Source organism: Chamaea fasciata, unplaced genomic scaffold (assembly GCF_029207755.1).
Source record: "Chamaea fasciata isolate MVZ Bird 193981 ecotype frontalis unplaced genomic scaffold, bChaFas1.0.hap1 SCAF_3, whole genome shotgun sequence".
In the NCBI taxonomy this organism is placed as follows: Eukaryota; Metazoa; Chordata; class Aves; order Passeriformes; family Sylviidae; genus Chamaea; species Chamaea fasciata.
Genome location: NW_027094088.1, coordinates 82,896,513 through 83,184,870, shown reverse-complemented (window position 1 = coordinate 83,184,870; position 288,358 = coordinate 82,896,513). Strand labels below are relative to the sequence as shown.

Genomic DNA, 288,358 nt, shown 5'->3' with positions numbered 1-288,358 from the left:
AAAGGAAAAATCTTGCCTCACTAACCTGGTGTCCACAGATGTAATATATTCAGATTTTTTAAAAGCTTCTATAAACCTCCAAACTCAATTTTTATTGTTAGAAAGCAGCAGGACAGGGGCTGTTCCATGAGGGGGTAAGCCAAGAGGCAAGTGTAAGCACAGCCCAAGGGGGCCCTTACCCTTGGGCTCTGAACCACAGCACTCCAAGGCCAGGTGGGTGAACATGAGGGGTGACATCTATTACTCAGTGATGACCTGACAGGGTGAAGTGAGGTGCTGAATCAGGGTGGCCCGGGGTTGGTTCAGGATGTCCTGCCAGGAGAAACAGGAGAGAAAGCAGGAGATGACAGCATAGGCTCAACCATGAACAGGTCTAGAGATAAAGTTAAGCCAGGAATAAGATGAAACCTCACCCAGAAAACCAGGGCAGGAGGACAAAAGGCTGAGAAAAAGATTTACCTGCAGCATGGCTCAGACTCAGGGCTAGAGCTGAACTGAAACGCCTAGGCTCTCAGTTATAGGTGGGGATGTGGCCCCAGGCGAAGATGGTCAGGGCAATTAGAGCTTATTGCTGCTCTCAGACCCTGACAAAAACAGAAATTAGGTCACCACAGAACTGTATTAAATGTCCTATTGTGAAGTTAGAATTGGTTGGACAAGAGGAAGCAGTGTTTCAGTAGTAGTGTCCCTTGGGATGCGCTCTTTGGACTGGTTATTTCACATCTTTATCAGTGATCTGATGAGAGGAACATGATTATACAACAACATAATGAAATATCCAAGTCTGGAAATTGTTCTAAAACCTTTCACCTACTGAAATGCTCAGTGAGTGGGCAAAACATGGTGAATGAGTTTCAGTATAGAGAAAATAAAAGGTGACACATTTAAGTACAGGGCTAGAAATATGATTTGGGCCTGTATCACCTTAATTTTGAGGAAAGGCTGGGGGAACTGGGCCTGTTTAGCCTAGAGAAGAGAAAACTGAGAATGGGTCTTATCAATGCATGCAAGTATCTGAAGAGAGGGTGTCAAGAGGATGGAGCCAGGCTTTGCTTGAGCAGTAGGACAAGAGGCAACAGGAAAAAGTGGAACACAGGAAGTTCCACCTGAATATGAGGAAGAACTTCGTTACTATGCAAGTGACTGAGCACTGGAACAGGTTGCCCAGAGACGCTGTGGAGTGTCCTTCTCTGGAGACATTGAAAAGCCATCTGGACATGATTCTGTGCAGGGTACTCTGGGGAACCCTGCTTGAGAAGGGCTATTGGACTTGGTGGCCTCCAGTAGTCTTTCCAACCTTACCCATTCTGCAACTCTGTAATTCTTTGATGTAGAAATTATGTATGTCACATGTACAGATTCAGTTTTCAGGTCTAAATTCAGCAACTCAATGTGCAACTCAAACATTTGGAGTCAGCTCTCTGAAGCTGGCTTACTGTGCAGGAGCAGCCTAAAAAGAAGCTCTGCAGTGCACTGTGTTGCTGGAAAGGGCATGGAGAGCAACATGGGCATAATTTTGCCAGTGCTGTAAACTTTGTTGGACCTGCATTGGGTATAAGGTGTGTGTAGTCCTGGTCTTCACCTCTACAGGGAGCAGGAGATAAATAAATTGCAGAGGAAGGCTCTTAAAATGATCAGGAGGATGAAGTAGCTGCCATACAGTAGGAAACTAAAAACCCTGGGACATTCAAATTTGGAAAGTAGGAGGTTGAATGATATATTCATGAGGTTTACAGAGTGGTTAAAAAGAACACGAAACTTTTTTTCCGCATAATCCACAAGACTATTACAGTAGACACTGGCTGAATTAGCAGGGGATTAGTATGAAACAGCTCCAAAATGAAGTCCATTTTTTTATACAAAGGGTAGGGAACTTCTAGAACTTTTTGTCACAGGAGTTTGTAGAGGCAGGAAATATTACCAGGCTTAAAAGAGTATTAAACAAAGGGCACCAGATCTCCAGACACTTTGGAACTACAGATTGTTCTGAGTAGGAAGTGGTTCATTCTTTACTGTTCATTGTGGGATTCTGATTGTTTATCCTTGAGGCGTTGTTGTTGGACAGGCTTTTATAGCTGGCAGTGTAACAGTTATCTACAGTTTATCTATATTTACCCAAACTACTCTCTTTGTTAATGCCAGCATGAGTAGAGAGCGGAAATCCCAACCAGCTTTACAAAGCAGTGGAGGGTAAAGGGTTTGGAATTCAAGCGGGCAATCTAGAACAGCGCAGAGAAGACCACCAAGCAGATTATTTGGGCTCCCGCATCCAACAGTCTCTGAGCTGCTAGATACACATTGTATCTACCTGGCTCTGTTGCCCTTTTTACTTCATAACAGACTCTTCAAATTAGTGTGGTTCAGTATGATATTTGTCTCAGGAAATTCCCTGAGCTGAAACAGTTGGAGGTCAGAAGAGTATCTGGGAGAAATACCTCCTATGATTGCCCTCTAGGATTCCCCTTGCTCTTTTAAAAGGATATTGGTCTGAGTCAGCATGGCTGTTCCTACTCTGACCTGTGTTCCTGCCATATGTTGACACATGAACAGAACATGCTAATATTAAATTTGAAATTGAATCTACTTATCCATTGAAGCCACACAATGTCTGGTTTAATTCTTTTGCACCAGACAGCTCAACCAGTCAGAGGTCTTAAGAATTTAACATTTGAGAACAACATGTGGAAGACAATGTTCGTGTACAAACCTCATTGACTGACTGTCACCAAATAAAATCTGGTCACTTTTTGGAGGTGCTATCAGGTAGGTTAAAATTTTAATGGCTATTCTGTTCATTGCTATTTTGATCCTCTAAAGGTCCTTGCTTATAGGTTGTTAATTTTAGTATATTTTGAATTGGCCCATTTGTCATCTGTATGCCATCGTGCTTAGATAATATGCTGGATATAGCATTTGGTAACTGATTAAAAGACATTCAGATATTTTCCTTTAAATCACACAGTTAAAGAACATGAAGACTATATAATTAGTATACACTCTCTATAATTACATGAGTTCGCTTTAGTCTTACATAAAGCCCCACTATTTCAGAAACACGGTCTTAACAAAGTTTAAGAAAGGAGAAGTGCTAACTCAACACACTGATGGAAAGCCAAAGCCTGGAGGTACTACGTGACTGCCTTGAAGTACTCAGGAAGCAGAAGGGGGCTAAATTAGTGCTAGATCTCTTGGGCTCTGAATCACAACTACGGCATTGCACTCCCTCTTTTCACTACTACTCAAGCCACAGCTTCCTATACTGTTCTTCTGCAAGTATGTTCCTAGGGGAAACCCGAGGGAATCTATCTTTTTGGACCTTCCTTCTGCGTGTGAGTGTGCTGGCAGATGGGTGGCCGAGTCATGGATGCCAAACATCTGACTGGGTGAGGCTAAGCAGTAGCCAGAGAGAAGGGCTGCCAAGCTGCTCCCTGCAGACAGGGATCAGAGCCTGCACGTAGCCAGGAAATGTCCAAATGAGGATGTTAACAGGGAAACATCTCTAGCAGAAGGCGTGGATTTTGGCTCCTCCTCTGCCTTACGCCACCATGATGACCCATCATGGTAAACCAAACTTGGAACAAGACAAAAGCTCTGGCAGATATAAAAATGCAGTTTATCCAAAAGAGTATTTTCTGGGCTTCCTCTAGGGTCAATGTAGTATTTGCTTACTCTGAGCAGTATTGCTTCCAACGATGCAGACATTGTTTGAACAATACAGGCCAGGACTGAAAAATTGCTCTTAACAATGCAAGTCCTTAAACTGGTCAGCTAGAGAGGTTAGCAGAGTTAATGAAACAGGAAAACTCTGCCATCTTGGACTATTTGCTTACAAGTGAAAGTACCAAAAGAAGCATTTCCTAGAGCTAAATTTCATCCTGTACCCCAGAGCTGTTCTGTTCTGATCAGGAGAGAAGGGCCTGAAAAAAGCAATAACCTGAAATACAACTTACAGGTTGCTGGAGAAGAACACTTCCCTTTGCTTGTAAGGATGGCCATTTGGGGAAAGAAGTTTCCCATATGTAACTCAGGCCTTTGGACATAATCCCAGGGCTTCTGCCCTTTGTGAAGGAATTACACAAGCTTCAGAGGGACTCCTGAGACCTTGTGAGCCATCTCTCTCTGACACAGGAACTTGAACTTTTTTCCCACTCACGTGGTTTTCTGAAGTCCATTATCCTTCTACATGAGGGTACATCTGGTGGGATACATTAGATATTAACTAATTAATATTAACGTATTCTTGTGTCCAGTCTTTAGATCACAGGTGATTTCAAGTCCAGATAATGTGTCATTAGGAACAAAACCAATACTCATAGCAAATGTTTTGACAAGACGCCTGGAAAATCTGAGCTAGGATAGAGACAACCATTTAACCCTTCCTCCCTTGTGACTGTCTCTCTCTTCTGCTCATGGATCTTCACTGGGTTATTCCCACAACCAGATCAAATGTTTCAAAAGTGTGCACAGCTTTTACTTAAAGATTTAAATTGTGAGAAATTACATTTCCTTAGGTACAACATTTTTATAGTTACCCTACGGTCAACAGTGTCTCCTGGTTTATTTGGGTTTGATTTCCAACTGCTGGACCTTTTGTTTTCTATTTTAAGCTGCTTTATTTTTTAAGCAATTAAATTGATATCCCCATGGAGAAGCATGGAAAATTATTTTTATAAATACTGGAACATGAATATAATGTTAGTTACTGAGTTATGTGCTTTAGCTTGTAGTAGGTGAACTAAACAATAATACTCTGAGCTGCCTCTAGGTTTTTACACACATAATTATTCAAAACAGTAGTGCTACATAGTGATTGAGTGGCAGTTTGTGCAGTTTTGCATTGCGTGTGAGGTGAACATTAGATCAGAAAATCAAGGAGACAAGATTTCTTTTTTCAAAGTAGAATGTAAAGTACCATGGAAATGGTGAACCATAACTCAGGATAGCCAAACCTTATCCCTGACTGCTTTTTGAAAACTACATCCTATGATAATTTTGTTTTTGAACAATAACAATGTTTTTCAAACATTCCTTAGCTCAGCAAATCAATTTTTTGTCAATTGTCTGTTGTCAGTCATAAAATAGACAGACATTTTAGTGAGAATGTATATGCTCATACAGATTTGCATAAAAAATACAGTATGTTTGTGTCACTTCTCTCTCACCTTTTCCAAAGAACTTGTTCCCTATCTGACACAGCCTGATGAAGTACATGTTAATAATGGATGTTAGATTCCTCTCCCTTTCGTGCACAAATGATAATTTTTAATTTCTCTCCTGAACAGAGCTCAGGATGGGACCTTGTCCCATGATACTTGGAGGAGTGTCTTGTAACTATTATTACTGCTCATTCTTACTGATTATTTACTTCAGTGATACCTCTGTGTGGCAGTCACATTCAGAACCGTTGTGCACTGCACATAAAATTTGTATAAAGGAAGAGACAAATAATAGCTAGATCTACATAGATGGATAGTACTTAACCTGATAGGCAACTGTCTCAGCATATCACCAGCTAATTCTGAGTCTCTCAGGTACTATAGAAAAGGCAGATTCTGAAACTCGTCTGTGGTTGCTGAAGTTATTAATACATATGAAGAGGTTTCTCTCTCATCAGAACAGCAACTTGGGAAAATGCATGAAGATGCTTCTCATAAATATGCAATAGGGGTATAGTACTGTATTGCTTAGAGCTTGCACTGGTAATAAAAAGATGATAAAACAGCTTCTCAGTGCAGTTGAAGAGGACAAGGAAAATAACAATTACAGAAGCATTCCTAATTAGGAGCCAAAATATTTGGCATGACATTTTTAGGTCAGGTGCTAAAATGCTATGCTAATATGAGGCCAAACTAAAATCATGAAGGAGGATATGTAACCTTTTTATTTATTCCATTAGGTATCCTGAATAATGGTTCCATATGGCTTAAATTTGTGTTAAGAAAAAGGTTTAGTCAAGAGATCCTTTTTTCCAACTTTCATGATTTCCTAGCTACATCTGCCCCTTTAGGAGCTGATGAATTCTTCTGGTAGGCAGACTAGGGACAAGGGGTAGCAAGAACTGAAAAGGGGTGTCTGCTGTGCCTTTCTACTCCAAAGAGCATCAGTGCATTACTTAGTTGTACCTGAACTTTCATGATTTCCTAGCTACATCTGCCCCTTCAGGAGCTGATGGACTCTTCTGGTAGGCAGACTAGGGACAAGGGGTAGCAAGAACTGAAAAGGGGTGTCTGCTGTGCTTTTCTACTCCAAAGGGCATCAGTGCATTACTTAGTTGTACCTGAGGCAGCAGTTCCTCAAAGATGTTTACTCCAGCTGGAGAGCTGGAGGGTTTCTGCAGCAGACTGGGCTGCCAAAGAATGCGGTGGAGGAAACAGAAGTGAGTGGAGCTCAGGGTGAGGGCCGTCCTGGCTCATCTCCCTGCAGAGACTCAGCCTTGTTGCAAGCTAAGGAAGAACATCTGATGGAGTTCTACAAACCAGTGCAAGAAGCTTCAAAGCAGCCCCATAGAAGTCATGTCCTGTCGGAACTTTCGGAGAGGCGGGAGCACTTCAAGATGTTTTAAAGCATCATTTATTGCTGCAGTCTCACCGAAGGGTGAGAACGTCTTCACCATATGCTGAAAGTCCATGGTCAGTACTCACAAGGCCTCAAGTTATGAGGTCTTTTAAAGGTTAATTAGCCAATAAACTACTGCCACAAAGTTTATGTCTTCACACCAATAGTTGATTGAACTGTCTTACACACCTTGCCACAATGCAAGCTTTCTTATCCAATCATATAGCTACACACAAACTACTTGCTACACCCTAAAACTTTTTTACTATTTCTGTAACTACTTCTGTATCCAAACTTAAAAACTTCCACTACCTAGCCTAATATGTTTCTATGTAAACTACAAACTCACATTTTTACTTACAGTCTCTAAACTTGGAAGCCTTTTCCAGGGTCTCAGGTCGAACCCTGTATTCTTTTTTTGTATTTTGGCCTACATGCACAAGATTTTGAGAATTTTCTGGGCAAGGAATTCCCACAATGTCCTGCAGCTATCATCAGAGTTAACCATTACTTGAAAAAAAAATGTACTAAGCAGAGCAGAATTTTGAATACACAAAACTAAAACTCAGGGTCCTTTTGCCTGTTTGTGATTTATATCAGAAATGAGGAGTAAAAATCCAAGAACCCTTTACAATTCTTTGTCTTGAGTCTTACAAGCTAAAAGTAGCCATAGGGTTGTAATGGATAAGACCCAGATTTGCCAAGAATAGAAGACCTATTTAATTCTTTGGCTTTAGGTAGCAAAAAAAAAAAAAAAAAAAAAAAAAAAAAAAAAAAAAAAAAAAAAAGGGTACAAGGAGCTATCAAATAGTAAGCACCTGCTCTGCATGTATTAGTGTTCACATGTTCAAAAAAACCCCAAAATGATGGGATGCAGGAATCCTTTGATGCAGGAACAGAGACATCCTAACCCTGGACTAACTGGGTTTGGTACACATATCCTAAGGCTCTTCATGACTGTGTGGTCCTGCTCATTCATCTAGTTGCTGTCAGGAGAAAAGGGCAGTGGAAATCCTTAAATCACCTACATGACAGATTAAACAGTCTGGTCTCACTGGTAGCACTAAAGAACTTGCTTGCAGACAAGGCTGAGCAGGAAAACAGGACTTTGCTTGCAGGAAAGCAGGACTTTGTGTGCATCATATCATCATTAATATCTACAGTGGCATAGACAAAAGCCAGACATCCAAAGATTGCCTACATTTCCTTCATGCAATCCACTCCAGATGCTGTCAAGTGACTTCTAGCAGTGCCCTGCATGAAAAGAGGGATTAGCTGTATGATTCCTACAAGGGCACTAACTCGTTCTGACATAAAAAATGTTAGAAGGACAATATATGATAATTATTTCTGTTTCTGACACATCTTACACTACACAGTTTCAGAAATTGAAAAATATAGTTGGGAAAATCCCAGCAGTGATCATGTGATCAGAACACTAATATGTTATACATGAGGAAGGAATTACTGAAAATGCTACCATGCATACAAAGCTTTGCTCCTGCTGACTGACAGCCTCTTTTTTGTTGGTATATCTCCAGAGAATTTCTAAAAATAAATTCAACTTGTTTTTAAACTATACATTTTGGATTATACTTCTGTAACTAAGAGATTGTAGAACTGATATGTCTAGAACAGGAAATTCAAAATCTGACCATTCGAAAGGAGAGATTTCACAAGGAAATTTCAAAGGACAATAGTCCCAATTGAGTTAGATGTAGATTTAGGAGATGAGTAACAAAACAAGCATCATCATGATTTTTGGCAATTCCAGTTGCAAAAAGATGTAAAATTGCGTGCCAGGTGACAGTAAGAGAAAAACCTTCCCAGAGTTCAGGAATGGTCAAAGATGATGCTCCAGATCTCCTTGCCTTCCTTCTGTACTGATTTTCCACAATTAGTGCCTCAGGGTCATGAGTTTGTCAAATACAGGATAATGCTGCATGATTTTTTTCCCCCTAAAATGGACATCTATTTGTCTGCTGCCCCTGTTCATGAAGAAGTGAAAGTGCCAGTTATATGACAAGAGGAGGTGCTGGTACTGATAGTGAACCCAAAGAGAAGGAGATAACTACTGGAAGAATTAGTGTCCCATAGCCAGTGTCCCATGCTTTAGCTACACTGTTCTGTTCTATTATGTCACCACATGCAAAACTCTTCCTTCACGACAGCTAGACAATAGGAGGGATCGGATAAACTAGAAAATTCCTCATGTCCTTAAAGCTGCAAACAAATTCAGATTGGATCCACAGAGAAAAAAAGAAATTTGCAGGGGGTTGAGCAGGCAGAAGAGAAGAGAAATAGGCCCAAGAATATCTGTGGTGGGAAATAGAATCAAGTCTACGGTCATAACCTGGCCATGTGTGACAGCCTTTCTGATTAAGGGAAGAGAGCAGTTGTTCTGCTTCCAGTCATCTAGGATTTCCATCGTCTTAAACAGGCTCTGAAAAGGGCACAAGCTCCTGTTTCCTGCTCTTTTTGCAAACTCTAGAGTGCAGTCCAGTGCGGGTGGGCTTGGTTTGGACCATGGCTTTATGGCTCCTTTAAGATTATTGTGGTTAGGGTTTATATGTGGGAAAAAGCTCTTACTCACCCCCACATTCATTCTGTGCTCACATGTACTCCAAATCATCCATAAAAGGTCTGCAACATAATCATTAAACTGGTCAAATATGAAAGGCAGTCTTTCAGAATTTTACTTAGTCACACTGCCTGTGTGAGTCACCTTTTAAGCAGTTAGTAGAGCATTTTTTGGCTCTTGGTGTCACCACTGATGAATATAGGTATGAATAGATTTTCTGTAAGTGTAAGACAAATTCTTCTTCTGTACTACTTTTCTCATGGCATTTTTCAAGTCTGAAGCCAACGTGTTTCATTCTGATCCATTTTTATTGTCTTTTCTCAAAATCCTTGTGCTTTCTAGACATGAAGAACACTCAGTGCATATACAAACCCTCATATTCTAATTTATCTGCAATTATACTTTTCAGGCTTTGATGAAATGATAATGATAGCCAGCTAACTTATGGAGAATTTCCCATGACTTCCCAGAACAATGAATAATTGTTCAACTAGATGTTGCCCTCTGTTGTGTGTTCAGCTGTTGATGTCCAGCACTCTTCTCAATGGACACACTGGTGTTAAGACCCAGTCTTAAACATCTTCTGGCATATTTGGCAAGGTTCCACAAAGCTGAAGATTTTTTCTGTATTCCTGAAACTGACTGATAAACCAGGCCAGATTATGGGATTCCTGCTGAAGAAAGTAATCGTTAATAATTTTTTAAGAACTTGTAAGCAAAGAGCAACAGCTTTCCAATCTTGTCACTTCTGTTTTTTATACACACTAGACCTCTTGGAAATATCTGAAGCATTGCTAGAAGTAATTTTTATTTTCTTAGCTAACATGAGTAAAAGGTTACAGATGCTGAATGCAGTTTACATTCTACTTAACTGTGCCATTGATTATGCTCACCTGGAGATGCAAATGGGTCCTTCTCAGGAATACTTTACAGGGAACTAGCTGCCAGTGTAGAAAACAGCTGTCTTTTTTCTCAAGAAAACATCAACAAATTCTTAATTATTTTGGTTATTGTTTATATAATTATTCTTGCAGTGTTTTCCATCTGTGCACGTAAGTTCCCTGAAAATGACTTACCAATGCTCTAATTTCTTCCAGTGAACAGAATTCTTCAGGTCACTGGTTCATGGTGTTTTTTTAATGTGATGATGGGAAATTCAAGTTCAAAGCACTCACAATCTCTTAAATGTTGTACTTAAAATCAACATGAGAAAAAACTTGTAAATTGAGACCCATGACTGTTCTCCAGTACAGTATGAGGTTATGTTACACCCGAAGAGACTGTTTGAGTACTTTGATACAGTGTACACATAAATTTCCACTGTGTTGTTTCTGCAGCTCCCTTGGTACATGCATGCGTTATAGTCTTCAGTGTATTTATGATAGGATAAATATATTCATTGGGCCTAGTCCCCACAATGGCAGACACTGTACCATGTAATCCCTTCCTAAGACACTCTCTGACTACCAACTTTGCCAGAATCAGATTGCTCCCATAAGATTCCCCTCCTTAGACTTACCAACCCTCATCTCAAAACTTAGTGCATTTGTAAATTTAGCTTATATCAGAGGTCTGGTTTCACTGTACTACTACTATCCAGGCCATTTTCAGAATTAGGCTTCACCTTTCCTGAGATTTACTAGTTCCTGCTCAATATGCATCTAGCTAGGAAAGTTTTTGTTATTTTTTTAGAAGCTGAGGACTTGAGTCACAAGAAAACTCAGTACCCTGGAGGACTGGAACAGTTTGGATAAAGGCATCTTTCTTTTCCTAAGTGTGACTTGGATTTGAAAAAGCTGAATCTTTGAACTCTGGCCCACTGCCTGCATTTCCTGGTAACTATAACAGACATGGGCCATTTGTGAACAGCTCAGATATTTGGACACCACTTACATACACAAGACTTGATCCAAAACCCACTACAGTCAATGGAAAGACTTTTGGTTGACTTCCATTCTTTCTGGATCGGGAATACCTCATAGGGCTAGAACATACATGCTGTCTTTTGCTGCTTTTTCTCCACGTAGTAGCACATCCATATTGCCTTTTCAAATATTTTCCAAATAATGGTCCAAAACAAAGACCCAAGTGCCTCAGCACAAAGTTCCCTTCTTCATAGAAAAATTCCAAAGGGCATAAATAGCAACTGTGAGTCAACACACCCAAAACAACAAATCAGTAAGTAGCAAATGCTCAGTAAAGATAATGCATCAACTAAAATATGCAGAAAAACAAATAGAAAAGTTTTGAAACAGGACTACCACTATGAAGGTATGAGTTTGTACAAAAGCTGATCCATTTGTGAAACACTGAAGCAATCAGAACTGACAGGGAAATTAAAATGAGAATAATGTGGGGCTTTACCCTAGAAGTCATAGACACAGTATTTTTATACATAAAAAAACAAAATATTTCTGGCAGTTTCTAGTGGAAGTCATTGACTATTTTCACTGTCAAAAATTATTGTAAGATTGCCAAAAGTGTGAAATAATCATGAGATGTTTCATTTCACTCCTGAAAGAATGGGAAAACTTGGCACACTTAAAACTTTGGGCTCTTTGCATAGTGAGCAAAAGGATATTTTCCCTGCAAACTGTTATGAAAGGATCTTAATGTGTCTGAGAGAGAGAGCATAGGAACTTCTGTTCCTGGGGCTGCTGGACTTGGATTTTTTGGAGAGTAGAAGTCCTGGAGCTTCTGGGACATGGGCTAATTGCACGAGTACAGCTGGTTCTGTAAAAAGCAGCAGCGGCCCTGCTGAGTCTCCATCCCATGCAATCACAGGTGAGGTGGATGGCACAAGCGTCAATGTGTACATCCAGAGCCACCCACAGTAGCACAAGGGAAAATTAGGGGTTTAATAGTAACAGAGCAGCTTGCCCAGATTCAGTCTCCAAGGAGCACCTCAGGGCATCAGGATCAGAGCAGCTGAAACTGCTGCCCTGACAGCCTAGACTTGTGGGCACTTGGAGGAATTCAGGTGCTGGGATCCAGGCACTGGGTATGCAGCCACTTGTACCACCTTACCCCATTACTGCTCCCCACTGAGGGAGACCCAGCTTTCACATCTATGAAACCTTCAGGATGCTCTAAGTCCTTCTTGAGCCCAAGGTGCTGCCATGAAAATACTCTGTTGATTGTCCTTCCTCTTGTGAGGCTGCTGCTGGGTTTGAAGGTAGGGCAAAGTGTTTCTCAATTTGTGAATTTCCAAATGTTCTGGAGTAGCGTTGTGGTTTTAAATCACCAAAATTTTATTGTAAGGTTGAATTATTTTAATGTTCATCATAAATATGAACACACCAAACCAAAGTTTCTCCTTGGGGACGCAAAAATAAGAACAGCACAGGAAAATATAGAAATCCACTTGGTTTTCCAGGTGCAGGTAAACACTAAGCCATCTAGGCCACTGACCAATCCAATCAATGCTGGATTCATGCCAAGAAGGATTAGGATAACCCATCAGAAAAGTTAAGATGACAAATAAAAAATCAAAAGAGAAGATGCCTATAGATGTAAAAGATAATGTTTGCTTTTCTTTCCAAAACATGTCTTGAGATAGCAACATTCTGCAAGAACAGACTGTACTGGCATGGGCATACAAAAAGAATGGGAAAGACCCGTAAATCCCCCTTCAACCACATAAACAAACTTGTCTCTAGGCATGACATCATAATCCATAAAAGGCTCCAGTGCTAGGGTTTCATTCTGCTTCGAGTGTCATAAGCATTAATTTTAGACTTGAGTTGTTGAGTAACCCCAGACGGGAAATAAAAACAAGCAATAAGACTTTCCTCTATTCATCAAGTTCTGAAGGCAGTTTCCCACCAGCTGACACAAAGTATTTCAGCCTTTTTCTTGAAGAGCAGCATAGCTAGAAAGAGCTATGGGGCATGGATTGTCCTCCTAGCAAGGAGGTGAACTGCTGGTTGATATTCTGAAAGATCAGATGCTGGTTTTTTTTCACAGTATATTGACTGTAACTGAACCAAGAGAGTCCACTTACACATATATAAACATACAATCCATCCCTTTCTGAAAATGTTTGTGTTTTTGATAATGCCTGGCAATAAAACAAGCTTCCACTGAAAGGCCAGAATCTACTTCTCCAGAAAGAACAATTAAGTGATAATGTCAAAATTATATGTTACATCCAAACAATAATGTGCCACAAAGTGTCAAACCACTGAGAGGCAGATGTCAGTGATCTGAAAAATCAACAAACAACTCTTTCAATGAATAAGAAAGTTCCCCCTTGGGTAAGTCACTGGTGTTCCAGTTAGTGCCCGGGTCCATGCTCCAGAGTTTTCTCTGAGTGGCAGCTAATGGTTAATTTGAAAGCAGAGCATTTCAGTGAAAGGAAAGATTGGTCTTCTACTTCTTTCTCTTCCATTGCTTTCAGACCCTTATGAGGAAAGAGAATCAAATTGGACAAAAAGAGCTGAATCTGTTTTTGCTTAAATTTTTAGTCTAAAAATAAAAAACGGTCTTGCAAAAATCTCACTTTCCATACTGGCTACAATCATCTATTTTGCAAGGTGCTGGGGAAAGGTTAAGAGCAGGAATTGGATGAATATAGTCAGATATCAGCTATTTTATGACCTACCAACTCCATCACCCTTTATCAGTCCTAAGATGGCTCTTTCCCTAAAAGCTTTTCCATGGAATAAATCACCTCAGTTTTGAATTCTATGCAAAGCAGTTCAGAACAGCAGTTTTTCAGACCATGATAGAAACTGGTGTTTGGGACAAAGCACACAGTTCTGTTGTGTGTGGGGTCAGAACTATCACATACTGGATAACCTGGGGTGGGTAATTATGCAGTCCTTGGAATGCTGCTAGGTCATGGAGGACCTTGCAGAAGTGCTTATAAGTCACATCTGCACACATCCTTTACAAAACTGCAGCCACTATTTAGTATTTTGTCACCTGTTTACATAAAAATTTTGTCCTCTCTAAGGGTTCATTTCTGAAAATAAGCCTCTGTTTTAAATGCTTTGACAGTGACTGCATAAATTTACATGACGCATTTCACAATCCTTGGAAAATTGCTTTGCTTCTGATGGATACTCAACATTTCTTTGAGATAAGTTTGCAGTGGGAGCTGCGGGGGAAGGCTGCACTGGCAAGACATCAAAATCTGAGGAAATCATGGAACACTGCTAATGACATCTTTGTGCTTTACCTCTGCAATTATTTTTACAGCATGAGGAATTGTGCCAGAAATTCAAATTACGTTAATTTTATTACATTGGCCCAAGTGTTTTGCACGCAGGTCTAATCCACTTTGCATCACAAGAGTTAAGTAGGAGACTATTACTGGATCATAAAATTAGAGAACTGTCAGGCCTAGAAGGAGCCCCTGGGGGTCCAATCTACCTAGAGCCAGTGGCCCAAGACTGTGTTCAGAGAGTTTTTGAATGTCTATCCAAGGATGGAGACTCCACATAGTTTCTGGGCAACCTGTGGCACTGCTTAGCCACTCAGTCAGAGAAAATGTTTTCCTGATTCTCAGATGGAGCCTCCTGTGTTTCAGATTGTGCCCACTGCCTCTGGTGCTGTCACTGGATACCACTGGGAGGAGCCTGGCTCTGCCTTCTTTTCTCCCATACACATGGGTGAGATCCACCCTGAGCCTTCTCTGCCCCAGAATGAACAGTCCAGACAGGTTCTCCCATCCACTTCTGTTCTATTTTCTTGAGGGTAAATGTCCAGCTGGTAAATCTGACCTGTTGCTTCTTTACCCTCTGCCCAGTGCCCTTTGAAATGTGTTTAGATGATTACAACATGGGGCTTTACTACATCAACTTTTTCCCCAGTTAAGAATAGCAGCACTAAAATTGACCTCGTTTTTCAATACACATGAAGTCACAACTGGAAAGGGAACAACCTCTGAAAATATTGTAAATGTTAAAATGCAAGAAGGCAGAGAGATAAGTTGTTGTTGGTTTTGGCATTTTTTAAATTGTTCTTGTTCAACGACCTACATTTCATTTAAATTTACATGGTGACAAAGACACTTATATGAATTATAAAACTGATTTCATTTTTATTCATCTTTTGCTAAAATAATTCGGCTTTTATATAAGCTCACTCATATGCTTCTGTTCAGTGGGAGATACTTTGAGCAGATGTGCCACTTGTATCTTGACTCTTAGGAAAGATGGATGGATATTTTTAATATGAAAGACACAAATCTTTTATCTATTGTATTTCTCCTTGGAGCATTTTCTGGTTTCCATGCTAATAATTGCCCACGAGAAAATTATTCTGCATTTTACTTTTGTGTGATATACATAACATATTTAGATAAAAGATCCAAATTTACCCAGTAAAAGATTATATTTTCCCTGTCTTGGGCTTGATGAGGTCCAACAGGAGCTGAGATTTTGTATCCCAAAACATAAACTAGGCATGGGATCCCCATCACAGAGCACTTGCTGTGCAGTTTCCTTCTAAATGACCTGGTCTAAATCAGGGAGGAAAATATTTTAGCAAAACACTTCATATTTTACTCTTGGCTCTCCACCTTTCTGGAAGAAGGCACCTTCTCCTTCCTCATGGAAAGCACTGGGTGACTGCAAAACACAGTCTCATGATGTAAAGGGAATGAGTTTACTGTAGCTATGGATGGCAAAGTAAACTTAAGAAGTCCTCTATATGCATGCCCATGGAAGCCTCACAATGAGTCCTTAAGGGGAAGGAATTCTTAAAAACATGGTCATTTCATTTAAATTAAGGCTGCATGGAGGCACATGTTAACCTGACCTGCATCTGAAGATGGGGAGTTACAAGTCACCTCCCATTCAGAAGCTACTTAGACATATTAACATTTTAACTCAGCAAAAACTCCTCTCATACTCTGCTATCATCATCTCTTGCTAGCTAGGGCTCAGCACCATGACAGCACAGCTAAACAGGCTTCTTTTAAAAGTTGGTTCATGTCTGAAACCAGAGTATAACAGGTTCCAGTGCCAAACAGAAGCTGAACTTTCCAGGGAAAAAAACCTAACTGCACTCAGGGTACTGAGACATATTGAAAATCTGGCCATAATTCATGAAATTCTATGCTGATCCATTTCCAACAAGTTTATTAAAGGCAAAACTCAATTGGTTTGGAAGGAACTTGTTCTTTCTCCAGTGGAATTTCCACCACACTGAGATGTGGCTTTTCCCACAGTACAATGCACAATGCTACTAATGTTACAGGGTAACCATAGTCCAATGTAATGTGCCAAAAGACTGCATACTAAGTGAGAGATGTTGGTTGTAAAATTTGGCTGCCAAAGCTGAATTGATTCATTCAGCTTTAGAAATATGTATCCTTCTGCAGCATTTTGTGTAGGTGTGCTTCCTGGGGAAAGACTAGCAAGAATCCGATCCAATACAGCTTATAAAGGAAGGTGAATTCTAAACTGGAACAAAATGCCTTACAATATTGATATAAAAGTAACATCTTCCCACCTGTTGTAGCTGGAGCCATTCTTAAAATTGCAAAAGCAAAATCAGTTGTATATGAGAAATACATATATAAGACATGGCAGTGAATATACAACTTGTGAATCACAAAACACATTTTATTGTAATGATCATAATTTGTCATAATGATCATAATTCATCATTCTATTCACTCTATTTACACAGAATGCAAAACAAGGGGAAAACAAAGCCATTTAGATGTGAAATATAAGCTATTTGGATCTTCTGGGGTTCTAAAAGCACAGTTGACTACACTTTCTTAATTAACCATATAGTGGAGTGTCTAGGTATCATAGAATCATTCTTCCAAAATGAGAAATATTTTAATGAAATGTATGATGTTGTAGGTTACCACAAAACCAATGTGTTATATTCTGACCTACATATGTCTTTGAAGCCTTGCCACACATGCACAAAGTCTGACAAAGACAGTTGACAGGTAACAAAAATAAGGGAGATCTGCCTTTTTTGATGACTTCTAGGTTAGACCTATACCTTGATCTGAAATGCAACCGTTCTTACACATGTACATTCAGAGGGTTTTTTACCTCTCCAGTATTTCTAAGTTCAGTTTGAACACCACCACATCTTATGAGACCATCTTAGAAGTACTTTTAAGAAGAAATGAATAATATATTTTGGTTTTGAGACCTCAAGAACTCTTTATGTACTCCAATGTGCAAGATGGATCTATTAAAATACATTATATTACTATGCAGAAAATAGGAAAAACTCATCTCATACCTAATCGTATATATATGTGTAAATATATACAGCCGTAAAATTACCCATTCACCTCGAAGAGACATAGAACAATTCAGGACTAAGAAAATTTTTTTTCATGTAAAAGAGAAATCTAAAATTATGAGTTGCAAGTCTGAGTAATGTAGTTAGACTGAGTTTGAGACATCAAGAATGGACTGAGTCAGTCACAAAGCCAAATGAGTAGGGTTGTTAAAGAAAATCTTTATTTCAGGAAATCGGTAATATTGCTCCTGACACAGTCAGTGTTTGGCCGAAAGAGAATCATTTATGTCTCCTTTTCATTTCTTTCCATTTAGACCTAATTTTCAATAAGAATTGTCTAAAATATCTATTTATAAAAACTGCCTGTGACTCTTACCCATTCTACATTTCTAGGACTATTTCTGTATACTTGTACATCAGGCAGGATATAGGTATCATGCACATTTCTAACATATTCCCTTTTGAAAAAATACCAATCACACTCTGCTTCCAATTACTGTATTTTTAGAATCTGCAGAAATTGTGCCTGTGTATCATCTGCCAGAAAAGGACAGTGAGTATATTCATTTTAAAGCATAGGCCTCTTATTTCTGTAGCTCATCAGTTACAATCTTCACCTTTTTTTTCACGGTAAATCTCAATTAATCACAGCACAAAGCATTGCTCTAAATATGAGCATGAAGATTTGTGAGCAAAACTGTGGGTTTCTTAAATTTTACATCTATTTCAGTATCTGTAGTTCAAGTATTACATGTGCAGTATCTCAGTTCTTAATTTATTCCACTTCTCTGTTTCCAACAGAGACCTCATTTGCACCTTTTAGTGATAAAACTCACTCTCTTCCATCCCTCCAGCAAGACTCTGCTGCACGGAGTCACATTCCAGTGTCAACAGCCACTGTCCCTCCCAGCACCTTCAGCCTTAAAAGGAACAGCCCATACAGTTCTCATGAGGGACAGGTTTTGTGCAGTTCTACCATCCAATCCGGTGAAGGAGTAATCCCAGTGATGATCATTTCAGGATTTCCTAAACTAAAGCTGTATGAGCAAAAAATAGTATTTTCATAGCTGAATGCTGAGCCTGAGTGTTCTTTCCAAACAAACGTGGTGATGTCCGCACCCTCCTATGCCCCAGGATGCCATTTGAGCTCAGCCTGGGGCCCTCAGCTCCTGCCCCGGCACTGTTCTGAATAATGAAAACAGTTTAATTTTGTGCCAATATCTAAACAAAACTTTTGATCTTTACTATACATTTAAATATCTTCTGCCTCAAGTTTCTGAAAGCTTCCTATTTCACTAGGAAATTTCTTGCTTCATTTGTGGGAAAGCAAGTACCATGAAAGATCTTTCAGACATGTATTTGAGAAACTCTCCAGATAAAAGAAATGTTTGGTCCTGTTTTGACTTTTTTGCTACTGAAAAGAGATCAGTTCAGGAGACTGAGAAATATAACTGCAGGATACCACCTTAGAGGATTCACTGGCTGGGATTTTACAGTCTACAGGCATTTTCTGTCAAATGTACTGTACACAAGGGCATTGCCGAATAACAACAGAGAGTATTCATGGTATTCTGAGGAACTGCCAAAGAAAACAAGCCTGCAGATTACCCTTTATTTGATGTTATGCTGACATTTTTCACATGAACAGGGTTTCTGGAACTGAAAATTAAAGGATAAACATCTAAGAATGGATTCTGGGCCAGGATTCCTGCTTTCTTTTCAAACCTTGGTTATGGTTTTAAGTCTTTGCTTATTTACATATGATGCAAAATTATGTTAAGATTAAAAGCCATTTTAGTTAAAAGAACATTATTTTCCACTGTCTTTCCAGTGCACCAAAAAAGTACTTATGTTCCTTGGAATTGCATAGAAATAATAGATTTTGGTTAAAATCATGTCTTGAACCATCTCACTTCATAGTTGACAACTATGTAAAGTCGCTACTTAGAGGAAGAAAATTATACAATCTACCCAGAAGACTTCCCACTTGTTACTCTAACAAGCTGTTAGATTTTAAAAGCTGGAAGAGGTCTAACAGTTCTAAAAGATACAGGGAGACGTGGAAAGGCCAATACTTATACAAGTGTCAACAATAAGAAACCCTAAAACTTTGTGTCCAATCCCCTGCTTTGGAGTTCTGGATGCAAGATGGATAATAGCAAAATGCAAGTCACACAGAGCATATGATTCAGGAACCCTAGAGACTATCTTAATCTTATATACTTCCAGAAAAATGAAAAGTAAACAAGTGCTTGGAATAAAAGGAAGGCAAAGGGAGTGGAAGACAGCAGAGGGATTCCTTCTTGTCAGATTTCACTTTTCCAGGCTAAACAAGCCCAACTCTTGCAATCACCAGGTGCTCCAGCCCCTGGACCACCTTGGTGTTGTTCCTCAGATGAACTAGCTGTAACATGTCCTTATCCTTCATATTTCCTGGAGCTAAACAGGGAAGAGGCCTTTAGAGTGGGGAGCAGCACACAAGCTTCAGGAAGGAAAGAGCATGGAAGAAGGGAAGGAACACTGTGCTAGGCATGACATGTTGGCATAATATTAGAGAGAAAAATGCTCCTGTACAGTGTACAGTAATTTTAGTTACTTTGCTCTGTTAATTGTCAGGAACCCAAAGCTGCAAACATTGAATAAAGTGTTGCAGTTTGCCAGTAGAGGTTTCTATGAGGCATAAATATCAGGGCACTTAAACTGATATACATCTCACTTTTTTTTTTTTTTTTTTTTTTTTTTTTTCAGCTTGACAGCAGCAAAACCAAAATAACTCAAGGTATTTTTCAGTTTTATATACTTCTGCTTATCCCAGACAGGAATTTATTTATTTTTTTTTTTTTTTAACAACATTGAGGTTATCTTTTTTGCTCAGAGACCAATCATTCTGGTGAAGCCCATGACAGTAGGCCTTGGATATGTTCCCTCTCTAATGGAAAAATGATACTGCTTTTGTTTTCTTCTTTCTAGTAGTTTCTGTTCTTCTGAAGTTTTTCTACTTTCATTACAGATGAAGGAAGAAAATACATCTCTTTCAGTATTTTTAACTTCAGAACTTTACAGGAATAGCACACAGGGATATTTCTTCTCTGTCCCATTTTCATTGATTTGTTCAATACTTATTATTATAAAAATAATCTTTGTAGTGACTTGGAAAATAACTCAAGGCTGGTTAAAAGGCCAAGTTATTAGGGCTGTATTGCTTTCTGTAACTCAGAGATCAATAGGTATCTGAAAGTAAGCACTTAGAAATGTTATGTTCTCAAAACTTTAGGAACTCTTGAAAATCCAGTGAATAGCTTCCATCAGCCCAGGAAGTAATAAATATGAGCTTCACAAAGAATATGTACAGTGGTAAAGAGTAAAAACCTCAAGACATCCTGGACTGCCTATAGAGGAACGACAGACAGAGGGAGTCAAACTTGGCACAAAATTATTCTTTACAAACAGTTCAGAAGCAAACAGGAGTGTTCAAGGATGAAGAAATTCATAACCACAAAGCTGACACAGAAATGAAACTGAAACCAGCGCTTGTGTGACAGCTCAATACAGTCTTGCTGCATTTCCTCGTCAGAAAGCAAACCTCTGATTGCTTTCTAAAGGACTTTCTAAATCTCCAAGCTTGGGGAACAGATTTGTTCACTCAAAGCAGGACTACACATGCAACCTCACTAAATTTGGTAGAAAAAACACAGTTAATCGTACAAGTGAATTTCACAATCACTCTCTGAGGTGTAACTGTCACAATTAGCTCAATGATTGCACAAAAAACCAAAAACAATAAGGTGGAAACATATTAAGCATGAATCAATGAAAATGCAACTGAGCTTTTTTTTTTTGCTTTTTTTTTTTGAGATGCCAAGAGGGTATCAGCACTAGTATTACTGTTGCATCCTATTCTTTTTAGCTGAGTGTCATCTAAGAAATTTTCAGATCTAGAGAAGCATTCAAGAGAATTTCTTTTAATCCTCAACTCCTTTTCCAGAGTGTGAAAGTGATCAGTAAGCATTTTTTACTCTAGTTGGTGAAGGCAAAACTGTGAGGCCTTCTGAAAGATACTGAAGGAAATAAACCATTTATTAGAAGCTGTGTTTTGTTGAAGGCTATAAGCTGACATGATCTTTTTTACTTTGAAGACCATAAATACAACTACCCTTATATCAGTAGGTTCAATGGTACATCAAAAATAAAATTATACAAAAGGTGCTCATTTTTATTTAAAAACTGACATAAAAACAATTTCGATTCTCACAGGGCAACATCTTCCCAAAACGTTTTCCCATTCGTAGCTGTGGTCTGAGCTGCACTCAAAAAATGCCAGGTTATTTAATGCCATGTTATTTAACTTTGTAACAGCAAGGGACAATCTCAAGGATTATGTGCCTTCTTTAATGTCTTTTTCCACAGAAGAATATATTTTTGAAACTTGCTAATAAGAGTTATTGCCTTTAAGATCTGTAGGGATTGATCAATTCATCACTAATATATATATATATATATATATATTACTATTTAAATACAAAGAGGGGCCTTCATGGGAACAAAGATCAACTGCTTGTGCTGTTTTTGAAACTATTTGTGTTTGGCTAAATCAGTTATTTTCCCTTTATCATCTTCTCTTATAAGTCTCTCTGTGCAATCAGCACTAGAGCATTCAACAGACTACTGCAAAACCACAGCAAAAGTAAAAATGAAGGACAGCATTCCTGCGTTCTTTCCTTTGCTCTACTTTTGCCCACTATTGCACAAAGATTTCAGCATTGAGGCATTATCATAATATTTCGCCTCCATAAATCAGTAACATTGTCTGGGTATTCTTTCAGTTTTGCTATCCATGCTATTAGAAATGCAAAGAACATGCTCTCTGAGCAGGGGGCTTGTGGAACAAAGACTGTCTTCATTAAGCTCCTCTCTGCAAACACAGAATCACAAAATCACAGAGTCACAGAATGGGTATCTTTGAAAGGGATCACAGTGGGTCATGTGGTCCAATCTCCCTGCTCAAGCAGGGTCATCCCAGAGCACACGGCACAGAATTGTATCCAGATGCTTCTTGAATATTTCCAGTGAGGGAGACTCCACACCCTCACTAGGAAATCTGTTTCACCGTTCAGCCATTCACAAGAAGTTCTTCCTCATAATCAGATGGAACTTCTTGTACAACAGTTTTTGCCCGTTACCTCTTGTCCTGTTGCTTGGCACCACTGAGCAGAGCCTGGAAACATCCTCTAGAGAGCCTCCCTTCAGGCACTCACAGAGTTTGATGAGGTCCTCTCTCAGTCGCCTCTTCTTGAGGCTGGACATGCTCAACTTCCTCAGCCTATCAAGTGCTTCACACTGATTTCAAGCAAGCTGCAGCCCTTTCCCACCTGCTTGTTTGTATCCACAGCTTTTGCCAAAATGAAAGGAAATGTGTATGCAATTAAAATTCAGGTTTCAAACAATTTCTTCCTTTCTTCCTTTCTTCCTTTCTTTCTTCCTTTCTTCCTTCCTTTCTTCCTTCCTTTCTTCCTTTCTTCCTTTCTTCCTTTCTTCCTTTCTTTCGCCAGACTATGTAAACTGCTCAGTTGCATATGAGATATTCAGGAACTGAAATTTGTTTGTATTTGCATTGAATCTGTATTTTCCCAGGATTTCTTTAGCTCACCTTTGCAACAGCTTTCCCAGAAGTGTCATCAGTAGCCCTACTACCTCCTTAGAGTTATTCCCCTGAGAATTCCTGGAAATAAGTTTTCTTCTTTGTTGGCCTCAAACAGTAAACACTCATTTATAAGCTACCCAAACATATAAAGTATTTTCTTCATACTCTGGATGGGCCAGTGAAAGTTCTTTTTGCTTCAAAATGCAATTAGAAATCTGAGTTATGTCAAACAGGTGAAATAAGTGTTGACCAGCTTTGGGGATTATGGGGATTTTTAAATGAAACACAAATGCTTCTCAGCACTTATCTCAAGTACACAGGTGGTCACGACTCATACTTTGCAATTCTGTGCCTGTAGGGAGCACACAACCTAGAACTTACATCAACCCTGCAGATTTGTGAGCAGAATTTTGCCATTAAAAATATATTGACTACCAATAAGCTCAGGTTTCATCGAATGTTTAAATATTTCAGGCCATCAGATAATCAAATAGTGGCATCTCTATTAGGATTGATATCAATAAAGAACACAAAAAAATACAAGGCATCCTTGGTAGGCATTTGGTGCATTTTGTGAAGAAATAAAAAATAACTAAAAATATATGCTTTATAAAAGGTAAAATTTCCTGTTTAGAGCACAGAAAGGAATCTTTCAAATGAAGAACTGGGCATCTAGTTAAACTTGTCCTAGAGACAATGCCAGAAAAAGACAGATGGGAGATCAATGCAAGATGTCATTATTTTTAAATACAATTCAGATAAAGGTTTAATCACTTCTCCAAATTTCTACCAGTACCTTTTTATTTTCTGCCTGACACATGCCTTTCTTTATTGTACGTGAAACTGCAGAACGTGTTTTTGATACTCAACTCTCAACACTTAGAAAAAAGCATAAAGAATTAATAGCTTTGATCCTCCTTCCTCTGTTCAACCCAGTCTCTTACAGTCTAAAAGACATGTGGATGTAATCAGGATCACTCTTTGAAGTGCTGTTTGTATTTCATTTCACTGATAAGCAGTCAGTGATTGATTCAGTCTATGGAGTTATGTAATTTCCATTTGTGGACACTAAATTTTTCCATGCAGCTTCCAGTGCAGAGTAAGATTCAGTGATCGGGAAGCCAGCCTGCACATCTAGCTTGACTTCTGTGACAGATGTCCTGCATGATCTTAAGAAACACAGCTCCAGCTTTACCAGTTATGTCAAAAGGCTTTGCTCCAGGTCCGACGGCAAAAGCCATTTCTACTTTTCAGGTTGAGAGTTGACATACCATGGAAAATAAAGTTCACCACCAGTCCACTCTCTCCTCCTCTGTTAGAAAGTTACTCTTCTGGCCCGCTGTTTTTCTTTCCCAAATCACTCGTATCACCCTCTGCAGGTAAAGCTCCATCACAGCCACCACTGTGATCTGAGCTTGTGTGACCTCCCAAGCAGGGAGGAGTCAGCTCTACAGTCCCAGAAGGATGGAACTTGGCAGACACCACACCCCGCTTCCTCAAGCAAGCTATTTGCTAATGTCAGTGCTTCCACAATGCTCACAACACACCAGCAATTAGAGGCTGTGTAGCTTCAGACACTCTCTGCAGTTCACATAGTTCCTCAGGTGGAAAGTCTCTCTCTGCCTGCAGCAGCCATTCACCAAAAAACCCCAAAAGACAGCAATTAATCCTCACAGTTGATCTCATTTTCCGCACCAAAAGCCTTGCAGACTGAATTTCCTAAAAGTTATTCATACGTGAGATAGAGGAAGCACCTCCTGCTTTCATCCTGCCACCTCTAGCCACCACAGCCCAAACACCACTTACTCCCATTCTATTTGATCTTTGATATCTGTCAGTTCCAGATTATTGCGTAAATAAAACTAATAGCAATACAAATATATCAGTCCCACAATGCCTTTCAAAAAATGAATAGACACATAGATTTTCAGTAGTTTTATTGAAAAATGCCTCTTTCATTTCAGAAATAAATAATATAAGGCAGTGAAATTCACAATTTGCAGTTAAAATATAAAAGCAGCAATTCTATATCCATAGTCTTGCAAACAATTTCCAACTGCTTTTGGTAACTAAGGAACATTGTATTCTGAAAAAAAAAATCCATACTAAATATACAACATAAACATGCAATTCCATCTCTGCAGGATTGACTGCAATTTGGCATAAATGTAACTGTGTCTACAAACAAGGAGATTTCAGCCATTATTAAATTGTATCCAGTTGATACAATGATTTCAGCTACTTAATGTTTGTGGTGTTTAGAGGAAATGTATAAGAGCACTATATGCTCTGCAGATTGTAACTCAGAATAGAAGAAAATTACAATGATACTGGAAGGAGAGCGAAAATTTTGGTTCTTTTAACTAGATATTGCAGACCTGTGATCTGACTGAACTGAAAACATGCATTTGAAAAAAAAGAGAAATGTAGAGCTAAAGCAGACAGTCCTTAGAAAATTTGCAACAGCTCTGTGGTTATTTTTGTTTTGGTTTTTGGTTTTCTTTTTTTTTTTTAATGTATTTGTTTTTACATTATTTTAATGAAAAGGCAGCACTGGGATAACTGAATGCACACCTTAATCTGTATGCAACCACTATAAGCAACAGTACTTTACATTTCCAGAGCAACATGAAGTGCTTGGATACACACATTGCTATCCCCACATAAGCGAGATACAAAACAGGGGCGTGTCTGATATGAAAAGACCAGAAAGCGATGTTGCAAAAGGAGTGATGCGCTCTCCCTGTATGTATTTGCAAATGCAAGCACAGCAAAAAAAAAACCAAAAAAAACTCAAAACAACAACAAAAAACCCACCAACCAAAAAAAAAACCCAAACAAACAAAAAAAACCCCAACCCAAACCAAGACACAGATCTTTTACGGTTTTGTTTTTGCATTTCTTGACAGTGATCTTTTCCAGCGCATGTGCTCAGGGTATTCTGGTGAATGCATTTCAACTCCATAGTCCTCATACTCGTCCTCTCTCCTTTCTGACTCCATAGGTACTATAAAGGGTTCACCTTCAGGCTGATAGGGTCCACTTTCAGGCACGTATGGTTCTGGTTGAAAATAGTTGTCCGATTGAACATAATAGTTATCGCATGTCTTTGAATCCACATATGCAATGAAAGTTAGTCTGTCTACATGATGTTAGTTCAACCTTATTTTCATATAATAAATATATAAATAATTAGTTCACTGGGGGTATTTCTCAGTTTTGCTTGTGAATGCTTTCTTGGCAGTAAAATAAGAAAAGGTTTAAAACTCATCTTGAAAGGCTTTGTATTTATAATACACAAGACAGTGCAGAAAGAGTCATAAATTAAGCAAGGGACAAATCGTGGTAAAACTATTTAAAAACCCAAACAAAACCAAGAAAATCAAATAAAATTACTATTTTACAGCTACTTCAGTAAATCTAAGCATTGGGCTTTATTTTAAACTCCATAATTAATAGAAGACATGGAGCATGTAAAATCAGGAGATGGGTTTGGCATATACTAATTTTCTCTGAGAATGGGAAAGTAAGTGTAGACATAACTATCACCAGCAGCAATATACAGTACATGTCATTTTGTCGTGCTGTTCCTCGTAACAAACCGAGTTACAGCTGGTGCTTCAGGAACACCAAAAACTACAGCAAAACAGAAGAAAAATTGTTATAAAACTTTGGTATTTATAACTGCAGTTACAGATCCAACAAGATTATACAAAAAAAAGGTGTATGGCCCAATTCAGACATATTGGTAACAAGAAACAGACAGGTAGGTTTCATAAGTTGTCAAAGATGTTATTCTGGCATACAGCAAGCAGCAGCAGGCTTTTATGCAAAAGTATCACATAGAGTTGTTAACAGATTTTAGTGGATACAGTCCCATACAAATCATCTACAAGCCACAATTAGTTTACTATTTACATAAGTTATTTCTCATTTTCCAGGTTAAATCTGTCTCTCTTCTAATGGCATTACCTTTGCTGGTTAGTAGTTTTACAAGCCTCCTTCGCCACTGAGGTTTTTGGTGGTCTAGGTCTTTATTAAAAAAGAAAGACTTTCTATTTTATTATTGAAATGCAATAGGCTTAATGAATTGATGTCACTGTCCTTTATCTCATTCATGAGTTTTGTTAGTAAAAGTATCTCCCCGTTCTATGAGGTCAACATGGTTCAAGAACCATATCCGTGGTGAAATATCCATACGGACTCATTTTCTAATAAGCACGTGCGCAAACATCTCAGAAACAGGATTTTCATGTATTCAAACTGTAAGCAGCACTGGCGACTTAGAAAATGTGTTAGCCGAAACCTGAAACAGGTCAAAGATGATGTTAGTCTTTTAAAAAGTCCATCTGTTGTGCAATAAACATACTTTCATCCAACTAAATACATAACAGTTAAGTCTTAGGTATATATTTATATATGTATACATAGCTGCTTGCTAGAAAGAACACTGCTGAATCACATGTACAATTTTCTTTATTTTTCATTTAAATAAGAATTTTTTGTGAGATCTGCACAACCACCTGGCTTTTTAACCAGTATCACTGAGTCTGCAAGTGTGTACATATATATATATATTTTCTTTTCTTTTTCTTTTCATGGATACATGCACAATTACACTAACAGCAAACCATATCCAATAGTAGTATCACATACACTAATTTTGAGATCTGGCAAGGCATACATATTAATTTGTTAACAATACTGTGGTCTTGCAGGATCCCCATGTTAAAACGTGTTAGAATCTTTCCAGTCAAAAAATGGTGGTCACTGTGACCCTTCATTTTGGTTCCAGAAGCAGCCTACTGCTTTGAGCTGTGTCACAAAGTGGAAAGCTTATATGACTCAGGGCTAATCAGAGACTCCATGGTGTTAAATTTGGTAGATATTGTAGGACAGTGGTGCTTTTCAGTTGTCTGCACTGCTATCACCAAATGGATTTCCTTTGTGGAAAATTTTTATTTTAGGAATCAATTTTGTATAAATAATCCTGACATGGCTCAAAAAGAGACACATGGAGACTGCCAACCACAGCATTCCTTTTATTTTTCAAGAGAAACATGGAGAATTCAACCTTGTTCTGAAGACGATTGGAAGGGGTGGTGATAGAGGGGGGAAAAAAGAAGAGAAGAAATTGGTCACTTAAATCCTATGAGCAACACTACCAGCTTGTAACCATCTACATTAAGAAAAAAAACAAGACTACAATATTTACTCATTACTTCCTATTTAAAACAAACCATGCATAACATCAAGCAAATCCTCCACCAAAGTCCAAATGGCTGCTCATATACCTGCACGTTACAGTGAGGCAGGCCTGCTCACTGCAGCCATCTCCTCATGACTCAGTATGTTCAGATTAGCAGGACTGTCTCATGTAAAGCAGCTCAGTATGAACAGCCATATTTGTGAAGGCTATTTTAGGGCAAGGTTAAGGTTAATTTGTTCATAACCTACCTGGGAATCCTTGGCCATTGTAAGGGATGCTAGCACATTGGGATGAATCACAATATCCTGGTGGCCCTGGGGGACCCCGAATACCCGCATTTCCAGGACGGCCTGGTGGTCCTGGTGGTCCTCGTGATCCTGTGGAGCCTGGTGGACCAGTTCTAGACTCTCCTTGTGGACCTAATTTTAGAATTGAGAGGTTGAGAAGTTGTTTTTTTTTTAAGAGCCATATTGATAAAACAGCTAACAATACTTCTGTCTAGGCAACACAGTCCAGGCTGTCTTTGGTGAGAAAGCACTTGCAGTTTGTTGCTATATGGGGGTCAACAGAAAGAAAAAACAAAAGAAATCTAGATGTGTGACTCATCATTAGTTGCTTCCCTGTGTGTGGCTTATTTAAATATTTATTCTTAGAAACTAATTTAGTAAGGCTTGAGCCAAGTAAGAAATGTCAATGTATTCTCTGGTTTATTTCCCCTTTGTGTAAGATATGATGATCTCAAGGGAAACTACTAGATTAGACAAGCACACTGGATTTCAATTAAAATATAGGAGTACATCAATTATACTGCCCAGTAGCCCCAGGATAGATGAGGTAATGTTTTTTTTGGAATCAGTCTTATTATGGTTAGCAGAAAAGTAAAGCTTCAAGCAACTCAGGCTACAATTTGTTGCAAGCATATTATGGTTCCTGTAATGAAAAGCCATTTTGGCCTAGTAAACTACAAGCAGAAACAAGTGATGCAGCTGATTTATGCCAAGACATAAACAAAATTTCATAATGCAAAAACCAAAACTAATAATCAAATCATCTGTCTCTATTATCTGTTAACTCTGCACGTGGGAGTATTTTGTAGTCCAGCAAGTAAAAAAAAACACCAACTAGGTACTATGAAACAATCATCTGATAAGACATATGAAAAATGTCTGTCAAACATTTGGACAATGTATTTTCATGAAACACATTTTCACATTAACAAACATGCCAGATGACTAAATTAAAAGATATAAATACCTATTAGCCACATCCAAAAATCTCTCTAAAATGCTATTTTTGTGGTGGTTTCCCACAAATTTATTAGAGTAAACTCTAATACATGTGAAAAATATGAAGTGGGCAAAGGGTGTTCCTTCACCATATCTAGTCTGGTTCTCTATGAAGAAATGTTTGCTTTTCTCCCACTTTTCTGTAATCTGACTAAACAAAAAATACTTACCAGGTGGTCCTGGCAAACCTCGTGGTCCTTGGGATCCAGTCCCTCTTTCCCCTTTCTCTCCAGGGATTCCTACAGAATAGTGAAAAAGCAATGAAAATCAAAGAAAGGACACCACATCAATGGATATTTCTTCACATTCTCTCACTCACATTAATATTTACCGCCCGTGATTTAATGCAAAAAGAGTGGTTAAAATTTATGCTCTACAGATGTTCAAAAGTGAAATTTGGGAAAATAATTTGGATATAAATATAGTAACTCAAGAATAAAGTAGATTGTAGATGTAACTTAGCACAAATAAACTCTCTCAAACATAGAAAAATTTTGAGATACTGAAACATCACAGAATCTTCTTATTTTAAACTACAATCAGGAAGGTATTTTCAGTCTTGCATACTTCTGCTATAAAGGATGGTTTACACTTTCTTATGAACAGCTATAATGAAAAAAAGTTTAAGAATTCTTCTGAATTCCTTGATTTATTCCTAGCCTTTTTAAAAGAGTATATAAAATATATCCTAGAAAACATAGCACTGAGTCTGTGCTATAGTAGAGCAGTGGAAATAAGCAAAAGCCAGAAAATAGTACAACTGCAAAAACCCCATGTGATTGCAGTGATCCAAGATAGCCGTAAAGTAGGTTTACCCATATGTTCACATTCAGTTCAGTTGCTTCCCTCCCTCAGATTATTGTAAAAAGCTAAGGATGTTGATGTAATTCTTTTAAATCCTACACTTGCTAATGACTCATTTTCTCTCTTAATCAGTGCTTTATTTTGCAAAGAGTTGTGTTACTCCAAACAGCCTTTCAAGGTGCAGCTGTTTAGTGCCAGAAGAGATCTGAGAACATTTGCTTTCCTGGGATATTATGTGGAAGTCTCAGACAGCAGCCAAAATGTTACACCAATTTGTATTTCGTGAAACCTGAGCAAGAGAGAGACAGGAAAGCACTGATCTAGTTAACCTTGTCCTTCAGTACACCAGTGTCCCTGAGGCAATCCAACTGGCCCAGCAGGGCTTCCTAGTCTGACATGGTAAAGGAAGCAGAGTGCTCCTCTTGGAGCCTCTGCACTACGTCCACAGTACAGCTGCCTCGGAATTTATTCACCTCTTTCACCGGGTGGTCCTTGAACCCCAGGAGGTCCTGGGAATCCTGGTCTTCCTCCAGGTCCGGGTTCTCCTCTTGTCCCAGCAGCTCCTGGGGGACCAGGTGGACCTGGTGGCCCTGGCTGGTTTCGGTTTGAATAATAATCATTCGGGATTTGATTCAGCATTTGATTGAACCGGCTCATTTGACCTTCAAAAGGAAAATAAAAATGTGAAATGAGTGAAAATATTATGTCAGAGCCGGACAGAATAAAATATTATCTCTCTTAATTAAATCCTATTCTTGTTCCCTTTCAATAAATTAGTACAGATTAATTAGAAAGACTTAAGATGAATGTCTGATAAGAAGGCTGAACATAAATGGAGGAGGGAGGGGTTCAGGGAGGAAAGGTAAGGGAACTCCTGGAAGCCAGTGACATTAAAAAAATTATCACAGAACTACTAAGATCAAAAAGGAGGCATTTTTTTTTGGTCTTGGAGCTCTATTTAGCTGTTGTTTTTACTCTGAAGAACACAGAGGATTTGCTCCACTTCTAAAACTGTAGTATCACATTTCTACGTACTTTCAGACTTCTGCAGCTACCACAGGCAATATAAATTATTCATGTGTAGAGTTAGCAGCACAGTCCATTAAGTCATTTTCTTAACTCTGTAGAATGCACAGGCTTGTACCTATATACCTTCTGCATATGGGCAAATTTCATTTTTTAAAAAAAAGGATGTGTGAACAGAAGCAACACCATTTTGAAACTACGCAGGAAGGAAACCATAATGGAGAGACACATCTGATTAGTATAATGTGTCAGGCCTAGCACAACACTGAAGAGATGTACTGAACATGAAAAAAAAAAGGCGGGGATGCTCTAAGAAAAGTTAGAAGATCTTGGACATGATATCCTTCCTTATTCATAAGCCTAACACATTCACAAATGTACTTTACTTCTTCTGTGATGGCTAACTAATAGACATGCTTTTATTAGGAGCCATCACGGACATTTTAAAGGACATACTTTCCTCCTCCCTGTACACAAGCGCTCTTAATGATCCAAAAAGTATGATCTGTTTTCCTCAGCCTGAACTTACCCTTGTAATAGATACAATACTGAAAACCAATTTGCCTCTGTCTTTCTTGGCAGGTCTACTGTTAGCAAAAGCACTGCTTCAGGGTCAGAGAGAAAGCCTCTGCAGAGAGCAACTTCTTGGGCTGCAGAGCTGCACTATGTGGCAGTAGAGGACTGAAATTCAATTCAAAGTCCTTTTCCAAATAAATATTGTTTCTACGTGCATAGCACCACTGATTCTGTGCACAGTGTTTACCCAGCACTCATCTGTCTTTCCCTGCTGGCAAAGTACCTGCAGTAAGCATCCTTTTTCTCACTGATTTTCTTTTCTTGAAGATAAGACATGTTTAATGTCTAATACGGATTTTATTGCAAAGATGAAGTAATTTTGGACCAAAATGACAGAGGGAACCTCAATGTTAGAACTTCATGTGTATTTCCAAAGGTCACAGATTAATTCCAACTCAGTTTATTCTGCTATTCTGTGATTATCAAGCTAGCCTCTGGATCTGGCAAAAATTTGCTGCTGCATTTTTTTCTACCAAATCATTTGCATTGGACATCTGTCAGATTGGTCAAGCTCTTGCTGTGCTCTCTGACCTATGTCTCTCACTCAAAATTTGAACCATTGTTTTCTCTTTTTAAGAAAGTAGTTAATTACTTGTGTGGGATACAAAGCAAGCAACACTGTTTACCATTTATCAGTTGTTCACAAACTTGTCTTGCAACAGCTCGCATCATGTTTTGAGAAGCAATATCACCCTAAATAATCAAATGCAAAACAAGTGTTTCATTAGCAAGTGTCTGTACTTTTAAAGACATAATGTTTAATTTTAAAATTATGAGAAGAATTGACTTTTAAGCAGACTTACTCTGTCACCTTTTTCTCCCTTCATTCCAGGAGTACCCTAAAATAAATAAGTAAAAATTAAGCAACTGAAGGATTATGTTATTTACCCCAACTGTAAGTTTGATATATGTAATTCTAGGAAAAGTTTTGACTCCTTCAAGAAGAAAGATCTGGTTCTCCTTGAACTTTTCATTTCAGAGATGCTAAAACAGGTGCCAGAAAAGAGTAGAGAAACAATTATCTTTTGTCTGTCATCAAACACACTAATAGATGCAGAAGAAAAAGATCTGAAGGAAAAATTCAAACTAGGACCAAAAAATGGATGTATTCTGACACTTGGATCACACTGTTCATTTCAAAGTTGAATTTCTAGAATTATATTTTTGTAAATGGTCAGTGGTCTTGCGTGAGTTATATATGACAGTTTGATTTTAAGACAACTTATTAAAAAAGGTATATTAGGAAGAATAACACATGTCAAGGAAGGGTAGTTGTCTTCTTGAATCCATATGAAAATGATTCTATATTAAGTGAAACAGAGTTATGTAGAGATGTCACATAACATGAAGAGAGTGCTTATTCTATTTATAAAAACATCTTCTCTCTCAATTCTCAACCATTTCTAGTCTTAAAAATGTCTCATAGAAGTCTTAGTTTTAGCTCCTTTATAATTACTAACATATGCCAACTTTTCTCTAACAGCACTGTCCTTGTGCCTTCGAATAGTTTAGTGGTTGTGGGGTTTTCAGTTTTCAAGAATATTATGTGAGAAGCAAACCAGAAGGACCGATTCTAATTTTTATATATGCATGCATATATGAAAAACACCAGGAATACTGATGGGACTAGCATGAGTTCACATTGATTTTCCTTTCTAGCCTAAATTACTACTTGAACATAAGGCATATTTCAAAGGTGAAAGATCAGTTTGGTCATATGCTACTCTGCATGGATCTCCACATTGTAACACACACATCCTGAGTGTTACTGCTTTTTACCCTGTAGTATTTCTTTAAGGAGTCTATTTATCACCATTAACAAAGCAAAGGCCAAGTGTGGGCTGCAGCTGTTTCTCGTAAGATTCCTACAGTACCCGCAATTAATGTCAACAACACGAAACACCAAATCATTCCACTGAGGTCACAGCAGACACCCCTCACATGTGGTGACACTGTTTCACAGAATTCTGTTGAGGGTTTGGGCAGACAAATGCCCTTGGGGTATGTCAGGGTGTGAACTCAGTGTGGTCTCTGAGCTTCTCTGCTGCACACACCTACCCCATGACATGCCACAGAAAATATGAGTCAGTTCATCCATCACCAAGTAAAGTAGATGTTATATGGTACATTTGCATTACGAATAACAGATAGTTCTTGCAGAATTAATTGTACAGACTCAAATGAAAAAATGTAGAATGGTGACACCATAAATGTGCCATTGGAATAACTTATGCCACCAATGAGGCAGCTGCTAATGTGTACAAAATATACCCATGAAGCTGATGAATATCTTTTCCCTTCTGTCCTTTGCCTTTCATCTATATTTTTCTTACTCTGTGTAGTCCACGGGGAAACGCCTGTCTTTTAGTTTTAGCTTATTACAGCCACATGCTGAAACAGACTATGGACTTGTAAATGCCATACCATAAATAAATAGTAACAACTAAAACCATCAGGAAAATATGACATTTCTGTCTGTCAGTCTCCAGTAATTAATGTTGTGGTAAATGATAATGTACTGAGGCTCTAAAAAAACCTTAATTTGATTCCCAAATAAACAGACATTAACGTGTCCTTCATAAACTATTACATGTACCTGAAATATCCATTGAACAGAACTGTAGGTTTCTGAATTGCGCTAGTCTATTACATGAAAATCTGCAGGGGAAAATGGTAAAAAAAAACTACTCATGCTTCTCTTTCAGTTTGAAACTAGCCAATTTTTCTATTTCCTGCAAGCATATTCCTTTAAAATTATTTGCTATGTATGTATTTATAATATCTGCTTGTTTTATTCTCATCCGTTCTAAGGCTTTCATAGTACGACCTTCTACCAGAAGCAAGTAATACAGAACATTTTGTGTTTATTCACTAGGTAAGTGCAGGCATTATAAATCAGATTTCTCATCTACTATCCTGAAAATATCCTGATAATTACTTAAAATGCCATGTTCCAATTTCCTTGCCAAAACATTCATATACCAGAACTATACAGAGAAGAGAAGAGAAGAGAAGAGAAGAGAAGAGAAGAGAAGAGAAGAGAAGAGAAGAGAAGAGAAGAGAAGAGAAGAGAAGAGAAGAGAAGAGAAGAGAAGAGAAGAGAAGAGAAGAGAAGAGAAGAGAAGAGAAGGCGAAGGAGACAAGACAAGACAAGACAGAAAAAAAGTGTGCAAAGTTAAAATGTTCAAATCCTATATACTGTTTCTGGAAATATTTTTGCTGACTGGTCAAGAAAAGATTGTCAGGCTGTCTTCAACTACAAGCCATGTTGGTAAGACGGGGAGGTGCTCTGGCAGCAAAAACACAACATTGTTCCAAAGTATTGACAAGAAGGTCCCCCAGAGAGGAAAATGCTTATGCCATTCCTTCATTGTAAGTAATGCACAGTCAATTTTAAAATTCATTGAAATAAAATGAACCTCATTCTTCAATTTGTGACCTTGCAAACACACGCCGGTTCAGCCTTGTGGCTGGAAGTCTACAGCCTATTTGGAACTAACTTTAAAATTTGAAGATTAGAGGCTGACTGGCCATGTCAATAATAAAGTGCATTTTCCACCTGGATGTTTTAGAAACAAATTTTCAAAAAAATACAACTGCAATTACTGAGTTACTATTTGCATCTTCTTCCCACTTGGTTATATGCCTCTTAAATTTCAGTTTATTTTCTTTTAATAGACAAAAAAGTCCAGTTTAGCCAACTGCTTGACGCCATTTTGAGAAACAGCAGCTGCTGCTGGAAATCTGTTTTGTTGATATCCTGCAATGAGGGAGTAACTTGGGGTCATTGCAAGGAAAAGTTGGTTTATGCTGCATGTGGGATTTTTCTGAGCTGTGGGATGAAGGCTGGGGCTGCAGCATAGTTCTACTGCTGAAGGAGGACAAAACAAAGGAAGTTTTGCTATTTTTACTTTTAAAGATAATGTGCTCAATTGTTTTTCCCAAAAGAATGTTTACTTTCCTCAAGAACCACCAGCTCATTGCTCCCAAAGCACTGCCTTTTTCAGACTTCATCTAGGACATCTGCACAGATGGATTCAAGAGTACTGAACACATGGCAGCAGAGAATGCAAAATTCTCAAAATCTGCATGTGACTCACAACAGACTTGGACTACCCTCGAAAGGTTTTCACAGTTTATTCGGTCCTGGAGGCATCAGTTTAACAGCACCTTACTTAGTAAATTTAAATGCCTTGCATTTTTCCCCTGCAACCATCCAAATCAACAAAGTCAGATCCTGTTGTCAGAGAGTCAGTTTTATAAACAGGACAGCTCTACCTTAACTCAACTTAGTCTGACTGCCCATTAGTTACTGTTTTCAGTCTCACACCTATAAAACAACAAGTACTGGAACTTTTCCTCTCTAATAGTCCAACATCTTTTATTTCCCATTATGTTCATTCATCGGAAATATATCCATTTCTTCTAGTTTAATGAGTCTTTCTTACTGTTGATGGTTGCCAATATCCAACCAATATCCTCTTCTAGTTTAATGAGTCTTTCTTACTGTTGATGGTTGCCACCTTATGATATGTGTATGAACCAGTGTGGAATTCTCACTCTCTGACCAGACAGATGACAGATATTTTAGTTTCCTCTAGGATACCCTGCACACAGTTCTCAATAAATTACCAAGTCGTTTGTGTCCTTACAGTTCCTTTTTCAGTCATTTTGTTGCTACACTGGAAAAAACACCCAAGTTTCTCTTGGAGATACTTGCAAGCAGACCAAAAACCAAATTTCCTATTTCCATGAAAATTCAGTTAACACTTCTAGGATATACTTGTTCTAGTATAAGTACACAGTGAGGTAGAGAAATGTTTACAGTGTGGTCTGCCTCAACTTAGCACTTTAGCAGTATTGAATAAATCAGGAAGGAGCTCCAGCTGACCACATTCACTGGGAGTAACTTCATAACACCAAAGCTATTCATAATTTGAAGGTAACTATACCTTTTACCTGGAATGCAATACCCCTTGGTTTGCAGGGGTCTTTCTCCTGACTCCCATTTAATAGTACAACCAATACAGATTGTTCAGATAGAAGAAAAACTGGCAGGATCTGGTCAAAAATTATTTATTCCTTGTATTTACCAGAGGCAATGTGAAGCCTCATTATTTTTCTCTTCAGGCAGAATTATGATTCATGACAGTGCAAGTTGCATTTGGCTGTCAGGCTGTACCTTTGGCAACTGTAATACTGCAAACAAAGGAAGGCCTTGAAATTCTGTCCACCAGGAATCTGATAAAACATCTGTTCAAGGTGCAAGCCAGAATTCCTGCTGGGATCTGTTCTAGAAACATTAGAAATGGTAAATATGATGTGCAGTGTCCCATTACAAGAAAGTGCAATAACTGCCGGGAAAAAAATATGTTTCTAACTGAAAGGAACTCTGAGGAACTGAGTGCAGGAGAATTTAGACATGGTGCCTGGACAGGAGTTGACTGCCTTGCTTTGCAAAAGCCTTTAAACTGGGCTTGTAGCCAGATTTCCTTCTAAACACATTATTTACCTGCAGAAGATCTTTGCTTCTGAACTGGGTCAGCTATCCATTGTCCCAGGCGAAGGAAAAGTCAGATACACCTGACAATTTAAAGCTCCCTCATGAACAAAGCACAGCACTTTGTGCTCTGGCTATTCAACATCTATTCAACATCTAACCACGAATATCCTGTTAGCAATGTATGTTTAAAGGCGGGAAAGCTTCAAGACTTTCCTAAGACACTCTGTGTCCTCTACTACAAGGGGAAATGGAATTTATAGTCCAGCAAACACAGACTGAATTCAACTTGTGTATGAGAAAATGACCCATATTCCAGGTGCTCCTGGGAGCTTCCACATGCTCCTGGGAGCTTCCACATGCTCCTGGGAGCTTCCACTTCATGGCCATCAAGTTTCCCAGTCTACTACATATTATTTCAAATTATCCAGCTTTTTTTATATTCAGCCACACTGCGGCAGGATGGAAAATTCTAGATGATTGCCATACATTATTCACAGGTAATGAATGACTTCTCATTTCCCTTGCTGTATCCACTCCTCACTCAAGCATAATTTCTCAGAGATCCTATAAATGAATCAAATTAAATTTCTCCTGAAACTGTTGGGAGGCAGCACCTCCTGCTCTTTCTCCCTGTTCAGGAAGCACTTGAAAAGTTTGAATAGAACCCACAGAAACCACTCCTAAATAATTTTGAAATAACATTGTGAAAAGAATGAAACATTTGCAAAACAGAACTGATTATGTAACATTATCAAAGATTCTCCACCTTCAGCAGTTTATCACATTTTTACAATACACATGCACCAATGTAAAGACTTTACAATCATTTTGCTGACCTAGTTTTTCATGCTTATGCAGTGTAGGAATGAATATATGTCTTGGCACATAATAGCCTACGATCTTTTTAGTGGAAACCAGAGACCAGAATTTCCAGCCCCAACTATTAAACTCAGCAAAATAGCATACTATAAAAACAAAATTATTTTTAAAAAAAGACTTGTGGGTTTAGGTCAGCTCCACTGTATTAACCACCATCATGAAGTGCAAGACAACTATTTAAAGCAGCAGAAGTCTCGTGTTCATCAACAGTCTATAATTTTAAATTTGATACTATGAGTGTATCATTAACTTACTGGTGTCCCACGATCTCCTGGTTTCCCTGGTTTTCCACTTGGACCAGCAACTCCTGGAACTCCGGGAGCACCCTGAAACAGAAGACATGTAAAATGAATTGTGGAAATACACAACCTAAGCGCTAATATGAAATGCGTTACTGTATTGAGTACAAGACAATTTGAAAATGGTTCCTATCAGGTTGTTTTCTGTTAGGTATATATCAGCTTGAAATTCTTTTTATGGAATAAACAGTTTGTTTCTTCTTGGAAATATATTCTTTTACAAAACACCACAGTTAAACAGGCGTTTCAGCACTGAAAGATGCAGACTGTGTATATGTTTTTGGCATCATTCTTAATGGCCAGTTCCTAAAGCAGTACAAAACAGTTTCACCTTCTGAGTTTACCTAGCAGATCTTTGATCCGTGCAAAAATCCACAACAAGAAGACCATAAGGCATTCTAGTGATACTAGATAAATATAAAATTTAAAAGACCAGTATCAGATCATGTGACAAAAGCTCATCTGCACATTCACAAAGGAACATAAGAAAGACAGCTGTGGCGGAGTGGGGCCAACCCAAATAACACCCTGCCTTAGAGACTGCTATCTATATATATAATGCAAATATGTGCTCTGTGTGCATCTGCTTTCTGGAAATGCACCTTTCAACTTGCTATGTGCTGGACCTGGTGACACGGAGCTGCAGCAACTTGCCTATCTCAGGCTGTCTGATCCAACACAGGCTTTCCTTTAACAGCCAGACTCTTTTCTAGCATGGTCCCACAAAACACAATGAAGCATCTCTTTAAGCAAAAACTAATCCTCAAATGCTCTTGTCACGAAAAACTTCTATTAACAGTGCTTGTGTTCACCAGGGTACAATAAGTACATTTAAGTAATAAGCCAATTGGTTTCAGAAGACCTAGCTATGCATTTAAAGATCATGACTAAAGAACCAGATAAACTGGTTCTTCCCTTATTTACCCTGTTTCAGTTTCAAAACCACTGTTACAAATGTTTGTGAATATATGCTTTGCCCAGCTGTCTGCTCACCTTCTACCAAGAGTTTTTCAGACTCATTTAGGAGATTGAGCAAAAGAATCCATTTCATATTTGACAGAAATTGAAAATGTCAATGTGGCACCCTCTTGGCTCAGGTCTCTTAATTCAGAGTATATCAAGAATGAAACTGTATTTACCGCTGGTCCTGGTGGGCCTCTGGGACCTGTGGGACCATCTTTTCCTGTGAAACCCTATTCAAAAACAAAAGCAAGATTAGAGAAAAAATGTCTTTACAATTATATAATTGCAATACTCCCGATTACTACTAGCATTTCTTTTAAAACCTACCCACAATATAAGTTATAAAATAGCTATCACAAATCATGCTGGAGAAGGCTGTGGAACAATGAACTTCAGACACTTTGGATGTTCAGCTGCTGTTGATTAACTGGAAATGAAATCAACGTTTCTTAATATTTTTAAGAAAAGGAATCATTATTCTATCCCAGACAAGCAAAATCTCTCTTCTCACTGTTCTCTCATTCACGGTTTAACTGACAATCAGAGGTTTATACTTAATTGGAGAGCCACCTCCCTCTCAGATATTTCCGCTGTAAGAATGAATGCTGAGAAATCCCGTTTCATTAATCCAACATAGCCTTCACAAGTGGATGTTGATGGTCCATGACCCACCAATACAACAGCATCCTCTTTGGCAACTGACTATCGCATGGTCATCTATTTTCATTTCCAGCTATCAATTCCCACTAAAGGACAGCTGTAAATGCATATATCAGCTATTCATTTTGAATGTAAAGGCAAATGATTGCTTCAGTCATCATAAAGGTGATATTCTACTGTGATAACAAAAGAGATTTACTTGACTCCAATTACAAGAAAGGAATTGTAACAACTCCACAATGAAATACCTGTGTACATGCCCTTCATTAGGAAGACATTTCAGAGTTCTCCATCCAAAGAAGCCTCTGATAGCCAAAGGTTTAGGGGCAAGCCTGACCTTCACATTAAGTTTGGCACAGACAGATTCCTTACTAATATGACATCTCCCAGATGTGGAGATGAGCAGAGTTTCAAAGGGATCCCCTGCAGCAGCAACAGTGTGGGGAAGACAGCAGAGCTGAGTCCCTGGGCAGAGCCCTGCCCAGGGGACATACCGCTCTATGGGTGAAGGCAGCTGAGAACCTAGTCAGGGAAGGGAGCAGGGAAAATTTTACAGAACCTATCTGGCAACCAATAGCTGTCTGGGGAGATTTTCACCCCTGAGGTGTTTCCAACCCTCCTGCTTTTGTCTCTCCAGAAGGGATGCTGATGAAAGGACTCCTCTTGAAAAAAAATACATTTGAAAATTGAAAGATATATAAAGGGCAAAAATCCAACAAAACACAAAAATTACATTACTTGGTCTTTCAGAAGATAAACTGAGGAAATCTTACCCTTTCTCCTGGAGGTCCCACTGGTCCAGGTGGACCAGGTAAACCTGGTGTTCCCTGGAGGGAGAAAGATTGAGGAATTAGTCCATGACAGAACAAACATCACTGCTATGTCATTCCATTTATCTCAAGTATGTATGTTCTTCCCTCCTTTCTGTCTAATCTCATTGTACACTAACATGCAGCATTGCTTCCTACAGGACATTACTACTCCCTAAAAGTATATTACTCAGGGTTATAAGGACTAATGAAACAGCCAAAGAATACAAGGCCCTTGGCCCACGACCAACCTTATCTGATATATAAAACTAAGTCCACAGCATTTAAATGTTCCTAATGTAGTCTTTTTATCATCAGTAAAATTAAGGACAATATAGTAACCAAGGAATATTCATTATGCCATGACATGTGCATAGCAATGACCTTAGATTATCTATAAACTCGGCCAGTTAAAAAGACCCTAATTTTTTCTCCTCCTTGTATAATTTACAATACAGAAACCTGCAAGTAACTGAACTGTAAGATTGTTTTCTTCTTTCAGAAACCATAAAATTAATGTCCCAAGGACATCTGAATTCCACAAGTAGAAAGTAATTAGGCAATATTGCTAAAGAATGGTTCAGCAAAGGTTCTGCAATCTTTATTTTAGGAAGACATTTAACAGCAAGTGGTCAGAAGATGAGAGACCTTCCTGGGGAATTATCCGACTACTCTTCCTAATCCAATGGTCCATCATTGTGCATTCACAACTGCCCAGATGGACATCTGGTTTGACCAAGCACAGCTGTTTTTTCATGTTTGCTGTTTTGAATGGCTTATTACCTACATTTCAAATTTCTGAGAGTAACATAACTGTGTTTCCAAAACTTTGGCCCAGGGAGGTGTGAGAAGAGCCTGTGATTCCTAGTGATGTCAAAGACAGCTGTCCAGCAGCCAGGTTGCATCAGAAATAGTGCAAAATGACATTGTCTTGTCTAAGTGTCGACTTACCGCTCGCCCTGGGAGTCCAGGCTGGCCAGCATCCCCTTTCATTCCTTGGCGACCCTGTAATTTTCACAAATGGTTACAGAATATGTCAGACTTCCAGGACACAAGGTGTAGAAGCATAAAAAGTAATTTGTTGCCTTTCACAACTAGCTTGCCTTCCGTACATGCTGCAGCACTATAGTATAAATGCAGAGTCCAAACACACATATGCTAAACTTGACAATACAATATTTATTTTTTACAATGGCTTTCATGATAATCCAGCAAGAAAAACTAGTACTAATCAAAAAAATCGTAAGCATATACTGAGACCATGGATTGATACCAAAAATGAACGTAGATGACTCAAAAGTGCTCTATTTTCTTATTAGCTAATGAGAAATTCCACAAATGTTGGTGTTTTCATTTTTCATACTTTTTCAAGTGAATGTGACAAATAAATGTATTATTTGTATTACACATGTAAAAGGAATGTTTTTCCTTTCTTGCTGTTTGGTGCTTCTAGATCTTCTTGATTAAGTTTTTCCTCCCAGTATATAACCAAAAAAACCATGAAAAGAATCTACACAGGGTAACAAAATCATTCTACTTTGTCCTTACAAAGCAGAAAGTGTTCCTAAAGACTATCTTAAAGCATATTTTATTTCCCATTTCCCAAATTCCATTACAGATGGAGCAAGTAACCAATTTTCAAAAGAAAAATGACACAGCATTTAATTAGACATCACTTCTTCTTTCTATAAACTTTTTATTTTGATCAAAGACTTAATAAAAAAAGCTCCTGAATATATTAAAATTCAAGTTAATCCTAAATAGGAAACATCAGAATTATATTCTTGCTTTTAGGGTGATTATTTATTGATAGATGGCTAAAGCAGCCTTAATACTTTCACAATGCAGAGTTATGTATGCTATCTTCTATAAATACCAGAACATAGTGAAACTTCATCAGTGTTAATGAGAATTATTCTGGCTTTGAAGGCATGCATATGAAATCAGAAATAGCATCTTGCTAAAATATGAATGCTGTTGCCAAGAAAAACCCTAACTACTGATTTAAGCCAGAAAATAGAAATTGAACACATAAGTCTGTGAGAAAGTCTTCAAAGTAGTGCTGCATGCTTAATTTTCCTTTACTTCAGTTTGATAGTTTTGAGTCCTTAAACTGGAATGCCTAGCAACTCTACAGAAAAGCCATTAAAACTGAAAACAGAGTAGCACAACTTACGGTACAGAACTCAGACTTCGTCTCTTCATTAGAATCCCATAAGCACATGTAACATTCAGGACAGAAAACGCTATTGCATTAAGAGACTTGTTTTGGAAAGAGATGTGTTTCACAATACTACTGCATTGCAGGGACAAATGTGTGCTCTGGCAAAGCTGCCACCCTCTTCCCAAGACCACCACCCCCATGGAGAGCTCTGGCTCCGCACACATTGCCTGCTGATGGCACTCAAAAGGGCCACTTACCGGTTCTCCTGGGATTGACAGCCCATTGGGGCCCTGTGGACCTGGGGGCCCTTGAGGGCCTGGAGGACCTGTCTCACCACGAGGACCAGGAGGCCCCTTAAGGGAGAAAATTAAAACAAAATTGTAAATTATAATCCTGTCTGAAATCCATAACTGCAAAATACTTTGGGTTAGACACCTAAAGTAAGTCAGAAGCCTGGAGACACATTTAATACTTCAGAACAGCGGTGGAAATAGTTGTTCAAGAGGCATGCCCTTTCATAAGCCATTCTCTGATTCATGTTGGCAGTTTCGGGCCAATACATGCCGTCTGACAGTGCCAATTAGAAGTATTGCCATGTCCTCTATACAGAAGAGAGAACAATAATGCTGCAGAATGTGTATTAACACTCTGATGCACATAGTACCAGTATCCTGACGTGGTCCATGCCTTTGAGACTACACAGACTCTGATATGTAGTCTCAAATAGGTAGGCTGCACATAAGTAACATAAAGGCATATTTTGAACTAAATTTTTAATCGACATTCTTAGACTAAGCATAAAAATTTTCATACAGGTAAGCCTGTAGTAACATCATTATAGATGCATTTTGGGAAACATACTTACAGAAGATCCAGTCAAACCCCTTTCACCTCTGGGACCTTTAGCACCTGGGCCACCCTAAATTGAGTATTTGGAAAGAAAATGTATTTCAGACATAGAAAGCAAAGGAGCATAATACTAGTGTGCATTATGAATTGTCCTGAACAAACCCACAAGCGAAGCCCCAAAGTTTTAAAGTATGTGGATCACAGTGCGAAAAAGAGTCGTAGAATGAAACATGCATCAGGAACTCAGAGAAACCACATCAGCTTCAGCCTTGCCAATTCAGCCCATGAAAAATGATTATTTTGATTTTTGTCTCTGCAGATATAAACTTCAATTTATATTCATCAAACTCTCTGAATACCTCTCTAGTAGACTACCAGACAACTGGGCTTTAGATTCCTCATGCAGCACTTTTGATAGCTCCAAAGTATGACTACTGGGCTGAATATAACTCCCTAATATTCAAAGCAATTGACAGGAGTATGTCCGTTCCATAAATTACTATCTCTCCCTATAAAAATAAAGTAATTTATTTCCCTGAAAGAATAAAGAATCTTTCCTTGGAGTAAAGTCTTGACTCTGTATTTAGGAGAAATATTTTTGCTGTCCATTAAAAATATCTTGTACATGACGTGCAAGAGATTGGGCCAGAGTCTTTCAGCCTATCAAACAATGAGGAGCTAATTTCAGTGATCACACTGGAAATACAGGAAAAGGTCATACAACCAAGTTGATATGGTAGGAGCCGATGAAAAGGGGATGGATTACCATGTTGTTAAGGATAAATTGATAGAAACTATGTCTGGAATAGGCATTTGTTTCACAAAAACCACAACAAAAAACTACTTCCATAAATTTAAAAATCAGAAAATTTGTATATAGTGAATAGTTACAGCTGGTAACTTACAGCTGGTCCAGGAGGTCCTGGAGGTCCCACACTGTCTTGAGTACAGGTACAAGCATTTGGAAGAGCTGGGCACTTTGCTTCATCTCTCTGAAAATTCAATCACAATTTGTTACTGTCCTTTTAAAGAAATGTACTTAGTGGCAGCATGCTTTTCTGAAACAATAGCATGAAGGTTCTCTATTATCCTATTTCCAAGTAAAACTCACAGCTAAACTGTGGTTTCCAAATGTTTCTACAGGACCTTTTATATTTTTAGCAAGTTTTCTCTGTGAGCTATGCAAGGTATTACAATAGAGGCACAAGCAAAATGCTGTTCTAGTATTTTTATGCATTTGACATCTTTGTGATGACAAAAAATGGTTACTTTTTGAATACCATTCCAAAAACAGAATAAATAAAAAACCAAATAAATATATTCCCCATTTATAATACCTAGAATTTGAAACATCACTGCAACACAAATATAACAGACTTTTTTTTGCACCATTTCTAAGGGGCTCAATCTGGCATTAAAAACTGTCTCAGACACAAAACTTTGAAATAAGGTGCAGTTGACTGGCTGCTCTGACAACTGTGATTTAGGTGTGTTTTCAATACAAGGTATAATAGCAGCCTAATAGTCATACTATTAAATTTACTCTTAATAAGAATTTTCTGGATAGCTTCTGGTTCATCTATACTTACCATAGAAGGGAGGTCACAGCATCTGTCTCTGCTAGTCCAAACTGGACTGCATACAATGTCAAAATTCTGGATTTCTAACTGTAAAAGAAAGTAATACTCTTGAACGATCATTAAGTTAGATATGTTGTTAAGAATTAAATCTATTGACAATGTCATTACACATTACCCCTCCATTTGTTTCTAATGATAGAGAATCCACAATATATGCACTCAATTACTGTCTGCTCTCCCTGTTAAAAAAAAATAAGTTAAAAAATTCCTGCTCTCGTTTGAATTTATCTGAGTGCAGCTTCCAGCTATTACATTTTTGTTCTTGCAATTCTGCTAGAATAAGAAGCTATGAAGACCAAACTTCTCAGTTAAGTACATTGGGTTTAACAGTACAGATCCTTGAAAGCGTTAGATGCAACACTGGTTTCCCAACAATCCCTAATCTCAAATCTCTTTCCTCAGAAAATTTCAAGGTCTTGAAATAATACACGGATTCATATTTATTGCTTACTGTTGCTGATCTTCTGTCGCCTTTTAAAAGTTTCCCAAGTATTTCATAGCCATCAGTTGTGATATTGCCAGCCTCCTTAATTGGTTTTTCCAGTATTTCACTGCAGTCAATGTAAATCTTAACATTTGATGAAGTTACAACAATATGGACCTGAAAAAAGTTTAACGAAATATTTGGACATGGCAGATGGGCACAGTTACTTTAACACTTTAATAGTATTTCACTGATTTGGTAGTGCTGTTTTAAATTTTATTCCTAGTAATCCTGCTTTAATTCCAACTGGTGGAAGAATTCAAACTCAGGGAAAATCTGACATTTATAACCTCTCTAGAGTTTGTTGAAGGTCAATAAGATGAAAACACAAGTACAGCTAAGAAATACTATTTAATGTAATAGTTGAACTATTATTAACTATTTAAAAAGCCTACCTGAATTTTTTTAAGATGGCATAAAAGTAAAAAATAAAAGAACTTTTGAGAGGAAGTGAATATAATATTTCTTGTTCTCTTCTGATGGCTGGGACCACACAAGATGTTTATAAGCCTGGGACTGCCCACTGGCTAATAGACTGTAGTTCAGAGAGTAGATTGTTTCAGACCCAAAGATGACTCAACCAGAGGCATTAACTACATTGAGATACAGGAAGTGACCAGAGAAGCCTGCCCAGAACAAGACAAAGTAATGGAAGATGCAAGAGAAAATTTCCAGAAGAGAAATCTGGTTACAAAAACATATGCCAAAACAAGGGGAAACAGGGAAGAGGAAGAGATTAATTATTGGAAATAGAAGATAGTTAGGAGGGAGAAAGGAATGATAGTAATTAAGAGAGAGTAGGTTTACCAGGAGATGAGAATGGAGTGCTTGGGGGAAACATAGGAAACCTTAAACAGAGGAACATACAAAACCTAAGTGAAGATTATCTTTCCAAATATTTGTAGTATGTATGGCAAATGTTATGAAAGTTAATTTTCTACCTTTCTCTGAAAGAAGAGAAAATATTTAGGAGCCTCCAAGAAATAAACAAGAGCCACTTTAACACATCTAATACACAGTTGATGAAAGAGCATCCCCAGGCAACAAAAAATTTTCAGGGGCTTTATATATCTTACCTACAGCATATATTGCATATACATCATTGTAACATCTATGTAATTGTTAAAGTATCAACACATTTGGATCAGGAGTGAAGAATCCCTGAAGTATGTGTTTATGTTTTAAACCTTCTCTTATCACAGTATTCAGAAGCATATTGCTATTTGATGACTGCTTTAAAATTTGGCATAAAGTTGAGAGATTCCCCTAAATGTCCTGAGTCAACAAGTGCCTGAACAATCTCCTGGGAATTTTTACTTTTTTTTCCCTTTTAAATATTTTCCCATGCAGACTTGTCTCCAAGGCATCATCAGAGCTTATCTGAAACTCTTTTAAAATTATGTGCTTACACTTTATATCTCAGTGCTGTGTATACAAGCAGAGTTTTTAATTAAAATCCCCAACAGTATTCATTGAGCAAATAATAATAATTTAAAAAAAAAAAATTGAAAGATAACTTTGTGTGTCCAAGGTATAATTTGGTACTACATGCCAAACTTTTTATAAAATAAAATAAGCACCAGGCCAAAACTTTAAATTGATTATCATTTACACATTATATACTCAGTCACTTGATATATGACCAAATTTTACAGGTTAATTACTGCATCCTCCAGTTTAAACATGTCACAGATGTAATTTACTAATTCTGAAAGGCACCTAACATGCAAGTCCTTCTACTGGAATATTAACTATTTGTCACAATTTAAATAAAATAAAACACATTGCATAGGAACTATAGATTATATTTTTATTATCACAAAGAAAAAATTAGGAGAGGTAAATCTACATCAGAATTTTGAACGAGATCAGCTCAAAAAAGTTCAAACAGGAAAAACTGCTGAACATCACCTATCCATCCCAACAATCAAAAATAAGGAGAACTCTCCAAAGTCATTGACTCAGTCCCTTAAACACTGACTTACTTATTTGCCAGATCTGAATTCAAGTCCAAATCTCATGGCCTAGGCAATAAATCTAATTAGAGGAGGCTTCTGGTATTTACAGTGAATAACACGTCTCTGTATTCAACCCTGATACATTTTGTTTTTTAACAGTTTCTAACACACCAGCATAAAGAATCTATTCTGGTTAGTTCTGACTATTTATTTCATTTATGAAATCTTAGTAAAGAAAACATACTTTACTTTTTCTCTCCAGCTGCCTTATACGATAAAGTTTGATGGTGTTCTGACCTGCTGCTGAGTTAATCACATCAACAAGCCAAGCAAACTAATTTCCCACATGTATATCAGCAGAAAGATATAAACTCATTATCAAATTTCCTCTTGCTAACTACTGAAAAATGGCAAGCTAAAAGGAAGTCTAGTGTGGTAAGAATAAGAAAGTAGAAGTTGTCTGTCTCTCCAAAACATCAGTTATAAATTTAATGACTGTCTCAGGCAGTCAGAATTTTTCCTATGAAACTTGCCAGATTCAACAGCTTTCACCATGGCTATGCTACACAGAGTGTTCAAGTATGCCAGAGTAAATTTCCCTACAGTTAGGTGTAGTTAACTGTATTTCACTGAATGAGTCAGTAAGTCATCAAACGAAAGCCACGAAAATGCTTAATATTTTGGAAAACATCTCCTTGCATTGTAAACATTTGTCATTTCTTGAAACTGGATGGCAGGAGAAATCGTGAAAGTACCTTTAGAAATGTGTCAGTCTTACTGTCCTTCCTTCATCAATCTGAAACTACTGCTATCCATTATTAGGAGCTAATCAAGACAGCTGACACATAAGGCTCTCCCAGCAGGTGGGCTGGGGAAGCCCATGATGCCATCATTAACAACCTGACTGAGATAGCAATCTCAGTAATCTTCTGGAGAGAAGCCAGAAAAGCCAGCTTAGTTTCATGGTGAAAAACCCCAAATATAGCTCTAAACCAAGACTCTTCCAGCTACATTAAATATTATCAAAATCTGAACTTTTGATTCCTTTCTGGGGAAAAAAAAAAAAAAAAAAAAAAGACAGGGAACTGCATTAAGTAACTGAGAATCTTTTTCTTAAGAAATAGTCTCTTAAGCAAGAATTTGTAGTTGTAAATCTTTAAGATAATTTGCAAATCACTGCTACTCTATTCATTTTTTGTCATTTTAGGGTCACTTTCTCTCCATATGTATTAGTGTATTTAACTATTAAAATGATGCAAAATTTTGGATTTTTATTTGCTCTGTAAATTTTTTTTTCACTAGCAAGTGTAATAAACAATTTTACATAACTGCTAATGTCTAGCAGATAGCAGGGGTCACAGATTTTTCCCCATTTCCTCTGATAAATGATCAGAACATCACTGTAAAGTGCTGTCAGATAAGTTTGCTCAGCTCTATCACATTTAGAGAAACTAAAGGAAAAATGTGATTCTAAACATCAACTAAATTAGCAACCGATATTTAAAACATACTGCTGGCAGTACAACAGGTGGAGAGCTCCACACCACTGACCTGAAAAAGGGTCAGCTCTCACTCTGATACCTAAAATGAGGCATGCTACATACAGCTTTGTGTCCAAACAGTACCTCTTGGGGTTGACTCAACCTTCCTAACAAAACAAGATACATCCTAGCCTTTTCTGGCAGTTTTTCTCATTCCAGTAAATTAATATATTTCATTAAAATTGTGTTGTCCTACCAAGCTACTTAAAAAAAAAAAAAAAAAGAAAGGCAAATTTCAAAGACAAAGGCTGCTTAATGTAGGTATGATCCAAAGCTAGTCATAACTATCAGTTACAAAATCAGTGATATAGACATTTCTTCATATACACCAAAATAATCAGGTCTAATTCTAAAATAATCAGGCATAAATTCTAAAATAAGAATAATTGGATATAGGACCAGTTCGGGAAGTTACTCCAAATTCTGAAGAAATCAATAGCCTTTACAGTACTGTGTGATTTTCATAATCACCTGTGTTTTACACAGATAAAGTCACAAAATATTATAATGTTGGCACCAGTTATCTTTCCTGACTTTCAACTAGCAAAGCTCAGTTGATGACTTGGCCTCCAGTATCTGGAAGCTGACAGAGGCAGCCCCTTATCAGCATTAAAGGAATGCTGGTAGTGACAAGTCATGCAGAAGATGGTATCATAAAGAAAACAAATGCTTACTCAAGCCATATTTAGTCATCAGATGAAAACTAAACTAAATAGAAGGGAGATAAATGAAAACATGAGAATGTGCATTTCAGCTAACAAAAATGTTGCAATTTCAGCTCACTTTCTTGCCCTAAACATATTTGCTTAACACAGCAAGAAAATATTCTTTAAATATTTTGAGGTGTACATTTAGCCTGAGTCAAGCACTTCTTGATGACTAGGAAAGAAGCTTGGCAAGATCAAATTTTCATAACTTGATGCACAAAATGAGAAAAGCAAGCACAAATCTATGGCAAGTGAAGACAGATGCAAAAACATGTTACATGATTTCACTGGCAATTTTGTCAATTCAAACTCTGTAAGTTTCATTCTAAATCATAAAGTGACCTTTTATGGGCTCTCTCTCCTTGTTAGTTCCTCAGTTAACATGACCTTGGAATATTTTAGGCCCAGTGTTTTTAAGAAAAAAAAAAAATCACATTCATGTTTACTAAATATATACATACACATGTATTATGTTTGTTAAACATAAGAATCTCATTCAATATGTTATTGACCTCCCAACACTGGTTCCCTGCCTACTCACTTTCTCTGGCTATATCTTCCTCTGCTCTGAATGATTTCAAGTCATTACACTCCCAAGAAATCTTTTCTCACCACAACTTCCTTTCCTTTCTTTCTCCCACTTTAATTTTTATTCTTCCTCTTTCATGTGGCAGGAACCAGGTGATTTCTTCTTCAGATGTATCCCTTCACTCACACAATCTTAACAAATTCATGACAAATCTCTTCCATTGGTTCAAAGAAGACCTATAACTTCAGAGATCTTGTTTTACATGATCTGTAGGTCCTTATATCAATTTAAAGTACTATCCAAAAACCAGATACAGTCACCTGAAGTACTTCTGCTTGGTTGCCTTCTATTTAAAAGAACAGTACTTCAAAAAGCAACATCATAATTTCAATCCTTTACCTTATGGAAGCTTCCATAAAAGATTTTCTTTACGTCATCATTATCAAAAGTTACAGTTTGAACCTCTCCTCTTGTATCCTTGTTAAAGAATGACAACACTTTGCTGGCAGCTGCAATAAATAAAAATAACACATTTCATTTCATGTGTGCTACTGAAACCACCATCCTAATACACACTTATAGATAAAATCTAGTTTACCGTTATTTGGGTAAACACAAATCGTAGATGATCTTAATGACCTATAAGTATATAGATGTAATTTCCTTTGATTTTAAGGTTAATACCAAAGTTGAAACGTAGTTTAGATGAATTATTCTTAGTTGAACTATAGATGTACGAAGTTTAAAAGAAATCTCTAAAACTAAAAATGTATAATCCTTTTATCATGTAGAAATGCTTTGGGTTTGGAAATATTTGGTAAGAGAACACATGCAAAGTAACATAACATGTTATTTCTCTATGCAATAAGTATAATCATCCTTACGATCAAGCACAACTCCAACTTGTGGTTTGTAATCTCTGTCTGTAATCTGCCAAATGGCAAAAGGCTCATTGGGGGATTCAGGCAGAAGACGGAATAACAGAATGATAGTGTATGCCTGTGGCAATCCCTCCGGGTGAATCTCCCTGTTAAGACAATATAAAGACATTTTTTCACACAGAAACACATGATGAAAACAAGACCATCATTTGCTCTTTTTCAGAGAAAAGACATAAGAGTAACAGGGAAACCACTGTGTTTAGAGGAACAGAGCATTTTAACTACTCTCTCCAATAGAAAACACCATTGTGATATAAAAACACTGTGATTTGTTAAGATGAACTCACAGCCTGTCTTCAGTTGGTCCCAGCACCACAGAGACAATGCCAGAATATGACCAAGAACCCTTGGGTATGTATTCCTGTAGCAAAAATCTGTATAAACTACATGTTTTAAATTCCTTTGAGGATAAGTACAGGAAAAAAGAACCACAGCTTTTTTTCATTTTTTTCATCTTGCCTGCTTCAGTCAGGCAACAGCATTTAACTATTGCTGCCCTTCAGGCACAGATACAGTGATGGAATATTTAATGTCTTCTTTCCAGCTGGTGATGCAGCGAGGGCTCCAGCTCATTCTTTAGTGGCTCAGGTTTAAATTTGTGATATTTGGACTGTTACACATTTAAAAAGCAGTGAGCCAAAAGTAAATAAAAATATGCATGAAATGGCCTCCAGAATTTTCTGTAGGGGACAGGAGAGAAGGCAGGAAGAGAACTGAAAAAAAGGAGGTGATCACTGCTTCTTCTTAACCAATATAATGGAACTCAGAAGGAGATTTAGTCACATGAACATAAACATAAAAACCTTAAAATTAAGAGAGGAGCTGCTTTGTATGTTAGACAAAGCTTTTGAACACATACAATTAGGAATACTGCAATAAAACTAAAACATATCACTAAGTCAACAACATCACACAACACAGTGCAAGAATTCAAATATTAAAGTAGATATAGCAACACAACTTATAACTTGGATTACAAGTTATTTCTGATATGGAAACAACTGTGCCACTAGGATCAGTATGTGTTTATTGCTTTGCTGACTCGGTCTAGTTTTATTTCTGGATTCTCATGAAAAATAAGTGCCCAGAATACTCTGGCAAGTCTAATCCACCTCTTTAGCAGACATTAGACTATGTATAACAACATTTCTAAAAAAATGAAATAAATACGATGCCTATCTTTTTATTGTCTTTTCACCTTTCAACGTATCCTAAATGCAATATCTATCCATGCTAGAGAGTTGCAAAACTAGGATTATCTGTATTTCCCTAGACTGCAAAAATCCATGCTGTCAGAGACCTATCATCCCTACAGGTATTAATGTCATGCCAATGAACTTAAAAATCCTCAAGTCCTCCACTTTTAAAGCTGTCATGTCAGAAGGCTAGCAGAAAGAAATTATTTCTTCGTAAACCTCAGTTTCTGTGCTTGTGATCTGATCTTTACCCAATCTGGCAGGATTGCAGACAATTTCAAAGGCTTCTATGAGAAGAAAACTAAATTTTCCTACATTTAATAGGAACAATGGGCTATTTTTAGGTATATCCTCTGAACCAGAATAACCTTTTTTGAAACTTACTTAAATAAATGGGAGAGAAAAAAATGAAAAAAAAAAAAAAAAAAAAAAAAAAAAAAAAAAAAAAAAGAGGGAGAAAGGTACTGTTCCACTTTTAGTAAAACTAACTGCTAACTAAGTCCTTTTTTCCTTTGGGAAAAAATGTTGGCAAGAATGACCATTGTATTACCCATCCATAACCAAGCTCTAAGACCACAGGCCGTTGCAAACTCTACTCCATTTGCCAAATAAGGCAAGTCAAGTAGGGGAGAAACTACCCTAAGTCAATGGCATCAGTGTGCTGCCTGTCGCAGTAAGAATGATGCTTCTGGAAAAAGTGATGCTAATCTCTTCATATTGAAACCATTTCTGTCCAGCAATATAGAATTCATTGTACTAAAGAGGTTGTTGTTCAACTGCCTAAGTATAAACTGTGGATTATATGCAACTTGAATGGTTAAGAAGCATAAGCACAATGGTTAAGAAAAATAAGAAACTAGATTAATACTGAACTGTGATTGCAGTAGAAGAAATAGATTAGCATTTAATGGAAACAAAGATAGATGTTCTTCAGGGTGCATTTCTTGAAGCTTAGTAAAAACAACATTAAATTAATGCATCTTCCATAACACACAAATGCTATCTATAAACTCTGTTAACCCTTCATCACCTGTTCACCTTAAATATAAGTCTTTATTTTTACTTACCGTATTGGCTGGCTGACAAAGGCATTTTTGTGGAGTTTATATGCTACATAGCTTGGGAAAGAGCCCGATTCCAGTGAAACTCCTTGTACAGAAGCAAAATGCTTCTCTGTTAGATTGTATGATTCCAGCATCTTGAAACCTTCAAGTCCAGAAAGAAAATAAAAAATAAGAGACACTGTAGAGTTGTAAAAGACACAAATGAACCTATGCCAAAATATTAGACAATTACTTACCAGGTGAAGTGTATCCCTCCAAGTAAATAAGGGGACAAGCTGAAAGACACAAAACAATATATAATTCAAAACTACTAAGCCTAACAGGATATGAACATATGTATACTTCAGAAAGTTTTATTACCAACTTTTATTACTATGCTATTATTAATTATGAGACAGTTTTTGTTACATTTGTCATACTGTGTCCTGAGCTAGGGTAGATGTAATATCAAAATCTTTACACATGATTTTTAGTAGAGTATTTTCTGACAAATTTTATGAAATGACAAATGAACCCCAAATATTTTAAGAGTATAATTCATAAGAAGAAAGGAGGACAATGACACAGTCTTTCCATGAATATTTAAGGCATGAGTCAAGCTGCAAAATAGCTGTCAGATTCTCAAGAAATAACTGAAAATTTATGTGGCTCCTCAGGAGCCAGCAGATGAGGCAGTTAGAGAACATGCAGTTGCACATGACAGGCCTGAGAATTTCTTATTTTTGCCATAGAAGGATTTCACTTGAATAAACAACTGAGCTTTACTTAGATAATTTTATAACAGCATCACACACTATAGCTAAACTTCTTTAGCACCGTTTACCTATTCCAGTGGTAAATAAACCTGTTGTGCCCTGCAGTTTACATTAGGCATCATTCTGCTTTCTAATGATGTCAGTCACTGTTACTCTTTTCTTCTTCTACTAGTACTTTTGAAATGTAACATTAGATTACATAAAACACTATACTCACTTCAAAATTTCAAAATGCAACTTGCTCCCTTGAACTATATCCAGTTATTCTGAAATCTAACTTTTTTAACATGAACATATCTTCTGATGTACCTTAAATAAGATGCCAAATTGTATTCAGTTTGAGTGGCAAAGCTTTGGTAATGGGGGAGCTACAAGGGTGATTTCTGTGGGAAGCTGCCAGATGCTTCCCATATGTCCAGCAGAGTCAGTTCCATCTAGTTCTAAGATGGACCTGCCACTGGCCAAGGCTGGGCCTATCAGCAATGGTGGTAGTGACTGGGGAATAACACATTTAACAGAGGGCAGTGGCTGGGGTTGGGGATTGTGTCTGTTGTAAGGGAACAACAGCCTGCAGCTGGAGAGAGGAATGAGAATATGTGAGAGAAACAACTCTGTCAGGCACCAGAGCAGAGATTTCACTTCATTTCTGGTCTTCCCTGTGGTGAAGACTATGGTGAGACAGGCTGTCACTCTGCAGACTGTGGAAGTCCACAGAGGAGCAGATATCTGCCTGCAGCCCCTGGATGACCCTATGGCAGAGCAGGTGCATGTCTGAAGGAGACTGTGACACTGTGGGAAGCCCATACTGGAGCAGGTTCCTGGCAGGACCTGTGGCACCACAGGAGAAGCCCATGCTGGAATAGTTTTGCTGGCAGGACTTGTTGACCTCATAAGAGACCCACAATGGAGCAGGCTGTGCCTGAAGAACTGCACCAGGTGAAAGGGACCTAATGAGATTTAACAAGGGCAAGTGTAGGGTACAGCACATGGAGAAGAATTACGCTAAATTCAGGTTGGGGCTGACCTACTAGAGAGCAGTTCTGAAAAGGACATGAGAGCTTTGGTGGATAACAGGTTGACTACTAGCTGGGAGTGCCCTTACAGCCAGAGAGGCCAATATTATCCTGGGGTGCATCAGGGAGAGTGGCCAGCAGGTCAAGGAAAGTGATCCTGCCCCTCTGCTCAGCCCTAGTGAGGCACATCTGGAGTGCTGAGTCCAGTTTGGGGCTCCTCAATACAAGAAAGACTAGAAGCTACTGGAAAGGTTCCAGCAGTGTTGCATGAAGATGAGGGGTCTGGAGCAGCTCTCATATGAGGAGAGACTGAGGCAGGTGAGCCTATTTAGTCCAGAGAAAACAGAGAAGGGATCTCATTGATACATATAAATATCTCAAAGGTGGGCGTCAAGAGGATGGTGCCAGACTCTTTTCAGGAGTGCACAGAAAAAGGAGCAAAGGCCACAAACTAAAACAGAAGAAGCTTCACCTCAATATGAGGAAGAACTTTCTTATGTTGAGGGTGGTAGAGCACTGTAACAGGCTGCCCGGGGAGGTTGTGGAGTCTCCCTCTCTGGAGAAACTCAACATCTACTTGGATGCATTCCTATGTAATCTGCTCCAGGTGACCAGAGGCATCGGACTGAATGATTTCCAGAGGTCCCTTGCAACCCTAACAAGGTTTGGTGATTCTGTGATTCTGTGACCCACACTGGAGCAGTTCATGAAGAACTGCAGCCCATGGGAAGGACCCATGTTGAGAAGTTCGTGGGACCCTCACTTGAGCAGGGGAAGAGTTTGAAGACTACTTCCCCTGGGGAGGAAGGAGCAGTAGAGACAACATGTGATGATGAACTGACCACAGCCCTCATTCTCCATACTTCTGTGGTGCCCAGGGTGAAGAGATGGAGAAAATTGGGAGTAAAGCTAACTCCAGGAAGAAGGGAGGGGCGGGGCCAAGCTTTTTAATACCTGGTTTTATTTCTCCTTTTTCTACTCTGATTTCATTGATAATAAATTAATTTTACCTCACATTGAGTCTGTTTTACCCATGACACTAATTGCTCAGTGATTTCTTCCTGCCCTTATCTCAATCCATGAGCCTTTAGTCATATTTTCCCTTCCATGTTCGGCTGAGAAGGGGAGCAATAGAGCAGCTTTGATGGGCACCCAGCATCCAGCCAAGTTCAGCCTACCACTCACTTGTAGCTGTATATAAGCAAAGATATTAATTTGGGAAAAGGGAAACCAATGTCTTCTACTCACTTGAGGTAGCTGTCTCACACACAAAGGTGACAAGGTTATCTTGAATCTTTTCAAAGGCATCAAAGTCATCAACAATGAATACATGACGCTCACTGGGCTTGCTGGCAATCTTGGCCAGTTCATTGTAATCTACATCAGCCACACCAACCACAAAGACACTGAAGCCTGTAAAAATAACACTTGTTACTTGAAATGCAGTAAACATACATTAACATTTTTCATGTCAATATTGCACAGACCATTGACTTGTGAGGAGATACCTATGAGCACACGTTCCAGATCTCTTTTCACGCTGTCAAAGCTCAGAAGATTTTCGCATCTTTCTTTCAAAACTTTCTCCTCTTTCATTGTTTTTGGGGAGCATTATCCAATCTCATGCAGCCTTGGCTACATAGTCCCCTCACTTTTAAATACAAAGCATACAATTCTCTCAACACTACAGTATCTTCTGTTCTGTTCTGTGGCCAAAAACTGTATAGACCATTAGTTATCCAGTTGTCTATCTGTTTCCATCTCTTGCATTTCACGCCTCTCGGTTTCGCTTTCTTAGAGTGGTATTCACCTCACCGACTTCTACTTTCCAAGTTAAGTTGTGTAGTTTTTCTCTATAGTCACCAGATAGACATGGGCAGATTCAGAAAGCAATTCATCTTATCTCCCTAACATGCTGACTTCAGGATAGGAAAAGTTGTCGTCTATAGATGCCTATCTGTTGCTCTCTTCATCAGTCATAAAAGGACCCTACACAACGACTTTAGACTAGACATTTAGTTGTCACATGTCTTAAGTTAAATGTGAAGAACCAGGCCACAGAAGTCAATCATATCACCAGGTTTAAGTTTCATTGAAGAGAAACTTCTCAGACATTGGAAAAGCCAGTTGGAGGATAAAACCGGAATTCATGTTTATTCCAAATGACAGAAATATCCTTTTTTTTTTTTCTTTTTTTCTTTTTTTTTTTTTTTTTTTGTTAATAAGGTAATTAATCCTCTGTAGCAAATTCTGGTGAAACTCTGGCTGAAATACTCTGTCCAGCTTTGAGCATGCTTTGATATGTGTAGAAAACAAAGCAAGTAGAGAGGAAACTAAAAATCATAAGGAGTTTCAAAACATGATCAACATGAAATTGAAGGAAATAGGTTTGTTTGGTCTAGAAGAGAGAGGACAGAAAGAGTAGATGACAACAGGTTTCAAATAGGAAGGCCCGTTACAATGGACAGTGATCAACTTCTTTCCTAGTTAACTAGGTAAATGAAGACAACAATCCCACTAGCATGAAGAAAGACTTAGGTGAAATGCAAGGCAAAGGTCTCCTACCAGTAGGGTAGTTATAAACTGAAGCATACTGTACAGGGAGACTGAGAAACCATCTAGACAGAGCTAATTCTTCCAGATTAAAGAGACGGAGAAGATGACCACTTGTGCTTTACATGCATGTGGTTCCTGTAAGGATGTACAACATCTCCCTGCCCAGAGATCAGGACTAGGTGGTTCATGCACTGAAACACAAAATGCCAAGTGCTGGGACAAGAACAGATTACTACACTCACATAAGCCACAATCATCAAATCTGATGAGGAAGTGCAGTGCTTCTTAGCTCAAAAGGCAACAGAGGAGCCCTCTCAAATCCTGCTCCTTCAAAAACAGTTACTTTAACTGGAGATTCACTGGCTTATACCAGATAAAACTTAAATCTCAGCAAACCAGGCCCATTAAAACATAAGCACTAGTATGGAGTACACTTCCCACTGATTTCTGGGGTCCACACACCAAAAAGAAAAAGAAGTAACCAAATGAAATTATATGCATGAGGAATTACTTGAAAACTTTGGGAAGCCACATCCTTCCTCAAAGAGAAGGCTTAAGAAAGAAAATATAAGTCTAGTCCAGAGAGCACAAATTCTCTGAATAGTTTTGAAGTTGTCCCAAATACTCTGAATACATTTCCAAGTCCATAAAGGATGAGTAAATGATTCCCAGATAACTGAAGCAATACAGAAAAGAAACAGCCAGGTGCTGAGAATTGCTTACCAGAGTGCTGTATGACTGTTGCTGCTTTCCTCACCTCATCCTGAGACCGACCATCTGTGACAACAACAAGTACCTTGGGAACACCTCGCCTCATGCCACTCTCCCAAGTCAAAACCTTTTCTTTGATAAACGTTAAGGCTTTGCCTGCAAAGTGTACAATTAACAAGGAATCATCCTTATTATCCACAAGAGAAGAATTCTTTTACTTCGTAAGGGCAACAGTCACAGGGTTAAAACACAACAGAAAAACCTACTTCTTCAGCCATGCAATATAAGGATAATTACAGTTTCTGAAAATATTTTATCTTAAATAAATATAATTGCAGCCCAGAATTACCTGTCCTTGTGTTTCCTCCTCTGTACTGAATGTTTTGAAGAGCTCCCAGGGCCTGGGCTTTGTCATCAAATGTATTCAGTTTAAATTCAGATTTTGCCTCATCACTGTACTGCACAAATGAAACCTGAAGTGGAATATAACAGTGTTCAGTCTCATATCTCCTCATTCAAGCCAACTCTCTCCATTGAAATATGTAAATTTGTTTATTAATAAGCCTTAAATAATCAAAAATTCCTTTTCAAATGCCTGATTATGCACACACATACATATTTTTATATATAGACATCACAGCAATGTGCGCACAACTATCTTTTCTTTTTTTCCTTCTTTTCTTCTTTCTTTCTTTCTTTCTTTCTTTCTTTCTTTCTTTCTTTCTTTCTTTCTTTCTTTCTTTCTCTTCTATGCATAAAATGCAGTATGGCTTTAATCCATATGATCAAATTCTTGCTATTACTATGGTGATGTATGCCTATTCTCAACTTCTGAGCAGAGGTACAGTATCTACTTTCACCTGCTTCCTTTTTTAGGAATAAAAAACAATTTGTCAACAGAATGTCAATAATGTTGGATACACACATAAGTGTATACTCTTGCCTTAAATACTGAAATACAATCACTGAAAAATTATTCCTAAATAATCTTTTTTTTTATTTTGCTCCTTTTAATATTTTGTAAAATTGCAATATGATATTATGCTATTTTATTGCCGAATAGAAATATTTTTGTACGTATATATTCACATTTGTTTTAGTAAATTCCCCTCTTAACATTATTAATTTTCAATTAAAAACCTGAAATTGTTGCATCTCAAGTGGTATGTGACTTCATTATTTTACTAAACATTAGTGTTTATATGTGCCTGTCACCTATATTGTTTTCTCTATTTCCATATATATTAGCAAGAAAAATATATGAAACAAAAAACAAATGAAAAGGAAAACTACCCAGTATAGGCTAGAGCTAAAATTGATAAAGAATCTCTGACACAGAGTGACTTTAAAGAGTATCTTTTCCTTTAAAAGTCTAGAGAGTTAAAGATTGGGAATCAAATGACTAAAAATATGCCTAGAGGATGAAAATCAGACCTCTAACAATGTAAATATCCTGTCAGCCTTCTAACCAAAGAAAATGCACTGCACCTGCAGCTCTCTGCAACACTCCAGAAATGCCATGTAAGAAACTCTCTCAGACCTTATGTCTTTCATTTCATCTAGTGAAAGAGAAGTGGTTATGGGAACCTAGACATTGATTTCATGCAGCTTCCTACAAGTAGAAGAAAACTGATTCTTATGAACATGCTTATGGTAAGAAGCCTGGCAGGAAGTTACTTTGACATAACTGCCAGCAGCCCAGAACTCCTGAAAGTCTATCCCTCATTAGCTGTTACTGTTTACTCGCTCAAAATGCACTAATTCATTAAGAGGACCTCTTCATGCTTTTACTATGCCCACTGTGGAGTGGACCCATGTTATCACAGCATGCAAAAGGCTTCTGCAAGTACCTTTTTCAAAGGCATTCTGTAATTTAGTGCGGTGGGATTCTAGGGAGCTCAGCAATGGCAAGCCAGCTGGACCCTGCATGCACAAGACTCAGCATTTACACTGAGAATTTAAAATGTGGCCCTCAATCAAAAGTCAGAATGTTCCTAAACAGATTTCTGATAATGGCAGAGACAAAACCTATGATATAAGAAGTAAGCAGTGTGCCAGTTGTTGATGCTGCATACAAATAAAGAAAAATATATAAATGACCATACATTGCCCCAGTTTCTCCACCTGGACGATTCCCACAAACCGTAACTTTTGTATTTCAGAATATTAATATCTCAAAATAGCCTGGATTTCCCTTGTATTTATAAAATGGCAAATATATTTAAAAAATAATAGGCATGCACGCACATGTACATATGTATGTATAACAATCTAATGCAAAAAATGACAGCATTCTGAAAGTAACAATTCAGTTCATCTTCAATTTCCCTCCAAAATATACCCAATGGGAATTACAAACCTACCTGGATTCCATCAGGATTGATTAAATCAAAGGCTCCTACTGTACTAAAAACAAATTTCACTACTTTGTTGAAATTATCATCACCAATACTCCAGGAAGCATCAGTCAAGAATACAATGTCTGCTTTGGCACCTCTGCATACTGAAAGTCCAAGAAAAGGAACCCTTAAAATACGTCAAGCATATCACCATGAAATAAATATTGCTTCAAAATTTGAAAATTCAAGAATGACAACTATTCAGCAAATGTCTACTACCACACATTCAACCTGGCAGATGACTAATGCTCTATACAAAAACATTTATTAAAATATATCAAAGAAAACTTCAATATATATCTAAGAGTTCAATAATAAAATGTAAACATGGTAAATTACTTTTTTCTGATCAGCTACTGTAAAACGTGAATTGTCTGCTGAGAGCAGATAATCTCATAGACTTTCTATAGTAGAGCTATAGAATATCAATAATTTTTCCCCAAAGGTTTGCATCTTGTTGTTCTAAACCTGGAAATGCTGAAGTTCTAGTAAAGCTCTAGAATACAGGGATGGCATTAGGAAAGGTCTCAATATTCATTTCCCTAAAACGGTGTGTTAGTTTTATATCCACTTACAGTTATGAAAAATGGAGGTAAACTATGAAATAGTACAGCAGCTACACAAAAATATTGAATTATTCTGGAAATAAACATACCATCCCGAGCTGGAGGGATTGTGGGAGGTGGAGGAGGCGTAGGTGGTGGAGTTGGTGCCTCTGTAGGTTTGAGGACTGAAAAGAAATAATAATTTTATTCTACGGCTGAACCAAGACAAATTCTATAGCAAAAACCTAAAGTTCACAGTATCTGTTATCTACCTGTATGCTCCCTCATAGAGACTGGGGGTCCCTCAAGGTTAGGGGTCTGAACAAACACAGTAGCATTGTATTCTGTGTCTGGGGAGAGGCCAGTAAAACAGTGGCTTGTTTCTGATCCACGTATTGTGATTTCCTGTCCTCTGGAACCTGTCAAAAAAACCCCAATGGAAAGAAAATTAGAACCTATTACTTCCCTTCTAATGTATGTACACATAAGTGTAGAAATGAAGAAACTTCTTGAGAGGAGGTTGGAGCCAATAGGACAGCACTCTTATTTTTGTCCCACAATTGCCTTTCTAGACCAAAATTGTGTAGTGATTATGAACCCTGGAGCACACTGGAAAGTACAATTGCAGTGTACATTGCAGTGAAACCAAGCAACTGGTAGCCATAGGTCCCCTTGACAATAAGCAGTACCCCCTCTTTGCTGCTTTTTCACCACTCAAGAAACAGGTTATGTTCAGAGCTTTAAAACTCAACCAGATGTATCACTATGGTTGGTGCTTGCCACCAATCCAAATAAGTGGTGCTGTCACTGACATAAGACAATTATGTTTCCAGAAATTGCAAGAAAGAGAACACACTTACCATCAGTTGGGTTTAGCTTCAGTCTGTAGGAAGTTGCTGACCGATGAGGAGACCACCGGATACAGAGGGTATCCCAACCCACTTTGTAACTCGTTAGGTCAGTGACATTCAAATATACTGTGAAAAGAGAAAGAGAGAAATTGTTCTCTGGGAAATAGTATGAATAGGCAAAGCACACCAAAATTAAAATTATATTAGCGGTGCTGGTTTAGGATTTGATTTTTAAAAATACTTGAAGAAAGAAAGAGCAGTTCTAGTCAAATCTCTTTATTTTAAACCCTACAGAACCCCACCTAGCTATTTACAAAGGCCCCAGATCCCATATTGGGTAAGAGCCCATTTTATGAGTTTTCACATGAAGCTGATTTCTTTACAAAATAAGAAACCTCCAAAAATAAAAATCTGACTCATATATGTAGCATTATGAAAAGAATATACTGAGTCAGGAGTGTTGATTCATCGTAACTTAAGAAATTTTTAGAAGTTTCTCATCTGAGGCCACCATCAAAATCACTGTACATTCTTATGAGGTATTCCTATGAGGTAAAAGCAGGGTATCAAAAAGCCTAGACCTGCTTAGTAACATGGTTAGATTCTGTAGTACTCTGGAGACAGGTAAATATTGACTCCAACTACAGCTTAACAAAATTTTAGGAAATAGTCTAGAAAATTTTATTTCATCAAGTCTTTACTTTAAAATATATCTCCATTACTCTTTCCAAGATTAGTATTTTTAAGATCTACATCATGGACAGATGGCAAGTATTGTCCATGAGAGGATGCTCAGGCTTCCTAGCAACCAGCCATCAAAATCTTCTCTTTATCAATGTTATGTAAAACCAGCATATGTATCTAGCATGACTACAACAAAATTATTCTGACTTACATGTAGTGCCTTGATCTGTCAAAGGTATGCTCATTCCAGAATCATACTGGGCATAAACATTCACATCATAAGTAGTACTGGGAGACAGATTATGCAAAGTGTAGGAAGTCACTTCTCCCACAAAAAACTCCCTGGGCTCATTTGAACCTTGAATCAAAGAGGCATTAAGAACAGAGAAAGAAAGAATCATGATTACATGCGCTACAAAACTATTCTGTCTCTTACACATCAGTAAAAGTTAACCTCATTTTTCTAAAACAAACATATTGCTTTCTTAAATTTTAGCATATTACAATGTTGCAAACAGAACATACACAAAGTTTTACAAACTACTATGCAGTGTTTGTGTTCAGCTTATAGAAAGATATGTATATTGTTTGAAGGCCACATAAAAGAAAAATTCTGCCAGCCATTAGTACTCAAATACCTGTCCATTGTCAGCTCATATACACCAGTTCATGAAGGACAAGAGGCAATAAAGAAGTTAAAAACAAATCAGGTCACTGTATAAAGTTTTAACTATACAATTCAATCCCTGTAATTGAATGTATGAAACTGTGATTGATAGTTTGTGTTTATTATATAATACTGATAATAAGATTAAATTTTTCATTAAAATTGGTAAATAAAGGAAATAAATAGATCCTTTAACACAAAATTATACATATGATTTCTACTCTGGTCTGCCATTAGCTAGCTATTCATTGTTCTGAAAGTGGTATACTCAGAATGAACAAGTTCTCTTACCCACAGGTTTGTATACAATTTTATAGCCAAGAACAGGGGATGGTGAAGGATCCCAGGAAACTCTGAAACGTGTATACCATTCATCAGTTATATACATATTTTGAGGAGGAAGCAGGCCAACTAAAAAGAAAGAAATAAACCCATTCTAATTAGGTTAGTAATTGTTTTTCAATCTTTAGAAATGCAGATTGTTACTCTGCAAGGTAATTAATTCATTAACTTAATGAAACCTTAACAATGTTGAAGAGCTCAAGGAATATGTCTTGAATTTTAAAAAGAATAAACAATATGAAAACTATAATTACCAGTTCTGCCATTTCCAGTCAGTTGTCCACCATCTCCATCTTCGTACACAGCAATAACAGTAATTTTATATGGTGTATCTGATTGTAGTGGTTGTAGTATCACATTATTCCTTATGCCAGGAACTGTTGTCTAGAACACAAAAGAAACAGAGGGAAACACTAATCAGTCTTGTAACTGATCAGTAGTTACAGTAGCTAGAAACAAAAGTTTGTTCTAACATTTAGTACACTGTGTTTTATGTCCACCATAGAAAAAGTCATTCAGGATACCTTAAGGGTTATAGCCTACTATAAACAATTATCATTATTTGTTGTTTTGAATTAAAAAACACTGTGGCCATCACAAAAACATAAATCAAATTGACTCTTCAGTCGCAACCCTCACATCAGACTGAGATGCTGCAGTTCTTCACCAAGATTTATTCCCTCACAGAAATATGAAAGTCATAATGATGTGTTTGTTTTCTTGGCAGAAACAACTTATTCTGAGATACAAGCTCTAAATGTATCGACATTTAAAAATGTCCCTATTTATGCATCCCTCAATCTCAGCTTCGTTTTGCAGCCATGCACTATTGTTCCCTTCTAATGAAAATGTAGGTATAATCCCAAAATGTAGGTATAATCCTGCTCCACAAGGAAGATATAAAGCAGTGAAACTAAGGGAAGTAACTTGAGGTATCTATCTCAAAAGTGCATGCCAGTCAGCACTTGCTATGAATACTTGATTAAAATTTTCAGTTCTTTGAGACTTGCTGTTTTTATGGATTTCCAGTCTTTTCTGCAAAGAAGATATGTGTGTTGACAATATGTGTGTCCTGATTAAAAAGTCCAGTAGGGAATTTTCAAACAGTGAATTTTCAGCATGTGCTATACAGTAATATAAAATCCTGCCATTGTCTTCTATAGCATCTGAGCTTAGCTTTGCTATAAATACTCTGTGAATTTTATAAGCTTCAGGATAACTTGTGCTATCATTAAGGTGCAGGAAATGAAACACACTTACAATTCATACTGAAACTTAGAACAGCAAGTTAGATGCTGAATCCAAGTTACCATTGTTGTCTTATTAGACTCTGTCAACTCTTCAATTTGCAGACTTATGTTTATTCTGTATCCTAGCACACTGACTTTGTAATGAATACAGTATAAAGTAATAGATGGCTATTCAATGCATCACATTTTAACGAAATGCCAGGGAGCAGATTCTTTTCAGAATCTTCTGATTAATGTGTGACTCATATTTAACATTATTTCACACACATATTTGTTCATGAAACCATATATTTTATGTAGCTTCATGGAAAAAAAAAAAACAAACAGTTTTATACAAACCATAGCTTCCTAACATTGACATCAATGACCAGAAGACCCACAGAGCCTGCACAGTGTATTACATGTAGAACACATGTCTCGTTTTTTCTGTTGCCTAAAGAATTGACTGAGAACACCTCAGTGCTTACTAAGGAATTACAGAACTTACATATTCATCGATAGGGTCTCCCACTGTGGGTGAATAAATGATTCTGTACTGCTGTACTGGCCCATCAGCATGGTCCCATTGTACAGAAAGGCTGTTTGTAGTCTCATCAAATACTCTCACATTCCTTGGACCACTGCGAGGCACTGAAGAATGAAAATACAGAAGGTTGGAGCATGATACCTCCAGATCAGTGTCACCCTCATCAATTCAAATGTTGCCCTGAATATAAACTCAAGGGCCCTTCCTGAAACCCTGAATAAGTAAATATACATGGGGAGATGTATATAAGTCAATGATCATGCAGCAGTGCCTGAAGGTCTTAAATAGAAAGAGGACCCAGCTGGAGAACTGGAACAGTACAGAAGGGAGAGAACATCCAGATGTGCAAAGTAAGCGTCTACACACATTCTGCTTCTCAAACTCCTGCAGGCAAGTATAACTTTGGCCTGTCACATCCTCAAGTTATAGATGAATATGGGGATTTTACAGGGAAGACAGAAGAAGCAAAATTATTGTTGTTGACAGGTTCTATACTTGTTATTTCTAGTATGAATTTTAAAGAATCTAAGTATAAGCCAACTAAGATCCTATGAGACAAGTTGTAACAAGGAGATTTTGGTGTTTAGGTGTCTGCAGCAAAAAAAAAAAAAAAAACAGCTGGGAGGTCAACACATACAATTACCATGTCAGACACCAAACATGAAACCCTTTTTTTCTGTTGACAACTGATTCTACTCATCTTAATAGGCTATTTTATTTTTTTTTTTTACAAAGGATAAATTGTTATTCACCTGTAATTTGATGTTGTGAATAGCCTTTAAACTCTTACACATTCATTTAAACTTATTTCCCAATTGAAAAATACATTGATAATTATTCAAGTACCACAACTGACAGACAGCATAGCAAAGTTTTCTGTAACAGAGGCTTATAATTGCTGCTGGCGTAATTCAGATGCATTAATTCAGAGTTGCACTAAATATCTTATGCTATTTGTAATTGTAACCAATTTTCTAAGTTCTTCACACACCAATTTTCATGTATACTTCACAATACAAGTATTGACTGTCTCTTACATGTTCTTCCCTGTGCTTGGCTTGGATTTCCCTCTCCATCTGCATATAGAGCTATAACATTTATTGAGTAAGCAGTGTCAGGAGTTAAGCGCTCCAGAATCACATCACGAGTGTTGCCTGGCACCACAATCTAAAACAGAAACAAAAAGCACCTATAAAAATTAAGTTTCACCTTATAACATCTCTTTATAGAAAACTATTTGAATGAAATATAGAAAAAATGGAAACATGACCATGCTGCACACTGTCCAAGAAAAATAACACAAATTTAAAATAATCATGTAATATTAATAGAAATTCAACAGTGGGTGAAAAAAAGAGCAAACAGTGTAAGGAGCTCTTGTTCTTCAATTACAACTATTATTTTTACATTTTACATTGACATAGTTCAGAAAAAATAGGAGAAACATTCATAAACAGAAACTAAGAAAGTAAATTCTGTCATAGTTTGCTATGTATAAAGGACATAAAACTCCTTACAATTTCTTACATAAAAACATGTACATCTACGTGTACGATATGGTGTACATTTTGCGTGAGTACATTCATGGTCAAAACTTTAAGACTGCACTAATTCCTATAGAAATCCAAGAATTCTTACTTCACACAATGAGGGCACATTTTTACCCATATCCAGATTTCATAGCTCACCCACTCCCACTAAACAGTAATGATGTGGGGTAAGCAGATGGTTTGGTGGTAAGAACACATAAACCTGGCATCTAGTTTCATAATTACACAATTCCTAATAAATATTTGTTGTCTCCGACTCTCTTAAAAAAATTTTAATTTAACTCAAGTTTGCATGCAATATGATAAAGGATACTCAATCCTCAATACAGAGTTTTAAATGGGAGAGTCTTATTTCTTATTCTTTCATTTTACCAAATTAAGCCTTTATTAGTGAACTAGACTCCTATAAACACTGTTCTTACAGCAGAGACTCTCCTGGGTACACAGTTGGCCTGAGTTTACTATTATTTTTTACAGTCTTTGAAGGAAGCAATATTCTCAACACACATTTGACTGATAGTATAAAAGCTAAATTACTTACAGATTCTGATGGCCGTGGGCCAGACAGTGGAGCATAATTAATTCTGTATTGCTGTACTGGACCTGGAGCAGGTTCCCAACGGACATTCATGCTGTTTGGTGTGGGATTGTAAACGTGAATGTTTCTTGGTGTTCCTCTCTCCACTAGATCAAGGATGATTTAAATCAAGTTTTAAAAAGTTGCTTGTGTAAGTTCAATTTCTACATGAATCTGTAACAGCGCCCAAAAGAAGCTGAAAAGCACCACAGCCCAAGATAAGCACACTACTTTTGTTAGCCCAAAATTTACAAAGCTAAGAATCTCCATGTTTTGTCTTTCCAAACTTCCATACAGGCAGCAAAGTACGTGTTTGTACTGCAAATTGAAGGTAAAACACTTTGTGTTATATCATAACATTTTGTTATCCTATTGTTGATCAGATATGCATGAAAAATAACCACAAACTACACATTTTAGCTCGAGCTGACATTCGTATCTCAAACTTCCTGGAAATTTTTAAGTACATGGTATGGACATTAGCATGGATTAACACCAATATTCTCTGTTCACGAGTACTTCTACTAGCACTACTATTAAAATTTTACTATTCTGTGAAGTAAGCACTAAGTGTGCTGCACAACTTTGGAGATGAGCTTGCCTGAGTTAAATGGAATGAAAGCCTCCACACAAATAAACAAAGGAAACAGAATAAGTTACAAAGCTGCAAAAATAACTAAGCAGGTAAACTTTTAATGTAAAATCAATTTCTAATGATCTGAGACCATTGATAAAAAAATCCTAACATTTTCTTGAAAAGGACTATTTTTCTTACAAGTACGTCCAGTGTCAGAGGTACGTCCACCATCCCCCTCTGGGAAAACTGGAACCACGGTTACAGTGTAAGGTGTGTTTGGTTCAAGAGTCCTCAGGATGATATAGTTTGTATTTCCTGGTACTGTAGTCTACAAATTTAGAAAGAAAGGAAGGGTCAAGAGACTTACAAAAACATGAAAATAAAATCAAAAACAAACAAAAAAATTTCAAGCTATTTTATTTCTCACTTACTCCCCTACCACCTCTCATTTCCAGACTTGATGTAATAAAAACTTTACAAAAGGTGAAGCTTATAAAAACATGGTTTGTGGTGTCTTCTGGAACTGCCTTTCAAGACGATTATGTCTCAGACTTAATACAAAGGAGTTCTGTGTTCTCCTATATAATCCCTTATAGCTCTCTCTACTTTTGGGTGCAGATCCTGCTGTAGTGAAATGAAGTGTAATGAAAGCAGCAGAATCTACAGTGATCTCTTTAATGACTACTATTTAGCAGCTCAGTGACATTAAAACACCACTTTCTAAGTCAAGGAAAAAAAATTACATAACACTACAACATGCTAATAACAAGAGGTAATGAGCGGCTCATGTTAGGAAATAAAACTCCACAGCATTTAAGAGTATTTGTCATCAGTAGCACTTTAGTTGCTATCGAAACAATGGCATTCATATATGACTCATTTCATTAGCACATTAAGTTGCACTGATGAGGAGAAAAGAAATACAACTGGGAAATAATATTTCCCAGTCTGCAGCAAGGGTTTCTTATTTTCAGGATTCTTTTAGCTCTTTAGTAATTAATTTCAGGAGATTAAAATGTGGATTTTTCAGCTTTCACAAATACCATTGAAGCCTACAGTCACATGACTTCTTAGCAGTAAAAATGGGTAGAAATGAAGTCTGCTAACTTTAAACTTTTTGTATACCCTGAAGTCAGCTTTACATTCCCACATAGTGCCCTAGGGATAAAGAAACAAAAAAATTGTGTGTGGTAATAAATCCCATGCTAAGAACTAATCACTAATGGTCAACTATATGAAATCAAACATCTGTAATACATATGGGAGGAACTTTCAGGGAGGTGCTGTACATTTTCTCCAGGGTGGCTGTGAACAGAAAAAAAGCCAGTGCATAGGCAAACAAAACCTACTTCACCCAGCAGCATTTCTCTCAGCACTATCATGAGCTGTAATTTATCTGAGATTGTTAGTGAGATCGACATGAAGAATTTACCATTTCTTCTGCACCTCCAGCTGTAGGTCCATAAAACACTTTGTACTGGCGAGGACTTCCTTCTGCATGATCCCATCGAACATTCAGAGTACTGGTGGTTGGGTCATAAACTAGCAAGTTCTTCACAGTGGTGAGAGGTTCTGAAACAGATCAATAAGATGTCAGACATGTGGAACCCTATTCTCTTCTTTTTGCTGTCACATAACGCCTCTGTAGTGTATCCTTAGAAAATTTTAAAAATAGGTTTAGTAGCTCATGTTAAATCTAATTTATCTGCATCAGTCAGAACATGCCAACCCTATCCAACACCACAAACAACACTAGTTAGAAAAATTTATTCAGGGACACTATTTTGGAATTAGGCAATGAGTTCATAGGACTTTTTTCTTCATTCCTCACCAAACCCATTGCTGTGTCTGACTTTCCATTGCAAACTCATAATTAAAGTAAATGCAACTGAATTAATAATGTTGTAGCTTTATAATTAATTAATTAAATATATTGAAGTGGGTTTTATACCTGGAGTGTCTCTGATAGCAAATCACTCAGTGATTTCTATAGCAGGATCAAGAGAATGCATCAATATAAAATGGTGGAGTCCTAAAGTGAACAATATGAAGGTCAGCCTCTCAAATGAAGGTGCTCAAAAGCACATATATATGAGAGTGACATGCCTTCAGATGCTTTAAGGTGTTTACTACATTATGGCATAAAACAATTAAACAAATTAAAATTAGGAAGAAGTTCCACAGGAAGATTAGAGTTTCTCTCAGCTGTAAAAACTGGGCATCCAGCCAAAGGCAGTGGTCCAGGGTTTCTCTACAGCCAGTAGGCTGACAGTGTTCTTACTTCAGAAACTTGAAAGCCACCAAAGGACAAATGACTACTACAGATGGGATGAATTTCACCACTAGAAAGTTTTCTCAGCTCTTCTGAAAAGCAATACATCGATATTGCTTTGTACCTAACAAGAAGAACTGAAGAAGTTACTTACTGGTTCTGCCTCGTCCTGTCATTCGTCCCCCCTCACCGTCTGCGTACGATGATGACACAGTAATAGCATATGGTGTGTCAGGCTGCAGCTTCTGTATCACCACACTGTTCTGTCGTCCTCCAACAGTAGTCTGCAGCAAAACAAAAGGAAAATATTAAAATTCCCTTTATACTTTCTCTTTTGTGCTACAGTGAAGAACGCAAGCATTTGATGCAGAGTGGAAAACACTGTGATGTATCAAATTCTGCTTTTTTCTTGTGACTGACATTGAGAGTAGACATTGAACAGTAATAATATTTAGTGCATATTGGTTTTAGCAAGTTTAGACACAAAGCCACTATTCCTTAAAATCTCCAAACTTGTATACAACCACAATAATACAGAAATTCCCAATTCTGTACAAATTATATTGTAACTCCCATCATTCTTTGTACTTTTAAGACTATGTGCATGCTTTCAAAGCCTATTCAGCTGAAGTGTTCAGCATAACACTTCAAATCATCTGCTGATGAAGAGCTGACAATGAGCAGGCACTTACACACCTTCACATTTCATAGCAGTAGATTACTTTAATTAACAAGCAGACTATATTAACTTAAAATCAAAGGGTTTTTTTTGTACTCAAGTGTACAAAGCTCCTTTCCAAGCACTAATGCTTTTATCATCCCATCATGGCTGCCTCTACATTTTAGTATCTGATTGCTTTTCAAATCCTGACCCTAAATGATCATGATTCGGTCTCTGTAGTTCTGTGTGGAGTTTTTGCAACCATTTTTTCTGTCTTCAAATCACCTGTGATTCCTCTTGGTGCTCAGGCCATTAAAAGTCAGACAAGGCAATAACCCTCCAGAAATTATATTTCAAATACTTTGGTGGGGAGTATTCTACTGTCTACCCGGTATCTACAGTTTAATAAAATATTGGAGTAACAAAAGAAGACAAGAAATTATTATCATATGACTGCAAGTCATTTGCAAACAGACATTAAATGCCATGAACAGAGTATGAGAGTTCTGTGTGCTCTCCTTAAATGTAGTTCTCCAATTGTCACTGCTTGACTCTATCCAGCGGTAAGCAATTAAGTCTATTAACCATATTCTTTGCACAGATTTCAAGAGAATGATCACAATTCCCTTTTTTTCTCCACCGCCAGCAATTTATTACAGATATTAATTAAACCTATTGCTGTTCCTTATTCCTCTAGTGATTTCTCACTAAAATTGTGTTCAACTGCTCAATATACATTTCAATTACCTCAACCCAAATGTATGTTGTTCAGAAGAGAGTTAAAATAGGTGTGTAAATATCCAACAGATCCTAAAGTAAATATTCCTAGATACACTTCTGAGGATGTGTGATCTCCAATTACAGGAGCCAGCTAAATGAATGTGGTTCTCATCTGAGACTCTTCCTCTGACTCATGTGACAGTAACCACAACAGCCTCCCACTACAGACTGGGACATTTTTAAATATCACACACATCTAATAAACAGTCTGACTGAATTACCTTTCCCAGACTGTATTTCGTAGGCTGCCATAGTCAAAACAGTTCATGCTGACAACACGGGGAATGCTGGTTGATCATAAAGTACCATCTCTCCATAGCATTATAGTTTCTTATCATAGTAAAAGAGTCTAAAATACCTTAAATATTTCATTAGCACGTGTTTTGCATGGATTTCTCATTCATGCTATCTCTGTGCAGTTATACTGACTCTAGAGTGGTGAAAGACAGTCTCAACTGTTCACAGCATGTTCCATGGCAAAGTCTCCTGATAGCATGGGAACCACACTATGAAAACGAAGGAAAAATCTGGACATATTATTGATTGCTGTGACCAGTATCTGTGATTTGTAGCCTTAGATGCTGATTGACTTATTCCTCAACACACTTTATTTTAGTTTTATCCATGGATAAACAGTTGGAGTTTATGAACTCAAAGATCTTTTCCAACCTAAATGATTCTATGATTATGTGATTTTTTAGAAAACAGGATGCATCCAAAGTTGTTGCTGCTCAATTAAGGGTATTCTAACTTTGATTTGAAAGAGGAGAAAAAAGAGGTGAGAGTATCTACTTAATCACTACAAATATAAATCTTCACATAAAAGGGGATTAATAAAGTGTTGTGCTTTGAAAAGAAATTATTCTATTGGATCACTTGCAGAAGGTTGCATTTAAGTTTGAATAACTTTAGCACTTCAAAATTACTTACCGACTGTTCAGGGCCATCCCCACTGATGGGCTGGTAAATGATCCTGTATCTCTGCACTCGACCACTGGCAGGATCCCATTTGACAGTCAAACTGTGTGAAGTTGCATTGTACACCTGGAGGTTTCGTGGGCCACTCTTTGGGGCTGAGAAGCATAATAAAGAAATGAATAAATATGTAGTTCACCAAAGAGCAGAGACAAACGCTTCATTCTTACTTTTAGGGCTGCATGAATGCCTGATCAAGAGCAGAATGTATTAAGTACAGGGGGACATAAACTGTAATGTTTGTAAAATAATAAACATGTGGTAATCTAGTGTTTACTATTCTTCCAAAAACACAATAATATTTATTAAATGATCTCAGCTTTTTAATGTCAACATTCATCACAGTTTAGAAAAAGAGAGCTATGAGTTTTCTTCAATAAAATGGTACCTGGAAATTCAGATTCTTACCTTGTGTAGTGATAGGTACCAAGGGTACTAGGAAAAAAAGAGAAAGAATTTTCAGAATTCTTGTCTGTTCATGCCTTCTCTTTCAATAATTATGAATAACAACATGCAGAATCCCTTTATTTACTTACATGTTCGTTCACTGCCAATGAGCTCATCACTTTCTGATTCATCAGGATAAATGGCAGTAACTGAGACATCATATAAAGTATCTGGATTCAAATTTTCAAAGACCACACTATTCTCATCCCCATTTAAGATAGTCTTGTGAAGAAATTAAGAAAAAAAAAAAAAAAGGAAAAGATAAATAAACAAAACCAAAACATACAAATGAAACAGGCAAACAGATAGTGGGACATAACTGAGTAACATTTTACTCAGTAACATCACTGAACATGGCTGTAAGTATGTGTCCTACACCTTCTCACTGAATTTCCAAGTTATAGGCCATGTATCAATTACATTTCTGAGTTAAAAAAATACACCCTCTGAGAGACTGCCCACAAAAGCATAAGGTGATGTCTGTTCTTACCTCCTGTTTTTCCGCTCTTCCATAGACCCCCCATGTTATTCTGTATAGAGACACATCTGGAGCTCCATGATCCCAAGTACCTCTGAAACTATTCGTGGTTATATCTGTGATTCTGAGATTGACTGGTGCTGGCACAGGCTCTATTATGAGAAAATGAAAAATATTCCACAAAATATAACTACAAAATACAGTAAAACAAAGGATTTATTCAGACAAATAATTTAGAAGATTATATAGAAGATTCATCTCTCAGTTACCATGCTTCTAATGACTACAATCAAACATAGTATAACCCAGTCCACTTACAATAAGCAAATCATCCTTCATAAGGTCACACCATTAGGTCATCATCTGATAAAACAGACCTCAGCAGAGGTCACAACTCACATGCCTACTCAAAGCAACTGAAGCCCTGGCTGTTACATTTTGGAGTTATATAGAGTGAATATGAACTCCCATAGACACACATCAAGTTCCTGCATGAGTTTCTTGCAAATCTTAAAATTCTTTATATAAGCCAAACAAATCGCCACTTATTTAGAAAGAATTCACAGAGTTTAACTGTAGGTTAAGGAGGGAAAATATTATAGCCACTGGGAATAAATATGTAAATAGGTAGAATCAGGGAATTAATCTAAAAATAATTTCTTTGGGCAGACCTTTCCTTTTCTTTCTTTACACACATATTCACACAAAACCACTGTGACAGAGCAAAGACTAGCCCAACAACAAGGGGTTTTTCTTCTCCTTCAAACCAGATGGAGGGGCAGCGAAAAGGTAAAATTACTCTTTTCTATTGTAGCTTTTCTGGTTAACTATATTCTTAAATCCTAAGCCTTGATCAGGATGAGAACTTTCTTGATGGCTGCTTTCTCCTTTCAGTCTTTCACATCTCTTGCATGGAGATCAGCTCTTAGAGCTTGTGCAGCTCCATTTCCTTGCCTCTATTTGTTGATTCAAATGCTGCCTTTATTATTCTCTAAAAGTAAAGGCTGCTTTAGCATTCCATGATGCAAAAACTCTCTTGGATCAGAGAAAGGTGGTGTCTAATCCTCTCGTATATGGCCTAGCTTCTTATTCACTTGCCTAGATTCCTGTATAGACTTGCTAAACCTTTTTTCTGTCCTCACATTTTCTTACCAATTCTACACTTACATTTCTCCTTCAGTCTTTAAATAGAAATAGTTTTGCTTCTGTGGCTCTTCACCTCTCTGCAGACTGCAATGTCTGTGTTCACTGCAGTAAGACGCAACTCATCTAAGATTCCTGTGGTTTATTATATTGCAAATAATGCTACAAGTGCAAATCAAGTATTTCTCAGATTAAATTAGAGCTCCACCTAAACTCAATAACGTGTTGCAACACACACCACTTAAATCAAACATAAGGCAAAAACAACCACAAGAATGATTATTAGGAAAACTTACGAGTGACAGCTTCTGCATTTGTTGGTATAGATTCCCCTTCGTCATATACGGCAACAACTTTTACATTGTACAGTGTTTGGGAGGAAAGGTCAGAGAGAGTAATGCTCGTTTTGAGTCTGTCAAGTTCCACCTAAGAACAAAAATAGTGACTTAAAGGATTGTAAATTTCTCTATTTCTTACTCTGCATTTGGTCTAATGGCAGCAATTTCTGCACTGAAAAACAAAGAAGTATTCTGCGCTAAGTTTTGCCATTTGCCTATAAATTTACACCTGAATATTGAGTGTTCTCTACTAATTCCTTTGCAAAACATATTATAACAGATACACATAGTACTTTTGGGTCACTGACTGCTTTATTCCTTTGGAAGCAAGGATGCAGGCTGAATCTTTGGAAAATTCTGGTTCCTTTAAAAAGCAAATTTAATTCTCCAAGAGCTGGCTTATGCTTAGCAGCACAATTAAGGAAAGCTTGTACATAACTAAAAGACATCTCTAACAATGCTGATACATGTTCTGTCACTAGGCAAAGGGGCTAACATACCTTTATTACACTATCCTGTCCTCTTAATTGGAAGTTGTTTTAGACCTTAGCAGTATGATATTTAAGCAGAGTATTGAAATGGTATTTACCAAAACATATGGAGATTCTCCAGTCAGTTTAAGGATTTTTCCTCTCTAGAGGAGGAGGAGGAAGGAAGTACTCAAGAAATCTATCTTGTATTCATTCAGTTTCCAAGAAATCAATACTCTCTCCTGGCTGCAATAACTATGAACTGATGTTCTTTATTCTCACTGGTGGGTTATAATATTACCTTTACTATTATTTTAGTAATCTAGTTTCTCAAAATAAAACTTTCCTAGTACTTTAAAAATTTTACCTCCTTTACATCGGCATCATCAGCTATTTTGTATCTTAGGATGTATTTTCGAACTTTTCCTGGGGCAGGATCCCAAACTACATTCATGGTGCTGTGAGTAACATCCTGAATTTTTACACCTCTGGGTCCAGGCAAAGGTACTGCAAAAATAATGATAGTAGTAACTGAATGCTATTCATAGCAGAAGTATAGGTCTCTCACGGGTGGAAGTGAATTCTCTTCATGTCTTTCAGTGAAAGTCTTTTCAGTGAATGGAAGCAATCACTTTCTGACAAATTCATTGTCCTGGGCATTAGATGAGACAGTTCAGAAGCCTATTTTCCCAGCAATGAGCAAAATAGCTATAAACTATGGTAGTTTCATCTTTGTAACTTATGAGTACAATACTTCCAGAAGTATCAAGTGATTAAGACCATAATTTTTGGTGACAATAGCCACGTTTCATCTATGGTTAATGCTTTAAAATTTTAAAGGACATGAAAATAGCCATGCTGCATGCATCTAGACCAGAAGCATGCCTCTGCCAATAGGAAATGTTTAAGGAAAGGTATAAAAAGGAAACCATTTTTAGATCTATTTTTTTCTTGAAATAACATGTTTCTTTAGTAATCTCTATGCTTAAGAGGATGTCTGAATTTGGGAACAAAATTTCTAAATCAATACAAGCAAAATTGAAACCTTTTAAAAACACTGTGATCTCAAGATTTCCTTCATTATTCAAGTAGAAAATTATATTGTTCCCCTTTTAGTAGTTGGACCCTTCTCATTGAAATTGCCTTTGAGATCTTTGGAAAATGTATGTGTTAGAAAATGCATAAAACGTGGTTAAGGTGGTCTTCTAAATGAAACAGATGATATAAAAACTGTTGCATGAAATATAATACAAAATAAGGTGCTGCTGAAGCAATAACAAAGCAAAACTCAAGATGTCCATACACGTCACTTCCTGTGTGGTGAGTGGGTCGCTCTGCATATCACCAAACAATACGTAAGCTGTTAAAGTGTACTCGGTGTTGGGGATGAGATCTACCAGCTGCACCTCATTCACTGATGGTCCCACACGCATCTGCACATGAAAAATAACACACCATGTTTAAAAACTGAAGAAAGCCATGGCAGAAAAGCAAGCAATGATTTAACTTCAAGGGAATTTTGTTTGTGAGATTCACAGTATATTTACAGCTTCCTGACTGATGTCATTGTGTATAATATCCCAGTAAGTTCACTGCACTTCAAGAAGTACATGCCAATCTTTTGGCTCCTATGATAGTCAGTTTTTCTTAATTTATTTTTGGTAGAGTACAGGTAGCAAAGACAAATTTTCTTACCTCTTTCTCTATGGCTGGGACTGTAGCATTCACAGGCTCATATGTTAACAAATAACCAGTAGCTCCATTGAGAGGTTCCCATCTCACTCTCATGTAAGTTGATCCAATGTCATAAACATTCAAGTTTCTAACTGAAGAGATTGGCACTGTAAAATAAAAAATATATATTAACTTATTTCTTTCAGCTTCTTAGTATTTTATATCACAGGTCATACCACTGAGAATATTGCGCATGGGTATTAGGGTATGTTATGGGTAGTAGAGAGGTGATCTGCAAACAGGTATTTAAATTCTTAGTTTAAGAATGAGGTAATAGTCATATCGTTTTGAATGTGGCCACAGATTTTCCACATACACAGCTAAAACTCTTACAAGTCTGAACTGGAATATTTTAATCTTGTTAAAAACAACATTAACTCACTTGAAAATTCTAATATGAAACAATATGACTGGCTTGGGATCTGTACGAAAAGGATTTTCCTCTTGTTTTCTCTATTTCTCAAATTATTAAATAAATGAAAAGTTTCCATGAAACCGTTTCAAAAAGTAAGACTTAATAAAAATTACACACACATTTTAAGGATTTTTGACAAGCCTAATACAAAATAAAAAAGTGAAATGAACAGCAAACATTCAATATTATTAAAGAGGCAGAAGAGTCACCCTATGTTGCATACAGCACAAATATACATGAAATCAATCATGTAGACAGTTCATAGGAGAAACATAGCTGAGTTATAACTCATAGAAGTGGCATAATTGTGTTGATTTAGCTTTTGCTAATTAGAAATAATTCTGTATCATGGTAGCAGGAATAAATTACCTAGCATTAAAATGAAGGAATACACATTTGTTTGTGATCAGATTTCAGGAATTTATAAACTTTATCTTGTAATTCATGTCTGTTGTTCTAGTTTTGTACAGCCATGCTTTCTGAGCCTAGAAAGAAGCTGGGGCAAATATTTTCTATCACATTGCAGTTTAACTTTGCTGAACTCTTCTGGACAACAAGGTCGGAACAGCCAGAGTAACACAATATGGTTTGGTAATTCAAATTAAATATTTTACTTCTGCTAAGAAGAAAATCCATAGTGCTAAAAGTTCTACTGGACAGTTGCCCAGGTGCCAAACTGGCTGTTAACATGTTATTCAGGACCCATTTCTAACTTACAAGTTGTTTCCCTGCCGATCAGAGGTTCACTGCTTTCATCTTCTACCACAGAAAACACATTAACCACATATTCTGTTTCAGGTTGCAGATCTTTCAGAACTGTTGTTCTTTCCATCCTACTTACATAAAACTGCAAGAGAAGCAATGTTAATCACTGTAAGACAAATATGTTTGTAATCTTATCTCTAAGAAAATTAATCATATCTTTGTGCAACTGCAGAAATCAATGACAAGGAGATAAGTCTGGTCCTAATTTTGCATACATTTTGTCTGACAATATAGCATTATTTTTGCAAAGCAAGCTGTAGGGAAATCTCAGACAGACACTTGTTTCAAATTGAACTGGATCTGCTTAGCACCACTTAGAGTGCATTCTGATTTCACACATGGTTTACACTTCTATATCACTAAAGAACATAAAGAACCAGGGAAAAAAGGGCCACTTTGGGAAAAATTTCAAAATCTGGGATAATCTAAATGGTTACAGCACAAGGCACTAGCAACACCTTGCAGAAAAGAAATGCCAGGAAGTAGTCAAACTGTAAAGTCAGTGTGCACTGGAACGACGCGCAAACTTTAATCAAAGGCCAAATCTTGAACTCTCCATGAGACAAATATGAGTTAAGATTTAACAGCCTCAATCAGAGATGGGAAGTTCAAATCTACTAGGTAGGAGAGGCACCTAACTACATTCTCCTAAATACTTCATTTTCCTAAATACTATTCTGTTTGGTTAAAGAGAGTAATGAGCAGTTCAGATTTCCTAGAACCAAGAGTTGCCAGCCACTAGCTCTCTGTGTAGAGAAGTAATAAGCACAAGTTTGATCCTGTGCAATAAACGGTTTGGTGTCATGTTGCATTAATCTAAGCACTCCTTACAACCTTTATCTCCCAGTGTCTTGTTTTCTACAAAGAAGAAAATGCATTAAAAGGACAGGGGGCCTACTCATGAGTATGGTCAGAAAATTTCTGCTACAGACATATTTCAATTAATATATTACAGTAGAATATTAAAATAAAGGAGTTACTAGAAATATCAGACAACTCTTTATAAGAAATATATTTTACTTCTGGATTCATGATATTAAAGCAAATAAAGTAATATATATGCTTCTAATTTTTGTAATTTTGTGTATAATTTACCAAAGCATGATATTCTTGACCTTAGGAGCATTTTTAAGTTACTGTTATGTTCTACTCAGCACCAATTCAGAATGATATTACCATGATGTGGAAGTCCAAGGTTATACTGGAAAATGTCAAAGATGAACATACACTACTAACCTGTTTAGGGCTACCTCCAGAGGTAGGATAATATTCGACTCTGTATCTATCAACACTCTCAGGAGGTGGGCTCCATCTCAGTCTGAAAGAACGAGGTGTCACTTCTGAAATAACTAAATTTGAAGGAGGTGGCAAATCACCTGGAAGATGGAAGCAAATTTAAAAGATTCATTTATATTAGCAGAAGAGGAAAAAAAAACCACTTCCTGTAGTTGCTTATATTTCTTTTTCCTAGGAATTCTTCCAACAGCTGCATGAAGAGATAGCTCACCTTAACACACTCAAGACTAAACAAGTTCCTATTCCACCTTCCAACACCAGTGTTTCATTGAAGAACCGTCAGCTAACATTACTGTTTTACCATGCTCAGCTTTGATTTTGGGCTGTCAGACATTAATACTTGAAAAGAGCAGGGCTGCTAAAATTTTCACTATTGGATGAGTATCATCAAAAAACATGCCACAACGAATAAAAAGCTGACACATTAAGGAAGATACTTCACGATTCTAGGGAGAAAAAGAAGGCACATCCAGTAATGTCATGCTGCGTTAGTTATAACATAGTCACTGCTGGAAGGAAAGGAAGAACTCCTGCAGGGTAGTCCAGGTGGTCTGCACAACTTCCTCACAGCAGCAGCTGAAAAAACAGCCCACAGCTAACACAGTGTTCCCAATAAGTAATAAAAAGGAATTAGCAGTGTATGCACGTAAATGGAAAAAGAATGAAAGAGACTGAAAATGCGACGTACCTGGACCTTTCACACTGTTACACAGATTTGTGGTTACATTATCAACAATGCTAGCCAGGAAGGAGAAATCTGCAACATTGTATGCATGGATGTCATCTGGATCTGTTGCAATCTGCCTCAATTCATTTTCATCTGCATTTTTAATACCTTACAAGAGAAGAAGAAAGCAAAACCTGTCAGAAATTATGGCCATGAAGCACAATAACACGCAATTAAGTTCCTAAACACATTATTTAAATAACCTTTTATGTACTTATGTAGGTGGCCACTTCTCTGCCCGTTTAGTAGATGAGCAGGGGGGGAGGGGTTGCTGCAAGCCATCCCTTGATAGAGTACTTACCAATTGCATACAGTTCCACTCCCTCATCTTTGAGTTTTCTTGAAGGGGTGACTACATCATCTTGTGATTTGCCATCAGTGATGAGAACACCAATTTTGCGAGCTCTGGGCCTTAAGCCAGCAACTGGTTTGAAGTTGTTTTTTAAGATGAAATCCAAGGCCATTCCTAGCAAGACACAAAAGTAGTAACCATCACTGTAAACTATTTTCATATAGTAGTCACGGTACAAGGAATTAGTGCATCCCAGTGACTTCACTCTGATCACAGAGTTCCACAGTTTGTTTATTTCTAGAAGCATTTTGACTTTAGTTGCAGCCCACCATCTAGACTTCTCTGCAACTGATACTATTCAGTGTTCTCTTACCTTTTGTGCATCAGCTTCCTTACTTCCACTGCCTTTTCTTCTGGTTCCTGGTTGTCTTCATCCCAACCCTGACATGGAGCTAACCTTTCCTCCTCTTATAGGCTCAACAGCAAAACAAGCTCTTCATCACCCAAAATCTCTTCTAACACATTTCTGCTGAGTTTATAAGCCTATGCTGGACACGTTCTTTTCCAACCATACTGAGCTGAACTGCTAAGTCTCTTTCGTCACAGACACATTTGGGTTCACTGAACAATATCAGGGTCAGCTACCAGAATCATTTTCACTGGAGCTCAAGTAAAATCCTGGCACTGTGACCTACCTGTTAGAGTATTGCCTCCTTTGTATGGTAAATTGGCTACAGCCTCTAACAAAGACTGTTTGGTTCGGTAAGCATTGAGATTCCATTCTGTCCTGGGATCACCACTATACTGTGCAAGACCTGGGAAAAAAGCCATCATTTACTCAGTTATTATGTGTCTCTGTAGCAGTTATGCTCCATTTTCCCTCCAGCAAATGAGAACTTACCAATCTGTACTTTGTCAGGACCAATATCAAAAACTTCAACAATACGGGCAATGAAGTTCCTGATGGTTTTGAAATTTGGCCGCCCAATACTCCATGAGCCATCCACCAGCAGCACAATATCAGCTTCTGCTCTGGTTCTACATTCTAAACCTGCCATGTCAACCACAAAAATATAGCCTTAGCATGATGGCTTTCTTTCCCCATCCTTTTAGGTGACATATGTCATGAGTTAGCTTCCAAAATAGCTCTAGTTTTATTCACTGGCACTCTGTCAAGTATGACTTATTTGAGAGCATTATTCACACTAGTAGTCAGTGGTTCCATGGCAAAAGCTGTCTAAATTCCATCATGTATGTTTCCTTTTAAAAATAAGGCTTTCCAAATGTCAAGGCCAATGTTCTCTATTGTCATGTCATTGTCTGTTTTGGTCTTTAGAGATGACTGATAACTTGATTTCAGAAGTTTTGTACAAGACTACTAAATGAACCACTGATATGGCAGTAAGCACTATTAAATTAAAAAATTTTATGGTATTTTAGTCTGTTACATATTGCTAAACTACGGACTGACTTTCAACCATGTAATAGTGGGATTAACAGCATGTATTACAATCACTTTCAAATAAATCACATTCCTCAGTTTTCAGGGGAAAAAGACATAATAATACACGTGGTATAGAAGTTTGCATGTACAGAAAAGAAAGAGCATGATCCAGAGAAGACACAAAAGCATAAATATAGGTCAAGAGATACAGAGGGAACAAGAACAAACATTCATATAAAGCTGCAATGTTCCAAAAAGGTAGGAAGTTATTTCAGATATCATCAGTTTACAAATTACAAAATAAAATATGCATCATATCATTTTCATCACAAGGAAAATCACGAAATATTTATACAAAACAGAAAGACACAATAATTTTATCCACAGCCATTTGAAAAAAAAAAATCCTTTCTCTCTTTTTTCCTGTAGATTTTGTTACCAGCTGCAAATTTTCTGGCTTCCTGCCATCAGAGCTTCTGGTCTTTATATAGAAGAAATCCCATTGAGAAAAATCATCCACACTCATCACAGTTGAAAGATATTGTGATTTCATATATGTTCCACAGAACTGATCCAACACTGTAGACTCATGAATATAACTATTCCATGTACCTGGGGGTTAAAAGCATGATCCTCTTCTGCACAGAAAATATAGATCTAGTCTTTAGTCAGGACAACAAAATCAGTTGGGAGTAGGGTTTAAGTCAAACCATGTTAGTTCAAAAAATTGCATGCATAACTTTAATATGGAAGTTAAAGTTAATTTTATGTACAATATAAAAGTTAATCTATTTTGACTTTTATGTTTCTTCCAACATACTATTTCTTCCCCCCACACGGAAAATTCTGATAAATGTGTCAGATCTAGGGTTATTTTTTCCCTCCATTAATAAATATTTTATTATTACATTTACAGTCCAAGATATAAATTCATTTTTCACATTAACTATGACTCAAATCCATGCATTAATAAAACTAATTAGCTTAAAGAGTATAACACTGAAGATAGAAATGAGACCTGCTAAAATGAAAAATAAAAAAACCCTCTTGGTGCAATTTTTGTTTCCAGACTTATTAAAGTTTCAGTCTAATGTCACTGATGGCCTGTTTAAGGGATTTTTTTCAGTTTTACCCCCTATTATTAGACAGTGGGGACACCAATTAATTAAGAAGTTTCTAAAAATGTTTCAATAAAGTTATATCCAAGATGGGTATTTTTTACACAGGCCAGTGTGGGCTAAGCAAAAAACAATATAGTCAGCTGTCAAAAACCTTTTTTTCTTAATTTAACTCTGAAAGGACTTTGTAGTTAGGTTCTTTCTCCTCACCAAATTCTCTCTGACGGTTATACAAGCATTGAAATGGCAGAGGAGAAAAGGCTTTACTTATTCATGTTTACTTGGATATTTAGAAGCAGACCTGCTTTTTTATTCTTTCCATGAAGGACTGAGCCCTGGAACTTTCTTCAGGTGCTATAATTGAGAGTATGGCAAGCACAAACATTGACATGCAGAGGCCTGTTAACCACACCAAAGGGAGATAATTTCATAACATTTACAGAAACCTTGAAAGGAAGGTTTACTAGCTACACAGTGAGAAACTCCCAAAGAGATACTGGAGAGCATTCTGCAATTGCCTTTGTGAAAAAGTCTCCTTCTACTACAGAAAAAAACCAAAAGCCTAAATAATGACTATGTTGAATATAAACTTAAATATACATTAACACTAGGACATTCCCAACTATCAGACCTTTGTTCATTATTTCAACTTAGTCTTAAAAGAAAAAGTCACCCTATAAGGACAAGAAAAGGGCCAACAATCTGCTTAAAATTCCTTGTTTTACTCCTGTGAAGACCCCTGCAGAGGAGCCATGATCTCTGTTCAAGAATTTGACCTTATATGGTTTGACACAGATGTGGACTGCTTGAAAATGCAATGCAGATGGCTTTGAATAATCAGCAAAACACAGGTTGCCTGTGTTATCATCTTTGTAAGATCACCTGAAGGGTGCAGAGGACTAGAACTGGGAGCTGAGGCATGTTTTGTCGTTATTTCAGACCAGGACTTATGTCATCAGGGAAGGGAATATAATGAATCCTGTAAACAAGTATGTATGTACATTAGAAAAACAAAAAGGAAATGTAGTAAACTTTTGCTCGTTTTTTAACCAAAATACAAGACCGCCTTTTCTTCAATTCAGTCATGTTTACCTCTAGATAAAAATGGCTCCGTAGTAGTATCTGAAAGGGTGGTCATCTCTTGTCCAACCAGAGGGTTGCTCTCTCCTCCTTCAAACATCCCAAAAACATTTACCTTATATGTAGTTCCTGCCCTGAAATAGTCAAAGAGGTGTACTTTAACTAAAGTCATTTGGCTAGTTAAATGCTAAACACTTCACTTATTAAATTCTCACGGGAGCTAAATATCTCATGGAAAAGAAGGTACTAAAACAGAAAGCCCAAATACTGGCTTTTCCACAAGACATTGATGTTTCAATAATTTAAAAGCTGATTTTACACTCTGTACTTAAATATATAGCCTTCCTCATTCAAGTTATTTAATTCTGTGAAGAGAAATTGTCCAGGCGGAAGAGGAAAACAGGATGCCTTGTTACTCAGGATATGGAGAAGGCTGAGGTACCGAATTATATTTTTGACTCACTTTTCACTTAAAAATGCTCCAGCCACACTGCTGGAAGATCACAGAAGCCAAATGCAGGGACTGGGAGTGCTGTCTGGGCTGCATCACAAGAAGTGGCCAGCAGGTCAAGGGAGGTGATTCTCACCCTCTTTTCTGCTCATGTAAGACCCCACCTGAAGTACATCATTCAGCTCTGGAGCCACCAATATTAGGAAGGCTTGGACCTCTTGTAATGGGCCCAGAAGAAAATCACAAAGATGATCAGAAGGATGGAGTACTTATCCTCTGAAAACAGGCTAAGAGTTGGGGTTGTTCAGCCTGGAGAAGAGAAGGGTTTGGGGAGACCTTATGGAAGGCTTCCAGCACCTAAAGGGAGCCTAAAGAAAGCTGGAGGGGCACTTTAGACAGGGGCATGTAGTGATAGGACAGAGTGTAATGGCTTTAAACTGAGAGTAGATTTAGATCAGATATTAGGAAGAAGCTCTTTACTGTGAGGGTGGTGTGACACTTGAACAGGTTGCCCAGAGAAGTTGTAAGTGTCCCATTCCAGAGCACCAAGGCCAGGTTGGATGGGGCTCTGAGCAACCTGATCTACTGGAAGGTGCCCACAGCAATGAGGTTTGAACTAGATGATCTTTAAGGTCCCTTTCAACCCAAACCATTCTATGACTGTATGATTCTTTGACATAATGATCCTATTTTAATTATATTTAGTATACTTGCCTAACAGATTTTGACTTGGTGTGAAGCCTGCTTTAAAAATCCAAGCCTCTGAGAAAACGAATCAAGAGCTAAACTAAGCATCTTTGGAGAAACATGAGACAAGAAACTTTTGAGAGGAAATTTTAGAAATCCCAAATATCCTTCAGTATTCCATTATCTTCTTCATATGTGAAATACAGAATACAGCTCCAAGCCTATATCTTTGCCTCTTTCAGTTCCTGTGAGAACACCACAAGTGATGTAAATAGATAATCTTAGAAAGAAACCTGCCAGGTACATCTCAGAGATGACATAACAAGATTTTCATAGCTAATTGACAAAATTACTTGCTTAACTTACAGTAGATTTTGCCAGGCATTTCAATAGCAGATCATTATTAAACAAAATCCTAGGCTAAAGATATTTAAAGGAAACAAAACAAAACAAAAACCAACATGAGGGAATATCCATACCTAAGCTCCTCCAATACCACTGTGCTGTCATAAGGTCCCACTATCAATTCTCCAAGACTCCCATCATCTTCAGTAGGGTGGAAAGTTACTTTGTACCCCTTCACTCTCCCAGGGGCTGGCTCCCAAGTTACTCGGAAACTTGACATAGTTGAATCAGAAGTTCTCAGATTTCGAGGTGGCTTAAAGGGAGAGGCTGCAAGGGTGGGAAACAAAGATCTGGTCTTAGATCAGGTCTGCACATGGCAAAAAAATCAACAAGTATGCTTTTAAGTATGTATGCAGATGTGTGCAAATCTACTATTAGTGACAGTCCTAAACTCTGTTCCTTTCTTTGGACACACAGACAAGTATTAGGAGATGAAAGGTGAGATTCCTGTCACCTAATTTTAGCTATATAACCAATAGATACATGGGCTAAGTCTATTTTTGAGGTTCCCTCTGCAGTCAATGTACTAAGGGATAAATTGCCTGGCAGCTAAAGCAACTTCCCCAACCAGAGGTGTGGCTGTGTATCAAAAAACAATTCTTCTGAGGAGTGCCAGCCAAACAGTCTGAGGTTTTTAGGTCAAGAGAAACTTCCTCAGAAGACTTACAGCTGCCCACTGCAGGGCAGCACTCACAGACAGAGCAGTTAACAAGCTGTTGGTATCTCCTGCATTTTGTGCAATTTTTGCTTGTGTGCAACTCTAAAGTGCAGTCATGGAAAATAATGCAGGAGTGTAACCTCAAAGTAAAAAAAAAAAAAAAAAAAAAAAAAAAAAAAAAAAAAAAAAAAAAAAAAAGAAGAAAATTAAAGTAAACGAAAAGTTACCACTATAGCTTTGGCATGAAAGAGAGAGGAAACAGAGTTCACCTTGTCCCTGTGCCTATAGCTGAAAGATCATAAATGTCCTCAAACTGTGAATTCTGCTGAGAAACAGTAGATACACTCCCACTCACAAGTACAGATTTTCTGTCTCATCTCTCATCATACCCCCTGAATTTTCATGACAACTTCAACTAAAAAAGATGGCTCAGGCCTCACTTGCTTCCAAAGAGTGTTTACCACCACAGTTATTTACACTGAAAGCAGAGGCATATCTGTATGAAGATGAAGAGTTCAAAAACCAAAAGCAGCTGGATGATCTAAAATTTATCTCAGTATAATTTTCAGCATTAAAAAACCGGTATTGGTCAAGAGCTGATCAAGCTTTCGTGACTCCTTTATATCAACCACATTTTAGATTAAGAAGAAACCTTTCTTCAGTAACTGAGGTACTCATATCTCCACTGTTAGGATACCTTTATTTTACTTCCCATCATTCAATATAACATAAATTCAGAAAACAGAGAACGGCATGAACTATTTATAGTGTACCTCAGTGAATGGGACTAGTGGCACACAGGCAGAAACATTTTGAAGAAGTTTTTCTTTTGGTAATAGCTTTCCATCTATGGAAGCAGAAAACAGACACTAAGTCTGATTCATCTAAACACCTAGAGAACATTTCCTTACAAAATGTAAGACCAGCATCACATTCATACTAAAGCTAGGGTAGAAAATGAGTTTTACCACAAAAATGTCTTCACTGAGACTTAATAAATGTTTTAGAGTTTCAGTTTCTGAGGGAGAAGACAGCCTATCCAAAAGACCATGAAGTCAGACTTCCACAGATGAATCTTCAAAATTATCTACTCCCCATTTTTAGTACCTTTGGTTTTCCACAGAAAATACGCTGACCAGAGAAGACAAACGTAAATAACAGGATGCTGGGTAGCTATTTAATCAATACCCACAAGCAAAAGGAAAACTGTGCAACGGCTGACAACACTTGATTAAGTAGTCTGTCTTCGTCACAAAACACCTTGCTTGACCTTCTGATGACAGCATTTCAAAACAATTCTAGTATTTTCAAACAGATTCTACACCATATTTACACCTTTTAATATCAACAGCAAAAAGCTATGCTCAGGCTATGCCACAATGAAATTTCAAATAAATCAAAATCTCAACTAATAACATTTTCTTCAATTTGCCTGTCAATTCATGATCTTGACAGACTCCACCATGCTTGTCTATGTTTCCTGATTATTAATTTCAAGCACAAAACTTGCCTTATGAAGTCCTCTAAAACCTTTTGCTACATACCTGTTGTTCCTTCTCCTTTTCTTGGTTTCCCGTGTCCAAAATCATAAATCGGAACAACAGTTATGTCATACGTAGTTCGGGGCTTAAGTCGCTTTAACACTGTGCTGGTGGCAGGAGCATTTACTCTTCCAGACATTTGTCTTCCTCCGCTGCGGGGTCTGTAGTTCACACGGTAGGACAAGACTCTCCCAGGAGGAGGCTGCCATGTAACTCTCATTGTATTTTCTGTCTCGTTGTCTACTGTCACAGTCCTGGCATTTGGTGACACTTTTCAGTGTAAAAATATGGATAAATTTTTACTTCATCATATGCAGATATATTCTAATGCATGACTACAAAATTAGATCTGCTGTATTAATAAAACTGCCCTCCTTAAAATTCTAGTATTTGATTGTAGGGAACACACAGGCAAATCTCCCAGACCATTGTTAATTATTTTTTAATTGTAATGGACTAAACAAACAGAAGTGTGGTTTTCAATACTGAGACAAAAAAGGGGAAAGTATAAATCTCATGATGACACAGCACAACTGGGAGTTTTATTTAGTCATGCTTCTCAGTAATCCATTAAATAATGGATTCAGCACTCTCAAATGAAAGTGATAAATTATAAAGTCATTGATTTCCATGAACACAATGTCCTATGCAGTTCAGATATTCTAAGTCTTGATTTTACAGGTCTGATAGGTACTGTTGAATACCTAAACAGCTGGCTGTTGAACCCCATGCAAACTGTCCTTCAGAGGTGAGTGACTTTCCAAATGCTTGGAAAATCACTCATCTCAACACAGCATAAGTGCTGAAATAAGCCCATGAACTAATAAAGCATTTTCTCGACAAATTGCAGCATTCAGCTTCTAAGAGATATTTTCCAGACTGTACAAATGGTATAAATAATCTCAAGTGAACTGACAGGTATGCAATGCTGGCTGTCAGCCAAAATAAGCCATCTAGGTTTTGGCAAAGCTGAACCTATTTGGCACGGTGGAATCGGTCAGTATTTATTTCATCACACAGGTAGACTTTGTAGTTCCTAGGAACTAACAATTTCAAATTGTGTGTATACCAGAAAGATACAATATTAGTTTCAGGCTATTATCCCCAGGTCTGATAGGCCTAATAGCAAGTTCCCTCAGTCAGCAAACAGAGTCAGAACAAATGATATGGCTAGGCTGCCTACGTAACCTGGAAAAACTAGAACAGCTGGTGTTGCTGTGCTTGAACAAAGAAGGAAGCTGTGGGACAGCAGTCTGCTTTGACTCTGGGGAGTCAGCTGTTACTAACAGCAGCAGTCACTACTCTTGCAAAACCTTAAGAACTGCACTGGGTCAAGGACAAAGGTTAGCGTAGTTCAGCAGCCTGTCTCCAACAGTAGTCAAAACAGATGCTTAGGACAGAGCACAAGAACACATAAACACACATGATGCTTCCCCAGAGCCCTCCCTCAGGCTTTGTCTTCACATGGCCCCCTTAGGCAAACAACAGAAATGTCAGGCCTTATCCCGGACATCCCTTCATTCATTCTGACTCCTTTACTTGTCAGTTCTTGCTATAAAGAAACAAGCCATCCCTGGTCTCTGTGTCTTCTCACATTGCCTACACTGCAGGAGAGGCCTGAGCCTGCTTTGACAAATATAAAATAATTTTTGGCAAATAAGAAAAAGAGGAGCCCCAGAAAGGTAAATAACGAACATCAAAATCACCCAGGGAGCCTCAGTTTGAGGACTGTAGAGACTGGAAGGGCAATAACTTGGAAAGGAAACCGAAACACAGAAACTGATTCTGTGGGAATTTACCCCATCTTTCCTCCTTGCCTTATCCATGTTTCCTTCACTTGATTTTTAGCAGTCACACCAAACCTTTAAGAGGCTGAATTCAGAGAATATGCAGACAAAATCATGCCTTGGAAGTAATTCTTGCTGAATCCAAACTTATATGACATAGAAGAGATTTTGTGGGTTTTTTTAATGGTACAGCAAAATGTCAGAATTAGCTGAGCTGAGGTGGTTTGGGGAAATTTCATTAAAACAAAACAAAACAAAACAAAACGAAAAAAAAAAATAAGATCCATTTTTTTTAAAAAGTTAAGATTTTATCAAAAACATAATATTACAAATGGTGGTAATGTACTCCACTTACCATCAGTAAAAGCCTCTCCTTCTACTGGGTCTCCTTCTCCGCTGCTGTAGGCTGCATATACAGAAAGCCTGTATTTAGTCTCTGGCTCCAAGCCTTCTATCACAGCATCCACTGTATTTCCAGGGACTCTCTTCTCTCCCATGGTATCATCATAAAGTGATTTCCATAATATCCTGTAATGGTTAACTGTTCCTGGAGCTGGTGTCCATGATAACCCAACTGTAGTGTCAGTTATGTCTGTGGTAACCAAATTACGTGGTGAACCGCGTTCTGCAAGAAGAAAAACACCTAAGTCTCTCTTAAACACAAATAGCAAAAGTTAGCAAAGTAGAAATGTAAAAGTCAAATGATCTTAAGAGTTAAACCAAACTTTTCCCATCAATATTGTTTTCAATAACATACAATGGTAGTCCCAAGAGAAAACAGATGAAGCATTTCAACAAAATGCTTAAAGCTAACTTTAGTCTATGAATGATCCTATCCTTACCATGTAAGATACTTAGCAGTCATTTTGCTTTAAAATATGCAAAATAAAAATGTCAGTATTCAAAGTCCTGGAATGAAGCCGGTGCTTAAATGTGGTGCAGCTCACTTAGATAAATTTTAACTCTCAAAAAAATGATTTTATTTCATTCATTCATTTTCATTGTTATGTGAATAACTTTTTTCCTAGGGTTAAATAATGAAGACTTTTCACAGAATCACAGAATCTGTTGAGCTGGAAGGGACCCAGAAGGATCACCTACTACCGGCCCTGCACAGCACCATCCCCAGGAGTCACATCATATTCCTGAGAGCATTGTCTACACACTTCTCGAAATCTGCCAGGCTTGGTGCTGTGACCACTTCCCTGGGTAGCCTGTTTCAGTGCCCAACCACCTTCTGGGTGAAGAACATTTTTCTAATATCCAACCTAAACTTCCCCTGACACAACTTCAGGCCATTCCCTCAGTTCTGTCACTGGTCACCAAAGAAAAGAGATCAGTCTATTCTTCTGTCTTCCCTCTCATATTTAACTTTCCATCAAACAGGACCCCCAGTGGATCCCTTTCCATGGTACTGCTTTCCAGCATCCCATTCCCTGCTCTGTCCATACATCCAGGGTTACCCCATCCCAGGTGCGGAATGCAGCGCTTTCCCTCATTGAACTTCATGTGGTTGGTGATTTCCCGGGCCTCTAATCATTCAGTTCTTTTTCTGACAACTTTATTTTGTTATTTATTACTACTAGTACCCTCCAGAGTCCCACTTACCAGATCAGCTATTTAATTTTATGTTCACAACTAATTTGCAGTGTGTTTACATCATCCCACATCTATTGTAGAAAACACTCTCCATCTTTCCATTCATAAGACCTGTACCTTTTTCCTTGCTGTAGTTTGGAACAAAGGAAGGATCTCATTAGTCTATGAAACCAAGTTGTCAGATGGACATGTGAGTCTCATCTAACACATGAGAGTAATTCCTCTGCTTAAAAGTGCAGCTCATTGGTCTAAAGTGGTGCAGTGAAAGGAGTGCCTTTGTTTAATGCTTAATGTACATTTATAACATATGTTCAATTTTCCTGTTGCAATAGCTTGCTTTTGATGGCAGGAAAGGAGCATTGACTGGTGGATTTAGTGCAACAGCCTCATCATAGCAAAATCTGCAAAAGGGCTGTATGAAACCAGATCCTCATAGACAAAGAAGTACTCAATTCTTGGGTGTGTATTCTCTGTGGGATTTCTCTGTACAGGACATTCCTGAGAGACTCTTGCTTAGCAAGACGACTTAAACACTTGGGGTGGCCTCCTGGCACCACAGTTAAGTTTTACCCTCACTGATAAAAATATATCCTTATACTAAACAATAGGAGCCACAGGACCAGAATCAAAGTTCTTTGAACAGAGAGGAATTCAATACTTATCCAATTTCCACTACTTAGTTTCATTGCAAGAACAGACCTCACTACATTCAGAAACCTGAAGCAGTTTCAGGCTGAGGAACAAGTTGCTCAAAGTCATATACTGAGTTTTCACTTTTTATATTCATTTGTCTTTTACTTCCACCATAATCTGTAACATTTCCAAACACAATGGAAGCAGAAAACTTCTGGAGCAGAAAACATTATCTGTAGAAAGTTTTGTTTTAGAAACATCTCATTGCCAGTGCAACTTCATTAAAAGTGAGCCAACTAATCTCACTTGGCTTAATGATGAAGAGAAATTAATGTCAACCTATCAAAGATTCACCAGCTACACAGAATACAGAATCAGAGAGTACCATAACAATCATGAAGATTACTCTCAAATACAGCTAACAGAATGTGTGTTGTGGGAAGTTTCTGATTTTAATTCAGTCTTAGGGACATTCCATCAGGTTTTTCTGGAGACAGTTCTTTCTCTATCCTAACTCTGCATCAGTTCTTAAAATTGTACCCTTCAAACTGATTTTTAGCTTCACAATATAAATTACCACAGTTTGTGTCATCTTCTTTTCAAAAAAAGATTAAGATACAGAGGGTTTGGTAAAGTTCACTTATCATTTCACAACAGTGATTGCATATACTGAAAAAGTTATAGTGAAAAGGCCCAATTCAGCTCATGCTTCATGAAGTCTCACCAAATTCAGTGACTGCATTAAATGAAAGCCAGGGCAGAATCTTAACTCCAAATAACAATTTTCCTGGAAGCCTGAAATAAAGATTTGCCTTCAAAAGTAAATTACACCAATTTTTCTGTCTGCTCTTAAGCTCCTACTCTCAAATCTTGGCTTTTTCATCCAATATAAAAAAATATTAAGGCAATCCAAATGGAAAAAATATGGAAAACCTAACTTGATAGAATGCACAGATGTCTCACAATAAAAACCTTTCTTTCCATATTTTAATGTAATATAAATATACAAGTCACTTTATTTTGGCTACTTTAAAACATGGCTCTGCCACAACATGATTTCAGTATTCAAGTATCTGCTACCACAGCACAATTTTTTGCAAGTCTACTCTTGGATACTACAGCCAATGATATATGTTGGAAATACTGCAAAAATAACTTCTTATTTTAAACCCTTATTGATTAAGTCATTATTAAGGTCATTAAATAACAGAGAAAAATAATTTGTTTGGAATGTTTTATAATGAACAGCAGTTACTGTAATATGTTGGTTCTGAAAAAAATATTCTTTGGAACTAAATGTCTATTTTATAAGGCAAGGTAAAAGAGGGAAAAGGAACTGGGATTTCTACCAAACCACTAGAACTAAATGGAAAATTTTTACTTCAAATAGTTGGAAACTGCTGACAAGACAACTTACCTACTAGGGGAAATTAGACCTTTTATATGTTACATTGCAACTGAGAACATTTCTTTAACATAACACGCTAACTTGATTTGCACCTCACGTGTGAGGTGGAAGTTCACTCACAGCTTTTTTCTGCTTCACTTGATCTCCCAGAGTGGGTTTTTTAAATTCATTATTAGGAGAACAGCTATGTTTAACATACAGTCCAACTGTAAGTCTTAAACTTTTAGGATTCCATGAATATTATCAAAGCTGCTACACTCAGAGTCAAAAAACACATGCTCCATGATAACACTGGTATAACATGGTCACTAACAAACATACAATGAGACCTATGAAATATTCAACCCTTGGATTAAAACAAAATACCTGCGTAACTTGCTTATATTTCATGTACACACAAAAATCTACAGCTGTAACACCTGAACACTCTTTTTTTTCTATGGTCAGTGTGCTCAGAAATGCTTGTTGATCATCCACTTCTTGCCTGCTTGTTTAAAAAGATTGGTTAAGGTGCATGGAGAGACAACACACATCATGAGAAAGAAAAGTGCTGTCTGGCTAACAAAAGACTCCTGCTTTTTCTTGACTGGAAATGGAAGCTTATGTCTGTTCATCACTTCCTACAGCCCCCAAGACATCAGCAAACAAAGATAGAGCTGGTTTTTTAAATTTTTCTCTAACAGGCATGAGGTCCTATGATGCTCTGGAGCATCAAACCAGCTGGTGTAAGCACAGCTGTAAGCCATGGTGAGTAGGTACACAGGGAAACAAAGTGCTTGCACAGATAGGTCAGACCCTTGCCTGGGAGAGCAAGTCAGGCATCAGCTTCAGGCTGTCAGATTCATTTTGGCAGTTTTTAGCTCAGAGCACTTTTTGCTGCCTACAGTCCCCTGCACACCTCTACCATCGCTTAGAGCAGACACACTTTCAAAAGTTCACTTGGTAACTTTCAGTCAGGTGCTTTTATACCCTGTTCTGGACTTCTGAAATGCCCAGTTTCCATATTAAGTTTTTCCACTGTAGTGTGCCAGAGACACAATATGATATTAAAGCATTTTCCCTCTGTCCACTTGGCTTACTTCCCGTAGCTCTCCAGCAATCACTGTTGTTATTGAACACAAGACTGAATCAGCTAAACTTAAAATGTTGACATTCACAAAAATCAAATGTCCTTATTCAAATGGCCTTTCCCCTCAGAGACATTTACACAACTCCAGCTGATCTCAGTGGGATTTTTACATGCAATTTGGACCCAAATTTTAAACAGCTTTCTGTATTTTTTTTGAAAATAGGTTTCAAAATCAATCTGCAGTTGTAAATTTTCTGCAAAGCCCTGTTTCATTTAAGTTAAACATAGGATTTCTGTAAACCAGCATCCTAAAATATCAGAATCAACTAAATAAGCCTTCGCTTGCAGAGGCATAGACAAGAATGTTCTGGCCCGAGTCCTGCCTTGTTTACAATGGGCAAAAGTCAGGAGTAACCCATTGTGTCAGCCACAGGCAAGGATTCAAGTGGATGCATCAGATGAGATGATTGCAGGATCACTTCAGTGTTACTCTAATGGTCAAACTCTCCTCAGCACTGGAAAGTAGTCACTTGGGTGGGTTGATATCCCTTCCTCCAAGATATAAAGTGGTTAGCAACCAGCCCTCAGGCAAGTAGAAAGGGGATGTGGCCACGGTGGAGGGGAAAGACAAAGACTTACTACACGGAGGCATCCTCACATGACCCCATTAGAGCAGATTTCTTCTTCTCTTCTGCAGAAAGGCAAGAAGATGCCAACTAGGAGAGTTCTAACCCAAAACAGAGGAACTTTGGCCAGAGCATTCCTGAGTCCCTGATCTAGGATAATGCCAACAGGTGTTCACATTCAGTCCCTTTAATATCCTGTCTTTTCCAAACGTTATTCATTTAACACTGTATAGAAATATCTTCTTATTATTCACATAACCTTCCCCCATTGGGTTTTTTTCTAATACATGTTTCATTTCCTATATAAAACTAAGATATTTTTCCTCAGATTATTAAGTCAGTTTCAAAGGTCACACTCAAAAATCTTGGAATGTATAATTTTAAAAATGCATGATACAGCATTAAATCTCCTGAGGACACTGAGTCCTTGTTTGTATCAGGATGGAAGCAGCACTACGCCATCTGACCATTACGTAAAGTCCCCATGATATGCTAAAAACCTCATTGTAAGAAAATGTCCCTTGAATTTGTACTATTCTGCCTGTAGGAGGTCATTCCTTTCTAATGCATTCTTATGTTACTACAGAAACAGCAAAAAAGAATCATTTATTTACCAAAGAACTGCTATTCATTTTCTGACCAAAAAAGAGCCCGCCTCCAAAATCTCCCAAGCTAAACTATAAGAAACATATACAACAGAAAATCACTTCAAACTGAAAATGACCCAGTTGAGACAATTTTTTTTTATGTATTGTTTTAGTACAGCCTAATTCTCACAACACAAATAGCTACTCCTCAAACAGGATAGAAGATTTGGGCCCTACATAACTGAAACAAAGATTATCTTTCTAAGGCAGAAGACACAACGACATAATTATCTCTCAAATTTATTTATACTCTTCTGAATATAATAAAACATTCCTCTTTCTGCTTATTCTAAAAAGCACATAGATAAGAAACAAAACAGGCTGACAGGTCTGCTAATGGAGACCAGCAACCTCACGTATGCCAAAGAACTTTGTCCTTTTTTACCAACAGAGTGTCTAGCCTAAGATCTTCACTGATATAAGTGGTAATACTTAGAAATTTATCAGTGCAAGCAAGATGGAAATCTGATCACTGAATATTTTTCTGGAAAAAAAAAAACAACAAACCCACAGCCGAGACTTTTTTCTAAATTTCTCTGAAATTTGTATTTAAAAGTGCAATGACTTCCCTGATTACAGTCAGTTACTCAAATATTCTTAAAACTTTTCTGAAAACCATATAGCTTCCAGCTGCCACACATAAACCAGATCTTCAGCTTTCAAGATTTTCAGACATTTGTTAGGATTAAGCATTTCTGTATTGATTGCTTAATCTAGCAATGAATTTGTTACTCTTTAAAACAACTGCAAATCGTGAAAGTTAATCTGTTTAGCAGCTAATGTACAGTATGTTCTTTTCATCTAACAGCATGCATTTGGGCAGCAAATCAAATTCTTGCCAGACTTAAAACCACTTCTCTTATTAAAAAACAGATTAGAAAAACAGTAGCTCTCACAAACTGCTTGCTGTCTGCTGCATTTAGACTCACCGCCTTCACCATGTTTCTCGTTGTATTTTATTTCTGGTGTATGAAGACTTGGGTCAAGATCATGTGATCCCAAGAAATACTGAAAGCCAAATGGTTTGTTTGGAGTGTTTGGAGATAAGAGAAAGACTTTTCTTTAAGACATTCCATGGGTGTTTCTTGCTTGTTCTTCAATCAGAATTACATAACATCAAATATAACCATCAGTGCAAATTTGTTTAGCTCCTCCAGCTGCCACAGGCCCTGTTCCACTCCAAGGCAAATGGCAGCCTTCAGTGATTTAATTTACTTTAGCAGTTTCAACAACTTTGTGAGAGCTGAGAGGAATCATAGCCAAAAAAGTATGTCTGAGGAAAATTTTTCCATGGCACTTTTATAGAAGTGCTCTAACCAAAGCTGCCCAGTGATGGATTGCCATGCACTTTTGAAAATGAGAGAATAGAAGTGGAGAGTTTTCTACAGCGCATATTTTGCACATGCAGTTATGTTTAAAGCAGTATGAAATATAAAGCTCCAGAATTTTCACCTCTGCATGGTACTTCATAGCTGTAGACAAAATCAGCCAGTGACTGAAAGAGGTCACATAAAAGATGAGAACGCTATAAGTTTCCTAAATCTGGATTACTGAAGAAGAAAAGTGTACTCTTTCAACAAAGGGGCAAATATGTTATTTCCTTTTTCCTGCTACAAAACCACCAAGAAATAAATCCATTCTCTCTGAATAACAATTACCTGGTAATGGAACAGTACTCTCAGAAATGAGTCATTTTCTGATTACTCATTTGCTAAACTCTCTACACTGTGTTGTCTATGAACAGTTCATAAAATGCTGATCCTCTGGCATGTGTTTATCTTTGGGCTGGACCAGAGAGCTATGCAAACAGTTTATAAAAGGGATTATCTACAGTTACTTGGGGGAATATTTGCCCTCTCTGTTTTGTGCAGAGAAGCAATAAGGGCAATCATATGCTAAGCAAAAAGAAAAACACAAGGAGAAACTGAGATTACCCAGATGGTAAATGATATCAAGTACACAGAATGGTTTCTGGGTTTCTGAGGATTGATTTTCCCGCGAATCCTGAAACAAACAAGCCACTTCAAAATACTGCAAAACTACCGTACAGAGCAAAGGGGGCAAATAGTAACTGCTCCAAAATATTTTGGAGATAAAAAACATAACTGAAGGGGCTTCAATAAATGCCTGAGGAAACATGTCCGTGCAGATCAGGTTAGAGCAGCCTAAAAATTTCTCAGTTTTTTCCTCTCTGCTGAAGGATACTCGTGTCTGAGAGTAACTGCCCATGTGAGTTCTACTACTACATGCAGAACAAAATAAATCATTACTGAAAGCAGGAGGAATGTTTGCCTACATCCTTAATCACAGGAGACCATTTAATGATTGAGTAAAATTCCATAAACATCTGACAGTTCGGATTTTTCATTTTCTGCCACTTGACTATAAGATAGTTGGAGATGGTACTGTGTGTCCAGCTCCTCTTTTCTCACTTTCCTATTAGTGCTGAAATGTTCTCTACACCCACACTGATTCCTCTTAGGCTACACATCAATTCCATGAACTAGCAACCATCCCAGTTTGAAAGGCAATCTCAAGCCTAGCTCCTGATATGATGAGCAACTATGGCACCACTGACTGAATAGGTTTGGTGAGAATTCATATGGTGAAGACATCAAGTAAGCCCCATAGGGATTCCTGATACAGAAAAATACTTAAGTGCTCAGTCTTTCTGGGTTGTTGGCAGTGAAAAACATACACCACACTATTTTGTTTCTCAGACACCATGGCTCATGGAAAAACTAACTGAAATACTAAACACTTTTTTATGCTTCCTTTCACAGCTTTTTTGTCATTACTGTTGATAAGTTTATTTCTGCAGAAGTTAAGACCTGTCTTATTTCCAGCCTCAGTCAGACAAGTTATTTCAGCTACTCATTAGTCAAGTATTCACTTCACTGACCTGTGTAACTTTTCATCCTGGTCCAACCAAATTTATTTTAGCTTCACAGCCAGAATGACATCTCTTTTCATGCAAACTTCTATACTGAGCTTTGAAATTTGAATGTTACCTTTCAGTTCCAAAATTGCAACCCTTTCATTCCTAATAGTCTGAATTTCTTAAGAGGTTTTGTTATTTTATCCTTCACTGTGGTAAGATAGGGCTATACAGTGAAATAGTGTCTTATATGATGCAACAAATGTTTCTGAAAACCTTTCATACTGTTGGTCAGAGAGTCTTTTAAAATATCTACGACTGTGTTCAAAGAGTCCTGGACTGATTCAAATAGTTTTATTGCCCCATGAAACTGCAGATATGCTGATTACTGAAATACACGGTAGATATTCCATGAGGAAATATCATGAATTAGATCTTTGCTGTCATACAAAAAGAAATTTGTACTCTGTTCTTTCCCTTTGATCACCCAGTAAGGACGGACATCTCTACAGTGCTCCTACTAAACATTTTATCTAATCAAGAAAATTTAAGGGACAGTTTTAATATGAAGAGTAATGTTTTCTGAAGAGTACCCTAATAGGATTTTCAAATCCAGCTGAATCTTCATAGTCATAAAGCTATACATATCAAAATGGTAAGTAATTTTTATTTGGTTTCCTCCCAGCTTAAGAACTGAATAAAAAGTCATTAAGTTGGGTGATAGGAGGCTCCTTTATTCATATTTATCCCAAGACAAAAACTGTCACTGAATTTTTAATGTAATGTTTTAAATCACTTGCTTAGAGCAAAATTTCTTACAGAAGTGCTTCTGTGACCTTTTAAGTTCAACACCCATTTTAAACTTCATCTGGCTGCATATAAGCCCATTCCTAAGATAGAGGGAAATACTCTTTCAAGTTATTTGGTTCTTTAACCAATGTCGAGAAAATGTTTTTCTTATTATTAACTATTTAGCAATGCAGAAAGTCCAAATAAGAATCAGATCCCTCAAGGACACAGGGCAGGGAGCACTGAAAGGACAAGACAGTTTGTACCTGAGACTGAATTTCGTTTTTCTGGAGATTTTATATTTTGGATTCAACAGTATTTCATTCACTGCTCTCTCTAGGGTGTGTTTTAACTGAAGCTCTAGGCAGTGCCCTAAAAGGCTTATGTTTTGCTCAAGTTTTATGTTAGGATAAAAAGCTAAGCTTACTTTATGAATTTGAAACACACTTGATGTCTTCGCGACTCCATGTTAATAAAGGAGTTCTCCTAAGTTTACTGCAAACATATTCAACGAAAATGTTTCCACGAAATGTAAACAGCTAACTTGGTCAAACCTTTACTAAAATTTGAGGTATGACCCTAAGGAAGTGGACCACTCAGCCTGTTTAACAGCGAGACAGAGGCCTCTCAAGATTTGCAAAATGCACTGAGGCATTCCTCTATGCACTGATAGCACAGAGGAGAAAGCAGGGCTGTCAGCTTCCTATGTCTACTTGAGATCCAGTCTGGTTTTGTTCTGAGGGTGAAATGTGTATTCCTGGATGGATAGTGGCTTGTGTTCAGTGGAAAGAATAAAGTAGGCTCTTGCTCCATATATTCTGCAGTATTGTGAACCTGCTGGAGTGCAGAGGTGTACTCAAACTCTCCCATACAGCACAAAACCTACATTTTCACCCTCCATTTTCCCTCCAAAAAATGTTAGACCAAGGAAGTGGCAGCACCACCACCAACAGGGAAGTTCATTACATCCTGATTATCTCTGCCTTTTCTGGAGGGTATGGGCAGACTATTGATACCTGATCTCATTTACCTGGATCTCAGCAATGTTCTGGGCAGAAGACAGGCTCTTTTCTCCTACAAAAGGAGTGTTTTGGATCTTGCAGGGGTAGGGAAAGCAAAGAAGTTAGGAAATTAGGAAACTTTTAGCATGAATTGCAAGCTGCCTGATTATCTGACAGCTGCATCCATCAGAGTAAGCAGGTCTCAGGCAGTGGGACAGGCAGGCAGTTGGTGTCTAGAGCTCTCACTTACTCCTTGTATAGTCAGTGGACAGAGAAATGCTCATTTGAAGGAAAAATGAGATCTCAGATGGACTATCTGCCTACTGGAAGTATTTGCCTTTCTTCATCAGTCACAGAAGAATCATGGAGAGCCCATGCTGCAAATGGCAGTGTTCAAGTGCCTACACTGCAGTAGGAAGAATTCAGCACATTGGTGAATCACTGAAATTGATTTTTTAAAATTATTTTATTTTTATTATTTTATTTTCATTAAAATTATTTTATCATTATTATTATTTTGTATTTTCCTATTTTAAATAGGTTTTCTGGATTGTTTCCTAACCTATGTCATAAAGAAAAAGTTGAACTCGTGGAGAAACTGAGAATCAAGTATATTTCTACTGTAACTTGATTAGCATCAATGGACAAGATTTAATTCCACATAATTTGTCCATAAGATAGTTTCAAGAGTGGTGCCTACACAGCTGCAGTGCCAGATTTCAGCAGTGCATCCCTGGCCAGCACAGAGCAGAGCCACACTTCCTTTCAAGGCCTACGAGGCAGCTTTCCCTATCCTCTGACAATCTACAGATCACGTTGAGAATGCTCACAGAGAATTAGTCTGGGATATTATCTGCTCAGTGTCAGAGAAAGAACAGTCTTTCCTCCTTATAAGAAAGCCTTTGGGTCTGACATGCTTTTTGCCAGCATTCTGTTTATGCTCAGCTCTAGGTTCTTTGTTCGAAGCAGGGTTTGATTCCATATACCTCAGACTACTTGTTGTTTCTCTGATGTAAAAAAGGCCCCTGAACACCTTTCAATCTCATTACTGTAAAAATGCTGCAAATTTTCAAATGGATGAGATACTTTACCCCCATTGATTAATCCTGTTACATTAAGAACAATATGCCACTAAAACTGCTTGGAAGATGACAGTTATAAGACAAAATATTTAATGAAGGCTGGTGTGGAAGAACAGTCAGCTGTGGTTGGTGCTTCTGGCAATAGCTTTTTCAAGAGACACGGGCTCACCTCCACAACCAGTGATTTCACCCACCTTTTTTTCTCTGAGAACAGAAGGTTTGGAAAGTCCATGTAAGGTGTCTTTATGTCTATTTTTTATTTAGATATTTACTTCTACAGAAAACTTGGGAAGACACTTTAAGACACCATAAACATTGGTCAGAAAATGAATAAATAATAACAGAAACAATAAATAATTACCTTCAAGTGTTTCTCCCTCTCCAGAAAGGGCATCTCCTGCTCCAGAGGCATACAAGGCAGACACAGTCAGTGCATACCTCGTGGCTTGGTCCAAGCCTTTCAGCACTTTAGAGGTAGTGTCACCTTTCACGGTCACTTCCTTAGTTTCACCTCCTGCGACCGGAGTGTAGGTTATAAAGTACTGCTGCACTTTGCCAGGAGCAGCACCCCAACTCAGCTTCATTGTTGACGTTGTAGCATCAGAAACTCTCAAATCCCTTGGGTTTCCTCGGACTGCACATGTTAAAAGATGTTGAAAACAAGTTGAAGCAAGCTTAATTTCTTGGTTTATCTTTTAGGTTAGCACTACATGGGATTTCATGCTAAAAATAATAGGCTGGACCAACACTGCTGCAGTGTACCTTTACTGTAATCAGGATTGTACAATCCCATCCCCACTCTCCTTAGGCAAAAATGCACAATAAAGTCTACTTAATTTTTTTTTCCTGTTAAGGTAGGCTCAATCCTGGAGCACTTATACATACTAGCACCTCTAGATATGCTCAGATTCAACAACGATCCATGTTGAAGTCACTGTTTTCAGAATCAAGCCAAAGCTGACAAATTAAATGTGAAATTTACACATTTTAGTTTCCTAAAGAGGTCTTTTTGATAATAACTTTCATGGGTCATTGAAATTTCAACAATGATCAAGACAGCCATACTGTCTGTACTCTCTGGATTTTGTTTAATAAGGCATGATACATGTTAAAGGACCATGCAGTTTCACATATGTTAAATCTACAGTGATAATTTAAGAAAATTAAATGGTTCATGAATTTCTTGCTAGACATTCAGCACAAAGTGCAAACAGTCTGAATTTTCTCAAAAGGTATATAAGGTATATAATTAATATCATTGACAATATGAAGAATAATGGGGACAATTAATTAAACATACAAGTAGATAATTCTCCCAAGTCACCTTGTCATATCAGGTTCAAGATAATGCATTTCAAAATGAAATTCTGTAATTTTGATAAATTCTACTGTCTTAAGTTATCTCTCAGCTAAGCTTGGGCAATGTTATAACTCTCTGTTCATCTAGGATAATACATAAGGACTATATGGTTTATTCTCCTTTCAGTATGAATATGTCAATATGCAGCGAGTTTTCCCCACGTTTACTATGTTCACAGCAGTCATGTACCTTCATCAGTTTTTGCATATCCATTCACTGAATTCCCAGGCCCAGACTGATACTCAGGAACAACAGACACTTCATATCTTGTATCTTGGATCAAGTTCTGCAGAGTGGTTGACCTATCATTTGCTGAGACAGTCACTTGTCTCCTTTCTCCTCCAGTAAGTGGTCTATAAACAAGCCTGTACCGTAGGACATTTCCTGGAGCTGGACCCCAGCCAACTACAAAGCTATCAGTAGTTTCATCTGTTATCCTTAAGTTTCGAGGAGCACCTTTAACTACAAAAAATATACACGTGTAAGTTGTAAATATTTGCCTTTAGTGAAGTAGTATCTGAAGCAAAACCATGCCAACCCTTCTGTTAGCTCATCAAGTTTACCAAAACTGTTTATATTGCCCTCCCATTGCTTTGGGGTACACAACCTTTAGTCATTGCTGAAAATTTTGGGTCATAGTTACATTCAGAAATGAAACAAAGTTGTCCCCAAAAGTACATTCACCCCAGTTTATGTAACTGCTTCTGAAACTTAAGATGGTCTGACTGTTTAGTGGTAACAGTAGAACTGAACTGTGTAAGGGACATTTGGAAACACCACAACAAATGGTGTAAGTTTCCTTCCTGTGGCCATTTGCTTCTGCACCCCTTCTGCTTACAGGTGGAAAACAGCACTTGTCCAATACATCTGACTACACACAGGCAGCTATCCTATTTGCAAGAACAAACAAGGAACACAAAAAAACCCCCATCACATCAATTATATTTCTATTGAATTTTTCAAACAAAAAATACATTCATTGCAATTTGAGTTGCATCTAACATTTAAAAAAGGTTTCTGAATTTAGTCTCTAACTCAGAGGAATAGCTTGTTATCGTAGAAACTGAAGAAAAATTGTGGTGAATTCTTTAACCTGCTCCTTGACAAAAGCTACAGAAGTTCAGATAGACTCAGTGGGCACACCAAGTCTTGACTCTTCCAACAGACACACAGATCCACTGTACTGCCCACTGCCTAGCAGTACATAGCATTGTCACTTAAGGAAAAAGTGTTCTGGTTTTTTTGTTGTTTGCTATCTATATTCCATAAATATTCTTCAAAGTTAAGAGTGTAGCAATTAATAATCCCTGTTTTAAAAAATAAACTTGTTTTCTATTAATCAGGAACACAATACTCAGCTTCAAATCCTTTAAAAGCCTGAAACCAAAGTTAATTGCCAAAAAAGCCATCTGGCTCAAACTGTTAGCTAGATCTGCATGGAGAGCTGCTGATGTTTACATGGCTGTAGATGAACTCAGTCTTCTGAGACACGCTGGGATATCATCAGATAACAGTGTTAATAATTATTTAAGGTAGTATCAGTTACAAATGGGAAGACAGATTATTTTTATTAAAGCTTTTTCTTCTCCTGTCCTTTATGCACACAAGCTGCATGTTCTATCAAGAGTTTGTCTGTTTTCTTAAGGAAAAATTACATCTGGCCAAAATATTCTGACTGGTACAGTCATGGAAATGTGCACACTGACACTGAAACCTGTATCTTCCAAACTTAACATCCAAACTAAGCTATTTTATAAGTGTTTATTTCTATCAGTCTTAAGAGGAAAGAGCAATTAACAAATCTTCATGCTGTTTCTTTTGCTCCCTTGGAACCATTTATGTCACCAAAGGTCACAAATGACAGCATGGAATAATGAAAAAGAGTAGATCAATATTTTTAAAAGCATGATTTAGAGTAGACTGAGTGTTCAACTACTGGAATAGAAAATCAAATCTACTGAAATAGAAATAGAAATCATGCTGCTCTTTTCAATCAGGAGAAAGGCATCATGGCAACTCCATAAAGGAGAAGTAAAGCTACCATGCTTAAATTTAGAGCCATTGGTCACATAAAACACATACTGACATCAATGGAAGTTTTGAAACAGTTATTGGATCAGACCAGTGAATTTCTGATTAAAAAAACAGTTAATCAGAACTCAAGTCCTTTTAAGCCTGTTGTATAAAAAACAAGATTTCTACTGGTGTTACATTAGATGTAGACACAGCAAATTGCATAGGCACACACTTGCCTTCAAATGTATTGAAGTCAGCATGCATTCCTGCATCAGTCTCATAATTATTAAATAGAGTAGAATAGAGCTGAATAGTTCAGTTGGAAAGGATCTACAATGTTCATCTAGTCCAACTTGAATCTATATTGACAATAATTCATGCCACAGTATTTAATATGGAGAACACACTACTTAATTTGAAAGGAGACCACTGCAGAGGAACACAGCATCTATCCAACCTTCAGGAAAATGAAAGTCCAATCTTACCAAAGTAATGCTTGCATATTACTGGAATTTTAAATCCTTACTGAATGTATTAAGATACAACAATGATTATTCTCATCCTGCATGGAAGTACAGCTTCTCAGCCTTAGCTGGCTGTTCCTCATTTACCCATTCTCCAGCTAAGCAAATTCTTATTTGAACATATGACCCCCCTTGTGTCTGAGAATAATGGGAATCCTACCTTCTAAGGTGGTTTCCTCTCCATCCAAGGGAGGGCCATCACCATCTTCATATTCAGAAATCACACTCACTGCGTAAGTAGTTTCAGGTAGTAAATTGGTGAGAACTGAGCTAGTACTTGAAGCTGGTACTGAAACAATGAATTCATCTCCACCGACTGCTACTTTATATTTAATGAGATAGGACAAAACCTCAGATCCAGCTGGAGACCAGCTCACTTTGAAACTCTCTGATGTTATGTCAGAAAAGACCATGTTCTTTGCAGGTACATAAGCTGTATGGAAATAAAAATGTGCATGTGAAGCATACTTGCCAGAATATGTTAAACACAAAATTTCTAAAATAAATAATAAATATTCCTCAATAATTTGGTTTATTTTAATTGAACAGATATTTTGTTGCATGTGCACAGTATCTGTTTTCTATACCTGCTTATATCTATCAAATTACAAGAAGATCATATCTAGGCTGCCCAAAATCATTCAACAGCAAGCAGAAGCACCAGCTCAGTTATTTCTAGATCAAATGAAAACAGCCCATCTAAAAAAAATATATATTTATGAAAACTTAATTTAGAATCTGATGATCAAGTTGGGTTCCCTATTTCATAAGTCTGAAGAACACCAATAACATTATGTCCTCAATGGAAACTAAAAGTTGTTGGGGTTTTTTCCAGATCTGGATTAAAATAAGACAAAATAAAACACAGTATTTTTTCAGGAGTGAAGTCCAGTGGGGAACAAGAAATTTGACAAAAGGCACAAACACAAATCTGACATCCTGGGCTTGTTTTGCTTGGCCTAGTCAGCCTAACAGTGTGGATCTTAAAACTGTTCAAGCCCTCTAAAACAAAGGCTGCTTTGCTGGTTTGTTCCTCAAAGCTATCCTGAAACAAAAGGTTTATTTTTAAAGAGAGTGGGGCTTTCAGCACTGGGGACTCTTCAGTGTTAGTGTCCTACTAAGCATAGGTAGGAACACTGTGGGTGCAGCTTGTCATAAGTAACTTCATCTGACCAAAAGCTGGCCATTTAGAAAACTTTAGAATGTTAAACATTATCCATGCTGGCCTAATTTGGATGCATGTGAAGATTTTCATGTGCTACTTCATTTCAGTCTTTATAATTAGATTGCAATCACTATCACCTCACATCTGCTGTCTCAAGTTGTCTTGTCTAAGCCCATTTCAGAAAGCCACTAATTTTACCCTAAAAATTAATTAAATTGCTCTCTAGTGTTGTTGGCATTACTTCATTGCCTTTAAACATCTAAAAGATAAGCTTGAACTTGCCACCTCATTTTGTACAGCTCAAAAAAGAATGCTCTGGTAACTGTTTTACTCAAGACATTGAGTGCAAAAGCAGAGTGTATCCACTAAGATCATTCCAATAGACACATGTTTTATCAGCTTTTTAGATACCTAGCAGGGGTGGGGGAAAGAATTCTCCAATATTTTTTTTCATTTCCATTTATCCATTAATTTCACCTGTTGCTTTTAGTATGTTTGAAAATGAGAAGCAAATCCCCAGTTACTAAAATTGTCATTTGTATATGGACAATTTCATTAATATAAATCCTTTAAGTAACTATAAGCACAAAACATTGGTTCAGATCCTTTTTTCATTGCATCTTCTACATTCCTCTACGTAACAGCAGTTACTTACATTTTCTCCTTATAGCAGCCAGTTCCTGCTCAATTCGTAGGCAGACAGACTGTGTAAGTTCAAATGATATTCTTTGAAAAGCATCAAAATCTTCCACTGTGTAAACATGGGTATCTGCAGGAGGTGATGCTATTGCTTCCAATTCTGTACGCACTGCATCCTTCACACCAACTGCAAATATTTCTACATCTGCATCCCTCAGCTTAATTGCAGGTTCTTTAAAAGCATCTGATGATTTTCCATCAGTGATAAGAATCATGACTCTTGGCACGTTTGGTCTTGATCCTTTGCTGGTAACAAATACTTTCTCCCTCACATATGTCATTGCTTTGCCTGTGTTGGTAGATCCACCTCTGTAGGGGAAGGTGTTAATAGCCTGAATTATGTCTTCCACTCTGTTGTATCTGTTCAAAGAAAACTCCATATGGGGATCTCTGCTGTACTGGACAAGACTTATTTGTACTTTTCGAGGTGATATCTCAAAGCTTTTAACTAGCACTTCCAAAAAGGCTCTTACTTTCACAAAATTGGCGATACCAATGCTGTAGGAACCATCCACTAAAAACACAACATCAGCTTTTACATCCACACCACGTGAGCATTCTGCAAAGAAAAAGAAGAAACACTATAAACAGATTTTCAGTAACCACATAGCATTACAGTGATATCTGTAGTTCACCTAACACACACAACTGCTTATAAACAAAGTAAACTATGCTAAGCAAAGCTGTTTCTCAAAAATAATAAAGGTATGATATTAAAACAAGCATCAAAGTTTTCATCAATGAAAACCTACAATTTGAAAATAAGGTGGCTCCAAACTCACCCACTTGAACTTTTACTTGCTGTGTTTTTTCCATTATTGTTATTGGCTCACTGGGGGTCAGTCCTTTCATTGCATAAACATTAATTTGATACTCTGTGTCTGGAGAGAGATCTTTAACATTCAGAGCAGTAGTCTGAGGACCCACACTCAGTACATGTTGTTTTCCCCCAGCTATCATTGGAATGAACTGCAGACGATAGCCAGTTATTTGGCTTGTGGATGGATCCCAAGTGATTCTAACAGATTTTGAGGAGATCTGAGTGGCCACCAGATTTGAAGGAGGCTCCACCACTGAAAGAAATCAAAAGCAAATCCAAAATGTTAGTTACAATTATAAACATATTTTCTCAACAGATTTTATTTCTGGAATAAGAATCTCCTCTTTAGTTATTTTTGCTTGATCTATACTAAAAATAACTTTTGGGGGGTTTTTTAGCATAAATAGACAGAAATTAATTACAGGACAGTCCAAACGAGGCATCAGTGAAAGGGCAAAAATATGAACAATGCATTTGTAGTCCCCCAAGTACAGCAGAAGTCCCAGGAGAAGTGCTGCCCAGCTCTAAAACTGCTTCAGCCAAAAGTGAAAGCTACACTCACAGGAACACAGTAGAAAGTGTGAACAAATGCAGACTTGAGCAGAGTACTACAATATCAGAGTCACCTCTACTGCCATTTTTATCAAAGAATGTCTAGTTACTTAAAACCTTACAGGGCAAGAAAGCTGCAATGATACAGCTTCATGTCTTTGTTTTCTCAGTTTTCTACAGTTTTCATGCTTTGGTTCTTAATCTATTATTACATATTCTGACCCTTCACCAAGCAGTTTTTTTCCCTTTAATACATTTTTCCACAGAAGTGATGCCTGTGTCCAAACTGACCCAGATAACTGCACATCACTGTGTTGCCTTTGAAATTATGGAATAATGGTACTATTCCAAATCTGCTGCACCACATATTCTGTTATCTAGCGTTTAAAGACACAAAACTGAAACAAGTTTTCAACACTTGCTAAGTGAGGCAACAGATGAAACTCTAGATTTGAAGCAAAGGAAGTAAGGATAGCCTCTTCAATAGACATTGGAATAAACTGAAGCTATAAATACTTTTATACAAAGTGTCTCACCTTCTTCCCCACTAACCAATTCACCTAGTTGTTCATCAACACCGGAGCACACTTGCAAGATAATTTCATTCTGTATATCCACAATTCCATCAAAATTAGCCACATTGAACACATGCTTCAGTGATGGCTGAGATGCAATTAGCTTGAGTTCCTTTGCATCTGCTGCTTTGATACCTAGAAGTTGCAATAGACACGACTGTGTTAAGTAGCCATAAAATACAGACACCTGTGAATGTATTTGTGAAGTATTAAAACATCCTGGGATGAAGCTGAGTTTAAATTAGTTCTGCCTTCTGTCGTGAGCAATAATCAAACTACAAAATAATGATTAATGAAATGAGGTGGCAGACTCGATTTTCAACCAGGAAAAATATTGTGGTGCAAATCAAGAACGAGACCAAGGTTGAAACTATGCTAGTCAGTCATATTAATCTCCATGTAGGACCTACATAATTACCATCAAATAAACACAACAAGTGTGTTCCACTCTGGAGGGCACAAATTACCCATTTCAAGGCATACACATGAAAAGAGGAGCATAATTAAAGTCTTCAACCACACAGTCTGCTAAACTTATAAATTAACTTTTCATGAATGTTAATCTTTCAATCATTAGAAAAACTCAACGTACCCAAGGAAAAAACTTCAACTCCTATGTTGCGAAGCTCTCTTGCAGGAGTTTCAACATCATCTTGAGCTTTTCCATCAGTAATGACAATTGCTACTTTGGGAAAGCCTTTTCTTGCTCCAGCAGACTCAGTGAAAGTGTTTTGAACAAGGTAATCAATAGCCTCACCTAAAACCAATATCACATGTTGTGTCTTATTAGACTTATATGAACTAGGATTTAAAGCAAATTTGAACTATGAAATGAAATGCTGAATAAACATGTATGTGGAAAATCTGTACCTGTCATTGTGTTGCCACCTTTGTAAGGTATCCTTTTAATTGCATCAATAAGATCACTTCTTCTGAAATACTGATTTAAATTGAACTCTGTTCTTGTATCTGAACTGTACTGAACAACTCCAACTCTCGTCTTGTCTTCCCCAATGTCAAAAGCTGATACAAGGGCAACCATGAAGTCCAGAATATATCCAAAGTTATTTCTTCCTACACTCCATGAACCATCTACCAGGAAAACTAAATCTGTCATTGCACTTATGGAGCATCCTGGAACACAACAGGTAAAAAAAGAAAACCGACTCTATTAGCAAATGAGAAATTGCATCCTTAAAAATTGGTGAGAAATGTCTAATGGAAACTTAGAAAGCAAAAGGCAAAGAAAACAGATATTTAAAAGATTGATCTTATCTGGGATATCTTGCTTGGGGAAACATTACTCACGTAAGTTAACACCCATATGAGTTTTCTAACAGCCATTATCAAAAGGAAACTGCTTCAAGACACTTCTCATGCTAATCCACAAGATCTGTTATGCCACAAAAAATGAAAACACCCATACAAAACTTTCTGCAATGATCTGATAACACAGAAAACAATTATTTTGTTACCACTTGTGCCTTGCATCTTTATTTTCCCATTGTAGCTGCATAGGTTCTTCTGCAAAGCCTTTTATCCACAGCACAACACATTTTGTTAATAGGACCAAGACACTCATGGACTTGCTCAGGTTAGTTGCATGAAATCCCTAGTTTCAGTACCAACTTTGCACCTTAATCTTTCAATGCAGTTTATAAATTCCTTCTATCCCAGTCCCTTCACAAGTTTTCTTAACTCTTCAGAACTTAACAAGTTAACTTCTTTGGTAGGTAACACAGAAGCACAATTTAACTTTGTGAGCTAGACCTCCAATAAGATAAATGCCAGATAAGTTGAAAAGCAAAGCACCTTACTTTGTAATTGAGCCTCAACCTTCTTTTCATCTGGTATCCCTGGACCGCCTGTCTGAACTACACAAAGCACAACATAGACAGAATGAATGGGGGAAACAGGGTTAAATTTTTATACATCAACAAAAAGCACATAAGGAATTAGAGACACACGTCTGACAAGCCAAGAACACAAAAACATAAATGCAGGTACTGAATATACCACCTGTACTTACAGGTTTGACAACACAGTATTCAGGGTGACACAAAATACAGAAAATGCAAATATCTAAGAATCCTCTGTATTTGTACATCTTGTACAGTCATTTCCCTAAAATTAACTGCAACATGCCTGGAAAAAATACCAGTATTACCCGTCTCTAACATCTAGGGGTATTGATAATTAGTAATTTTCCCATGGTTCTTTGTGAAGCCTGAGACATGATAGAAAAGGTGTCATAGAAAAGAATCAGCTGCGCATTTTTATTTAATTAAATTTATTTTATGCTTTTTAAATCATTAATGTTAATTATTAAAGCTTAAATGCCATATTTTAATATGCACTTAGAAATACTGTGTCACATTTTATTATTATTTGATGAATATAGTTTGCTTTCTCATGCAGAATGTCAGTCCAATTAATTTGTTACTGACATCAATGATTGTCTTCCCCTTGAATTCAGCAGATGCAATTTATAGGAAGAAAGTATAGTTCAAAAAACGCAGTGGTCTCCTGCCAATAATTCTATAGAGGTTGGCAGACATTGTATCCATGTTAGTATCCTTTGATCTCTTGCAAATTTTCTCTGCTTGTACTAGGACTAATGGAAAAAGGCTGTTCAGACAACTCCAACGAAGGAGAGTTTAGGTATGCGGCAATTTTGTTGGAGAACTGGATCAAACCCAAGTTTTGTGAATGACCGCTCCGTTATCTTAATTGGCTTTCTAATTGTACTGCAGCTACTTACTTGTCAGCTGGCCAAAAACAGGTACACTCTCTTCTCTGTTGTCATATGAAGTTATTGATACAACATATTCTGCATCAGGTATAAGATCTGATATGACAGTTTGGGTAGTGCTAGGTGAAAGAGTAAATTCTTTAGTAGGTCCATCTGCAATAAATATATAAAACACTCAATGCAGGCTTAAAATCCAATAATATTGATAAGCTGATTGTAAAACAAAATGCAACAGGCAGTAATCTATCTCAAACCCAATGATAATTTTAGAATGATACACTTTCTGTTTTCATGAAGTATAAATATTGAAACAATAAACTTTGTTTTAGGCTCATATGCTTTTTTTTTAATAGTGAATAAAATTGCTAAATTGTTTAATAAATTCCAGGAAATTTGAAACTTGAAATGCACATACAAAATGTACTATCATCTAACAAATCATGTCCTGTTCTGATTCAATATCACTTTTACACTGATTATTTCTCAAAGTGAAATAGAATAATGGCTGTCTTACACAACATAGTACAATTCTTGAACCTTAAAGTGAAAGCATAGAAGAGGCACAGAGTGATGATTCTACCTTGGTTTTGCTCCTTGCAAAGCAAGGCGTCCAAAACTTGTTACTTGCAGTCCCAAAACGGTAAACACTATGGCAAGAATAGCTCTGACTTGGAAAAATCACTGTTTTTCCTGTATGCCCTTTGCTGCTACCCAGGCTTGGTCACTAACTGCTGAAAGATTTTAACAGCTACTGTCATACCTAAGTTAGATATAGCTGAAAGTAAACGAAATGTTTCAAAACATGTAATCACATTAAAAATTTTGACAAAACTCACCATTTGTTGGAACCACAGTTACTCTGTAACCCACTATTGCATCTGGTGGCCTTTTCCATGACATTTGAACATTATGTTCATCTATAATTGTAAAATTCAAGTCTGATGGTGGGTTAACTGCAAAAGATTCATACCAGGTAGATGTTTAAAAGCTTGAACAAATTTAGGCAAATGAATAAATAAAACAATTTTGAGCAAAGCTTACTAAAATTGTCTTTGCATAAATTTGTTTCCAACAAATATAAAGATATATTGTTGGAAAGAGGGTAAAATAAAAGCTGACAAAATATGACAAAACATCAAAGAGTGTATGCATTACAGAGGACAGCACAGAACATATGTTTCTTGAGTTGCCAAGACATTCAAGAATGGCCAGCAAAATCAAGCACAATAGAAAACACATTTGGGTACATGTACAATGAGTTCACAGATAATCACCACATATGCAAACATTTCACATAACAATTAATGGAAATTTTTTTACATGCTGGATGCAATCCGTACAAGCATGCCAAATCACAACCTGCTTACAATATCATGAGATCATTTAGGATGTGGAGAACACAGTACTCTTCTTAATTAAACATCAAAGAATTGATCAGCTTTTTTAATGTAGTCTCTGCATATGATATTTCTTATTAATTTCACTGAATCTAGAAACTTCGCAGAGAAAAGAAACAATTTAAAGAATACAGGAAAAGATTGGGCATTTCATGTTCAGTAAAACCATTTCTGTTAGGGTCTAGATATGAATATACATGCAAAACGTATATCAGCAATAATGATACACTGATGTATCATTATATTACAAAATATGGAGAACTCCACCCCTTTGTTCCTAGAAACCACTAAAGTGGCATACTTTGCATATAGCAACAAAGGATTCAGGAACTAAGGGAATTACAGGTGGCATTAGTAATGGTTGCAATTTGCCAAAATATTTGAGCTGATACGAAGTTCTCAAAAATAAAATTTTACCTGTTTACACCAGATTTCTGCACAATTTCAAAGGTGTAAACTATTGTTTTCATGTTCCCTTTGCAGCAGGTGTACCCATACTAATAGTGGCATTTTAACATAAAATGCCAGTATGGTTCCAAACAACACAATGGTTAATTATGAAAAGACAACATCAAAATATACTTAAGGACATTTATTTTACAGAATTTATAGAAAACGGCAAAGAAGGCACCAGTGGACTGAACAAATGACTGCAAATAAAACTTGTAGGAGCTGATGACAGAAGTAACTGAACATACAGAAAGAAATAGTTTACATACGCTAATTTGCAGCATCATGCATACGTAAATGAAATGTTGATTATTGGTTTTTTAGATTCCCACAAAGTCTCCATGTACAAGGTTCATTACACAAAGACGTTTCATAAATATTTTATAATGATATTCTCTTTGTAAAATTGTCATGCTTATTCATGCAGTATTTTACTGACTCACTGTCAGTGCATGGTAGGCGTATTATATATTATTGTTTGAATAGGTCTACAAAGTAAGATTAGATCCAGCCATACTTTCCTTAACTACTAGTGAGAGAGTTTTGCAGGCATTTTTAAAAGATAGGTCTTCTGTTTCATAGAAGATCTCCATCATATGTCAGATTTCATGTCAGATTTGAATATCGTTTTAAAAGCAGACAAAGCAGTAAATGCTAGAATGTTTAATTATGAAAAGACGCTGTCCAATTACAAAAAGTAAAACTGAGCTAAAAAAAATTGGCTTTTTTTTCCTTTTAATTTTCTGTAATTTCCAACCATAGGATAATATGGCTTTATAATACTGATACAATAGATAACACTAGTACTGAAGTAAATGTTATTTTTCTTGTTGTCCATACACAGGCAGTGAGATTAGACCGTTAACCTGCATGCACAGTTTATTCATCATTCAGTTTATGAGTATCACAATGCTAAAGATGGCAGGGTAGTTACTTAGTATCAAAATCATGCAACATGTGTTAATAGTAAAATACATTTAGATGATAAGAATATCATTATAAAATATTGTTTCAGTAGCAATGGCTCAGGACAAATTTAATGCAAAGGCAGAGACAACTGACCTGAGCATGCTTTAAAAAAAAATCAGTACATGGAAAAAGTAGCACCACCAACCTTGCAAGTAAATTGGCATGTTGCAGCAGAGACTTTAGGCTTTAACTGCTAAAGGACAGCAGCAGCCCAACTTGTTGATATCCAAATGACCGGATTCCAGATAAACTGAAAAAGCTGACTGTGAGGAAAAGTCTTTAGCATTTTAAAGGATTTTATTCCATTTTATAAAGATTCCGACGTGGATCTTGGCAGGCAACAAGAATAGTACATTGACACGAGTGATGTATCCATTCATCCAGGTGATCATAGAACAATGGCATTGCAGGGGAACTTTAAAGTCCCCTTGTCCATTCCATGGTCAAGACAAGATCAGCCACCCTGTGTCATTCCCGACATGGTTTTTTCAGGTCATTCTTAAAGACCTCCACTACTGTCAAAACTGACAGCTTCCCACAGAAATTACTCCAAAACCTCACTGCCTTTATCGTCATAGTTATTTCTGAGACCTAATACCCATCTTCAAAGCTGCACTTTAAATCCATTCATTCTCAGCCTATGGCTGGCTTATCAAACTCAAGCACTGAATACTTCTCCCATAGAAATCCAAAAAGGAGTCCTGCTTGAGTGAAAAAATAAGCCGTTTGGATCCAATGTCATCAAAATGTCTTCCAGATGGCCTGTGAGCTTTAGATACTCAAACAGAATCTCCAAAACATCCATGGACCTTCACAGGGGTCAGATTTCACCCAAGTGAAACCAGCTGTGGGGTGAAGACCAAACCATAGTCATATGACTGAGAGTAGAAAGCTGATCTGAAGTACAGAAAAATGTTTAGATGATAAAAACCTTATTGTGATAATAAAATAGGGCAACTGTTACTCCATCTCATTAAAATTCTTCTTCCAGAAGGAAATTCACCAGTGGAAAAATAATACAGCTGCAATACTGAATCAAACCGGAGTCCTAGAAAAAAAATGCCCCTTTTTGTAGTAGGACTTTGATCCTTTACAGAGACAAACCTTAAAACTTCACTCAACAAAATTTTATATGTGAGTGCATCTTAACTCCAGCAAGCAGTCTTGATGGCAGGCTACTTGCAGCAGTGAAGTTGCACCTATTCTTAGTGTAGTGACACTGCTGATCCTATGTCCATCAAAATCCATGCCAAACCTCTCACTGACTTGCCAAGGTACAGGACCATGATCATGACATGTCATGGTGTTGTAGTATTGCCTTCATACATTGATCCAACTGTTGATGTACAGAAATGCATGGCTCCCCTATGGGTTTCCAGAGTAGTGAAAACATATCCTGCTGTACAACAATCATATTTCTACAGCATTAATTTTGACCACTCTTAGAGCTGTGTTATGATAATTTTCTTAACTGGATCTTCTATATTATGTACCACAAAAGAAAAGCAAAAGAAAAAAGTCAGACATAATATACTTAAAAACATTGCCAGTCTTTGTGTTATATACACATGTAATAAGGGTATAATTTCTAAAACAAAACAAAACAAAAACAAAACAAAAAAAAAAAAGTGAGAGAGCAAAGCATCTTTCTCATGCTGTGCAGGTCTTATATGTCTTATATTAGCTTGTATTACTTCACAGGAAATATAAAAATTTTACAGCTTTTTGCAGGTAACACAATGTGACTGCTAGAGGATCCCAATGAATACCTTAACAAGACAGAAATAAAATATGGCTGGAATACCAAGTAATTTATATCTAGAATCAGATTTAAAAGTGATATAACTTGGAAGCAGCTGCCATCCACAATCCCTATGCAAAATATACTTTGCGATTCCATCACTGGAAAGGACACACTATAATTAGCACGTAAAATAATGTGTTAGCCCATGTTAAAGTAACATACAGTCTACAGAAGCTGAATAGTAAGCTCAGCCTTACCATTCCGCTGATAAGGCCTGCTGAGGCTGGAATGTGCCAAAACTCTTAATTTACTATTTTTTTCAGAAATGGCATGAATTTGGAACAACTAGCTAGATCATGACCCCAGTTAAGATTCTCTTCGTTGTCAAAGTGACTGGGAGAAAGAATGATCTAAAGTCCAGAAATACAGTAAAGAGCAGCTTCTCAAAAGGGCAGCTTCTCAGACTTGTTGGATATTCATTGGCAATCCCAACACAGAAACATTATCATCTGTGTCTTTGCATTTTTTAATTTTAGATAAGTATATGAAATTTCTTCAAAATAGAAGATGCATAGCTCATAAATGTAATTTTGTTTAATTAATTTAAATCTATATACCTTTACAAATAAAGACATATGTATCTCATTATAACGCATATGTATACACACATTGTATGTGTGAATATTTACCAAATTTCACACATGTTAGTGCATATATGTGTATATACACTTACACATGCATGTATATTTTGCTTCTAATTAGCAGCAGGAAAAACAGGGATGTATAGTCACCCTCATGTATATAAAAATTGCAATTTCACATGTCAATCTACATGGCTCTCTATTTAGGAACTTTGAAATCAACAGTTTCTTTTTCAAAAGATATTTCCATCAAAAGATGATAAAATGATGGTCCTACCAACCAGTTCCAAACAAAAGTTTCAGCTATTCAAGATCACCTCTAAATCATTCAGTCAATGAAAATTAATGTACTCAGCACAGCTTTATTACAAGCCAAAAATTATAATCCTCTGCAACTGCTGTGCTGAAATTATTTGTCACTTACTATACTGGGTGTCCTGGTGACAGATTTTTCACCAGACAAACATTTTAGTGCACAACACAAAGGCTCCACACTTGGAACAGTGATGCCCTCCTTCCCTACCTCCAGCCTAGAAAACAGACTTTTCTAGGTCTGAACCAATTCCTGAAAAACTAAAAAGTCAGCACCTTCAGAAGCTCAGTTAGGTCACAAAAAACCAATAATTGCCTCATTTCTTTCCCATGTCTTCAAAAACCCCTCTGTATTAAGAAACATGTTATGCTACAGAAGCCATGACAACATCACAGCAGCAACTTGAGGTTATAGTTAATAGATTCTTCACATGCCAACCTACTTGACTTAACTATGACTAAAATAAGAGCCTTTGGCTCTTTGTGATCACAGATGAAAAAAATACTATAACAGAAAGAAATTCTGACATGTGGACAGACTTGGAATGCACTGGAGTATTGTTGTGCTGGACTAAAAAGGCAAAAAAAAACTTGAAGTATAAAATACAGAATCACACACAAGGAGTTTAAGCTGGGAGAGAGATATCAGAAGGATTGCAAAATAAAAGAATAAGAATTTCACTGTGAAATAAAAGCACAAAAATGCTGAGCATGAAAACAGATTTGCTTCCTTGACCACCATAAACAAACAACTTCCCCAGTGAAATAGCATGAATGCACTTAGACTATATATGGGTTTTACTCCTTCTACTCCTACAGTGACTGCCCCGCTAGAAACTCCTGTTCTGCTGTACCTCTGTAGAAAAGCTCTAACATCATTACTGCAGCTCACTGCCTTGCCAAGAGCACAGCTCTCATGAAGGACTTCAGAGCAGCTGTGATGCTGATGAAGAATCAGTTTCATACTGGAAAATTCAGGAATCTATGGACAGCAGCATCAGATAAACACCAGATCTGCTCCCAGGGGAGACTGAAAAATGAAAGCTGAAGGAGGGCAGAAGAAAAAAAAAAAGCTTTTTCTTTCCTTTTCTCTCACCCCATCTTTCCACCTCATATCAAGAATCTTCATCACATTAAATGGCCCTCTCCCTTATTCTCCTCTCACTTTTCATCCCATCAAGTGTCTACCCACACCTTTGGGAAAGAAAATTCAAAATGCACATCCTGTGAATAGTAAATGGAGAGTCAAAAAGAACCAAGAAAAAAATACAGGACTAACTGACTTACTGGTGGGGGAGGATAGCTCTGCCAAAAGTGATCTGAAATTTGGAAAAATAAGACCAAGGGACAAACGTTCACAGGAGAAAGTCAGTTCTGCAGACAAGATTTAAGTTGCAATGACACCAGAACAAAGTAAATAAACAAATAAGTAAATAATTTGCTAAAGTAAATGAGATGCAATTTACAAAATTACGCAAACTTGCAGCACAAAATTAAAACAGTGCAGAAGAATGACCAGTATAGTGCTAACAGAAGCCCCACTGTAAAAATCTCTACAAAAGCAGTTCCACAACAGCAAGTCCAAAGGTATTCCTAGGTTTGAACGTTCATTTCCAGCATCACTATTGCTCACTCCATTTTCAGCCCCACAGTTTTTCCTCCCACACTTATCTGCTCTTACTTCAAAACTCTGGAGCTAGGAGAATTTTCTTATAGAAACATGGTCACTGTAAATTAGATATTTTATTTATCAAACATTTCTGAATGCAAAGTAATGTAAGTTCTGTCCAAGAGCCCTCTACAACTCTCGAGATCAGGCTTTACCCACTCTTATGCTTGGCAATAGTGTGTTCTCCAATATCTAATCAAGGTCATCCAGCTATGTGTCAAAATTTGCTGTTATAACTATGCTTCTCCAAATACATTTCTGTAGCTTGCTTTAAGAGTACTGAATCTATGACTGGTTTAGTCTACACTATAGCTAAATAAAACACCTTCACTTACGTTCTAAAATAACATACTCCATACATGTAATTTGCAGTGCAGGACAACAGCAATATTACTCCAGCTTCAAGTGAGCTCCCTCCTAAGATGGGAAAGAATGCACAAACACATCCACTCCCTTCCTCCATCAAAACCGTAGACTTTCTCTGCTTTCCCTAGCACAGCAGTCCTGCGTTTCAAATGCAACTCTGAAATGACTTCAAATGACCTTTTTTGGTTCCTTTGCCAACAGCATCACAGCATGAGAGGAAGGCAGTGGACTGATTCTCTCCTAGGGTGACCAGACATTGTACTGCTGGCAAAAATGCCATCGTTTTCCAGAAAGCCAATATACTTTACATCTACATGCCCCAAGCAAGCATTTTGGCTTGGAGGACGAACCCTGCAGAGGCATCTCTGACACCCCATGCTTTTAGAAGAGATCAGCCAAGGTGACCAGGTCCAGACAAGGGAGCTTGTGGCAGGCCATGATCAGGGAATTTGTTTCAGTTCAAGACAGAAAGAGAAGAAAGGCAAAAAAAAAAAAAAAAAAAAAAATTATCAGTTGCTGGCTTCTGTTTTTTTCCAGTAAATCCAGGGGAGTTCACACCTACAATGTAGTCAGGTCCGGGAGGTCAGATCAAGTCATTTCAGTGCAGGATGTTCAGCCTTTTTATTTCCCCTGGCAGCCACTTCTGGCAGAAATGTCATGACTATGACCAAAAAGCCAAGCAGCTCACACTGAGGGCACAGGACACAGTTGCTGTTAATCCACTGGGGAGCAAATGCCGAGCCAGGCCATTTTGAGCTATGCTGTGCCAAGTGTGGCAGTGAAGATGGGTCTCCCCATGTCTTCAGCTGGAGGCAGGATGCTGCCAGGGCTGATAGAGGCCTCACCCTCCAGAGAGACTGTGCCAAGGACTGAGGAGAAGGAAAAGGAAAGCCTTTTTGGAGGTGACAGTACCACATGCATGCCAGAGCCTTGGGGCCCCGGCTGCTACAGCAAGGCCTGGTCCAGCCTTCCCGTCAGCGGTGCCCATGATTCATGTCATGGCACTGGCAGCATCTCCCCAGGCATGGTCCCCAGGTCAGACCCAACACAGAAGCTGAGGTGTCCCTGAGGGAGGGTCCGGCCGCCCCAAGGCTCAGCCAGGGGTCGCCCAGCCGAGCAGGGGAGGCCGATGCACTGACAGGCCGGTGGGGCAGAGGCGAGGGGCCCAGCTGGACAAAACACACAGGCGCAGAGAGTCAGACTCTGTTGGAGCATTTTATTTCAAAGTTGCGGGTTTTTGAGTAGTAGATTTGCCGTTTCCTCACTCAACATTACTGAAAGAGGCCAGAAACCAGCCCTTCTTGGTCCATCTTGGGGGCAGAACCATGGCCCCGGCCATGCCGGGCTGCCTGCCAGTGGCAATGGGCTCCTCGGGATGCTGTGCCCGGGTGGCCACACCGGCTGGCCACGGCCTGGCTGTGGGGTGGTGTGGACAGCACACCAGAGAGACAGAGAGAGGGAGCTATGGTCCGGCTCACTAGCCAGGAGAAAGAGAACACAGAAGGAGCTGGACAAGGAAGGAGAGGCGTTTCTCTGAAGGAGAGAAAGAAAGAAGATGAAGTATTCACACTCAAAAACAGAGAGGGAGAGAGCCAATAGCTCAAGGCTGATTGGGACATTTGCTGGTCAGCAGGGCACTGGGGCAAGAGGGCAGGGAGGAGAAGGTTACCTTCAGCCTCGATGGAGGAGAGGAGGGTGGCTGCACACAGAGCAGCGACTGCCGAGCACAGCGCTGTCTTCATTTCTGCCCTTTCAGATCACAACAACATGAATGAATCTGCAATGATGGGGAAGGGAGGAAGGGGGAGAAACGAGAAGGAAATGATACATGTGGATTAAAGGATTGCGTGGGTGTATTCATGAAACATAAAAAAGACAAACCATGGATTTCACTTTGTTCCCTTATCCCCAGCCCCCACCCACGGGACCAGGTTGAAACCTCTAGACTTGAAAGCTGTCCAAGACAACGAAAGATCTGTATGACTAACTGGAGAGTCTCGTCTCATAATAATGTGCCTTTTGTTGCTGAACCCTTTCCAATCACAGTAAGCACATGAAGCTTTAACCTAGTTAGGGTTAATTTGATCAGGGAAGTGCAGTGAAGATCTGTGCCTCCGCACAGGCAGGAGCCAGAAGGGAGCTCCATGACTTCATCGCTGAATGTGATGATAGCTAATTCAGAGGTCATTCCTGCCTTGGATCAACTAAATGTCTCTTTCAGCTGGGGATTTTAATCGGCTCCTTTTTCATAACTGTTGAACCACTTAGTTAGCTTTGTTTTACTGGTCTCAGGGCAGTTTGGAAACTGTAATAAAACTTTTTTGAGGGGTTCTGCCCACAAATGTGCTATTCTTCATTTCTTGAAAGTCTGAAATAGGTTATACAGAAGTGTGTGTAACACACATCTGAAATTTGACACGTCTGTCTAGCCGTGATGTTTCAACATCTGATAATTCATTTACATGTCCTGAGAGAAAATATATTTAAAATACACTATATAAAGCTGACAGGCATAAGTCTCACAACCACTGCAGGTTGTCTAGAAAAATAAGTGGGATTAGGCCAAGTTAGTGGTTCTTAATTGCAATCAGTCATACCTTCATAACTATATGCTCTAGGTCATGTAAAATTACTGCCAATTACTCCAGCAAAACTTCCAAATTATTTCCTCATCTAAGTAAAGTCCAATATGAACCTACACATGCATGTACGTGTTTCTACAGTTTCCAATTTTCTATCTCAGGAAGTAGGGGAGTGGAAATTTGTATGAATAAAGTCATACATGCATCATATATCATAATTAGTCTGGCAAAAAGAGAATTCCAAAAGCAATTAGGCAACACATTTTATCAGGAAAGTTCCAAGAGCAAAACAAAAGAAAAACACATAAATCGTTAGTCCACAGAAACAACTGAAAGGGAAAACAATATTATTCTACCATCTGAAGAACTACCCAGCAAGGCACATTTGGTGGGAAGATGCTATGGAGATCCAGGAATTTCCCAGTTACTGACACTGAGTTTAACAGGCTTCATTTGAGCAGCTACAGCTCAGCAAGCTGAGCTTGCCTTAGCCAAATGCCTTTACTGCACATGAAAGTAACAAAAGCTCAGGGAAGATCTAAGCAAAGGTTTCAGTCTGATGGCAGTACCAGCGGCTAAATAAAAGAGTAATATTGACCATAATGACAGTAACACAAGAAAGACCAAGGTTAGTATTAAAATGGTCTGAAAGCTCCAAAATCGTACCACTGCTCTGCGTGGGAAACAGCTGCCCCGGGCAGATCTACAGAATCCTGCAGTGAGTCTAAGGATCGCCCAAATTCAACGCAAAAGGACGTTTAGTCCTGATAATCTCGTGCGAGCTTTGACTGCCATCTTTTGATCGTTTGGAAAAGCAACAGAAATTATTCATCTCACAAAGGCATCTAGGAATTCTCCGCTGCTGCCGGTCAACCATTCCTGATACACGTTTTTGTTTCATGAAATACACCACCTCAGCCAAGGCATTCATTTGCTAACCTAGAAACACTGTTTCCTTCTCGCGAATTTAGGTGCCTGAAAGAAACCCTGGAGGCGACAGAGGACACCTCCTGGCTTAGGGGGGACACAACAGACTTCGTTCAGGACTAAAGGTTTTCTCACTGATCTTCAGAGACCACTTAGAAAAAGTCAGACTCGAGCTTTCACAGTGCCAGTCCTATGTCAAGCTAATTCAACCTACAAAAGCTTAGCCAAAGCATTTCTAAACCACACAGCGCACAACATTTACCACTTTTAAGAAGAAAAAAATAACGTAAACAGAAAAAGAAAAAAAAAACCACAGGAAAAGCCCACTGCCTATCAAAGATATAAAAAACTGGAAGCAAGAAAAAGCATCACCGGCAGCTGCACACACAAGGGAGGGAAGCGGGAGCTCCTGCCAAAGCCGCAGCGGTAGCGTGCCTGCAGGCGCGCTGGGTGCTGACAGCGGGCTCCGCCTGGAGCCTTCGGCCGCCGGGAGCTTCCCTCTCCGGGACACCACCACCCCTGCCCGCATTTCTGCCCAGGTCCCCGTCCGCCGGCAGCGCTCGGGGCCGGCATCCCGCCGGGCTCTCCGTGCCCTTCCCCGGGCTGGCAGCCAGCAGCCCCGAGGCGCTCTGCCCCGCACCTCTCCGCCCGCCCGGCCGCACGCCGGCAGCCGGCTCTGACATGCCCAACGCGTGCACACACGCTCCTTCCTAATCCCGTGTCAGCTTCCAGCCCGGCGCTGCTACCCCAGCCTAAGGTGCATTGGAAGGGGCTGCGTGCGTGGTGGGACACGGGGGTCGGCGGCGGGGCGGGCAGGGGACCCCCGCTCCTGCGTGGGCACACACAGACCTTCCGGGGTGGCCGCAGAGTGCCGGGGTCGGTGACGGGACAGCTCCTCCGGCGATGACTCCGGCGGTGACCGCAGCGGCGGGAGCCGCAGCCGTCGGACCTGGGTAAAGGGAGGATAAAGGATGAAGCTCCGGGGGCACCTTGCGGAGGGAGCAGCAAGTAGCAGCAGCGGCGAAGGAGGAGCAGCAGCAGCGGCAACAGTGAGCGCAGAGGAGGCGTCTCGATTACTGTAGCTCCCGATGCGAGGGGTCTGTCTGGGAAGACTTGCCTTCTCCAAGTGGGAAGAGCCTCTTCTCAATCTGCTACTTAATAGAGGGCTGTTCCCAACTCTCAATTTACCCTCGTAAGCGGTTACGAAACTTCAGGGAAGGTGGACTGCTGCCACCGGGTGATATATGCGCTGCTGTGCTCCAGCAAGGAAGGGGATCCACTTCTGGAAACTGGCGCATACCTCCGCGCATTCCTGCGGCATGAGACGGGAGCCGCGGCGGCAGCGCGCCCGGAGGCAGGGGCCGCCACCCCCTCCCTCCCTCCCTCCCTCCCCTAGGCTTCCCAAACGGGCAGGACACGGGAGGGCAGTGGAAAAATTGAGTCTCCGGGCAGGCTTCGAGGGACGGCGGCACGGAGGGAGTCCCCGGGCGGGGGATTCCACGCAGCCCCCGTCGTCCCCGCGGAGGACCCGAGGCTGGGCTGATCCCCGGCACGGTCTTGCAGACAAGCGCGGGCACTCCCGTTGGCGCGACCAGCAGCCTTGAGGGCAAAGGTGATATAATCACTGTGACACGGTTCAGGTGTGTCTGGCTTCAACGCTATGCAACCATACATACATCAAACACATATTTAATACACAGTCCTCCCGACAGCCCTCTGCCACATGGGTGTTTTACTTCGAGCACAAAGCACCGCGGGCGCCGGGAGCAGCCCACGGCGAGCGCGCGTACGGCTCCCCGGGCCGAGGACCCCGCGGAAAATCTGCGCCTGTAGCCCATGTCTGAAATTCTGTGCCTTCCAAAGGAGCTTCACCTTCCAAAATCGGGTAATCGGCTGGGGAACAGGCTCCCCGAGGGTCTCCCATTACTCGCTCTCGGGAGCCTGCCCGGGTCACCCGACGTGTCCCGGCCTCTGCAGGGCGCCGTGCCAGAGAGTGACACGGCAAAACACCCGGACCCTTCTCTGCCCGGGGCCCAGACAGAGCATCCCAGGGGGCCCCGCGCCAGCAGCGGGGCTGCTCCCACACCCTTGGGGAACGGCATCCCCGGTAACGCTCGCGGACGAGACTACTCTGGGACCCCTTCGGGCTGAAATACGGGTTGTCACCGTCCCCTCGGAACGGGTGCGCAAACTCGGGTCGCGGAACAGAGATGGGCGAGGAGCAGGGGTAAACAGGGAGAGGGGAAAGCTGCAGGTTTCTCCCAACTGCAGCCCCGCTCGTCCCGGAGCCCCAGCGCCGCGGGCCCGCTGCACCGGGGCCATCCGTGGTGCCGGAGCGCCCCCGGGTGGCGGCGCCGGGCGGGAGGGCGACCGAGCGTCCGTCTGTCCGCCTGCCGAGGCTGCCGCTGGGCCCCCGGGGCCACCGCTGTGGGGACGAGATGGAAAACAAGGCCGGGAAGGGCGGAGAGAGGGACAGATGGGGTTATGCCTCAGTGCAGAGCTTGGGACTCCCGCTCGGAGCGGCCGGGGAGATTCAGGGACCACACTGGGTCCCTTTCGGCTCGATGTGACTGGCACAGTCATAGCGGGCTGTTCCAGCCGGGGTAGAAGTGACCGATAGCGGAGATTAATGTTTTATCAGAGGACCTGGGCACTTTTCCTCAGGACTGGGAGATCAAGGACCTGTCGGCAGGAGGACTTGTCTCCTGAGCTTCTTTTCTGCAACAGACCTGTCATCTGCACAAGAACACAAATGCTGAAAAGAAAGTGATAACCAAAAGACATTTCCAGACACTTTGGAAGTGAGTCAGCTCCTCTTTGAGACACGGCACAGTTTCAGCTGGTATTGATAGAATGCACTTTCCAAAAGCAACATCTCCTCCGCTGATAAAACTCTTGACCTATTAAACCCCCTTGCCCAGCTGTTGAGTTGGATTTTCTCTTTTGGCATCATTTTGGCATGAGGAACTGAATTTCTTCTTATTCAAATCTGATATGGAAAAGCAATATTTCTAAGAAATAATACATTTTTAAAATTTTAATTCCCTGAATGAACGCACCAAAAGCACGAGTATGAATGTGGTGTGGAAAACAGTTTCAGAAGAATGGACATCAGGGATTGCAATGAACTATCCTACCACAAAAGTGAATTAATGCAAATGAGGTGGTTTTATTACTTGTGCACTACAATGGTATTTTTTTACAATATACTGTGGATTTTTTTCATCATAGGGTAACCAAGATTTTATGTTAATAGTTAAAAGTCATTAATGCAAAAAGTAAGGCTGGAAGAAAATATGCATTATTCTGAGTAAAAAATCATTCAGAAATACTGTTTTTAAATGTTTAAATAATTTGGTGTAAAGCTACAAGTGGATTTACATTAGTGGAGACTTTGAAAGCAGGGGGTCTCTCAGGTCTGCAAGAATCTCATACACTCTCCCTCAAAGACCTAGATGCTGCCAAGGGGAGTATCTCCCCTTCCTCTCAGCTGACCAGCTTTGCTTAATTTCTTTGTATGAAATAAGATTCAGAGCTGGCAAGAGCAAACGATTAATTGACTCTGAGGGCAGCAGGATTTTGTTCTTTTCCTTAACTCCTTATTCTAACTCTTCTAACCATGATTCTCCTATGATCATTTGCATTCCAAATACACCAACAAACTGCATTTAGAGTGTGTGCTTCCATATATCACAGTAATTAAATGGGTTGTTTTTAATCAGCACTGTTGCTATGCACATTCACAGTCTGAGTACATAGTATGTGATGAAGAAGACATTTCTGAAATGCATAAACATTTACTAACACTCTCCTGTCTGCTTATTTCTTAGACAAGTGTTAAACACATTAAGACCATTTTACTCCAACTCCACAATTTTCTTTGCTATCTAATCTGAACACACTGGAACAGTAACAGAATTAAATACAAAAACCAACATTTAAATTCATATTTATCCTTTTAATAATATTGTCCATTTCTGGTGTAGGCGCATAGTAGTACTATTGCAGGTAACCAGGAATTTCCTGGAAATTTTGAAATGGTTTTGCATCTAGAATAATTCAAGCAACTTTGTCTTCCTGACACCTCTTTTCTTTTGTTCCCTCAAACTACATTTTCAGGGCAGAATAAAACAGGACATCCTGCATTTTAGCACTGTAAACCTTGAATATTATTTCCATATGACTATCACACTAGGTTTGGCATCTGTGTTGTCCTGAGAGTTGGTTGCATCTGCTTTACATGTGAATATGGTAAATGTGTTATTCATATGTATATATGCATTTGAGTATATGTTTTGCACAGAGGAAGAATTAAAAATAGTGTCAGCTCTTTGAACATCAAACAATATATAGGTTGAATATTAAGTGTTGTTATACAAGCAAAATTGTGCTGCCACCAGTGACTTGCAGTCAGTACAGTACATCTGCGCAGGAAGTACTTTTCTGGTCAGTCCACCACTGCATCTTTCACTACAGTGCAACTAAATTAAAGGCTTAGTACAGTCATTTAAGAGGCCCCATTCATTCCTGACTGCACAATGGACAACCTTTCCAGTATATTTTTTATTCCCTATTAAATCAGTCATAAGATTAATATTGCACGGGACTGTATCTGCACTCATAAAATGCAGAAGGACAAAACACATTCAACTGCTTCCACCAGGCTCTTCCTTCTATGAGAGATTTCCAGTCAATGGCAGGAGAAAAACTCAGTCTGGTGTTTATTTGGATAAGTTCATTTCAGAGCTGGTATTCAGAGGGCAGAACTAGTCTGACCTCTCATAATGAGGATTGGCTTCTTATATTAGCAGTGTTCAGAGAGGACTGGTGCTATCTGAAATCTGCTCATACATAGGCAGCATCCCTGGAAAGTGTGACAGCCATGAAATAATTATCTGCCTTACCAGGTATGTTTTCCTTAGCAACTATTTATTTCTCTAATTTGTGTAACTTTTTTTTCCCCTCATGTAATGTTCTGAAAGTTAATTATTGTGGCTTCAGAGAAGTAGAACTGGGAAGGCAAATAAATCTTTCAAAAGCAGAGTTATAAATAGAAAGAAGCTGATATTTAGTGGAGTTTGGGAGTCTGAGAAAATCCAGTTAATTTGTAGGCAGTGATTTTTTTAAAATATAGATCTTTAATACTAAAATTTGAAAAATTGATGCAACAATCTTATAGTCCCATACATATACACAAACACATTTTATGTTGTAACATTTCTAAATAAAGTTGCTCTCTTTTAAAGAAGCTGGTTCATTATTTCATGGCAGAGTCCTGATCTATTCAGGAAGCATTCCTGTATGAAACCAGTACAAATCTTGCTTAGTTAAAGAGGACAAGAAAATAAATTAACTGAGCACAGTGACTTTATTTTTCGGGTATCACTGTATGTTTTAATGTAATTGTTCCTGTCACAGCAATGGACCAGCCACAAAGAATTGTGAATGCAGATCTAAGCATTCCTCTTCATGTAGCTGATGATTCCTTGGTGAGAGAATGATGATTCTCTGAGGAAACCCATAATTTTGAAAAACTAAAATATTTTTAGAAGTCACTACCCTGTAGCTGCTACTTGCAGAACATTATAGTACAGTGCTTACTGAGTACCCAATTGGATTCGACATCTGCTGAAGGGTTAACAGCCGTAGGTTTCCCTATATTTGGTAGCACTTCAACTATTGCAAAACCATTTCTTCCTATGTTCCAACCCTCTTGATCCCACAAAAATAGCCTTGGTTTACTGTGAAAATTTTTTTGTTTAACTGGCATGTCTACAAATTCTCAGAAGCCAGACTGGGAGAATCCTTCTTATATGTCAGAGATGCAAATCCCACCAGTCTTGCTAAAACCCCTTTTGCTATTTCAGTATGTCTGCATATCATAGTCATGTAATTTTTACCATTTCTAAACTTCATGGGAAATAGACTCCAAGGTCACCACCATCCCTGCTCCCCATTCCCCCCAGTTTCTCAATCTCAGTGCCTTCATATTCAAACTGGCAGACTATGATGTTCATCACAGCTTTTTCCTCTGCCAAAGAAAGAGCACCAGAGGCAAAATTTGGGCTAGGACACAGGTGGGGAATGCACCAGACGCAAGGAGCTGGATAGCCTAAATTATATATACTTTCCTCGGACCTATCATCTGGGGCTCGCATCTTCATGTCACCTATCACAGATACTGATGGACACTTGGAAACTTCAAGGGTTTGTGGAAAAAAGAGTGAGGCAAGAGTTTAGCTCACAGGCATTAAAAGCCCAGCCTAGGTATCACCTGTCACAACATTATGAACTCCACATGAACCAGCTTTGGTAAAGAAACCTTTTGCAAAAGTCATAATTGGCAAGTGACTAAGGAGGAAAATACAAGGGCCAAAACAAACCAAACATGCAGATCTAAATCAGTATTTGTTAATGCAGCCTTGTGGCTACTGCTTCCCAATTGTTGAATATTCCAAATACCAGAACACAAGATTTATTTGGATTATAAATAGATGTTGCCCTGTGCTTCGATATCAGAAGCACTCTGTTGTGTAAACAGAAAACTATGGGCTTTTGTTTCTGCTTTTAAAGGTTACTTGAAAGCTTCAATGTACTCTTTGCTGAGAGCCTTTTTCACCTGTTGGAGTTGAGTCTCTTCAGTATCAACACCTCTGCAGCCTGCTGAGAGGCTTCACTTGAAGTTGTTTAAATGTCTCCTCTCATATGCCCTTTCCTCCAATCCCTTGGATGTTCTCCAGCTGGCCTTGCTACTCTGTTAGCTTTTAGTCAGCCCAATTTAGTGAAAGTGTCTTGGGTTTCGTATTGTCTTGATTTCTCCACATATTTTTTATCCAGAGAAATGTGGTTGTTACTAGCTCCAATGTCTCTTATTTATTTAACCTAAATAATCAATCAATAAATAAATTTATCTGCTTAGGGTGTTTAAACAAATAGGCTTTTGGTAAATCTGATCTGTTGCACCTTTACCCTCTGCCCAGTGCCCTTTGAAATGTATTTAGGGGATTTTCTGTTTAAGGCACATCACAACACGGGGCTTTACTACATCATGATCTTCTTCCTCAGTTAAGAACAGCTGCTGCAAGATGAAGTCCCTTTATGGTAGGTGTAGCTGTTGGGACCTTATTTTCTAAAATAAACTCCAGAGTCTTCTTCTCTAACTTCCAGAGTGATTGAGAAGGCAGACAGGGGACTTGTACTCCTTGACAGATGCCCCACCATTGCAGCTTTGCTCTTTAGGAACACTGCTCTGTCCTGCATGGTCACCTCGGTGGCATTTGGCTCTGAGTTGTGGTACATAAGGTGCCTGCAAATGAGCCCAGCATCTAAACTTCTGCAGTGGCTGATGAAGACCTGAGTTACTGAACTCAGCAGTGCCTGAGCAGTTTGGCCACTCACCATCCATGGGATTTGGATCAGTTGCTATCACAGTGGGCTCTAGAGCTATCTGAGCATTCTGCAGCATCAGAGATCTCTTGTGGAGCTGCCAGCTACAGACAAGGACCCACATATGCTGACACATCTCAAACTGTTCTGGACTGCCCAGGAGGCAGAAGCAAGCCCCCGGTGCTGTTTTGGGTGTCACAGGCCTCCTGGTAGTTCCCCTTTGCTGTAATGCAAGTGTATGAGTATCCTGCACGTTCTCTGTTGTATTTGCCAGCCCCAAGCAAATGCCTCAAATACATCCACAAATGGTGTTGGGCACCATCAAGTTGAGGCACTGGATCAAGCACTTTTACTTTTCATCTCTGGTACTTCAGTCAGTGAAGTCTTCTGCTGGTGCAAAGCTTTGTAATCTATTCTTCCAAATATCTGTTTACCAGGAACCAGAATAAGATCAGTAAATCAGTAAATCAGTCTATAGTTGATCAAAAGATACGATTTTCAGGTCCTACTCATCTGTTTTTCTGCTTTTGGATCTCAGACCCAAACATAGAGGTACAGATTGAATCAGAGATTCCTGGCTAACTCTGTAAAATACATCATTTATAGCCAGCCATAATGTGGATGTCTATCCTGCCCCACACCCATTTTGTAACCTTCTTTCAGAAACTGCAGTTACACCCCACAATTAATTAAGCTGGGAAAATCAGAAGTTGTGGTTCACCTCTTCTTTTCCCAGAAATCTGCTCATACATTTGAGCACTGTTTCCAGAAATAATAACATCTTTTCTGCTCTTGTAAGACATTTTTCTTTTTTATTATTTTAATAATTTCTTAGTATTGCTTTTCTGACAAATAAAGCTATTTATGTAAATGTCAGAGTATGGATTTAGCAGTCTAAGTTTAGGCACTTCTTTCTGAAAACCTCAACCAAAGGGAGGTGGGCTAACATCGCATGCACCGCACTCCAGCTTTGTGGCACAGTGATCCGAGTGCAATGCTCCACACAGAGCACTAATTAGCATACCACACTATATTTAGCAAAATGAGATGACTGAATACAACTTGATAACACAGCTGGCCTGATTCCTGTGGGACTTGTAACTGCCCACTGAGCAATAGAGATCATTATAAAGTTTTAATTATATAATTCCCTTTTGCATAGTGTTATGTTAGATAAGATAAAGTGTGTGTCAGCCTTTCCATTATGAACAACAGGACCCAGAGTATTAGTCATTTCCCAGAGGTGATGAGCAGGTGTGTGGGGGTCATGTCCAGTGGGCAACTCCCACTGCCGACAGAGCACAGCATTCTGCATGTCCAACAAGTTCATTTCTGCAGTGTCAAACCCCTGGAGGGTGTCTGGGATGAGCAGGATCTTTACTCTCTCCCCAGTGAACACAAGGAGGCCCAGCAGCGGTGCCTCTTGCTTGGTCCCTGCCCAGCCAGAGCTGCTGCCAGGCAGTTTCAGAGCCCAAGTGAAATGGCCAGCATGGCCTGAGAGTGCAAGGGCAACACAGGGCAAAAATCCATCTTTGTAGCCACCATGGTCTTCAGTGGCTGCTGCACCAGGGAGACCATGGAGAGGAGCACTGTGCAGTGAGAATTGTATTTGTTAAAAATGGCTTGCTGATAACAGTGCCTTCTCCCAGCCAGTCACAAATTGATAGCTCGTGGAATTTACAAATACTCTAGGTCTGGTCGAGTTCAAGAAGAGCTTGCACAATCCAGCTACTGGAATAGTCCAGTTGATTGAAACAGTAACAAAGATGGTTCAGGATTGTTGAAGGCACTAACTTGAGGGTATCCATATCTAGAGTAAAAGCACTAACAAGTGTGTGCCCATAGATATAGCAAATTCACTAATTAGAGGGTCCTAATAGATAAATGCACTAATTACAGGGCATTAATAAGTATAGTAAATGCACTAATTACAGGGTATTCATCTATACTGTCAATGCCCTAACTACAGGAGGTTAATATATACAGGTGTAGTGGTTTTGGTTCTCTTATCTGAGTCACATGAAATTTCCCAAGCTAGGGGATCAGAAAATTCCTTCAAGGTCCGGCCCATTTTCTCCCATTCTCCACATCACTCAGGATTTTCCACACCTGGACCTACTTCTGGCTATCCTTCTGGGTCAGGGGTCTCATTAGCCCCTCTGGAAATCTCAGACCTTACTCTAGACAAGCTACAAAACATATAGAGGAAGCTCACCAGATGAAATACCAGGAAAGAGGTCTCTTTAACATTCAGGGACACTGAACATTCTCCAAACGTGATGTAACCAATTCAACAGAGAAGAGGGACAGGAAATGCTGGAAAGTTTCATCCCCTATTCCTCCTCTAACAAACTGGGTGCAATTTTTAATAAATCCCCAAAACATGCTGCTGGAACTAGGACGCAGGGTAGGACAAAGAAACCATAAACCCAACATACCTGGCGCAAACTCCACTACCTGTATAAACTTCCTATAAATCATAGTCACTGAGCCCAACAAAACAGCAATCCTAAATCGTGCACCTCTAGTGTAAAAGCTATTTGTTAGGGACAACATTGGAGCTATTTCCAGATAAGAAAATGTCTTGGTTTAGATAGACAGGTATCTGCCAGGGAGGGTTGGAGTCTCCCTTAAAATGTAAGCCACTCCCCCCCCTTTTCCAAATTATCATAAATTTGCAATTAAAAGGCTGTCAGGCAAAGATTTTGGGAATAGGTATAGCAGTTCTTTACTAGGGATATAAAAATACAGATGTTGTAGTACAGAAGAATAAGCAAACAAATAAGCAAACAAATAAACAAACAAGAAATCCTAGAAAAAAACCCTGACAGAGTCAGAAATACCACCTGACACTCTGCTGGTCAGGGTGTTGGAAGCAGTCCAAAGTAAACCCTCCTGGAGTGGCAGATGTGGTTCCGTTGGAGTAGAGATGGTCCCGTTGAAGAAAAAGGGTCTGGTAATGGTGAGATGGGTCCGGTCTTCCTCCAGGGATCCGGTAGAAAAACTCGATACCTAGTGGGACTGTGGCTCCTTTTTATCTAGGTTAAGATGGTTTGGCTCCTCCTCCCTGTGTGGAGCAGCTTACAATAGTGCAGTGTAATGTGTAATGCATTGATGAGCTCTTAATGATCCATTAGCAGAAGACATTCCCATGGAAGTAGTGAAACAGTGAAGAGAGATAAGTAGCACTCCACCATTTGATAAGTGAGGCTGACCCATTTGGGCAAAGATAAGCAATTCTGCTCCACCAAGATGGAATAGAATAATATGCTCTTTACAAAACCCATGACATTATCCACCCCTTATTCTATTACCATCTGCATCATACCTAATGAACACAATGAAGCTTTACACTCAATTCTCACTTAGGATTAGGTTTCCTTGTGGTACACAACTGGTTTCCCCATTTTTTTGCATTAACCACGAAGTGTAACCAGGTCCTTGAGCAAAAACAATCCCACGAATGGGTTCACCTTTGCCTGAGGTAGGGTTAATCCAAACAGTCTTTCCTAAAATACCTTTCATGTGTACTACAGGGACTTTATCTCCATCCACTGTGTGCAAGGGTTCAGACTGGGCAGGACCAGCTCGATTGACAGATCCTCGAGTGTTGACCATCCATGTGGCCTTTGCTAAGTTCATTTCCCAATTTTTGAAGGTTCCCCCACCAAGTGCTTTCAGGGCAGTCTTTAGTAATCCATAGCACCGTTCAACTTTCCCGGGAGCCGGTGCATGATAAGGACTGTGATATATCCATTCAATGCCATGTTCTCTAGCCCAGGTGTTGATAAGGCTGTTCTTGAAATGGGTCCCGTTGTCTGACTCGATTCTCTCAGGGGTTCCATGTCTCCACAGGACTTGGTTTTCCAGGTCCAGGATGGTGTTCCAGGCAGTAGCATGAGGCACAGGGTAGGTCTCTAAACATCCAGTGGTGGCTTTCACTATGGTTAGCACATAGCGCTTGCCCTGGCCAGTTTGGGGAAGGGCGATACAGTCAATCTGCCAGGCTTCCCCATACTTGTATTTGGACCACTGCCCACCATACCACAGGGGCTTCACCCACTTGGCTTGCTTGATTGCAGCACACGTCTCACAGTCATGGATGACCTGAGAAACACTATCCATGGTTAAATCCACCCCTCGGTCTCGGGCCAACTTATAGGTGGCATCTCTGTCCTGATGACCTGAGGCATCATGGGCCCATCGGGCTAGGAACAACTCTCCCTTGTGTTGCCAATCTAAATCTATCTTTGACACCTCTATCTTTGCAGCCTGATCTACCTGCTCATTGTTTCGGTGCTCCTCATTAGCCCGACTCTTGGGAACATGGGCATCTACATGGCGGACTTTCACAGGCAGCTTCTCTACCCGAGTGGCAATGTCCTTCCATTCATCAGCAGCCCAGATTGGTTTTCCCGTACGCTGCCAGTTGGCCTTTTTCCACCTTTCCAGCCAGCCCCACAGAGCATTGGTTACCATCCACGAATCAGTGTAGAGGTAGAGCTTTGGCCACTTTTCTCTTTCAGCAATGTCCAAAGCCAATTGAACAGCTTTGAGTTCAGCAAGTTGACTCGATCCCCCTTTTATAAGTTTATACAGGCTTGTGTGACCTGTCATGTGGGGCTCCATATGGCTGCTTTCCACTTGCGGTTCATCCCTATGATGCGACAGGAACCGTCAGTGAAAAGAGCGTAGCGTGTTTCTTCTGCTGGCAGTTGGTTGTACGGAGGAGCTTCTTCAGCTCTTGTCACTTGTTCCTGATCCTCTACTGTGAGACCAAAGCTTTCACCTTCTGGCCAGTTGGTAATTACTTCCAAAATCCCAGGGCGATTTGGGTTTCCAATGCAGGCACGCTGTGTGATAAGGGCAATCCATTTGCTCCATGTGGCGTCAGTGCCATGGTGGGTAGAGGGAACCTTTCCTTTAAACACCCACCCCAGCACTGGTAGTCAGGGTGCCAGGAGGAGTTGTGCTTCCGTACCAATTACCTCTGAGGCAGCTTGAACTCCTTCATAGGCAGCCAAGATTTCCTTCTCTGTGGGAGTGTAGTTGACATTCTGAGCTACCTTCCTCTGTAACTTCTGCTCCAGAATCCCAGTGGTCGGCCTCGGGTCTCCCCAGGCACCTTCTGCCAAAGGATCCAGGACAAACCGTTGTTCCCGGCTGTGGAGTAAAGTATATTCTTCAAATCTGGTCCCGTCCTGACTGGGCCAAGGGCTACTGCATGAGCAATCTCTTGCTTGATCTGAACAAAGGGCCCCAGTGGAAATCGTTCTTCTTGCGGGTGACCAGGTAGAGAGGGCTCACAATATGGCTGGACTCTGGAACGTGCATTCTCCAAAAGCCTAGGGCACCTAGGAAAGCTTGTGTTTCCTTCTTGTTGGTCAGTGGAGACATTGCTGTGATCTTGTTGATGACCTCAGTGGGAATCTGCCGCCGTCCATCCTGCCACTTTACTTCCAGGAACTGGATCTCTCGAGCAGGTCCCTTGACTTTGCTCTTCTTGATGGCAAAACCGGCTTCCAGGAGAATCTGGATGATCTTTTTGCAGGTTACGTAGACTTTCATACGACAGGGACTCAGTGATGATCTCAACCTGTGGCTCTTCTGTGGATTGTGAGGACCCTCCTTTCTTATCCTTAATTCCAGGGTTTGCCGATTTCACTTTAGACTTCCTTGTTTCCACAGGGGCGACTGCTGCTGGCTGTGGCTGCCCTTGTGGTTCAGCTGGAACCTGGACAGTTGTAACGTCTGTGGGTTCCACTGCTGCACCATCAGTCTCTGCCTTCTCGGGGCAGGGAGAGGGTTTTTCATGAGCTGGGGAAATGTACTCCCTCAGCATCTGGCCCATCTCCTGCATCTCTTTTGCCAGAACCTCAACCCAATCCGGGTGGGTCCTTTCTGAGGCAGGCTGTGGGGCAGAGTCAGGCTCTGGGGTATCATCCCTATTCTGTGGGCTAGGTATCAGGGTGGTTATCCAGGTCAATCTTCCCTCATCTCTGAATGCTAAGTAGAGTACGCCTATTAGCAGCACCAGCCATTGTAAGATATCATTAGCCTTCAGAGAGGATTTAAACCCTTCAAAAACTGGTGGGGCAGACCCAAAGAGGTGGGTAAATGGTTGGGAAAAAAATTCCCCCAGTGTCATTTCCTCACAGTAGGTACCATTGTTAAAGTAACTCCAAAAACAGACAGTTAGTGTACAATAGCCCTGAATCCATGTGCCTGCCTTCCAGAGGAAATTAAAAATCCATGAGTTCTTTACCTTATTAAGCCATAAAATAAACTGGATGACAGTCACAGTAGCTTTAGTTATGGGGTCCATAATTAGATAAGGGCTTGCAAATGGCAGAAATACAGCCACAACCACGTGCCACCCAAACCAGGGAAAACTGGACCACATGATGCTGTCCAACAAGGCTTCTATACACAAGGACTTAGGTCACCAAAGAACTGCTATTCCTTTTTCCTCTCAATGCCCTCCAGCCACATGTTGGGTGCCAAAAATCTGTCTTGGTTTAGATAGACAGGTATCTGCCAGGGAGGGTTGGAGTCTCCCTTAAAATGTAAGCCCCCTCCCCCCCCTTTTCCAAATTATCATAAATTTGCAATTAAAAGGCTATCAGGCAAAGATTTTGGGAATAGGTATAGCAGTTCTTTACTAGGGATATAAAAATACAGATGTTGTAGTACAGAAGAATAAGCAAACAAATAAACAAACAAGAAATCCTAGAAAAAAACCCTGACAGAGTCAGAAATACCACCTGACACCCTGCTGGTCAGGGTGTTGGAAGCAGTCCAAAGTAAGCCCTCCTGGAGTGGCAGATGTGGTTCTGTTGGAGTAGAGATGGTGCCGTTGAAGAAAAAAAGGGTCCAGTAATGGTGAGATGGGTCCGGTCTTCCTCCAGGGACCCGGTAGAAAAACTCGATACCTAGCGGGACTGTGGCTCCTTTTTTTCTAGGTTAAGATGGTTTGGCTCCTCCTCCCTGTGTGGAGCAGCTTACAATAGTGCAGTGTAATGTGTAATGTCATTGATGAGCTCTTAATGGTCCATTAGCAGAAGACATTCCCATGGAAGTAGTGAAACAATGAAGAGAGATAAGTAGCACTCCACCATCTGAAAAGTGAGGCTGACCCATTTGGGCAAAGATAAGCAATTCTGCTCCACCAAGATGGAATAGAATAATATGCTCTTTACAAAACCCATGACAGAAAACAAACCTAGGGACCAGAAAGGTATTTAAACCTCAAAAAAGCCTAGGGAACAGAAACACAGAAAGGACTCCATTCCAAGAGACATTAGGAATTCAAGGAGCAATATGGCTACTGACTACTTTATCCCCACACAAAGTACAACCAAAATGGAATCAATAGTCAATACAAGTTTTTTCCACTCTCTTGAGCCCTGCAGCTCGATGCCAAAAAAAAAAAAAAAAGTATTGTCCTGGTTTAGGGCAAATTTGGGACAAAACCTCTGGAGAGGAAACCCAAACAGCCCCTCCCCCCAGCCAGTCCGGGAAAATATCTTCCTCAGAGAAAAGTGGAAAGAACTATTTGTTTAACAAACAAAATGTCCACAAGCATAAAGAATGAACAATATGAAAAAACAAAACCTCTCGCCGCTCCGAAAAGAGATGCCAAAACTGAGGAAGTCCTTGCCATGGGTGTAGCTCAGCTCACTCAGTCTTCCCACCAGCCCTCGGTCCTCCTCTGGGTTTTTCAGTCCAGAGCAGATTTAAACAGTCCCAAGAAAAAGGAAAAAAGCCAGCCAAGGCAACTTCTCTGCCTCAGCTACCTAAACTAACTAAAAGCAAAAGTTCTCTCTCTGGCTGCTGTCTGTACCTCCGACAAACGCACAGACTCCGAAGAAAAGAATGTGTAGGAGTGAATGCTGTTTTCTCAAAACAAACTGTGCGCTTATTCTTCCCCTGCTTCGCTCTCAGAACCAGTCTTAAAGGTACAGAACACAACATACAGCACAAAGAAAACAGACAATTGGGGATACAAGCATCATAGTCACCCTAGGACAACAGGGTCTGTCAAGAGGTCCCACAAGCACAGCTCTGTGCATGAGGATCTCTTTCAATGGCCGTGGGAAAGCAGTTTTTTGAGCCAGTGTAGCAGGGGAATGTACTCCTGCACGGCCTTCATATGGGCACCCGCACTGCTGGCCAGGTGCTGAAAGAGGTTGGGCAGTTCTGCCACCCGGAAGCCGGAGGGAGGGCAAGCTGATCTTCACAGGAAACCTCGCGTTGCCTATGACAAAGTGGTGAAGCTGTTTTGTCTCCAGCGAGCAGTGGAGGTACTTCAGGGTATCCATCAGTCACTGCTGATGATGAAATCCCTCCTGTGCCACCGTGTCAGGGTTACAGTGTTCAGCAGGTGCGTTCCCACAGTCTTCAAGGCATAGTGGGAATAGCCGATGCCCATCGGGAAGCGGGTGAGGAGCTGCAGGCACTTGCAGTGCCAGCTGTCCTGGGGGACCTGCCTGGAAATGTGCCTGAAGAATTTTGCCTCTGCCACGGCCTAAGTCTCAAGCCATGCTGTGCTTGGGACACCTGCTTCTGTAGGCTGGCTGCCCACAAAGATACCAGAGTCTCCTTGCCACACTCCAAAGATCATCTCAGCCGTGAAGCTTTCCTTGTCTCAGCCGTGAAGCTTTCCTTGTCTTTGCTCAGCTGAAATTTACAGGAGTGGCTGGAGGGCTGCAACACCAAACGCCAGTGGCAGGATTGGATTGAGGCAACAGCAGCCAGGCTACTCTCACAAATCGATAGAACCAGTGGACACTTTTCTCCACATCTAGACAGGAGCTAGTGCAGAGGGTCTGCAGGAGGCCAGGGTCCTGTTCCCTTCTCAGCTCCTCCTCGGGGTGGTGGAGGAAACATAGCATGTCCTCCTCCCCCAGCTGCTCCCTCGTGTAGGTGCACAGCTGCTCCACATGGACACACAAGTTCCTCTGGAGCATCCCCGCAGTGTCCAGCTCCAGATGGAAGGCATGTCCTGGAAGGGGACTCAGGGGCACAAGCACATGGTACACAACATGGTCCTGTGCATGGGGACTCCAGCCTTCAAAGGCGCTGCCCGCTCCGATGGCTTCTTGTGGCACCGGGTAGAAACTGATAGACAAGCCTTGTCCAAAGATGTCTGTGAGTTTGTCCATCAGGTTCATTATCAGCAAGCAACCTTTGTCCAGATCCAGAACAGGCAACAGTATGTACTCCTCTAAAAGGCTTCCGAGGTTCCTTTGGACACTGGGGTCATTGTCTTCTACCTTTGCATCATGGTTGCCTTCTTCATTTCCAGCAGCATTGGCTTCCTCCCCCTTCTCATCATAGTTCACTCCTTCCTTTGCATCATCATTGCCTTCTTTTGCTTCATTGGCAACAGTGCTTTCTGCCTTTGCCTCAACATTTCTACTTTCTTCGTTTCCACATTTGCATCGTTGCTTTCTATTTCCTTCTTTGCCACAACAATGTGCCCTTCTTCCTCTTTTTCCTCCACCAAGTTGCCGCTGGACCTCTCCTTGCGGCCACTGTTGTCTGGTTCGCATCTAATTTTCCCCACTCCAAACCACAGTGCCAAGAGAAGGACAAGGATTCCAGTCAGAGCCCAGAACCGCCACACAGAGCACAGCTCCCCAGGCCCCACCACTCTGCTCCATGTTCTTCTGCTCCAGCTCCTGAAGGAGCTGAGTTATCTGCTGGTTCAGATACTCAGCCCGCTGCTGCACACCCTCCTGCCTGGCCTCATCCAGCCCTTTGCCAGCCTGCTGCCAGTACTGGATGAGGCCTTGCGCAAGCAAGAGGAGGAAGGTAATGGCAAGCATGGCCTAAGGAGGTGAGCAGGGCTTGCCTGGGGATGGGAGGGAGGTACAGATAGGGGAAGTGGGGACAGGAGCCGCAGGGATCCAAAGGCAGGAAAGAGGGGACCAGGCAGCCGGCAGGCAGCAAGGCCTGTGCCACTGCCCCAGCAGCAGCAGCACCGTGCCCTGCCCAAGGTGCTCCCTTTGTGAGGGCCTGGCCTCTGGGTGCCCGGTGAGAAGCGGCTCCCCGGGTACTCACGTTTCTGCCGTGGCCCTTGTTCAGCGTTCAGCATAGCCTCCTGTCTGTGTGCACGCTGGCTGCTCACCGAGGCTGGACTGGGCCAGCGTTACCTGCTGCTCCTGTTGGTAGTTGCCCCCACTGTGACATTGGTGCTGTGTTGTCACAGGTGCCAGAGTGCATCCTGGCCAGGCCTGCCCTGTCCTCCATCTCTGCCTCAGCTCTGGGATTCATAATTGTCCTGGGAAACTAAAGACCTGGCACACGCCAAGAGCAAACCCACAGGTCATAATGGAGCCCCGGGGGTTCCCTTGACAAAACAAGCAGAAGCCCCCCAAAGCCTTTTCAATCTGAAATTGGGTGACATCGCCCATGAATATTTTGTTCCTGGAAATCTCCTGCTGTCAGATGGAACCAGTTGCTTTGGTACTGACCTGTGTGCTTGTGAGGCTGTTCTTGGGATCTAAGTGACACCGCTGGGTGTGTAGTGGTGAATATTCTGGTGGTGGTATGTGGCTTCTCTACGGCAGGACCTCTGTTCCTGCTGTGCCACTGCAAGAGGACCTGGATTCCCTGGAAATATTTCCCAGAGGTGATGAGCAGGTTTGTGGGGGTCATTTCCAGTGGGCAACTCCCACTGCCAACAGAGCACAGCATTCTGCATGTCCAACAAGTTCATTTCTACAGTGTCAAACCCCTGGAGGGTGTCTGGGATGAGCAGGATCTTTACTCTTTCCCCAGTGAACACAAGGAGGCCCAGCAGCGGTACCTCTTGCTTGGTCCCTGCCCAGCCAGAGCTGCTGCCAGGCAGTTTCAGAGCCCAAGTGAAATGGCCAGCATGGCCTGAGAGTGCAAGGGCAACACAGGGCAAAAATCCATCTTTGTAGCCACCATGGTCTTCAGTGGCTGCTGCACCAGGGAGACCATGGAGGGAGCACTGTGCAGTGAGAATTGTATTTGTTAAAAATGGCTTGCTGATAACAGTGTCTACTCCCAGCCAGTCACAAATTGACAACTCGTGGAATTTACAAATACTCTAATATCGACAACTGAGAGAAAGATGGGGACTAATGACTGGTGATCAGATTCCAAATTTACTTTGAGCTACATATGCTTATATACCATTCTAGGAAGGCTAGTAATTTTTTACTATATTGATTAGGTTAAACATCACACAAATATACATTTTGCAATATTTCTACTTTATTCAATCTTCTTCCCTGTCGCCAATCTTGATCCAATCCTCTTAGCATCTTCAATGCTCTGTTTGTTCTTGCCAAGGCGTCTTGGTTATTAAACTGACTGTGCTATTTTAATCCACAGTACTCTCTGTCTTATCTCCTATAGTTTGGAACACTTCTCTTTAGGAACCCTTAACTCAGGTAACTTTAAAACTCTAAGCTTCCTGCTGTCTTTTTTATTGTAACTCCTTCCAAGTTCTGGTATACGTAAAGCTTTAATAATATTGAATCTTACCTCATCATCACTTTGTAACTTATTTCCATACCCACCAGACAGCACCTTGCCTTTTCCTGCAGACAGGAGAGACCCAACAAGGCAACAGACAGACATTTTCATGAATGAAAATACTAAAGCGGGTTAACATAATAATAAAAGAATAAAATACTGTGGAGACAGAAGAAAGATGATGAGATTGCACCTGATAAACCAGATTGAAGAGACAAAAGATCTTTATGTTTCAGAAAGTTCAGACTTGTGGATTGGGAACTCAAAGAAAGAAACACATAAGCAAAGAACAAATTAATCTCTCTTTGGCAGTTTTCTCTAGGACTCAGCAGGCTATATGCAATGGGAGTGAATGTTTTGAGAACTTAGTGAGCTCTATACAGACATTGGTTTTCTGTAGCAGTGTGTCTGTATAACAGGCCATTCTGATGCACCAGCCAAACTGTGAGTTATCTTACCAAACCACCTGCAGTTTTGTTGTTAGAGCTCTCAGGAATTCATCAAGGTTACTGAGAAAACAACAGGATCAAAAATAAGAACAGAAAGCCTGAGAAACTGTCTGCAAAAAATGTAAACTCTAAATAGGGGAAGCACAACGTGCCGATGGATGCCTGACCAATTGGATGTCTGAAGGATGTGTGCCTGCCTCATGAACAAGCAACTTAGCCATCCCATAAATGCATGCCCATGTGGACAGTAGACCTAGAATCTATATCTGACATGTAATGTAAACAATAAACGGCTTCTGCTGAAACCATATTGATTCATTTATTCAGTGGCCCATTTCCCTCCTGCAGTTTTCTCTGAGGATCTAAACTCAGAACTGCCTGACTGGGCACTCAGTGGGGTAACCCCTTCCCTCAAGTACCTCCCCAGCACCCTGAGAATGAATTTGGTCTGTCACAAAATTCATAAACAAGAATCTCAGCCAATGACCACTTTTGACAAGGATGCATATTTATAAGGAAATAGGTACAAGTGTGCTTTTAGCTTTAGATGTGTTTTGAGGGAGGCTGTGATCAGTAAGTCTAATAGAAAACCTGTGAATAATAGCAACTCTTCCAAAATACTGAGGCAAGACCAAAACATGTATCATAGACTGTATGTGTTGCCCTCTGAGTCTGAATACTTGGATATAGGCTGGACTTGATCTCAAAAGTCATTTCCAGCCTAGTTAATTCTATGATCCTGTGAATATTTACATTCAGAAAAACTGCAGTCCAGCCAAGAGATTCTCCCCAGAAAGTGTTTCTGGACAAGCCATTATTTTTACAGCAAAATTGACTGAGTACTGAAAAAATAAATGAAAAGGCTCAGGCAAGTTAGATTAGTGAAGGTGGTGTTATTGCTAAAAGGAACTTCTTTAAAAAAATAATCGCACAAGCATGCACATGAAAAGATACATTAGTTCTGACTTGCTCATCCCCTAAATACCTTATTTAGGGTCAAGTCAGGTTGATCAGATTGATTTTGTCTCTGAAAGTCTGATTCACCCTAGCAACTGTGAAGGTTAATCTCCAGCTCTGATATTTAAAAGAATTGAGAAAGAATGTGAGAGTAAGGAGCAACAGCATAGTATGAAAAAAAGTCCAAACAAAAATTCATCATGCTTTCTCATAGTACAGAGCAGTGATAGCTATGATGAGCAATATAAGAAAAGAAGTATTTTTACTCTGGGATCTGGAGAAAGGAAAAAAAAGTACAATGAAGATCATAGAGATCTCCCTGCAGCTTTGTTTTTACTTCTGAGAGTTTCTGAACTTTTTCTTGGTGTCTTTTAGGAAGTCAATGCTGTGTTATTGTGGTGTTATTAGTACTCAGACTTTTACTGGGGAAATTTGTGTATCAGGCTAATTACATGGATCTATGCATATATTAGGCAGCCAAGAAAATGTAGCCCAGGGCACCATTCTAAGAGTTGACATTCTGAGCTACCTTCCAAATGGAGAAAGTAAAACATGGTCTGTACCTCTGGAGTCTCAGAAAGGATTGTGGAACCTGGAACTGCAGTACTGAGGACTTAATTTTCTGTTTCATCTGATTATTACTTGAGTATTACTTTCACTTACGGTAGCATGAAGAATTATTTCTTCATTTTAACAAAGCTGGCACACTTCTAAGCTGAGGGTGTTAACTGCTAGAAGTCCATGATTTCATATTAGTGACCATTTTATTCCTTTATAGTTACAACTTTTTTCACATTAGCAAGGAGTAATAGATGCTGGTTATTTTATTTTCTGCTACTCATATTGTACCCATAGGGAGACTGAAGTTGAGATCTTCAGTTATTTTAGCAATAGAGAAGATACGTAGCTCTCTTTTTGTATTTTCAAAGAGAGAGACAGTATAGGCAATACAGGCACCCAGTTTTCCTCTCACGATTTGTGATGTGCTTGAGCCTGCAATGAAATACATATACAGACTGCACAGTAGATGGGAATTTCCCTGCTAGCGTTGTAATGCAGTCCCATAAAATGGTGCTGAGCAGCTGACCGTGGGTTTTGTTCGGCTTACTCCTGTTCCTGCCCCTGCAGCCGCAGCGCTCCCGGAGTGGCGGCAGTCCCGCGGATCGCGGACGCCTCCCTGTGAGCGCCCGGCAGCCGCACAGCGCGGCCCCGGCAATGCCACCCGCTCTCCCGCCTGCTCCAGCTGCTCTCCAGGGACCTGTCTCGGCGTTACTGGACCCAACTCTGCCAGAACAAATTTTTGCCATTTGATATTCATTTAAGTAACACTTCAAGACTCTGGCTTTAAATAGTGATTGCTCTGTAGGATGCAACTTTTTCCTAGCTGGCATTTTACCCCCACCCTCCGCTGGGCTCTGCCACCAGGGCTGCTGCCAGCACCACAGCTCACAGCCTGTCGTGGGACAGTCGACTCTTGAGACACAGCCGACTGCGAAAACAACTACAACTGCACATTCTGCTTTGGTTGCACACACAAACATGTGCTTACTGCCTAGCTCATCACAAGATTTTTATAATTTGGGCTATTTGAACAATTATTCCTTTCAAAATTCTTCATAATGCCTGTGGACAGGAAAAGATGTGGGCTTTTTAAACATGCTGGTCTTTCTTTATGCTGCCTTCCAGATGCCCATCACTTGGTCCACATCTTGAGGGTAACCCTGGCATGCAATGGCAGCAGAAGCCTTACCAGCATTGCACAGAGCAGACTGATTGCTTCAGATTCTTCATAGTATAGTTGACTGTGCCATGAGGTTTTTCTCCTTTGTAGGCATCAATGTTCATCCCCACTTCCCAAACCTTTTTCCAACAAATCCATCCAGGTATTTCTTACTTTCAGTCATGCAGCTGGCCAAACCCACCTGTGCAGAGAAGCTAACATTGAGGGGTATTCCCCCATTCACTTTTTTTAAGATTTTTGCTTCTACTAGAGAGGGTTCTGAGTACACTCATCCTTCTCTTCCAGTTTGCCTCAAGTCTAACAAGCATATTCTGGTTCTCCAGGATAGCAACAAAAAATTGTAAACAAACTTAATCCACAAGAGGCTTAAAATAGCACTGTAGTGGGAGGCTAGATTTTTGAGCTTGTTTTCACATTTTGAAAATTCCACTGTTTCCCTGAGAAGAGAAACAAAAGGATTACTTTGATGAAATTGTTTGGGGTTTTTTTTAAGCCATATTTTTTAATGAGTCAATACCAGACTTCGGGCATAATAACCCACAAGTAGAAACTTGACAGGAAAGTTAAAAAGGCACAAATTCCATTAGGAATATAAAACCGAACTAGGGATGCACAGCTACAATGTGTTTCCATTATGATTGTCCCCAGTAATTGCAATAATCAAGCTACTAAGAGCCATCATGGCTCTTAAAAGTGATGCTTATGCCCTGCTGTGTTGTCCCTCCAAAGGTCTGAAGTGAAGCTCCCCACGAGGCCCAAGGCTGGTGAATGTGAGGCTACTCCTGACTGTCTGTGGACTCATCCACTCAGTCTTCCTGGTTGAATGGACAGCAACAGACCCCACCACAATGTCACTTGCCCCTGCCCTCCCTTTAATCCTGACCCATAAACTCCCTGTCAACTCCTCACCCATGCCCAGGCGGAGTTCCATGCACCCTGGCTGGCCACTGACACAGAGGGTAGCCACCTTACCTTCCTTGCTAGTCCTTCCATCCCAGCACTCCAGTTGCATGAGCCACCATCCCATCACTCCTGTGATGCCACTGAGATCACAGCCCTGCACACATGAGCAGGTCTCTAACTGCTCCTGTTCATTCCCTACACTGCATTCCCACAGGGAACTGTTGTGTCCCTGATGAGAGACCTCCTGGCTGGAGTGTTTGAGAGTCCTTCATGCTGCTCTGCAGGTGCTCCTGCTCACCTGTGATCCCTTTCCTGGCTCTGGCCATCTATAGCTGGCACTGGCATCAAACTGAGATGAGAAGGGGGATGGACTCAGGCTCTCCTCTGCCAGCAACCTTAGTTTAAATCCCTCTTCACCAGCCTGGCAACCAAAAATGTTCACACACATGAACAGATGATACAGTCCAGACATCCACTACACCTCGTAAAAACTGCTTTATTGATTGCAGTTTACATGTTACAATTAATGTATGATTCCAATCATTAAGCCAGCTGCTTGTAATAAGCTGCCACCACAGTCAAATGGGAACTGGACAAAGAGATGTTAGTTGCTGAGGCATCCTCAAATGGAATCAGTTCGGCTTCTTGGGCATTGAAGAGAGAAGCAGATAATAAAGAGCATACACTGTTCCTGAATTTAGAGACAAAAAAGATATTTTCAGATTAGCACACAGAATTCCTTTCAAGTCAGCTTTCTTGTTTGTTCCAGAAAAAATACTGACAATAAACAGCTGCAATTCAGCCAAAATACATTTCCACAGCCAGAAATTCCTGATTTCTTTTGGTGATTCATATTTTAGAGGAAAAAAAAACCCACTTAAATACATCTCCACAGGCTGCACAAAAATAAAGAGGGGAAAAAAGCGCAGAGAAGCACGTCTGTGGAACCTACACAATCATGAAGTAATGGTTATTGATTCTTAAAGTAGCTGAACTGAAAATCCGTTTGATCAACACATTTAAGTTAGAGGCTATTGCAAAATTAGGTAACAAGCAACATAAAGGTTAAATATACATAGTATTATGAACCTTGGTTATAATTCTGCTAGTTTTCACAGCACATGAAAATTCAGTACACTGAGTATCATCTATCACTAAGAAGAGTCAGGCTAGTGCAAAAACTGGTTAATGTATGTGCTGTCATTACATTTTACTCATTTGCAGCATAGATTAAGTACTTTTTTTCTCTAACATCATGCATGAAATCTGCCCACAGTACTTAGTCTAGGAAAAAGCCATATGAAAACCTAAACCTGGAAAAAGCACAAATGAATACACAGTATGTCCAAATGTGTTCTTTTTCTTTTCTACATTAACTCTGCATGTTATAAAGAACAGACTGAAGACACTGTGTAACTACTTTATAGAGAAAATACCATGCCTGTTGGAGATTGTACCAAAAAAAAATAATATTAGCACATTGGAAATTGTACCAAAGCATAAATATTTCAGTATTAGCCTTACCAAACACCGTAAGACCCGTGGTGGTCCTATACAACAGAGAATCTTTTGCCCCACCTTTGAGATGCACTGGGAGGCCATTATCCTCCTAATGGAAACAAGTGACAAAACCAAACTATTTATATGCAGTTCTTGCAATATTGTGTTAATATAACCACAATTACCCAGCAGAAGAATTACTACCCCACATTATCTTTCTGACTCCCAAAAGACACTGAACCTTATTTAGATCCCACTCTGTCCTGAAAGGTTTCACTCTGGTATCAGGTGATGACTCACTAGGGGAGTATAATAAAACATGTGCACAGTTCGTACCTAAAGCAGTGACTGGCAGATGCCTGAACACTTCTGACACCAGCCAGACCCCTCAGGTGCACGGGATGTGATTACCATCCCTAGAAACCTCCCATTCATCTCCAGTATATTCAATCCCTGCCACAGGGAGCAACAGGGGCAGGAGTCTGTATTGTCACTTGGTGGCATACAGATAATTGTTTTGCTACACCCAAAATAAAACTACTAAGCACCAGATCCACATGATCTTTACCCCTGTCAGCAAGATCGTGCTGTTCTGGACTTCAAGCCAGCCTCCAGTGCTGGCGACCTGCAACCTACCCCAGCTTAACTTGCTGTCCCACAAGAAAGGAATGATAGGAGGAAGAGATATGCCTAGAAATCTCTGCTAGCAGAAACAGAACCTCTGACCCCCTCCCGTCACCAACCTCCATCCCATTTCCTTCCCCTAGGCTCACAATGAATACTGTGCTCCTTAGTCAAGACTGGCTTTCACTTTCAGGGCAAAGGAAAGCAATAAGACATTAAAAGTACTTAGGTGGGGATTCTAATATACTTGCTCCCTTTCATGGAGCTGAAGCCCAGTTTATCCTCAGGAGGAAGCTACAGCTGCAGGTTGTGGCTCACAGCTGAGATTACTCTCTTGAGTGCTCTCTGCTTTTACTACTTCACTCAGTAGCCCTATTAATCAGGAATAGAGTAACTTAGAAATTATTTTTAAAGAGTCAATAATTTTCAAGGAATTAATCCAATCACTTAAGACCTTTACAGTTTTCGTAACTCAGAAGTATGGGAATACCATATCCTCATTAAAAATTATGGGACTCATCTATGAGCTATGGAAAGAGATGTAAGATTTCAGGTTTACTTTTTCACTGTATTTCTGTCTTCTCACTCTATTTGTTTCTTGGACATACTCCCCCATATCAATTCATTTCAGAGTACTTTATCTTTGTACCGTGCCTAATACTTATGAGAAACTCTGGTACAAATCATTTCATGGGGTAAAAAAACCCCTAAAGTGTCAGCAAGTCAAGTATGCACGTAAAAATACTCAACCTCGGCAGAAAATAACTGCTCTAGTGATAAAACTGATTTTGAGAGCTCTCTTCAGATGTAAAGAAGAGCCTGACCCGTTCTTTAGAAAAATAAATGCAGTTATGATCTACTAAAACCTTGTTAATCTACTAACATTATTCAACTCACTCATTACCTGAAAAAGCTTCTGATTCTCAGAAACTCTATTTACATACTGCCTGCGTGAAGCAGTGCTTACAGTTCTCTGGGAAATCTGGCGAAGAGCCTGAAATAAAAGATAAACAGTGTTTTAATGACAGTGACATTTTACAGCTCTGTCCACAATGGGTAGAAACTGCTTCTTTGAAAAGCAAGATAGAAGTGGGACAGCAAAAAAAAGAAAGGCCTTTAAAAACAAACAAATAAACACACACACACAGAACTTCACCAAAACACACTAGTTTTGAATTCTGTAAATTTTTCAGCAAACTGAAAGGACTGCTTGACTAGCTACCTGAAAAGGAAAAGGGAAAACTCAGGAAAACCGCATTCAGTAAGATAGAACAGAGTTATGGATCTGCAGCACAGCCTTCAAATTCCCTTTCAAGGGAAATCTCGGCCTCTGTCCCTTACACCTCAGTTTTAGGCACCATTTTCTGAGTCTGACTAGCCAAAGGGACAAAAATATTTTTGACAAGCGTGTTTGTGAGGACAACGAACTCCTGTCATTGCCGCAGTACACCTACGAGCCATCAGCACAGGAGACAATCTTCACAGCGCTAAGGAGGCACCTCCATCCCGCCACACGCACAGCTTAAGTCATCCTGCCGTGTCCTTAGGTGGAATCTGTTTTCACAGACTAATCATATAGAGCAGCCTACCGAAATAAATGACCTATATACAATTCTTTAATCTGCCTTCTCTAAAATGTCAACGCTCAAAGCGCGGTAGGTCTAAGCTGCCAGCGGCCTCGGCCTCCTTCAAGTAACATTGACAACACATCGTTCCCACACAATTACCACCGCTAAAAACGCTGCCACGGGGCGAGCCAACATACAGGTGATGCTGGTCAAAGGAACGGGACAAGGCATCTCCTCTCCTTACTCACCCCAAATAAACACGCTATAAAATATATCTCCGTAGAGACGAGCTAAGCGTACCCGAGATCCCCGATTCAACCTTTTATCCTCTCAAGTCCCTGAAGCTCAGCACTATGTGGAGCGAGCGAGCGGGCTGCCAAGACCTTCCCCCGACCCCCGCAGGTCGCTCCGCAGCGCCCGGCAGGGACAGCGGCCACCACGGCCGAGTCCCGCAGCCGGGCGGGCACCCTCAGCGAGCCCCACACACCGCCGGCGGCAGCGGGCCGCTCTCCCCGGGCCTCACCAGCACGTTCCGCCACATCGCGGCTCTTGGTCTTGTCACCTCCCGCCGGCAACAAGGGCAGCGGAAGGGGAAGCGGCTCCCCCGCCCACGGCGGACACACCACAGAGGGAGCGGCCCGGAGCGCCACCGCAGAGCCCACAGCGCCCCCCGCCAGTCCGCCCGGCCCGGCCGGGGCAGCGCGGCGGGGCCGGGCCGGAGCCCAGGGAGCCCGGGCTGAGACCCCAGCGCCGGGGAGGAGGAGCGGGTCACCTTTCAAAACACGCAGGCCGGCAGCGGCTGGGGCACAGCGGGAGCGTTTGTTTCCTCACGCCACACAGCCCCGGCGGGGAATCTGCTGCTACGGGATTCTGTGGTTGCCGGCCGCCTCGCTGCGCCTTCAGAGGGCGCTTTGGGAAATCCGTGAAACGTCCCCTCGAGCTCCTACATACAGAATTTTAAATCTCCTTTCGTTGAAAAGTCTAGTATCTGCAGAGGTCGGGATGCGTGTCCTGGAAGAGCAGCACCCTGGGCTGCGCCTGCTCGCATGGGCTCGCTGGACGTGCCCAGGGGCCGCCACTTCAGGCAAGGACGCGGAGCGAGGCAGAGCCCTGGGGGCGAGGGGGTCTGGCACCCCCGGGTGGATGCGGCATCCTTTGTTGAGCCGCTACGCTCAGAAAACCCAAACTACCCCATGTAGTACCTGCCCGCTGCCTCAAGCTCCGTTAGTAACGGGGATAGAGAGTACTCTACGTGTGGGGAAAAAAAAATCCCCAACTTCAGCTTCGTGTTTCACGATGTGTAATTACACAGAGTGAAGTAATGCCGGAACTGTATGAAATACAAACCTGCTTGATTCTCAAGGAAGAATCATTTACCCTTCAAGAAACTACTCTGAGAAGCCTGTGTTTTTTCTGCATTGCAGATCTAGCCCCGTAATTGCATCTTCTCATGCTTCAACCTTATGCTGAATTAGAATGCTGTCGGGAATGCTCTTTCCTGGGTTTGCTGCAGTTGAAGTGCACTTAGTTTTTGGCATTACAGTACTTTTGCACTGGTGCCAAACTTCATGATGAACAACGTGTGTGAAACACGACAAATTAGTGCTCAATTCAGTATGAAAATAACAAGGATCATATCTCGAAGCATTACACTTCGCAGTCTGATGAGCTGTTCCAGGAAGAAACTAGAAATGCAATGATGAAGAAGCATTTATAGCTATAGCCTTAGCTGTGCAGAATATTAAAAACATCATTTAGAAAGCACAGTCATGGACAAATAGGTGCTTGAACAAAGGAGGAAACTGGATGCATTATTTAACAAATGGTTTTCAAACATTCAAGAAGTGCTATCACAGAATAGCACTTAAAAATACATTACTACCACTGCAAGACAGATTTCCATTCATTCCTCTTGCAATCTTAGGAGCGTATACAATATTTTATTCTGATTTTCATTCACTCAGTTGAATCGAGATACTGGTAAAAGGATCATAATTCACAGAGAAATTATTATTCCTAAATTCTGCTGTGTGGGCTACTTTCTGGTATGCCTGAATCTAAACTTCAGGGATATTTTCTATAAAAATACACTTAACAACAGAAAGGCCACACTTAAAGATTGGTATGTGAGTTACCTACTGATCAAAGCTACAGAGTAACTTCTCAGAGCAAGCACAGCTGGTCTCTTCAGTGTTGACTAATTCGTGAAGAAATGAAAACTTGAAGTAATGAGAAATGGCAACTTGCTGCTTTAGGATGAAGACGCTTCATTGGAAATACACTGCTTCCTCCTAACTGAACAGAGCAGCTCTTGCATATATTGCATTGTATAACAAAATTGTTCATCAAAACTCGTTGAACAGGTCTGTTTAAGCCAGAAAGAAAACAGGGCCGTTAATCTAGCTGTTTAAAAGCATTTGTCAAAAAAAGGGTTCCACCTCTTCAACCAGTAATACACGGGTACATAAATCCTGCTAAAGAGATGACACATAAAATTAGGCCTCAGTAGGCAATCCTAGAGACAGTAATTTTCCCTTTCTTCCAAGAATAACACAGTCCAGTCCTTCCCATTTTCATAACAGAACTATTGAGGTTATTGATTACATTCTTGCACCTCTAACACTATGCATCTCACCACTTTATTTTGCAAGATTTGAACAGAGTACTCAGGTAGAAATTCAATTAAATTTGCACATAACTCTGGTATTCCACTTGCTCAAAATGTTTATTTTACCTTATTTTTATCCAGGGTCCAGTGAGAAAGATCTCCACATACTTCAATTTATACTTTTTTAAAATCTTCTTGAGCTTCCCTTAATGATTGACTTACACATTTTTTCCTCTTTACTTCATCCCTATCACAAAATGAGAGAGAATCTTCCAACTTTAGACTTTGTAGCAGCAGTTGATATAATTCAAATGGACAGTATTACTTCCCTTTCAAGCACAGGATAAAGATGTTCAAAATGGGAGGCTTATGGGGAGGTAGTTTCTTACTTGAGACTCAGGTTACGTAAGGACCTGCTAATTCTTATCAGGCCATTTTGTAATGGTCTTCAGTCTTAAATGAAACTGTTAAATAAGATTAGACTTAACATGTAGGCACAAAAGGGAATATGGTGATCGAAGATTCTGAGAGCTAGAAGGGAGAGAATTTTTACTTAAAAAAACTCCTGGTGCTCTGAAGAAAATTTAATACTACTACTACTAAACAAACAAAAAAATAATCCCAAAACTTTTTACAATTGGGCTTTCTGAAAATAAACCTCAGAGTCTGTTTTTATACTGCCAGAAGCAGTCTCTTCCATAAACTGGCCACATTGCTAAGAAGCAAGAATAAAATTGACGTATTTTCACCGTTTTTTCTTGTCTTTTGAAGTGAGCATTTTGGGCAGGTTGTTCAATACAGACAAGCCTTTTATATGTGGAACATTTTGGGATATTGGAGAGGTTTTATGTTGAGTTACTAAAAAAAAAACAAACGTATGTAATGCCAAGGGTAGATCACACTATCAGTAAAGATCAGAAACCATTGTCTTGTCACAGGAACTTTGGAGTTTGGATTATTCTGTGTTTATGCAATGTTCTTTGTCTTCAGCAGTTGCATTCCAGTAACTTCTCTTTTTAATTTACTGTAGGTACGTGATTTAGCCTTAAGTCACCTTTTTCCACTGAGCACTCTTCAGCTCAGTCTAAGTGTTCTTCCCACTGCAAGTAAGGCATGTGAGAGAAGGGTGCAGTCAATAACATTTCCTGTGAATCCAATCCAACCAGCCATGCCCATTTTTCTTTCTGCAGATATTACTTTACTTACACTGTCATGGCCTTTCCTTCCTCAGAGATTACTATTACAAAAAGACAAGACTTGCATTCTTCAAGGTTTGATATTCGTAATTCATCCTTGAAAGATTCCAAGGATCCTCCATTGTTATCAACATGACATCCAGACAAATGAGCATGAGTGAAGGAAGAGTTTACAAATTTGACCAATATTTTAAACTCTTATCAGCATTTTAAACTCCATGGGCACACTGTCCCATGAATTTACTGCTAAAGGCTCTCAGAGAACCCACTTAATTGCAACAAAAACCAGACAGCAATTCTCACCCTAGTGCACTTCATTGAGGATACACTGGCAGCTATAATGAGTAAAAAAAAAAGTAAGGCATTGAAAAATATTACAAGGTGAAGACAGAAAAATACTTCTTTTTTAATTTTAAGCACAGCCCAAAAAGCAATCTTTCCCATTTGAAAAAAATAGGAATTTTGAATGAAGCAGAATACACTTGCATTTCAAGTGACAAACACAAAGTTTAAAAATTGAAATATTTTAATAACCAGTAATTATGAGACATCCCTTTGCTCATTTACTCTATCTTGGACTAGCAGCGACTCTACAGCTGAAAGCCAGTTTAACACGTTCTACAAGTTTTCAAGGGTAATTACCCTTATTCTGTAACTCCAGCAACACGAATACAACAGTGTAAATAAAAAAAAGGTACTATTTGAAAGCCATGTTCTGCCAGGCTGTACTATGCAAATAAATTATTATATGGAGTTACAGCGAGCTAGCACACTGGAAATGCTGTCTCATTCCACAGTTTACCCAGACTTACACATTTAAACTCGTAGGCTACACAAGTAACTATGTACAACCAGTCATGTGATTATGTGATAAATTAATAGTTTTGTTTAAAGCTGCCTGTAGATTAAGCTATTGGACTCTGCATTTTCGTAATAAGTATGCAATCCCAGAAATACAACTCATTTAAAACTGCATTTACACTTAATAATGTCTTTTCATCCAGATAAAAATAAATGTATGTTCAAGAACAAAACGAAATCTCTTACTAAAATGGTTTGCAGAATTTATTAGGTCTCTTTTAATATACTCCATACTTTATCAAGCTAGTTGCATATAAAGTGATCTCCACCATATACATTACAGTTTCTGTGCAGCATCTAAAAAAAAAGTCACCAAAAAGTAGTATTTTACAAGTTGCAGTCAACTTTTAATTAACCTAAAGGTGAATCCTTCTGTAATTTAAGACACTAGCCTGCACATTGCATCTAACTGCAATATTTAAATTATGTTTCACAGCAAGCTAAACCTGCATTTCAGGGAAAGATGTCACTGCCATCTCAACTTCTGAACTTCTATAGTTTACTTCCTTAACACCGCAAAAAAATTAATGTGGTGTTCACTCCAAATAAGCAACAAGTAAACAATTCCCTTAAAACAAAGCCTGTTCAGAATACATATGCTTTTAAAAAGTTAGGAACCTCCTCAAGTAAAAGGAATTCACCCCCATGAATGAATGGAAAAAACCTTTTTAAGTTCTTCTTGATGAATGCTTGGTGCTGCTCATTAGAAGCAAAACCAGCAAAAAGTGAACTAGTATTGGATATGACTTAAAGCAAAGAAAATTAGAAAAAGATTATACCTGCAACAAGCATGTCCCAATTGAGAACAATCTTTTAAAGGGTCTCATGCATGTAATTAAAAAATAGGTTTTCTGGTATTTTCACAGGATGCTCATTTACTGGCCAGGCACATATATTGTAAATATACAAAGAATCCAGAGTGCTGAAGTTTACAGAGCACTTAAAGGATTTAATATAACAGAGGTGGGAAGGACACAGAAAAAATATTTAACAACTTGTATAAATATATTAAAATCTCAGAAAGAAATGTAGGAGCCCATGCACACAAGACAGTAAATCGAAGAAAACATTTAAGACTTGACTTCTTCTGACAGAACTGACACCTGAATTCTGGAAAGTCAACAATGTACAGTATTTTATAAGCATCTTTCTCCACACAATCTAAATGTACTGAATCATACAGACATTACATAGCAAGTGAACAAGCAGCAGATGCATCAAGGGAACAGGAGCTATATGCATCATGTGGCCTGCCCAGTTAGAGGCAAACATCAGAAAAATTGTTTCTGACGTAGGCAGAGATACAATCAATACAGCTAATTGTATACCCGTCATTTTCAAGAGTTAATCCACATTATGGGCAAGGGGAGCTTTAGGTAAAAATTATGCACCCAATCTCAGAAATGACAGAAGCAGAGATTCGTCTTTCAAAAACTGGGTCCATTCTGAACTGGCCTTGATGCACATGCAGTACATTTACTTTCAGGATGCAAGATTAATTGGGAATGTCTGCACTGGTGTTTCGATTGCCGTATTTGTGATGAATGAACAGCAATACCACTCCTAAGAAGAAGCATATGGACCCAACAGTGATGTAAGCAATTCCCAGGAAGGGATTTTTGCCTCCCATCCACGAGATGGTGCTCAGGATCATCCTTTTTCGTCCATCAAAACTGTGTACAGGATAATCTGAAAAACATTTAGGAAAACAAGAAGCAAGATTCCAAACCCAGCTTGGAAGTGGGCAAATGAAAATTTTGGGTTATTTCACTTAGGTTCCAAATACTAACTGCTGCTTTTGGAATTGGAATTGCAAATATGAAACATTCAGCTGTTCTTTTTGGCTAAAACTAATCTGGGCATTGTCAGCTACTTCAAAACAAAAGCCACATTAGGAGACACTAACCCTGAAGAAGAGTAAAATACATGACTTTGTGGGTTTATTAAAATAGCTTCAATAAAGTGAGGGAAATAAATTTTAGCCCTTGTGTCTACTTAACTACGAAATTTTTCTCTACATTCATTCAGTTTTACATGCACTCCCCACAGCTTTACAGCAAAGGAAAACACTGCTGCAGCTATCTAAAAAGTATCATTAAGTGCTTTCGAATTTCAAGAATTCAGTAACTACAACACTCCTTCTCTAGTCCCCTGCATTTCTACCTAATATTTAGTCTCCCCAAAGAAGAATGACCAACCTTCACCTGATCCACAACTTTGTCTTTTGTGACCTTCAGAGTCAGTCTGCCTGTCATTACATAATGTCAAATCACCTTGAAGTTAACAGTTCTTAAATTCCTTGGCTACCAGCTCCTTCTGTTCTTTTTTTCCTACGCTTTTCTCAATTCTTTCACAACACCCAACCAATCTGATTTCCCTGTCTCTCTGAAGCTATTAATGCTATATAACCAGCACAGGAGTAAAAGATGAACAGTTTAAACAGGAGTAACAGTCTATCTAGCTCTCAGTGCCAGTGTTCAACCACAGCTCAATACCATCTTTTTTTAGAGATGGCAAGAAGAAAGGCTAGTTCAATCTGATAACTTGCAAATATATGCTTGTGTAATCCAGCCAAAGCCTGCTTTCAAAGGATACTGTATGCAATATCCAAGGAATATTTTCCAGCCTGTAAGGTAGGCTGTAAGTTATTCTTCCTTTCGATGAGGCGATAGAGCTTGCGGAACGTTGGCAGAGCCGCCGTGCGCATCCACACGATGAAGTCCTCGTTGATAAAGCCGTTGTTGTCAGGCTCTGCTGGGTCCAGCATATACACTGGCTTGGGCCAGTTAACAGGTTTTGTTGTGCCTAAGATTAAACAAAAATAATAAAGTATTTCAAATACAGGACTGAGTGAGTGGCACACTGGCTCATCAAAATCCATTCTAGTATCACAAAAAAACCCCACACTAACTTCTAAACAGTACGGACAGGCTGACTCACTACTATTGCAACACACTGGGCTGTTTAAGCATTTTTTATTTTGCAGTTTAAATAGTTTGAATTCTATAAATAAATAACATAATTCGTAACAGCACTGTCCACTTGTTTAAACAATTCATGTGGGTAGGAAGTCACGTCTCAAAGCACTGCTTGGTGGGTAATTCTCCATTATGATGCTAGGTCCTCTGCTCACTTGGTAGAATTTGAGAACCATTTCCTGAAACATGAGCAAGTAATGCTGTAAACATGATTTCAGATTATGTCCAAATGCTTTTGCTAGTGTTATTGGAAATACAATTCCACGTTGTATTAGGGTAAGGTATCTGCTTTTCCAAGGGTAGATGGTATCACATTGCTAACACGTAATTTGGCTATGACTAAGCAAGAAACCCACATCAGGTTAAGCCTGAAGTTATTATAGAACTTGCATAAACACACATGCTCTTAGAGCCCTAAAAAGACTCTTCAGACATATTAGCCAAAGGAAACCTTTATTGTCCAAACTGTATCTAACCTAAAAAAATGAGACACATCAGTCACTTCTAATAACAAAAAAAAAGAATCCGTTTTTTTAGAGAACAGCACAACCTAGCCATAGAAACATTTCAATGAAAACTCCATATGAAGAGTTTCATTCAACAACTGCACGATATCTTTGTAAGTTAAATCCAAACACAATAGAACTTGTACTGGTCTTGACTGGAATAAAATTAAATCTCTTTACAGTGGCTGGTATGGGACAATGTTTTGGATTTGTGCTGGACACAGTGTTGATAAAGAGTGATGTTTCTGCTATTGCTAAACAGTGTTTGCCATCATCAAGGCCTCCTCTGCTCCTCACCTCACCCCACCTGTGAGGAGACAGGGGGTCCAGGAGAGATTGGGAGGGGACACAGATGGGATACCTGATTCCAGCAGACCAAAGAGATATCCCGTAAGATAGAAAAGGGCAGGCAGAGGTAGGCAGGGCCTACTTTGGCTCAGGGACTTGGATGGTGGTGAACAATTCTTTTCTTTTGCATTACTTGTTTTTCCTGGGTTTTATTTTCCTCTCTCCTTGGTGTGTTTTGGGTTTGGTTGTTTCTTTTTAATAACTAAAGAGTCTTTATCTCAACCTATGTGCCTTCTCACTTTCAGCCTTCCAATTCTTCCTTCCACTGAGCAAGGGCATGGTTAGTGAGACACTGTGTGATGCTTGGCAGCCAAGTGGGGTTAAACCCCAGTAGAATACATTACACACTTTTTAGTATTCAGGGTACAAAAAAAATCAGAAATTAAGAAATATCAAATTAATGAATACAGTAAAGGTAGAAACCAAACACTTGCACCAGAAACTTGAAGCTTTTATTACTTAAAGACAACCTTTCAAATAGCAGAGTAGTCCTCAGCTTGGATTTCTTCAGATATTATTTAGCACATTCAGTAAAATGTCAGTGAGGCAAAACTCTGAAATCAAAATGTATTTGAAATCAAAACTGAAATCAAAAGGTGTTTGAAGCGTTTTGCCATTCTTAAAACTTCTCTTTTTTCTTTTTTTACCTTGGAAAAGCGCAGTTAAGTTGTTTCCATCTCCTGTAGGATTCCTGAACTTTACGTTTTTATCTGTCCACCACGCAATGCCTTTTTTGATCAAAGTAATCGGAGTCCTTGTGTCGTTATCAATGCGGTATAATTTCAGTGTATCTAAAGACAAAATCAAATTAGAAGACCAGCTGCAGAAAATTTCATTAGACAGATGGTCTTGATAAGCACTGAAACAATAACCTCCAGGAGAAAACAAAACAAAAATAACTGGGCAAGGCATTTACAAACTGCCTGATACAATCACAAGCTGTTCTGTAAGAATCAGTGTATATGAGATAGCAGCTTATTATCCATATATGATATCTATGTTTCTACATCAAAGTAGTAGCAGATTCTGACAACAGGTATTTCCATCCTTTGTGTGCTATGAGATTTAATCAATTCTCCTAGCAATTTTGAAACAAGTACAAGCAGTACAAGACATTTATTTTAATCTGAACAATGAAAATTCAAAACAGAATTCAAAACAGAAAAGCCCATGGTATCTTTATTCAGAATAATGTGCAACAGAAAACATACACTAGATCACAGACCCATATAAATGATAACTTAAAATTGTTACCATACCATTAAACATACTGTTGGCAATAGCTCCACAAGGAGCAATGGGTTTGTCCTCATTTGTGCGGTAAGGCTCACATTCCTTACTTGGATTCTGATAGTCAGAAAGAAAAAAGGCAAATGAGTCTGTGCTAGTTTATACAACTAACCTGGTTTTTACTACATGATCAACATGAAATTTTATAATACTTAATAGTTTTTTTCAGTAATAAATTCAGAAAATATCAATTCCTTATGGTTGTCTTTTGTTATGCAAAAATTCTAGTACCTCTTTATCAATTAATAAATACTCTATGTGGTGATTTATCCAATAGGCAGAAATTAGTTGCTCATTCACATCCAAGTGTGAATACCTACAAGTAGTGAACTGTTGTCTCCATTTAGCTGGCTGTCATCTCGAGACTTCACGTAACGACGGTGGTTTTGATAGAAGTTGGAAAGTCCGTAATACATGAATACATTGCTCTACATGAAGCAAAAAGGGAGAGATTTTCATTCACACAAACCTGCCATTTTAAGTTCTTAAACTCTGTTTACAGCAACATTCATAAAGTAAGAACCTTTCTTCACACTGAGTACATAAAAGTACTATCCTAACAAGGCTGAAGTCAAACAATATAAACATGCCACCAACTATCAGAATGATATTCACCAGCACTAATCCCCAACACCTGTCTTGACCAATGTGGAACCCATAAGCCTCATTTGCCCCCAGTCTGCCAGAAAGCACTTATCTGGTATCTCCAATTCCTGTTGAACTGAGATTTTGTAGATCATGCAGGAACAGCTGATCTACTCTCCAGCTATGTGACACATAGGTAACTCTGAATGCGTAAACCACAAGCATTCCGCTTAATGTTGCACATTTCCAGATAAAAAAGAGTCATTAAGAAATATCTCATCCCTGCTAATGAAAAAGGGGACACAAAAATCAGATCAAAGGAAAACTAAAAATAATTCTCTAAAGTAGGAAAAAAATACATAAGTGACAAAACTTTCATTTCCAATATGAAATAGATCATATAAACCGTTCTGACTTCATCCTGCATACAGGGCAGCATACCTCAAATGAATGTTCCAGCGTGAAATTGATGGTGCATGTACAAGGGGGTGTGCTGTCCCAGGACACATTTAAGCATTTGTTGCAGGGACTAGAAGGTTCTGTTCCTGTGTAGTCAATCTGTAACATGGAAAACAGTCACTAATTTACAATGAGAGAGTTAAGAAAAAATATTATTAAGCCAAAGAGTTGCTGTGGCATTTATTCTGCAATCATATCTCAACATCAAGAGCACATTCAAGCCAATCTGACAATCTCAAGAAGTCTCTTCCAACAGTAACCATTCTATGATTCTGTAAATCAGTTTTTGATTCTGACCATATGCCTGATTTCAGATGCAAACAAATTTAACACTGAGGTGAAATTACTCCCACAGCAAAACCAAACCAAATCAACAAGCCCCTCCACATCCTCAACCCCACAACAAACCAACCAACCAAAAAAACACATCAAAACCACAGACACTCCAGACAGCATCATGTTTCCAAACACATACACTATGACAAGCAGATCTCAGCTTTCACATGCTTTCCAGAGAGATTAAGCTTTTAAAAGTCTAGGTATTAAAAAAAAAAACAACAACAAGATTTGCATTTAAAACTTGCTTTGTTGACCATTTCAGCCACCTAATTAGAAGATTGAAAAAAAAATTTAAAAATCACTTAATGCTCAAATTGTCCTAAAACAGGAAAGGTTAATACACCAATAATGTTTTGTCTGGACTGGTAAAATAACCAGTATATGGACAAGAAGGATGATCAGTATTAATCTGTCTTATACAATATTATCTGTTTTGAATAGTGTAGCCCAGAAAAAGCCATTTTGTAAAATCTGTGCATTCAGCCTCAGCAACCACAAGCTCACCCTACAGTCCAAGCCAACTCAAGTGGCTTGACCACAGTAGATATTTCTCACAAGCAGGTGCATCAAGTGTGGCAGAAGAAAACTTCCATCTGTCTATAAAAGATGTATTTCCAAACTTATGAATTACCTATTTTAGAATTGACTTAGACTGGTGAAATATATACCTTATACTTATTGGGAAAAAAAAAACCAAAAAAACAAAAAAAAAACCCAAAACGTTTAGCAGCAGTAGCATTTCAGTACATTTACACAGTTATATGAAAGGCTGCTGCAAGTGGTTTTTCCTGATTTATATCTGTAGTAAAAAGCATAACCGAGAATTAGTGATTTATGATGGGTCCTAATACCCATATTAAGGTTAGCTAAAATAAACACACAGTGTGTGTTCAGGAAAGAACTGAGGCCTATTTTCCTCTGCATCTTCTTCAGGGTCTCTGTGATTTCTCAAGTAACTATTTTTCTCCTGTGATTTCTCAAGTATCTATTAAGCTGCAACCAGTTCCATCAGCAAACACTCACTGATTGGCATTTGCTCTGCTGCCAGATTTCTGACAAAGTCTACAGGCTAATGAGCCTAGCTGAAACTAGACAGCTTCAGAAGCTATTAGCTGGCTGAGAGAGAGGGAGACTGAGAGAGGATCACAATCTTTGTTCCTCAGCTGAACAAGATATTAAGTTTATGCTGATCTAGAAACAGCACTGCTGCAGCAGCCACGCCAAGCTGTTTAGCTACAGCCACAGACCCCACTGCTGCTCTCAATGAACAATGCAGCTCATTTGTTGAAGGCTAACTCCGGGGTGGGTTCTGCTAAAGCTGAAGCAAGCATTTCCTTTAGAAAGGACCTGCCAGTATGAGAAGTTTTAGATCAAGAGCGCACACTAAAGATTAAGGTTGCAAAAGTCCTAAAGGCTTCACTTTCAAACATGTAATTGACTAAATTCTGTGGAGCATGAAATTGATGTATATTGAAGTAGGACATGCTCTGATGCACTGTTATCGGCTTGCATGGTATCAAAGAGCTTTCCTGTACAGTAACTGCCAACACAAGTGTTTTTTCCTGCATCCATATTTACAGATTACATTCAAGAGAAAGCTTATTTAAAAGGATGGAGGCATTCATCTTCAACTCTTCACAACGTAACACTTTGACTGTAAGAGCTAAGGACTGACTGTGGAGTCCACAGCAAGAATCTGCCTGACCCCACTGTTCTGTCCCCCAGGATCAGCAGACATCTGATGGCCTGACACAGTAAGCCCGACCAAAAAACTTTAAACTTTTAAAGATTTAAAGACACTGGATATACCCAAGTTAATCCACACCAGTGGCCGTTCAGGCTGTTGATGTCTGTCAGCCGACACACACCCATAGAAATACCATAACTACTGCATACACATATTCTCCAAACTATTTGTGATTTTGCAGACTTCATACTTTGTCACATATTTATGCTACTCTGCTTGGCCATTTCTTATATAAAAGGGAATCCATAAATCCGGTCCTCTTTGCTGTTCCTCTCTGTAGGTTTTATTAATTTTCGTATAATTATTGACATGGGACTACAGGAACTGCACACAAGGCTGAAGATGTAGGTAACAGTAATGTACTTACTTTCAGTTCTCCATTCCTAGCCATGCCTTAAGTCAATCTAGCTTTTTATCTACCATTATGCATTTCACAGCAGCAATCACAGCACAAAGATCTCTTTCTTACACATTTAATACTTTGTATATTCCTCACATTTTATAATATTAATATGCTCTGCCAACGCTTCTTATTCACTCTGTATATATTAAAAAAAACCAAAATACCAAAAAAACCCACACCTCCAGGAAATACAGTAACAGGCAAAGAAACATTTACACAGCTGATTAATTTTCCACCCAAATTAACTACTTTCAAGACAGACCCAAGATAAATGACTGATCATACCGTTTTGAAACAATGAAAAAATGCTAGAGACAACAAAAACCCAATAATTCTAGTACTTAAACTGTTGGAAATCTTCCACATTTGAATTCAAGACATCTCATAAAGGAAATCAATGGAAGAGGTACATTTTTCTGCTCAGTCCTTGCACCTGTAGAACAGCGCAGTCCACAGAAATAATAATGGCTCCCATACCTTGTTTCAGGAAGGAGTGACTTGAAACTAAATACGTATTTCAAGGTCACAAATTATACATCTCATTCAATTCCAATACACTTAAGTTTACAGGCACATCCACACACATGTAGGAGCTATGTTATTGCCTAGGAGGTAGGTGTAAATAACCACCTGTGCTTCCTCCCCCGATTACATTTCTAAAAAAGCTTAGTCACTGCATGTAGCTACTTCTGGATGTCTTGTCTCCCACAGCTAAACTTACAGGTGTTTGTGAATAACTTTTGGAGGTTATAACAAAAGCCAGCATTCTAAGCAGGGACATATGATATCTAAGCATATATGTGACAGCAGCATCTTAAACTGCATGCCTCAGTGGTTTAGAGCCCAGATGTTGGCCCTAATTGGTAAAAAGCTTTATCTGTGTTTTGCAGCAGCAACTATAAAGCCTTTTTTTTAATTTAAACTTGCTTTTTTTGAAATTCAGATGCCTTAAGGAGGATAATCTTATCTGCAGAATGTCACTGAATAAGCACTTCATAAAACACATATGAGGACCAGGCAACAGAACACAAGTTTCACCTCCCAAAGGCCCTCTCATCCTCACAGAAGCCTAACAACCGGATTTTTGAGAATTTCAAAAAGTGAAAGAGTAAATCCATACAGCAAAACAAACAAATTAAACTCTTTCCAGTCTTGAGTATCTTGAAATTAGAGAGGATTGGTCTCCATTACAAATGGTTACTGCTGCTGTATATACACAACCTGACTGTGTAGGGGAGCACAGGGTGTGCTCCCATCTCACCTATGAGTTTTGGGCCAAATGTTAGGGGGGAACAACTGGGTTTTGGGTTCTACTGGAACTTACCAGGAGTTCCTAACTGAGCTGCTTAAGCAACAGTATATAAAAATCCTGTACATGCACACAGCAGCAATACCGGCACAAGAAGTGGGGTACATTTTCGGACTCATGAAACTGATGCATTTCTTGTTCCCACAGATCAATGCTGATTCAGTCATAACGGAAAAAGGATATATTTGTCCAATTACAATGATCTAAAACTTTGTACTGCTTTACTATAAAAATGGCTATTTTAAATGCAGCTCTCAACAAAAATTAAGAGTTAGCAAGGATATCTTTTTACTTCGCTCCATGGGGTGTTGAAAACGTGCAATTGTGTTTACCTCAAAAATGCTACAACATGACAATTTAAAAATCTATGTGCCCGTGACAAGTTGGCCATGTTCTCTGAAGCACTTGTGCCAATTTTCAGATGTTCAGCACAACCCCGACACTTGATTCAAGAAGCAACTGTTTTCTAAAAAATATGCTTACATACAAATTAGGATGCTGTAAAATACACTTCAGCTTTTGGGGTTTTCCCTTCTGCTTTCCTCCTTGACTGTAACTGCAGATCTTAACATAAAAGGTATAAAATTGGTTTCGTTAAAACCTTATATGAATTTTAAGAGAAATATAGAAATACCATTCATTCCCTACTTCATTATCTCTTCACCTAACTGGGCTTCACTGACAACTTACTGCCACCAGCCAAGCTACTGTCTCAAACACTACCTATTTGAAAGTGACAGCTTAGTCCAGTAACTGGAGTGATTTGATCCACAAAAATTCATATTCTCCAATAAAACAACACAACAATCAACCACACACCACCTTCCCTACAACCAATCTCAGTCATATTAGCTCACCAAAACTAATAACAGCTGTCAATTGCTTCTCAAGGCTTCCTTACAACACAAACTGGTTCTGTTATCAAATGGATCCATCTGTGAAATACAGTTCAGTTGTCAGCTAACGCTCAGCAACTTTTCACAGCAGTAGCACGGCTGATTATCAGATGTAAATTACTCGAGTTTTTTAAGTGTTAATTAGAAAAAGCCACACTCTTCGATCGTTGTTTCCAAGTTTACTCTGGACACCCTACTCTCCCATACAGCACCCGCAACATTATATCATCGGCGCAGGTGAGAATTACAGCAATACACTCACCACAGAGCTTTTTCCTGAAAATACAATTACTCTGGAACGTTTGAAGATAAATAATGGACTGTCACAGGCTATCCCACGAATAATGTCCACAGTTACTGTACTGCTGAGGAAAAAAACGCGCACTGGGCTGCGCCGATTAAACGCTGGCAGTAACTTCCCTGGAAGTTCCCTCGGGAGCACTGACAGAACTCACAGGAGGCCTACAGCCTTACGCCGAGATGACTGTCAGCTCGGTGTCTGCCCAGGGTAATTAATTAATGGACGCTTTGCTGGGCCGGATGGGAGCCGCCCGGGCGCGGTGTCCGCTCGGCAGAGAGCTCTCGCCGGGCAGGCGGAGGGGACCGCACGTCCCCAGAGCCCCGGGCGGCGATCCCGCCCGCCCTGCCCGGCCTCCCCGAGCGGGCCCCGGGCGCTCCCACAGCCCCGGCCCGGGCACCCCGCCCCGCGCACCTCGTACTCGCGGATGTTGTTGGAGGTGACGAAGATGCCGATGCCGATGGGGATGAAGATGAGGCCGATGATGAAGAAGGCCGGCAGCACCGTGCCCGCTGTCAGGATGGGCTGCCAAGCCGGCAGGCGCTGCTGCTTGAACGCGGTGTTGTCGGGCTTGCGGGTCTTCACGGCGCCCCCGCCGCCGCCCACCGCGCCGCCGCCCGGCACCCCGACGCCGCCCGAGGGGTGCCCGTCCGCCTCCTCCTTGGCGCTGTAGTTCACCGCCATGGCGCCGCCGCCGCCGCCGCGCCGCACGTGACCGGGGGCACCGCGCCTGCGCACTGGGCCGCGGCCGCTGCGGGAGGGCGCACGGCGGGCGCGCGGGTGGTGACGTGCCACGGCCGTGCGCCTGCCTATGTCATGGAGTCCGTCGCGGAGTCATGGAATCGTCAAGATTGGAAGAGACCCGCAAGATTCTCCAGTCAGATCATTCACCCAGCACTGCCACTATGACCACTAAACCACGCCACACAGTGCCAGATTCCGTCGCGTCTTGAACACCTCCAGGGATGGTGACTCTTGTCACCTTCCTGGGCAACCTATTCCTATGCCTGACCACCCTAACTGTGAATATATTTTTTCTAATATCTAACTTGAATCTCCCCTGTCTCAGCTAAGGCCATTTCCTGTTGTCCTCACTGCAGGCACGGCAGAACAGACCACTCCCCACCTCACCCCAGCCTTTTCTCAGAGAGTTGTAGAGGGAATGACGTCCCCCCCTCAAAGTCTCCTTCAGGCCAAACACCCCCGGCTTCCTCAGCTGCTCCTCACAGGACATGTTCTGTGCAATGGCCAGGCAGGCTCTGCTCCGGTGCACTTAGGGCAGGGGTCTTGCCACCTTGCTCCCAAGGCTGGGGTAAGACCCAGGCCCACAGCCTTGCCATCCCTGCTCAGTGCTCCAGGAGGGTCCCCCTGCCCTTCATCCTCCCTCTTGGCATGAGGAGCGCTGTTGACCCAAGGCAGCGTCCATTGGGTTAAAAACTGAGAAGTCAGCTTTGGCTTCCTACACTCATAAATGGGATCAGTGCCACTGTAGAGAAGTAATAATGCATAAGAGTTCTGAGAGCTTCTCTTAATGGAGCCACGTGTGCTGACCACCACTTCTGGGAGCTGTTCTGCTCTGTACTCCTGCTCTGCTGTCAGGAGGTGTAAGTGAATCAGTGCAGTGAATACAGAATCACTGAGTGGATAGGGCTGGAAGGAACCACAGCTGGTCATCTGGTCCAATCCCCCTGCTCAGGGTCATCCCAGAGCACATGGCACAGGAAAGTGTCCAGACGGTTTTTGAATATCTCCAGTCAGGGAGACTCTACAACCTGAGAAATCTGTTCTAGTGCTCAGTCACCTACACACTAAAGAAGCTCATCCGCATATTCAGGTGGAACTTCCTGTGTATCAGTTTTTGCCTGGTGCCTCTTGCTCTGTTGCTTGGCACCAGTGAGAAAAGTCTGGCTCCCTCTGACTTGACACCCACCCTTTAGATACTTACATATATGGATGCTGTTGTTTTCCCTTAGGAGCTAATGTGACTGCACTAATAGAATCACAGAATCAGTTAGGCTGGGAAAGACCTCTGAGGTCATTGAGTCCAACCTTTGACTGAACACCACCGTGCCAAGTACACCATGGCACTGGATACCATTTAGTCTTTTCTTAAACACCTCCAGGAGCAGGGACTCTACCACCCCCCAGGGCCACCCGTTTCAGTGGTTAAAACCCCTTCCGTGGAGAAGCAGTCACCTTGTGGAATGCAGTGTGGGAGTATGTACTTGCATCCCAGAATACCTGCTTTAGCAGGCACTGCTCAAGCTAATGCAACATTGAAAGTCCATGTTTCTCACTTTATTGGCATTTCTGCATTAAAGTCTGTTTGGTGAGGACTCTCTAGCCCTTTCTATTCAGTCACTCTAGAGTGCTGCCAAAATCCACATTCAGCGAATATTTATGTATTTACTTGTTTTCAAGGAGAGAAGTAATTCGAACTATTTAATTAAATAACTTTTTAAGCATTTGTCTAATCTGAAGACTTTTTAGTTGGCTGTGGAACGGTTTTTGTAAAATAAATGCCTTTTAGTTCTCTGGAACACCGAGAGCATCAGCCAAGACCACTGGGGGGAGCACATGACTTGTGTAAATGCATTTTGCTCTGGAGGCACAAAAGGCCAGTGACAGCAGAGAAAATTTGTATATATATGTGTGTATATATATATATATGTGTATATGTATATATATATAAACATCTAAAATGTAAGTATTAATTTGGTGCCTAAGTAATTATATAGAATACAAAAGTTATTCCTATTCCTTGTGGCATCTGTGCTAAAACTGTATTTCATTCCTAATTTATCTTTTCCACTATCTTGTGGACCCCAGGTTTTGCTGCCGTTCCCCCTAGATAAGCCCCTTGTCACTAGTACCACCCTTTCCTGTATTATTTCCTGTTTGCAATTATTACCTTCAGCTATAGTAACTTTTATTCCCACAGGCTCACAGAGAATCCAGGGAGATGCAACCTGGGATCCCAAGGGAACAAGACTGCCTGTAAACCTGTGGTGAGATGGCAAGAAATTTCTCTGGCAGCAGGATAACCAAGGGGTAATATTGGGAGGCTGGGACCTGATGCTCTCAGGTGTGAGAGGACTGGCAAGAAAGGGCGTGTTAAATTTGTCTGATTATGTTTCACAACAAGACAAAAAAAAAAAACTCAAGGGCTGTAGAGTTTATATCTAGAAATCTAAGCATTTGAGGTTTTTTGTAGATTGAAACTTTGTATTTTATCACTGTAATTATACTACGCAGGTCTTTCAGTCCTCTTTAGACACTAAGAGATCTCTAAGGGAAAAGTAGCTCTTTTATTGGTTTTCTATTGCTTAAAAGCTACTGGTATCTATAGCCACTACACTATCTTAGTGCGAAAGCACTTCCCAATTACCTCTTTTAAAATTACAGTGCTTGTAGAAATTAATCACATCTTTAGTCTATATTAATAGATTTCTTCCTGTGTGTCCCCAAAATACAGGCTAGTTATGTGGCTAATGCATTTTTTTTACATTTTTACCTTAGATTCACATCCAAGTTAGGTAATGTAAAAAATTGAGCAGGAACATAAATGCAAGATGAAATCACCAGTCTATTGCTCCAAAGTGTTGCAGTTCATCAAAAGTATTTTAAAATCCAAGTTTTTTCAATACACCATGATTGTATGTATGCTTTAAACAATTTTGGGAAGCTTACAAACTTGATGAAAGTGCAAAACCATAAATGTTTCTGTGTTTGTTTTATGAATCATAAACTCATACTCTTTGGCTTTATATTAAAATTTATAGAAGAAAAAAATATTTTCTACTTTGACTAGGACCTTTAAACCTAGAATCAATTTTGGAATAAGATTTTACTTGTGTCCTACTCATATTTAAAAGCTGAAGTTTATTTTAGGCATGTCACTGTCACTTTCAAATAGCCAGGAATTTCAGTCCAGCTGAGCTCAGTGTAGATCTTAACAGGGATGGTAATGTTTTGAAAATAGAAGATCTGGGTCACTACAATGTTCATTCTGCTGTGCAGTAAACTAAAATATGGCACACACTAAACTTTATTCACCTCAGCTGTATTGCTCTCTAAAAGCTGGAATTCTTCTCAGCTTGCACTAAAATATGACCTACAGACACAACTATGTTATTGGCATACCTTGTCTGCTGTAACAAAAAAAAAAAAAATTCCACTCCTTAAAAAACATTGTGTACCAGCTAAGTATAAGCTATACCAATGAAATTACTCTTTTGACAGGATAAGCAGCACTTAATTTTGATTCCTCAGTATGGCTGTATTAGTAAACTCTTCACAACGGATATCAACTCCAAGGAAGTTCATACAGGTCCTGGAATATCCTGCTTCTCCAGAGTATCAGCATTTGCTGCAGAACTCATATGTAAAAGGAAAAATAGCTCCCATGGCTCCCGTGAAGACCAAATTGACTACGCAGCAGTGTGATATTCCAGCTTCAAAGATGGACCAACCTAACCATCCCAGTGGGATGCTGCATTAATGCACTCTTTCTGGCATCTCACAGCACATCTCCTGCAAGCAAAACTGTTTTCCTTTCCAAAAAAGATAATTTCTCCCAGTAGCTTCTGCAGTTAAAAATCTGCAGTATTTTAAGTATGTGCCAATGATTTAGATTAAAAATCATTGGTTGTGAAATGTAAAAGAAAAAAAGACCCTGCCTGGATTGCATGTAGCTTTATTTATCATTCATTCAAAAATCATCCTAAGTATAGCTGCCACAGAACTCTCTGGATGCTATTTGAGAAGCTACAGCCAGCCGTGTAAAAGGGGCCCCTTCAACATGTGGCAGAGTGCCTGGTGTCTAGTCCAGGACTAAAAGTTCTGACAGTACCAAACATCTCTGCCTGTGCTCTGAAAGCACAAGGTTAGAAACCATCAAGTCATTAAGGGCTTGGTGATTGATCCATCTCTGTATCTTAACTTCTGAGCCTACAAGAAAGATGGAGAGATTCACATGGGCATGTAATGACAGGACAAGGAGGAAGGGTTTCAAACTGAGGAACAGTAGGTTTAGATTAGATATTAGGAAGAAATTCTTCACTGTGAAGGTGGTGAGACACTAGAACAAAATGCCCAGAGCAGCTGTTGAACAGCTTTCCTGGAAGTGTTCAAGGCCAGGTTGGATGGGGCTTTGAGAAACCTGCCCATGGCAGGGGGATTGGAACCACACGATCTTTAAGGGCCTTCCAACCCCAACCATTCTATGACTCTTTGAATCAGTTTCACCCTGTTCATCACTGTGACACTGTATGAGACACCAGTCAGGAAAAGGAACTTCCAGACCCATATTCTGTCCCCATAAACAAATACATAGATGAGCACTGCCAACCTTAAGAAACTGGAGTTGAAATGCAAACACCTGATTACATTTGCATAGTTGTGAAAATTTATTAGTCACAGTGTAATGAAAATCAACTTTTTTGGTACAGGCAGAAGTAAAAACATTATATAGAAAAAAAAATCACAGCTTTTAAAACTGACTTACATTGTTTAAAGTGAGTAAATCTGGTTGTATTTCAAGGCATTGGACTTTAATACTTAATTTTATGCCAAACAATCACACAGTGCAAGAAATATTCTGCAACAAATTCCATACAGCAGTCTTCAGAGTATTTAGTCTCACAGAATCTCATGGTGGCAAAAAAATGTACTGAATACTTTTCCATTTAAACAGAAAACATTGCTGAAGTTACATTTTTCTTTCTTCACATACTATTACAAAAATATCAAATTGCAAATTTGACAGTGTATTCTACAAATAAATGCATCATAAGCAACAGGAATCGCAACTTTGGCACAGCTACTTTACAAAGTGTATTATAAAAATAAATTATATGGCAAATATCAAACAAAATCAAGCACGTGCCTTAGGCTTTGCAATTAAAATTGAAATTCAGCTGGCAGAAGGACTGCTGCTCTCTCTCTCTGATTAGATACTTTTAAAATACCAGCAAGGCCATTCGTTTTTCAAGCTCTACCAAGGAAAAAAAAAGTATAAAACCTAACGGAAGCACTAATACTTCCACAAATAATCAGTAGCATAAGTGACCCTGGTGTTGATGGCAGAGAGCTTCTACAGGGATCCATCCACAGGCATGGAGGGTAGTGCCCACAGAGAGCTCTAGCGGGCGGTAACTCATCTAGAGTTCACGCGTAACTGGTGAATGATGACACTCTCTAAAAGAAAAGAGAGCAAAACATTCGGATTTATGAAACTACAAACGCATTGCAACTTACTTTAAAGAAGAGCAATTACAATGGCAGTGCAATGTCTCACAAATGTCTCACAAACTTACTCTCACATCACTGCTTGATAAAACTGTCCTGGCTAATGCTACAGAGGGAAACTAAATTAGTACCTGTTGACGGCTCCAGAGGGCCTTGGCTTCCACTTCAATGTCAAGACCATCATTTGGTTGCCCACAGGGTAAAAGGAGTAATACAGTTGAATGGATTAAAGCAGAGGGACACCAAAGTTCCAGTTCCACACCCAAACTAGGTAGAGAAAGACTTGGAGTTGGGTGTCTAGTCTTGTCTAAGCAACTTCATAAATAGGGACGACGAAGAGGTATGGGGTCATTTCTCATTTTTTAAAATTTAAACTTGGCTTAGAAATCTATGCTGTGTTTATTCAGCAAGTCTTCTTGAATCTTGCTACTGACTTTAATAGGGATAAATTTCAGCCACAGCATGCAAAACTATGTGTTGGTATTTTCTTTAAAAGGCTGGATTTAATTTTGCCCTGTGTATAGTATCAGAGGTTCCTGACCCTGATTAATCCCTGGGCTCTGCTGAAGTACTGGCGGCCTGGTCTTCTGTTCTCTACCTATATATACAGCTCTTACAGGCAACTTTTTTTAATATAAGAATTTAACTGTCAATTAACATTTTTCTCTGAAAAGGTGTATTTTATGCATTTCAAAAAATGTAACTGTATCAATAATGTACCAATACTAATTCAAGCATACAGTTACACATTTTCAGAAATATTCTTAATCGAAATTACTTTTGTTACCTTCCTTTCTTAATAGTCTGAAAATTTTTCAAAATTTACATGATCCAAGAAATGACACTATTGATATAATTTTTGCCTTTTACATTTTTATTGAATTCTGCCTTTATCTGCTTCCTAACTAATATTTGCAAGGTGTTTCATGAAGTTATATTACAAGAAGAAAGAAAAATGAAAGCATTTTCCGTGTACTCTTACTGCCAGAACTTTGCCACTAGATGGCAGATCGCAGTGCTGCTTTTCATACGTGGTGAAGCAAGAGCAAGGCTGAGGCAACGTCCAATAAAATAAGTTAAGGCAAATGAAATAACAGAATTTCCCGAATGGAAAGTATTTATTTTCCATAAAATATATCAACAACAGATGATTTTCAACAAGAAACGTACACCAGTTCTACCACATTTGAGCAGTGAATGTGAAGTAACCACAAACTATTGTATGATTTTACCTTACAGCCGTGCTGTTCTACCTTGAAGCTCTTGTGGAATGTGATGTTAAAAGCTACATTTACAAATTATTTTCTTTATATTAAAAATATTCTTTTTTAAAGAAAAAAATATTTTCTTAACATTCATTGTGCACATTTAATAAGGAGTTTAGACACCACATTCTAAAAAAAATGGGCAGCAGAAAAATCTCACACTCCTTGTTAAGGCTCAGTCACTGAATGAAAAGCAAAACTACAGTTGATGTCTGAATCAGACACCCTTCTCCTACAGACCCAAACAGTAATTGTGCAGAAAAGAGTAGGAGAAAAAATAGGTTTTTTTAAAAAATCAAATAATTTCCACTGATATTTATCTTTCATTCATTTCTCACACACCTAGAAAACACACACTCTAAGTTTGCTTCAGATGTATTTGTAATGCTTTTATATATATATATATATGTGAACATATATATTCTGTACATGCACATATGTGTAGTACTAAAAGAGGTGTCTGAACAGTTACTAAGCTAAAATTAGAGTAGGGCAGATTTTGTCAAGAGTTCTTTTGGGCCACCCTCTGTAGGAATATGATTATATTTGAAGGATATGATTAAATTAATTTTTGTAGAGTTCTAGATGGGAATATTTCAAGGAGCTATGTATTCACTTAAAATAATTTATTTTAATGACAGAAAAAGAAAATTAAGTTAATGTAATATAGCTAATTCTGCTTTCAGTCCTACTGATGGAAAGCAGAACTTCTCAAGGAAACACATCAGGATACCAGTTTATATAATGAAGCACATCAAGTGACATTTTAACATATAAAGTTTAATTTCTCCTTACAATATATACAAGTATCACCAGATAATACAAAAATTAATGTACCACAGACAATGCACACCCAAGCAACAGAAGAGAATCATACATCAGTATTTCTATTTTTAAAACCCCGAGGAGAGGTTTGGTTTTTTTTTTTTGTTTGGAGAACCATTCACACCTGAGTGTTTCATACCCAAGAGCCGATAGCTCTGCACCTGACAGTAGTTAACCCTGGTTACATTTTAAGGGGAAAAAAAGCCTAGGTAAGAGCCATGTGTAGGGGCTAAGATTCAAAGTGAAGTTAATGTCTAAAATGAGAAATATTGCATATAATTTTGCCCAAGACAGCTCAAGCAAAAAATTAAGAGAAAGAGGTTGATAATTCACACTGACACAGGGGAGAAAACCATTCCCCTAAATGAAAACAAGTTCAAACGATGAGCTCACAAAAACTCCTGCCAGCAGACTACTGTTTCAAAGCAACTCAATGAAATTGGCCACTGATGTGTGATGGGAACATATAATTGATCTGAAAATTGTCCTGACTATTGCAGTTTATGCCAAGTACCTGAAACCTAGCAGGACAGTAGCAGACTCTATTTAAAGACATGCTCTTCCACATCTGATCAGAATTACTGAATATTCATGTAAATAACTGAGCATATTTTAGAACATGTGTGGTATATTGCAAGCAGGGACATATGACTTGGCATCCTGTTGGCATGGATCAACATATTAATGTGGCTTTAGAGGTTACTCCCATGGTGGTAATTACGATGTGCTGTAAGTGGTTTGATGATTAAATACAGTGACGTGTACTCTACGGGCCTATTACAAAGAGTCACAAAGCGTTTGGGTTTTGAAAAATCACGCTAACGGGTGTCACAAAAGGAAAAAAGGCGACCAAAGTAAATCAAAATCTCTATTTTTCTTCTACCATTTGCTTAGGACGTTTACTAATCTGAGAGAAACCCCCCTAGGCATTACAGTGGAAGCTCTGTGCTCCTTTTTCAGTCACACTCTATTGTATTGATCTGCTAAGACCAAATTAGCAATACCCCTATGTAGCAGTAAGTCTGGTGATGGGATCTAACTTAGGGAACATGGTAGAAAACTTCTTAGGAACTAGACTTAAAATCAGAGAGATCACCCGGAGAACTGAGGATGCACCTTCTCAGTCCACGTGTGCCGCTCATGAATGGGCTGGCATTTTCCCTGCTCTTCCCCCTCTCCACGTTAATGCTGGTGCTAAGCCGTACGTTACTACTGCTGGGCTTGAGCGATCACAATTGCTTATGTGGCTGTGTCATCAGCCAAAACAGGGCTTTCTTCCAGCTGACACTGAATAGACCAAATTTACAAAGATTGGTCAGTTGTCTTAGTTCCTGACAAAGCATTGTAACACTGTCCTTAAGATTCTGAGTGCATTATTTTGCTACTCAAATTGTTTCACTTCATTACAAAAAACCCCACCAAAACCCAAACAAAATGACTGAGAAAAAAGGTAAGAGAGAGAAAGCATGAGGATGAGTGATTCCAAATGATCACGTAGGAAGGCTTAGTTTATACTTTATTATCCAGTAATGCAGAATACACAAAAGCCTTGTAAATAAAGCCCTAATGCTTTCCTTTGGATTGATGTGTCAGAGTTTAATTCTTTGGTGCCTAGTAAATTCTGAGGTCTGAACAAAGCTTGTCCTTGTGGCATTTCTGACATCACTCTTGTGTTCATTCTTTGATGCTGTATGAAGATGAGCTCATGCCCTACTCTTCCACACAGTGAGGCACTGCTAAATTCTTGCTCCTCTTCTCTGCTGTCCTTTTCATTAAACCGGAACAACTTCTTATTCTGGAGACCCCTATTGCTTTGTCAGGTTTGGATGAAATTGGTGTGTTCAGAGTTATTCATTAGGGAAGGAGAGATGGAAGGATGGATGAACACAGACACTTCATCTTATAAGCCTCCTTTTCAAAAGGGCCAGGCTCAAAGGCAGTCTTTGGAACAGGGACACAAATCTGGGGGGACACCCTCCTAGTTCAATATCCTGACCCCTCAACCACTCTCTTGTTTCTGTTCAGTGAATACTGAAGCATTCCATGCAGAACAGCACAGCCTTTCCAGGAGGGAATGAGAATGCCACCTTCGTCTCCCTCAGCTGTCAGTGCCACTAGTGAACCAGCCTGCAGCTGATGTGGGTTTGAGTCTCCTCAGACACTGTCATGAAGGGGAATCTGTCTCCTGCCTTTAAAAAAAGGCTTCAACCAAGAGCTTTCCACAATAAGCAGCACTACCCCTGCATTTGTGTGGCATTTGATCTACTAGAAGGCATTCATGATCCAACAGTCACTTTAAAACACCAACTGGTTTCCTATGCCCTCCTCCTTTCTTTTTCTGGCCTGTGAGCCTGGCACTAAGTTACTTTAAAGCCACTTTTACGTTAAAGCCTTTACACTTTTTTGCCAGATCCCTTTTAATTCAGATCAGTTCCCCAGTTAAGTTCGAACACTTGTGCCAGTTCAAAGGACAGCCACATAGTCACTGAGTACTTTCTTGGCTGGAGGTGACAAAGACAGGACTACAACTTTTCAGTCCACTGTGGAGTTATAGCCTGACTTTAAGTGACCGTGAAATTGTGACTTGACTTAAAAGCCTCGGAGGAAATACAAGAACACCTGCATTATAGATCTCAGTGAGGCACAGAGGCTGCAGTGCTACATTTAAGTCGTAACAGAAACATTGACTAGACAAGGGCTGTGGAAGAACATCAAGAAGATCTTCAGAAAGCTTCTTGGGCTTAGAGACTGTTTTTAGATTTGGTTGTTTAAATTGCTTTTTGGAGCTGACCTACTGAATGGAGAATCTTACTGCAGTCACTAAACATAAGTGTCTTCAGATTCAGAGGAAATTTCAATGTAATACAAATAGTTAGGCTTGAACTTTTAAGACTTCTGAACTACAGGCTTTCTTTTCTCTTCATCTTACCCTTCCACCTTTAGGAAACAAGAATATTAGGTCAATTAAAACAGATGTCAAAAGTTTTGAGTATAACTAAATACCTGTTTTTAGCTAACAGTTTAACCAGCTGCCCGATTCCAACTCTTTAGACTTCTGCGGCAGAGCAAAAGTCTGTTTTTGATGTGCAGCCCCTGGGGAAAAATAACAGGATCCTAAGTCTGACCCCTCTGGAATTTCTGAAGTCTGTCTCATCAAATCCTACTGACTCTACAGGAGCAACTCCCAGCCTGTGCCAGCAGTTGGGCTCTAGCTGTGCCAGTTTGCATGCCCTAGATTTCAAGTACTGTTAGGCTGGCTTGTTTCTTCAGGTGAATTAGTTTCTTAGACTTCAAACAAAAACAAGATTTTCAACCACTGGCACACATAGAGTACTGAGTATGGTGACAGTTAACTAAGGAACTAAGTTTCTTTGACACAAGGAAGGCTTAAGGCAGCTGTATCATGCCACATTAGCTTGGGGATCATGTTTGCAATATCATTTGACTGGTTTGACCTTACAACTTCCTTCAGTAACAGTAGAGTGAATATCCAGAAAAAAACCCTTTTTTTCCTTTAAATATCTGTTAAAAAGTCTGTGTTACAATAAGAACAGTAAGATCTCAGCAACAATTTACTGACATACTGTGGCTTTTAAGTGATAAGATTTACTTGAGAAGATCTGATGTATTTCTGACACAGTAATTCCCATTCCTTGCTAATTCCAGTTTCCAAGTTTTATCTGAAGTACTGGGAATAGGAGTTACAAAAAATGCTATTAATACTAATCTGATTTTTGGATGTCATAGGAACATTTTTTTTTTAATGTGGCAAAGAAAAATGCCCTTCATGTGAATAATAAAATGCCAGCTTTACAATGGGATAATTGCCATATCTGGATCTGAATTTCTAGAGCAATGTAAAGCAGACAGAAAACTGAACATTGCTTGGGTTGAGTATAATTTTCTTGACCTTCAGTGACAGAGTCTTCCATCAAATATCTTCTCCCAGGCTAAATTTCGTATTTCAACCACTGGTGCATTTTCCTTTCTGTGAATTTTATTTATAATTCATTGCTGGTCTTCCCACCTTGCTTTTTGTTGTAACTGCTCGGCCCTTCACAGTTTGCTGAGGTGGTTGAAGCATTATACAACTTTAAACCCATCACTTACTGGTCTGCTCAGCTTCATTTCTTTTGGTTGTGACTTTCTTCTGTGAAAATTGATCACTTAATGGAAATGTCCTTTAATAACTCTACTGTTATTAAATAAACATTCATAACAATCATCAGCATCCACACTATTTTCATGCTGGAAAAATTCCTTAAAACATGCTTAAAAATGCAAACATACAAATGAGGAAATCACAAAGAGGGAAGGAAAATGATGAATCACCATGGTATTGTAAGGCAGTCTGCATTTTATGACAAAATATTTTAAACAACTGAAAACTGAGAGTGATTTCCATACCAAACCGTCTTTCACTGTCTGTACCTGAGCTGTGCCTTTAGATAGCAAGTCCTGCCACCAGCAGTCTGTGCTGACTTACCCTCTAAGACATAAGGATGTTTGGCAAGTTTAAATATAAGACCCAACTAGGAAAACTGAAAACCTAGTCAAGTCAATGGAATGAGTTGCTTCATAGCCTTTAGTGGTCTTCAGAGCAGACACAAATGTATTGTACCGATTTTTGCCACACAGTGTTTTTCAAGCTTTCGCAGAAGACTAAACCTTCTGGCTCACAAGCTTTCATCTGAGCCCTGAGCTGGCAGTATTCCAGTGTGTGTAAGTCAGGGACCTGGTTCTAAGTGTTGTCTACAAGTGTTAACTCTCTCTGGAAGAATTAAATTAGTGCCAAACATTGTACAACATCCCTTTGCCCCTGAATTTAGTAACTACCTTGAGAAAGCAGCTCACCAGTGAAAAATAGTGATTTTGATGGGAGGCTTCTAGAGAGAAGGCCACATGGTCACATGGTGCCCATCCTTCCTCTGCCTCCCACACACAAGGTACTGGTTTTCTTTAAAACTGGACCTCAAGGACGCATGGCAAGTCTTCTGGCATTGCTTCCCTAGGCCATCTGGCATTTCAATAATGTGATCAAGGCAGGAAAGAAAGTAGACCATGCAGCAGCAAAGGTGGAAAGTGATCCATTAAGGTGGAAAACAATCTAGTAAAAGTGGCCAAACTTCCTTTGATCTACTAAAAAGTGACCAAGTCTATCATTAAGAATTCCTGAACAAGATTAATAACCTAGTGCAATTACCCCATTCTCACTTCCTAGACTGAAAATCTTCCTGGCATAAAATTGCCTTTTTGACAGCTTGCCGCCTTCCTTTTTTTTTTTTTTTCTTTTCTTTCTTTTTTTTTTTTTTACAATGAGTAAGAAAACAAAAGGACTTTGTTATACAAGTAGTCAGTGCACACACTTATTAGTTTGTTGTTAAGCAACAGATGCAGGACTTCGTTAGTACAGGCAAACGGTGAACAACTACACAGACAGGGGAGCTGACTTCCATGGCAGCAGTAAAACCTGCAGAACGTACCCCCTGAGCCACCACCATCAGCCCTGACCCCCACCCAGGGAGGCAGAGCTGCTGGATGAAGATTTCTTCAGTTCTATTTTCATAGACTGAGTCTCAGCACGAGGCTCGAATTTTGTCACATTTCCTGCTCCTGGGGCTGCCACTACTGGCTTTCCTGCTTTCATACCTTTTGACACAGGAATGCGGGTGGGTGTAGGTCTCAGGGATGACCCATCCTGTCCTGTCTGCAAAACAAAGAGACAGAGGAAAATGCCATGAATTAAGGACTTCTTCTCATACATGCTCATCTTACACTTTCCTTTGGTTCTTCATTTACCTCTCAAACAACCATATCCCAGATCATACCTATTAGCAAAGTAATATTCACACTTGGAATCCAGGCATGGCACATACTGCTAGAGTAGGGCCAAAGGCACAGCTGGGATCAAATGAGTTTCCCAGAGCTGCGGTCCAGTGTTTGGAATCAAGATGTCATAAGGATGGGAATTTCTGCAAATCTCCCATTCTACAGCATGACACAGTGCAGGATGGCTTTAGAGACTACTACAACATTGGCTTGGCTGTCAAGAGAGGAACAATATTAGCATCTTGTATAGACACTAGCGTGGGTTCTCAGAACAGCACAGTCTGCTGAGGCTAACGATAAACCCGGGGTAACTGCCAAATCTTAGGAGCTGGGGCATGATCACTCAGCATAATAAATAAAATTGAATTTTACTTCCCAAAGTATGCTGAGCTCATGGCTGTGGCCACTTATTTCTGCACTGGGAAGGGCAGGGGGCTGGGAGAGAAAGAGACAGAGAAAAGATTTGGATTTCCTTTTCCTGTGGCAGGAGGGATGTGGGAAAGGGCTCGCTGTCCCCCTCCAAGCCCTAATCACGACTTGAGAAACTCTGATGAGGGTTAAACTGCTAACCCAGATTTCCAAAGATACCTCAAGGCAGTGTGGAGACGGTAGTTTTACTATCTCTGCCAGATTTCTGCCCTGGACAACAGCCTAGCAAGCATACTTATCCTCAAGTTTGAGTACTTCAGAATTAAAAAAACAAAGAACAGCCTAAGTGGTTGGCCCGGGACTGGCAGACCCAACACATCTCCTGTGCCCTTCTGGAGCCCCAGCTGGAGACCAGGCCAAAGCTATCCCATAGCTTTGAAACTGCAATCAGCACGTATGCTTAAGCAACCAAATCTCACCATGTAAATGCACAAGGAGTACTTGGATAGGATGAAAAGACTCAAAAGGGCCAACTGCTATTTTCTGTCTCTCTTGGCCAGATAATGAAGGTCAAAACTGGAGCTATCCCATATGAATGATGGCTTAAAGACAATACTTATAAACATGACAATTCTGAAAGAAAAATAAGCTTTATCTCCTGCAGTGTGCAATACAGACACAAATGATAATGGTGACAACTTCAGTGTCTCAGCTGAATTTCATATGTGATTGACATTTCTGTTCAGATTTTGGATAAAGACTTTGATCTCACAAAAGAGAACAATTCTCCTAAAATTCTGGAATCCTAGCTAGACCCACCTGCTAAACTCTGCAACTTATGACATATAAGCAAAATAAAACTAAACTGCTGAAATAGACTGGATTGGGAGCCCATGTCAGCTGCAACATACATTTGCACATTTACTTAAAAATGCTCTACAAATGTTTTTCAGCCAGTGGCATCAGAGCTTTCTGTCTCCATCCTGAGCATGCAAAGGAAAACCATTCCTTAATCTTCTAAGAACAGTTCAAAACCCCATGTGTACACTCAAAAAAAATCACAATTGGAAAACTTGAATGCTGTCTGCCTGACAGGAAGGAAGCCATTTTCAATAACTAAAAGCAACATTTACAATAGCAGTTTAAAGGCTAATATGGAACTCACATGTAGATGTCAAAACAAGTTAGGCCCATACAATTCTGTAGGGCAAAACATGCAAATGCATTCCATCAGCCTTGGAAAATATGTCAACATCCCAGGGAACCCAAATGACAAACATCTTGTACTCCCTGAAAGAGTTCCACAGTGTGTAAACATGAGGCAATCAAATGGAGTAGCTGGAATCTCAGGCATTTCTTCAGCTTTATTCACATGTAAATTATTAACTAAGGATTTGGGCGCTTTCAAGTTACTCATTTCAAGCCTAAATCACTCAAAAGCACTTTGAAAAGAATTCTAACTTGCTTTAAATGTCTTAGTTGCCTTCATTCCAGCATACTAACGTGATGATCACTTGTAAGCTAATGCCTGCTTCACAGGCAGCTCCAATAGCATTTTGTGTTTGCCAAGTGAGATGGCACAGCCGGCTGTGCCCTTGGGCGCGGGAAGGGGCAGCAAGCAGAGAACACATCCAGTCCACATCTTCGCATCTGTGGCAGAGAACCCACACAACTGCCTGTCTCTCCATTGTTTCTTCCAAGAACTCAAAGCTATTCCTTCCAGCCCTGTTTGTCTGTAGGCTGCTGTCTTCTGGCTGATCCAGGAATGTGGTTCCAACCAGAAACTAACCCTTACACAGCTGGAATGGATGCCCGAGATGCGACCCTATGGGACACTGGGTGATGCAAGCTGGATCTGAGCTGGCAAGGCAAGACAAGGTGCCAGAACAGGGACCCAGTGAGGTTAGACAAGACATTACTGAGTGAGTGAATACATGCAGCTGCTATGGTGGAGTCATAATGAGCTCTCATAGCAGACACAGGTGTATTAACCTGTGAAGCTGCAGTAAGGTTGGGCAGTCCCATTAAAGGTAAAAAAAGCAAACTGAGCATACAGAACACGTAGCATATTTGAGCAGTTTGTAACAGATCCTCCTTGGTACATTTTATTGACACACAAAGAGAATGCTTTCATGCGCACCCTGGCTTCTGGAATATTTTAATTACAAAAGTGCTTTCTCAGCATTTGTTCTCAATCCGATCAGGCCCCAGCTTGTCCTGGACAGAAATGGTTCAGTTCAGTGACCAACAGACACCTTGTGCAATTTGAAAAGCCCTGGGCTACTCAAGCAATGTAGACAGGGCTGGCAGACAAGACAGATGACCCAAGGAGACCTAAACAGCTGGAAGGTAGGTAGACTACTTAACAGCACCGAAAATGGCACTAAAATAAAGTATGTTTAAGTAACTTTATCCTGAAAGGGTGGGACTTGAGATCTAGTCAATACAGTCAGTGGAGCCAGTGGGCAATTCAGCTCACACAGAAGCTAGCCCTGTCTCAGCTGAATCAGCCCCCAGTCACCACAGAGCCAGCACAGAGGCCTCAGTGCTGACATGGGGACTGATCGCTACAGACTGACTCAGTTGCCCACACCGAGGCATCTCATGCCATCTGAGGTGTCCCATAGCTGCCACTGCAGGAAGGAACAGGCCTGTTATCCCTCCCAGCCTCATACACATCTCAGTTGCCACCGGCACACAGCCAGCGCCACACCACCACTACACGGGCAAGTGAGTCTCCTGCACCTCCAGGAGCTCTAGCAGCAGCCTAGAGCACGAGACACCTATAAAGAGTTACATTTAGATGCCAATCTCAAACTAAGTGCTGTCCAATTGCAAGTGGCCTCACAGCTGCACAAACACTTGTCCCGTTTCCTCTGGCACCCAACAGCTTCTCAGCTGGGCCCCCCTGCCATGGTCACAGGACACTCTGCATGGTTGGTGCAGTGCCACCGGGCAGGCTCTGCTGCAGCCGGGATTCCCTCTGCTCCCTTCAGATTTGCATGGCACTGGAGTCACTGTGTACCCTGGCAGCAGAAACAGTTGGCACTCAATGCCAGACTTGTAGGAGGTGGAGAGCACAGGGATTAAGTGATTATAGGATTGACACTCATCTTTGTAGTCAAAGATGATCCACGTTCACCAGCAATCCTGTAACCAAATGTAAGGCCTATATCAAAAAACCAGGATACAGGCACCACTGTTTTGGGTTTTTCACAAAGAATACTTGGGTTTATTATGTGGGATTTTTTCTGCAAACTATATTAACTGTCCTGAGAACAGAAATTTGGGCCAATGTGCTAAGGAAGACTAACAAGCAGGCTTTTTCTGGTCTCCATATCCTTTGGTCTTTGTGGTCCATTTGCAATAAAAAAATCATATCCTAGGTCTGCTAAGACAGTCCAAGTATTTTCCTGGGCATGAGTTTGACTTTAATCAAGCTAAGGAGGACTAAACACCATTTTTCCCTGTTTCTATGGGAACTATTCAAATCCATAGGCTGCCACAGAAAAGGCATACATTGTACAAAGCATATTGTATGAGGAGAATTAAGACAAAAATTAAATCCAGTGAGCCAAGAAAGCAGCTGTGTATCAGTTCGTCTTGTTCAATTTTATTAACTAAAACCCTCAAAACTGTATCTGTTGGTTTCATCTAGGGTTACTGAGCAAATGATCACAGCTTGGGTTTTCTGACTAGGGGCAGTGAAGTGTGTTTGTAAAGTTGTCATTTGCAAAACAGATGGTGAATACACTTTTTTTTTCCAAGAGGCTGGGGAGGAAAAGTCACATTTGAGCTTGTTTGAAGTTGCCTGATCAGCTGACTAGGGACATTAAAAAACAAAGGGAAGCATAAGATAAAGTAAATCTTATGGCTGAACTATTCTCCTTACATTCCAAATCAGGGAGGATAAAGTGAAGAAAGAAAGAAAGTTTTTAGCCAGAAAAAAAACCAAAAAAGTTTTGTCTGCTATGGTTCGCTGCATCATCACAGTAGAGACAGACATCTAGTTAAAAAGGAAAGTTTTTTTTTTTAAAAAAAAAAAAAACAACAGTTTTCCAGGCTTCTGAGAGACAAAGGAGTTTGTAAATTAATTCAAGACTTTAAAAAATGAATAGTTGCCTCTAATATGTAGGGAAACACTGTATAATAAAGTATCTACAATACATTATATACGTGGGAAGAGAGAGCAAGCATGTGTGCAATCCCAAACGGATCTATGTGATAAATTCAAGTTTTCTTAATTCAGAAGCCTTAAATGGGAATGGCAGCTTCTCTCCAAAAGTGTGCAAGTATATCTTAAATACACTTCAACGTTTCAGCTTGGGAAGAGATGGCTGATGAGGCATGTTGTAGGGGTCTGCTGACTCTGGAGCAGCTTGGACAAATGTGTAGGGAATGACTATTCAGTATTTGTCAAGATACAAGAAAAAGGCTGTAACCAATGAAGGTATTGCATAGAAGGTATCAAATGAAAGAGCTTTTCCCAAAACCCACAACAGAATTCACTGCCCCCTGATGTTGTGGAAACAACAGTGTAAATGAGTTCAAAAAGCAATTAAAAGAATAAATAGAAAAAAACTCCGCCATGGTCTATTAAAGACAAAGATGCGGCTCTGGTTCAGAAATACCCACCCATTGCCAAAAACTGGGAACAGACACTGAGGGAAACATTACTGTGTGCTTACCCACTCAAAATAATCTTCCCCTAAGCATCTGTTGCAGACTCTGTCTAGCTAAGTTTTTGGACTAACACGGTACTGATGGTTTTCTGTTTTGGTTAAATTCTTCTTTCCTAGGGTATTTCCAACTAAAGCAATAAAAACATATCTCCAATAATAAACTGGGGGAGGACTATCAATAAATACTGCCCAGTATGTTAAAGACAGAGGGGAGAACTCTTTCAGTATGAAAAAGAAGGCGGGGTACCACCACAGAAGCCCAAAGGGAAAGCAAAAAAAGTTATGCTACAGGAAGCTCTATTGTAATACAGCACTTACAGAAGTTCAGAGGAACAGAAAGAGCTGTAAGCAATGATAACATGTCTGCTTATTTATTCCTTTGGAGTTCAGTACTGTAGCAGATATGACCTGAATTATATGGAGATCATGGGATTATATCAAAGAAACACCAGCCTGCATAATTAGAGTCTAAAGACCTGCCAGCTGGGCCAAATAAAAATGAGGTGTATTTTCAAAATTCAGAAATTGCACTCATAAAAAATAAAAATACAGTTTCCTGCTGTCATCCCCACCATTCTTTGTCCCTCTGTCTCTTACTTGTAATTTTACTAGGTAGCCATTATGAAAACAAATTTGAAGGGACTTCCTCTGGAAGTTAACTGCTTTGAGAGATAACATCAAAAGTATACCAGCATCCAACACTGGTACAAAAATACATGAATTGGGCAAATTCTGATTTTATGATTAAGCTTGACCCTGAAAGAAGTGTAGTGAAGACAAGAGTTTCTCTTCACCCCTCCCATTTTCCCTGCTGGTGTCTCAAACTCAAGCTACGGTTTGTCCTTCTCCTTGCCACAAAGACCACACCATGACACTACGCTGCTTACCACTGATTGTGTTCCTCGTGTGGAAGATGTTGTAACAGGTGTGATGGTGATAGTACTTGTCACCTTGCTGGCTGCAGGTCGTGGGGACAGGTTGTTCCGAGGTGATCTAAGGACAGTACCAGTTACCACCTCTTTCTCTGCCGCCATGTTCATGGGCCGGACTGTTATCACAGGGCTCGCACTGTCAGGCGTGGCACTGGGAGAACGTTTAAACTGGGAACCCAGGTGGATGTGGATTTTGTTGTCTTCTGTTGTAATAATGTTGGCATTGGCATTGTACTTGCGGATTGGAGTCGGGACGGTTTGCTTTTCTGGTGTGACTTTGAAGACAGCCCTTCCCATGGTCATATCTTGTGACTGTGGAGAGACAGAGATTTCTGCCGGCGCTGCAGATGTCGATACTGTCATGATCTGAATTGGCGATGCAGGTCTGTCAGCGAAGGGTGCTCTCCCTCCCTCTGGGGACTTTTCCCTGGAGAATGTTGTAATAGTGACTGGAGACATGGAACGATCCGGGCCCATGGGACTTTCACTGCCTTTTCCTTTTTGTGGCATAACATTTGGAGAGGGAATGATGGTTATTCGTGGCTTCTGATTTCCCAAAGTAGGAATGACAGTGGTACTTGAAAAAAATTCCTCTGCGGATGGACTGGTTATCTCCAAAGTTGCTGTACTGTTCTCATGGTCTGGTGTCACCCGAATATGAAGAGGTTGACCCTGCTTTGGTGAAAGGACAACCTCCCCAGGATGTGCTGTACTACTGTGGGTTCGGGCTCCTTTATCAGGAGTTGTCTGAGCCCCAGCTTCCCTCTTTTTCATCCACGGTATCCAGGATTTCCTCATAGCAAGCTCATTAGCCGCTGGAGGGTATCTCTCAAGCACTGAAGAACGCTCCATGGGTTTTTTCAGACCTACCTGTCGCAGATTGCTCATTATATGATTCTCCTCCTGGAAGGATTTCCGTATAAACACTGCTGGCGTTTCTTCTTCTGCTGCTTCATTGCTTAAAGCATCTGTCTGCACGCCGGTGGACGTCACAGGAACATCAACCATTCTTCTCCCATTCATGCTGGGCCTCAGAGCGCGGCTGTAACGCTTAGAAAGCTCTAGCTCTCTTGTCAGGTTCAAAACTTCCTGCCCCATGCTCTTGTTTTTATTTTCCTCTTCCACAAACCTTTGCTGTAGAACTGAAAAATCAACTTGGAGCTGAGAAAGCTGGTCTTCTTTGTTCATGAGCTCATGGATTTTTTCCTTAAGTGCTTGAACTTCTGCTTTCAAATCTCTGCTTTTGGCCTCTTCCAGACGAAACCTGTGCCTCAGCTCTGCCTCCTGGCTCACTACTTCACCTTTTTCTATTGCTTTCGTTTTGGCAATCTGGAGTTTCATCTCCTCCAACTGTTGAGAAAGAAAATTAGCTTTATCTTGCTCAGTCCTAAATTTCTGCTCTAGCTGATCGTACTCATCTTCAGTCTTCATCAAATCTCCTTCAACCACTTCCAGTTGTTTGAGACGTTTTTTCAATCTTTCGATTTCAATGGTAAGTTCCTTAATCTTGTTGTCCTCATGACAACCATGCTCTGCTCCTTTCCTAGTTCGACCTCTTGTAATTTCTCTTTCTACTTCCTCCATACCATCAATTCTTTTCTTTAACAGGTCAACTCTACAGCTTAATTCAGATGATTTTTCTTCTTCACTTCTCAGTTTGCCAATTAACTCATCCCTTTCCTTTGTCAAACTAGATACTTTTTCCTCCATTTCAGATTTCAGTTTCAAAAATTTCTTACTTTCTTCTATCAGTTTCTCTGTTACATCCATAACTTTCCCTTGTTCAACTTTAAAATTCTTGTTTAGACCCTCAACCTTTTTTTCCTCCTGTTTTATTTTTTCCATCATATTTTTTCGCTCATCAACCAACATTACAGTAAAAGACTTCAGCTTTGTAAGGTCATCTTTTAAGCTAATTTCAGCCTTTTCCAACTTGCTTTCGGATGTCTCAAGGTCCTTCACTCGGGTCTTCACCACTTCCAACTCATTTATCAAATCCTTAGTCAAATTTTTTTCTTTCTCCAAGTTTAAGTGTAGCTGAGTGCATTCCGACTTACTTTTACTGAAAGCCTCTTCCAGCTTCTCTAATTCTGACATTCTTTTCTGCAGTTTTTCCACTTCAAGTTTCAACTCTTTGCTATGATGCTCTTCCTCTTGCAGTTTATTTTTCAACTCTTTGCACTGGGATTCAGTTTTTGTGATCTCTTCATCTTTCCCCTCCATTTCAAGCACGTGCTTACGGAGGTTTTCCACTTCTGCCATTAAGCTAGAGTTCCCACATTCCCCTTTTGCTATTTTATCTCTTAGTTCTTGAAGTTCCTCCTCAGCTTTTTGAAGATTTTTGTTCGTTTCTTCTAGCTCCTCTATTCTGCGAGTCAATCCCACTAGCTTGAGCCTTAGCTGTCTATTATGTGACTCTTGATTAGCCAGTTTAGCAGTCATCTCCTCATGTTCTTGACAAAATGATGATGTTTTGTGTTCAAGTTCTGCCTCTAATTTCATCAGTTTTTGTCCATCTTCTTTTGTTTTTGCACTAATAATTTTAAGCTTTTCTTCTTCTTCCTTTAGTTTTTGGGTTAAGTCCTGTATTTTCTGGCTTTGTTGACCAAGTTGTTCAATATGCATTTGTCTTTCATCCACCAGCATGAGTGCAAATGATTTGAGCTTGACTAGTTCTTCTCTTAGTTTATTGATTCTCTTTGTATGTTCCTTCTCTTTCCGGGCCTGATAGATCTTCTCCTGCTCAAGAAGTTTCTTCAACCTGAAACAAGTTAGAAGAGAGACATTAGACTAAAAAAAAAATATATATCCATATTTTAGATATATATGTCTGTGTGTGCATCTCTCTATTTCTAAAATAACCTTTGTTTTACCTTATTAAAGGTAGCCTTCAAGAAATAACTACCTACTACAGTTATATTCCCAAACCAAGTATTTTGAATTACAAAAGTTAAATTAAAAATACATAAAATCATCTAGAAATCTAAAACACAGTAAAATTTTATATGTGCATAGATAACAAACACATCAGGTTTTGATTTCTTCACATTTATTTGTCTGTTAGGATGTTGTTGATAAAAGCATATAATATCCTAACAGGACAGGTATTATCTACTCACTAATCCATTTATACCAGAGTTGTTTTACAAGGTGGATTCCTTCTTATGTCTTGCATACAGAAAAATGGGTAAAATAAGGTAAAAGCTTTAAACTAATTGCCATATGCAGCCACACATAAACAGACCAATCCTGGTTACAAATAAACCAGCGGGACAGAAGATTAGAGTAGCACACAACTGATAACCATCTGGGCATCACAGGCATACGAAATTAGCAGGAAGATAAATTTTCCATCACAGTGACTATTATGTTAAAAGGTTTCCTCTTCTACATTTCCATTTAGTAGATGTTGTGGACTACAAGGATCAGACTAGTCAAACCTTTGGCTGCAGCCAACCTCACCGGGAAAATCCTCTTCTTTGTATGATCTCTAAAGCTGTGTTTAACAAAATAAAGCTTGCCATATACAAATTAGATATCTCTTCAGAAAGATAATAAAGACATACATTACTCAGCCTTAGCCATGCAACATGGAGTAATATAACCATTTTATCCCTGTGATTTATATTCAAGATATGTTGACATCAACATAGGAAGTTCCTGCATATGTTCTAAGCACAGATTTATGAGGATGGTGATCCTCAATTGACAAAGTACAGATAACACAAGGCTGTATCCCCGACCAATCTAAGAGCCTTATTGTAAAAGCAGCAGTCTGACTTAGAAAGATACAGGTATGCACGCTGAATTTACTGTGAAATAATGTATTTTCCAAACTGCTGTCACAGCACCTACAGTTCCCATAGCCTCTATCAAGACACAACAGAGTTCAAATCCACTTGCTTTGCTTACCCTAAGTCTGAAGCTTTTCAGCTTGCTTTTTATGACTGAGACAAACATTCGGATGGAAATAACAGAACAATTAACACCTGGTAATTAACTTGCAGTAAACAGAACATCCATATCTTACCAAAGATCAACCTTTATCAATATTTTTATCTTACACTTTGGATTGTAGATGACAGCAGGTGGAGCACAGACATAAATATACATTCCTCTCTGCTACTCCAGCAATGAAGTGGTGCCAAGGGCCCCGGGGCACAATGGCATACACAAAGGATGTCTCCCAGAGCCCTCACCTGACCTCTACACTCCTAGCAAAAGCCAGATTAACTCGGTACTCGGCAACTGTTAATGTTTCACTCCTTGTTCCTGGGGGACCAGAACCAAAAGGAACTGAAAAGAAAAGCTATAAGAAAAGAGAAGGAAGTCAGAAAGCAGAACACAGGATGCAGTAGGTAGGGAAGAAGAAGGCTGAAGAATGCATTTGAAAACAAGACCCGGATAGGATGTGGGAGTAAGAGAATAATAGGAACCAGCGGTAGGGAGAAAAACAAACAAACATTGCAGCCAACCTTGCTGGGTCACAGATTATTCTCAAAAAAAAAAGTCTCTTTAGTTGTGGCAGCTCTTTGGAAAGGACTGAAAAGGCGTGCTGGTGGATGCCTCATTATTGGTCAAGTTAGAATGTCAAAAGGTAAAATAAAGACCCACTGTCACTCACAAAGCATGCACTTTTCACACTGAAGAAGGAACTTTATTAGCATGCAATATATTCCCTGGCTGCTCTATCACACTGCTTCATGCAAATGTTTCAGCCAAGAACTCTTCCTCATCTTCCCCAGGCTACATTTTTAAAGGGGTAGTATGTACCCTTCCACAAAAATACTGTTTGCCATGACAGAACAGTGTAGCTGAATCTGGTGGTGCTCTAAATGACCCATCTTCCAAAGTCACAAACACAGGAGAATGCTTCCAGCCTCTCCTGTCCCAGTGGAAAATTTTAAGGTGAACCCCCTATAAATTAAAAAACACAGAAGATAGCTTTTTTTTTCTTTTTTTAATCTTGAGCCTTTAATTTTAATTTTTTTTTTTAAATCAAGAGCCTAGAGATGCTTATAAAACTGTCTATGATTTGTAATTCCTGGGCCTGCACATGTGATTTTCACCCAGCAGTTGCTCCAGGCAGTACACGCCAGCCAGGCTGCTAAGCAGAGTGCAAAATAATGCACTGGCTACACATGGCTCCATGTGATCACTTGAGAGTCTGCTGGGGAATACTGCAGAGAAAATCACTGAAAAAACCCACAAATACCTGTTAAACTAAGCCAAAAAATGCCAGTTGGGAGGCTGAGCAAGAGAAGAAAGCATGTTGGCCCTGTCACTGCCTTGGAGGAGTGCTAGCAGTGGGGAATAACCAGCTTGGCCCCTCTGGGAAAATAAAGCAACATTCAGCATTTCATTCTGCCTCAGTTTTAGCACAGGGAAACTATATATCTTTGATGTGACAAGCCAACTTTCAAAGAAGATACTTGACAATACTTCCGTTTTTCATGTCTACAGGAACTGCTTCTAAAATCTGGTTCTCTTGGAGAAAGATGGGAAGGCAGCACACAAATATGTGTGTTAGTTGCCAAAGTAATTTAAAAATCGACCTCTTTTTCAGTGTTACTTCTAGACACTAACATAAAGCTGAGTTTAAGCTTGCTTCTACTTTTCCATCTTTGTACAATTTTCATACTTCAGTGGTTAAACTGGAATTTCAGCAGGACTGCAAAATAAGGTTGTCCCCTCTAGACCCTCACAGCACAGCACCTCACAGTTTGCTGCTATCAGGCTTCTTATCTGACTGCTGCTGCTGCTGTTTGCTAAGTAACACCGATCTACGATCTACGTCGGCTTCTATGCAACACTAAAAGCCCTTCAGACTCCCAGCACCTGGTCTTCAATGTCTTAGCCAGAGCAACTGCATTGTGGACTGTCAAGAGGCTGAAAGCACCTGCATTCAGGATCAAAATCAAAACAAAATCAAACCTTTAATAATGAAACATTAGATATAGCCGAAACACTGACAGTCCAACAATTTGATATCCCCAGCCCAGTCTCCATGTGTCCTGTCTTGGTTGTGTTCTTTTAGAAATGGGGAGAAATGTTTGGATACAACTGGATAACCTACATTCATCAGTAAGAGTCTCAGGGGTTTGGCATCCAGACCCTAGCAGGGAAGCATGTAGATGTGATCCAGTTCCCTGCCGGGAGAGGGACCAAACTGCCTGCCCCTCTGTGGACAGCACTGCTGCAGTCTGTGTGGCACCTCTTTTCCCCACGAGTTACCACAAGTCAAAGCATGCAGCCTGAGTCAGTCCCTGAATGCATGGCCTTTTGCTGCCATGGGGGTCTTGGTCTCTCCCACTCCTTACTGTCTGTCTTCCCCACTGGACTTGAGGAACAGGTCCAGTACTCAAAGCAGGCACATTACTCCTTGCAGTACTGTATAAATAAGCAGCAAACCTTTAGGTCTGACGGCTGTGTGCAAACTGCTAACTGCCTCAGTTGAAAACAAACATCCCAGGATGATGCTGCTCCGATTTTGTTCTATAAAGATGCCTGACTGGCATGGTGCAGGATGCTGGAGTACAGAAGCTACTGATGCAACCTAACATGGTTGCTGCTGCACAGGGAGCTGCCTCTCCTGGATCCCTGGAACAGCCTTTGCTCTTCACAGCCACACGCTGCAGCACTGGGCAGCAGGAGAGCTCTGTTGGCAGCCGTGCAGGGGAGGCAGGAGCCTGAAGACTGTCAGCAATCAATTTCAGTTTCAGAGAAAGCAGACATCAGACTGGAGGAAGAGCAACTATGGAATTAGTTTTAACAACTTTCATGAATGGTGTGCTGGAAGTTGCCAGCAAGAAGAAGTGCAGGAATGGATGGGTTCTCTCTCTCTCCTCCATCTTTTAAGTTTGGTGCTGAAGTGTTTCACTGCACAGTCTTTCTGCTTCCCCTTCCCTCCTCCAAGCTATGAACTGAACAACAGAAGTGCAATGGGATGCTGATAGCCACAACTCTATCCCTCCAGAGATGTGGTTTCATTTCTTTCATCACGGCTCCCCTCAAAAAAATTCACTTCCAAGTGTTTAAAAGAGAGTATGCAGAAGGTAATAGCCCCCCCAACACTTACTGAAGATTATACCATTGTATCTCCCTTTCTGTTTGTACTTCCATCAAGATAAGAAAACGTCACAGGTACTCATACAACCTTTTCCACCTCTAGCATAGAAATGGGCACTCACCCACACAAGGAAATCCTGGGAAAGCTGAACAAGCCAGAGGATGCCCTGAAAAGCCATAAGCTGCCCCCACGGTTTGCATACACCTCAACATTTCAGCACCATATTTCAGCTGTGTTGGCCTGTTTTAGCCCCCTGCTCTGCAAACAAACAAAGCTAAGCTTCCCAAGGTGTCTCCGAGTGTTTAATTAAGCTTTCACAGGAGGGGCTAATGCAGAGGGCAATATGGAGTAGAGAGCTATTTCTCCAGCTATCAAACTTGGCAGCAGGAGGAATTGCAGTTAGAAGAAAGAGGATGGAAAGGAGGCAAGCAGATAAGGTCTCCAGAGGACTATAACACAGCCTGGAGACCCACAGAGTTTCTCATTGCTGCTCTAGCACGAAGCCATGTGACTTAGCACTCGTGTAGCACCTTATTTTGCCATTTACATTCCAAGAAGTCTGTTGCTATGGGGTGTAATGACTTCTATCCCATTTCACGGATGGCCAGTAAGTGGGGGTTAAGGCAAATACATTAATGAGGACTTGGTCACTCTATGGATCAGCTGACTGAGGGCTGATGAAGGCTGCTTCCTCCTGAGGGGCTAACAGCATTTCTGTGCCACTCACACAGCAATCCCAAGGGAATTTCCACTGGGAAAGCAAATGTCTTCACAAACTCATCTTTCCACTTCACACCCAAAGTCTGCTACTGTACATGAAGAGTATGAGAGATTGGACAACTTCCTAGTGGTAGCTAAAAAGCTGCTGCCCATTAAGTGATGTGAGAGTCTTTAATCCCAGGACAATGAAAACCAGCAAGAGGTGGTTTAACTCAATAAAGGAGTTCCCTCCCCACCCCGTTTAATGTACAACAGCTGATTCTGAAGATTATTTCTACAGCCGCTAGGAAATCCTCCACATGTCAGGACTATTTCCCAGTGCTTCTGTGTTTGGGGCCAGGCTGAGATACCCAAAAGGCTGAATTTTACAAGTTCTGAGTACTTACAACTTCAGCTGAAGTCAAAGAGAGCCAAAAGATGGTCAGGCTCTCTAGGAAACAAAACAATCAGGCCTAAGACTTAAATTAGGCAATTAGGTCACACTTTCGAATCATCAGCCTCACTACTTCCCATATATCCATCTGAACTGGGAGAAGAAATATGTAAACGAGATCAGATCCCATGGCAAGAAAAAGAATAAAGCACATCTGTGTTACTTTCTACTTTCTATCCACTACATTTTAAAGGTAAGGAATGAAAAAAATGTTTGAATGACCTTACTACAAAAATTTCCAACTTCTTGTTCAGTTTATCACAGGGTCAACTCTGAAAAGAAATACAAGCTTTTTTTAAAAAGGTCACTGGTTCTAGTAAACCTAAAGACAAATTTTTTGTGGCTATCTAATATACAAACTCAAAGTGTAAAAAACCGCGTGTTCTTCATTGCTGAATTAACTTCTGGAAAGTGATTTATGAAACTATATAACAAGCAAATTAATATTCTTGCTACTTCTAAACTACATTATAGTTTCCAATATATATTGAAAGTAAAGGAAATATTTTCTCCCTTAGGAGGACACATTGCTTGTAATCTAAAACAATCTGTGATCTAACGCTCATTTTGCAAAAATTAAAATCCAGTTTGCTGGAATAGCTCATTTGTGTTGAAAGTGTCTTACTCCAACTGAACAGTGACTAAAGATAGTATTTTGAAATAAGAACACTTATTAGATTCAGTGTCCCCCCACCTTTTCAACACACTGTTCACATAAGAAAAACACCAAAGATATTTAAGAACAAAACCCGACCGACATCCTTGCAGACTACAAAACAGTATCACCCGCATTAATTCCGGGGGTTAGAGGAGGGGAAAGGGGATGCACAGAAAGCAGGCACACAGTATCTGAGAGCGAAGGCGAAGCAACTTTCAGCTGAGAGATCAGAATTGCCAAACCTGTCTCCGGGCTGCGGTTATCCTTCCTTGACCCCTCGGTGCGCCGCTCGGGAGGGGAAGCCGCACAGCACAGCCCCACCAGGTGCACCTTCCAAGGCTCCAGCCCAACGCTACGTGAGCCCGGGCCCGGCTCCGTCCTGCTCCGTCCAGCCCGCCTGGAGCTGCGGCCGCCGAGCATCCCCGGCGCGCCCGCTCCCCGCACACTCCGCTCCCGCCCGCGCCTCCGCCAGTGCCCGGTGCGCTCACTGAACCAGCGGATTGCGCATGTACACAGCAATTAGCGGCGCTCAAATTAAAAATACAATTAAGAAAAAAAAATTCTCTTACCTTATTACTAGCCCTATTTTTGCTTTCTTTCTTTCTTTTTAAACACCCAGGGAGGGCAGCGGCGGGGCCCGGCCGCACCCCGCCGCCAGGTGAGGCTGCGCCCCGCGCTCTGCGCTGGCCCGGGCGGGCGGGGGTGGAGCCGCGGGGCCGGGGCCGGGGCCGGACCGCCGGGGTCCGCTGCCCGCGCTTCCCTCCGCCACCGCTCCCCGGGGCTTGTTATTGACAGCTCCTCCGGGCTCTTTGGAGGTACAGTTCATAGGTGAACGATTAAGAAATAATAATTTGATCGCAGAGAACCGCTGGGAGTTGATTTTTTTGAACCGGACTGGGATGCACGAAGCGCTGCTTCCCAGTCCCAGCTGCCGATTCATTCCGCTGGCTCAACAAAAGTTCCTGTTGCTTTCCTCTTGTCTTCCCGGTGTTTGAAGTGGCAGTACTACTGCTGGTACGCGCTGGCTGATCTTAAGATCGGCTGATAAAGGCATGAATACAAGAAGAAAATCCCCTGGGGATTTAGAATACGGGCGTGTTTGTTTTTGAAAATCCATGCATAGTAGCAAGCCTTACCAAGTTTGGTGAGGTCTGAAAAGCACCATTCTGCTAGCTCCCTGCTTTAAAGAAGTCCTAAACCAGCCCTTTTGTTCCCAAAAGAGCATAAAAGAATTTGGGGATTCCTTCTACTTCTCTAATGATTCCCTGGATTGCTCATAGTCACTTTTTCAGACTTCGTGAGGGGAACTAGGAAAAAGTTCCCTTCCCTTTCTCTTTTGTCTTTGCTTTCCTCTTCCCCTTCCCGTTCACCTTCCACTTTTCTTAGGAAGTTTTCAATAGCTAAAAACACTGAAAACATATAATTTCAAATATTGTTACCATTAGAAATGGACCAATGTGTGTTTTCCATTTTTGAGAAACTGTCCGATTTCAAGTTCTTTCATTGTTTTTCCTTAGGACCCTCATTCAGCACACAAGCTGGACAGAGCTCATTTGAAAAGCAGGTGCTTAGAGACTGATTTTATGCTTTTTATCCAAGACGTTATTTACCTCACCCTCTTTAGACTCTGCTGAGAACAGAATTATTAATTTCTGGGTGGGAGGTAGAAGCACAAAGGGACCAAGGTTTTGCTTGGGACACCTGCTTTTGGGTACATTTAGGTGTGGGTTTCAGAGGTGGGTACATGGAGATCACAATCCATGTGATTTTGCCTGTGCCCAGGAATGGATACTCTAGACTCCTGCATGTCTGCGCCCAGATCAAATATGCTCCCCAAAATGAGAACCATTCTTAGAGTGAAAAACATTCACAATCCATGTAAATTAGCTTCACATGACTTACCCAGCACCATGGAGGAAGTCCATCACACCAATGCAACAGTAGGGTCACATTTTCCAGGGAAATCTATACTAGTTTTAATCATGCCCTCCCATTTCATATTCCTTTGCCTCCTTTACTAAATGCTTACCAAAAGATGAAGCTGGGGTCCTACAGAGAGATTGCTGCTTTCTTTGTGCAAAGCTGTATCTTGGTATGTTTCTATTTTTCCAGTGTCAGAGGAAAGGTTTCTGTACAAAATGTGTTTGATTGTGCAACAACAAATGATCACATGCATTGAGCAGACCAATGTTCTGCTTAGTCTACTTACTGTGTCCTTTGCAATCTCAACAATTTTTTGGTGGAGCTAAGTATCCTTTAAAAAGAGGAAATTGCATACACAGTGGCAAACACTAAGATATTGACCTTTGAAATTTAATGATGTGGCATTATACAGGCACTTTAAGAGATTGTCAGAAGAGTTTAGATCCTTTGTATGGCCTGCATAAAAGTCTGCACTCTAAGTTAACAAAATAATTTATAGCAATAGTGGGGTGTCAGCCTCGAGGCAGTTTGATACTAGAAAGGCATAGAGCACTTTGCATGCAAGTTTCAAAACTATCTGCTGACAGATGAGTTTGGCTGTGATCAGCAGCCAGGAGCAAGGCTCTGTTCCACCGGCGCTGCTGGCTCGGCAGGAGGATATCTGGTCACACACCCCATCCCAGCTGGCTCTGGGCTTTGAGCTCATTGCCCAGCTCGTCCCAGTCCCGCTGCACCCACTGCTGAGTCCCAGGTTCTCCTTACCTCTGCACTCCATTTCTGACCCCTACCTCTCCCAAATCAACAACCCTTCTAGGTGTCATCTCTTATCTGCTCTGGCTGTTTGTTTGTCTGTGTTGCCACACTTGGGCCAGTCTGGAACATCTTCCCTCATCTGTATTTTCATAGTTTCAGCTCTGAGCAGAAAGTTCAGGGATGTCAAGTGGATATTAGAGAAAGTGCAGTGTGGTAGTGGTGAGCCTACACACCTGCACTAGTTGAGATAAGTCTGTAACACTATGAGACTTCACAATTAAAGTATTCTCCCATCAGCATTTCAATTACTCTGTGTACCCATCACTATGCTGCTACCAGACCTATAGGGGCATACCAGATAGGATATCACAGCTAAGGTCAAACAGGCCTTTAATATTTACAGCTTTTCTTTTACTGCTTAGAAATCCCATTATGTGTCTATATAAAAATATGAAGGTACTCCATATGTTGTTATTTCTCAAGAGTACCTTCAACTTTAGGTCACTTCAAAGGCTGGGAAAATTAAACTTCCTCATGAATTTTTTTGTTCACACTTTACTTGGGATGAAGCAGTTCAAGAAACGCATTCCTGAATAAAGCAGCACTTGCAACATTGTGAGATCAGATTTAGAAAAAAAAAAAAAACCAAGAAGAAATAAAAGCAGCAGAGGGAATAGATAGGAATCCCAAATTTCAACTTATCTCTGAAAGTCAGAAATGATACTTTGCATCTGGCACGATTGCCTACTACAGAGGAGAGTAACTGGGAAGCAAAAGATGGAATTGGTTTAAAAATTTAATGATGTGCTAATAGACTACACATTTCTTTGATAAGCTGCTCTCTCTAAAAATTTCGTAACTATGCACAGCAATAGATTCCTCTTGTGGATCTTAGAGACTTGTAACAAATTATTGCTTGATTATAAAATTCTCTGTCAACAGAGCTTTGTGACCTTCTTAGCAGACTGCCCTGCTCTCAGTTGCCTCTTTACCATCATTGCAGAAACACATGTAACATTTCTAGTGAAGGCAGAGAGCCTGCAACTCTCTCCAAGTTCTCCAACATATTACAAAAAGTTCAAATACTTCTGTTTGTGCAAAGCAAAGCTTTTCCTAAATTTGTGTTTACTTACACACATGGAAAGGTACACTGTGTGCTTGCCAGACCTTTTTTTTTGTTGTTGTTCATAAAAGCTTCAAAGCGGTGAAAATTTTCCATCATTATTTTGTTTTTCTTTTCTTCCCTTCTCTTGGTTAAGTCAAACTCATTTGGTAAGTCAGACCTGACCTCCATTTTCTGCTTACAGTTGTCTGCTCTGGGTGCAACAGATATAAATTGATTTAGTGGCATCTTGATAGAACAGGAAAATTTTGAATAGTTAGGGAGGGAAGAGGCTGATTTTAATTTGCTGCTGAAGATATAGTGAGCAAAGTGATCCATTGGGCATTATGGAGAGAGGGAAATAAATAATGAAGATAAATGCAGCGAATTCTTGAAACATGACTTTGTAGGAAAAGCCTGAGAAAAAGACTTCAAGTTGGACTCTTTGCTGTTGCATCTCAGGCAATACACTTTATATGGCATACGTCATGCACATTAAAAAACTTCATTTGGTGAGCTGCGCTGACAACTGGCTTTGTTCACCTTTGTTCTTATTTAAAACAGGTTGTTCCATGCAGCTGTTAAAGAAACTGTGTGCGCACACACACGTTTGCACACAAGCTTTTTTTATTACTCCTCAGATCTTTCTAAATAAGTCATGCTGCCTAGGTTTCAAATTATTTTTCACTTTATTACAGTATGAAAATCACCCTACGTTGGGATCTGCTGCCTTTTGTGGAAGCATGATTCAAAAGTTTAACAAAAGCATTTCTGGCTTTTTTTTTTTTTTTTTCTGTTGCACTCAACCCCCTTCCTTTTTCTTTTCTGCTTTCTTAACACTTGCGTGTATCCTTTTAAAGGCTGGAAAGCTCAGCATCTCCAATACCGCTGGGATTCTTTTAAGAAAAAGTGATTACAGCTGAAGCAGGACCTGTCTGTGTCACAGTTACTGTTTCATAGTATGATTTGCTCATATATTGGGAATAAGCACCAGGAGTCTCACAGAAGCCTGCTGTGGCCCTTCAACAAGAGCATCTTGGGAGCCAAGGGAAAAGGTGTCCAAGAGCTTAGACAAGTGCACTTGGCAGGATGCCACTTGCTGCCCTCTGTGCACTCACCGTTGTTAGTGCTGGCTGCTCCACCTACCTGTGCTCTCTCACAGCACCTCACTAACGCTGTCTGCCTGCTCTGGGCTCCACCCTTGTTTTTCTACATTACTCTCTTTCCAGGTCCTAGGTGTTCACGGGGAAAAATTAGGTGGAAGAGTGAGCTCAAGGCTTTAAAGGCAGAGAGAGCCATGCCTATGCTCAGTTTACCCAGAGAGAATTTGTCTTCTAGGGAGTGTCTTGGCCTCTTTTGCTCCAGCTGGGTCTAGGATGTGAAATTAATCCTGACTGATGTTCTCCTTTCTGTTGCTTTTGTTCTGTTGGCCTAAACCTTTCTCTTTGCTATTCCTCATTCTTTACAGTCCAGGTCTATGAGTTCAGGTCTTGCCCCATTGCCCTCTCTCCTGGCTGGCCTTTCCTGGACTTCTTTTCTTTTGTGCTTCTTCTCACTGACCCTTCCTTCAGGCAAGGTAACCCATTGACTGACTGGGATTGAAAAGCACCTCAGTTCTACACCTAAAACTAAAGGTTGTCTACCTCACTGCTCCCCATTTGATACACCACTGGAATAAAGTATTTGATGGAGTGAGTAAAACTAGTGGGCAGGAAAAACGAGAGAAAACGGAATCCAAAGAATTCCTGCTTCATTTTAACATCAAACCATACAAGTGATGGTGTGTCTGGAGTCACCACGAGAGGCTCACAAACATTGGAAAGTGTACCAAAAAAAGAAAAGAGTGACAAAGTTTAGAATCTGTTTTTAGGAAATAGCATCATTAATATAATTGTGCACACTGGGGCAGTCAAGCATGAAGAAGCTCACACAGCTGTACAACAGCAATGCAGCTTGAGAGCAAGTAACTATTCATGTGGAGTCAATATAACTCATCACTGTCAATGCAGGCTCAGACTTTTTTAGAAATGCAGCCTTTGTGTGCACTTGTTCATATCATATTCAGCCACCTTGGCCACAATAACAAGAATAATACAATACACACCTATAAAAGCAGAGAAAAATAAATAATCTTATGAAGATTCTTTCTTGATTTTTAAATTACTTCCTGTGAGTGTCATATTATCAATGATTTAGCAAATACTGAATCCTCAGAAAAATTTTCAAATGCTGTAAAAGAGCAGCCAGCAGCTGCTTTTATGATCTAGAGAGGGACTGACAGCTTTTAACAACATCAGCATTGAGTAATCCTGGCTGTCACACCACATCCTAATATGTCGTGTCCCAACTCTCAGTCTGAAAGGCTGTGAAGGTATTTCCGTTATTCTTCATGCCAGGACCCTCAGCTCTTGCCCAGAACACAAAGGAGCACACGCTTGCCCACCGCATCCATCCACAGCCCCACCTTTGCTAGTGCTTTTTGCCTGTGTCCTGGAGATGCAGTATAAATGGGTGCCTCTTCCCTCAAAAAAACAAAACAAAACAAAACAAATCAAACCCATCACAACTGTGAAAAACCACCAAATAAACCCCCTACACCTAAACAAAGGTTTTTGATCACCACATAGCTATTTACTACAGCTCATGCAATTCTAAGGTTTGCTGATGGCATTAGATTTGTGTCTGTTGAGAGGCAGAGAAGAGTCTGTCCCCATAGCTCCCCTCCCCAGACAACACATAGGGCCTAGACTCACCTGAGGTTTGAGCCTGCTATTTTAACCTTTTACTTCTAGTTACTTAGAGCAGAATCCAAAAATTACTCCCATAAACATTTGGAATGCAATCAATGAAATTTTTTTAAAGGAAAAGATAAAGAAACAAAAACCAAAAAACCTCCACCCAAACGCAAACCAAAAATACTCAGCCAGTACACATCTAAATGTGACTGTTCACAGGCATCTGATTTTTGAGCACGTCTCCATTTTGATTGCCCAGATTTGCTGTTGCACATCCTTGGTAGTCCCATCATCTTGCCTGAACTGAACATCATTCTTCACCTGAGGTTATTTGGGCCTTATGAAATACATGTCTTTAAAAGCAAGGGCTTTGTTCTGAGGATGAGAGAGACATGGGCTGACCAAAGCCATTGCACAAAAACAGGAGCCGTCAGTGCTTCCATTGAAAGAAACGCTTACTTGCACCAGCCCCTGTGTATCCCTTGCCACAAAAATGGCATGTGTGGTTTCATTTCTCTCCTCAATCTGAAATAATTCTAGTTTGCACTACTCCTTTTCAAGATCATGTCATGACTGGAGCCTGTTGAGTGTATGAATAGCCAAAAAAAAAAAAAAAAAGGGACAGGGAAAACTCAGGTTCCGAGATGGAGAGCAAGCAAGGAGAAACTGGGCCAGTTTCATTCAGTAAGTAGGAATTGGAAGATGCTGTGCTTGCCTTTGTCTTCAGATTTCTTTCTTCCATGTCTGTATTGCCCTCTGAATAATTGGAGGGCTTAAGCAATCTGGCCCTGTTGTTCTTTTTTCAGGTATTCAGTCGTTAGCTGTTGACTTCCACTGAGCATCCTCACTTACAAATCACTATTATATTTTAAAATCTTCTAGTGACATAAGTGCAAATGATGCCTCATGCACAAGGAGGCAAAAGCTTACAGCCAATAGGCAATACTGACCAAAAATAATTCAAAACACAAAGGTGTAATTTGGCTGTGGAAATTATGTAAAAAATTATAGTCATTAAAACTATTGATATGATTTCTATTATTTTTGCTATTATTACTTTCTATTATTATTGCTGTTATTATAGTTATTGTTGTTATCACTATTATGGTTTTTATTATTGTTGTTGCTATTGTTATTAGTATTGTTATCACAATTACTATGATGAACCAAAATGCATATATAAGTTATATCAAAATATTTTACAGGAAATATGTATTGCTGACAAGTTAACTTTCTGGAGAGCAGACTCCCATGCAGAAGCTGTAATTCCACCCAAGAAACTGCTGTACGTAATACATTTATATATGCATGTACAGACTTCTACAGGTGCAAGCATACGCACATTTCAGAATTCCTGTTCTGATTCTATTAATCCCATTAATCAAGAAGAGCTCTACTGACTTCAAAGGAATTGCAACACTGCCAGCTTTGTGCTCATAAAATCCAGCATCAGGATTAATTATTTCCTAAGACCTGAAGAGGATGGATGTAGAAAGCTTGGGTGTGCTAATGGTGGGCACAAGGCAATGGTGCTTGCCACTGAAAGCAAGTTGGACTGAAAGCACTTGTTGTGTCAGGTGAGGACATGAGGCAGTGAAACCAGGACAGAGTCTCCTCGATTGCAGGATTAGCCCAGCCCACGTCACATGAGCTGTCCTCTCACCGCCTGCCTGCCTTTCGCTGGGACGGACACCGCTCTGCCCCAGCTGGGTTTGGAAACCAGCCTTATACCCCAGGCAGTAACTTTCAAAATGAAAAAAAATGTTGAAAGCTATGCATCATTATAAAACAAGTTAAGTCATCTAGGAAAATCCTGACATTTAAATGATGAAAGAGAATACATCTATCCCTTTCTGGTTCCTCTGAAAATGAACTTTTAAAATGGAACTGTACAGGAATTTTCATTCTATGACATATGTACTTGTCACCAAGAGGTACTTTTTCAGCTATGACATAATTGCTGTCATCAGAAAAGCATTGCTGTCATTCTGCCACAATTTAGCCTCATTTTCTGCTCATTTCTCTTTATCTTTCCTCATTAGGCATTACATATTCAGCTGTGTTACTATTAATCATTCCCTAACATAAGCAACTGCATAACAAAGCTGTGCGAGTAACTGATTTTTCAGTTTCAGAACAAAACAAAAAAAATTTAAAAAATATTTAAAAAGCTTATCTTTTTCTCTCATTCAAGTGAAAAAAGTGTTTCATGTGGATTTCAGTGAAACGTTTGTTTCAGACCAGTGATTTCATTTCCATTTTTGTCATTTTAAGAAAAGCAGGGGATAGAAAAGACTGTATCTTGGCCCAGTTCATGAAACCAACAAGTGAAAAGTCCTCCCTTTTTCAGAAGATCTGCCTGGACCAGTGAATTCCTCTTGTCTGGGAAATTTGAATACTCAGACACTGACCCACAAAAAGATTTTCATCTCTTTGGTGAAAAGAACCAAAAATTACATACGTGACTTGTAAAAACAGAACAATTTTTCCCAGGAAGAATGGGAACAGACACCCCAAGGAACCAGTGATGTGACCAGGAGGGCCTCCTCTGAGATGTGGATTCAGGTCCCAACAAGTTGACAGAAGGATTAAAAGTCTATCATGGTCCAGGTGAGTGGCATAATCACAGGGTTATTTGATATGGTTTTTTGACTAGCTGGTCTTTTGAATTAGGTCACCAGATTTTCTTTGTTGACATTAATAATAATCTTGCATCCAAAATGGTATGTCTTAATGAGTTTTTAAATAGCTGAAATACTTGCTATGGCAATACAATATTATAACCAGGCACCTACTCAAGTACCTTACAAATATGTGGTGAATTATACATTTTGCATTTCTCTGCCCTCACATTTGCACAGACCTTGGCAAATTTCACAAGAACGCTTTGTCTGGATATTTGCATCCCCTGGGTTTTTTGTTTTTGCCTTAAGATTTCTTCACATACAAGCCCTAAAAAGAAATGAAAACTGAAATGATGCAAATATAAGACTGATTATTTCTAATCTCCATCGCTGCTGGAGATACTGCAGGAGTGACAAGAGATGCATGACTTAGCACCCTTTTGGGGAATGAAGATGGAAAAAGCATTACATCTGTTTAGGGTTAGGAAAGCTTCCATATAGGCTCAGTGATTCAGAATAACCCCCCTAGTCAGATGACGTCTTGGGGTTCTTCATACAGCTTATGGAAGTTATCAGACCATACAGAACAGGTCTTGCATATTTGTAGGGCATTAGGGCAGTAGGTAATATACTTCGCTAATTAGACTGTGCATCTCTGCACAGGTAAACTTTCATTTAAACATAAAGCAAATATCCAACATCCAAGCTTGAGTGCCTATTATCATATATTTATACTTGTAAATAAGTGGTATCTATTTGAATTTTTTAGAAATTCACTGAAACCTGGCATTTCAATTGCAACCTGTTTCTAATCTTTCTGAATGAGGAAGCAATTTTCCCTACATGACCCTGATTCAATTCTTGTTTTCTTTGCATAAAAGAATGACAACTTAAAAAGATGGCCTCAGTAGAGCTGTGAACTGATATTTACTTCAGTAGTATAATAACTCTGAAACATGCCAAAGGCCTCTTAAATGCTAGAATTGTTACCTATTGCACCCTGGACAGAGTTTGAGTTCGTGAGTAGATTTTGAATGAAGTAATTTTTTCCCCCTTTCTGACCCTGGGAGCATTTGAATTGATGATTTTAGCAAGCAAACTTGCTAGGAATAATGAAGTACATATAGTTTTGTATAATAATTCTCTCTCAAGGGCTGTGGAGCTGATGCCTACTTAGAAAAAATTTTGGAAAAGTAGCTGAAACAACACATGATGCCATTTTATATAATCCCAGAACTGACTGAAAGACTGGACAGTTTTGAGGACTATCCAAGTGTAAAGAGATGGATTTGGATTAGTCCCAGCTCACATTGTGTAAGACTTGCAATACTTTCATATTGTTTCTCCACAGTCAGATGTAACTGTTTGTTCTCTCGTTTTCAAATTACCTTTGGAACAATTTTGTTGGAAGCTGGGACCAGATTCATTAGTTAGAACATAAACTTCGCTGCCTCGCAGTCAGCTAGTGCTGTAAAACAGGACCTGCAAAATGGATGACCTTCAGATTTACTTAACTGTGCAGAAATTGTATTTGTCATTGCCAGGTTTTTAAATTCATTTCTTTTAATAGACTACCCCAGAATTTCTGATCTGTGACCATGTGAATATATTACATTGACAGAAAATAACAAGCTTTTATGAACCATACCAATAACAAACATGTCAGCCTGAAAAGAAAAGAACAAAAATGCACTGCTGTCCTTGTCTTCTACATTATAATATTAAAAGTTTAGAGGTGCACTTACTGAAAAGTAGACAGAGTGACTCAGTGCTCTAGTAAGGCCAGCAATGTACGGTAAAATGAGTAACTGCTGTAGGCAATGGTGAAGTCCCATAGGGATGGCTTTCCTTTTTTTTTTTGGTCACAATTTGGAAGCCAGGACACAGAAACAATCACCATATGAGAAAAAAAGCTGGAGTACAAATATGGCTAAAAACTCTTGGGGGGGGGGGGGGGGAAAGAAGATAGCAAAAATATTTCTGTAAAGTAACTTAATTTCCGGACTTTAGAGGAATCACCAACAGATTACAGTTACAGGCCAAAATCCATGTTATATGTTTGGATCTTTTACCTCACCCCAATATTTCTGTATGGGTCTTTTCTTACCACAGAATTTGGCTTTATGGTGGTCAATCACAGAAATTTATTAGTCCTGAATACTTCATATTTTTGGCTTGATTGTTCTCTAAACAAGTAATTGACTGATGGATACTCTGCCCTGCTGTCTTCCTGCCAGCTCCTTTATTTTACAGTCTCCATAAAAATTGAGGGAAAACACAAACTGGAAAGGCAACACACACAAAATCTCCAATCTATATCACACGCCAGCCTTTACACTTGCTTGGGTCCATGAAATTCAGGGAAACAAAAAGGCAAGCACTTCCCAATGAAAGGCTTGGTGCTGCCGTCTCCTGGGAAAAGGGAGAAGGGAAGCTTTGGTAATAAAAGCAGAAATGTAAAAAGGGGAAAAAAGGGAGTTTGAAAACTTGTTAACATCAACACTCCCATTTTTGTTTCAAGAGGGCTGTGTGCTTTATTGCTCACAGATCAGTTTCCTTTGCAGGTGATGTGGGCCCAGAATTACATCACCAGCAGAGCAGCCAAGAGCATCTCGGTGCCAGCATGACTGAAGTCGAGAGGAATGTATTATCACAGACCTCCGAGGGACTTGCCAGTGCATTCCTTGCTGGGGGTGCTGCGATGGGGGAGGCAAAGAGGAGACAATTTTACGTGAAAACTGAAAGGGAACTTTGTGGAGGTAAGAGCTGGGGTCACAGTCTTGCTGTCTCCTCTAGGCAGATCTAATTATGGCCATGTACTTCAAAAAGAGGGTTTAACTAAAACCAGATTTAGCAGGGCAATGCTTAGGAAGTACAGACTGAATCCTCAGCCTTGCCTTTGAGGAAAACGTGTAATGCTACAGTGCACCAAGAACACTCACAGTGATTGTAAAGAATGATTTGAAGCACTGAGGAAAGCAAGAACCAATATTAACTTCTCATCAGTTCAGTGAAGTCTTGCAATAAAACATATCTATCCTTTAGCACAGACAGCACTGAGGTACTGGGTGTATATTTCCTGATCACTGTGTGGTGGAGTGACAGAGTCTCAGCATTCTCAGGAATCATGCTGGAAATGATCAAATTACTCACAACGCAGTCGTACAGATCCCCCGTAACAGAGCTCCACTCCAACAAAGCCTTTCTGCCACATCACACCCTCTGTTCAGCAACCCACATCTCATCCATATAAAAGACATTCCCTCCTCCTCACGTTTTTGCAGGCTTTCAGGCTATTTCTTCTCTCCATCCTGGATGGCATGACTGGCTCAGTGGTCCTCACCTCAAGCCTCTTTTTGAGCCGTTAAAATCAATGGGAGCTTTCCAGTGCTTTTAATAGGAGCAAAATGTGCTGTCAACCAACAGGATTAAAATCAGGGCACAAGAAAAGTTTTTCAGAGATTAGCACCTCTAAAAATGTCAGCATTTTAAACCTCATCTCCTCGGTCAATCAAAATGTTGAAGAAACGCTGAGATTAGAGAGATCTCTATCCTTTTCCACTAGAAAAAATAAAGCCCTGCTGATCAAATGAAAAAGTTTATATTTGATAAACTAAAGATTTCCCCCCAATTCTGCCCCCAGTTCCCTAAAAGGGAAGGCAAGAGGGCTGGGACTAGTCAGCACAGAGAACAGCCAAGTACCATTTCATGTTAAGCCTGCTTTACACAAGAATTTTTGGGGTCATGAAGTACCAATAGCTGGTTTAGCTGTGCCCAGCTCAGCCCAAAGTCACGCCACCAGCTCCCTCCCCAAAGAACTGCTGAAGTTCATGAGGGTGCCTGTGCTGGGAAGACTAATTTTATCCCTGAGGCTGCTGATGCCTGGTTTGCTGCTCTCCAAGTGCAAGCCACAGCATCTATGCAGTTCTGACCACACCCTTCATTCTCCACCTCTCAGACCAGAGACTCCTTACATCACCATCCATCATCCAAGTCTTTGAGGGGGCCTGGGGGCCTTCAGCTCTTCTCCATATTCCTCAGCCTCCCAAGGAGGCTCCAGGAAGATGTCTGCTTCTGCATTCCCTGGAATTGGAAATACTCAAGGACAACTTGATGTTAGAGGAACAGCAGCTGAGGTGGGCAAGCATTGAAAAGGGAAATTTGATTGCATAGAAAAATAGAAAATACTGTCCATAACTTTCAAACATCATTAGATGTTATTATAGCGCACTATAGGGAAATTTGCAAAACACTTCAGCCACAACATCTGTAAAAGCACCTTCCACTAAAATAACCAGATTTCTTTCATCTCCACCTGGCAAATGGTCATCACTACTCTTTTCCTGCAACATGCCAACTTTTTCCACAATCCTTCTTCAGGTCAGCTGCACTTGGTCTTGCAGAGACAACACCAACAGTGAGGCCCTTCAGCCGTCTGCATTTACCCCATGCCCCCCCCCCCCCCCGTCTACATTTTGAATATCCCAGTGCACAATTTTCTCCATTTTATACTTTTCATGCATCATTATTTTTGAGAAATCACGTTTTCTTGTTATTTCCTTCCTATATGAGACTGACCTAATAATCAGTCACCCATAGGAACTGTTTGCTTTCATATCATGTTGTTGTAGATGGATTAGAGATAATGTATGAAAGCCCATTTTAAAAAATATTCCAAAGTAAATACATTAAGAGAGTGTTAGACATACATTACAACTGAGGTGTGTTTCTTTCTTAAATAATTGCCTTTTTGCTTTGTTCAAACTTTCAAAGACAGCAAAAGCAGATGTGGCCTGTGAAAGTTGATGTAGACAACAATGGTTAGGAAAGATTGATAAAATACTGTGAGGAAAGGAATTACTGAAACTACTTAGATCCAGTGTAGACATTATTACTTCTCTCATTGTAGCAGACTGCTGTGAGATGGCCATCCTGCAGCACTGTTCTTCCTCTGGCTCACCCTGTCTCATTAACATTATAACTGTTGAGTGCAGCAGAGTGGCTGACGGGCAAAGTTCAACTCTGTGTCCGTTTTCGTTTTCATGGAGACTACAAGTCTGTTCAGCTCTTAATAAAATAACCCTCAAAGTACCACAGTAAAATGAATTATATGTATAGTGGTACTTATAAGACAAGAATGCCTGTGCAGGACCTTAAAGAATGCCTTTGGGCAGGTCAGTTCTCTGTCCCAATATGCAGATTGAGTATGAGTTTCTTGTATGCTTTAATCTGTTACAATTCAATTTTTCCACTTCAAACTCTTTCTTTTTGACAAAATCTATTGCCTCTTTGGGGCCTTCCTAAGAGGTCATCTTATCACCATAGATTTGGGACATGATATCTTAGCAGTGGTAAGGCAAAAAGCTCTTTAATCACTTCATTAAAGGAAGTCAATTCAATCCAGGTCATAATAATAGACTATTTAGTGGCCTTCAAAAATTGAGAGGGGATAATAAGAAGGCAACAATTGTCAAATTAATGTGAATATTAAAATGTAAAGACAAATGTAAATGGTATTTTAACAGCACTTTTGTAGCATTTTAGTGGCCGCATGTCCACACATATGTATTCAGCATAGAGACAAAATGTCTTCTATGAAAATCAGATGTGAAGTTGCTCCTTACTTGAAAATACAACATCTTTTATTTCTTAAAACATATTTATTTTTACATTTTTCATTTTCTACTGTGAGAATCAATTTGCTAAGATGCAGAAGCATTTTTTTTCTTTAAAGTTTGCCAATCAACTGAGGAAAGTAAAGACAGAAAAAAACCATAACCCATTAAACCAGGAAATATGGTCACTGTAGCTCATGTGCCACCTACTCAAAGTGGCGCTGAACTGAGTTCAGGAAATACACTAAACAGTTTCACTCCTGGCTTTTTGCAAGTGTCTGCCACAAGCCTGTGGTTTCCTCAAAAGCCTTTCTCCTTTGAACTTGCCTTAAGCATTTTTCTTAGAGTTTTTTAAAAATAAAAAATAAAAAAATAAACACAACATGGATTGATTTCAAGCAGTTTGGTATAAGCACAAAAATTTCATATTGAAAAACTGAGGCTTTTACTGATTGCTCAGTCTTTAGCTAAGGTAGGTGATCTTTCTTTTCTTAGAGACACAGAGAACAAATTACTCATCCAACAAGCAGGATAAACACTCAAAAAAAAGAGAAAAGAAATGTGGGGTGTATGAGACTGTGAGATAAACACTGCAGATAGACCACCACAGGCTGGGCACATTTTGTAAAGCATGATAATGTTTTCTTCCAGGGGAACAGATAACTTGCCTGAGGCATGTGTCTTCAAAATATGAAAAAGAATGCAAATAATTTGTGACTTCGCAAGCCTAAATGCAAAGGGCATGGCAGAGTACCACCACTTGTGTGCCAGTATCCGGATGTGTGTTGTGGTTTTCCTTACCCTGCCCTCCCGCTGTGACAACAGTGCTTTATCCTTCACAAACCTTAGTGCTTAGCTAAGCAAGCCAGTCCCAAACTTAGCCAACATAAATAACATCTGATCAAAAGCTACCTGGAGGTGAACCCAAAATGGGCATGACTAATTCAAAACAAATTTGTTTCTTATTTCCAGCTCACACTAGAGGAACATTCAGTGGGATTCCTCCAGCTCCAGACTTGCACCATAACGTACTTACAAACAACATGTGTGGACTGACATTTACAGATGTTTTACACCTAAGTTTAGTGTCATTTAAACACAGAAAATACCAGACCATGTCACTGCTGAAGGGACAAGCACTGGGGTAGTCTTTTACTCACCTCTCCCGCTCCTGTTCCAAGAGGTTGGTAAAGTCATCGCTCTTGTTCATGTAATCTGTGTGTTTATGTTTCTCATTTTCTAGCTCATAAACGGTGCGACGATGGCACTTTTCTGCCAACAGCAGCTGTTCCAGCATGCGCCGATACGTCTCTTTCTGCTTTTCTTCAAGTCTGTCCAGCTGGATTGTAGGGAAGGAGAACAGACTCTTTTAAAGGTCTCCTTGCTTACTTCATCTGATTTATTAACCAACAATGTTGTGTTTGGTAAATGCAAGTCCTGTAATTTTACGTCTGGGTTTTACATAAAGCAGTGACTAGAAATAAGAATAACTGCCCTGTGAAAGTAATGATTTATTTGGATGACATATTAGCAATAAACATTTGCACAGTTTTCAGATACACAAAGGACAGAACTTCACTTAGCTTTAGGGTAACAAGTAATATTGTTGCAGTGCCGTATTTCCCCTGTGTTGAGGTGCTGTGCACACTCACGGGGAAAAAGCTGTAGCTCAGAACTCAGAGCCTGGGAGCATGAATTCACACACCTGTATGGGACTAGACACTTGTATGTGGAGCATAAAGTGTAATCTGAAGGCTGAAATTTAAGTTACGCGTCTTTAACACACCTGTAAGTCTGCTGAGATAAAAGATTCAAATTATTTCGATTCTGACCAGATTCAGTTTTACATTAACAAATACAATTAATTATAAGCCTTAGGAGTTTCCCCTCTGCCTCTTTTTTGACATAAATTCTCATTATTTATTCAAAACCCTTTACCCTTTCTGTCTTCTGCATTTTTTTATTAATTTAATATGCCAATTATTATTCAAACAAACATTAAAACCAGGAAGGTGTCTCTAAAAAGTTGCCAGGGCACTCCAAATCCACCATGGCTATTCATGTTGCTCCTTTTGCTGTTTCTTGGGTGCAGATAACCAACTCTAGCCTCCTCCCTGCCAAGCAGCCCTCAGCCTTGGTACTTGTCTGGTTGGTTGCCTGCCCCTGGCATGAGGGCTGGCAGAGCCTGCTCTGCCCACCCCCAACCCTTACCTTGTGAGAATCTCACCTTCCTCAGCCCCATCTGCTGCTGTTTCACAGGGTATCTCAGCAAACTAAGGGAAATAGGAGAGCAGGAGGACCAAGGCAATTTGCTCTCCAAAAGTTGACCATAGCAGTCAAAGTGAAAACATCATTGCATTTTATAAAAGAGCCAGGTTGGGTTCAGCTTGTCAGAGTAGATCTTTTGCACTTAATTTTTCTATTTCAATGTAAGCCTTGTGAATCTGCACATGATGGAAGTTTTACACTGAAGTCCCTGTCAAATTATCAGCTTCTTTGGAAAAAAAGCCTTGCTAAACTTTTAATCTTGTTTGAGAGTTTGATTTTCTTATTTACTAACATCCCAAAAATTCCAGGAAATGCTTCAATGAGGATACACAGTACAAAGATACCCCATGGTAGACACAACTCCTGGTGAACAAATTAAATGTTCTAATTGGATGAACTATGAAGACTTGGACAGGCACTTCAGTATGTTATATTTTATGTTGTTGCATGCTCCTTCCCCATGACCTGGACTGTTAAGAAACTATGAACAGGAGCAATGGCTGTTTATTTTGGCATTTACACTGGCCTCAGACATTCTCAGGTCTACTCTAATTCTCAGGTCTATTTGACATTCACTTATTGCTTAAATTTTAAAGCCAGAAGTCCTATAAGTCTCCTTTGGGGGCTGAACTGACTTTGCAGTCCTGGAGTTTAAGTGATGTAAAATGAATATGGATTTATGATCCCATAAATATAGTCAAAGTCAGTCTCCAAAGGTCTTCTTTTCTGAACTACCCTCATGACAGTGTTCTAGTATGCCAAGAAAATCAAAGAGTAGTTACCAATGCTGTGAGCAGTAGAGGTGGAAGCTTATAATTGAAAGGAATTTAAAAACTAGAAATTTAACACCCAAAGATTTTGGTCTTGCTTAACAGCACCAGCCCTAGGAACCATACAACCTCTTTATGGTTTGTGTTCAAATCCAGTGACTTCGCTTACAAATTACTCTGCACATGAGTGAACAAGATTTTGTTTTCAGTGAACAAATTCTGTGTAATCCTCTTGCATGCCTTGCATACATCCAAATTATATGAAGTCTCACTTCTGGTTAGGCTTCCCCCTGCACAGACATGATGTTGTCAATCAAGAAGTTGTTACCTCTGAAATTGGTTTTTCATAGACGTCTTCCCCTATAGACTTTTCTTGGGCAAGGATGGCATCCCTGTGTAGCACTCGAAGGACATTCTCTGGAGTTGCAGACCCATAATGAGCTTCTAAAACTTCAGGTTTGGTTTTCTCTGTCTTCAGCATGTGGATCACATCCTCCCTTGCCTGTAATATTACAAATCACTACCATGAGTCAACCTATTAACCAATGGGGAATGTAGGGAAAATAGGGGTATTTCATGTGTACAGACTGCATACACAAAAATAAAATAAATAAGAACAATGACAGGTTGTCAAGGCAAATATAAAAATTTTGGGAGATACTAGATTAAACATGATCTGCCCAATACAAATATTGCACTTTAAGGGATGAATTATTCTGTTCCTGCATGACATTACATTTGAATGCTATGAATTTTTATCTGAGTTGCAACTATAGCCAGGGAACATCATTATTCTTCATATACTGGATCTTAGTTGTTGCCCATGCTGTTCCTTGAGGGGATAAGGAAGTTAGTAGAACAAGCAGCACAAGTGACCTGAACTAGTATTTCTCAGACAGCTACTTCCTAGTCACTCCCTAACTGAATTTGTGACTAAATATTCTTTTCAAGTAAATTTTAAAATATATTTTTCTAGGTTTTTTTCTTTAAACAAAACTCTAGACATGTTGCAGGCCCCAGCTAATGAGACATTGGGAAGTCTGAGCAAATCCTCCCAGCAGTGGAGGCTGGCTGTGCTGCTGGAGCCGGGACCAGGGGTGCACCTGTGGCCAAGGGCAGCCTGGAGCTCCCTGCCCCAGGTGGAAGCCCCCCGTTTCAGGCAGCCTGAGTAAACATCTGGGCATGACGACACAGCTCTGCAAGGCCACCTGGCTATGAACAAGGAGCATTTTAAGGCTGTGCTGTGGACAAAAACTTAAGCCAGGGTTCTGTTTCTAATGGTACTTGCCAGCACCTGTTAAGCCATCTGTAAAATGGGGGCAGGGCACCTGCTCGTCTTTCAAGGCATGTTTATGATGTTATAGCCCAGGGAGAGACTGTAAAACCTACAAGTTTTTGGTGGGCAAAGGAGAGCTCCTGGATTTCCCTAGGAAACATCTTTCCCAGAAGTGCAAATGGATGGGGGAGCAGAAGAGTATGGGCATTTTTCTCTTGCCTGCCTTTCTGACAACACATGTGAGCTTGGAAGTAAATTAAACACTAAGGAAAGGTTCAGACATTTAAGGAAAAAAATCCTTTACAAATCCTGCCCCTGTGTAAACGATGATTGTTTTAAGATTTATGAACTGACCAACTCTTCATGCTTTTCCGTGCCATTCATAACAGCATTCAATTCATCCCTGTAGCAAATCTTAAATCTTTACCCAGAACCATAGAGACATCACAGCTCAACAAACCCACCTGATTTTAAAATGAGCAAGAAAATAATTTTGGGAAATGGAAAAGACCCTTTAAATTTTTTTTTTAATTTAAAACAGTCTAATATGAAAATAAATAATGAACTTCAGGCAAAGATCATGCCATTAATTAAGAACTAGCCCAATTACACTGTATAACATTTTGTAACCTTAAGTAAAATCTTTGCACTTGTCTGCAAGATACAAAATGCAAATTGGAATGGTATTCATGTTATTTCAAAATTAGACTGGGAAAGGTTCATCACTCCTGGATGTTACAACTAAGTGAATTATGTCAGCTAGTCCCAAAAAAAGGCAGAAGAGCATGTACACCTCACTACATCACATCCTGAGACTGTGCCGCTCTCAGTACACGAAAAAATTTGTTTTACGCAAGTTCTAGACAGGTTCGTGAATGTATTACTTCTGTCTGTTCCTGTAAAACTAACAGTTGTCTTAGTGTCTTCTTCACCATGAGGCCAATGCTTCTATATTGAAGTTAAAGCCTTTAAACAGTCGAATAGGATAGCATGGGAGTATGGAGGGATTTCTAAATATCCAGATTTTATGATGTGTCGTCTTAAGCCCGTTTAGGAAGAGGTAGTTTCGAGGCCATACCTTCATCCTGTCCCAGTGAACTAATTTGGTGTCCCTCTATGTGCCTCCCAGCAGGGGCCCTGTGCCACAGGCATGCTCAGGGAGAGCGCTGTGCGAAGGGAGCATGAGCACAGAGGGATGGGGATGAGGGTGCAGCTCCCTTTTACCCTGTGCACCAAGGGACACAGCCAATCGTGTTGAAATGTCTTTTTGTTTTGATTCTGAGCGCAGAAAGCTTCAGGCCCCCATTCCTCAGGGACAGGCACACCTCAGACCCTAAGCTATTTGGGAGGGGAGGAGGATGAGTTCATTCTCTCACATTGTAGTTGTTGGGCTCTGGATGGCATAATTAAACACTGACAGGGCTGGACAGAGCAGAGAGAGTCAGCTTGGGATTGGGGATTTAACATTGTGAATAGGCAGAGCAAAAAGCTGGACTCCAGTCCCTGCAATCGTTATTTGACACAGAAATAGCTGCTCTGCCCAGCAAGTGCCCCGGCCCCTGTTCAGTTGTGCACTGCCTGACTTTCCTTCGGGCCTCATTAGTCTGTCATCACTCACATTTAAAATGGAGCAACTTTAGCACAAGGGAGTAGGAGTAAGAGTCCCTGAAACAGCTAAGAATGTCCCTGCTAACTAAGAAGGGCTTCTGGATGCTGCAGGTTTGGGTCCTCCAAAAGCCAGAGGGAGCCAAGCCAGGGGAGTGGATGATGCTGAATTGAGGAACAGACACCCCAGGAAGGAAAGTAGGTGCCCAAGCTCAGTCAAGAACTTTAAAGAAAAAAAAACATTCATTGCTTCATCTTTAAAGGGAAGCAGTGACACACCTAGCTCCAAGGGAACAGGGCAGGACAGTCATCACTGAACTCCCCTCGCTGCAGCCCATGGGCAGGGTACCTAGTTCAGAATCAGGCTGAGTGGCATCATCCCCAGGGGCACAGTCATCTGTCCTCTCCTATACCCCTTTTTGGATACCCTGCACACTGCTGGCCCTCTGGATTTGGATGGTGTTAATGTTCTCTGAAACTCCTCAAGATAATATAGAGGGAAGGAGCTGAAACAGCATGGCTCTGTATCTCGTGATTTCATGTTTCTCCAAATGACCAATTTTCTCCTGAAACAACTAGAAGGGAGGTCAGATCGCCATGTTTTCTTCCGATGTATAATGATCTGCAGGAAACAGACCATTTTCAGAAAAAAAGTCAGAATAATCCTGCAGAGGAACGCTGGGGCTACTTCAAAATTCATACCTGTGAAGAGGCATGAGAGGCTCAAAGCGGAGGGCCCTAGCTAAGAAGAGGGGATTTTGCTGGCAAGCTGTTTCTATGGCTGGTGCCTCCCTTGCCCCAAAGCACAATGCTGTTTTGCATAAATCGTAAGCTAGGAGACAAGCACAAGGGAGGTATTTCAAACTGCAAGTAAACTTGCATATAAATCCCAGAGAACAGTTTTTTAGCTGTTTTGGTGGAAGGAACATGATGTTTGGCACAGGAAAATCATCTCTCAAGCCCTGTTTTTGTTTTGTTTTGTTTTGTTGGTGCTGTGATGAGAAAGAGCATCCAGTCTTGAGAAGACCGCATATTGCAACAGCTTGTAACACAATGAAACTTATTTGCAAAAGTCCAGAAGACTGCAATTAGTCTGAGAAGCCCTTTAAAGCTCTTTATACGGAATTTTAAAAATTTACTTTTATTGGTTTTCATTACTTCAATTGTCCGACAGAAAACTCCAAGCTACCTTTCTATCTATACTGTTAAGATTGTGAGTTCTTGAAAATAAAGAGACTTTTCCATTAATAAAGTGTCCCAAGTACCTGATTCTCTAAGCAGTAGAAGCAATAAAGACAGATTAAAGATGTACTAATTTAACTCTTTCAGTTGCTCTTGCTGACAGAGGAACTGCGAGGTCAAACTATGTCTAAGCCTTGTTCAGCACCTTACTGGAGGTGCCAAAATCTGAAAGCTGATGACCTCAGTTCTTGAGTACACCCATGGAGGACCTGGAGTGCTGTGGAGCACTGCTGTCCCACAAAGTTTTGTCCTCTCTCCTTTCTCTCCCCTCTAATTCCCCACTCATGAGTGCACTTACCGAAGAGGTGGTGTCTGTGTTACTACCTGGGAAATCCAAGACAATGCTCCCCTTCTCTCATGAGTGCACACTACTCGCCCAGATGGAAGGCTGATGTGAGCCCACTCCTTACAGGGCTACCCTGAAACACTCACTTTTTGGCAGAATAAAGTAGAAGGACGTTCTTTTGCTCACCGACTTGAGCAGAGCAGGGGGCTCTGTTCCAAACCTCACTTTACTACGTGCCTAGTAAAATATTTAAAAGATATAGAAAGGATGTAAAGAGGTTCCTGCATAAAATTGAAACCATTTACAAAACAATAGCATGACTCTGCTGCTTGTAAAAGGGGTCCGGCAGCCTAGCAACCAGATTCTTGGTCAATGGAAAGCCTGTTACACAAGCCGGGCGTTCAGACGTGCTTCTTCCTCATGCCCTGCCCTGCCAATTTACTACAGCCCTCTCTCCCCATTCCCACAGTCTTTGGCCTCTCCCATGAGCCTGCTGACAAAACTCAGCACCCACTAAACGGGGAATTTTTGCCACAGGCCATTTGTCACCTGGGAAATGGGACTGAACTGATCAAACTCGTTTCATATAAGGCATCTAGTAAATCGGGAAAAAGATTCAGTTGTATTCAAGATGGGCTGAATGGAGTAGAAGTAATCACTGTCAGCTAGGAGTAAAACCCAACCCAAGATCATTTGCCAGTACATGTCCTCAACTCTTCTGATTTATTTTTTGTAAGTAGCCTTCCTGCAAATTTATAGTTTGTCTCTCTCAAAATCAGTTATTGGTAACTATTACCTTCATAGCTCCACATTTGGAGGCATCTAACTATTTTAGACCTAACTACTTTAGAGAAATCTCAATATTTCACTAACATGACAACAATATTCTTCATTAGATGAAAGAAGTTTTGAAAACTCAGGAGCAGGAGTAGTGTTTACAAGAAATTCAATTTTGTAATATTTTGGCAATCTGATATTTCTTTTCTGGTTATGAAGACACTTTATTATACCTACACAAGGAAGTGCACCAAGTAGCAGATGTTTAATATTTATGAAGTTGTATTTTTCTTGCCAGTGATTAATGACAAAAAATAACTATGAAACCACAGACAGGAACCTTTACTTCTACTTGTGTTGTTGTTCCTTGCATTGCACAAAGTTCAGGTTATTTATAGCACAACAGCTGCTCTGTTCAGCATCCAAAACTAGGTAAGGTCACAGGTTATCCATGTAATGTTGGGGTCTTACCAGTGACTGATTTCCTAAATGCCAGTAGGCTTTACAAATATTTCACCTAGAGTTAATAAACATCACACTTAAGGCATCCAGAGGCAGATCAGGAGAATGTTCTCACACTGCTTTCTGCGCTGTCCAGGACACGATGTGTTGCCATCAGGGTAGGAATAGCCTTATTTCTGAAAAGTTCCATTAGAGACCTCAGGAAGTGGATATCACTAGCTTGGTTAATTGACTTTAATGAAAGAAAGCACCTTCAAGCAGGGGTACTCAAATGCCTGTATCTGCAAAACTTTCCTAACACTAATCCACTAGTCCCTGTTTAAGACCAGTAACTTCTCTTCTTTCTTATCTTAGGAGGAAACAAAAATAATTAAAAGTGTAGTTTCTTAATTTTGTCTCATAATACTATAAATAATAATACAGAATGTAATAAAAACTGCTCCTGACTGCTGGAATGACATTTTGTTAAAGGCCTGATTGCTCACTCTGGCCCTTCATACTGCTACAATGACTGAGTAGCAATTTGCCTTCCAGAACAGTTGTCCTTACTGTACAAGGCATGTTTTAAAGCAGGAAAGTTACATCCTCTACTGCATATTGCATTGTACAAAACTCCTTTTTGCTAAAAACTCAATAAATATTTTTCTCTCCTATACTAGATATCTGAAGTAGTCTGTTTGTATCACGCATTCAGTGATGCCAGCCATGCCAAATGCTGGCTAATTACATAAAATCATAGAATGATAGAAGTCCTGAGTTGGAAGGGACCCACAGAGATCATCAATTCCAAATCCTGGCCCTGCACAGGACAGCCCTGAGAATCACACCATGTGCCTGAGAGCATTGTCCAAACACTTCTCAAACTCTGTCAGGCTGGTGCTGTGACCACTGCCCTGCAGAGCCTGTTCCAGTGCCCAGCCAGCCTCTGGGTGAAAAAACCTTTTCCTGATATCCAACCTGAACCTCCCCTGACACAACTTCAGGCCATTCCCTCAGTCCTGTCACTGGTCACTACAGAGAAGAGGTCAGTGTCTGCCCTCCTCTTCCCCTCATGAGGAAGTTGTAGACTGTGATGAGATCTCCCCTCAGTCTCCTCCAGACCGAACAAACCAAGGGACAAACCCCAGCTGCTCTGTGGTTTCCCCTCTAAACCCTTCACCATCTTCAAAGCTGTCTTTTGGACATGCTCTAATAGCTTTATATCTTTCTTATATTGTGGCACCAAAACTACACACTTGAATCAAAGTAAGGCTGTACCAGCAACATGAATACATAGGGATTTTTCAAGGAAGACTTTATGTACAGCAAAGTTTTTTTCAGCCCTTTCATCTTAGCCTAATTTTCTAATACTTGAAACTGTGGATTTCACTTGCATGAATTTCTTTTAACTTCTCCGTATTCAAGTCTAGGTACACGATGTACTCTGGAGGTAGAGATTACTTCAGTGATGAAAAGTGACCATTGTTGATTGTTGATTTTGTACAAAGGGTAAGTGAAATATATATCCAGAAATACAAATGATCCCTCGTTACCTTGAGGATATTAAACAGAACTGTCCTGTGTTCTCCACACCGTGCAGAACTTTCTGGCCTTGTATGAAGCCTTTGGAGCTCTACACTGTATTGAATTTTATTGTGCGCTATCTTTCAATGATAACTCAGAAAGCTCTTCTAAAATCAATACTGGAGAATTGGCACATGATAGACCAGCTCAGCCACTGCATAAATCTTCTGAAGTGGCTCCAGAAGGATTACATCAGAAATTAATTTGGCCTCTTATGTTTGAAAAAGTCCCTACAAAAGATTGCAGAGCTGAGGAGAAGCAGCACTGAGCAATGTATTACTTCTTCCAGCAAGTTTCGAAACAGATCAAATGAGCACTAGAAGACATCTGTCTGTTATTTCCTGCCCACACAGCTTTGTTCTGCTTTATTGCCAGAGCGCTCCATGGATGATGTCACTTTTTTCTGAAGAAAACAGGCCACCAGAGCCTTTCACTGACATAATTAATTATCTGTAGTCTGGGCCACAGCCAGCAAAATTCCCATGGCAAGGCCCTGAGAAGTATTAACTCCACACTGCTTGATGTTTTCAGAATTATTATGGTCTGGGATACCCTGTCTTGTCTTTTCACACTAAAAGAGTGCTTTGCTTGTTATCATCAAACCATGGGGCAGTTACTGCAGCATATAGAATTACAGTGTCATGATATAGTCTGCACAGACGCCAGGGCCTGTCAAGTTATGGTCACTGTCAAGTTATGTGCGTGACTCTGTATGTTGGGATATGTTCTACATGCTTAAGCAATGCCTCACAATGGCTTAAGCCACTCTTTTGGGTTTGCTATATCCAGTCGTAGAATTTTGTCTCAGCCAACATTAACTGTATAATATTTTTCACATGGCCTGAGGCCCAGCAACAAGCAGAAACCACAGACTGATCCAACTAGCCATCAAGTTGCCATGTTCCTTTTGTAACCAGAACTTATTTTGTGATCTGTTGGAAGGTCTTTAGGAAAAAAAAAAAAAAAAAAAAGAAGTAACTAATAAAAGGGCAATAACAGGAAAAGCATTAATTTTCCTCTTTCTTCTTTTATCATCTGGCCCTATTAGCAGGTCTGGACCAAAGCACAAGAGACCCATGGATCATGGACCTCTTTCTTGTGCTTCACACATAAAATTACCCCACCATGCTCCAATTTCCATTCCCTAAAGGAAATAATATTTCTCATGAATTAAATTTAATTTCCAAGTGTACAGAAGATTTGTGTATGCTACAAAAAATATGGCGCTCTGATATCAATATAATTGTTCTACTATTAATTTTCCCCCATTTTTTATATTTTTTTTATTTCCTCCAAGTTCATGTTCTTCTATACTATCATAAAATTTGTTGAAATCCATTAGAAACTAAAAAGTATCCTCATTAGATGTGTAACTCATCTTGTCTAAATTGCTCTTTGCAAGTGCTGCATTGGCAGTATAAGGAACAGAAGCATATGAAATTAGATGCTCTGACCTGAATTTCAGGGATGCACTTGAAGCTCCTGCTGTGAGTACCCTGTCTCCAAGAGGAACAAATCAGCCCAGGCTTTTTTTTTTTTTTTTTTTTTTTTTTTCTTTTTTTTCTTTTTTTTTTTTTTTCCCCACAGTGATCTTGCTGCCTTCTGGTAGGAACAAGCACTCAAGGAGCAGGATGGAACAAGGCAAGCTGGAGCCAGCAGGGCTGTAACCACCAGGATGATGAAGTCAGAGGCAATCCTTCTGCCTCCTCTGTGGAGACAGGAGCATGTGGGACACTAACAGACCTAAGTCTGTGTACATGTGTAATAAACTGTATACACAACTTTCTCGTCCAAGCATGTTGTTGGCTTCAACAAGATGTTTTTGAGTACTCTGTGCTGCACAATGTGCATCCAAGTTACTGGTGGCTGGTGAATGGACAAGAACAGTAGGACTGCATAACAGCAAGCACTCACCAGCGCAGACAATTATTTGAATGGAGGAGTTGTCAGAGGAGACAATGGAAGTGGCCAAACTCTTAGTGTGAAGCAACTAGGGAGTGTGGGCAATGAAAGGCACAGAGTGAGAACTCCCAGCCATGCCCATGATGCCCTCAGTTGTCTCCAACATTCTCCTGATTCCCCCCAGTGTCTGTCCTTCCCTTTTCCCTCCCCAAGCCCCACTTGGGGACATCCTCTCCCCTCCCTGTCCTCCCACTGCATTTCCAGGAATGACTCTGAAGCCCTTCAAAATGCTATTTTACCAGAACTGCTGAGATTGCGGAGCCAATACTGGAGAACTGGGGTTTCATTATGAAGCTGCATCAATATTTCTGTTTCTGACTTGTTTAGACCTGACGGTGACAAATGTCTGGAAGTTACCGTGCAATTGTATTTGAGTTTTTTTCTGGCATGGAAGAGAAGATGCTAATTTTTTGCAAAGAAAACCAATAATTTCCAGGGTAAGAAAGACATTACTTGCAAAATCCAAACCCGTCCTGTCTCAGGAAAGGACTTCCTTCATAGTGCCTCTTTCAACAGTGCATCCTTTTGGGTGCCACATTTGCACAGCCCTCTGAAATAAGTCAGACTTCACTTTATTTTGGACATCACACAAACACTCGAGGCAGCAGTTTTGTAAGATGTGGCAAGACACAGGATGTTCAATAGGACCTGCAGTTTTCTATGTGAAAATGTTACATTTCTCTCTCTTTGGTCAACCAATAGGTGGAGCCTTTAACCCTAGAAACAAGACATTTTCTCAGCCATGTTATCGCAATTATAATGTAAAGACATATTTGCATTTATTAAAACTTGCTTTGGATGAAAAATAATCTGTTTTGCTCTCAAGAGCTTATCTGATCCTCAGCTAGAGGACAACAGACAAAAACTTAGTAAATACACAACTGGGGCAGCAAAGTTAATAAAAACAGGTTCACCTACCACTGCAATGTTAAATTAACAACTGGTGACTCAGAGTACTGGACAGCATTATGACACATAAGACATATGCTCGTTGCAAGCTCTCCAAAGAATCCCAGGTATTCTAAAGCCAGAGAGCTCATGCATTTGACACTGATTGCAAAATGATCGGCCGTGTGCTCTCCCACAGAGTGAACTGTGCCTCAAGAAAAATGAGAAAAGATACAAACTTCCTCATTACTGTTGCATTGAATATAAAATTTCTAGTAAGCAAATGCAAAGAAAAATAAATAGTCAAATTATATCATTATTTAAAACTAATTTTTAGAAGTTTGCAAGAGAGGATCAGTTTGGAACAAGACCAAAACTTAAAAAGCTGGTTGTGGGCAATTCTGTTCTGTTTTGAACAGAAGACCAAGAATTTTTGGGAAAAAAAAAAAAACCCAAGTTTTTCACACTCTTCCTTGCACTCTAGATAAGATGTTCAGTGGATCAGAGACACTTGCCAATTATTCCTCTCTCTTCTGATCCTTCAAGCCGAACTAACACAACAGATATAGCTCTGTACAAGTACAGCTCAGGCATTAATAGAGAATGATGTTACAGTGTCTTTGTGAAAGAGATCTTCAGCCTACAGCTGTCCAGGGACAGAGACATTTTATTGAGGATCATTACTTTGGAAAGCATATAATTCTAAAGCAATTTTAGTACCAAAGAGATGGATGGCTATCATTCCTATGGTTGATAGTACCTCTGCTCTTTATTTCAGAGGGAGCAGGAAATTGCCTAAATAGCACAATTTAAATGTATTTCAGTGTGCTGTCTTACCTTTTTTCTTTTTTTCTCTCACAAAACAGCTGGATTTTATTTTAAAAGTTATGATTTTGGGACTTGCTAGACAAGTTCTTCTTACCTCCTATGTCTTCTACACTTTGCACAGCAGTGAATGTAAGCTACAGAAAATAAAGCATACTATTCTGGACAAAATTAATCTATGGCTATAAATTATTCAATAAAAATAAAAGAGAGCATCTGTAGTCTTTTTTTTTTTTCTGCAAAAGCATTCTTCACCAGGAAAACACAAACAAACCAGGGGCCAGTAAGAGAGGAGAGAATTTTTTATCTCATTGTGCTGATACGCACATTTTTAGGGTTTGTTTCTAGGCTCTTATTTTGCTACACTGTGGATACCATCTTTCCCTTCATTTTCCTGACTTTTTTGTGCCCACTTTCCATGTCTCTAGCTTGGCTCCATTTATCTCTGTTGTATTCCCCTTTTGCTTACACTCTTTTTCTTCAATTGGCCAGCCTCTTTCCCCTCATTCCATTCTCCTTAAGTCACCTCTCCCTCCTCACTTAACCCTATCTTTTCTTTTTCCTTGTAGCTCTGTTCTTGCCAACGTTTTTCCCTTGGGGAATTTGTATTTTCATCTGTGTGATATGCTCATAAATCCTAAACTATTTCAATTCAATCAACAAGACTTCGCAGATACCCTACATGCACTTTTCTCTGGCTTTACCTATTCTTTCTGCCTTGGCTCATCTGCAGCTCGTTAATCTGTGCTATTTTGCTAATGACCATTTGAAAACTCCTTCTCTTCACTGCTTTCTCTGGTGACAATGCAACTTGCCCCAGCTTTCTCTTCTGATTTCAGTAAGTGCACAAGAAGCACATCTGGTTTCTACCTACCACCCACCTATCTGTCCCATATTCCTCATTTGAGCTTTCAGGCAGATCCATTTATTTAATAATATTTATTAATATTAATGCAAGCATATTTTAAAAAAGGCACTGAAGAAAAATATAGAAGTCTGTACAGTGTTTTTAACTAAACAATAACTAGGTGCCTCCCCCAATGTTGTTGCAATATCTTGGAAAAGTCAATACAAAAGCAGCTTGAGACATTACATGCAAGTTTACACATTGCAGCAAGAGGAAAAAGAGACGGAGAGAAAAACATCACAACAACAGCTACAGAGTCAAATTCTCTTGCTTATACTAGTCATACTGACAAGTGGTGGGAAGGCCAAGTAATGCCATGCCTTAAGAGAAAGGCAAATATGAATCCAAATGCACAAGGCACCAGGGAGCTCTCTCCTACAGCAAGGACCATGTGCAGTTCCAGCTACAGACATGGAGAAAGGTGAACCCAGGGTCTAAGTGCTGCTGGTCAAGGGGTGATGAAGACATGGAGAGCCTGTTTGGCCAGAGGACACTGAAAGGATGTGGTACAGATAGCACAGCAAAAACAAAGGCTCAGAGCATGCAAGACTGCTGTCTACAAATGCATCAGGCATTAAAGACAGGAGGGAGAGTGGTGGTCTTTCAAAGCAGGATCACTGTACAGAAGAGTTTCATAAAGGTTTCACTAGACATAATTAAAATTCCATTAGAAATTAAAAGGGAGAAATCAGCTTAACATTAAAGCTCTTCAGTTCTGGGACTATTTTCCAAAAGGAGTAGTCAAAGTAAACAACCCACCTAATTTTAAAACACAGCTTACTAACTTAACAACAAATGTTAAATGGAGCATTTTCCTAAAAAAATTAGGTGCTGGGATTTGGTATACAGTAGATCTTCTACAATTTTATCTCCAGAATTCTCAGGTCAGTCAATGTATCTGCTGTATAACGATGAGGAAAGCCTGAGTGGAGAAGTGACAAAAAGGTAGAGTAAGAAAAAAGGTCACAACTAGAGAAATAAAGAATGGAAGAAAAGTGAATAAGGAAATTTAGATCTTAGGGAAAAGAACAGAACAGAGTGATTATAGAATAAAATGTACTATATAATATGTAGCCCTACAAAAAGGAACGAAAGTAGAAAGCAGAAAAATGGAAACAGTAAAGAATTTTCCTTTCCTTTACGTTTACAAAGCATAGTTTTCTGCTAGAAAGACAGACAGAAAATTAATTTAAAATACCTTTTAAAATGTAAAAATGCAATGGGCAGTTTATCACCTATACCCATGTGAGTTAATTGACTTTGTTAAGAGAGAGGATTTTCCTCGTGGCTGGATGTGCAGCCACTGATCGCTAAGTGTTTCATAAGGACCTTACAGGAGAGAACAAAACACAGAGTCCTCTGGTAACCTTTTCCTGATCCACCCAGGCTGAGAAGAAAGTCTTGCAGCCCACCTGAAGGTGAGATCCTCCTGTCTCTGTTGGATGAGAGAGCTCCTCCCCCAGGACTGTCTTGTTTCAGCCACCAGCAACCCATACCTGCCCTTCAAGAAACTATTGCTCTGACACCCCGTGTAAGCACTCACATTAACCATTAAATGCAATCTTGAATAAATAATTATAAGGGATGGACTTCTTTGACAGCAGAGTGATTTGGTCTCTCCCTTTGAACAAGGGATGCTGTATAAATAGGTTTACCTCTGAATATCTGCTACACAATGTTTCCCTTCAAATATCAAACCAAACCCAGTATTACATTAGAGCATTTGAAAGTCTGAGGACTTGTCAGAAATTGTGTCCTGTAATTAATTTCTGTATCAGTTGTATATTAAACATACTGTTCCTCAAGACATCACATTTCACACACTGCCCATCTGCACCCTCAGGTCTGCAACAGAGGAAATGTGCAGCTGACAACTTAACATGTATTTCCTTTACACCCCATGGCTGCATGGCTTTGAGGAGCTCTGCACCTCAACAGTTCCAGGCTCTGAGGAAACATTTCCCTCAGCCCTAAAGCATGCAAGGGACCTCAACAGGAATGGGGGGGGGGGGGGGGGGGTGAACTACAGGGGATGAATGCTGTGTTGGCACTGGAGAAACACAGTAAAACATAGTCTATAATAAAGGCCTCAAGTGGAAAAGTTGCTCCTTTTTAAATTGGTGTGAAATATAGGAAACTGTCTACCAAGCTTAAATTGTACTCCAGCAGTAGGCACAGAATTTGGATAAGAAATGATTTTTCTTGAAAAACCTAATGATTTGTAGTGGGATGCTGTCTTTATAAATAAATTTTTAATTATTGTGGGTGTTTTTCCAAAACATGCAATAAAAGAGTGAGTTGTAAACATGTAGGAATACTGCTCCTCATTTCCTTTTGGGCCCCCAGTCAGGAAATGTTGAAAATCAGTGTTGGTATTGCTGAAGATTAATGGCTGCTGCTCAGAAACCGTACAGAAAGGGAATATATTCCTGCCAGGACAAATACATAGGCCGTTGGACAAAAATCTGTGACCCACAGATAGTATTATATCATCATTGTAACAACCCACACTGTCTGTCTTGCTCTGTAATTAATAAAATTCACATAGGTTTGACTGAAATCACTGTAACAACCAAGCAAATTAATGCCATGCCTTCATGGTCCAATTTATTCTAACGGTATTTGAAGTTTTCTTTTCAAATCAGCTTTACATATTTAAAAATGAGATTTTTTTCTTCAGGTATAGGAAGCAATCCTTCATGGATTTTTTTTGCCACTATATGTTCAATATGGGTTTAAAGACCATGTAATAACTACTTTTTTTATATGAGCAGTTAGATCTCACAAGAGAGCATACACTCCACTGAGCTATAGGGCCATTAAAATAAATCCCTGTCATCAGTTCATTTGCTTCCCACTCTCCTTCAAAGAGGCTGTACTTAAGAGCTCTCCTGCCATGTATATTGGGGCACATTCTCACCATCACAGCTTCTGTAAACTTTTTCTTCCCTTTTGTTTTCTTACAAAATAAGGCAAAGGCTACCGTGACCTCAGATGTTTATGAAAAGCTTTCCTTCTCTATATTCAGTAAATGCACAGGCTCCAGCCGGGAAACATGAAGACAGGCAGAGCTGAGTCCAACTTGGTTCTAGAAGCTAAAGCACAAGCTACCTGAGGGTACTAAAATTTTAAAGACCAATCAAGGTAAAAATGAGGACATTAAACATCATTGCCAGGGCATCTCTCCATGGTTTTCTGGCATGTTTGGCTACAAAATGAAGAGCTGGGGTATCAAGTCGTGAAGTAAGTAGTCAATATTGATACCAGGATCAATGTGGTGTGGGTCTGTGTTGTCAGATGATGTGAGCAGTGAACTAAGCACAGGATGCACATGAATACATTACCAGTTTACCCCGCTAACCCCACAGTTGTCAGGACCAGATTACCTCCGATGGATTAGCTCACTGTTTGAGGGTTCCAAGGCACTGTCACCCTGGTGATCTGGGCATAAGATGCCCCCTGCTCATGGCTGAGTAAACAATCATGGTATTTTATCCCATTTTCTTATTCAGAAAGTAATGCATCTCCCTACAGGTACATCCTGATGTTATTCTCAAAACAAAATCTTCTTACATATGCCTAAATAATGTTTGCTTTGCCAGTATTGAAATGGCTTCAAAGTAAACTTGCGGTGTGATTTGTCAGTCCAACAAAACGCCAGCCAGCCACCAGAGATGTCTGAACAGATCTGAAAATAAAAAGCCATGAAATGACTCAGTGCATTAGGTCACTGTGACAGCCAGGAGGTAATACCAGAGTATTTACTTTGGCTGGAATCTTCTTTGGCTCATCTTCATTTGTTGTGTTAAAGCCAGGCTCTCATCTCAAGCCAAAGTGCTGTAGCTTGCCCACTTCAGAGATGGGTCAACACAGGTACCAGGGAAATAACTAAAATGAGGGGTTTGACATGAAATTAAAAACCTCTGTGGAATAAAAATAATGACTTTCTTCCCTGCCTGGCTGCAAGGAGCAGAAGAACAGATGCACTCTACTGTTACCAGTGTGGTTGTCCCCATACCCTCCTGTCATGCCAGGAAGCTTCAGCAGTGCCTAACATCTCCTTGGGCTATGTATGAAAACCCCTAAAAGTATAGCCCAGGATCTATTCCCATCATCCCCATAGAGAAAATGAGAACATGGGCAGTCCTTCAAAGGTTGTGTAACTACCCCACAAAGTAAAAGACTACGGTGAAGAACAGGACAATTACTCAAACAATAAAGACCACATTTATTGCCACACAGGAAACATTAGTGACTTTCTTCACCTCCCCCTTCCAGACCACAACGGTGACTTCAGGGTAAATCTTTCTGAACAACATGAACATGATACATTTCTGTTGAGGTTTGGCTTTGTTCACCACAGAAGCTACACACTAGCTCCATCTCTAAGGAAATTATATATACAAGGTTTTGAATAGAGTAAAATGAAGCACAATAAAAATGGTTACTTTTCTGTAATGATAATTTCTTTTTACCACTGCAAAATTGCATTCAACAGATTTTCTTCCTTTTTTTTTTTCCTGCAGTTTTTTGTTGTAAAATGACCATTGTCTGTCTTTGACAAAATTATTTATTTTGAATGCATAATTCTTGTAACTTGAGAGTAGTTTCTGACAAACTAGAGGTGAATTAAGTCAGAAAAAGTGATACTTAATGATACTTAGTGAGATGGCATCTCAGAGTTGTGGAAATGGTGATCATGTACCAAAGAAATTAACAGAACAATTGCTTCTTGTAATCAGATAAGATGGTAACAAGTTCAACATTAAAGTGATAATGTTATGAATGTGGGTTTCAGGGAGAAAGTAAAGCCTTCTATGAAAAGCTAAATAGTAATGGTTAATTGGAATAAAGGGATTAAGACAAAATGTTTTCACACTGGTCGGGTGGCTTTTTTCTGCTTGTCCATAGGTTCAGTGAAAAAGGTCATTAAAGTACAACCAAAAAGAACATATGAATTTGACAAGCAGTCCTACCACAAAAGGGGGTAAGTTTTGAAAAGCCACAAGTCTTCATACTGACTTTTTGAAATACCATGTTTTAACTGAAATTCTCTGAAGGCTCACACTACAGAGAGTTCAATGATTTACTAGCATTAAAGAGAACCTCAAAACTGGACGTCCATCTGGGGACAAGTTAAGTGCAAAATCAGGCTGACTGCTATCAAGGACTTACTGCTGGGCTGAATTACCATGCAAACCAGGACAACTGAGAAAGCTTTCAAGCAAGCAAGCACTACTCCAAGAAATAAAACTAATGGATCTTCGAAAGGCAAGGAATGTACAAAGCACCAGACTCCAGAAATCAGACAGGACAGGCAGAGCTTTGGCTGAGCCCTATCTAAATATGTGGAGGTTCCAGGGGACATCTAAGTTCATTTTCAGTATTCCTGACTTGTTATTTGCCTCTTGAATATTTTCAATAATAATTGTAAGCACATTCACTACCTTTACTTGTCTTCCCCTCCCCTCCTTCTTCCCACCCACCACTGATTCCCCTGTGGTTGTTTTCAGCCTCACCTGCAGATCCACATTTGTTTGTCAGGTGTTTCTTTGACAGGTGTTTATAATTTATTTTGCTTTGATAGCTGCACTGGTAAAAAAAAGGCATCACTTAAAATTATGACTGTTAAACACCAACTACCACTGCTCTCTCCTTGTGGTCGCCTTAAATATGCATGTTCCTGTTAGTTAAGCCCTGTGCTCTTTGGACAACCTAAAAATAGATAGGTACATAGAAAACGTGGTTTAGAAGATGTTTCATTTACCTGCAATTCTCCTTCCATTATACTGAGAAGTTTTATCAAGTCTTCTTTAGAAAGCTCTATGGACTTCTTGTTCTTTCGCTCACTAGGACCAGGTGACTTTGAGTGCCGTTTGACAGTTGCTGAAACCATGACCTCATCTTCCTTCCGATGAGGTTTGTTCTTTTTCTTGGCATCCTCCTGAAGTTTTTCATTCTCTGCATGGCTGATGACAGGCTTGGAACTGGAGAAGTGCCCGTTAGACGAGCTTTCTCCACCTTGGTTTCGGGATCTCATCCCTGCCTAGAAAGAAACAAACATAAAGATGCATTTATAAACAAAATTACTTACAAAAAAAGAAAGCCACAGTGAAAATACTGTCTTTAGTAAGAAAACAATCTTCTAAAAACTGAAGAATACTGTCATACTCAAGAGACTGTGGTAGAAAGCTCAACCATTTCAACAACTCTGTGTGTGGCAGAAAACAAGTCCTGAGGCAAGGTTAGCCACCTTTTTCAGCAAGCCAAATGCTGATATGAGTTTAAATGTATGGAACTTAAAAGTGATGTGGGATAACATGTTCCAGTGTTTCCTTTTCTTCAGTTGACTTTTTTATCATTTAGAATTCAACACTACAAAACAAAGCAGGTTGTCAAATGGATCTTATTTTAATACGTGGCTTACTTGAGAAACAGAAATGCAATTAAATTTTTGAAAAGCATATTGCTGGAGTATAAATCCTCTATGAGAGTGGAGTGCCAATGCATGACAAATGTAAGTCTGCTGTTTCTCTGAAATAAGTAATGATTTTATAGCAGGTAACCAAGAAAAATGAGGAATGCAGAGTGAATCAGGTGGCAAATACTGCACAGGATTATTAGACAATAAGTTCCATAAAGGAAAGTAGAAAAGCAGTCCGCAAAATGAACACAAAGGGTACGAAATCACTAAGACATAAATGGGCAAGATCAACATACTCTTTCCAGAAGATTCAGGGTTTCTCCAAAATATCAGGTCATGGTTATTCAATGCTCACATTTCTGTCTTCTTAAGCACCTACACTGAGTCTTAGACTACAACAGCAAATGTTCCTCAGCTCTGTCACTTGACCTACTGTATTGCTAAATTTTTATAGCAATAAACCTAATGAAAAACATCCCACTGCTTCCAAGTATTTCTTCTCATTTAAATTAATTTCTGGTGTTAGTCTGCAGTTTGTTCATTAGCCAAATGAACGCTTTTCAACATCAGTAACATCACACACTCTTTTGATAAGGAGTTCAGAGCAGCAGTTCACCAGTGATGGAGCAAAACCTAAAATACATTGACTAATCAGCTTTGCAGACTAATCACTGGGTCTGCAATGGCTTGCCTACATACTTGACTCAGGCCAGCATTATAATATCTTGCCACAATGAGCCTCACACTTTTGTAGTTTCACACTCAGCATGAGGATTGTCTTTTTATTATGACTGGTTACTCATGTCTTCACTAATTCAGTGGAATTCATCCAGCAGCATAAATAGGGAGAGAATTAGACCCTATATTCTGGAGTGAGAGAGTTTCACAAAGAGATTCCTTGCATTGTAGGTCTGCTCTTATCCAAACAATATGTGATACAGGTATACAATGGCCCTTAGCTTCCTGAATGCTTATACAGGGTGTTTTTCGTCAAATAGTTTGGATTAAATACATGAATTACACTTTCTAAAAACAGATCTCCATTATAAGCATGAACAATACCTGAGAACCTCAGGAAATCTTTTAGGTTTCAGATTTATAATGGAAAAATAAACATAGTACTATGTTTCCTCTCAGATAGGGCTTTTCAATTTGTTTAACTTTAATGGGTTTGAAACTTTCCAACCACGCTTCCTCTCAGGAGAGAGCACTTGGGATTCAATCTGTCTCTATTTTCTAAGTGTTTCCTTCTGAGTCCCTGTGGGCTACAGCCTCCAGCCACTTTCATCTCTAAATCAAACCTATTTTTAATGGCTTACAGTGAATAGCTCCATGGCTCCAGGACATCCTACATGTTTTAAGAACAAATATTTGAAGACTGTCTTGTATATGTTTTTCAGTGAAAAACAGATTATTATATTACAGTATATTCTGCTTAACAACATGCCATGTTAGGCATTTTTTCTGTAGTAAGATGACTCAACTTATAGACCGGATGGTGCGCAATTAATGTTAAATTTAACTTATGACTGATTGAGACACATCATCAACCTGAAACACTGCATTATCAACCAGATGCACTTAGCTGAGTATATTAGACTTCATGAAAGGTGGTGTGTCACCAGTCACAGCAGAGATCAACACAGCCACTTTGATCCACCTTGTCCTTGTGGGAGCTGAGCTAACAATTCATGAAGCCATGTAAAGACTGAGCAGCTGACTACAGGCTTATCAACCTGTTAACAGAGGAATTAGGAATGCCTATTTCAAGTGTGCTCATGCTCAATGTAAATCAATAGAGGCCCACAAAGGACAAATGCAAAATTATGTTTTCTTCAAAATTCATTAAAACAGTAACAGAGAGGCTTAACCAAATGACCTGGTGTTTCATATCATCTGGCTGATTAGCATATGATTGCTGTTAAAGGAGATCGAACTTGGCCTCTTTCCAAATTTCTTTTAAACTTATAGATTTATTTTGCAGCAAGCCTCACCTGACAGTAAGTGTGGCAGACAGTCTGCCACACTCAGGGACAGTGCCCCTAACAGCCTTTCTTTGTGTGAAAGCCTGCCAAAATCAGAGTAATGCTAACACTTATTCTCTCTTCCCTTATGATGTTGATACTTTTTCAACATGTTCCCCAAATGCAAAGGTGTCACATGCTGAAGCTGGAGATGCAGGTGACAGAAATTTAATGGTGACAGAAAAGGCCAAGGTTTTGATATTCACACAGTAATTTCCAAGGACTTTAAGGGCCAAAATCAACGGTATGATCCAGCTGTTGTGCAGTGCTCTAGGAATATAAAGCAGCTGTAAGGATGACTGAGTTTTAATTAGAACAGCGTGAAGTAGCCAGAGCATACCAGTGATGTTGGCTGAAACACTGTGTGCTGGAAAGGAGTGCTCAGTATTATCATTTTGCATATCCATCTGCATTTCTGATGTCATCACGATAAAGAAAACTTTCTGAGTATTTGCATGACATTATTTCAGTATGCAAATATCCAAATCCCAAAACCTTGCTTATCTGTTGTTTCACCAGAGTTCCAAAACTGATTCTGGCGACACTGCCAGTCTAACGCTGGTAACAAATGACCTCCTGCTGTCAGTCCTGATCACATCTCCATATCTTACAGCATTCTTGATCTGCTGAAGGGATTGTGTTCCCTGAAGAAATAGCTCATATGATTTATAACAACTTTAGCATTTAACTCTACTTTCCCCCCCCCCCCCCATCCTTATCATATCACATATTAAACTGGAAACCTTTCCTAACAGTTTCCAGTCAAACAAGAAGACTTTATGTGATCAGTCACCTTGATTTTGACATTTATTGGCTACTCATTTCAATATGTGCTCACAGCATTGGTACTCAGCATGGGAACTCTTCAGCCCCTCCTCTGGTTCAGTCATTTGTTAATCTTTATGCACAAAGGACAAATGCTATGATTATTTACTTGAGCCTTTATTGTTGTTCTGGGCATGGATCCTTCAGGTTTCACAAGTTAGAATCCACACAAGATTTTATGAAATAACCTTTATGTTAGTTTTACTGACATCAGGAGGAAATCTGTGAGGAATTTGCTGAGTAGGATGTCAGGAGAGGACAGGCTGCATGCTATTCCAAGTCTTTCCCCTGCGGATGGCAATATGTTCTCCCTAAAGCTCTTGAAATGGCAGGTTATATTAGGTTCTGTTACTAGTTCTGTTAGACTCAGATAATGCAAAGGGGTTCTTTGAACTTAATGTGTAGCCCCTCTTGCTAATTGGACATGATGATTTTGGCTCCATAGTAATTTCCCTTAAAATAATAATAATAATGTAATAATACATGCACACACACACAAAAGTTGATTTAAAGCCATGATATGGTTGTTGCCATTGGCAATAAATTTGTAGTCTGGATCTCAGTCGCAGATCTAACTGATTAGAGTATGACATGAAAGTGCTGGGTTTCTGACAGGCTAACAAAGTATTATTGTAGGGACAGTGCAATTGGGTTAGTGAACCAAAACTGGAATTTGTTTCTCTGCTGTGGCTTTTGGAACTGTATCTTTCAGGGGCTCTGCTGTGCAGGAATTTGGAGCAGAGCAAAGTGATGTGCATAAGTGCCTGGTACGCAGGTTTGATTGAGGAGAACTCTGAAACACTGAGCAAGACAAATTTCTGCCCGGTGATTACAAATCAATATACAGGACTAGAAGTGAAAAATAATTTAAATATACTCAAACTGGAGACCAAATAATATAAATCTTCCATCAGATCTGAAACACTCCACAAATGATGAGGAGAGCTAGAAAAAATTTTAAATAGTGTCAGTCTGTATCTGAAAGTAGTAGGTACCAATTAAAAAAAAATCAAAGACAAGACAAAATAAGAGAAAAGACAAGAGGGGAGGGGAGGGGAGGGGAGGGGAGGGGAGGGGAGGGGAGGGGAGGGGAGGGGAGGGGAGGGGAGGGGAGGGGAGGGGAGGGGAGGGGAGGGGAGGGAAGGGAAGGGAAGGGAAGGGAAGGGAAGGGAAGGGAAGGGAAGGGAAGGGAAGGGAAGGGAAGGGAAGGGAAGGGAAGGGAAGGGAAGGGAAGGGAAGGGAAGGGAAGGGAAGGGAAGGGAAGGGAAGGGAAGGGAAGGGAAGGGAAGGGAAGGGAAGGGAAGGGAAGGGAAGGGAAGGGAAGGGAAGGGAAGGGAAGGGAAGGGAAGGGAAGGGAAGGGAAGGGAAGGGAAGGGAAGGGAAGGGAAGGGAAGGGGGAAGGGGGAAGGGGGAAGGGGGAAGGGGGAAGGGGGAAGGGGGAAGGAAGGAGGAAGGAGGAAGGAGGAAGGAGGAAGGAGGAAGGAGGAAGGAGGAAGGAGGAAGGAAGAAGACATATTCTCAAATGTCAGGAGAGGAGGATGGGGGCGTGAGATTGACCTTGTTGGCTTAGAAGTCCTCAGCAAGGACCACCCCAGATGGGAATGGATGGCTTTAGCTCCAAGGGATCTGGATAGCCACAACTAAGTCTACATGGCTTCAGTGGTGGGACTTTCATGGGACAAACACGTAGAGATACAACTGTTCATACCACCTCAGAGACCGATTAAAATTATTTGCTTTCGTATTGATTATTCCAAGTCATTTGCCTGGACGCTGCATGTGTTCATTATTATTATTTTGTCTGACTTGAAGAAATTAAAAGGAACCACATTCCCAAGAGGTCGTGATAGGACCAGGTAGGAGCTGTGCCTGCACTGAAAGAGCAATGCTGTGCAGTTGGACTCTAATGCAGCATGAAGCAGATTCTGGATGTGACAGACTGTAACTGACTCTGGATTGTGTCAGACTCTGGATTGTGAATGAACTAGGCCAAGGGAATGCAGACCTCATTCTTGGTTTTGCTTTTGCAGATGACTCCCATATTTGTTTCAGGCATGATGGCTAGAGGAGAGCAATAAACCTAATGACTAATACAGTGAAGGACAAAAAAAATATCTGACCTTAGTAATCCTGGAGTTTCCTGAATTTCTAAATTTTCAAGCCTAAAGTACTAATCCATTGTGCTAACCCCAGTCTCTTGTCCTCATATGCATCATGATTTGAGCAAACAAGAAAAGGTCTTTGTTCCTTTTGACAGTGTTATACTTTGCCAATGTGCTTTTGTGAGAGCACGTTTGCTGCTTGCCCTTCTTGTTGGACTCTTGGCACGGAGCTATGGATACTCTTTGAATCAGGACAATTCGCTACTCAGTGAACAGCTTGAATAACCAAACCACAGGGCTGTAATTCCTGTACAGACTAGGAGAGGACCTGTGGACAGTCTAGCTATGTAAACCACTACTGCCTTCATCCTTCCACCTGGTCTGCTTGCTGCCCTGGAAAAGTGTTTGTCATACAGGTGTTAGGAGGAACGGCACCCCAGTGCTGAGCCTCATGCACTGAAAAATAAATATTTGCTTCATCCTGTTGACACTGCTGCCATAGTGGGGTTTGCTGTTTGCAAGTAGTGTAGAAAAGTAGCAAAGTTATAGCAGACATACTTGCTGAGGTACAGCAGGAGAATCAGCAAAACCTTTTTGCTTTATCAAAGACTTTTTCTTTTGCTTTTAAATTTGATTCTTGTAACAGTGGCACACAGTAACACATGGACCATGTTCACCAAGGACTATATCAACAATAGTTCCTTTGTTTGGAAAAAAAAAAAAAAAAAAAAAGAGAGAGGAATAAGCATAACTGTACTCTCAGGAAGAAAATAGATTTCAGAAAATTTCATATCCAGGAGTTTTTCTAAGTAAGTATAATCTGCATGAAGCAGAAAAGGATTTCACAAAATTAAAAGAGGAAACACAGTTATCACTAAGGCAGATTTATACCACTTTAACTCCATTTTCTTAATTCCAAGGTACTCTTCTCTAGCTAAATTATGGCTCAGATTTGCAAAGAACAGAGTTTAGGCTAGTATAATTCCATTAATTTTGTCATTTTCAGGAAAACTTGTGGTTTCATCTGGAATACTTTTATGTGAGTAATGCATGCTAACCAACTAAGGAGTAACATAGACTTGTTTCACAAAGATTCATGTTTCCCAGGCTTCGTCTGGAAAAACATCTTGGATGCATGAGGCATGAAGAATGATAAGCTATTAGATCATCACTGAGTCAAAAAAATAAACTTTTATATATCACCCTACCCATGTTTTGATTACTGTGCTTCCCAGCTGCCAGAAAGTACAAACAGGAGTCATAGAGGAGACAGTTCAAGTAGCTGACACCACTAAATAAACATGCCACAAGGTCTGATGAGGGCTGAGACATTTATTCTCTGGAGTGGCCACGTGGCTGAAAGGGACTAGTAGGAGCAAGGAGGGTGGCAGCAGTGCCAACTGCCTGCAGTGCAGCTTTTCTAGCCCTTTTCAGATGAGCTGGGAGATGTGGACGAATCATCCCTCTTCCCAGCCCACTGGGGTGTCCCGTGCCCAGGAATATCTCTGATTTGAAGGAAAATGAATCTGTGGAGGAAAGTAATGCTGCTGCTTGCTGGGGCCTTGAACCCAGCTGATGAAGCCTGTCTTGAGACACAGCCACTCTCGGAGTGCTGGATTGAGCACTGTGCCCTATCATGATTCCTCACATATTGTGTTACAGCTTTCTGCTCTTCTGAGTTAACCCATTTCAAATCAAACCGTAAACTTCACACAAAGACAACACTAGCAATGTCACCATTAGTTCCAGTCCAAACCTCCTAAGCATTTGTTTTATCACCTGACAGCCTGAACGTGCCTGGAAAATGGTGAGAGAGGTGATGCAGATTAGCTGGCCTACCAAAGATTTTTCACTCCTGCAGTTGGGAAATCTCTGGTGTTAGGTAAGCACTGGTGATTTCCTTTTGTTGGCAGCATAAAACCAAGCTGATAGCTCACAAGGTGAAATACACCATGGACATAGGAACAACACTGTAGTATCTCTGGTAAGTAGTTTCTAAAGACCACTGCTCCTGTAACAATGCACTGTCTCCTGCCAAGATGGTAGAAAACTGCTGAAAGCAGCAGTACACAGGAGCAGGTTGAAAATCATCACAGGTCTTGCCTTGTTTGTATCCTTACTATGACCAACCAAAATACCTAAAAATTATATATCACTGAGGGGGTATAGCATGGAAACTAAAGTCATTCTGTGGGCCTTGCAAACCTGCTTTAACCTAGGAATGAACCACGGGGCAAATAGCAAATACAATTAGGAGGTGAGGAAGCCCTTAGCTTTCTACAAAATATGTTTCAACTTTTCACTTGAAAATTACTTTTAATTTCAAAATTAACTTGTATTTTTATCAAGTATGAGATGAGACAAAAAAGATTAATGTCCCAAAAGCAAACTCTAGGCTTTGGGTAGAGGTGAACATTTTGCTGTCTCTTTTTGATCCAACGTGAATCATGAATCTGTCTTCTTTTTAGTAGCCATAATTTGCACAGCTCTGATTTTGCTGAAACCAGTAAACTATAGCTACATTTTACATGTGACTAATTTCTCTTTCATTTAAAAAAAATACAAAAAATAATCGCAATGTAGATGCCCTTACAGATTTTACAGCAAAGGGGAAAAAATTAGACAGAGGGCCTGTATTTTTTACAAATATAGTCTCCAAGAGACAACAGTGTAAAAAAAAGCCATCTGCAGCATCTCAAATTTCAACTGTCAACCAAAGCAGGGAGCAAGTTCCAAATCTCTGTCAGTGACTCCTTTGTAGGAAGTTTCAGTTGTTGATAGACACGGAGTACCAGCTTGCACATGAACGCCTTATCATTTGGTGAGACATGAATTTAACCCCCTCCATTAGACTGGGCTGCCCTCCACCTCCCAAAAGGTTCCTCCTCTGTGAAGTTTAACTGGTTTCAAAACAAGGAGTTAAAAATAGTCTCTGATAGTAACCCTGCCCTTGGGTTTCGCTATCAATTTTGGTGGTTTTTCAATAATAATTTTCCCGTTGGGGAAAAAAAAAAAAAAAATCTCTGGCTACATGTATACTGGAGATTAACCATGCCCAGGACTCCTCTCTGACTGTGAGGCCAGCTGTCCTGGAAAATACTTCAGGCTCTTAAGCCCTCTTAGCATCCATAACATGTTGGCTGCATCCACACTACCCGCTGGGAATTGCTACTAGCCCATGCTGACTCCTGAAACATGCTCTCAAATGGGTCAGGAGGGTGTTAAGTGGCCTGGCCAGAAGAGTGCCAAGGACCACTCCAAGAGTTTAGCATGAGTACAGACGTTCACCTTCCAGTATCTGTGCTCTTGCCCCGTCACTGTTTAATTTACAACCTTTCCTTTCCACAGCCTTTACAAACAAAGGAAATGGAAAACTAATCAGCCGTGCTAAGGGAAAGTGCAACTCACCATAAATACACAGTCTGGAGAGAGAAAATAAGCAGTGGGTGGTGGGAAAAGAGAAAAAATCCGTATTTTTCAAGTTAGGTCAAGGCACGCCGAACTCTAGTACTTATTCTCGAAGCACGTTTTTAAGTTGCCACTGAGGGATATTTTGGTGATAGAGAGGTTCAGCAGGAGTCGGGAAGAGACAGGGAAGCTGGAGGACAGAGAGAGGTTATACAACATCCCCACTTCACACCAGGCTAATCCTGGTTTTTGCTGGGCTTGGTGGCACAAACTTTGAGCTTTTCTGCTTGATGTCACTGATAAGGGGACTAGCACTGTGAGGCTCCGGAGTGGCCCTTGCATTATTCAAAGCCCTGGCCTTCACTTGTCATTACTGTTTGCAAAGAGGTAAAAGGAGAGTCTTACTTCATTCCTGGCAGTGCCAGCCCAGTGACTGTCATTATTTCCCAGTAATCCTGCAGGCTTTCCACTGACTTCAGAACTTGTGGCAAAGAAAGTAAAGAAATAAATGTCAGCCTAAATGATTTAAATAATGCCAATGTCTCATGCTGACAGGGAGCAGCACAAAAACCTGCAGATACCTCACCTGGGCATTGAGAATGGCCTTAGCCTCTTTAATAGCTTTCATTTTTAGAAACCATATTTGCATGCCTCCCCTAATGTCATGGTTTCAAAATCCCTAGACAATTTCTTCACTTGAAAAGAATGAAGTTAAAGAGTTATCCTGCATGTACAGGTTGAGCTGGTTTTGATGGGGCTTTTTAACAGCCTTTTATTGTTAATCTGCTTAGCTCTTCACCTGGCTTTTTAATTTTGAACAAAAATTCAGGCTAAGCTGAAAATGCAGCATAGTTACTTTCAGTAAGGAAGGAAAGGAGAAGGAAGAAGCAAATAAATATTTCTGCATGGGCTTGGTCTTGAATTAGCATTATTAAATTACCTGTTGCCGGATTCTTTAATGTCTGTGACATCTTAAAATCTATTTTCAGCCGGGATAAAATATAAGATAATTGTGTTTGTCTTGTTGCAACTAGCCAAACACTCTACCTTTCTTAACTTCATTAAAAGGCTTTAATTTTCTTTGTTTTCCACTAGGATAGAGAAAAACTTTCACAGCTGCTTTTCTTAGAAAGTAATTCAGTTCAGAGCCATGGAAAGATATTAAAAAGAGATCCTACAAATGGACTGGGTGTTTTACAAGCCTAATTGATGTTAAAGTTTTCTGCACTGGTATAAATTCATACTGCTCAGCTTTAAGTATTTCACTTGTGTGACTTAGGTAGAAGTTCAGGTTTCATCCATAATCTGTGGTGTCTTTGAAATGGAGTCTGAGCTCTCGGGCTATGTTAGGACTTCAGGTCTGTCCTCCTCCTCAGTCATGCAGTTCCAGTGACCACTGCTGAAGCCCACCGTGACTCCTATTTATCAGGGAAAGCATGCCCTGATTATCTCCCCATGGTAAAAGGTTCTGAGGAGAGGGTGATGTTGTTCCAGTTTCCTTGTGAGAGGACATGGCTGGAAGTCTCAGTTTCGCCCCTCTGGGTCAGCCCTAATCTCTCCAAAAAGGTTTCGCCCTTAATTTGGGCACAGCAGTGAACTGACTGATAAACTGGGGCTGGATCCAGAAATGCATCATCACAAAGCCGATTTTGCTGATGGGTGGGGAGGCCATAGCAGGTATTTGGCACCTCGTTATCAGCATCTGACACAGTGCCTCACTTGGTGGCAAGGGTTAGGACATGACAGAGGTTGTGGGATTGTGTCCGCCCCTCACAGTCCCTGCTATAACCAGCCCTGCCAACTCTGTATTAATGAAGTCACAAACTGAAGTGGCTTGTGCTGTTGGGATGGATTTTCTACAAGGCATCAGACCTCTGCCGCAGGCACACTTCTGTCTGAGAGGGGCAGAGAACACAGTATTTCTTATAAGCACTGAAAAGGGTCAATAGGTGACACTTACTGAGCTCCCTAACTTGGAAATGAGCTCATTTGATACTCCAGTTACAACCTCTCAGGCTAAACTCTTTTCTTGGGAGAAAGAGTGGGGAGAATTTGGCTGTAATTGTACAAAGCAACTAGTTTAAGAAAGGGCAATAAAAATGGATCTACATTAGCTTTCTTTTAGTTAGGTAAAGTGAAACTAAAAACTAACTTTTATTAATGAAAAATCTGAAAAAAAATAATCATAGCATTTTCAGGTTCCTATTTCATATATTATGATAGAAAAGTAGTGGGGATCTCAGTTGCTGAAGCGAATTGGTGGGATGTCTCTAAATATTAAGACATCACTGAGTCTTGGAGTACAATTTTAAAAGAGTGATTTGACCTTTCACAATAATGCCAAAATTTTGGTCCCCATTTAAAAAAAAAAGGGGGGGGGGGGGAGAGGTGCATATACAGATGGCATATTATTGGTAGATCAGCATATGAGTACATTACTGGTTTTCTTTATTTAGTGAAAAGCTGTCTGACCCTCCAGTTATGTAGTGTCTCAGCATTCCTTATTTGTTTCCTCAAATATTTTTCATCTGCCTTCAAGGAAGTTTAGGTGACTGAGAAATTACTTTGAGCTGCTTCTCCTGTGTGGCAGACCCAGGGCCTTGGCAAGGACCCAGTGCTGTTTCTGCTGGCAGCTCTGTCATTTCTTGGCTCTGCTGGGACCAAGCTGGACCAAGCTGTGATTGGGAAAAGGAAGATTAGCCAGTTTTCCTCCTTTGAGGAAGCAAATCCACCCCTTGTCATATTAAAGGTGCTATACTTATCTTAAGAAACAAGATTTCATTTACTGTTTTACATTTCACATTTCATTTGCTGTTTTACTCCCAGTGAGAATAAACCTCACTCAGGTTTACATGCCTAGTGAAAGTGCCTAAGTGAGCTTCCACAACCACTGCTTGCTGTGGTACTATTCACTACAGAGACCACAGATAAGAGCTTTTCCTTATCTGCATTTGTCCACATGCAGACTGCATGAATTTCAGAGGTAAGAGAGTTTTTTCAGACCTGCCCAGATGAAAGTTAAAGGGCAGCTCTCCAGAGCATCCAATAGCCAACTGGTAAGCACAGCTGTCCCAAAAAAGCAAGCTCAAACTAAACAGCTGAGCCTCCACTGTATATATACTGAAAATGTTTCCCAAGGCATTCAGAAAAGTCAGAACAAAGTCCTCATGTTGAATAAATATTTCCTTACTTCTACTAATTAAGAATATTTTATACCTTTACACCTGAAAGACTCTGCTAAATGAAATGGAATTTGAGGAATACATACGCCCTATGCCTCTGTATTAAATTGTGCAACTCATTTAATCAAAGTAAATTCAAAAACATGGTATCTTACTAAATCTTTTCAATTCATCTTGTGCAACACCACTGACTGCAAAAAAACCCACCCCAACATAATTTTAAAAACAAAATATTAAAAAATCAGTCAGCAGTTGGTCAGTGAATTCTAAGCCTGCAAAACCACCCTGCCATGAAATGGCCAGAGAATTTAGAGAAATTCTCTACAGCTGGCAGTGGGCCACGAGCTCAACCTAAGGTAGCTGTCATGCTTGCAAAAAATATCTTTATTCTGACTGTACTTACTGACACTGTTATTACTTTTTGCCATCAAGAAAATCCAAAAGCCTGCATGGAGAGAAAACTGCTCAGCAGCACATCCCAGTGTTGTAGGATGACTTGGCTGCAGCACCAGATTTCCAGGCCCTAGCATTCACCTGGCCACACCCTGTGGAAGCAGCAAACACCAAGGACTCGAAAAACCTTGGACTTGTTGAAGTAAGCATGCATGTCAAAGACAAAGGATTGCAATCAAAGGGATAGGAAAGCCTAGAAAATAAAAATATTGGCAGAACTCAACACCTAGGATTATGGTACAAAGTGTGTGTGGCAAGTCCCCTGTCCTCTGCTCAGCCAGGGTGTGACACAAGGTCTCGCAAAGGATTTCTGCAGGTAGCCAAACACATGACATAACTATTTAAGTAAGCAAGAACAAGACTGGGGAGTTCTGTGTAAATACTTGTCACTGACTGATCTTTAATACCTTGAAGATGCATTTCTAGAAAGGAAAAAACCTGAAAATTGTTCTTCTAATTGTATACTCAAAAAAGCTGAGAAGTGCCATTTTATTAGTCTTTCTCAAACCTCAGAGAAACTTTTCCAAATGTCTATAAAGGCAAATATTAAATAAGTAGCTTGCTGAAATAATGGAATAGTTATTTGACTTCATAACACATGCATATTTTTAAAAGAAAGAAAGAAAATACTGTGAGGGGGTGTAATTTTTTTTTGTTAATTGTTTTGAAGTCCATAACTAGAAACACATCATTACCAGTTTGTACTCACATCAACTTCATATCAGAGAAAAATAAAGTTTTGTTTGTATAACGTTAGAGAAAACAGTAACTATATAAATTTAAGAAAGCAAATCACTTTTGCCAAGTTAATGTCAATTAGCATTATGGATGACAATCTAAGGAGGATTATATGATGTATTGCAGGTTTGAAACAACTAAAAATAGAAAAGCTATACAAGCCATAAAAATTGCACAATGTACAACTTTCAGTTCCAGGAAGATTGTGTTTGCAATCCTTGCCTACAAATGGAGTTGCTTTCTGACTGTTGGGATAGATCTTCTGGGGCCATAATTAATACAGACAGTCCTGAGCTTTCCAAATGACTCAGACATTTAAAAATATGATATGATATTGGGCTTAAACTTGTGAAATTTTTATAAAATCATTTAATGTTTGCCGTTCTGAGCTGGGTTCACAGTTTCAAAGTATATTCTAGCACCTTGAGGAACTTTAAAACTGGAAATAAAGAATGCTGTATAACCACTGTGATACTAGCAGTGGGGCTTTTAAAAGACAGGAAAAATCCAAGATGAATATTGTAAGACTTAATATGGTCATAGGATTCCATGGTGCCTGCTGCAGAGCTCCTTGTTATACTAAGTCATTAACTCTGGATGCTTATTTTTAACTCATTATGCTAAAAAAATTCAGAGAAAACAATGTGCTTGAGGATGTCCTTGGGAATTGTCAACAGTCCCCGAGGGCTTTAACAGCTCTGCAATTCAGATGAGCTTTTGAAAAACTCTTGGTTTTCATGTTCATATTTTCTTGTTTTGAAATTAATCAATTTGGTTACGTCCTGGAGCTGACATCTGCAGAAAGCTCAGGTATTGCTTTCCAGCCACGCTATCACAACAGCATCTCCTGCATGTTATTTATTTAGGAATGTGGCTCCACCTGGGAGCTGTGTGTAGCAGAATAGCCTGTGGTGTGCAGTGGTACCTGTGTCGAGGGATGCTCCCAGGGCAGGGGCTTCACTAGAATCTAGGTCCGGAGTAGGGAGGAGGGAGTCGAGGGTGGAGGTGTCCCTGTGCCATCGCTCTGCTGCTCCCACCTGAGGCTGACTGGGGTCCCTGCTGCTCCCTAGAGAAGAGATAAGGCTCAGGGGCCGTTTGCCAGGACAAAGAGAGAAGCAGCATGTTCTGCTTGTCTGCCAGTCAGCCAGCAGGCCAGCTAGAAAACACAGGCTGCCAGACTTAAAGTGGCTTGAAAACACTTAGAGATTCCCGTTGACTTTATCCATGTGTTTCCAAAGGCATGACAGTGCAGAGTGACCTGAAGAATCCAGAATAGACGAGGCGAGGCATTTGCAGGTATGATACAGTACAGCAACCAGGTGGTGAAACCTCACACTCCCTTTGCCTCCAAAGAGCTGGTACCACAAGTCACTGCTTTCTGCTGTAATTTGGCAACCAACATCAAGAAACCCCTTCAACCCAAAAAACGCAGCTGTAATGAGGGAAGAAAAAAGCCGGTAGGTAATGTGCTGAGTTCCTCACTGAGTAGAGCAGTTCTGCAGAATATGTGCAGTGCAATGGCACAACATGGTGACACGACAACAGAGCATTAGTGACATTGCAGGCAGAGTCCTGCCTGCTCAGTGAGAGCACAGGACTCCTGTGGCTGGCTGAGCGGGTCAACCTGCAGCACAGCAAGGCATGCAGAATGGTTTCTCTCACAGCCTACAAAGCAAACAAAGGAAGGCTGGGACATGGTGACAACTCCAAATCCTGTGGAGGTGTAGAAGACATGCAGGGAAGTAGGAGCTTTGTTCCAGGAGAGTTGGGGGTGTTGCCAGGCCTGCGGGGATCAGAGCCATCGCACTGGACAAAGGCAGGGTCTCATGTTGATAAAAGCTCATTTGTGCATTTGATTAGGTTGCATAAACAGAATTGTGGATTCCCTGAATTCTGACCTGACCCTCTTGACTGAGCAGAGTGCTTATGGCATAAACAAAGTTTTGCAGGTCAAATACGCTCCAGACACAGCTGGCATGGAAACAGCAGAGCCAGTGGGTCTGAGCAATGCTGGATCCAGGCAGGCCCAGTGGCAGGACTGCAGGGGTCACAGAGACGCTGAGGGCTGTGAGACCATAGAGGACTTTCCTGGGCAAGGAAAACATGGTGTTCTGAGAAGCTGTGATCTTTTTAAATAAAACAGTAAAAATTTTGTTCAACTCTACAAAATGGCTGTTAAATAATTTATATCATTCTATTAACAGTCCAGTCATAAAAGGGACATGACCATTCAAGGAACAAAGCAGGACTACTGCAGTATCTAAGTCAGTTGCAGTCAGAGCAGTGTATGACCCATTTGCCTATTATTTCATAACAAACTGTTTGTGAATTCTTGCAAAATAGTAAGTATCAACTTGTTATTTGTATCTTTTTTCCTTGCCCTGAGTGAAAGAACAAGATCTATTGGATTATGGACAATATAAGGAGAGACACAGTAAGGAAACCTTAACCAACTCTACTTGGTGCATACATATTAAGGAAAACTTAGCTTTACAGGAAGGTTATTTTACTGATACGTATTTTCATTTTCTAGGAAATTGGTTAAAGAACTTCAACCTTGAGCAGCTACTTCTTGGAAAAGATTGAGCAATTACCCATCTATTTATTTATTTATTTATGAATAGCAGAAAACATTTTCTATGTGTGCAAGAATTCAGGTTATCACTGTTATACCCACAAGCCCGGAATCACATCTCTCATGACAATTTACAAGAAACAGAATAGAGATAACTTGTATGAGGCATATGGGATTTACAGCAATTAATTCTTTGGCCTATGAAAGGTTTGTCCTTCAAAAAAATTCAGTGAGAGTTTTTTTCATTATTTTGAATGGAGGAAGGCTCAAGACTACTGTCTTTAAAAGTTAATATTCAACTATCTAGACCTAAAAAAAGAAAATTAGTCACGTTTTTGCAATGAAGAGATGAATTTTCAGTGCAATTCATATAATGTAAGAAACAAAGAAGAGTTTGCTGTCAGGAAGCACATACTAACTCTTAAGATACAAAAAGGGTGGACCAAGGCTTAGTGGGTCAAATTTTGACCTCATTTGCATTTACTCTTCTGTGTTTAAAGATGTTACTCTGGATTGTCATCAGCTTAAATGAGATTGAAGTCTGATGTTCTGTAACAAACATGTTCTGTAACATCTGATGTTTGTTCTGCAAACAAAAGTGGCATTATTCATGATTTGCAGAAACCTTGTTCACAGAAGACATTGTTTAAAAACAGGCCCTTAGGGGTATTTTCTTTCAACTATTTATTGTTTTAAAGTCATTTTATAAGCACTGTAACTACACCTATATCTTCCCAAGAAGAGACATCCTGGAACACAGATAGGACTTAAGTAATTTCCATCCTCTGATACTTGACCAAGCAGCAGCATAAGGTAGACACAGTATACTCTTTGGTAAAGCTTTTCCTTCATTAAGCATTAAAATATCTCAAGATAATATTTATGCCTATACATGTCTTCTTCATTTTAATTAAGTCATGACACAGTAAATATAGTGAGTAAAAAAGAAGAGTCAAGGTGAATATCACTGTAGTAGTTAAAATATTCCCCATTATACAACACTGTGTTTATTAAATAGCCCATGGGATTTTGCTGCTGAATTGAATACAGGTATTTCACTCACAGACATCACACAGGTGCATCCAAATGCTCCTAAACCCCTGTTAGGCTGGTAAAAAACAAAGCTTTTGTTGTAGACTTTCCCTCACAAGCAACTTAAACCCAGTAGGGCTGCGATAACATCACAGCCCTTTGCACAGCAGGATGCTTCTTGGGCCTGCCTTTTCCATCCCAGTTGTTGAGAGTTTTATCATGTGCACTAAACAGAATAATTTTTGTCTGTTACTCGCAGCAGAGTTATAAGAAGCTATTGACTCTCTGTAGATTTGTTTTGGAGAAAGCCTCTCATCTCTGCTCATTTGCATACACATGCTCCCTCTCCCCCAATGAAGCAGGGATCAGGAAACCAAACGTAGCAGAAAGCTGAAGTTTTCTTTGGCAGGTTTGCCAAGAAGCCCTAATCAAAGGGGTCAGTGAAAGTCCCCATATTCCCATTGATCTACAAGCCACCATTCCCAGGACTTTCAAAGGAAAAGCTAGGCAAAGCCAGGAGCTCCCAAAGCTGCTTTTCACTCCAAGCCCCAGCAGCCACATGGGGGATAGTACAACAAAGGGCAAGTCCTGGACAGACGGTCTGGTGGGCTACTGTGAAGGTCTGGCTGTGCACAGGTAGTCAGAATGGGACACAGAATGAAGCTTATTTTGTCAAGCACCCTTCACCCCACCAACACCACTGGACAAGGCTTTGGGATGCATGAAGGGGCACCTCCTTCCCATGACCAACAGGCCACCATGGGAGCAGGAGGTGTGTGACACCTTCCACTATCAAATCAACTCTTTGACTAACACTGTTATCATCAGAAGTGTTTGTTAGAATTACAGTTCCATTTAATTCATTATCAGTGCCCCAAGAACCCAGGACCCCACATCAGCCCCCCTGGGGCCACCAGCCCTAGCCCCTGGATTGCCACAGCAGGGCTGGTCTCCAGCTCCACAAAGCCCTGCTCTGCCCATCCATGGAGGCTCACAGCCCATCCTGGGCTCCTCCTATCTCCAGGAATGTGCCTGATGCCAAGGCCTGGGGCTGTCCCCATCTGTCTCCCTCATGTCTCTGTTCCCCAGGGGGATTGCCATCCCCAGTCCTCAGAAAGCAGCCACTCCTGCAGTGCCCATGCCATGTCCTTAATTGTATACTTAACTCCTTGAATTCACAGTTGGGATTCCCCTTTGCTCTTGTTCAAGTATTTTAAACCTTTTCATTTTCACTGATCTTCATATGTGCATCTAGTAGCTTAAATCTGTGCTTTCGTTTTCCTACAGTATATTACAAAAGCTCTTTTTGCCTTCTGCCACAGGGCAGAAAAATGCTTAAAAGGAAATCGGCCTCTTTATTCCTGAGAGAAGAAGGATGGTAGAAAAACAAATGCTCCCCCAGTATCTCTCCTTTGCATTTAAAGAGACATCCTGCTCTCAAGGCTGTGATCCTGATCTCAAGCGCTGGGACATCAGGCTCAGCATGACTGGGAAAAATTTTCTCTCTGAAGCTCCCCTTGAAACTTGATTAAACTATCAACCCAAAAAAGATTAGAAGTAAAACAGCAAAAAAAGAGATTGCTGTCACAGTCTTAACAGCTGGCAGACAGGAGTCTCCTGGAGTTATCCAAGAAGTTATGGCACAAGAGATCAGGGATATTGGATTTGACCAAACATCCTTCTCTCTGTGGTCCTGGGAGGTGGTGGGATCAGTTGTACCCACATTCTCTTCTGCTTTCCATTGGCTCACACCAACAGGAGCACTCTGCAGAGGTAATTCCAGGGAACCAACCCTCCCAACTCTGTAACTGAAATTTCTTAAGGGCAACCTGTGAATGCAAGTGTGCCTTCTCCAGGAAAGGTTCATCACATGTTATAGAGTGTTCATAGGAATTTTCCCAGTCAATAATTGCCAAACTTTTCAAACAAACTTTCAAAATGCCAGACCCATTTATTCAATGATTACTGTCACAAATCTAATGAACTGCATACAGTGATGGCTTAAGGTCTCAACCAAATAAAAAATTTCATTGATTTCCCAGATTTATGATTGAAACCCTAAAACCTTTCATACTGCAATTTTAATCAACAACTTGGGGCGGCGGGGGAAACCCACATTATTTCTAAGAAGATCCCCTCAGAAGATTCAAAACCTTTACTCAACCTTCTAAATATTTGGCACAGCATATCCTTGCAAGCCTGAAATTATTACTCTGTTTGCTATGGTTTCTTTTATTGTGCTATTATGTAAGACTGTTGTACTTTGTCATTTGTAGCACATTACCTCAGACTTGTTCAGGTACAAAGATGGACTTCTGGGATGATCAGGGTAATGGAGAGCCTATCATATGAGAAGACAGAATGAAGAGCTTGGCTTGTTTTACTTGGCAAAATAAAGGCTGTTAAGGGATCCAGCTGCTGTGTATAAATATATCACAGAGGCAAACATCAGGGAGATAGGAGAGCCATTTCAATTAAATGACAGTGTTGGCAATGGAACCCAATGGCATAGCTTGGCCAGAACTTAACCCATGTTAGAAACCAAAAACGGGTTCTCACATGGGGAAATGAGATTTGGGAACAATTTTCCAGTTGGAGAAACAGCAGCAAAACTCCTAAATGCACTCACAGTGGAACTTGATAAGTGTATGAAGGGGCTTATAAAACATGATTCCTGTAATATTATAACAATAAATTTGATGACCCATTAGTTCCTTTCCAGTCCTGTGTTCCCATATACAGCTATAATCTATCATGCAGATTCTGTACACTTCAATCATGCATGCTTCAAAACAAGATAAGCCAGCATACTTTATATGCTTCAAGCTATTTAAAACCAAAACAAACCAAACCAACAACTCTAACCAAATAGTTCAGTTTAGTAAGTGTATTTGTTCAGGGTAGGGATAAAACTTTAATCATTTTCTCTCCCACAACGACAATAAATTCAATAAAACCCAAATATATTACAAAATAAACATCTTTTACATTCAGTTGTCCACCACTGAAATTCCTAAGATTATTGATAATTAGTTCTACTTGTCATCTAGAACTGTTAAGCTTTATTACAATTTTTATAAAATATTTTATCCATGGATTTAAAACCTTTGCAGCTGAAGTTCAACTGTTATTTATGGTATTCTGCTCTAAGCTATAAATTAATTAAGGACAAGAACATTTTTGTGCTAATGCATTTTAGGTTGGAGGGTATCCAAAAGATATAGCCAAGGGAACAGAATTATGATTGTTTCTAATTTATGTTGGTCATAGCATGGGTTGAACACATGAGAGGAAAGACTTTTTTTAAAAAACAGAGTCATCTGGTTTTGGAGATACTTCATTTTTTTCCATGCTTAAAAGGTTTCTTATGCTGAGCTTGAAGTAAAAACCCATGGACTTCTACAAAACAGAAAATTTCTTGGGTAAAAAAAACAGTTTGTAAAAATCTACTTCCAACAAAAGCAGTAAAATTGTTACATAAAAATTAATAATTTAAGAAAAGTTCTTACTTCTAAATGCAAACACACACACATACACACAGAGACCCCCAAACTATAGCCATGACAGTACTACACATATTTTCACTTTCCTCTAGCTTCTACTTGAAATTCTGATGAAAATACCAGCATGCTTTCTTCATATAAAGTGTACTACTATCTCAGTGAAGGCAAATTTTACTACGAAGATGCCCCAAAATTACTATAATATCATATCTTACGGTAATTAATAATATCAAATTCTGGTTCACTCTACTCTCAACTAAGATGGCTTCATAAACCTAGCTTGAGGCTTCCTAGTTTTATTAGCAGCTCACTGTCTTAGCCAGCATTAAAAATTAGTTTAAAATCTCTCACCAGTTTCTTGTGAGCAATGCTGAATTCAGCTCTCAAGATTCAGCAGTAGATACTCAGGAAGAAAGGTTCCAGAAGAACAGAAAGCATGTCTCCATTGTCATCAGTTAATGCATGGCTTAGGACCTGAATTACTGACTTCTAACATCTTTTCCTATCTTATACAAAAATTCTTCTGAAAGCATTCAAAGTTTCTGACTTTAATCAAAGACAGTGAAAATCAATTTACATGTGTCTACATAACTTTGCATGTGTTTCTGCATTTTATTTTTTTTTATCATATGCACATTCACTAATATTGTGAATCCGCTCATCCATCTTCTCTAGCCTCTTGTTATTCAACAGCCTTTTTCCATGCCTCTTTACACTTTTTTCTCTCAAGTAAAGTTTCACTTCTGACTCTGACATTGCTGGTGATTTTCATTAAAGCTTTTTTCCCCAGTTCCATTTGTGCTGGTTTTGGCTGGGATAGAGGTAATTACAGTAGCTGGTGTGGGGCTGTATTTTGGATTTGTGCTGGAAATAGGGCTGATAACACAGAGAGGTTTTCCTTGCTGCTGAGCAGAACTTCGACAGAGTCAAGGCCTTTTCTGCTCCTCACCCCACTCCACCAGTGAGGAGGCTGGGGGTGCACAAGGACTTGGGAGGGGACACAACCAGGGCAGATGACCCCAACTGCCTAAAGGGACATCCCATGCCATATGGTGTCACATTCAGTATATAAAGCTGGATGAGGAAGAAGGAAAGGGGGGACATTTGGAGTGATGGCATTTGTCTTCTCAAGTGACTGATACTCATGATGGGGACCTGCTCTCCTGAGGATGGCTGAACACCTGCCTGCCCATGGATGAATTCCTGGTTTTGCTTTCCTTGCATGTGCAGCTTTCACTTTACTTGTTAAACTGTTTCTATTTCAACCTATGAATTTCCTCACTTTTGCTTTTCTGATTCTCTCCCCATTCCCACCGAGGGGAGGAAATGAGTGACTGTGTGGGGCTAAGTTGCCAGTTGGGATTAAACCATGACACCATTATATATGATTAAGGATTTAATCAGAAGAGATAAGCATTTTTCAAGTTCCTGATTTGCCTCAGCAGTCCACATGACACATACACATCAAAACAGCTGTGTTTCCTCCTTAAACTGTTACTTTTGTCTCAAGCAAAATTAATTCTTGATTTGAACAGAAACCATCTACATGCTTTGAAATCTTTCAGAAACAAATTGGTCATGAGTAAATGAAGTCTGATCAGTTTTCAGAAGACTGATGTTCTGAAATATTTTCTCTCAGCGGGAAGATGTACTTGCAAATTTTAAGGGAAAACTCGTGCTATATTCAAAAGAAAAAGTTATATACTGTCTGACATTAGATTCTGGATTTACATACTATTCTGAGAAATTCTAATACAATCCTCACGGACCACATTATTTTGTTCGTATTTGTTTGTCAGAAACAAGAGATAGCTTCACCAAGGAATCTCCAGTCCCTGTTGTGACTGGTCAAAGTTGAGTAGGGCCTCTGTAAGGAGTAGTTTCTGTGCTCCTCTGATATATTAGTGAGAAACATTTCCTGTGGCAGACAGATCTGTTCTCAAAGATCTCTCAGTTATCAGATGATTTCTGTGCATTGCAGCAGCCAGAGAGCATTTGCTCTGGCTTTCTTTGTTCATCCACAGCTCAGGGATCTGAGCTCTGCAGGGCTCTGGCACTGACTGCCTTCCATCCTGGTTGTGTCTGGGAAGAGAGCCAGAAAGGTGAGTGATGCTGACATCTTTCAAACCCATAGAGTTCTAGTAGAAAACTAGTCTATGCTCCCATTATATTCTGGCACCTGCTCTTTTTTGCTGATTATTGTTGCTTTACATGGGCTTTGAAGCAGTCTTCACCAACAAACAGAATGGGATGGCTCTTCACACACTGAAGAGCAGAACTACAGAACACCCTCTCCACGGATGCAGAAGTTAACACGACATGGAAGGAGACATTCTTGGCAGAAACACTCACTTGTGGTTGCTACCCAGATAAACTACATCAGGTTAGGGCAATCTCTTGAACTGAAAATAGCTGGAGACAGAAAGAGTGCTCGGGGGAAGTTTCAAATCCTTGCCATGCACTTGCTTTCCCCTGATGGAAGTTTTCAGCCGCTGGTGTGTGTGTTGGTTGGTTTGTTTGCTTGCCCAGAGTGGAGCACAAATGCAATCCCCAGCTGCCACTAATTATCCTGCAGAGTTCCTTGCAGCCGATTGAATTTCAGGGGTTCGCACAGAAAAGCCTTGAACTTCACTTCGGGAAAACCAGTGGTGGCTTACTACTAATTCAGCAAACTTCCCTCTCTTCATCTGATTGCTTATGACGAGACATGGAAGTAAAACTGAAGGACTTGATGCTCAGGTATTTTAAATTACTGTGGCTTGGCTGGTACCCTTGAAAGCAGGTTTCTTTGTCCCACTGTAGTTCTGACATGAAAAACATACTGTTACCTCGGCAAGGATGGTTTATTGAACTGTTCTGTTCAAGTACAAAAGACTTCTATTTTTGGAAGCAAGACTGTAATTTGTACCCTACAACAACAAAAGCAAACTATATCCTGGGCTGAGGCACCCAAAAAATTATAATACCTCCCGCAGGTATCTGGAGCTGACTTTTGTTAGTCTTAAACCACAAATATTTATTGCCATTACTAAGTGGTTCAAATGTGAAAGCTATTCTTGCAAAACAGTAACTAATGAGCCTGCAAATAAGAACAGAGCAGCAGGGAACTGCAAAACGTTATCTCAGAAGTACTTGCCTCACCCTTAAATGAAATCCAAAAGCAACTCTTCCCATGGACAGAAAAGAAGGGCAGAGCACGTTGCTTGTTGCTGAGCATGTGAACAAATTGCATGCCATAGCTCAGATGTCAGAGCACTTTTTCAATAACATTTTTAACTTTTGCTAATGCCTCAAGCACCTAAAATTAAAGGTGAAATATGTTGGATAGGAAGGATCTTAATCTTAAGGATATTTAGATATTTATATTTATTGATCTAACAGTTGTTCCTCAGAAACTGGTCTATTGAAATAGTGCATGTGGTGCAAGTTTTTAAACAATCTGTATCCAAATTTTTGTAAAGCCAAAAAGACTATTTAAGATAAAAGTACTGGAAACATAAATTATGTTTTCAGAGCTACAATTTAAAAGTGTATTGAGTTGCTTCTTAATTGCAGAACAATCTTATATCTGAAATCATTAGCAATGTTCATGGTGCATGTCACAACTAAAATTCCATTTAAGCATATTTTTAAAATTATCTCTTCTTTCACTTAGCCATTTTGTTCAAGAATCCCTTTCTTATGGATGGGTTGGTAAAATATGCATCACTCAAAGCTCTGTAAAGAATGCAGCCTCTGCTCTGCTTTATGTCAGATCATTTCATCGGCTCTTGGAGAAGGATTTGAAAGGCATGTTGGCAGATGAAAGTCTCTTGGTTTGCTCTAAAACTGTGATTTTCAAATTTTAACAAAACATGCATTGAACACAGGACATTGAAAACTTATGGAAGAAAATGGGTAGTCATTTTTACTTCATCCTATCATTTCAGGATGGAGCTGCCTCTGAGGTTCTGCTTCACTTACAGGAGTGAGCAACTCCTGGTGCTTTAAGACACCACCACAATCCTTTCACAGAAGAGGAAGGCCAAGGAATTCATCTAGTCAGTCCTCACAAGCTGCAAATTCCAAAGCTCTGTTTCTGCATGGAATAGTGTAGAAGGCCCTGCAAGGCCTGATATCCCCACAACAGAAGAGTTGTGTACTCCATTCTACTGAAGACAAGGGCTCCAAGGGATTCTTTGAGTTTCTGGTTGGTTTGTTGGCTGTTTACACTTTAGCTGTTGATGTATCAAGAAGTTGGGGGCCGGGGGGTGCAGGGGGTGGTTTCTGACAGAGCTTAGAATTGCATGTATGAGTTTTTTGTGTTACTCATTGAACCACTGTTCAGTAAAAAAACAGTCCTACAAAACAACATATGGCTAAAATTAACTTTTTTTACTGGCATTTTTTTTTCTTGATTATATGCTGCCTTTTGAAAAGGAGACAGACCTGTGAAATCATGTGCCCAATTGTGTTTGTAGCTCTAAGCACTGTTTGTCCATAAGGAACTAAGAAGACCCAATGAGGTGTTATTAGCTTTGACTCATCTGACTGAAGGATCATCTGCTGTGCTCATTAATGAAGGTAGTTCAGCTGGAAACACTGATCCCTGAGCTTTATTAAAATTGTGTTGTTTTTACTCATCTAATGAAAACAGAAAAAGGAAAGAAGATAGAAAAAAAATATAAGCATACAGAAGATATATATTGAAATAGTGCCTAAGGAACTAACTCAAAAAATCAGTTTAAACATGTGTCACAAAATTTTTCCAATGCTAGAATTTTCCAGTGTTACCAGTTCAAAATATGCTTGCAAAACAGTCCCTCTAGCTGTAATCTTAGAGAAATCTGATTCAACAATAATAAAGTATAGCTTTATAATACAGAAACGTTTTATGTGATTGTTCAGCTGATCCCAGGCACTTGGTGTGCTCAGATGAGTATGACATGAGAATTACGTCTAAACTAGGAGATTAAGCAGTGCCAGGACTTGGTCAAAATTTTGGCATGGACTAACCAGAGGTCTTCCTAGAATAGTTCAGGAGTTAGCCCTGCCTACGGATTAGCCTAGCCAGAGTTTGGCAGCCTGAGCATAGTCAACCTGTTTTGAAGTCTACGTTTCGTAATGTAGGTATGACCAGCCAATGACAACAGAACTGGGGGTCAGAGAACCAGCACTGGCACTGTTTTGTGTCACCCGTACATTTTTAACTGTTTCTATGTGGATTTCAAACTGTAGAGAAGTGGAAACACAGATTTTAGCTTTACAGAACGGCAGCAGAACTGCAAAGCCCTGGCTTTGGAGAGGAGGGCAAGCAAGCAACAAACACTGAGACAGATGGCACAGTCAGATAGAATGAATTCCTGGGGGGGAGTGCAGCAGGGAAAAGAGCAACAGTGAGTATGGTAAAAAATATGGGAACCACAGCTGCTGTAGCTGTTTCTACAAGAATAAAGCAGGTTGAGAAAATGGCCCTAGGAGCCTGCCCTGGGCCCAAATCCAAAGTGAACAACTAAGAAGACAGCTTTGCAGAGAAGTGTGGTACCATGCAGATGGGTGAAGTTGGAGAGTTTCAGCTATTAGAGAGGGATTGGAGATTGGACACTTCCAAAGCTCGCAGGTGGAAGATGAGCTGAGGTGGATGCTGGAACCACGAGAGAAGTCCAACTTGCTTGTCAAGTAATGGTGAACACCAAACAGTGCAATGGCACAGATCTCACACCACAGAAAGACACAAACTGAGATAATTCTGATTCCAAATGTGAGTCAACTGAAGATTGAGATAAATTCCTAATAAAAGCATATTTACACTGGCAAAGTGTGATCAGTGCGATCGTTCATTATTCTCTACCTTCCCAAAGGCAACAATTCCATCCCACAGCAAAGGTGATGGCCTATATTTATTACTGGCAAAGAAATCCTGACAGACAGGTACAAAAGTATCACAAAAGCGCTTGTCACCATGCTATTCCTCCCCAGGCACCCTCCCTAGCAGCATGGGCAATCATACTATCCACACATCTCCTGCCACCATGGCATAGGCTCTGCTGAGGAAGTATTGTTGAAACAGGAAAAAAAGGCCTTTCATCTCCTTTTGTTTTGTCCTGTAAATTGAAGCACCAGATGAAGGAGTAACTGTGGGAAGAATGTTACTCAACCCAGTAATTGTGAGGTGGAGGTGCTCCCTGGAAACGGCTTGTGCCTAAGTCAGCTGCAGTAGGTGAGATATGAGGAACTGGGACAGCTTTCGGCATGTGTGGACTATTCTGAGAAGTCAGTTACAAATCTCTACCAGGTATCTTTTCACGAGATATCCTTGGTGAAATGCTTTGCTCAGTGGCTCTTAGCCCAGCATAATTTGCACAGTAATAGCAAAAGTCAATTTGCTGCCACAGAGCAGTTTCCTGGCTGAATTTCAGTAGATCACTCTGGAACGTGGAGACATTAAAGCTCTTCAGCAAAATGGTTATGGGATTGTTTTCACATGGGCAAACAAGAATTTTCTCTCAGCTAATTCTTGGAAATGCTCAAAGCATTCTAGTTGAAACTTCCAAAACCAATTCAAACTCAGCCAGACATCCAGCCTGAACAACTGAAGTTTGGCAAAGCTGTAAACAACTGGGCTTTATATGAGGCTAGATTTTTAATGAAAAGTGTCAGGCAAACTTAGATAGGGCTTTGTTATCAGCTTGCTCTGCAGTATGTGTTCTCTTCCCAGCCTAACGTGTAATTACTAAATCAATTCTCATACCTGGTAGTTTATAGTGTTTTGATATAACATTTCATATCTGCTTACATTTATACTTCAAATTTTCATCTATTGTGAATTACCAGTTGATTAGATATATTTTACCAATAGTAAAGCAAACCTTCAAACAAAGAGAAATCCATCAAATGCCACCATTAACAGAGTTTCAGACTATTGTCTAGATAAGAGAAATCTGTCAGACGCATAAAAGTATCTCATGGAACACCTTGATTTTTACCAATTTTTTCTTGACTTTAAGGAAGGACTTGCTATTAAAATTTAATTTCATTAAAATTTAAAATGTACCTAATGTTGATAAGACTGTTTATCATCAAATCCATTCCCTCCTGTGTTCTAAAAAAAGTATTTTTAAAGATTCAAAAAATAAAACCAGAGGTTTTATTAAATATATTTTTGTTTGTAATCAAAATATCAGAGGTCTCTGTTCTGACTCTCACTATCTTATTCTTGGTGGATTTTGTGGTTTCTTAGAGAATACATGAAAAAAGACATGATCATGATCTGTCAGCTGACACACACAGCACATTCTCAGACATGCTCTAAGAAATTTCTAAATATTACTTATTATTATTTCAGTCAAACTTGCTAAGTTTTTTTCTGTAGTTGATCTGCAAATGATGCCTATTTTGGCAGCACTCAAAAAATATGTAAAAATAATATAACGTCTGCAATTTGTGTTTTCCTGCCTGCAATGCTCTGACAGCATTTTTAAGATGAACCAGTCTGATACTGCCAGACTTTTGTGCAATGTCCTTGGGAATTTTGACCTATTAACTACAGCAGATTTTTAATGCAAGCTATTTCAGGCAGGCTTATTTCCATTAAAAAAAAATGTGTTTTGATTTGAGGGGTCACACAGATGAAATGCCACTCATAAGAGTTAGAAACCAGATGATACCACTGAACTGCAGGACAGAATTGAGAAGTTTTGCCTTCCTTGAGAAAACTGTGTAAGGGGAATTGCCCCAAAGAAGAGAAAATGGATCCAGTATAACACAACAGTACCTACACTAGGTATTTCTTGAACTGTCAAAGACTACATAATCTAATGTCATCATTTGACACAGAAAACTGAGGTTCCCTGCTTTCTTCATAGTACAGTGACACTATTATTTATTTGAATTGGTAGGTATCTTTTTCAGTGGTGGCTTTGTGCTTGCTTAGGTTCTCTCTCTGCAGAGAACTGGGAATACGAGATTAATACCAATATTCTCCAGCCATAATTCAGGTCCCATAGGCCCTAGAGAAGGGCTAGGACACCCTCATACTACCTCTGAAGGCTCAAGGATGTGCCTTTCTCAGCTCCTGGTGTTACAGCTATGCAACCGTCCTGATGCTTGCCTCTTGTGGATTCCCACCACAGGAGAACTGGAAGCAGAGCAGTCTGATTAGAGCCTGCAGTTGAAATTAGGCTGGGCAATTTCTCCTAGCAAACAGTTCATTCTAAGAGAATGGGTTTGAGTACTCTGAAGCAGAATTAGGTCAAATTCAGCATAAAGTTGAAAAGAAACAAGAAATGAAAATGGAATATATGAACTGCAGAAACAGTGCCTTTTCCTATTTCTGATATTTTTTCCCCACACTAAGATCAGAAGAAGTCAGAGGTACTATGGGAGGTAGAACAATTTTAAGAAACTTGTTTCTCTGCCTTCTTTTACCAAAAGTCCCAATTTTCTGTCAGAGCCCAGTAGTGTCTTCAGTTCTTACAATACAGAAACTGTTTTTCAATTTGTCTGCAGGTTTCAAAAATGTGTATTTGAACAAAAAAAAAAAAAAAAGAAGTGAATTTTGGGTCACAGGGAGTCAACCAACTCTTACCACTTGGCTTGTAGCTTTGGGTTTTCCTAAGTGTTAGCTCTTGCTCCTGTGAATATTTAAATATTAAAGTTGACTTTTTTCTGCAAAGTGAAACAGTCAAAGTATTTTCCTGGGAGATGTTTTAATGTCTATACTGTAGTAAAAATGTTCTGTACCTTTTCCTTTCTGGGTTGTTTTGGTGGTTTTTTTTTTTCATGGTTCCAACTCCCTCTTCCTGTTCTTTAGATTTTTATAGATGAGCCCCATAATAAAAACAGTATTTTGAAGACTAGTAAAATGTTAAATCCAAACAAAAGCTAATGGATCTCACTACAAATCCTAAAAAAGCCCTAGGAAACATAGCAAAGCATTCATTTTTCTTTTTTTAATTCAGTCATCAATCAAAAAAAATACAGAGATACCATAATTAATTTTCCTGAGAATTTCTCTGAAGGACTAACTGAGCAATGTCTCCTCCTCACTTTTGTCTCTCTCTCTTACATGTTGACTGCTTATCTGTCCTCCAGCTTCTTCTTTCTAACAGATATGGATGTTCAAGGACAGAACTGAGAGCACCGTAAATGCTCTTGTTTTCTCTCACGGAGGAAAACAGTCCTGCATTTGTTAAAAGTTCCATTTGTGGTTGGATCACGACAGTACTTCTGAGTGCTTGATCATGATCTGAAAACTTCTATGGACCAAGAAATCAAAGGCTGTGTGCTAGAAATATACACTAAGATGGATAAAAAAATCTTTTATATTGTCTATGACAACAAATATAACTAAAACAAAAATATAAGGTGACAACTAATGTAAAATGTAAAATATCAGTTGACATACTGCAGAATTATTTTTATTCCCAGGCTCAGGAGCCTATTTTCTTAGGAACTGGGAGAAGGAATGAAGAGAAAGGAGATATTGCTGCACCATTCACAGATGAGAGATGACTGATGTGCTCCTCCAGCACACAACCTGACTGCAGCCCTGTGTCTGCTGCTCCATTTCAAGTGACCAGTGAATAATGGCACACTTGCAGAGTTGCACTGTGATGCACTGTGATGCCACAAGGAAGGCAGCATTCTCATCCTAAGGGAGCCTTGAGACACAGTTGATGTTGGGGTGAACTGAAATGTTATCTGTCAGCTGTAGCTGTCAGCAAAAATATTAAAGGAATAGCAGCTGCATCATGCCACAAACAGGGGAGTGGAGCAGCCATAGCTCCAAAATAGATTTTAGAGTCAGACAAGAGTTTCCTTTCATGAACTCCAGTAATAGTCAAGGATCATTTATTTTCTGAGCTGCTTTAAGCCAGTTGATAATGCTACTGCTTTTAAAATGTTTTAAACAAATGTTTGAGATGCAAGTAAAAAAGAGCTATTTAGAACAGGACATATTGAAAGGTATTATTAAACCTTTAAAATGTAATTTTTCCTACCAATTCTTCTGCTTCTGTAGCTTTAAATTTGCCCTCACCATTTTATTCTGTGAGTTCTGATACAGCAATAAAACTGATATGACAATAAAAAAATCATAACCATGTTTCTCAGCTGGAAGAAAAAATTATTTGCTTAATATAGCCTCTGTAGTATTTATTCTTCCTTTTCAGATCATTTAATTAAGAAGATACTAAGTTATCCTGAAGGTATTTATTAAAGAATAGCATCTTACATTCTTTTTGGATTGTCATTAAAGAAAATGATAATAAGCAGTGGTGTCTTCAGGATCTTGAATCCCAAAATAAATGTAATAAAGTTTGTGGCAGCGTGTTATTGTTTACTGCTTGGAAAAACTTACGCAACAGCAGAATATTGCTCTGATTGCTCTGAGCTACTGCAATGGGGTACAACCAGACAGGGTACAGTTGCCATGAGTCAGGAAATGTGGATGTTCCTGGACAGAGGCCAGGAGGGGCTTAGACACAGAGAGGAGATGTATATGCATTCTTTGGAGGAGAGACACTAAGTTGTTTTGAAGCATCTTAAGCTGCCTGATCCAAGAAGCAACCAAATGACCACCCTGAAAAGAGGTTATTGCCTCTCAGTTCTCAGCGTCCCTTGTTTTTACATCAAGAAAACAACAATGAAGTAGGCTGTCCAGGGGAACTTAAGAGATCTGATATTAGGTTCAGCCATGAGACAGTAGGTTCAAAACCCTGAGAGCTTAACTTTGTTCTTTCACTATGAAAAGAAGAAAAAACAATCACACAACCCCCCCCCACCAATCCCATACTCCTAAATTTAAAAAAAAACACCAAACAACCCAACAACAGTAACAGCAAGAAAACACCAACCAACCAACAACTAACCAAAAAAAGCCCCCTGATGTGCTACAATTTGCTGTGAGACTTTAGACAAATCTTTTGAACTCATGTTCTGCTATAGTATGGTACATGTTTTTTGTAAGAGAATGGGCGTTACCACTGTACACATGGGGAGAAGCTCCACTCTCCACAATGACAAAGCATTTGCTGAAATGCTGCTCCATTTCAGTATATGGTACACATGCAACTCCCTTTCCTGCTTTTGAGCATTCTAAACTTCAACACTGTGGGTCATTATTTTTTAAGTGAAATTAATCAGGATCATTTAAAAGAAACTACTGGTTTCTTTTACTTTCCACATCTCTTTCTTGCATCTGAAAATAACTTCCCCAGAAGACAGAATTTTTTTCACTCTTTTTGTAGGTGTCTTTTCCTTATCTTCCTGCAACACCTCCCCGTGTCATCCCCCAAAAGGAGTCCACAGCTGTGAATTCACTCCTCTCCCAGAAGAGCAGGACATGCAGACCATTCTTCTGTGCTGGTAAACCCAGAATGTCGGTGGCTGCTTGGACTTCCCCATTTCACACCTTTTTTGGGGGGGAACCCTCATAATAAAGACCTGAGCTCCCTTTCATGAAATCCAAGGAAGGGTCATTTATTACCCCATTCTCTCCCCAATCTGAGAGGCTCACAACTAACGTAAGAAATCATTTCCAGACCTCCTGCTTTGATCTGGGCTAGTTTTGAGGCCACCTGTGCAGATGCCACTGCTGTTCCACCATAGCAGGGCACAGTGTGGCAAACCCACACTGCCCTCAGCCATGTTTCAGCAGCCGTGGCCTCTCCTGAGCAGTGGCACATATGTAAGGGTGAGACTCTGCCCTGCTCCCAAACTCACCATCCCTTCTGCACACTGGCATTGTCAACCACACAGATTCAAAATCTCGAGAAAATCTTCCATAATTGTTTTTCAGGACATTTTAAAGCGTTGTGGCACCAGATCATCTAGACACCAGAGATTTCAACTTCCTTGAAGACATAAGAACTGTATTTTTTTCTAATTTTGTCTGGTTTCAATTAAAGCTGAGCGTCATGTAATGGCAACTTCATTCCTTGGTAAGTCCTTATGAAAAGTCCCAGCCAGCAAGAGTCACTTGAGCTGCTTTAACAAAGCAGGCATAACTGGAGACACTGGTTACCTGCTGAGCTTGCAATACACCCTAGACATTTCTGTTTTCCAGGTGTTCCCTCTTCCTCCCTCCCCACAGCCCCATAGTGGCTCCAGAGCTGCTGAACAACAGCTAATTTGGGCAGTCACATTCGGCTCACCCCTTCTCTCAAAGGTTCTTTTTTCTCCTCCTTGTGCTAGAGAGCTTGTCCTGAGCACTCCCAAAATAACAACAAGCTCACAAGCTGACAGCACCCTCTTTGCCCTGTGAATTACTTCTGGCACCACTGAACCTGAGGGAATGGTTTTGATTTTCCTTCAACATCTTAGTATTGATATTAGTTTGGTTTCTAATCTGGTATGGTTTTGTTCTTGAAGCTTTCTGGTCACATCCCTGGTCTTCCTCCTTCCTTTTTTTTTGCTGTGCTTTACCAGTATGGCTGATTTTTTGGGACCTACAACACAGGGCACAGCTAAGCTTCCCTCTGGGGAGCTTCTCTAAAAATACATATCCTTGTCACGTAGACTAATTCAACTTCTATTGCTACTTCTCCCTGTAGAATCTGGTTTCCAAGGAGGGCTATTTAAGTCTTCTTATTCAAAGCTGTTGACATGATGTTCAATACTGCAACATCTCAGAGTGTCAAAGTCACTACTATGTTTATTCTTGTAACATTCCAGGTTGTTATTAGAAGCGGAAAAGTAAGTTGCTGAAAGTCACACAGGGAACCACTGATGTTAAAGTCAGCAATTTAACCAGCATTCCTCCTCCCTGGTATGACAACTATCACCTCACATTTTAAGGTAACATTATTTTAAACAACAAATTTCAAACATGACATGAATATTTTGGAGAGGGAACCTGAATTTAGCAAAGTGTTTCTGGTGAATAACGAATCTATGAGATGTCCTGCCACTCTCACAGCCTTGCAGTTCAATCACACTCTTGCAGTATGATTAGACTTTGTTTACACAACTAGTGCTGGTAGTAACTAAATTAACCCTCCTTGTGTGCAATTATGCCTGCCTTTTTTTCTAGACACTCACTGCTGTCCTGGAGGGATTTTTGGAGCTGACATGAACAGCCTGTAGAATTGCTCCCATTCTACTTATTCCTTAACAAACTGTTACAAACTGTTGTGTTGTGTTGAGGGTATTCACTGAACATTTCTGTAGATTATTCCGTTTATTGCTGTTTATTTTCCTAGGCTTCTTTTGCGCTAAGCTAAGGAGAAACTCATTACACTGTCTATAGCTCTCACGTATTTCTCTAGCACTCCATTAGTTCTCAGAGACCTGTAGTGATAAAGACTGTGTGGCTGATCGTGATACAGAACAGGGGCTAGAAACTTGTACCACTGCAGGGAATTAGTTTTCTTGGAATGAAGCAGCTGTGTCACTACCACAGAGAGGGCTCTGAACAGTTTCTCCTGGGTCCCCAAGTACCACAGCAATACAATCCTGTTGTGTAAGTTCTGTAAATTTTCATTTGCAAATAGATGGAATTCTGTACCAAAGATACTGACATTGCACCCCCTCTATCTTTCTAATAAAAAGCTGTTCCAAAATAATTTGGGGTTTTAGAACCTGTTCTCTGAAAGCAAGGAAAATCAGTTTAGCCAACCCACTAGCTACTTTTGAAACCTCTGCCCATATGGATACAAGGCAGGGTAGTTAAAGATGTTTACCTGGCGATTCATGGTTAAGAGGTTTAGAGTTTAGCTCTAAAACACTCAGCTTCCTGGCCTCCTGCTATAGCACTTCTTGTCTGTCCTAGCCTGTTCTGGTGTCTTTCAAAGCATGAACTCTTCTTCCTAAATCATCTTACTACCTTTCTCATTATTTTAACCCCACTGAAGCTTACAGCAGCTTTTTTTATTAAAAAAGAGTGCAAGAGTGTATGACAAGTATGTGTGTGTGTGTGCGAGACATACCAGCTCCTTCTGTTCCTCTCTGCAGCCAGTGCTGAGTTTGCTCTAGACCTCTGTATACCACCAGCTGTAAGAATTCCCTCTCCTTTTCCCTTCTATATGTACAGATGATGACAATATTTCAGTTGAAGTTCTGGTTTTGGGAACATTATTTATCTAAAGGGAAGATTACTTGTCTTCAGTGGTTATTCTAAATAGGTATAAGAAATCCTATATGTAAAGACTGACTGCCACATCCCTTTGAGTGTCACAAGGCCTCTGCTTTGTCCTTGTTCCATGATACAATAGTCATTAACAGGCAAATTTAGATGCCTCCAGAAGCTGAGCTTTTTAAAATTAGTCTTAGCTTAACCAGAACTCCATCTAGGAATCCTGTTTGCCATATGTGCATCATGCTCTGCTCCTGATTAGGATACAATTGGAAAGAGATGTTAAGTGAGAAAAGGAAACTCAGCAGTGGAAACAGTCTCCAGAGTTTCCTTCCTCAAAAGCAGCATCTCTGTTATCCTTCCTTATATACTTATTTTCTTTTTACTTACCTTCTCAATGCTAGCCTTGCAGCTTATTGGACCATCAGGATAGAATATGCTTAACATTTTTCGGAATTGTTTTTGCAGAAAGATGGCACCTCAATGGTGCCTAATTCTAAATGTTTGGCTTTCAAACAGAATGTAGCAGCCAGAAGGAAGAGGGTGTGCACTTTGAAAGCTGGAGTAAACTAAGAAAAAGAATTGCATTCAAGATTTTTTGTCCTTATTATTCCTATTTTAGGACATAACGCATCAAACTCAACAAAATTAAACAACAACAACCCCAAAAACCCACAGAACAACAAACACTACAGGGGGGATTTTTGCACTTTTGAAAGTACCTAAGACCTGTAATTTGCTACTATCAACCAACTCTCAAGTCATCTTTTATTCAGTGTATTATGTATTTTGATACACTGATTATTGTTTCTTGCAAAATATTCCATAGCCAGCCATGTCCAAAATTTTGTGATCCAAAGATCACAAAGATGAGAGACCTTAGAATATTTATAAACTAAAAATACTCAAGATGTATGAAAATAATCAAAGCCCTGAGCAACCTGATCAGACTCTGGAGATAGTCCCACTTTGAGGGAAACTGGATGACTTCTGCCGGTTCCTTCCACCTCAATTATGGCTCTGTAAATAAGTGGCAGCCCTCATGCAGAGGATATGCTACTGTGACCCTGCCTTTTACTATTTGCACTCTGATGCCTTTTGTGCCTCGGATTCCATCCCCTGTCTCATGCCACTTGAGGCAGCAGTGGTTCCCACAGCCAGCTGCCTCAGAACACGAGGCTCCCCTGGCACTCAGGAGCCATGCTGCCATGCGTGTCCCTCTGTGCACAGGGACATCTTGTTCTGCACTATGTTTGACATGCCTGAGGACATCCAGCATGGCATCATTCCCTTCCTGCTATCTCCCACCCAGAGTCAAAAACTGGAACGTACAGCTTTCTCTAAAGAATTTTATCAGACTGAGGAACTGAAATCCTTATCTACCGCAATAAAATGCATATTTCTTTTCATTATAGAAGTCTTTGTTGAAAAATAAAAGGAGAAAGAACTACCATAGCCTTTACCTTTAAAGTTAGATCCAAGAGGCTTTGCAATTACAGAAGGTGAGACAACTGAGATTTTTGGGATAAGTATGAATGACAGACACAGGAATTTAATAACTTCAGCAGGAGAAATATATGGTTAATTAAGTTTCAGTCAGCCGAACACTAAACCAGTTGTCATTAACCACATGTTCTCTCCCACCCTTTTGTTTATGCCTTTGCTTATGGCTTTTAAAGCGTTATTTTTTGAACAATCTATCTGGATTATATATTTTAAAAGTAAGAATGTTCTTTGATACACATAACTAGATAGTGTGAGATTTTATGAATACCCTTTCTACTATGTTCACCAAACTGAACTTGAGGATAAATTGCATATGTTTTTTTCAGTGTATATTTGTTGTCACAGTAACTGCAGTTTTCCCAATAAATGGAAATTGCATCGTTTCCTTAGCATTCAGGTTGTTGCACTGAAATAGCACCATGAACTCACCATTACTTCTCCCTTCCTGTTGTCAAGTTAGATCTCATTTAGTTACGGGAGCACGCACTAAAACAGGTCAGTTTAGATTTGTGTGCATTAGAAAGTTGAAGCAAGTCTGCTTAGCTGCATTACATCCTGTGACTCATGCCTGTGTGGGAAAGACCTTATTTTCACAGAGATCTCTTAGATAAACAAGGCAAGTTGGCAGCAATTCGATTACACTGATGCAAGCAGTCTCTGCTTTCTGTTGTATTCGTTTGCTTTATATTTTCTGAAAAATGCAAGCAGGCTGATAAACTCTAGTGAGAATTCTTCTACCAAGGACACATGAGTTTTCATTTTCAATTACTTTTTTTTTAATAATAGGAGCAGCCTTAAATGCCAGTTTCTAAAAAAAACCCCAACCTATTATGTTATTGCATCAAAATCCATTTTTTATCAGTTAGGTTTTTTTAAAGTTTGTTAGCAAAGCTGTAGCTCTTGCTGTCGACAACCATAACACACTAGTCAGTTAGGTATCTCCCTCCAGCAAACATACAAGCCTCTAAATTCTGTGGACTTCAGATAGAAGATGGATTTAGATTCCAAATATCACTTTTACATTTATGCTGGAACAGACTTTTGAACAGCATAAATTACAAAACATTACACTCTTTGTCCCCATTTCCCCAAAATGAAAAATTGAAGAAAGTAAGCATTATTGTATTACAGAGCTCTAAAAGTGTGTAAATCAAACTGGACAAGTTTATTGCAAATTCATCGAGGTTTCTGCTCTTGTTTTGAAACCTCACCAGTCCATATCTGAATGACTTTCGCCACCTCTTAGATAGCTGAAATTATAATTGTCATTTTATCAGCTTTGAAATGAAACTCACTTGGACAAAGTGCAGCGATCTTTCGGATTCACACCCCCCCCCCCCCTTGCCTCTCAGCACACAGCAACCAGACGGGTTGTCCATTTAAGGGAAAAAGTACAAACTCCAGCCTATTTCCCTGTGCTTTGGATGTGTTTGTCCCACTCCTTCAGCAAAGCATTCTGTTGTGCCAAAAAGCATTTCCTTTCCTTGCAAAAGTCATGCGCACATGCACACATATACTCCCATTTCTGATGAAGGTTTAATTAAGCTTTTAACTGTGTTTTCTCTGTATATCTGAGTGTCTAAAACATTGTGAAGGATGCCACAATCTATGTAATCTTACAGATCACCTTTCCATCTACACTTTGCATGCTTTACTTGTGGAAAAGATTTACTTGTGGAAGAGAGATAGTCCAGGCAAAGCAGAATGAGAATCACAGGGCAAAGACATCTTGAATTTAAAAAAAAAAACCAAAAAAAAAAAAAAAAAAAAAAACAAAAAAAAAAAAAAAAAAAACAAACCCCCACAGTTGTCCCAACTTGGGAAATCTTTCTATTTGCACTTACATTAATAGCTATTTTTTACCATGATGCTGAGAATAAAAAGTAATATAGAAAGTACAGATTACCTGCAGAAGTAGGACGTGTAGGTGCAAAGACCCAAAATACAAGGGAAAATCTAATCAAGTGTCCTGAAATGTAGGATTTTCACAAATACATGAGGCATCACACATTTTCAACATGATCAGAGACTCTCATTGTCTCTGCTGAACAGGACAGAGGCACAATTGTTTCTGCCCTTCACCTCAAAGCATAATTACAGAACCATATTGCAAGTTCTAGTGTCACTAGCTTGGTACAAATACTGGCTACTAAGTAGAAAAAGAGAGGCTAAAAAAAAATCTTAATATTTTATGAATTTATTGTTTTATCAGTTATCCAATATGCCCCAAAATAAGAAAAGCCTGTTGTCCCCAAATAATTACCAATATTCTGTATAAAATTAGGAAATAACTTTCAATAGAAAACAATGAGAGAAAGGAAAACAGAAAAGGCTAAAAATGGAAACTACCACAATAAGATGATGAAGCTGAAAAGTTTAGACATTTGGGCTTCTTGTAAAGAAGTATTTAAAAATTTCTACACAATAGAATATCCTTTTTTTATCTTTCTGTCTTTCAGTCCTTATCCTAGGTTTTATATACTAAACATTTTTGGTGAAATAGGAAGTATGGATAGATGGAGTCCCTTCTCATTTGTAATGTTGTTTCATCTGGCTTCTTCACAAATATTCACTTTATTTCTCCAACTGTCATTTTAGATATGTAGAAGGATAAAACCTCTGCCCCAAATTCAGTTTATACATTTAAATCACATTGCAACCTGTAACGACAGACCTTGAGAAAGGAAGGGAAGAAACAGGAAATTGGAGGAAAAGTAAAATTTCTCTTAGGAAAAAAAAATGGACAGGAATAGAGATGATCTGTTCTGTAAAATGCTCTTAAGAGACTGGAAATTTATCTGCTAATTCCTGAATACTAAACCTGATCTTATTAAATTCAAAGGAAATTTCACTCTGACTTCAGTGGCATAAACCTGACCTTTGACTGGCACAGCTTTGAGGCACATTCTTAATTTCTGCCTGGGGGTACCTGAACTGAGTTAGATAAGACTACCAAAAGCCTTAAATTAAGCATGTGTGGAATCTCTGCCAATAGAAAGATCCTGTAGGAGGAAACTCCTAGAGGAGTTTCACTGATACACCTCTATCAATAAGAAGCTTTTATTATGGACATGGCTATAAAGGTGAAATTGTAACCCAGAGGAGCAAAACAGGGCATACCAGCAAAACAGAGACTTCCTAATATACTAATGCTTAGTCCACAGGCTGCTTCCAGGAAGGACACCTGTTTCTTCAGGAATCCTACTTTGGCTGACATAGTTCTATTGATATTAATGTTTAGACTTTCCATTTGTGTCAGGTGTGACAGTGAGCGGCACTACAGAAAACTCAGATGCCATGAGGTCAACATCAGGCTCACTAAAACCAGTAGCATAAAGGATGTACCAGTAAATACCAGAGCCAAAGGTCAATAGTCTACCAGATATGAGAGGGAGAAGTTCAGGAGAATCAAGGCATATGTAAGCAGGGACAGAGCAGTGCTGAGCTTTGAAGACGGATTTCAAGTCTTTGAATTTGGTGTTAAAAACAATCAGATCCTCTATAAAGAGACTGAAAGACTGAGGTGATGAAAACACTCAGTTAAGACAATGATTTTAGCTGGGGCTAGATCAGCTAAAATTATAACAAAATTAACAGAATAATTAAATAATAATAATTCATAATAATCATAACTTTAAATATTACATTAAAATCAAAAAAGCCACTGACAGAATCTGGAAGTGGATTCAGATTGGAAGGAGTCTTTAGCACCATGAAAGGCACCATTCATTCCATAGTTATGTAAATATAAACAAAAGCAAAATGAAGCATAAGGGGGAAAATAAATGGGTATGCTGTATCTACTTGTCGTCCACAAATATCATTCCAATGGAGTGTATCGCCAAAACATAAATTACTATTTGATTTGATATAAAATTGACCTTGGTTTCACTGTAGTCAGAAGAACTGGCAATCTTTCAAATATGAAACCATCTGTTGAATAGCCACATTATATATTCCAGAGATTTGATTGGAAAATCCCAGAGCCTCTTTGTGGACACCTGTTGAAAAGAGTAATTTTAGCCTCTTCCTCCATTTTGAAGTGGAAAGGAAGACAGATATATGTAAAACCACAATTCCATGTGTTAGAGTTTGAAGTTGCTATTAGATTGTTCAAATATCACTTCCTTTGACAGTTATCAGGCTGATAACTTGCCTTTTGATTTAAAAAACTTTGCTAAATGTAAATTGTGCCAAAAAAGGGAAGTAGTATAGCCACACATTACACTGAACAACAACTAAACCAAAAAAGGAGTCAATATTAGCATAGCGTTTTCCTAGATTTTGCCATCCCTGTATTTTCAGAAGATCAAATTTGTCATTTCTCCACAGTTTAATTTGCCAGATATCTCATTAAAGAGAAGAAACAGTAATTTTCACTCTTATGTCAAGAAGACTAAGACGACAAATCATATTGTCTCAGATTTATTTCTCACTGTGTAGTCTTCTTATGAAAAAATAACTTTCTCAGGATATGTCCTTATTAAAAAGTAATTCCAAAGTTTCCTTTTGAGACTTTGATTTGGGATACCATAGTGCTTTAGTAATTCCACAATAACGATTATCACATTAAATGATAGTTGCCAAAAAGTGTTTCTGTTTAGTGCTTTAGTGTGCCCCTTGCTATGAAATAAAATGTACACTGTGTTACTTTTTGCTTTTCAGAATTTTCTTTCATCCTAATACTTAACTTATTTTATCATTTCACAGGCAGTTACATTCTCAGTCATCAAGTACAAGTTGCTTCAGAGTATTTTAATTCCATCCAATCCATGCGCTGCTAAGATGTGGTATTGATGTCATTTATGTAGTATGCAGGGATGCAACTAGAATTATTCAGCTAAAGCAAGACATTCTCATCTAATGAGGCACTCCCAGAGTCCACAGACTAAGTGTCAAACACCACAGACAGTCAGCACAGACTCAATTCATTCCTGCTTTAGGACAGATATTTTTTGTTTGAGACAATGCTACATAAATCTGTGAACAGGGTTTTAGCACAGGGTAAGTGCATTCTTTAAATCTCTGCCTTCATAGCTGAATTCATATTGCGAATGAACTTATAATCAGGATGTCTCTTAAAAATTAATATATACTAGATTTCCTTAGTTTGCAGAAAACAGATTTAAAATAGGTGGCAGGGAGGAGTGGAATTCATTCTCCAATTGATCAAACAGCTTTTGTCAGTTAAGACAAAGTAAATCACACTAAGCAATTCCTCTCCTAAATTACACGACCACAATGGGACCATAGGACTTGCATTTCCAACAACAAACAGGCTTCCACCCTGCTGTCAGGGTAAAACATCTGAGAACTGGTTTCTCATTTATTTTGCTGAAAGAAACATACACTTTAACAACAACGACCCAGCTCAAGCACACTTAGGTACAATGAACATAAGGTCAGTCCTTAGGACAGTTGCATTTTGCTGCTAATCAAAGCAGCAGAGATCAATCTTCATTCTATGTAAATAAGCACAAGAGAAAGAACCAAGAGCAGTTGTCACAAAGGCAGTGTGAAAGGCACCAGGTGTGTCCTAAAAGTTAGCAAGGAAACAAAAAGTACAAATGCGCTGGGCCACGAACTATTTGCTTACTTCTGTTACTGAATGGCTGTTTCCTTTTATTTACAACACAGGTTTGTCACTGTTTTTAATAGCTGCTAGACTATCACTGGTCAAAAATGATACGTATTCTATTATTAAATGTTGATTTATATTCTGTCTGCATGTAAGCAGATATAAAGAAGATACATGTCAAAATCTATGCAAATTTTTCCATATTACTACTAGCTATTTTATTAAGCTCATTCTCTGAACTGCAAAAGTTACTTAAGCAATGCTTTTCTATCATTAAAACATAAAAAAGCCTCTAAAACTTTTATCCCAGCTTTCATCTATTGACATTTCCAAATCATTCAGAAGATTGTTCAAAGAAGGAAAGAGACAATAGACATTAGAAAAGAAAATTTTTGTAAAAAAGACACTAGAAAATAAAGATTCTTGTAAAAAACCCGATGGAGTGGTGAACTCGGTCTTACCTGTCAGCACCACAGACCTAGGATTATATCCTTTACACTGCAAGATCTCAGTAGCCAGTCCCACAGCACTACCACAGGGGTAGAATGATCCAGCTCAGGAGAGCACAAAGATAGAAACTTTTCCCACTTTTCTAGGTCTAGCAGCAGTTGAAGTAATGAAGAAAACAAGGTAGGGCACAGAAGACCGGAGCTGCTGCTCGCAGAAATCCCAGGCAGGAGAAGCAGGAGGTATACTCTGTCTGTGTCTCACCCAGACTTTTGTTTAAAAGTTTTTTCAACTGTTGCTAGGTGGTGTTAGGCTTTGGCAGTTTAGTTCTCAGATTGTATTTCCCCTCTTCTGGTCTCTTCACACAGTGTTACAGCAATGACTTTGTTGAGCTCAGCTCGCTTGTGCTATATTTAACCAGTGTTCTCAGCAAGTCAAGCCTGTCAACAGCTGAGAAGTTTGGAGCAGGCTTTACTGAGTTCCTCAGCTGCTGAATTATCAGTGGATGTTGCACTGCACAGCCCAGCTACTACATTCACTGAAAGATTGTGGGGAAACTGTCAAACCCTTTTAAGGGCTTCCAGTGACTTCACAGGAGTAATTACTATTTAAAGCACTAAGTACAAGATGTGTATTTAGGCATATATTTTAGACTGCTAGAGAAAGAATACTTGTGTTCACTGCAGATGAGTTCAATTATTTATACAGTAAGAATTTTCCTAGGACAAGTAGGAAGTTTATAATTTGAAAGGTATGCACTTCACTTGAGGAAAAATTACACGTGGGAAGAACTTTTCGCAGCATAATTTCTTACAGAGCTTAAATATACTAAGATGACATGGAGAAATTAATGAAAGGCTTAGGGTGGAAAGTTTTCACTGTGATATTTATTCCAAAAACAACTCTTTTCTCCCAGACCAAGAGCTTCCTGCAGTTGTTCCTACACTGTCTCTCACTGAAGGAAAGGAAAGCCACACATATCACAATTTGTTTGATAGGAGTATTAGGAACACTTTACTTCAGGGCTGTATGCATTATGATGTATCCACACAGGCTTCTGGATCTAATTACTGTTCCTAATTCTAAGCCATAAGTCTCTTAATCAACAGACCAGCAGTAACATTGGATAGCTTTCAGCCCACAAACTGTCATGATATCAAGACTCAAAGATGTTGCAGATCTCAGACTCTGAAACAAGGTTCTACCATCTCATGGCAGAACAGCCTCTGTAAATGTCTCTGGCAAGGAAAATTCCCTACCCCCAACAACTCTGTTCTCATCTGAGCAGTACTTCAGAGTTAAATGAAAAAGGAGCCTCCTTTGGAAAGCTTTTCTCTAGTGATGATTTTTGGTATTGATCTAGGGTTAGATGAAGAGGCAGAGAAGAAAGAAGACAGGAAAGAAAAAAAGTAAAATGATACTGAAAATTTTGCTTGTTGATATTTCTTCATGAGGACACACCAACCTTGCAGAGCAAAAAAAGATTCAAGCAGGTCATAACAGTACCCTGCAGTGATGCTGGGTCTCTGTGCAAGGAGGGGGATGGGGAGCGGGAAGGTATCACACTGTGGCAATTTCAACATGCAGGAACATAATTGGCCACAATGATATGAGATACCAGAGGGTGAGGACAAGCTCTTACTGGAAGCAGCTGTGGGATTAGCTGTAGCCTGGTGCTCTAACACTGTCTCTGGAATGACTTCTGCTTGATCTATGTCATTATCTAAACAAGCAAGGAACAATGAAAAAATACTTTCATTCCCAAGTTGCTCATAAAGAGAAAATGAAGTGAACATTAGGTATTATGTCAAGTAACTGATATTTAGACAGTGATGACACATTTATGAAAGTCCCAAACACTTCAATAATGTCAAATATATTTTGTTTTGTAATAATTACTAATTTCCATTTGCATTTCAATATTTGACTTGGACAGAATAGTTAGAATGTATAAATAATAGGAAAACTTCTGTTTTTCAGAAACAGTTACTTGGAAAATTATTTTAGAGACACATAATAAATTGGCATAAAGTTTGCTGGTATATGCTTCCACTTTGAGCTGAAGTGAGATACAGGTATCCACATTCTAAAAAGAATCTCTAACTTAGTTTCCTCATATAAAATTCAGGTCCTCCAACCAGATGAGTAATTTTTGACCATTCTGGCTTTAACTTCTTGCTCAAAGTGCAGTATTAACAGTACTTTATTCATTCAAGTATAATAAATCAGGCAAACAAAACAATTAACTTGGCTTATAGATCTCAGAAAAAAACCAAATGATTCTCAACATTTCTCTCCCATTAGTTACTGGCACATTCACTGAGTGGAAAACAATACAACTTCTTAGGAGGCATTCTCTGCTGCCAGCCCTTGTGGGTGGGTTTCAGTAGTAACCTGCTGGTGCTAGTCTGCTTATTCTTGTACACTTGCAAACTCACTCCCCAGCTGTGCACCATAGATATAATCCTCTAACACCAGGGGAATTTCAGGGAAAAAAAAATAGGCAAAATAGAATAGTTTAGGTTTTGCAAGTGAGTCAGAAAAAATATAAAGACTTCTAGTATGGGAAAGGGTGTAATTAATCAGCAATACTGGAAGTGTAAAGTTTTTTAACTTTGTGCAATATAAAAATGGTTCTCCTCTAAGTTTTTCCCCTACTGAATGATGGAAAAAAATAATTATAAATTGACAGATTGTGGAGGGTGGGAAATAAAAGGAAAAACAAAACCATGAAAGAGATTTTTTAGTTTAGCATCCTACATTAGGTCCTAATGTCAATAAAGAGCATCATCCAAAGTCTTAGTGACATCCTCCAACTAAGTCTAAAAAGCAACCTCCTTATAATTTCTAACAATTATGTTATCTCTTAGTCAAGCAACCAAGATAGTGGCGTCCAAAATAAATAATTCTAAGAAAATTTGTAATGGAAGCCAAATATCTCAATACTATTTAAATCAAACAACCAAAGGCACAGCAATATAAAAAAGGGAACAAAATGAGGCACTAGAGAGGAGAAGAGCAGCAGCAAGACCTGTTGCCATCTTCAAAGATAATGTTAATCACAAATACAGATAAAGGACTGTCACTGTTCACACAATCGTATTTCTTTGTACTTACATTGCTAGAAAATGAAAGAAAATTTTTTATGATATGAGCTGTTCTAGAGAAATTCCAGGCTTCAGGTAGGAATTACTGCCAGAAAATCTATGGGTTTTACAGAGAAGATCAAAACAGATGTCTTCTTCTGACCTTACTGGTTTCTCTTGACCTTAAAATGTATGCCTGTAAATGAGGTTTTTCTGGAGCGCACACAATAGTATTACTATGTAATATTTTTCTCAGCCATACATCACTTTGGTGTACAAGTATATCTCATTCTCTTAGTCACAGAGGCATTCAGAGATACAGCCTACTACCATTGTCCTTTTCAAATATTTTACATCAGCCTTAACTGGACCAATATACTGGAAACAAATCTATGTGAATAGACTTTAAGTTTCCTAACTGTGTGTCCTGAGGAGCTCTAGTATGTGCATAATTCTGTGTGGGCAACCACTGTGAGTTCTTCATTAAGCTGCTCATTAAAATGCATTGAAGTAAGTAATCAGTATTTTAGTTTGTGACAAATTATTTTTTCATTTGCTTGAAAGGTAATGCGCCACAATTTTGTGATAACCTGCCTTCATAATTATTGCTCGTTTCCATAAATCTCTATTATTTTAGACTATATGGACAGTATAACACGTACTTCCTTACAGTTTGTTGGATGGGAGGGTGTTGATTAATAAGATCTTGGCTGCACCTCCTCAAATCTGTATTTTGGGAGGGATAGGTATTGATTTTTTTAGTTTTCCAGATACTATTGTCACTTTATAGAAGCCGACACTGCCTTTTAGGTGTTAGGTCTGCTCTATTTTCATCTCAGCACCTACTTTTTTATAACCAAAGGAATAAACCTATTTCTGCATTAAGTTCATGGATTCAGTTGAGTTGTCTATTTTATAATCCTGGCAAAGAGATCCCCACCACAGTCACAAACCTCCAGGAACACTTGGAATGTTATAGTATTTTCTGTAATAGTTCTGCATGGTTTATCAGTGAAATAAAACTAGGGTGTCTTTCATTTCAATTCTTCATATGCTGTCTTGATCTATGTATTGTCTTCAAGAAACATTTTTTGCTTTTTTTAAAGTTGTAATCTTAATGAAAGAAACATATTAAAAGGCATGTCCATTTCAGTTATTCTATATTTATTTTTCCATTGTACAAAGAAAAATACTGGCATCTCATAAGGTGTCTTCAAATGAAGTGGGATGCAGATCAAATATGGGGCAGTTAGATATACAGCCACATCAAGAATATCAGATGGCCCACTGAACTCAGGCACAACCCTGCCTACAAAAAATGACAGAAAAAATAGTGATAACTTTAGAATTGTTTGAACACTTCTGAATCCAAAGCTCCAGAACCTGGCTCTCACTAGAGCTGGGTCAAATGGAGACAGTAGGAAGAACCAGTCTGTCGGAAAGTGTCAAATCAAACCTCTGGAAAAGGAACAAATCATCTTAATAGCTTCACTGCCACATCCCAGGAGTGGTATGCAACTTGCTCAAAAACTAAGATAAAAATGAGCTGAAAATGGATTATTTGCTTTTAAGGCCAGAATAAACTAGTTTTATAATCTAATACAGCCTCCTACACAGGAAAGATTGTGGAATTTTCCTCATGCAAAACAGCAAGTTGCAGTGAATTAAAGCACATCTTTGAGAAAGAATACATAAATCAAACATGGATAATTTGCCACAGCAATATATACTGCAGTCCAAGAGTAAATGACACTTCCTGTTCAAAGCAATCCCAACTTTTGGAATCTATTTCCACTTTGATGTTGGCTGACTTGAGCTCCTACACCATGATGGTTAGTCAGTGGACTCCAACCTCTCTCAATTTGTTCAATTCTCAATAAGTTCCAGTGGTTATTAACAACCCTGAAGAGGAATTCTCTTTATGAGGTCTACTCCCTGCTCCATACTAATTAACGATTTTTCAGTGAAACGAAACACACTGAGGTGAAACACGGCAGTGTTTGTAAACTAAGAACATTGTACAGTAAACATGTAAACCAGAAGCAAAGAGTATTTTCTCCAAAGCGATCATCTGAATTTATTATTCAAACTGTGACACCTAAGGGCTAGCTCCCCAAGAGGGGAAGCTCTGTCCTTGCAAACAGCGACAAGCACCAGCGGACGTGGAGCTCTTGTCTGCCATCCCCAAGAACACAGTGCCACCTATCTCTGCCGCAGGGCTAACTCACCGCGGGCGGGGGGAGAGGACGGGCCGAGGAACTCTGTTCTTTTCACGCAATTCTGCGCTATCCCTTGCTTCCTTGCTTGGTTTTCTGTGGGCTATGGGTCGGATTCTTCCACTGCACATTCCCAGATTGCAGCTGTATTTCCTATAAGACACTGGCTTCTGTGTCCACTCGGTGCCATTTACATGGTTCAGTACGAGTTCAGACTGATTACATCCTGCTGCAATTAAGCCATTTTAAGCCAACACTCATATCATTGGTGCTTCTCCAGATTTTACTGACAAGAGCCTAAACTCGTTATTACCTTATCTGTGAATCTGTAGGACTTGAACTGCTGTGGAGAAAGAAGTGGTTAAAACATATATAAGCATCCCAACAGTTTAAACATAGGTACCAGCCCAGAGTCCTCTATCTAGGAATGACTAGGTTAGGAAGAGGTGGTCTTTCCCAGTTTTGTCTCCCTGGAAGCCTCAGGACAAGACGCCCCAGGAGATAAACCATAGATGCATTCAGATGTAAGTAACAGTCCAACTAACTTTTTCATAAGGAGCTGTTTCCAATCCCATGGCCAAACTGTACACAAACACCTCTCAGAGACAGTCACAGCATTGGTACAAATAATTTGTGTGGAATTGAGCAGGAGAACAAGAGAGAAGGATAAGGTGTTCAGATTCAGGCACAAATCTATAGTTCAGGAATATTTCTGCAAGGGATCAGAGGCAGAGTTTCGAAATTCAAGTTTTTAATCCCCATTAAGTATCAAACACATGCCATTTTCAACATAAAGAAAAACAATATATGCAAAACAGCTTATCTGACATAATTGACATTTTCTTTTACTTTCACAGATGTGAGGGAGAGGAATGACTTTCTACTTTCCACTATTTAAAATGTGGTGAACAATGATGAAGAGGGCTCTGTTAAATTGGTGTTTCAGTAACTTGCATACAAAAAGACATTGCTTGCCAGTGATAGACAAAAGTACTTAAAAAACCTTGGTTTTAAGCAGTGCTGTTTAGAACACTTCCCTGAGCACAGAGTTTACTGGGGGGTGTTAGGAAAGATTAATTTTGCTTTTTTATTGACTGTTGAAAGGGCAGGATAATATAGATAACAAAATATTAATAGTAACAAGTGCAGGTGGAAATGGGAAATTTTGGGGGAAAGAAGGTTTTATTGCTTTAGAGTCAGTTTTGCCCATACTAGCATACAAATTTTCTGTATATTTTGGCCCTAAAACTATAAAAATACTTTTGTTTTGGTTTGAGTTTGGAAACAGCAGAAGGATTTCTATTTTTAAATCATATCTGTTGGAAAATATCCCCCGTGAAAAAAATCCCCAAATGCTACTCCTGCTATTACCAGTAAGTCAGTAGCTGGAATTACAGAAAAAATTTGATCTACAACATGTTTGGACTGAATATGAGATCTGCCACCTTCATTCTGACTACAAAGCACTATGCTGGAACATCACCCATCATATGTGACATACTTAAACCACATGTTCATATTGCCAAAGAGTAAACTAACAAATCTAAAGCCCTTTCTTTCGTATGTAGAACCTATGCAACTGCTTAGGACATCTGTCTGAACCAAAACCTGCAATGAATGTGTGATAATCTCAGTACAGACTGGTGTCCAGTACCTTTCCACTCACACAAATTACTTAGATGAAAACCCCTCTAAGTTAGAAGAAACTACCTGAGACCCCTTAGTCCTCATAATTAGAAATCAGTTTTTTACAGAGATAAAAATAGTGATAGGAGATGAGATGGGAAATCCATAGGCAACAGGAAAATGTTTTACTGCACAATGCAGAAATCAAGAGAAGGGATAGAGGAAACTGAACCTACAATAGCAAGAACACTGCAGAACGCTTCCTCATAAGGCATCTCCTCCTAAAAAAGGAAAGGGAAACAAACCAAGTACCTTAAACACTCCTCATACTCTTAACTACTGCCTCTCCAGGTATGAGAAACCTCAGTAGAAAAAGGTACTTACTGAGTCAAAGGTAAACATCAATCACCACTGATAGCCATGTAAGTTTCCATCTTTTTGACTAATTTCAGCAGACCCATATTCAGTCAGTTCCTGAGGATCCCCACTTGCAGTAATCAAAAGCATTACAGCACAAAGACTGCTTGGCAGAGGAGCCAGAGATAGTACTGCCCAAAGAAATTTGTAAGAAAACTATATCATACTATTTATTCTATTAGGTCACCTTTCTCTTTACAAATTAACGTATTACTACTTTCTAGTTCCAATGTCTTTTTTTTTTTTGGTCTTTTTTTTTTTTTTTTCCCCAACAGATGTCACAGAATGAGACAACAGCTGAGATTCAGAAGAACCTCTGGAGGTCTTCTCATCCTCAATTCTGCTCAAACAAGGTGACCTAGAACAGGCTGCCAAGCACCATGTCCATACAGCTCCTGAGTATCTTCAGAGATGGAATCAGCACAGTAAATGAACAGTACCTCAGAGCACATCTGTGTTCCTTGAATCAGCCATGAAATAGGTACACAGTCTGAGCTGCTTGGTTTTGCTTCCTCTGTAGAAAATCAACATCAGTCATTGAGAGAAGATGATTGAACACTCATTTTAGGACAGCAAAAGTAATCTGATAAGAATCTTGTCTGCAGCACAATTCCACATCTTGTATTTTTCCCAGAGTAATGATTTGGGTTTGTTTTTTTTATAATGAGTTTAGTAGTATTTCTCATGTGTTATTTTATGTAATGCATTTTTTAAAAGTAAATAAAATTTAGGCTTCACAAGAAAGTGAAATAACCAGATAATTCTTTGGGGTTTTTTTTCCAGAAATTTCAGAAGTTTAACTTCAGAAGCCAGAGTTTAACTGTCTAAGAAAAGTCCAAAGAATCTCTTGAACTACACATTTCAGTGATACTGAGAAAACATACAATTCATTTCATATTCAGAGCTGATGCACTTTTTGCTACTTTTGTTGTATTACCTCTAGAATCCACATTAAGTCTAAGATTTCTTTAACCAAAACCAGATCTCTTTTTGGCAAATATTACCCCCACATTCCTCCTTTACAGAATGTGGGAGGCCAAGATTTTTGAGTAATTTTTGCTTCCCTCCCACATATATACCTCTAAAATTTGAGGCTTACTTTATTTTGTCATGTTTTTCCCACCACTCTTTCATATTAAGCAGATTTTCTTTCTCCCTGAGGTCTAAGTAAATCTTTCTAGAAACTCAAGAATACACTTAGGCATCTCCAACTATTCTTCTGTATATCTGTCAGAAGGATGGCCTCCAGACCATCCACTAAGTGCTTCTGCATTGCTTGCTTTTTATTAGTGCTGCATCTATGATAGGTTGGGGTATAAAAATAGATGCAGCACATAACAAATCTCCAAGGCATCATAACTAAGACTCTTTTAGGGACAGTTTACCCTTCAGAAAACAACTAATGAAAACAAAACAAAACAACAAAAAACCACAAACCAAACCAAACCAAAAAAAACCCAAAAAACCAAAACAGAAAAACCAAACCAAAACAAAACCTGTTAGTCTCCAGACTATAGTGACATAGTTGGGAATTAAACAGAACAGAACAACTATTTTAAGCTAAAACCAAGACAAATCAGTAAAACATTACAAAACAAGTAAAATAAATCATTCTCAGCAAAGGATAACAAAGTACTGAAGCAAAACCTGAGCATCTGAAGAAAATATTAATTCATATTAATTCAGCTGTAGCTGAAAGAGATGGTTGGTTTGTCACATATTGCTGTAGTGTTCTATGAGACAAAAAAAAAAAAAAAAAAAAAAAAAAAAAAAAAAAAAAAGAAAGAAAAAAAAAAAAGCCCAGAATTGCTTACTAGTAAAAGGAGCAAAATTTGATGCAGAAGGGCTCTGTACCCTTCACTGTTGATATTAGTAGGAATTGCAACTTCTCTATTAAGCAATGGGCTGACAAATAAGAGAAAAAAAGCTCTTCAGATACAGACAAATAATCTAATCAGGAGAGGGAAGAAAACAGAAAAATGTCCTGATGCAAACAAGAAAAGAAAGCAGTGAAAACATGGGAAGGGCAATTTAGTGCACCCAATATATTTTAGCAGAAGTGCAGAAGTTTCAGTGACGACAGCAGTCAAAGAACCTAACTAGACATAAACAACTGTTTTGTGCAATCAGTTTGGCTTACACTGCCAGCTGACACACACTGTTAAATGTAAGTCTCTTCAAATCCAAGATTAACAAACATTTTTTGTAGGAGTGGTAGTTTCAAACCTTTACCTGCACTGAGGTTTACTTCTACCATTCTACCATTCATAACAAAAATAGGAGGTGTCACATAGAGCAAGAGGTGGACACCAACATAGAATTTGAGCTGCAAACGAGGGGATTTGTTATTTTTTCATACATATATATAAAGACATATAACAAAGCAATTTCCTTCAAACATTTAAATAAACTTCAACAATCATTAAAACATGGATTATTGTAATTTTAGAAGAGAGATATGATGAGAAATAATAAACTAGATTAGTAAGGGATTTTAACTAGCTTCCTGTACTGATAATAGAAGCCAGTTAACCATTACATTTTAGGAAGTAGCTGCCTGTGAACACTGATGTATATAAAGGCCTTAGGTTTCCTCAGGCCTCAGGGAAAGACTTTAACTCAAGAAGCTGAAATGCATCTGAAGGCATCATTCATATCTAAGAGGCAAAAATATTGTGCAAATATTTTGTCTTCAGAACATTTTCTTTTTGGAAGCAAGCGACAGAAAGGAATGGGCAGCCCCATGGGAGATGTACAGTAAAGGTGAAGGGCAGCCAGAGTGCTTGCTTTCCATCTGATTCCACACATATAACCATTATATATCTTGCCACTCACAGGATCAGCCTAAACACTGTGCTCAAACCACAAAGGAAATATTCTCTACATTCCTTCAGGAATTACATTAAAAAAATAGAGAAAAAGTACAGAAAATAACCATTTTGCATTTGCTCATTAGCATTTTTGGGGCAGGTCTTAGGGATAACAGAGCGCACAGAGTCAGAGTAGTGTCAAGTGGGTACAGCAGCACATCACAGGCCTCTCACACCCTGGGAAGACCTAAAACTGATCTTCTGCACTTGAATGGAGTTGGTAATCTATGCAGCACTCCTGGGCAATCAGATTACTGATCTCAAATCATCAGGATGCCACAGGTGGAACTGAGATAGATGTAGAATGAGATTTACATATGAGAAGTTTTATTAGAATGGTAGGAAAGGCTGCAGCTCCTCACTACACATTTTTCCTCCTGAATATAAGGGAATTACCAGTAGTTGATTGTAGTAAACTAGAAAGGCAAGTCAAAGAATGACCAGAGTTTGAAATTACAGAGACAGCCTCCACTGTGTTGGCAAGGACGTAGGCAAGACTAGTCCTCCCTAGGAAAACACTGCATCCTAAAGAAAAAGGTATTAACTTCCCAGTGAAGAACAGTATCCCCTCACTTTGAGATCTTTCTCTCCATCAAAACCAGTAAAACATTCATGTACAGAGGCACTGTGGGAAGAAGTTCTTCCACTACCGTCTTCAGGTCACAGACACAAGCTGGAGGGACTTTAGAGAATACTATCTGACTGTTTAGTCACTCTTTTTTTGTTATCATTGATTACCTGTTTTTTTTTTTTTTTTAATTTAATCCCAGCTAGTGCATGTTCTTTTATTTTATCCTGAATGTTTTTTTTTCCTGAGTACATGACAAGAATGTATGGAAAAATAGGTTACTTCACAAATACTATGAATTGTACTTTTGAGAAATTCCACAAATGACAAAATCTAGTAAAAAAATATGTGGTTCATACAAACTCCAAACCCATCTATAGAACTGAATATCAATATCTCTCTATTCTTTTATGTAAATTTTCTGAGGTCCCAGATCTCACCTCTGGTTTATTCAATGAATAAGTTCAAGAGAAGGCAACAGAATAAATTTGACATATTTTCAATAATTCTTCAACATCCTTATCTTCACAAATTAGTATTTTATAAATATTATGAAATTTCCTTGTAACGACAACATAAGCTTAAGTATAGCAAACCATATTTATGATGAACAACTTCAGAAACAAAGACAAATTTGTTTTTTATACTGTTTGAATAAAATAAAAATAGATGAGATGAAGCATATAGAAGGAAAAGAAGGAGCACTGAAATGTTATGCAGAAAGATCACTAATGAACAAACTCTCCCAAATTCCCCTTCTTTGACTTAACCGCAATCATGACAATAATTCCTGTGGAACGTAAACAGGTTTGTCTCCTGTTACCAGCTACCAACAAAATGCAGTCATCCTTTGCTTGACCTTTGCAAAAAATGGAATCACAAAGATACACATTCCCCTGGACTGCCCACAGCTTCTAAAGCTTCTGACTCTTTCTGTGGTACACCTCATATTAAAGCAGCAATGCACTATTTGTTAAAAAACCAGCATGACACTTCCTTGGTTAACTTTTGTTACTTGTCTAGTTCCACCAATTTAACTAAATTCATATTGCAACTTTTCAGTATATTTTAATACAAAAATGTTGCTTAAACTTTACCCCACAGCTCTGAGACTACTTCATGAGGTTCACAGTGGTTACACAGAAATACTTAATTTTAATGCTGTTCATAAAAAGAAACCTCACAATTATCCTTCATACAAGGAGAGGATCTGTGAAAAATCGGATTAGATACTCTCATCTAACAAATCTTCATGGGACTGTTTGTGACTTTGGGCTCCAGCCAACGAACTTTACATTAAATGGAAGGAAAACACAAGCATAATGAGCTCGAGATAACTACATATTATGTAGCATGTAGAGAGATGTTAATAAAGCAACTAAAACCTCCCTGATTGATTGATTGATTGATTGATCCGGTAACAAACACCTATCAATTTTAAAAAGTTTTGCAAGCAAATCTTGAAGAATTTCTACAGGAAGGAGGGCTAAGGAGGCTCTTTGCCCCACACTTTGGTTTGAGCTTCAAGTGATAGCCCCCATCATTATATTATGATACCTATAACACAGGTCATGTACATCACCTTAGGATTTCAGTTGTACTAATGTGCTCTTGAGTTATTTACCCAGTCTCCCCGTGCTATTGAGAGAAACAAGCACTTCTAAAGCAGAGCTCCTCTCCAGCTAATACAGCTGGTGAAATCACTACCTAGAAGTGCTTCGTTCTCTCTACCGATCGATCATAAGATGCTGGGTTTAAATCAGGTGCCCATGACATCTGAAAATAGGTTACATGACTCTCACCCTTCCCATCTTAACTTGTTGCTCTGAGATCCCAGGTATCTGTTGCCTCTCTCCAGGTATCTGCAACTCCTTCAGAGACACAGAGTTTTCACTCAAACAGCTATTTCAGAAAGCTAATTTTCTGTTGTCCATTTTTATTACATTAGGCAGCCTTATGTTTTCCATTTTTTCTTCAGCTTTTCTGTCTAGCCAGAAAATCATGCCACAGACAGTGAAGATTACTGAGATCTACTGACTAGATCAACAGAGATATGTACTTTGCTAAGCTGATAATGTTTTTCTCCAAGTTTCAACCCATCTTTTCTATTTGAACTTGAGCCGGATAGAAACTATCTCTGTGGTCATGCTTATATCAGTTGAAGCCAGTATAAACAAGAAAGGGCATAGCACAAAATACCAAAACCTCTTGGAAGCTTTCTCTTTATCTCAGGAAAGTTTAATGACTCTGATTCAAGCCTTATTTATATCGGATCTTTATAAAGAATGCTACATCATACTCAGTGTATGCAAAACCCCAAACAAACCAACCAACCCACAAACCCACAAGAAAGAAAGAAAGAAAGGACAGACAGACAGACAGACAGACCTAAGTTGGTAGCAGACAGACTTAGCTATGAAGGCTATATGAAATACACTTGTATATTTTATGTATATATGTCCCAGTACATTATATAATATATTAAGCCTATTCTATTATACTATGCAATGTAGAGAGAGTGAGTGTGAGTGGTGAAATAACAAACTACATTTATTATAGCTTAATTTGAATAAAAATTTACCATATTAAGCCTGAAAATAATTTAATAAATAATTAAAATCAAAATTACATATATTTTTATATCTTCTGCTCTAATGGCGTGTATTAAAAGTACACAGGATAGAAATTTTTTTCCTGTAATGATCCACTTACGAGTTTGACTACTCAGGCATTCACTAAAAAAGCTGCCCATAAACACCGACAGCCTCCTGGATCTGGAAGAGACTGGTGCCACAAATTGAGGTTTTCCACCATGACCAGATCTGAAGACCCTTCACTCCCTGCTGGCACCATTCCCAACAGGAAATTTAATGAAAGTAAGAAATAAGAATTTTTCTTAATGAACTTCAACTAAAAACATGTCTAAACAAGACTCACAGATAAGTGAAATTTGAATTTTTTTCAAAATTCGTGAGAGAAATTCAAACCCTAAATTTGCTTTAATTTACAAAGGTGAATCAGCAAATGCTCTACACAGGTGGAGAAGTGGTCAGAACTGGGGCTATTATTAACAGGATAAGCCTTTGGGCTACAGGCCTTGTCTGCAGAACTGAAGCACTGGAAAAGTAGCTTCTCATGGATATTTTCTCTCATTACGAAGCCATCACAGCAAAGAGCAGACTGAATAGGCTTTGTCAAAAGAAGTCCCAAGGGCTGCAGTACTCTTGGTAGAGATACACTGAGGCAGCAGATTTTGTATCTGAGACTGGATTTCAAGCACAGTAAAAGAAATGAATAACTGGTCCCAGGAGTTAGTCTTTTTCTAAGCATCGGGAACATTTGCAAAATTCCTAACTGGAAATGAGTGTTGAACATTATCAGACTTTGGAGTTATTCGTCTCCAGGGTTTTAAGTGAAACCCATCTGTAGCAGTAAATCAAGATTGGATACAAATGGTGGCACTGCAGAAGAAACCTTAGATTGTATGACTGCATTGCACTCACAGTGCCTTTGTCATCTGCCCCCATTTTTAGTATTAATAAATATCCCAGAAATCATTGAAAGTGTGTATGAACTGCTAGTCTGAGTTAATAAACTAGCAGTTACTGGCACGCTTTTACAAAAACAATATACAAATGTATCTTATGTTCTGGACTTACAGTGATACATTTAAAAGTTGTATGAGATGTTTTTATTACTACTTGTAACCAAAACTACTTGTTGTGGTGCACCCATTTTCAATTTTCTACGGATTTTCAGGTAACTTGTATAGGTTATTAGTAGTCTGCTCTTTTCTATACATCCTTAATGACTAGAGGATGACATCTAGTGGTACTAGAGGGCTTCAGTCGTTTATTTTAAACTGCTAAATTTACATTAAACACACATTATGGTTTCCAGGATGGGGAACATATAGGAACCATAATTCAAAATATGAAAATAGTTCTTGAGAAAGAGAAAAAAAAACCAAAACCAAATCAAATCAATTCAAATCCCATTCAGTTGTGTGCTGTCTGCCTTGTAGAAATTATAATCTATTTGCCACAAAATCTGTGAAACAGAGATAAAAATACCTTCCTAAAAATCAGAAGTGAAAATATTTTTCTAACTGTAAAAAATTTACTAAATATCTTACTATCATGCACCTTACATATATGTGTATGTATATGCAAGCATATATTGTCAAAAAATCCAAGTCAAACAACATAGCCTTTAACAACATCATAAATTACATCAGGTCTTCTTTCATACTGTGTTTGATATGAGTTCAATATTTGAAAAGGTATTAGTAGATTCTATTTTCCTCCTGAATTAAGATTCAAAATTAATTTTCCAACATTTTA

The 288,358-nt window shown here is 39.5% G+C and overlaps 4 protein-coding genes across 9 annotated transcripts; all 4 read right to left on the bottom strand.

Moving 5' to 3' along the window:
• Positions 1–24,920: 24,920 nt before the first annotated feature.
• On the bottom strand, positions 24,921–125,252 carry COL12A1 (collagen type XII alpha 1 chain). Its single transcript, XM_066179676.1, has 66 exons — positions 125,156–125,252; positions 122,467–122,574; positions 114,086–114,202; positions 113,259–113,402; positions 112,315–112,371; positions 111,368–111,631; positions 111,090–111,254; positions 110,459–110,632; positions 109,333–109,623; positions 108,507–109,109; positions 106,847–107,119; positions 104,336–104,608; positions 103,148–103,420; positions 91,410–91,679; positions 89,271–89,537; positions 87,143–87,335; positions 85,538–85,659; positions 82,785–82,934; positions 82,579–82,698; positions 81,893–82,057; positions 81,553–81,699; positions 80,805–80,944; positions 79,521–79,650; positions 78,350–78,495; positions 77,958–78,087; positions 77,022–77,161; positions 76,143–76,272; positions 74,716–74,855; positions 74,315–74,447; positions 74,187–74,213; positions 73,734–73,876; positions 71,517–71,646; positions 70,523–70,662; positions 69,289–69,418; positions 68,478–68,620; positions 67,424–67,553; positions 66,348–66,490; positions 64,865–64,994; positions 64,560–64,679; positions 63,813–63,959; positions 62,927–63,043; positions 62,339–62,485; positions 62,177–62,251; positions 61,486–61,625; positions 59,472–59,595; positions 59,135–59,278; positions 57,104–57,268; positions 54,324–54,362; positions 54,091–54,229; positions 51,771–51,913; positions 51,286–51,395; positions 46,119–46,268; positions 45,617–45,694; positions 44,933–45,019; positions 44,044–44,097; positions 43,436–43,531; positions 41,966–42,019; positions 40,979–41,032; positions 39,722–39,775; positions 38,538–38,609; positions 32,705–32,740; positions 32,528–32,594; positions 30,773–30,961; positions 29,666–29,734; positions 28,458–28,628; positions 24,921–26,061 (listed from the first exon to the last, which is right to left on the bottom strand). The coding sequence occupies exons 2-66, from the start codon at positions 122,537–122,539 to the stop codon at positions 25,880–25,882; spliced, it is 9,369 nt and encodes a 3,122-aa protein (XP_066035773.1). The 5' UTR covers positions 122,540–122,574; positions 125,156–125,252; the 3' UTR covers positions 24,921–25,879.
• Positions 125,253–147,729: 22,477 nt separating this feature from the next.
• On the bottom strand, positions 147,730–151,561 carry COX7A2 (cytochrome c oxidase subunit 7A2). The gene is made up of 4 exons (XM_066179675.1): positions 151,469–151,561; positions 150,282–150,371; positions 148,778–148,862; positions 147,730–147,944 (listed from the first exon to the last, which is right to left on the bottom strand). Exons 1-4 carry the CDS (start codon positions 151,484–151,486, stop codon positions 147,886–147,888), a joined length of 252 nt encoding a protein of 83 aa, XP_066035772.1. The 5' UTR covers positions 151,487–151,561; the 3' UTR covers positions 147,730–147,885.
• Positions 151,562–155,798: 4,237 nt separating this feature from the next.
• On the bottom strand, positions 155,799–167,460 carry TMEM30A (transmembrane protein 30A). The gene is made up of 7 exons (XM_066179674.1): positions 167,183–167,460; positions 161,759–161,875; positions 161,053–161,160; positions 160,702–160,789; positions 160,090–160,233; positions 158,206–158,415; positions 155,799–157,299 (listed from the first exon to the last, which is right to left on the bottom strand). Exons 1-7 carry the CDS (start codon positions 167,450–167,452, stop codon positions 157,106–157,108), a joined length of 1,131 nt encoding a protein of 376 aa, XP_066035771.1. The 5' UTR covers positions 167,453–167,460; the 3' UTR covers positions 155,799–157,105.
• A 4,703-nt stretch (positions 167,461–172,163) lies between these two features.
• Positions 172,164–273,598, bottom strand: FILIP1 (filamin A interacting protein 1). Of its 6 annotated transcripts, XM_066179668.1 has the most exons (7): positions 273,247–273,598; positions 245,464–245,604; positions 231,150–231,428; positions 213,918–214,091; positions 211,712–211,890; positions 186,875–189,680; positions 176,603–180,814 (listed from the first exon to the last, which is right to left on the bottom strand). In XM_066179668.1, the coding sequence occupies exons 3-7, from the start codon at positions 231,420–231,422 to the stop codon at positions 180,608–180,610; spliced, it is 3,639 nt and encodes a 1,212-aa protein (XP_066035765.1). In that variant the 5' UTR covers positions 231,423–231,428; positions 245,464–245,604; positions 273,247–273,598; the 3' UTR covers positions 176,603–180,607. The 6 variants fall into 6 exon arrangements, with proteins under 6 accessions (XP_066035764.1, XP_066035767.1, XP_066035765.1 ...); XM_066179667.1 differs by lacking the exons at positions 245,464–245,604; positions 273,247–273,598 and adding an exon at positions 172,164–172,966 and having other exon boundaries at positions 180,591–180,814; XM_066179670.1 differs by lacking the exons at positions 245,464–245,604; positions 273,247–273,598 and adding an exon at positions 172,164–172,966 and having other exon boundaries at positions 180,757–180,814.
• Between the last annotated feature and the right edge of the window lie 14,760 nt (positions 273,599–288,358).

Coding starts and splice junctions, on each gene's coding strand:
- TMEM30A (XM_066179674.1), bottom strand. CDS start 167,452: ATGGCGGTGAACTACAGCGCCAAGGAGGAGGCGGACGGGCACCCCTCG. Junction 158,416..160,089: donor CTTAACTGCGCTTTTCCAAG/GTAAAAAAAGAA, acceptor GTTTAATCTTAG/GCACAACAAAACCTGTTAAC. Junction 157,300..158,205: donor TTCCTTGGATATTGCATACA/GTATCCTTTGAA, acceptor AATGTTTTTCAG/ATTATCCTGTACACAGTTTT.
- FILIP1 (XM_066179668.1), bottom strand. CDS start 231,422: ATGAGATCCCGAAACCAAGGTGGAGAAAGCTCGTCTAACGGGCACTTC. Junction 214,092..231,149: donor TAATGGAAGGAGAATTGCAG/GTAAATGAAACA, acceptor GTAATATTACAG/GCAAGGGAGGATGTGATCCA. Junction 211,891..213,917: donor ATGAAAAACCAATTTCAGAG/GTAACAACTTCT, acceptor CCTACAATCCAG/CTGGACAGACTTGAAGAAAA.
- COL12A1 (XM_066179676.1), bottom strand. CDS start 122,539: ATGAAGACAGCGCTGTGCTCGGCAGTCGCTGCTCTGTGTGCAGCCACC. Junction 59,596..61,485: donor TCAATCCTGATGGAATCCAG/GTAGGTTTGTAA, acceptor ATTCCACTTCAG/GTTTCATTTGTGCAGTACAG. Junction 32,595..32,704: donor AGGGAGAAAAAGGTGACAGA/GTAAGTCTGCTT, acceptor TTGATTATTTAG/GGTGATATTGCTTCTCAAAA.
- COX7A2 (XM_066179675.1), bottom strand. Junction 148,863..150,281: donor AGAATCAGAAGCTTTTTCAG/GTAATGAGTGAG, acceptor TGTTTCCATTAG/GAGGATAATGGCCTCCCAGT. Junction 147,945..148,777: donor CACGGGTCTTACGGTGTTTG/GTAAGGCTAATA, acceptor CTCTAAATTCAG/GAACAGTGTATGCTCTTTAT.